This window comes from Salvelinus namaycush, chromosome 28 (genome assembly GCF_016432855.1).
Source record: "Salvelinus namaycush isolate Seneca chromosome 28, SaNama_1.0, whole genome shotgun sequence".
Classification (NCBI taxonomy): domain Eukaryota; kingdom Metazoa; phylum Chordata; class Actinopteri; order Salmoniformes; family Salmonidae; genus Salvelinus; species Salvelinus namaycush.
The window spans coordinates 15130062-15418419 of record NC_052334.1 but is presented as its reverse complement, the minus strand read 5'-3'; the positions used below and the strand labels follow the sequence as shown (position 1 = coordinate 15418419).

Below are 288358 nucleotides of genomic sequence, written 5' to 3'. Positions count from 1 at the left end.
TCAAACATACAGAACTGTGCTTTTTCATTTCTTTCATCCACACTGAATATTACCAACACATTGTGTATTTCCAAACGTGTGATAGTTTTCAATGAAAACGGCGTACAGTGTTACGTTCTTCCTATAACTCCATTACAGTAAGATAGAATATAGTATGCCAAATCTTGTACAGTATATTGTTGTACCACCCTGTCCTTTCCTTGTCTAGAAGGTATCGTCATTGATACCTGAGGCTGAGTCCCAAATGGCACCCTATTCCTTACATAGTGCACTACATTTGACCATAAAAGTAGTATACATTGAATAGGGTGCCATCTCTGGGATGTCCACTTTTGGGAAGTGAGGGATCTCTGATCTGATCTCAGATGAACCCTTAATACTCTGTCTCCTGGGGGAGGGATAATTGACCAATCAAATGTGAAAAAGATCTGATGTGAAAAGATCTGATGTGATTGGTCAAAAGACCAATTAGTGGACAAAATATCTGAATTGGTCTGCCTGTGTAGATGCAGCATTAGTGGTTCTCAATGACTGTCCTTTCCAAAATACCAGTGACCCCAAAAAAAGAAAAAGAAGCACCCTAATTTCAATTTCTACAGTTTATATCAAACTGATAACACGTAGCTTACTATATTTTTTTTACTACATCATCTTTAATTGTATACTTAAATTCATGAAGCAACATAAAGGCCTGTTAGAGCTGTGACTGACCTAGGGCCTTGGTGAACTGCTTCCTAAGTGTGCAGTAAACATTCAATAAACTCAGCAGCCATGCCATTCCATTCTATGGTGCTTGTTATGACACTGTAGCTTGGGAGACGATAAAGAGAGTGTCTAATACATACTGTACTCACAGACAGTGAAACACATGAGGCTACTATAGGTAGAAGCAGAGCTATATTACATCTTTATATACATACAGTATATGCTCACACATGGCATATGTGTTTATATTATGGATGGGCAGAATCATGGGTGTGGAAGAGTAAGACTTGGCATTCCAGTCCTTAGCTTTCCAGATACAGGATCTATCCTCCACACGCTCTGCTCTTCAGGAGATAGCCCAAGGCCAAGGGGCTTTTGATCATTAAATATTTACCTTTAGAGACCTCATAGCTTGTAATTAGCCGATCCCGATAGTAGACATTCTTCAATTCAACACAGCATGTCAAAATAGAGGTAGTTAAACAAATTGAAAGCGACCATGAGCTTTTCCATGACTATTTGAAATTATTTTATAATCGGTTTTATATGAAGCTGCTACTGATATCTGTTTAACATAGCCACGTTGGGTTTGTTAAGACTGTGTCTCATCAACCATGACAGCTTAAACAAGAGCGTAGCCTACATGTACAGTACCAGCCAAAAGTTTGGACACACCTACTCATTCAAGGGTTTTTCTTTATTTGTACTATTTTCTACATTGTAGAATAATAGTAAAGACATTAAAACTATGAAATAACACATATGGAATAATGTAGTAACCAAAAAGGTGTTAAACAAGATTGGGTTTCTTCAAAGTAGCCAACCTTTGCCTTGATGACAGCTTTGCACACGCTTGGCATTCTCTCAACCAGCTTCATGAGGTAGTCACCTGGAATGCATTCAATTAACAGCTGTGCCTTGTTAAAAGTTAATTTGTGGAATTTCTTTCCTTCTTAATGCCAATCAGTTGTGTTGTGACAAGGTAAGGGTGGTATACAGAAGATAGCCCTGTTTGGTAAAATACCAATTCCATATTATGGCAAGAACAGCTCAAATAAGCAAAGAGAAATGACAGTCCATCATTACTTTAAGACATTAAGGTCAGTCCATCCGGCAAATTTCAAGAACTTCAAGTGCAGTCGCAAAAACCATCAAGAGCTATGATTAAACCGGCTCTCATGAGGACCGCCACAGGAAAGGAAGACACAAGGTTACCTCTACTGCAGAGGATAAGTTCATTAGAGTTACCAGCCTCAGAATTTGTTATTTATTTTACCTTTATATTTTACCTTTTAACTAGGCAAGTCAGTTAAGAACAAATTCTTATTTTCAATGAGGGCCTAGGAACAGTGGGTTAACTGCCTTGTTCAGGGGCAGAACAACATATTTTTACCTTGTCAGCTCAGGAATTAGATCTTGCAACCTTTTGGATACTAGTCCAAGACTCTAACCACTAGGCTACCTGTTGCCTACGCTACCTGCCGAATTGCAGTCCAAATAAACGCTTCACAGAGTTCAAGTAACAGACACATCTCAACATCAACTGTTCAGAAGAGACTGCGTGAATCAGGCCTTCATGGTCCAATTGCTGTAAAGAAACCACCACTACAGGACACCAATAAGAAGAAGAGACTTGCTTGGGCCAAGAAACATGAGCAATGGACATTAGACTGGTGTAAATCAGGGGCCTCCTGGGTGGCGCAGTGGTCTAGGGCACTGCATCGCAGTGCTAGCTGCGCCACCAGAGTCTCTGGGTTTGCGCCCAGGCTCTGTCGCAGCCGGCCGCGACCGGGAGGTCCGTGGGGCGACGCACAATTGGCATAGCGTCGTCCGGGTTAGGGAGGGTTTGGCCGGTAGGGATATCCTTGTCTCATCGCGCTCCAGCGACTCCTGTGGCGGGCCGGGCGCAGTGCGCGCTAACCAAGGGGGCCAGGTACACGGTGTTTCCTCCGACACATTGGTGCGGCTGGCTTCCGGGTTGGAGGCGCGCTGTGTTAAGAAGCAGTGCGGCTTGGTTGGGTTGTGCTTCGGAGGACGCATGGCTTTCGACCTTCGTCTCTCCCGAGCCCATACGGGAGTTGAAGCGATGAGACAAGATAGTAATTACTAGCAATTGGATACCACGAAAGTTGGGGAGAAAATGGGATAAAAAAAAAAAATATATATATTTTTTAAAGACTGGTGTAAATCTGTCTTTTGGTCTGATGAGTCCAAAATTGAGATTTTTGGTTCCGACCGCCGTGTCTTTGTGAGATGCAGAGTAGGTGAACGGATGATCTCCGCATGTGTGGTTCCCACCGTGAAGCATGGAGGAGGAGGTATGATGGTGCTTTGCTGACGACACTTTGATTTATTTAGAATTCAAGGCACACTTAACCAGCATGGCTACCACAGCATTCTGCAGCGATACGCCATTCCATTTGGTTAGCACTTAGTGGGACTATCATTTGTTTTTCAACAGGACAATGACCCAAAACACACCTCCAGGCTGTGTAAGGGCTATTTGACCAAGAAGGAGAGTGATGGAGTGCTGCATCAGATGACCTGGCATCCATAATCACCCGACCTGAACCCAATTGAGATGGTTAGGGATGAGTTGGACCGCAGAGTGAAGGAAAATCAGCCAACAAGTGCTCAGCATGTGGGAACTCCTTCAAGACTGTTGGAAAAGCATCCCTCGTGAAGCTGGTTAAGAGTGTGCAATGCTGTCATCAAGGCTAAGGGTGGCTACTTTGAAGAATCTCAAATGTAAATATATTTTGATTTGTTTAACACTGTTTACTACATGATTCCATATGTGTTATTTCATAGTTTTGATATCTGCACTATTATTCTACAATGTAGAAAATAGTAAAAATAAAGAAAAACCCTTGAATAACTAGGTGTGTCCAAACTTTTGACTGGTACTATATATCATAAACAATGGAATACTAGATCCTTCATGCTTATAGCTGATATAAAGAGATTGGTATCAGAAGGAAAGCAATCTAAGGGTGTCTTAGTATAGCCTACCAGTTCCACTGGTTTTCAGTTAGTCTGCAGAGATACTGCATCAAAGATGGCGGATTATAAAGATGAGGCAAAAATACCTTTTACCATTGAAAAAAATTGGCACAGTTCCAGTCTACTTTAGGGGTGGCTCGCCCATAGGCAACAATGCAATAGCAGCTGGGTCTGGTCTACTTAGTTCATTTGCCAGGCACCAAGCAGATAAAAAGTAGCCTATGAAATTTCTAGCTTTCTCTTGAGTCTCTGACTGTATCTTCTCAGTGACAAGGAGTACCACCTGTTGGTCATAACTAGTAACTGCATTTGAATGGTGCATCAAATGTACACTAATAATAAGCACTACTGATTTTTATTTCAGATTTCATTCCATGAATAAAAGGTTGTCAGAGATTTTCCAAATTTGGCACAGATTACAAAGCAGAGAAATTTGTGGCAGTATTGGTCAACATTGTGAAAATGTATATAGCGAGTTAAAAAGCTGTAATCAAAAACTATTAAGAATCCATCCTCCTAATATTTCATTAACACAGTCTGGAGTCATAAACTGGTGGGAGTCCAATAGCCTTTTAAATACTGTATGTGCTATAGCCAACTATACTATTGTTCAATCTACTACGGCAGGGTTTTCCAAACTGTGTTCTTCTAAGGTTTATCTAATTCTATTGTTCCATTTTCTGTGTTCATCTATTGAGGACCTTCCTGAGATGTTCCAGCTGTGCCTGGTTGACGCTGCTGCCTCCACAGACGATCACCACAAGGACCCTGCTGGGGGAACCGTCAGCCGGCCCTCACCCTGCAGTCTCTGGATGGCCCCACAGTACACAGCTGCTAACGCAGCCCCGCAGGCCAGCTCCACCAGCACACGCTCCTCGTCTAGACACACACACACAAGCAAGCACACATGTATACACACACACAAACAGAAAATATTTATTCGTAACCCGTAGCTATGTTTCTTTTAGAATACAACTCTACCTCATATAAAGCAGAGTAAAGTATAGGGATGAGAACAGTGACGGCTGGTACAACGCTCACCCAGGAAGGTCTCCACTGCTTGCAGGGCCTGCTGGTCAGTGACCAGCTCTGATATGATGTTCATGTTGCCCCCCTTACTGCACTCAAAGGCCTGCCTTCACACCGTCTTCGAACCCAGACACTTGGCCTCTGACAATACAACCATCACAGATCATTAGAATGGAATGGAATAGATTTGAATACAACACAATGCTAAATGAAAATCTCAGTTTAATCTCTGTTCTCTTCTCACCTGGTGATGTCAGGGAGGGTGACTATCTTGCTAGCCTTTACTGCTGCGTTAAAACAGTCTGCTCCCTCAGTCTCCACAGATGATGGGCACACTGCCCCAGCCCACCTCCTTACATGTTGGCCATATATCACAAACCCCAGAGGTGCCTTATTACAATTATAAACTGGTTACCAACGTAATTAGAGCAGTAAAAACCTGTGGTATACGGTCTGATATACCACAGCTGTCAGCCCATCAGCATTCAGGGCTCGAAACACCTAGTTTATAATTTGTGATCTAAGTCAGTCATTCTTGAAGTCAAGGCTTCTGGATTTGCCATGATGGCTCAAGTCCCTTGATAGACGATTAGTCAACAACTATGAAAGTCTTCGATCTCCTCTTGAATGGTAGTGCCCATGCGCAAATGCAGGGTTTTATTTTCACACCTATGTGCCCAGTCCACAGAAAAGACAGTAGGCAAGAAGTAGGCTACTATAGTACAATTCATTTTGTAATGGTGCAACTTTGTGACAACCATAACTTACTGCGGCTCTCAGTACATGATTGCTCCTTGACCTTCACAGAAAACTGCACCTGTCAGGCAGATACTGGTCACTGTTTAGCCCAGAGGTGGGATAGATCATAAATCAATTATTAACTCTTGTTTGGTGGACTGTATGAAGACTGTAGCCAATGTCAGCATTGCAAAACGTAAAGTATAACATTCTACACTGAACTAAAATATAACCGCAACATGTAACAATTTCAAAGATTTTACTAATTGAAATACATTCATTAGGCCCTAATCTATGGGTTTCACATGACTGGGAAAACAGTGACAATATGCATGTTTGTCACAGATACCTTTAAAAAAAAAAAAAAAAAAATGAAGTAGGGATGTGGATCAGAAAACCAGTCACTATCTGGTGTGACCACCATTTGCCTCATGAAGCGCAACACATCTCCTTCACATAGACCCTGGTGAGGATGAGGAGCACACTGATGAGCTCCTTGAGACAGGTTCTGACAGTTTGTGCAGCAATTCTTTGGTTGTACAAACCCAAATTTTCATCAGCTGTCAGGGTGGCTGGTCTCAGACAATCCTGCAGATGAAGAAGCCAGACGTGGAGGTCCTGGGCTGGTGTGGTTATACCTGGTCTGCGGTTGTGAGGCTGGTTGGATGTACTGCCAAATTTTCTAAAACGATGTAGAGAAATGAACATTAAATTCTCTGGCATCAGCTCTGGTGGACATTCCTGCAGTCAGCATGCCAATTGCACGCTCCCTCAAAACTTGAGACATCTGTGGCATTGTGTTGTGTGACAAAACTGTACATTTTAGAGTGGCATTTTATTGTCCACAGCACAAGGTGCACATGTGTAAAGATCATGCTGTTTAATCAGACTTTTAATATGCCACACCTGTCAGGTAGATGGATTATATTGGCAAAGGATAAATGCTAACTAACAGGGGATGTAAACAAATTTGTGCACAACATTTTAGAGAAATAAGCTTTTCGTGCATAACATTTCTGGAATATTTTATTTCAGTTTATGAAACATGGGACCAACACTTTACATGTTGCATTCATATTTTTGTTCAGTATATGTTAAAACATGTTTTATTCCCATTAAAGGAAATCATTATTTATTGTGTACATTTACATTTCATTATGCATAGTGTTTGGTGTTCGTTTTGTCACATAAACCATCCCATAGAACTGATGGTAATACACAACCTATAGATCAAGCCAGCATCAGTCAACAGGTAGGCTATACCAAAGATAGTTCAGTATGGCTCAGTGGAGGCTGCTGAGGGGAGGACGTCTCACAATAATGGCTGGAACGGAGCAAATGGAATGGCATCAAACTCATGGAAACCATGTGTTTGATGTTGTTGATACCTTCCCACTGATGCCGCTCCAGCCATTACCACAAGCCCATCCTCCCCAATTAAGGTGCCACCAACCTCCTGTGGTATGGCTATACTCAGTGATCAAAATGTGTATCACTTTGCATGATGGGTATTAAAAAGACAACAACCAACTTGAAACAAAAATAGGGAAAACAAAACAATGTACAAACATCTGCTAAAATGTAACTCAATATGAAAAACTCCAAAGAGATCCAACTATAGGCCTTTTCAGGTGATAAAGCATTTATATACTCTAGGCTTATGAGTGTTTGATGAGTTTAGTTCAAATTCACACCCATAGTTAGCTTCATAGTTATTGCATCTGTAGAAGAGAATGCAGCCACTTTCACTTTCCCTTCCCAGCATTACATCTTCCACTCATTCCTTCAGAACACATTTTGGTTTGCATAAATAACACCAACATTCTATGACTGTTTAGAACATTCCACACACCTTTTAGTAGTTTTAACTGGCCTTCAAAGTCTTTCAATTACACCTTCTGTCACTTTCCTTCCTTTTCTCATCTTGTAAAAACCTGTTCCCTTCTTTCCTCTGCTGAACCCTGTAGATATGACCTCCAGGGTTTGAACTCTGATCGCCTTCAAACAGCACTTACTGCAAAACCCATATTCAATAACTCATGACTGCCGCTGTTCTCTGCTCCCTTTTCTGAGATCGTCACATTTAGGCCTTACTCTGACTGACACACAGGAGACAAACACTGAGTGAGAAGGGAAAGAGGGAAGCTCTGCTCAGAGTATTCTCTGAATGAGGGGTGGTGGCAGGGTGGTGGGAGTCATTGAAAATAAAACAAAAATGTTTTGTTTCATTGCTTCATGCTCCAATGAAGGGCAGGGGGGGACCTTAAAAAAAATGTAGACAGATCTCTGGGCCGTGGATACTGCCTCTACTTCCTCTTTGGTAAGTGACCACCAATTCCAAGCATGTCTGTCTGTCTCTGTCCGGATATGGCCCCCTCTGTCCATGCCCTGGCCCTTGTCCTTTGTTCTGGGGTGACACAGACTGGCAGAGAGAGAGGGCACTGTCCGGGCACAGCCACTGTCTGCAGATCCAATCAGACCCAGCTCTGAGCCCAGTCAGAGCGCAACAACGTGCACTGCCTTCTCAGCAAAGTGCACCGTCTTCTCTATGCCAGAGAACGTTGTCTAGGCTTGATCCTTGGATACAACTGTAAGAAGAAAATGTTACTATTAATTGTATTTTCTGATCATGGAAATTCGTATTCTACAGGCAGGTACAGCAGGGGGTGCCATGTCACAACTTAGGATTTATTACCAAATATTTTGAGATGCCGCTTCAGTCATTTGGGATCCTCATCAATTCAACTAACATTTAATTAGCATCTAATTTCAAACAAGATTGTGGAAATCTATATACAACACATTAACCATAGAACTAAACACAATTATAGGATCTCTATGATATTAACTTCCTAGTGATTCAGACCATAGTTGTATTCATCATGGTGACTAGCCTTACCCCGAGCAGGTTGCGTGGTACGTAGCCCTCCTTGTCATGTAGCCTGGCCCACCACCACTCTGTCTCAGCGTCGTCCCTGCGACTCAGGGTGGTGATGGCGTCTCCCTCGTGGAAGGACAGCTCGTCTGAGCTCTGTGCCTCGTAGTCCCACAGCGCATACACAGACCCTTTATTCATCACCCCCAGCTTCTCCTGCAGCCCTGGCGGACGGACAGAGAGGAAGAGGGTCACTTCACAGTTCTCAGGGGCTTCCAGTGGCGCAGCGGTCTAATGCACTGCATTTCAGTACCAGAGGTGTCACTACAGACCCTGGTTCGATTCCAGGCTGTATCACAACCGACCGTGATTGAGGGGCCCCTCCTTGCCCCTAGTGTAGGATTGGATGGGTACCATCAATAAGGTTGATGCTTTGCCTTGCCTTCATAAAGATTAGATGGAGCTTTCGACATATAGCATATACCTATCCAATTCTACATATCCAAGCACGAGTGTGTAGGGATAAGTGTTGTTTTGGGGACATGGCCCATAGCTCTCCTTTGAGCTCCACAGATCTACAAAAGTGTGTAAGGGTGTAGGGGCTAGGGGTTGTTTGTAGACAGGAGCTGCATGTCTCTCTATACAACACCACTCACCGAAGAGGAACTGGGAACACTGTGTGTATCCGTCCTCCATCTCCTCACACTTATCAGCCGCTGTCTCCACGTCACTGATGGTGGTGGCAAAGATGGCCGCCCCTGACTCCACCAGCAGCTTACAGAGATGCACACTGTTACAGGAGGCCGCACAGTGTAGTGGGGTCCTGAGCACATGACAGACACAAAAGGAGAGACGTTCATGGAGACATTGTGAAGTCTTGACCGTTTTAAATGCAGCTGACCAAAGCTAAGGTAAGGTCAAAGAGAAAGAGGGGAGAGAAAGAGAAAGAAAAGGTCAATGAGAAATGGTCACAGTGTACGTCCTCACCATCCATCGCTGTCAGCAGCATTGACGTTAACTCCAAAGTCGAGCAGGAACTTGACGATGTGGTGACGTCCAGCACATACGGCATTGTGAAGGGGGGTGATGCCCTCGTCATTGGCCGTGCTGGGGTTCTCAACCTGCATGGGGGAAAGGATAAATCAATCACATTTATTTCATGAATCAAATATAAATGTATTGATAAAGCCCTTTTTATATCAACAGTCACAAAAGCCATTAACATTTTTAAAGAGCAGCTGATTTAGGAATATCTCTTCTGGGACAATAAAGTTTGAATTGAATTGACGAGCCTATGATTACCTCATAGATGATCCGCTGCACCAAGTCAAACTCTCCCTCCAGAGAGGCATCCAGTAGCAGGGCCAGAGGGTTGAACTTGACCCGCAGCCCGTGGCCTATCCGCTCTGACTCAGGCTTCTTCAGGTTAGTCTTCTTGATCTGCTGAGACAGAGAAAGTGGAGTTACTCTCTGGCTAATGCACAGGTGGTTGGTGACACCTTAATTGGGGAGGACGGGCTCACAGTAATGGCTGGAACGGAATGAATGGAATGGTATCAAACAAGTGGTTTCCATGTGTTTGATACCATTCCATTTACTCCATTCCAGTCATTATTATGAGCTGTCCTCCCCTCAGCAGCCTCCTGTGGTCTAATGTCATGACTAGGGCAGCATGCTGTTGTATTATGGAGCTGTGGCTCCGCAGGTTGACCTTAGGCAATGCCGGGGGTGTGACAGTCCGGGGAGAGGTTTCTTTCTGCTGGGGAGACGAGGCCTCAGGGATGGGGATGGGCCTGGGAGTGGAGGTGGTGCTAGTAGGACCAGGTTGGTTGTTGTTGTTGTCTTCCAGGCTGGGCTGGGGGGTGGGCATGCGGGGAGCGGTCTCACTGGGGGAGGGTGTCCTCCTCTCATTGGAGTCAGAGGAAGAGGACAGGTGATGGTCTGAGTTGGAACCGTCTGCCGAAGTGACGACCAGGGAAGCTGTCCCGATCAGGTTCCCATTAGACGTTTTGATGTTGTCCATGTCCGGACATCCCAGGACATGACCCATGAAGACGGGCTGGTAGAACGGGGTGCTGTTGCTGCCCTCCATGCCTCCGGCCAGGGAGTTGAAGCGCTGGTACAGGAGCTTCTGGATGTTGGGTCCGGTGGGGCCCTCTGGCTCTGTGATGGAGCTGCGTTTCTTCAGCGGGCGTGGTGCGTTGGCCAGCCGCCGGCGCAGGACCTCTAGGTCGGCGTCGCTCTGGTAGCGCAGCGGGGAGTGGGCCACGGGGGTCAGCTTGGTGGGGCTCAGGGGCCGAGGGATGTTCTCCACACTGGGAGGGGGTAGGAGTCTACCCTCTGTGGTGTTCCCTTCCCTGTCCACCATGTCCTCTCCACTCTCTCCTCCTGGGGACAGGGCCCCATGCTGGAAGGGCACAGGGGAGGGAGAGGTGCTGGAGGGAAGCACGGGTTTCCCATACACTATGAACAAAAGGAGATGGAGATATTAATATAGGACCATACAGATTGAGACCCAACAGGAAAGTCAAGCATGATCTGAATCAGGCCGGGGTTGAAATACTATTTGTTTTCTTCAAATACTTTGAGAGTTTGATTGCAACTCCCTGGAGTGCCTTTGCACGTTTGGAACTATTACATTGGTCCCACTGTGCAAGGCATGCTCAATTAAGTGCAGCTTAATTATTTGAAGGAAATCAAATACTATTAGAACCCAGGTCTGACTGACTTTAAAAAATATATAATGTCCATCGATTGAGGCGTTTACCTGCTTTGACAGCAGACCTGCCTCCTGCTGGGTAGCTCTTGGCTGCTGCAGGCTGCTGCAGGTACATGTGGTAGATGGAGGAGGAGTTCATAGTGGCAGGGCCCTTCCTGGGGGACTGAGGCCTGGAGGAGGACCGGTCTGGGACGTAGGGCCTCACAGCCACAGCCGGCGGGGGGTCAGGCCTCTCCCCCTCCCCCTGGCCTGACTGGGGTGTGGGGCTAGGGTGGACAGAGATACGCTGCTGGATCTGCTGGGAGGAGTAACCAGGAGGTGCTGGGGCTGAACGCTGCCAGGCTAAAGTGGCAGGGGCAGACCTGGTCAGGGAGCTGGTAGAGCAGACTATAGACGGGTGGCCAGTAGGTGCAGGGTAGGTCCCGTAGATGGGTAGTGGTTTGGACACGGATCCTCCTGGTAGCTTACTGAAGTCAAGGCTCTGTGGAGGGAAACACCGTGAACCAGTTAGATTCATTATAGGACAGTAGGAAGGAGAGTCCAAGGAGTGTGTGAAAGAGCCAAAAGTGAATGGCTGCATCTCAATAGTCTTAAGTGGCTTCCTCTACTTGTGTCCTCTCCGTCTGCATTGAATCTAAAAAATACTGGGTCTGTGAAAGCAATATGGTGTAGAAAACCAACCAGGAATTGCTTTTAGTGGTTAGTTATTTAATATCCTTGCAGATGAAAGAGAGGAGATGATGATAGTAAGCCACTTTAGACTATTGAGATGTACCCAATGACTGTAGTAGTGGGAGGTGGAGCAGGGATCTCACCTGGTCTGGGCTGGTGTTCCTCCAATCTGAAGGTTGCATAGAGGAGACACTTTTACTAAGGGTGGACCACACTGCTTCATTGGCTACAGGAGGGGTACACAGAGAGAGAGAGAGAGGGATAGGGTGAGAAAGACAAGACAGAGAAAGTGGTAAAAAAAAAAGACAGCAGGTAGATAGTCTGTGTTCCAGGATAACGGTTAAGAAAGATGAGCTGTGATATTCTAATTGTCTCGAGAAATGATCGACAGAATGTTGATGCTAGTCCAAATGAGCAACGGAAAGTATAGTTACACACACACAACACACTGTCTATTTGAAGAACTAGTCCCTGTAGCTAATACGTTTCAATTTCTAGATCACGTTGCTCTCTTTGCCTTGTGCTCTCATACCTACAGAATGGCACAGTACAGGAACAGCTTGCCCTCCATACCTACAGACTGGCACAGTACAGGAACAGCTTGCCCCCCCATACCTACAGACTGGCACAATACAGGAACAGCTTGCCCTCCATACCTACAGACTGGCACAGTATAGGAACAGCTTGCACTCCATAAACACAGACTGACCTGAGGAACACAGGGTCAGGTCTAATACAAGGTGTATGTGCTGGGTGTATTTTGGTCCCCGATTCTGATCGGGTTAAAGAGATTAGAGTGTCTATCACTCCAAGAGGATAACTCTCTCTCTCTCTCTGAGACATAGTCTGTCTGGAGGTAAACTATTCCCTGTCTGTCTGTCTGCCAGACTTCCTATTAAACCTATTGCAGTGTCTGTGCCAACTAAGCCTAGCCTACTCTCCCTTTCAAACATTACAACTGCCCAGCCCTATTAAAAAGGTGAGCACTAGAAGGACTACACAATATAAGGCTGCATCTGAAATAGGGCTCTGGTCAAAAGTAGGGCTTACACAGTACCAGTCAAACGTTTGGACACACTTACTCATTCAAGAGTTTTTCTTTATTTTTACTATTTTCTACATTTTCAAATAATAGTGAAGACATCAAAACTATGAAATAACACATATAGAATCAAACAAGTGTTATATACTGCATATATATATATATATATTTGAGATTCTTCAAAGTAGCCACCCTTTGCCTTGATGACAGCTTTGCACTCTTGGTATTCTCTCAACCAGCTTCACCTGGAATGCTTTTCCAACAGTCTTGAAGGAGTTCCCACATATTCTGAGCACTTGTTGGCTGCTTGTCCTTCACTCCATCACCCCCCTTCTTGGTCAAATAGCCCTTACACAGCCTGGAGGTGTGTTGGGTCATTGTCCTGTTGAAAAACAAATGATAAGCGCAAACCAGATGGGATGGCGTATCGCTGCAGAATGCTGTGGTAGCCATGCTGGTTAAGTGTGCCTTGAATTCTAAATAAATCACTGACAGTGTCACCAGCAAAGCACCCCCACACCATCACACCTCCTCCTCCATGCTTCACAGTGGGAACCTCACATGTGGAGAGCATCACCTACTCTGTGTCTCACAAAGACATGGCGGTTGGAACAAAAAATCTCAAATTTGGACTCATAAGACCAAAGGACCGATTTTCACCGGTCTAATGTCCATTCCTTGTGTTTCTTGGTCCAAGCAAGTCTGTTCTTCTTATTGGTGTCCTTTAGTAGTGGTTTCTTTGCAGCAATTCGACCATGAATGCCTGATTCACGCAGTCTCCCCTGAACAGTTGATGTTGAGATGTGTCTGATACTTGTACTCTGCGAAGCATTTATTTGGGCTGCAATATGAGGTGCAGTTATTCTAATGAATTTATCCTCTGCAGCAGAGGTAACTCTGGGTCTTCCTTTCCTGTGATGGTCCTCATGAGAGCCAGTTTCATCACAGCGCTTGATTGTTTTTGCAGCAGTACTTGAAGAAACTTTCAAAGTTCTTGAAATTTTCTGGATTAACTGCACCTCAGTCTTAAAGTAATGATGGAAAGTCGTTTCTCTTTGCTTATTTGAGCTGTTCTTGCCATAATATGGACTTGATCTTTTACCAAATAGGGCTATCTTCTGTATAACAACCCTATATTGTCACAGCACAACTGATTGACTCGAACGCATTAAAGAAAGAAATCCCAGAAATTAACTTAACAAGGCACACCTGTTAATTTTTTAATTTCACCTTTATTTAACCAGGTAGGCCAGTTGAGAACAAGTTCTCATTTACAACTGCGACCTGGTCAAGATAAAGCAAAGCAGTGCGACAAAAACAACAACACAGAGTTACACATGGGATAAACAAACGTAGAGTCAATAACACAATAGAAAGGATAAGGGTACGGCTAAAGGCTATAAGAACTGGTTGTCTAGTGCGTTGAAACAGAGAATAAAAGGAGCAGATTTCTGGGTGACGATGAGAGCGGTTGTGTCTCTGGAGGCACCAGTTAAGCCAGGTGAGGTCTCTGCATGTGTGGGGTGTGGGACAAAAGAGCTATCTAAGGCATGTTGGGCGGGGGGCTCTACAGTGAAATAAAACAATAATAACTAACCTAAACAGCAGTAGACAAGGCATATTGACATTAGGGAGAGGCATGTGTAGCCGAGTGATCATAGGGTCCAATGAGCAGCAATAGGTGAGTCAGGGAGAAGTTCGGTAGTCGCTACTATGCTAGGTAAGCTGGAGACACGGCGATTCAGAAAGCTAGCGGGCCGGGGATAGCAGATGGGTCTTCAGCATCGTCGCAACGGAAAAGCCTGTTGAAACCTCCTCGGACAATTAAGTCAGCAGACCAGTCGTGATGGATCGGCTAACTGGTACTTGCTTCGGGACCGAGGCGTTAGCCAGCAGTAGCCACTCAGGTTGTTGCTAGCTAGCTACGATGATCCGGTGTAATGGTCCAGAGAATCCGGAGATGTGGTAGAGAAAAAGCAGTCCCATATGCTCTGGGTTGATATCGCGCTGTGCAGACTGGCAGGTATTGACCGAGCTGAAGCTGGCTGGTGTCCGAGTTAACAACGAAGACCGCTAGCAGTGGCTAACTGACTACTAGCTAGTAAGCTGCTGATGGGGTTCCGGTTCTAAAGTATAAAAACAGCAGAACCGTACCACATTGGGTGAGGCAGGTTGCAGGAAAGTATATTCAGTCCGTAGATGGAAAGTGAGATTAAAATATATACAAAAAACCCCAGAGGAAAATAACTATTTACATGGGACAAGACAAACACACGTCCGACTGCTACGCCATCTTGGTTCAATTGAAATGCATTCCAGGTGATTACCTCATGAAGCTGGTTGAGAGAATGCCAAGAGTGTGCAAAGCTGTCATCAAGGCAAAGGGTGGCTTCATTGAAGAATCTCAAAAAGAAAATATATTTTGATTTGTTTAACACTTTTTTGGTTACTACATGATTCCATGTGTTATTTCACAATGTAAAAAATAGTAAAAATAAATAAAAACCCTGGAATGAGTAGGTGTGTTCAAACTTTTGACTGGTACTGTATATGGAACTGGGTGCCATTTGGGGCGCAGCTCAAGTCCATCAAAGACAACCCATCATTTCACTCTCTACTGTACGTGAGTTCTATTTGTGAGACGTGAGACTATTTGTGAGACGAGATGTTTGGCTTGTTACATTCAAAGAGGTGGAGAACAATGCCGAAGTAACCCCTTCTCTAACGTCATACGTCCATACAAATAAACTATGTTACCTAAGCATTTCCCCTTATTCAATTGAGGCTGCTCATACTGACAGTGGTATTTTGGGCACACAATGACAATGAATTCCAATATAAAGTACCAGTCAAAAGTTTGGACACACCTACTCATTCAAGGGGTTTTCTTTATTTTTACTAGAAGCACATGCAATGGACAAGAAGCATGAGCAATGCAGGTGGAAATCTGTCCTTTGGTCTGATGAGTCCAAATGTGAGATTTTTGGGTCCAACCGCAGTGTCTTTGTGAGATGCAGAGTAGGTGAACGGATGATCTCTGCATGTGTGGTTCCCACCATGAAGCATGGAGGAGGTGGTGTGATGGTGCGTTGATTGTGACACTGTCTGTGATTTATTTAGAATTCAAGGCACACTTAACCAGCATGTCTACCACAGCATTCTGCAGCGAAACGCCATCCCATCTGGTTTGCGCTTAGCGGGACTATCATTTGCTTTATAACAGGACAATGACCCAACACACCTCCAGGCCGGGTAAGGGCTATTTGACCAAGAAGGAAGGAGAGTGATGGAGGGCTGCATCAGATGACCTGGCCTCCACAATCACCCGACCTCAACCCAATTGTGACTGCAGAGTGAAGGAAAAGCAGCCAACAAGTGCTCAGCATATGTGGGAACTGCTTCAAGACTGTTGGAAAAGCATTCCAGGTGAATCTGGTTGAGAGAATGTCACGAGTGTGCAAAGCTGACATTAAGGCAAAGGGTGGCTACTTTGAAGAATCTATAATCTGAAATACATTTTTATTTGTTTAAAGCTTTTTCGGTTACTACATGATGCCATATGTGTTATTTCACAGTTGTGATGTCTTTACTACTATTCTAAAATGTAGAAAATAGTAAAAAATAAATAAAAATACCCTGGAATGTGAAGGTGTGTCCATACTTTTGACTGGTACTGTAAATAAATATATTTTCTAGGCCCAAAAGAAATGGAACCTCACATAGGCCTACTGAAGATGAACACAATAGTTACATAATGATTTCAACCTGTACATATTTTATATAAGGAGGGATGGCAAGGGCGTGGCATTAGTTTTAGGTAGCTGTTATCCTATGCTATGTTGTTGATATAGGGCCCTGTTACTGAGGCCCCACTCAATGTAGTTATCTTTTATTATTTCTTATTGTTGTAGCATTGCCGAGAAGGAACCTGCAAGTAAGCATTTTGTTGGGTGTTAACCATGTGTATCGTGTACATACAACTAAAAACTTGAAATGTGTATTTTATTATAATATAGGGCCCTGTTACTGAGGCCTTGTAACGGAAACCCCACTCAATGTGTATATTTAATCATGTATAAAATAAGGGAAGGCTGTGGAATTGGTTTTAGGTAAAAGTTGTAACTATGTTATACATGCAAGTACAGAACTATCTACATGTATGTTGTTGATATTGAGCCCTGTTACTGAGGCCCCTCTGCTTCTGTTGCCCTAGCCCCTGGCTGCAGACTGTGTCTGCACTGCAGGCCCCTGAGGGGGACCGGGGCCCCTCTCTCATCTCCACGGGGTCCACTATGATGTCTATATCTGAGACCTTCCATTGGACGGAGGGCTTCCTCACGCCGCACCCTTCCTCCTCTGCTGAGCCCGAGACCACGCACAGCGTGGCACCACAACATCAACAACAACACCGACAGAACAGACGATACGAATAAGGGCAGGAGAAGAAGAGGTCCACAGACAGACATGACAGAATAGAGAGGACAGGAAGTTAGAGAACGCTGAGCCAGATTAAAAAAATAAAAAATCTGAATTTTTGTAAAATTTATTTTAGAACTGAAATTTCAGAGAAGTTACCAGCTATGCCATAGCAATCTCAGGACTGTCCAGATCAGATAAACCAAGGTGTCCCAAATAAACAGATATAGTCTGACAGTCAGTAGTCTGAGACTGATAAAGTAGGTAAAGCTGCAGTGTGGCGCAGGGACTGACCTGATTTGGAGCGGCCATGGCTGATGGTGCCAGTCCCAGGGACAAACGGTGGTTTAACGGGGTCTGGGGGCAGAGCGTAGCCCACCTCCTGTCTGCCTGGGACGGGCACCTGGATGTACGGACATACCGCGGCCACGCGGCCTGAGCTGCTGAGGATGGGCTGGGGGGAGGGAGGACCGTTTATCCTGTTAAGCTGTGGAGTGGAGAGAGAGAGGGCAAAATACAATGTCAGCTATACAGTGGGGCAAAAAAGTATTTAGTCAGCCACCAATTGTGCAAGTTCTCCCACTTAAAAAGATGAGAGAGGCCTGTAATTTTCATCATAGGTACACTTCAACTATGACAGACAAAATGAGAAAAAAAATCCAGAAAATCACATTGTAGGATTTTTAATGAATTTATTTGCAAATTATGGTGGAAAATAAGTATTTGGTCACCTACAAACAAGCAAGATTTCTGGCTCTCACAGACCTGTAACTTCTTCTTTAAGAGGCTCCTCTGTCCTCCACTCGTTACCTGTATTAATGGCACCTGTTTGAACTTGTTATCAGTATAAAAGACACCTGTCCACAACCTCAAACAGTCACACTCCAAACTCCACTATGGCCAAGACCAAAGAGCTGTCAAAGGACACCAGAAACAAAATTGTAGACCTGCACCAGGCTGGGAAGACTGAATCTGCAATAGGTAAGCAGCTTGGTTTGAAGAAATCAACTGTGGGAGCAATTATTAGGAAATGGAAGACATACAAGACCACTGATAATCTCCTTCGATCTGGGGCTCCACGCAAGAGCTCACCCCGTGGGGTCAAAATGATCACAAGAACGGTGAGCAAAAATCCCAGAAGTATTTTACCACACGGGGGGACCTAGTGAATTACCTGCAGAGAGCTGGGACCAAAGTAACAAAGCCTACCATGAGTAACACACTACGCCGCCAGGGACTCAAATCCTGCAGTGCCAGACGTCCAGGCCCGTCTGAAATTTGCTAGAGAGCATTTGGATGATCCAGAAGAAGATTGGGAGAATGTCATATGGTCAGATGAAACCAAAATATAACTTTTTGGTAAAAACTCAACTCGTTGTGTTTGGAGGACAAAGAATGCTGAGTTGCATCCAAAGAACACCATACCTACTGTGAAGCATGGGGGTGGAAACATCATGCTTTGGGGCTGTTTTTCTGCAAAGGGACCAGGACGACTGATCCGTGTAAAGGAAAGAATGAATGGGGCCATGTATCGTGAGATTTTGAGTCAAAATCTCCTTCTATCAGCAAGGGCATTGAAGATGAAACGTGGCTGGGTCTTTCAGCATGACAATGATCCCAAACACACCGCCCGGGCAACGAAGGAGTGGCTTCGTAAGAAGCATTTCAAGGTCCTGGAGTGGCCTAGCCAGTCTCCAGATCTCAACCCCATAGAAAATCTTTGGAGGGAGTTGAAAGTCCGTGTTGCCCAGCAACAGCCCCAAAACATCACTGCTCTAGAGGAGATCTGCATGGAGGAATGGGCCAAAATACCAGCAACAGTGTGTGAAAACCTTGTGAAGACTTACAGAAAACATTTGATCTCTGTCATTGCCAACAAAGGTTATATAACAAAGTATTGAGATAAACTTTTGTTATTGACCAAATACTTATTTTCCACCATAATTTGCAAATAAATTCATAAAAAATCCTACAATGTGATTTTCTGGATTTTTTTTTCTCATTTTGTCTGTCATAGTTGAAGTGTACCTATGATGAAAATTACAGGCCTCTCTCATCTTTTTAAGTGGGAGAACTTGCACAATTGGTGGCTGACTAAATACTTTTTTGCCCCACTGTACTTCCACAGCCAAAGGAGCGGTGGTTCAAATCACAATGATTACAGAGAATTGTTGAGAGACAGAGGGCAGTCAACTACCTAAATACGTGTTAACAGTGCCTAGTGAAATTATCAGCATTTTGTTGCCTTTAATTTGGAAAATTAAAATGCTAGTTTTTAAGGCAGCAAAATGTGAAAACTTTGTGTACTTTCACTACACAGTATTTAGGCATGCTATGCTACTGTGTACACTGGCAGTCTGTATGTATGAGAGTGAGTGGGAACACAAAGCAAATTGAATGCAGTCTATCACAGTGCCATCTGTTTTGTCACCAAAGCCCCATATACTACCCACCACTGCGACCTGTATGCTCTCGTTGGCTGGTCCTCGCTACATATTCGTCGCCAAACCCACTGGCTCCAGGTCATCTATAAGTCTTTGCTAGGTAAAGCTCCGCCTCACTGGTCACCATAGCAACACCCACCCGTAGCACGCGCTCCAGCAGGTATATTTCACCGGTCATCCCCAAAGCCAACACCTCATTTGGCCGCTTTTCCTTCCAGTTCTCTGCTGCCAATGACTGGAACGAATTGCAAAAATCTGAGACTTATATAAGTTGGAGACTTATATCTCCTTCACTAACTTTAAGCGTCAGCTGTCAGAGAAGCTTACTGATCGCTGCAGCTGTACACAGCCCATCTGTAAATAGCCCATCCAACCAACTACCTACCTCATCCCCATATTTGTTTTTCTGCTCTTTTGCACACCAGTATTTCTACTTGTACATCCTCATCTGCACATTTATCACTCCAGTGTAAATTTCTAAATTGTAATTACTTCGCCACTATTGGCCTATTTATTGTCTTACCTCCTTACTTCATTTGCACACACTGTATACAGATTTTTCTATTGTGTTATTGACTGTACGTTTATTTATCCCATGTGTAACTCTCTGTTGTCGTTTTTGCCGCACTGCTTTGCTTTATCTTGGCCAGATCGCAGTTGTAAATGAGAACTTGTTCTTAACTGGCCTACCTGGTTAAATAAAGGTTAAATAAAATAAATTTTTTAAAAAAGGTATTGAGATAGAAGCTTCCCAGAGATACTCAATCTGAGAGTTTCTTCCTGTGGGGTTGATCTCTTTTTGACGTGCCTCTGTTTTTTTCTTGTGCAGGCGCTCGCGAAGGTCCCCAATGCGCTTGTCCATCATAGTCACCTCCGTGTTGCGCTTATTCAGCAGCTCCTTGTTCTGCTGCAGCCTGCCACTATGCTCCGTGTTCAGCTTGTTACGCACCTGACAGAGACAGAGGGAACATGGAACAGAATGGCTGTGAGTCACACCAGGAGGCAGATGGATGGGCAACGTGCGCCCTGTCCTGTCTCTGTTTAACCATGCCCTGGCAGGATGAGGAATGGAGAGACAAAGCTGCACATCTATTACGTCAGCGTCGCAAATAATCTTCAGAATGAAAATGTCAGCCTCTCATCTAATCTCCTCTCCTTCACATCTGCTCTGCAGCTGGATGACATCATCTGGAACTTCCTAACAAAATGTGAATCTGAAGTGCCATTTTATAGTGTCATTGCTTGTTGTATTACGTAAAAATAAATGTCACATCAAGCTTTCTCTCTGATGACATGTACAGTACTTCTGAGCAGACAGTGTACATTATACAGTGTACATTATGCAGTAGTACCCAAAATATACTTTTAGAACAGCCGAAGCAAGCACACATTTTCTTCAGGAAATGTACCTGTAGTTCCTGGTAGAGTTTACGTAGCTCCAGAGCGGCGGTGCCAGTGAGAGGTCCTCCTAGGGGCTGCAGGCCGTTGAGACGTCCCCTCCTCAGGTCCTCCAGCTGCTGGGTGAGCTGGTCCACCTTCACCACAGCTGACTGCAGCTCTGCCTGCTTCTCCTGGAACTGCCCACTCACATGCTGGATCTCAGCCGCTGCATGAGGAGCAGAGAGGAGACGCAGTACACTGTGAGATACAGACTAGCTGTGTGTTTGAGTGTGTTGGGAGAAATCAAAACATAGATGTTTCAAGTCTGATGGTGTATGAGAGAAGAGTGAATAGAGTGTATTGGAAAGTTGTGGACTGGATGGACAACTCCCCTTTCTCCTGAGTACCAGTATCAGAATGTGTCAGACAGGGTGCAGCCCTGGATGTTATACAGGACAGAACTACACCCTGCTACAGTATGAACATAGGGACTTTAAGGCACCCAGACACACCCAGTTCTAGACCACAACATGGGGAGGGTCAGTTTCCAGGCTCACTGACAGAACTAGGGAAAGAGATGACATCATGGACAGCTGAACGGGGCCTAGATTCCACTATGCTGGGGTTCTCCGTCAGAAGAGGCTGGTGGGAGGAGCTATCGTAGAACAGGCTCATTGTAACGGCTGGAATGGAATAAATGGAACGGTATCAAACTCTGTTCCATCTATTCCATTCCAGCCATTACAATGAGCCTGTTCTCCTATAGCTCCTCCCACCAGGAGGAGTGTGCGTTTGCATCCTGCATCACATGGCTTACACAGGTTGCCATTGATGAGCTTGCTGTAGTCCACCTGGCCCCTCATGGCACGGATCTTCTTTAGTTTGGCCTCCTGACTCTCAACTCGCCCCTTCAACCTCTGTAGCTTCTCAGCCTCTGACACTGTCTGGCCCTGTCTGTGGTCCTGCTGCTGCAGGTACCTCAGACGCTGCTCCTGAAAGGAGAGGAGGGGAAAGGAGGAGAGGACCGAGAGAGGGAGGGAGGAGAGAGGACAGGAGAGGGCGGAGAGAGAGGACAGAGTAAGAGGACAGGAGAGCAGGGTTGGGTTGGGTTGGAGGAACAGAAGGGAACAATGAGTTACAGATGTGGGGAGGGAAAATGTAGTGAAACATTCCTCCACTTCATTCAAGCACAGTGCAATGACAGATAAAATTACACAAACTGACGCGTGCGCGCACACACACACACACACACACACACACACAATGACCTGCTTTTAGAAATAACTTTCACACACACACACCTCAGTTCGCACAGAAGAGAATTGAAAGGAACAAAAGATGAAGAGGAATGAGAAGTTAAAGGAAAAAGAAGGTAATAAAAAGGATTGAGAAAAGAGGGAGCAAGAGACACACATTAAATACAATCCTATTCAGCTAACACAGTGGGCCTCAACACACCAGCTCGCAGAGAAGAGAGAATACACCCCAAAAAAGTATCTTATCACAATAGGAAAAGGGCTTTGCCAATACATGTTTTTTCCAATACAAAAAAATACCAGCCTTGCAAATAATACTCACATACATAGAAAATCTAAATAACGGGAAGTGAATCCATACATACCAAATACACACAAGTGGTGGAGTAAGAGAATGAAGGAAAAAGGAATCAGTATGTGAATGAGAGTGAATGAAAGGGATTGCAAGACTACGTGGTGGTGACAAGCATTTTCAGGTCTGCTCTAGAATGAGCAAACACAGTACAGGCTCTGACAGAGAGAGACAGAGTAGGACAGGGAGTGTTGCCTAAACACAATTTACTGTTCAATAGAAGGAGCTCAATACAAACTCACACACATTAATACACACCGCTAATACACTGAACAAATATGACTCACTAAAACGCTGTGTAGCTTATACAGTCAATCTACACTGAGCCTCTAGGAGTCCACTTCATCACCATTATTACCCTCATCATTACAATCATCCACAGAGTAAGGCATCATGGCTTTTCAAAGAACAGAAAACATTGGAACATTTGCAGTGTTCCTTCAGCCCCATCATAAAATCATATTTACCTTCAGAATGAGAAATATCAGTCAAAACCTAACCCACAACCGGATCCAAACTCCTTGTAAAGGAAATGTGATGATCAATGAAACACTAAAGAATACGTGACAAGATGTCCCCTTGATGTCATGAGACACGTAAATGCTTTCCTGGTGCTAAATTAGAGTTTCCAGTATGTTCTGACTTAGATATTCCTGGGAAGTGACCAGTGCGCTGGGTGTGGTAAAATACTGTTCAACCCTCTAGGTTCCTCTCCGTCTTCTCCCCTTCTTGAGACAACACACTTCCTTCTCAGCAGCTGGCTGCTCACTGCTGACCTAATTTCCTGCCGGACATCTAGTCCCTTCCTGTTGTTGTCACTGGCAACGCACGCAGCCACCTCCCACAATGACCGCACTAACCTTAGTAACCATGGCCTTGTACCTAGATCGTGACTGAACCCATCCTCACATACAAGCTGATCTAGGAACTGCTTGTTGTGTTTAAATGACCACAGAGACCACAACAAGCTGACCACAGCACATGTGACCAGATTAACCACAGACCATGTGACCAGATCAACCACAGACCGTGTGAACTATATCCCATTCCATCAACCAATCAAAGAGCAAGCAGAAGCAGAAGCACAGTGGTCAGTAAAACCTCCTTAGAAGGAGGAAACCTAGAGGAACCAGGTTCATCCACTCTTCCCCCTGTCTGAGACCCCAGTAAATCATCTCCCCAGTCCTCCCCATTCTGGCCAGTTACCTATAGAGGGAATAGAGTGCCATGTCAAATGGATCCCTGGTGACATATGTATGGCCCAGCCCAGACAGTGGAAGCTGAGGATCCATCTATAGATCTATAACATATAGACCTGCTCTCTGACCGGGTGTCTGTCCCCCAGCCCAGTGGAAGCTGAGGATCTATATATTACATAACTATATAACTATTGGGCGGCAGGTAGCCTAGTGGTTAGAGCGTTGGGCCAGTAACCGAAAGGTTGCAAGATCGAAATCCCCAAGCTGACAAGGTAAAGATTTGTCGTTCTGACCCCTGAACAAGGCAGTTAACCCACTGTTCCTAGGCCGTCATTGTAAATAACAATTTGTTCTTAACTGACTTGCCTAGTTAAATAAAAAATATATAGATGAGCCTTCTGACCCACACGTTGACTGGCTGGAGCCCACAGAGAGAGGCTGAAACCTGAGCCAATCCAGAAAAACTGCCTGTGACCAATCAGAATGATTTACACTCTGGACACTCAAACAGCACCGATCCCACAACACAACGAGGCCACGTTCAGTAGGCACCAATTGGATGAAAAAGGGACTGAAATAAAAGGGACTACCCCAGACTTGTCCAATGAGAAAAGCTTTAAAACATTTTGCTACGGCGTGCTCTAACTGACACAGCACAGCCACTCAACTCAGAGGGTAAAAACTTTGAGCTTGGCAGAAATCTCAGAGGTGTAGACACCAGTGGGTTTTCTGAATGCGAGGTCAATACGGTTTGCGGTATTGCGGTTGGAAAGGAGGTTTATCACAGAGAGGTCAATAATGATGTTAATGGTTTATATTATTGTCTGTGTTCTAGTACCTTGGCAACCAGCATCTGCTGTTTGGTCTCGATCTGTTGCTGTTGCCGTGTGGCCATCTCCTGCAGCTCCGACAGAGTCAGCTCCACGCAAGGGTTCCCCACCTACACATACGAGACAGAGACATAGAACACGCTCAAAATGTGGGCCCTCTCAACCAACACACACATAAAACATTAGGCAATAGAGTTACAGAGACTGGTGTAGGCAGCAGGAGATCTAAATAACAACGTCAAACAAAGAGAACATATCTGTCTTATGGAAGACAAGTCTCTATAGCATCAAAAAAGCAAAAGCAGAACTGTCCTCTTTGATGTAAAGTTAGAGGACTCATACAGTAGTTTTGTGACATAAAAAATGAATATCAAACAGAATATCATATACATTTTAATATCAAACAGTATGCTCATGACATTTAAAGGTTTTCTGCTGACCCATGATGCTGAGTGCAGGGTGTGTGCCACACAAAGCTATCAAAAAGAATAAGGCGATTCCATGCCAGGACAGGGCAAAAATGATTTGTTCTGGCAATTTTCACATACAAAATTCATTGGGAGGAAGGATGTTTGACATGCTTTTTAATTTGTATTACAAACAATTTAAGAGAAAATTATGATGAAAGTGGCCATTTTAGGCCCTTTTTAGACCTACTGTATACATGTCTCCTGTAAGACCCTGTGATCTGTACATGATACAGACATCATCTTGGTGTCATTATACTCCTTATAGTGTGCTCTCAAATATGTAGTATGTCTAGATTCAGATTTTTTTTAAATAATAAAATAAAATCACATTAATTTATTCAACATTACAAATATTAATAAGAATATCTCAAAAGTACCCTTTTTGATTTAGCTTATTTTTAGACATATTGGTTTGGAACAATATACTTTTAATTACATTATCCATTTCATACATAGCAATTTACGTTATAGGTCAGGGTTCCCCAACTGGCGGCCCGTGGGCCGAATTTGGTCCAGCAGTGATTACATTTGCACCCCCAAGTTTTCAGAGCTAAAAAAATCAAATAATAATTATTGTAAAAACACCAACAAATCAGCTCCAAGTGACTTTATTTTTTGAAAATCTGTTACAAAGTATTCCCACACACAATAGAGCGATATAACTGATTGTACAAAACATTAAGAACACCTGCTCTTTCCATGACATAGACTTTAAGCCTTGAGACAATTGAGACATGGATTGTGTATGTTTGACATTCAGAGCATGAATGGGAAAGACAAAAGATTTAACTGCCTTTGAATGGGATATGGTAGTAGTAGGTGCCAGGCGCACCGGTTTGTGTCAAGAACTGCAACACTGCTGGGTTTTTCATGCTCAACAGTTTCCCATGTGTATCAAGAATGGTCCACCACTCAAAGGAGATTCAGCCAACGTGTGGGAAGCATTAGAGTCAACATGGGCCAGAATCCCTGTGGAACTCGACACCTTGTAGTGCTCAGATGAATTAAGGATGTTCTGAAGGCAAAAGGGGGTGCAACTCAATATTAGGAAGATGTTGATTTACGAGCCTAATGTTTATACACTCAGTGTATGTGATCGTATACAAATGTAAGGAAGGTTTGAAATTATTATGCTTTAGTCAAATATTATACCTGTTTGGCCTTCTTGCGGTCACATCGGCCCATGGCTGAATCTAGTTGATGATCACGGTTGTTAGGTCATTAACCAATCACAGCCCTCCTTTAGGATTGCACATTCAGCAAATTGCAAGCAGAAGGAGTTCCCTTTTAATTCATTTTCCCATTCACTGTGTTGGTGGTTCTCCTAAAATTGCTCATAATTTCATAATTAGCAGAGCACACTCTGTAAATGTGATGAACTTGTAGAGTATATTGTTCCAAACAATAGGTCTTAAAGCTGAGATCCATGAAAGGTGAAACAGCGCCACTGGTCACCCCAGGTGCATTTGTTATTGTTTTTTTTGTTTTGTTTTTTTTAAGTAGGAGATGAGCATCCAGCAACGTAATAAAAATATTGCAGTACTCTGCTGTTCTATCGCACGTGCAATGATGTCCGAGGTAATAACGTCTTTGTTGTTGTAATTTCACCAACAGAAGTGGCAGTTTGACCGCATCGGATTTCAACTTTAAAATTAACAAAAAGGGTACTTTTGAGATATTTATATTTACAGTACCAGTCAAAAGTTTGGACACACCTACTCATTTAAGGATTTTTCTTTATTTTTACATTGTAGAATAATAGTGAAGACTACCACAGCATTCTGCATCGATACGCCATCCCATCTGGTTTGTGCTTAGTGGGACTATCATTTGTTTTTCCAACAGGACAATGACCCAAAACACACCTCCAGGCTGTGTAAGGGCTATTTGACCAAGAAGGAGAGTGATGGTGTGCTGCATCAGATGACCTGGCCTCCACAATCACCCGACTTCAACCCAATTGAGATGGTTTGGGATGAGTTGGACCACAGAGTGAAGGAAAAGCAGCCAACAAGAGCTCAGCATATGTGGGAACTCCTTCAAGACTGTTGTAAAAGGATTCCAGGTAAAGCTGGTTGAGAGAATGCCAAGAGTGTGCAAAGCTGTCATCAAGGCAAAGGGTGGCTACTTTGTAGAATCTCAAATATAAAACATATTTTGATTTGTTGAACACTTTTTTTTGGTTACTACATGATTCCATGTGCTATTTCATAGTTTTGATGTCTTCACTATTATTCTACAATATAGAAAATAGTAAAAAATAATAATAATTTAAAAAACTTGAATGAGTAGGTGTCCAAACTTTTGACTGGTACTGTATGTTGAATAAATTGTGAATTGTTTTATTTCAGAATCTAGACATACTACATATTTGAGAGCAAAATGACACCAAGATGATGTCTGTATCATGTGCGGTTCACAGATCATAAGGTCTTACAGGAGGCATGTACATAACAAATATTTGTCATAGAAATTTTAAAAGCATTTAAAACATCCTTCCCATCCTTTTTTTAAACCTTTATTTAACTAGGCAAGTCAGTTAAGAACAAATTCTTAACTGCCTTGTTCAGGGGCAGAACAACAGATTTTTACTTTGTCAGCTCGGGGTTCGATCTTGCAACCTTCCGATTACTAGTTCAAAGCTCTAACCACTAGGCTACCTGCCACCCTCAATGAAGTTTCTATGTGAATATTGACAGAATAATCTGAGATACCAAAACTATTTTTGGGCTGTCTTGGCATGGAATCGCTGAATAATGCTTTTTTTTAAAGAAAAAATTATAATAATTCTCAGCGCACGCAAGCATGCTCACATCACACAGTGCTCACACACCAACAATCTTCATTGGACCACTAGGAAATGTCTGTTTTCCTGAACAGGAAGCTTTTAGTCCTGCCATGTCCTGTGATTGTGTGTAGTCACTGATTAACAAACACAATACTCGGTGTGTGTGTGTGTCTGTAACAATGAGAGGTGCCTCTAAGTGGTCCATTCAGTCATGCATCAGTCAACGGAACTGTCAAGTGTTGCCTGTCACATCAAGAGTTCCTGGAATACATGACAATACAATTCAACAGTGGAACGTTGCATCCATCCCCAGAAGGATGGATAGAATGAGTACTACACTGATCATTATAGACTAGTGGGCCTATGGGCAGAGTTGCCCTCATTCAGCAACAAATTCTCCTCATCAGTCAAATGGGGTTTGAAAAGACCACTGAAAGCAGGCTTGGTTGCATTTTAACAGAGCTGTAGAGTAGCTTTAACTGACATAGCTTCAAACAGACGTTAGAACAGTACCTATATCGTCAAAGTCTAAGTACCTGCTGTCAGTCTTTTAACGCGTCTGTCAATGTCAGTTAAACAGCAGGAAAGCAGGAGTCAGTCAGGGTCTAATGCAAGGTAAGGGAAATTGTCAAAAATGCTACAGTGCATTTCCGTCACGTCAAACCATGACATAACTGCTGATATTAGAAAACAAGTGTAGGATCAGAATGCTGCATCACCCCTCCTACCATATGAAGGACCATGCCACTGTAGTGTACCTTCAATGTTTCATCTATGGGAATAGACATAGCTGCCGACTATAGCACGAAGTTTAAGTCACATTACACATGAATGGGGATCCTAAGAATAAACATGTAGGCTTTAATTAACAGAACATATCTTACACATTTCAATTGCACACAATAAATGGACAGCTATGCCAATATTTCAATGCAAAAATCAGTGCCACTTCACAATATTTCTATACAACATTCATTAAATTATGCAATTATGGCATTACATGATCATTAAAATCATGAAAAATGCTGATATTCAAAATATTCTCTTATTTGCTTTTTATTCCATCCTTATGTTACATAACATATACTTTTCTCCGCTCAGGATATATACAATGAAATGCTATACAAATCAATAACACCACATGGAAAGCCTTATAGGCAGAGACAACGATGTGACTGACCTGCACGGAGAAACTTCACACCATGACAAAACATCAAAGCTATTTAATTTAAATAGGTTTTATTACCTGGTGGGCGTCCCATGTAATTCTGCAAGATCGCACCTTCATTTTGCTGCATTGTCCTTCAACTGTAAATTCCTGTACAGCCTCAACATGTTTCCACTCCATTTTTTCTAGCAAATAGTTCCTCTGCTAATCCAGAAAATGTAGCGCCGTATCGGCGCCACTGAATGACAATGCACTAATGAATGACAATGACAATGCACTGAATGACAATGCACTAATGCACTAATGCACTTCCTCTGGCTCGAGGAGCGCGGTTGGTTAGTCCCCTGCTGTCCCGGTTACAAGCGTTCGCACGCTGATCTACAAATCAGTAAACAGAGGGGGCGAGAATCAACGGGATAGTTGTCACATCTATTTAGGCCTGGCGGATAACGGATCGTATTTGTCTTTCTCTGTATGTCCCAAATGTTTCTACAACAAAAAACCCTATCTCAATATAAAAAAATGTACGTAGGCTAAGAACATCTAAAACATGTAGCCTATCAAAAGCGCCCATTCTTCGTCGCTGACGTGACTTTGTGACAGCATACATTTTTCACCCCTGTGCAGGTTTTGTTCCAATTTTGAAGTGCCAGGAGTTCTTTCCACTACTCCCTCTCTCCTCTCTCTGCTGCTGGAGCCAGACTGCCGGACGAGTACACCCCCCTCCCTCTTCCAAGCTGCTGCTGCCATAAAGTCCCTGCGCCACAGCTGTCTGGCAGACAGAATCCGGGACCCTCCAGATGCGCACAGGGATTTAGGGGAAACCTTGTATCATTCACAAGCTTTCATGCATCATATTCTAAAATTGCTGTGATCTCAGGAATAGGCACACTGATTACACTTCTAGCATGTAAATGTAATTCTCAATAGAGCCTCAGAGTCAAGGCTTTATCATAGTCCAAAAAGCAATTTCTCCAACTGCCAGGAGATGCGCATTCGGGCGTTGGGCGAGGGACCAAAATTGTAATAAACTATTAAAATACTCAGCGACATCCAGTTATGAAGAACCAATCGACGCTCACTATAGTCTCCAGACCCGACTGGCTTGCCTGTTGATACCTAGCACTACCTAGGTTGCTTGAAGGCGAAGCAAACGTAATTTTCCGAATTTACACGTTTAAAGGATCTTGGCAGTATAGCAGTCAATGGAACCATTGACCAGACTAGCGCACATTGAACAAAGTGGATACTTGTCAAATCCATCATGATGTATGTATTGTAACAGGCCAACAGTCACAATTCCAGTGGGTCAGAAGTTTACATACACTAAGTTGACTGTGCCTTTAAACAGCTTGGAAAATTCCAGAAAATGATGTCATGGCTTTAGAAGCTTCTGGAAGGCTAATTGACATAATTTGAGTCAATTGGAGGTGTACCTGTGGATGGATTTCAAGGCCTACCTTCAAACTCAGTGACTCTTCGCTTGACATCATGGGGAATTCAAAAGAAATCAGTCAAGACTTCAGAAAAAAATTCTAGACCTCCACAAGTCTGGTTCACCCTTGGGAGCAATTTCCAAACACCTGAAGGTACCACGTTCATCTGTACAAACAACAGTACGCAAGTATAAACACCATGGGACCACACAGCCGCCATACCGCTCAGGAAGGAGACGCGTTCTGTCTCCTAGAGATTAACGTACTTTGGTGCGAAAAGTGCAAATCAATTCCAGAACAACATCAAAAGGACCGTGGGAAGATGCTGGAGTACAAAAGTACCTATATCCACAGCAAAACGAGTCCTATATAGACATAACCTGAAAGGCCGCTCAGCAAGGAAGAAGACACTGCTCCAAAACCACCATAAAAAAAGTCCGACTACGGTTTGCAACTACACATGCGGACAAAGATCGTACTTTTTGGAGAAATGTCCTCTGGTCTGATGAAACAAAAATAGAACTGTTTGGCCATAATGACCATCATTATGTTTGGAGGAAAAAGGTGGAGGCTTGCAAGCCGAAGAACACCATCCCAACCGTGTAGCACCGGGGTGGCATTATCATGTTGTGGGCGTGCTTTGCTGCAGGAGGGACTGGTGCACTTCACAAAATAGATGGCATCATGAGGGAGGAAAATTATGTAGCTATATTGAAGCAACATCGAGAAATCAGTCAGGAAGTTAAAGCTTGGTCGCAAATGGGTCTTCCAAATGGACAATGACCCCAAGCATACTTCCAAAGTTGTGGCAAAGTCAAGGTATTGGAGTGGCCATCACAAAGCCCTGACTTTAATCCTACAGACAATTTGTGGGCAGAACTGAAAAAGTGTGTGCGAGCAAGGAGGCCTACAACCCTGACTCAGTTACACCAGCTCTGTCAGGAGGAATGGGTCAAAATTCACCCAACTTATTGTGGGAAGCTTGTGGAAGGCTACCTGAAACGTTTGACCCAAGTTAAGCAATTTAAAGGCAATGCTACCAAATACTAATTGAGTGTATGTAAACTTCTTACCCACTGGGAATGTGATGAATGAAATAAAATCTGAAAAAAATACTCTACTATTACTCTGACATTTCAAATTCTTAAAATAAAGTGGTGATCCTAACTAACCTAAAACAGGGATTTTTTACTAGGATTAAATGTCAGGAATTGTGAAATGCTGAGTTTAAATGTATTTGGCTAAGGTGTATATAAACTTCCAACTTCAACTGTATACTTAAATAATTCTTTAAACATATTTTAAGTATATTTAAAATGATGTAAATTGGCATAATTTCAAAATACATTTAAATGTAAATTTTATTAGTTTTTTAAAATTAGCATTTAAATATATTAAATATACTTAAAATTATCTAAATTGGGACACTTTTTTTGTACTTAAGTATATTCTTAGTATATTAGATAAAGTTTGAAAATATAGTTCGAAAACACCAAAAGCACATTTGATGTACACTACCGTTCAAAAGTTTGGGGTCACTTAGAAATGTCCTTGTTTTTGAAAGAAAAGCACATTTTTGTTCATTAAAATAACATTAAATTGATCCGAAATACAGTGCAGACATTGTTAATGTTGTAAATAACTATTGTAGCTGGAAACGGCTGATTTTTAAAATGGAATATCTACAAAGGCGTACAGAGGCCCATTATCAGCAACAATCACTCCTGTGTTCCAATGGCATGTTGTGTTAGCCTTTTCAATTATACACTTGGATTAGCTAATTGATCATTAGAAAACCTTTTTGCAATTATGTTAGCACAGCTGAAAACTGCCGTGCTGATTAAAGAAGCAATAAAGCTGTCCTTCTTTAGACTAGGTGAGTGTCTGGAGCATCAGCATTTGTGGGTTCGATTACAGGCTCAAAATGGCCAGAAACAAATAACTTTCCGCTGAAACTCAGTCTATTCCATGCAAGAAATTGCCAAGAAACTGAAGATCTCGTACAACGCTGTGTACTACTCACTTCACAGAACAGCGCAAACTGTCTCTAACCAGAATAGAAAGAGGAGTGGGAGGCCCCGGTGCACAACTGAGCAAGTAGTTTAATAAACGGACGCCTCACAAGTCATCAACTGGAAGCTTCATTAAATAGTACCCGCAAAACACCAGTCTCAATGTTAACAGTGAAGAGGCGATTCCGGGATGCTGGCCTTCGAGGCGGAGTTCCTCTGTCCAGTGTCTGTGTTCTTTTGCCCATCTTAATATTTTATTTTTATTGGCTAGTCTGAGATATGGCTTTTTCTTTGCAACTCTGCCTAGAAGGCCAGTATCCCTGAGTCGCCTCTTCACTGTTGACGTTGAGACTGGTGTTTTGCAGGTACTATTTAATGAAGCTGCCAGTTGAGGACTTGTGAGGCGCTGTTTATCAAACTAGACACTCTCATGTACTTGTCTACTGTTATGGGATTTTTATGAATAATGACTAAATTATGTATACATTTGACTTGGAATTATAACTAAACAGAATACTACTATGTTACTGTATGGATGTATGAATCTTATTATAATCATAATGCTGAATATAATGTGTGTAATTTTAATCAAGAATTAAAACAAGGACTGTCTGTTCCTTGTTAGAAACGAATGGAGTTATCAGACAGGCTGGAATGATGTGTTCCTTACAGGACATTCTGTCTCTACCCAGGGAGGGGAGAGACCTTGGGCTGGTTGTAGATTGTTTAACAGGTGGCAGACAATGTAAGAAGGCTGTGAACTGTATTGCCATTGTATCCGAGAGGAGGAAGGACATTTTAAAACCTATGACGTCATTTTTATTATATAACCTGATGTAAATTGTACTATGGGGAGTACTCTCGAGAATAAACGCTATTGATTGATTGATTTTGAGACTGGTTTCTGTCCATTTTATGCAAATAAGTATCTTACAAATTCTTATGAATGGGCAGAGTGTTTTAATTGAATTGGTTGATGAACATATAGGAATGAAATTCCTTTAACATCTACTTGCTCGGTTGTGCACCGGGGCCTTTACATTAAAAAAAAAGTGTGTTATGTGTTTCAAGTATACTTTTACAAATACACTCCTACCAATTAACCACATCAGCTATTGTAATTAGCAATGTACAGGTTACCTTGATTGACCAAGGAATCTTCTCAGCCAATGTTAACATGCTATTTCCAGTACATGGCAGTTGTTGCTGGAGCAGCAATATACAAGTAACACTTTTGAGAACTGTGCAGCATTGGGATTTCACAATTTAGTTGTTCACATGAAGGTAATAAATTAACATTTCAATAAAATGTGCAATGTGTAATTAAAAGTACAACATTATTCAGTTTGAAAATGAAAACATTTGAATAAGTTAAATGTCAGGAACAATATATTCTAAATAAAAACTTTAGCTGCAGAAAAGGATGCTGGGTAATATGTAAATGTTGATGTCAATGGTGGGTGTAGCTGGTGCATGGATGTCAGGCGCAGGAGAGCAGAGATGAATGGACAAGAATTTTACTTAGGCAATCATAATACAGAACACAACCTCGTCACAACACATATGCCCAAAGAACAAGTGAGGCGGCACAAAGTAGAAAACCCAAGTACAAAGTACCGGCTGCCACAAAGCACAGGTATAAAACAAAACCCGGCGCAAACCAGCCGGAAACGTGCCAACCTTGACAAATAAATAATACCCCACACAGACATGGAGGGAACAGAGGGCTAAATACACATAGTAATGATGATGAGATGTAAACCAGGTGTGCAGGAAAACAAGACAAAACAAATGGAAAATGAAAAGTGTAGGGCCTCAGGGGTGGCGCAGTGGTCTAGGGCACTATATCGCAGCGCTAGCTGTGCCACCAGAGACTCTGGGTTCGCGCCCAGGCTCTGCCGCAGCCGGGAGGTCCGTGGGGCGACGCACAATTGGCCTAGCGTCGTCTGGGTTAGGGAGGGTTTGGCCGGTAGGGATATCCTTGTCTCATCGCGCACCAGCGACTCCTGTGGCGGGCCGGGCACAGTGCGCACTAACCAAGGTAGCCAGGTGCACGGTGTTTCCTCTGACACATTGGTGCGGCTGGCTTCCGGGTTGGAGGCGCACTGTGTTAAGAAGCAGTGCGGCTTGGTTGGGTTGTGTTTCGGAGGACGCATGGCTTTCGACCTTCGTCTCTCCCGAGTTGTAGCGATGAGACAAGATAGTAATTACTAACAATTGGATACCACGAAATTGGGGAGACAAGGGGGTAAAATTTATAAAAAAGCAGAAAAAAAAAAGAAAAAAGAAAAGTGGATCGGCGATGGCTAGAAGACCGGTGACATCGACCGCCAAACGCCGCCCGAACAAGGAGAGGAACCGACTTCGGCGGAAGTCGTGACTGTTGGTGCGTTTTTGAAAGTATACTTTAAATATATTTTGTGGTGGGTCAGAAGATTACATACACTCAATCACCCAATTAACTTGGGTGAAACGTTTTGGGTAGCCTTCCACAAGCTTCCCACAATAAGTTGGGTGAATTTTGGCCCATTGCTCCTGACAGAGCTGGTGTAACTGAGTCAGCTTTGTAAGCCTCCTAGCACGCACATGCCTTTTCAGTTCCTCCAACAAAATGTTCTATAGGATTGAACTTTGGAAGTATGCTTGGGGTCATTGTCCATTTGGAAGACCCATTTGCGACCAAGCTTTAACTTCCTGACTGATGCTGCTTCAATATATCCACATAATTTTCCTTCCTCATGATGCCATCTATTTTGTGAAGTGCACAAGTCCCTCCTGCAGCAAAGTACCCCCATAACATGATGCTGCCACCCCTGTGCATCATGGTTGGGATCGTGTTCTACGGCTTGCAAGCCTCCCCCTTTTTCCTCCAAACATAATGATGGTCATTATGGCCAAACAGTTCTATTTTTGTTTCATCAGACCAGAGGACATTTCTCCAAAAAGTACGATCTTTGTCCCCATGTGCAGTTGCAAACCGTAGTCTGGCTTTTTTATGGCGGTTTTAGAGTAGTGGCTTCTTCCTTGCTGTGAGACCTTTCAGGTTATGTCGATATAGGACTCGTTTTACTGTGGATATAGACACTTTTGTACCTGTTTCCTCCAGAATCTTCAGAAGGTTCTGTGCTCTTGTCACAAACCCATCCATCTGGCCACCCCTGCCTGAGCCCTGCTCTGTTGTAGCCACAGCTCACTCCCTTACAACACAGCACATCCAGTAGCAGGTGCATTTGGAGGCAGCAGGAGTAATGACCATAAAGCTCAATTCAGCGTTCAGAGCCAGAGAGCCATTAAAGTCCAGGCGGCCCATTATGACATATTTTCAAACCTCAGTTGATTGACTCTTATCGAGGCATGGACACATGTTACAACGTAACACAACTATTTTGTCTCCTCTGCTGTGAACACTGCAGCAAGCTTTTGAATACATCCACTAGCAGGTGCAAGTGGGGACTTAAATCCAATCGGAGTTTACTGTATGTGAAAAAAAAGCAGGGAGTGTCCACTGTCCAGTAAGACCACCTGTTATTTTATCACTTCTGGCCTTATGAACAAGATCCACTGGAATTCTGACCACGCCGACAATGATCAGACTCATCCCCAGAACAGCCCAAGATCCCACCCAGCACAGCTGTGAACACACACAGAGCCAGACGGTCCAATGGCTGCCATGACCAAACTAAGCTCTCCACACTTTATGTCTAAGGAAGGTAGGACTGGACATACAGACTCTGTATTCCAGAGAGAGGGAGAGAGGGAGATAGAGAGGGGGTAGAAAGAAGCGAAGGGAGAGACACTGAAAGAGAAATAATGAGAAGAGCAAAAAGGTGCTCCACTAGCCTGTTTCTCCACTAGCCTGTTTCTCCACTAGCCTGTTTCTCCACTAGCTGAACTTCACACGGGACTTGTGATAAACATTTATTCTAACCGCTTTCTGAAGTTTTAGCAAGATCTGCAGGCTGACTGTCTGAGGCCGGTAACACATAAAGTAGGCCTACATATAAATGACAAGACACACACTTTCCTGACAGTGTACTACTCCACCCTGTGAGACACTGATGATGCAGAGAAATATGAAAGTGCTAAGAATCAACACGGTACAGTAGAGTATACAGTAATACAGCAGTGCCACTAACACATAGCCCTCCACCACAAGCTCATGGGTGTCCCTCCCTCCCTCCCTCCCACCCACACACACACACACACAGCCACGTATACACACACATATCCACACACACATATCCATGATGAAAACCTGCTCCAGAGCACTCAGGACCTCAGACTGGGGCGAAGGTTCACCTTCCAACAAGACAACGACCCTAAGCACACAGCCAAGACAAAGCAGGAGTGGCTTCGGGACATGTCTCTGAATGTCCTTGAGTGGCCCAGCAAGAGCCGGGACTTGAACCCGATCGAACATCTCCGGAGACACCTGAAAATAGCTGTGCAGCGACACTCCCCATCCAACCTGACAGAGCTTGAGAGGATCTGCAGAGTAGAACGCGAGAAACTCCCCAAATACAGGTGCGCCAAGCTTGTAGCATCATACCCAAGACTCGAGGCTGAAATCGCTGCCAAAGGTGCTTCAACAAAGTACTGAGTGAAGGGTCTGATTACTTAGGCAAATGTGATATTTCAGTTTATATTTTATAATACATTTTTATAAATTTATAAAAACATGTTATTACTTTGTCATTATGGGTTATTGTGAATAGATTGATGAGGGGAAAACGCAATAGAATCAATTTTAGAATGAGGCTGTAACATAACAAAATGTGGAAACAGTCAAGGGGTCTGAATACTTTCTGTGTATACAAAACAAAAATATAAACACAACATGTAAAGTGTTGGTCCCATGTTTCATGAGCTGAAATAAAATATCCCAGAAATGTTCCATACGCACAAAAAGCTATTTTTCTTAAATGTTGTGCACAAATTTGTTTACATCCCTATTGGTGAGCATTTCTCCTTTGCCAAGATAATCTATTCACCTGACAGGTGTGGCATATCAAGAAGCTGATTAAACATCAAGATCATTACACAGGTGCAACTTGTGCTGGAGACAATAAGGCCACTCTAAAATGTGCAGTTATTGTATGTCACACAACACAATACCACAGATGTCTCAAGTTGAAGGAGGCTGTAATTGGCATGCTGACTGCAGGAATATCCACCAGAGCTGTTGCCAGAGAATTGAATGTTAATAAGCCAGCTCCAACATCGTTTTAGAGAATTTGGCAATATATCCAACTGGCCTCACAACCGCAGAACACGTGTAACACTCACAAACACACAGAGTTTTAGTGACCCACTATGAAATCTCTAGGAGTGAGTGACCAAGGAAGTCCTTGGCATTACAGTAAAAACTCTCTGGTGCCTATTTGGCCCTATGTATAGGAATTATTAGGACTTCAAATGCCAAATCATGACGTCATACAGCCTTCCTTCCCATTCACACACACGCAGGCAGGCATTATGCCAGGAAGTGTGTTTGGCTAGGTGAGTTACTGCAGTGTGTGTGTTTTTTTGTTTGTTTGTGTTGTGAGGACTTACCCTTTCTTCACAAGGCTGGTCTGAGCTCCCTCTACTGCCTCTGTTGGACTGTTCCTGAGAGAGCTGGCTCCCTGCATTGGAAACAAGGACAAGCACATCAGACACTGTGCAGACAACTAGTCACTAACACAGCATGGATACATAGCAGTACAGCATTAACAATATACACAGTGTACAAAAAATTAGGAACACCTTCCTAATATTGAGTTGCACCCCCTTTTGGCCTCAGAAGAGCCTAAATCCGTCGGTGCACGGACTCTATAAGGTTTCGAAACCGTTCCACAGGGATTCTGGGCCATGTTGACTCCAATGCTTCCCCCAGTTGTGTCAAGTTGGCTGGATATCCTTTGGGTGGTGGCCCATTCTTGATACAAGCTATTGAGCGTGAAAAACCCAGCATCGTTGCAGTTCTTGACACAAACCGGTGAGCCTGGCACCTACTACCATAACCCGTTCAAAGGCAGTCATGAGGAAGGAAAATTGTGTGGATATAATGAAGCAACATCTCAAGACATCAGTCAGGAAGTTAAAGCTTGGTCGCAAATGGGTCTTCCAAATGGACAATGACCCCAAGCATACTTCCAAAGTTGTGGCAAAGTCAAGGTATTGGAGTGGCCATCACAAAGCCCTGACCTCAATCCTATAGAAGATTTGTGGGCAGAACTGAAAAAGTGTGTGCGAGCAAGTAGGCCTACAAAGCTGACTCAGTTACACCAGCTCTGTCAGGAGGAATGGGACAAAATTCACCCAATTTATTGTGGGAAGCTTGTGGAAGGCTACCCGAAACGTTTGACCCAAGTTAAACAATGTAAAGGCAATGCTACCAAATACTAATTGAGTGTATGTAAACTTCTGACCCACTGGGAATGTGATGAAAGAAATAAAAGCTGAAATAAATAATTCTCTCTATTATTATTATTATCATTATGACATTTCACATTCTTAAATAGTGTTGATCCTAACTGACCTAAGACAGGGATTTTTTTATTAAATGTCAGGAATTGTGAAAAACTGAGTTTAAATGTATTTGGCTGAGGTGTATGTAAACTTCCGACTTCAACTGTATAACGAGGAATAAAGTGACTGTGCAACAGAATATATTTGTAAAAATATGAATCACATTTATATTTGGCGTACCCCCGACGGCATTGCGTGTACCCCAGTTTGGGAATACCTGGTCTACAGTATAGATAGCTAACGTGATAAGAAATAGTGAACAGTGGTAAAGCTCCTCTCTTTACTACAGGCTAATTCATTCACAGAGGCCAGTTCCAACTTCCCAGGACTTTTTTACACCCCCAGTCAGGCCACAGTCAGATCCCAGTCTCCCTGCCCTCCACCCCTGATTGGGCCACAGTCAGGTGGGAGGATCACACAACATGTCATCGTGTGACTCCAAGTTTACTTCTATATGATGGTTATTATATCAATATTTGCGCATAAAAGCGTTTCCACCGACATTTCTCGCATAATGCATTTTACAGACACAAGAAAATCCCACCTTGTCTAGCGTATTTTGTCGACATTTAGAAAATTTACCGACAAATGTTCTGTTTCCATCAGGCCTGTCATGACATTTTTTATACAACATTACTTGCGTAAAAAAATTGGATGGAAACCTGGAAAGAGACAGTAACGGAGTTTGCAAGAGCACAACCAGATCTGGGACCAGGCAAGGTCTACCAAGGCCAAGTCACCCACCCTGGTCGCTGCTCTCTGAGGGGGAGTCTTCGTGTCTCAGATAGAACCTGACCTTCATCCTCCTGGGACCCCACTCCTGCAGGTGCTCATACATCAGGTGGTCAAAGGGGATCACTCTCTCTGTGGAGGACAAGGAGAACAGAGTTATAACATATTTCTATTATGTACAATACTAATAAGGGAAAAACTCTCTCTGTGGAGGACAAGGAGAACAGAATTAGAATATAGTTATATTATATACAATACTAACAGTTGTCTCACTCTCTCTGGGCGGGAAAAGAAAACAGGAGTTGTTAGATACATAGACTTGGGTGATTATCTATTGGTGATTGTAAAGTGACATGGTGGGTTGATTGCCCCTCAGCCCTGATCATCATTAGAGATGAAATAAGTGCGTTCTATTAATATAATGGATAAACGACATAAGCCCCCATGGCTAAACTCTGGTACTGAAGCACTGTATTGTGTTGTGATGAAGAGAGAAGAACCCATGACAGTCAGGACAACCTTGCCAATAGCTAGTTACTATATTTTCCCCTCACCTGTGAAGTCATTGAAATAGAATTACTAGAACACACGATTCACTGTCTGTCTGGGATGTACAGGCCAGGGTTTTCCTGGATCAAAAATGTGTTTAGGTGGGGGGGGGGGGTCTTTTAATGTTAATCCTACACATTTCTCCATGGAGTTGTGAGCAATTGTTTCAGTTTGAAAGCAAATTTCCTGCAATTTTATGCATTTGCCATGGCTAATAGTGTTTTATTTTGCTCAAACATAATAACAAAATCAATACTGCTAAATTCATTGTTTTGGGATGTTTCAATTCCCCCTGACTATTTAGCTTTCATTTTGGTGATGGTTAGTTCTCAAAGATTATAAAAAATATATGCAGTACCAGTCAAAAGCTTGGACACACCTACTCATTCAAGGGTTCTTCTTTAATTTGACTATTTTCTACATTGTAGAATAATAGTGGTGACATCAAAACTATGAAATAACACATTTGGAATCATGTACTAAGCAAAAAAAAGTGTTAAACAAATCAAAATATAAAGTTCACCTACTCTGCATCTCAAAGACACGGCGGTTGGAACCAAAAATCTCAAATTTGGACTCAGACCAAAAGACAGATTTACACAGGTCAAATGTCCATTGCTCGTGTTTCTTGGCCCAAGCAAGTCTCTTCTTCTTATTGGTGTCCTTTAGTAGTGGTTTCTTTGCAGCAACTCAACCATGAAAGCCTGATTCACGCAGTCTCCTCTGAACAGTTGATGTTGAGATGAGTCTGTTACTTGAAATATGTGAGGTGCAATCTGAGGTGCAGTTAATTGCCAATTTCTGACGCTGGTAACTTTAATGAACTTCCATTCCTGTGATGGTCCTCATGAGAGACAGTTTCATCATAGTGCTTGTTAAAGTGCAGTCTTTGCGACTGCACTTTAAGAAACTTTCAAAGTTCTTGAAATTTTCCGGATTGACTGACCTTCATGTCTTAAAGTAATTATGGACTGTCATTTCTCTTTGCTTATTTGAGTTGTTCTTGTCTTTTACCAGATAGGGGTGGTATACAGAATATAGCCCTATGTTGTCACAACACAACTGATTGGCACAAATGCATTAAGGAAAGAAATTCCACAACTTAACTTTTAACAAGGCACACCTGTTAATTGAAATACATTCCAGGTGACTATCTCGTGAAGCTGGTTGAGAGAATGCCAAGCGAGTGCAAAGCTGTCATCAAGGAAAAGGGTGGCTACTTCAAAGAATAAACAAATCAAAATCAAATATATTTTATAACACTTTTTGTTTACTACATGATTCCATGTGTTATTTCATAATTTTGATGTATATTATTCTACAATGTAGAAAGTAGTAAAAATAAAGAAAAACCATGGAATGAGTATGTGTTCAAACTTTTAACTGGTACTGTATATAGGTCATTAACTTTATATCTGGTTTTAGTTGTTTAAGGTTTACACTAAAAGTGTTTTACCATCACGAAAATGTATTTACACTGTTTGTCCCGCCCAAGGTTTTCAATGGCAGATAAATCCCTTTAGGCTGCCTGAGGGAGGGAGCTGGGCCATGGAAAACATTTGTCAAGGGAGGAGAGTTGGTGATTACCCAAGTAAGAGATCTCAATGATGTCTGGCTGTCAATGATGTCTATTTGCCTGTATATATCAAGACATTCAGTTAAATAGATGAATCTAAAACTTGGAGATCACTAAAATGTTCGTAAAAAAGTCATGAAGCAGAGGCAAATTATAAAATAGTGCTTTCCTAAATATCTGTAAAGCTAAGATTTTTAACTTGTCAGCTCAACACCAGTCAGTCAGGGAACCATTAAACCAGTGACTTACACCCAAAGGTTATGGGTTGAAGGTGAGGTTTAAAGTCAGAGATTAAAGCCGAAAGTGTCACTTACCGTTGCCCTTCCAGACATCAGTTAGGTGACAGCCACCTTCTCCGGCCTCCTTACAGAACTCCACCACGTCTTTACAGGTGGTCTCTGGGGTGATGGGCACCTCTGTCAGCATCTGCTGGCTGTCGCTCAGGTACACTGTCAAGATCATCTACAGAAGGGAGACATAGAGATATAGCTTGTCAAACATACTATACATCTCTGACAAGGTATAGCCTAGTCACATACTTATTTGCCCTAGCAAACTCTTCTATTGTAGTAATACCAGACTACTGGTAATATCGGATTAGCAACTATACAACATACATATGGCAGAAATGTTAATGCATGTAACCCAGAGAGGAAAGCTCTTGTATTACAGGAAATGTCCCCTTAACTCTGGCTGTCCTCTAGCCTAAATACATTTCCATCAGATGCTTTGCCTCAAAGTCAGAGGCAGTCAAGAGGGAGAGACACTATTGATGACATAGCTGAGCGATAGACATTAGAGGAGAGATATTACGAGCACAGACTGCCAAGACAACATGCTTAGAGTAAGACAGTGATTTGGTATGTCTATTGTTTAGCTGGATGTTAATGTGTCCATGGTCAGTGTCCTGTTCCTCCTATTCATAGGTTGCTTTGATGCATTTCTAATACCGTAAGACTTTTTCTGGTAGATGTTTTGGAAGACTCCCTTTCCATCTGTCTGACAATAAATCAAAGCCTCTGCTTATTCAACATTTTTAGGATGGAAAATGGTTAAAAAATGTATATATGCCTTAATTTAACAAAACATATAGCCTCCCATCTTCCATTTGACACCACATCTGAAATGCTCCTATGAACTTCACATGTTGTTGCTCATGGGTCCTTTTACATGTTGTTGCTCATGGGTCCTTTTACATGTTGTTGCTCATGGGTCCTTTTACATGTTGTTGCTCATGGGTCCTTTTACATGTTGGTGCTCATGGGGCTTTTACAAAAACATTTATAAATATAACTTGCAGTTAAATTAGGCGGTGACATCATCATTTACAGATTGACAATCTGTTGTAAACGGAAATGTGGGCTAATCTGCAAATTTGGGTGGCAGAATTAAAAAATGTCTCTCTCTTAATGTCACCACCCCCTCCTCCCTGTCCAACAGAATCATCCACTAGGATAGACATAGACAGAGGTATTTATACCCAACAGCTGCCTGACACTGGTTCCTTGGCCTGTATAAACCACTGAGCCCTCTGTGGAAGGCTCAGCCCCATAAACATGTCTAAACCACAGACACACCGACCGAGACAAGCCCTGAAACGGAGCTGCACGTCCCATCCACGATGTAAGGTAATCTCTCCCTGCCACACACAAGGACGGGGATAGACAGATTGAGAGGAGGAATTCTGTAAGGCTCACTTTACAACCCTGAGCGAGCTATAATAATCTGATTATGGCGGTTGTAAACGTGTGCGTGTGTCCACAGGGTGACAAAAGAAAACATACACCAGGAGAGAGAGAGAGCAAAAACAAATCCAGGAAGGTAAGGTTATTGTCCCCTCACTGTGAGGGAAAAGGATAATGTATTTTTTTCTCCCTAGGGATTGGCCTGTAGCCTTGACTATATAGGGGCTGCTTAGAATCAAACAAAAACCAACCAAGGGTGATAAAACCCAAACCAGTCCTGAAATCATCATCACTGCTAAAGATTCTGTTACCAAAAAGCAACAATTTGTGAGCATGCATCTCTGACCTCCTCTGTCCTGCGTCACATAACCTGCTCAGAGCTGCTGTTGTCTCTCAATGAAAGGTCAAAAACCAGACACAAAGAGCTAGAGTGGCTAAACTAGCCTCTGCCGAATAGTATTATACACTCAGTCACACTGAACAGCCTACTCCATGTTAACATTCATAACAAAATCCCACACAGTCAGGTAACTTTTCAAATCTACAAAGACACCACACATGCCTACAGTACAATAAGATACAATACGCATTCATATGCACCAGAAACATTGTCCTCAACCACATACATACTGTGCCTTTCCGGTCTCCTCACCCGAACTACACTCATTAACTAACAAAAAACATCAACAGCCCACCAAACTCTTAAACTTTCGCAAACACATAACACCTTAAAAACATATAATCACACTGCCCAGCTTCCCAAAATGACTCCTAGCCAGCTCTGGATGCCATTTGCTATTTTTAGCAACAACAAATGTTTTTATTTATTTTTATTTCACCTTTATTTAACCAGGTAGGCCAGTTGAGAACAAGTTCTCATTTACAACTGCGACCTGGCCAAGATAAAGCAAATCAGTGCGACACAAACAACACAGAGTTACACATGGGATAAACAAACGTACAGTCAATAACACAATAGAAAAGTCTATATACAGTTTGTGCAAATGAGGTAAGATAAGGGAGGTAAGCCAATAAATAAGCCATAGTGGCGAAACAATTACAATTTAGCAATTAAACACTGGAGTGATAGATGTGCAGAAGATGAAAGTGCAAGTAGAGATACTAGGGTGCAAAGGAGCAAAAAATAAATAACAGTATAGGGATGAGGTAGTTGGGTGGGCTATTTACAGATGGGCTGTGTACAGGTGCAATGATCGGTAAGCTGCTCTGACAGCTGATGATTAAAGTTAGTTAGGGAGATGCGAGTCTCCAACTTCAGTGATTTTTGCAATTTGTTCCAGTCATTGGCAGCAGAGAACTGGAAGGAAAGGCGGTCAAAGAAGGAGTTGGCTTTGGGGATGACCAGTGAAATATACCTGCTGGAGCACGTGCTGCTATGGTGACTAGTGAGCTGAGATAAGGTGGGGCTTTACCTAGCAAAGACTTATAGATGACCTGGAGCCAGTGGGTTTGGCGATGAATATAAAGCGAGGGCCAGCCAACGAGAGCATACAGTGGTGTGTAGTACATAAGGGCAGTCAGAGCCAAAGCTGGACAGGACAGGGGCAGGACAGGACAGAGGCAGGACCGCAGCAAGACAGGACAGGGGCAAGACAGGACAGGGCAAGACAGGACAGGACAGTGGCAAGACAGGACAGTCACACTGACCAGGCTGTGCTGCACCATGCTGAAGAACCTCTTCATAGAGCTGGAGGGAGAGGATTTTCACAGGCAAACAGACGGACAGGAGGGCAGGCAGGGCTAAGAGACTCACTCACTGCTTGTGTGTGTGTGTGTGTGTGTGTGTGTGTGTGTGTGTGTGTGTGTGTGTGTGTGTGTGTGTGTGTGTGTGTGTGTGTGTGTGTGTGTGTGTGGGTGTGGGTGTGGGTGTGTCTGGGTGTGTGACACCAGGCAGTAGAAGGATAGGGGTTGGGGTGTCAGTGAGTGAACGTGAGGAGCGGAGCCAGGGTGATGGTGTGTGTGCTGGTAAATGCAGCCAGAGCCAGGCCAGGGGTAACTTCATGAGGCCGCCCATCTTCAGAATTAGATTCCCAAGGAACAGGCTGTGTGAGGCAGAGAGAGACAAGAGGCGCCTGGTGACACTAATCAGACCAGGATGTCACTGTGACAGGGCACCTATAGGAGGAACAGGACACTCACTGACCACGGGCACATAAGCATCCAGCTAAACAACACACAGACACACACACACTTCTTGTTCAAACAACAGGTGTCTTACATTTGATCACCCTGTTGTTGCAGGAATTTCCAGGAAATGCAAACTTGTAGTGCATTCAAGGTTTAAAAAGGCTTCTAAAGTTTGTAATTTTTACAATAAAATGTCAGACTGGATTTGTCCTACAAAAATGTCCATTAATTATAATCCACACAATAATTCACATTTCCTGTTGCTGCAGGATTATTTACTGCTGTGAGAAACAGATTAAGTTAAGATCCCACATCTGTACCATTCAAAACAGAAACAACCTAGCAACCACACAACTAAAACCTGCTGAGAGGAGAAAAAACATTCAGACAGGCTGATAGGAAATTATTCCATTGTAGAAAACAAAATGATGCCATCCCATCTTTTCGAATGCACTTGATATTCGGTTTGAGGAGTGACGAGATGGATCTGTGCTGACTGATTCCAATGAAGCCCAAATCTAACGGTTGTGCCAGCAACACTCCGGGCCTTGTCAATAATACATCTGAGGACACAAACCAGGCGCTGTCGCAGTGGGCCTGGAGCTAGGCTGACTGATGAGCCACTGCCTGGAGAGCCTGTGATGCACAGTTTACCCTGTCACTCAGACCTCATCTACCAGGCAGACAGAGCAAGACAGTCCTCTCTCTCTCTCTCTGTGTGTGTGTTAGTTATAAACAAAGTGTATTTTAAGCTCCCTTTAAAACGAATACTCCTGGGGCATCGAATGAACCAAATGAACAGGAATACAAATCATTCAAGAGATTTTCAGATAAAGTATCTCTTTATCAGTGGATGGATTTGCAACGTGTCTGTTGGGTGGAAGACATAATGTGCCACTTTTAACAGAGCCCATACTTCCATGACAGACAACAGAGATAAGAAACCAGAATGCAGACAGTTTGATGTTTCAGTCAGACACACTCTGGACCAACCAACACCTGATATTATTGTGGCCCTGGCGGCACAAAATCAAAGTCGGACTGCATGGAGATGCGTGGGGACATGGTCATGACGGGTGGCCGTATTGTGGGTGTTTCAGGAATAAGGTGTACATTTGACCTCCATTATCTAGGATATGACAATGGTAAATAAATCTCTCAATTTTTGCTAATTTTTTGTGCGGTCTTGCAGGCCTTCTCATGCAGCTGCAACTGCAAGTGCATTTGTAAATCATGACCCATCTTGAGTTGGGCTCTGGGATGGTGCAATTGTTGAGAAAGTGAGCTTATGGTTGTGTGGGGGTAAGGGCTGAGTGTGTGTGGGTGTATGTGTGTATCCCACAACTGTTGCGAAGGAAGAAGTAAAAGATGTTAGGGACAATAGAGGATGATCCACAGATATATATAATACAAATCGAGGTGAGGGCAATGGAAATGCATATGGCAATTGATCTTCTTCAATTCGGTAAATGGCACTGTATGCTCTTTTCAAAGAATGGATCCCAGTCGGTTCAGGGCTATGGGATACAGGGGGTCGAGGGTGGTCTGCCGGGCATTGGGATGACAAGCCATCTCGAGATGAGGCCTTTTAGCGGGTGGAATAGTAGGGACCAATTGGAGGTTTACTTAGTAGAAATGCAAATATCATGGTACAACTATATAGACACTCAATCATTATGTTACTTTTTAATAGTACGTTTACAAAAATATATTCTGATTAAAAGAATGAAAGGTGTGTCTCATTATGGTAAGTGGTGAAATAAGTATAGCCAGTTACAATTGTAATGGCTTAGCAGATAATAAGAAAAGACGATCAGTATTTACCTGGCTAAAAGAGAAGGATTATAATATCTATTGTTTACAGGAAACCCATTCAACAGTTTTAGATGAAGTTTTGTGGAAAAAGAACTGGGGGGGCAAAATATATTTCTCCCATGGGCAAAGAAATTCAAAAGGGGTGATGGTTTTAATTAACAATAATTTTGATCCAAATGTGCAAATTGTCCAAACAGATCCTCAAGGTAGATGGATTATTTTAAATATGTTATTGGACAATAAACAAATATGGCTTGTTAACCTATACGGTCCGAATAATGATGATCCAAGCTTCTTTGAAAATATATATAAGAATTTATCAACTCTACAAGCAACACTAGACTCTATTATTATAGTGGGAGATTTTAATACGGTCTTAAATACCTCTATAGACCGGAAAGGAAATCACACTACAAACTATCACCCTCAGGCACTTAAGGAAATCATGAATGTCATGGATATATTGGAATTAGTGGATATATGGAGACTTAAATACCCTGATTTAGTGAGATATACATGGCGGAGGCTGAATCAAGCTAGTCGTCTTGACTACTTTCTTATACCATTCTCTCTGGCACCAAAAGTTAAAAAAGTGTTGATAGGGGACAGAATGCGGTCGGATCATCACATAATTGGCATATATATTTCTCTTACAGAATTTCCACGTGGGCGAGGATATTGGAAATTTAATCAAAGTCTACTAGATGATAAATTGTTTAGAACTAGGACAGAAGATTTTATAACTGACTTTTTCAGACATAACATAGGTACAGCAGATCCCCTTATTGTATGGGACACTTTTAAGTGTGCCTTTAGAGGCCATGCAATTCAGTACTCATCTATAAAACAAAGGGAATTTAGATCAAAAGAGTCCATATTAACAAAGGAAATTGAAGGACTAACAGTACAGTTAGATAGCAATAAAAACGGTACCATAGAGGCACAGAATAAGTTAGAGGAAAAACAAAAAGAAATGGAGGAACTTATTCAAGAAAGATCCAGTGTAATATATTATAAAAATAAAGCGAACTGGATGGAATATGGGGAAAAATGCACCAAATTCTTTTTCAATCTTCAATATAGAAATGCTACCAAAAAAAATGTATTAAAACTTGTTACAAATGATGGAGTCACGCATGATTCACCAAATGATATTTTGAAAGAGGAAGTAAAGTACTTTAAGAATATGTTTTCGTTTCAGGCTCCTCCATCTCCACTAACTGAAACTAATTGTATGGATTTTTTTCCTATTAATAATGTAAAATTAACATCTGTACAGAAAGACTCATGTGAAGGCCAAATTACAGAGGAGGAACTGCTTGATGCAATTGGGGCCTTTAAGGATGGGAAAACTCCAGGGCTGGATGGCATACCAGTGGAAGTATACAAAACTTTTTTTGATATACTCAAAGGACCATTATTAGCTTGTTTTAACCACTCCTATATAAATGGTAGATTATCAGACACGCAACAAGAAGGTCTGATATCGTTATTACTGAAACAGGACCCAAGTGGTATATATAAAGATCCAGTCCAATTAAAAAATTGGAGACCTCTTACACTTCAGTGTTGTGATGCAAAAATCCTAGCAAAATGCTTGGCGCATAGAATAAAAAAAGTTTTGTCAGATATTATTCATCCTAATCAGACAGGTTTTTTACATGGACGATACATTGGAGATAATATAAGGCAAGTACTGGAAACAATAGAACACTATGAAATATCGGGGACACCAGGTCTGGTTTTCATAGCTGATTTTGAAAAGGCTTTTGATAAAGTACGACTGGAGTTTATATATAAATGCCTAGAATATTTCAATTTTGGGGAATCTCTTATAAAATGGGTTAAAATTATGTATAGTAACCCTAGGTGTAAAATAGTAAATAATGGCTACATCTCAGAAAGTTTTAAACTATCTAGAGGAGTAAAACAAGGTTGTCCACTATCGGCATATCTATTTATTATTGCCATCGAAATGTTAGCTGTTAAAATTAGATCAAACATTAATATTAATGGATTAGAAATCCGTGGCTTAAAAACTAAGGTGTCATTGTACGCTGATGATTCATGTTTTCTTTTAAAACCACAACTAGAGTCTCTCCACGGCCTCATAGAGGATCTAGATACCTTTGCTATCCTCTCTGGATTAAAACCAAATTATGATAAATGTACCATATTACGTATTGGATCACTAAAAAATACACATTTTATATTGCCATGTAGTTTACCAATTAAATGGTCTGACGGAGATGTGGACATACTCGGTATAAAAATCCCAAAAGAAAGAAATGATCTCACTCCAATAAATTTTTATAGAAAGTTAGCAAAAATAGATAAGATCTTGCTACCATGGAAAGGAAAATACTTGTCTATTTGTGGAAAAATCACCCTGATTAACTCTTTAGTCATATCACAGTTTACCTATTTGCTTATGGTTTTGCCTACACCTAGTGACCTGCTTTTTAAATTATATGAACAAAAAATATTCCATTTTATTTGGAACGGCAAGCCAGATAAAATTAAAAGGGCCTATTTATATAACGAATATGAATTCGGAGGGCAGAAATTATTAAATATTAAAGCATTAGACCTCTCACTAAAGGCATCAGTCATACAAAAGTTATACTTAAATCCAAACTGGTTCTCTAGTAAATTGGTACGAATGTCTCATCCTATGTTCAAGAAGGGCCTTTTTCCCTTTATTCAGATTACACCTGCTCACTTTCGGTTGTTTGAAAAGGAAATAATCTCCAAAATATCCTTATTTTTTAAACAAGCCTTAGAAAGTTGGTTGCAATTTCAGTTTAATCCACCTGAAAGGACGGAACAAATAGTACAACAAATATTGTGGTTAAATTCAAATATAGTAATTGATAAAAAAACTGTATTTATCGAAGAAATGTTTAAAAAAGGTATAATTTTTGTGAATGATATCATAAATAGGACTGGTGGAGTTATGTCACACATGCAGCTAACACAGACATATGGAAATGTCTGCTCTACCCAAAATTACAACCAATTAATTGCAGCATTACCACAAAAATGGAAGAGGCAAGTAGAAGGGGAAAAAAGTAAGGAACTTGTATGTCGGCCCTGTATTAAAGAACATAAATGGTTAAAGAAAAGTGTGATAAATAAAAACATATACCAATTTCATTTAAGGACCAAAAAACTGACAGCTGTGCCATATAAATTGCAAAATAGTTGGGAAGAGATTTTCGATGTACCCATTCCATGGCACATGGTTTATGAATTGATACGCAAAACAACGCCGGATTCAAAACTTCGAATTTTTCAATTTAAATTACTGTACAAAATTCTTGCAACTAATAGAATGTTATATATATGGGGTATACAATCTTCCCAGCTCTGCAGATTCTGTTGTGAGGAGGCAGAGTCATTAGATCATTTATTTTGGTATTGTCCATATGTAGCTCGTTTTTGGTCACAGGTCCAGGAATGGCTGAAGAATTGCAACATTTGCCTAGAACTAACGCTACAGATAGCAATACTGGGGGATTTGAAAAGCCATAGTCAATCAATCAATAATATAATAATTATTTTAGCAAAAATGTTTATTTTTAATTTACAATCTGTAGAAGCTATGAGAATAGGAAGGTTCAAATCTTTTGTGAAGCATCACAGCACAGTTGAAAAATATATGGCAAATAAAAATCCGAAATGGATGATGTTGGAAGATAGATGGGAAGGGTTGAGTGGAACTGAAGGGTGGGACTAATAACAAGATAAACAATGTAGGGCATACGGGATCTGTGAAATGTGTATAGGTGCGGAGCTTTTGTGAAATAGCACAGTTACAAGTGGAAATAAAATTGGATGGACAACAGAAATAGAGGAAGGACTAAGAACAAACAAGAGAGAACTATTATAAAGTAGTCTGTGTCTGTAAAATAGGTATAAGATGTATAAATTGAAGGTAAAAGCAGAAGTGTTTATTAGTTTACTCCAATTGGGGGAGCGGTGGTAGGGTTGCGGGGAATAATAATAAAGGTATATTCTTTAAAAAAGTATGTATGTCTATATAGGTATGTGTATGTATATATGTATATATGTATGCATGCGTGTATGGATATATATATTTACCCAAAAAAATATGGGGGATTGGAAATGATGCAGACAATTACATTGGAAGCAACATTCTTTCCGCAATATTAAGCTGATCCACCCCAAAAAAAAAAAAAAAAAAAAAAAACACCTGATTTAGTGTCCTGGCTAGCTGGCTCCCCTGTGCAGCACAGAACAGTCAATAAATTGTCTAAAGCAACCACTGTGTAGGGGAACGGGCTTGCCTGGCACCACTAAAAGAGCTAAAATCCTATTCTTCCAGAGATTTTTGAAGTTAAACGCAGGACATAGCTGTAAACACTGCACTTCATCTGTAGTCTATTCAATGGAGCTGACAGCCTCCCATTCACACTGCTGACATACATGCCCAGTGGGTTTGCACATAGACAGGGAACTGGGGGGAGTGTTTACCATAAAGGCAAGAGGTTGAATGGGAGGATCTGAACCCAGTATGTTCTGGATCAGATTTATAGCTCTGAGATGTGACGGGACCCTGCCTTGGAGCAGCTCACAGAGACCAGCACTGTCTGATCCAATTGTATCCTCTAGTCTAGAGAGATCATGGTTGGGTTGAATTACATTTCGATTCAGGAAGTTCAGGAAGTAAACTGAAATTCCAATTCAAAACAAAATGTTCCTCTGTTGTATTGGGAATTTCACTTTACTTCCCTGAACTGACTGAATTGAAATGTAATTGACTCTAACACCGAAAGGCACATCAATACAAATGGCATGGCGGGATTCATAACAACAACAGCAGCTCGACTACACAGTGATGCAAGGCTTCACTTCCACTAATGAGAGCTGAGGAGGAGGACTCTCACTATAACCACAACAGTAAGTCAGTAAATTAAACAGGCTAAGTCTTTGTAAGCTTACAACTGGCTACTGGTCAAGTCATGAGATGGGAGAGTACAAAATGGCTCACAATCAATATCAGTCAGTTAACTCCACTTGGTCTGAGCAGAGTGAATAGAGGGCTCTGAACTTGATCTTTGGCTCAAAAACACCAGCGTTGTACTACAGTAGAGTATATGCTAATAACTGTGATGTTTAAAACACTCTCACTCCCAATGATAATGAATGTCCAACACAGTCCATTAGCAGTGTCTTTCCTGACTATTCCACCCAAATTCTAAACTCCGGTGTCTTAAATAGCTATGAGAGCAGTTGTATCAAATCTGGGTGGAAATAAAGGTAAGGGGGGGGGGGGGGGGGGTGAAGGATCGAAAAGAGGCTTCTGTATGTAGTACAGGGACGACAAGAGGGGGTTGAGGGAGAAATAGGACTGCCCTGCTAGACATGATAAAGAACATACAAATGGAATATGTGCGTGTGTGTGAATAAAGCAGTTGTGAAACTTTCAACCCACTACACTGCCTCGCTAATTATAGAAGTCGAAAATAGGACAATGAGCAAAAGCCAGTTAACAGGCATGAGGAGATCCATGTTGGAGCCATGTGTGTGTACTTCCCTAAACTGACAACAGATACTGGTCGACTGACACTGACAGGGAGGTTACAGGTCTTGGTGAATGTGCGTCACTGGGTGGGTGACCACAAGTATTGCCTGTCACTGTTGTGTGGGGTTCTTCCCTAGGCTACCCTAAAAGTCTGCATTATTCTGCTTCATATTCATCTCTCTCATTGATGGGAGTATTGTAGCTCACCCACCACTCAAAATCCATATGTAAATTCTATTCAAATTAACGGGTTTTATTTTATACACGAGCTCATTTGTTCGAAGCTATCCACAGGCATCTGTTCATTCTATCCACAATATATTTTTCCAAGACTTCTAAAACTATCCAATTTTTAAAAATGTACTTACCGGCGTCATGATTTTAGTCAGTCATTTAATGTTTATCCCAGCCAATCTCTTGGAGAAACTCTCTCTCTCTCTGCCCCAAATAACTGGTCGGTATGGTCGAGTGCGTCCCTCTCCAGAATCGGATGTAATGGTCCTAAAGTAACGACACTTGGTCCCACAGCGATGCAGGCATAACTAGACGCTGAGGGCGAAGTGGGTCACGGCACGCAATAGTCACTGAACATCACTCAGCGTAGTTGGGAGGCATGTTGTTTCGGCGAGTTTGCTGCTGAGTGACTGAAAGTTCATGCCACAAATAATTCGCCGATTGCCTTTAGAGGGTTCGACCGCCCGCGCGCTCGAATAAATAGTATAATCCAAGGCCAGGACAAGACCGCTAAAATGCTGTTGTAGCAAAGACGGCTGCTTTTATATGGTTATCGGTAAAATAATACTGCAAATGTTAACCCAAACGCTCTAAAGTAATGTATGCTTCATATCAAGAAAATGTGACATCAAATCCATTCCAACCACAACAATGTTACTTTGATTTTCAAGCCTGGATAGCCACATGATGACGTTCGGTGCAAAATCTATGTAGTTATTATCAGCCCCTGGTCTCGTCCTCGTTTATTTGACAAGCTTAATCATGCAACCTACTTTCCAACCGCAGCTACAAACGCCATGACAGGCAGAGGATGCAGGGGACGGGAAACGATTCATTGGATCGTTCAGGTCTGACAAAAAAAAAAAGAATTCATCAAATGAATTGTATTAACTTTATTTATTGAGGTGTTCTAATGTGTGTAGGCCTACATATTGTAGTGGTGGTGCTCATCATCCAAAACATGATCACGTTACTCTTATTTACAGCACAAAAACTGAACTAAAATTAAGGTATTTACTCTGAAATTAAATGGTAATACCTATAGGCCTAAATTACATGTTGATTCATGAGTCATTCAAATACAGCAATCCCCATTTGGTACCAGGCAGTTACCCAAATATGTTGAGATAAGTTATAATTCATTTCTACCACAGAATTTCGTAGGAAATACCAGGTAAATACAGTATTTATGCAGATTTGTGCTCCTCCTTGATGATCTTATTTTTAAACATATGTAATACTATCAAAGGCTGTTAAACAAAAACACATTTCAGCCTTTGCACAACTCATACATGATCACACCAACAACAACAAGGAACAATTTTAAACATCTTGCTTTAATGAATCACTACAGTAGTTTAGGAAAACAGCAGTGCTAACAACTCAGATTCATCTCTAACTGGTCTTTTCACATTGTTTACTTTGATCAAATTAAATGTTACTATTTATTTTCTTTCAGTATATATTTTTTATTATTTGAGTATAATCAATAACTTTTCTTATAGTAGTCAGTTTCTTTGTTGAGTAAATCTTGCCAATACCGCTTATCTTCTTACTGAATGCAGCAATTTTGTCCATTAGCATCTTTGAAGCGGAGACGCATCTTGGGCTTGTAGTTTTCGAGGTACATTAGTTGTTTTGAGTTGAAGGCTCCACGTCTCTTTCTGAGAGAAGAAACACAGACAAAATGATGGCATTTTGATGATTTCTGATGGTTTTGATGATTTGGCATTTTGATGGCATTTTAAATGTCACACTGACGTATTCAGGAATCACCTCATCATAATTTATATCATCTTCATTTTTAAATCACAGTAGCGAGAAGATTTGATAATTTATGAAAATGATTATCCATTATTAGTTTTCAGAAAAATGGTTGAAGTATCCAAATATTATCAATGTAGAGAACTTGTGGGCAGCAGGTAGTTTACCAGTTAAATGCGTTGGGCCAGTGACCGAAAGGTTGCTGGTTCGAATCCCAGAGCCAACTAGATAAAAAACCTACCAATGTGCCCTTGAGCCAGGCACTCAACCCTAATTGCTCCAGGGTCGCCGTCAATAACGGCTGATCCCTGGCCGTGGCCCCACTCTCCAAGGGTGTCTCAGGGGGAATGGGGTATGCATAAAAACTTATTTTCAATTCACACATGCATAATACACACTTGAACATGTATGAAATAGAACAAATTATAAGCACCCACCAAATTATTATATAACTTACTGTCTTATAAAGTGAACAGCATCTTCATACTCCATCCCACACTCAATCAACGCCAACGCTACCAGGACTGGGGCTCTGGGGAGAAATGATATCAATCACATCAAGTGTACTGTAGAAATGGGAAAGTTGGTGTAATATAAAATACCCCTCCTTCACTAAATAACCACATTCACTAAACACTGCTTTGAGTTGGTGGCTAGCAGACATTCGAAGGAAGGAGAAGATACAATATGTAGACAACTCACCGACCCAACCCCGCCACACAATGCACTGCAATGCAACAACCGGGTTCCTCTCTGAATTTACACTTCAGGAGGTTGAGCCAGTCATCAACGACTTGTTCAGGGGGTGAAGAACCATCGTCAAAGGGCCAATCCTGTTTGGAGAGAACATACGGTTGGAATTAGGCTCTGTTAAAGGATTAATTGATTAGGTAGGGTAATTGATAGGCCTAATGCTTTCATGCTACCTCCATCATTAGGAAAAGGACAGGCCTAGATATCATGCAGATACAATAGAAATGCCTGAATCAACTCCAACCAAATTTGAAGGTCTAACAGGTTAAGATAGCGGCAGAACAGAGCAGTTGTCTCACCACAACAGTGATGCCTTCCTGCTCCACAGGGGTTTTGTCGTAAGTGGCATCACACACTCTGACCAGTGTCTGCACTCCAAAAGCCTTCAGATCCTATAATAGATAAGTGATTTTAGTTTAGCAAGTAATCATTCAACACACTTTGTTTTTCAGTTCATTCCAAATATGGTTTAACATATAAGAACTCTATAAACCAAATAACACAATGCTTCATGTAAATGCAAAGCATAAGGGATATGTATTAGTAGGAGTCAATGATACCGTACCTCTATAAACTTCACCAGCTGGGAGTTGGTGGGATTGTGGGTGATCAGAAACTTCATACAGTCATGGGAGATCTCAACAGGGGCGGGGCGATTCATCTTGACAGACAGAGAAGGCAGTCTTCCAGGAGAGGGTGTACAGTAGTAGAGAAAAGTACTCCAAAATGGTAGCTAGATTGAGTATAAAGGTGGTTATTGAAAGATATAGGCTATGGAGAATGGGGCAAAAGTAAATAAAAAGTGGAATATGAAAAGGAAACAAAAGAAAGAAAAGGGGTATCCCTTTAGATTTTAAATCCCAACTAGCCCATTCAGGAATTATTTAGTGGTTGTTTAGTGGCTGGATTAGCTCAATCCAAGCCATATACTTGGATAAATATCAGCCCCTCTCTCTCCAGGAGTACTGGTCGACTTCTGGTGGGGTATTTCTTCATATGTTTGGCTGCAGGCTGCTCACAGGTGCTGGTGCTGTGCCTGGCAAAAGTCTCCACAGTGCGGCACCCTCACAAACGCCATAAATGTGCTGCCTGAAAACATATAGTTCACAGGGAGGAATGGTTTTTATCAGCAACACAGCCCAATTACTAACACGTAATAGACTAGCTGCAAAGTAGGATAGCCTGAACCAATTCAGGCAATATAAAAGAGTCCATACAATGTAATGTCTGTCACGTTGTATTACACGTCTCATGTAATTTTGATTTGCGATAATGAAATAGGTCTAACATGTTGAATAACACTGAGAAAATCAATGAGTGAAACAAACCAACCGTTGTGTGCTGAGTAACGTTGCGTTCATCCAGCGTGCACAAGGCGGTGTGGCAACTCTGCACACCATTGATTCTTCTCTCTACAGTGGCACAGCCTAGGGCTCCTGCTGCTCACAAAGAACTCCTGACCTGTAAAACAAAGCATTTGGCTAAATCATAGCGTATACATTAAAGCCACGTTTAGGAACAATGCTGTGATGCCTAAACGTACTGTAGTAACAATAGAAAATACATTTTTTACATTACATTAAAGTTTCATTCAGCTCATAGAAGAGGAACAATACCATTTATTTACAAACATTACAGCTCTCTCTCTTTGTCCCTCTATCACTGTCTGTCTCTCTGGCAAGAATAGTTCAATACAGTAAATGCAATGATTACATATTATACACGATGCAATAATAGCTATACACGTAGCTATTGCAGAAGCACTTGCATTTAGCCATCATAGCGAGCTAGTTATTAGCTTGCTAGAGGTTAATCTAATAAACTAGCCATTTGCCATAGATGGCGACAGTATTTGGGAGTCAAGCTAGGTTAGCTAGCACGTTGGCAACGCAGCAGATAAAACTAACGTTAGCTAGCTAACAATGACGTGCCAGATGTTTAGGCAACTATCTAGTTACTTACAAAAAGCTGATGATTGACGTCTTCAATGAAAATTCGATGAAAGACTGGTTGAAAAAAGCAACATATCCGTTTGTTGACAGCAGTGCTAAAAAGCGTTAGCTTGCTAGCGGCTTGGTATTATACCACGTGACGTACGTGACGTCAACGTGTGTATTGGAAAAAAATACAGTGAGCATTTTCATTCAGATTCTCAACACTAGAGGGAGTCACAGTTATTTGGAGAAAGAATACAACATAGTTTTAGGGATTATTCCATGTTAATTCAATAATAGACCTTGATGGTGATAGAGGATATTGCATGTTTGACCAATTCTGACGGCAAAGACACTCTACAAAGACAGTCTGCATTGACAAGAAATCTAGTAGATGCATTAATTGCCATAGCAATTTGCCATAATGAAATAGGCCTAAATAGGCCATCATTGTAAATAAGAATTTGTTCTTAACTGACTTGCCTAGTTAAATAAAGATTACATTTAAACAATTTTAAAAAATGCCATAGAGGTCATCATTCTGTGTTACCCAATCTTAACAGTGGAGGCTGGTGGGAGGAGCTATAGGAGGACAGGTTCATTGTAATGGCTGGAATGGAACAAATGGAACGTAGTCAAACATGTGGTTTCCATATGTTTGATGTGTTTGATACCACTGAATTTAATTCCATTCCAGCCATTACAATGAGCCCATCCTTCTATAGCTTCTCCCCCCAGCCTCCACTGAATCTTAGGATTCCACATGTGTGAAATGCCATATTAGTCTTACTGCTTACAGTAGGCCTATGATGCTCTCACAGTCCACAGCCATCTCTCTCTCTCTCTCTCTCTCTCTCTCTCTCTCTCTCTCTCTCTCTCTCTCTCTCTCTCTCTCTCTCTCAGGTAGTGGGCTTGGATTCACAGGTCTGTTCTTGTGTGGTTTCCTTGAGTCCTCATGAATAGATAAACACACACCCACACACCCTTTGTTTAGCAGGTAAAAAAACTACACCACTGCCAATAGTATACAGTCTTCACTCCTCAGCCTACCTGGGGCTGGTAGGCTAGGCTGTTTGCGCTCGGTAGTTTTCCATGTGACACAGGCAGGATTTCTGAGAAAGGAAAGAGAGATACCTGAGGATAGATTCCTGCTGTGTTTGTTCCGCTGGAATATTTACATTTTTCTGATCCCAGTTCATATCCCAAGTAAGGTAATTTTCAGCCTACTTTAATGAATGCATGTCTTAACTATATTGTCTTAGGGAATTGAGGAGAAATTAACTTAACATTCAGAGATCCAGTGGTACGAAAGGCCTGACACAGTAGAGGCTCTGTACAAAAGAGACGTTCCTGTTTCCTACTGTATGTTTATTATCTCTACACATTAGGTGTTCTATACTCAAGGTGCTTAACGTGTCTTTACTAATAATGATAATAATACATTTTATTTGACATAGCTATTTAGGACGCTGAAAGACACCTTATATTATAAGTACATCAAATCAATCACCGTCTGTTTGTTCAGTGATGTGAATGTAGTGATAAGGCACTTTTGCTTTCTACCAACATTGCAATACCTCTGTACACATTTAAATGACCATTTACTGGCAAGTACTGTTGTTGCAAAGACTTTAGTAATAATGAATCAATAAATAAAATACAATCACGATCTGGAATACTGAATACTTGTCAAATACAGGTCTACGCTCAAACAGTAAATATATAATTAATAGTCTGAGTGGATGTGGGAGACATAAAATACAATGGTATCATTTTACATGATGGCGTCATTACTGACATAATGGAAAAGTACGTGTTCCATTTTTATTATTTACATAAGGACTACAGTTTCAAAATTGATTGCTGTGCTTCGAAGCTCTAAAAGCATTTAGAGCAGATAAATCCTATCAGAAGGTAGATTAGTTTAATCTCCATGGACCAATTAAAGAGGACATAACACAAAACCATATACACATACCGTAGGCCATTTAGGTCTTGTTAGATTCATGAAATGATGAGTCAAGAATTTAATTATCTAACTTCCCTTCATTGAAAGTGTGCTGGTTTTACAATAAATGGACTTCCTCTATTGTAAATAAACTAGGTGTGGTTTCTTCATGGACATTTTAGTGTTGAATTTAGTAATGTCAATGCCTACACTGCTTTGTGAAGACTCACAGAGTAGCAAGCGAGAACTAATGCCATCACACAGAAAATAATGTGTTTAACTGCACTGAAAAGGATTGAAGATTGGCCATGTCAGTGTCTTTGTGGTCAGGATTAGTCTATGTATTTATTTAATTTATGACAGATTTGTTTTAACCCTGTGTGTGACCATATTGCCTTGTGACTGACTTCTGTGTTTGACAGGCCACAGGGATGAACTGGTCAGCACTAGAGAGCCTACTCAGCGGGGTCAACAAGTACTCCACCGTGTTTGGACGTGTGTGGCTGTCCATGGTGTTTGTGTTCCGTGTCATGGTGTTCGTGGTTGCCGCCCAGCGTGTGTGGGGAGACGAGAGCAAGGACTTTGTGTGCAACACCAGGCAGCCCGGCTGCACCAACGTCTGTTACGACAGCATCTTCCCCATCTCACACATCCGCCTGTGGGCCCTCCAGCTCATCTTCGTCACCTGTCCATCTCTCATGGTCATGGCTCACGTCAAGTATCGCGAGGGGAAGGATTCAAAGTATGCTTCCCAGCACCAGGGCTCTCACCTGTACGCCAACCCAGGGAAGAAACGTGGAGGCCTGTGGTGGACCTACCTGGTCAGCCTGATCTTCAAGGCCGTGGTTGACGCAGCCTTCCTTTACATTCTCTACTATATCTACCATGGCTATGACATGCCACGTCTCTCCAAGTGTGCCCTGGAGCCTTGCCCAAACACAGTGGACTGCTACATATCCAGGCCCACGGAGAAGAAGATCTTCACCATCTTCATGGTGGTCTCCTCAGCCGTCTGCATCTTCATGTGCATCCTGGAGATGTTCTATCTGTTGGGCAAGCGGTTACAAAAGGTGTTCAAAGTACGGCAGGCCAACAAGAGACTTCTCTTCGCTGAGTGCCATGAGGTGACCAACATCACTCCGCCGAGGTCATTGTATATCAGGGTAGATCCAACTATTGGGAGCCAGCAGAACATCAGCAGACAGAAGAAGGCAGAGGAGGCTGCTGCCACAAGTCTGTAGTCCTGATCTGTTTGATTTTGGTGCATATAGCACTGACTTTGCTGAGAGCTACTTTACTGAGGAAAAATGTACTTAGATATGTGGTTGTCCCACCTAGCTATCTAAAGATGAATGCACTAACTGTAAATCGCTCTGGATAAGAGCGTCTGCTAAATGACTAAAATGTAAATCCATATTGCACTGACTTTGGGGGTAGCTACTTTATGGAGGAAAAATATACTTACTATGACTGAGATATATGGTTGTCCCACCTAGATATATTAAGATGAATGCACTAACTGTACATTTTGCTCTATACTGGAGCATTTTGGATTTGAGATCAAGTATTTTATATGAAGCGACAGTACAGAATGTACCGCTTAGAAATGAAAGCTCTTTATATATCTAGTCCCTCCGTTTGAAGACGTCATAAGTATTTGGACAAATTCACTTATAGTGTATTAAAGTAGTCAAAAGTTTAGTATTTGGTCCCATATTACCAGCAGGCAATGACTACATCAAGCTTGTTGGATGCATTTGCAGTTTGTTTTGGTTGTGTGTTATGTTTTTCCCAATAGATACTTAATAGTCAATTATAATTGTATTTCTAAGTGAGTAAATGAGATGTCTCCCGGGTGGCGCAGTGGTCTAGGGCACTGCATCGCAGTGCTAGCTGCGCCACCAGAGTCTCTGGGTTCGCGCCCAGGCTGTATGCACTCTACTGTAAGTCGCTCTGGATAAGAGCGTCTGCTAAATGACTAAAATGTAAATGTTTCTGAACATTTCTAAATGAATCCTGATAATGCAATGATTAACAAAAATCATGAATGAATCATGAAAATTTACAGGTGAGAAAATTACAGAGGCTATACAAAACATGCTAACTACTCACCATTCCCAAGATGAAATCAAATCAAATATTATTTGTCACATGCTTCGTAAACAACAGGTGTAGACTAACAGTGAAATTCTTACTTACAGGCCCTTCCCAACAATGCAGAGAGAAAAATATATAAAAATAATAACACAAGGAATAAATACACAATGAGTAACAATAACTTTATATACACGGGGTACCAGTAGCAAGTCGATGTGCAGGGGTACGGGGTTATTGTTGGAGATATGTACATACTGTATAGGTAGGGGTGAAGTAACTAGGCAACAGGATAGATAATAAACAGTAGCAGCAGCATATGTGATGAGTCAAATGAGTTAGTGCAAAGAGGGTCAATGCAGTCCGGGTAGCTATTTGGTTAACTATTTAGTAGTCTTATGGCTTAGGGGTAGAAGCTGTTCAGGGTCCTATTGGTTCCAGACTTGGTGCATCGGTACCGCTTGCCATGTGGTAGCAGAGAGAACAGTCTATGACTTGGGTGGCTGGAGTCTTTGACGATTTATAGGGCACCGTTCGGTATAGAGGTCCTGGATGGCAGAGAGCTTGGCTCCAGTTTTGTACCTGGCCATACGCACTACCCTCTGTAACGACTTGCATTCAGATGACAAGCAGGATACTTCACAATTCATTCATGATTATAGATAACCATGGTAGCATCCATATTAATGTAAAAGTGACACCAAAATGGCACAAGACATTATACTCCATTCAGTTCCTATTGGGCAAAACACAATCCAAAACAAACTGCAAATGCACAGGTCGGATTAATGCAGGGGCTTACTGGCGCTGTAGCCCCTTGGCCCAGGCACGAGGCAGCAATTTAAAAATACATTATTATACATATATATATATATATATATATATATATATATTAGTACCAGTCAAAAGTTTGGACACACCCACACCAGTCCAGGGTTTTTCTTTATTTGTAATATTTTATACATTGTAGAAAAATAGTGAAGACATCAAAACTATGAAATAACACAAATGGAATCATGTAGTAACCAAAAAAGTGTTAAATATATCAAAATCAATTTTATATTTGCGATTCTTCAAAGTAGCCACCCTTTGCTTTGATGACCGCTTTGCACACCCTATTTGACCAAGAAGGAGAGTGATGGTTTGAGATGAGTCGGACCGCAGAGTGAAGGAAAAGCAGCCAACAAGTGCTCAGCATATGTGGGAACTCCTTCAAGACTGTTGGAAAAGCATCCAGGTGAAGCTGGTTGAGAGAATGCAAAGAGTGTTCAAAGCTGTCATCAAAGCAAAGGATAGCTATTTGAAGAATCTCAAATATATTTTGATTTGTTTAAGACTCTTTTGGTTACTACATGATTCTATATGTGCTATTTTACAGTTTTGATGCCTTCACTATTATTCTACAATGTAGAAAATAGTAAAAATAAAGAAAAACCCTTGAATGAGTAGGTGTTTGAAAACTTTTGACCGGTAGGGTAAATATATAGTATATATTCTTTCACTTCAACCGCTAACCACAGGAAGATTCAGGAGCCCGCTCTCAATGAGTGTAGACAGCCTGCTACTGCCTGCTGCCGCTTTGCTAATTGTCAGATGAGGAGAGGAGGTAGGGGGCCCACATGGGTAACTTGGGGGGCCTACCTTGATTGGGTAACTGATTAATAATTTGTATAATAAATTTGTATAACTGCATAATAAATAAAGGTGACTGGTCAATTGTGTGAGTCAGGGGCTGGGCCCAAGCCTGCAGGGGGCTCACTCCTGAATCTAGCTTGGAAAGACAGTACCGTGCAGTATCGAAGAGTCCTCACTGCTGTTCGATCATCCTATTTTCCCAACTTAATTTAGGAAAATAAGAACAATCCAAAATATATTTTTGATACTGTCGCAAAGCTAACTAAAAAGCAGCATTCCCCAAGAGAGGATGGCTTTCACTTCAGCAGTGATACATTCATGAATTTCTTTGACGAGAAGCAAATTACGGACTTAATCTGCGTATTCCTCCAAAGCTCAGTTGTCCTGAGTCTGCACAACTCTGCCAGGACCTAGGATCAAGGGAGACACTCAAGTTTTTTAATACTAAATCTCTTGACACATTGATGAAAATAATCATGGCCTCTAAACCGTCAAGCTGCATAATGGACCCTATTCCAACTAAACTACTGAAAGAGCTGCTTTCTGTGCTTGGCCCTCCTATGTTGAACATAATGAACGGCTCTCTGTCTACCGGATGTGTACAAACTCACTAAAAGTGGCAGTAATAAAGCCTCTCTTGAAAAAGCTAAACCTTGACCCAGAAAATATAAAAAACTAATGGCCTATATCGAATCTCCCATTCCTATCAATTTTTTTTGAAAAAGCTGTTGCGCAGCAACTCACTGCCTTCCTGAAGACAAACAATGTATACGAAATGCTTCAGTCTGGTTTTAGACCCCATCATAGCACTGAGACTGCACTTGTGAAGGTGGTAAATGACCTTTTAATGGCGTCAGACCGAGGCTCTGCATCTGTCCTCGTGCTCCTAGACCTTAGTGCTGCTTTTGATACCATCGATCACCACATTTTTTTGGAGAGATTGGAAACCCAAATTGGTCTACACGGACAAGTTCTGGCCTGCTTTAGATCTTATCTGTCGGAAAGATATCAGTTTGTCTCTGTGGCTGGTTTGTCCTCTGACAAATCAACTGTAAATTTCGCTGTTCCTCAAGGCTCCGTTTTAGGACCACTGTTGTTTTCACTATATATTCTACCTCTTGATGATGTCATTCGGAAGCATAATGTTAACTTTCACTGCTATGCGGACGACACACAATTGCACATTTTGATGAAACATGGTGAAGCCCCAAAATTGCCCTCCCTGGAAGCCTGTGTTTCAGACAGAAGGAAGTGGATGGCGGCAAATGTTCTACTTTTAAACTCAGACAAAACAGAGATGCTTGTTCTAGGTCCCAAGAAACAAAGAGCTCTTCTGTTGAATCTGACAATTAATCTTGATGGTTGTACAGTCGTCTCGAATAAAACTATGAACGACCTCGGCGTTACTCTGGACCCTGATCTCTCTTTTGACGAACATATCAAGATTGTTTCAAGGACAGCTTTTTTCCATCTACGTAACATTGCAAAAATCTGAAACTTTCTGTCCAAAAATGATGCAGAAAAACTAATCCATTCTTTTGTCACTTCTAGGTTAGACAACAGCAATGCTCTACTTTCCGGCTACCCGGATAAAGTACTAAATTAACTTCAGTTAGTGCTAAACACGGCTGCTAGAATCTTGACTAGAACCAAAAAAGTTGATCATATTACTCCAGTGCTAGCCTCTCTACACTGGCTTCCTGTTAAGGCAAGGGCTGATTTCAAGGTTTTACTGCTGACCTACAAAGCATTACATGGGCTTGCTCCTACCTATCTTTCCGATTTGGTCCTGCCGTACATACCTACACGTACGCTACGGTCACAAGACGCAGGCATCCTAACTGTCCCTAGAATTTCCAAGTAAACAGCTGGAGGCAGGGCTTTCTCCTATAGAGCTCCATTTTCATGGAATGGTCTGCCTATCCATGTGAGAGACGCAGACTCGGTCTCGACCTTTAAGTCTTTATTGAAGACTCATCTCTTCAGTGGGTCCTATGATTGAGTGTAGTCTGGCCCAGGAGTGTGAAGGTGAACGGAAAGGCACTGGAGCAACGAACCACCCTTGCTGTCTCGGTTCCCCTCTCTCCACTGGGACCCACTAGGACTCTGCCTCAAACGCTATTACAGGGGCTGGGTCACTGGCTTACTGGTGCTCTTCCATGCCATCCCTAACAGGGGTGCGTCACTTGAGTGGGTTGAGTCACAGACGTGATCTTCCTGTCCGGGTAGGCCCCCCCACCCCCCCACCCACCTTGAGTTGTGCCGTGGGGGAGATCTTCGTGGGCTATACTCGGCCTTGTCACAGGATGGTCAGTTGGCGGTTGAAGATATCCCTCTAGTGGTGTGAGGGCTGTGCTTTGGCAAAGTGGGTGGGGTTATATCCTGCCTGTTTGGCCCTGTCCGGGGGTATTGTCAGACAGGGCCACGGTGTCTCCTGACCCCTCCTGTCTCAGCCTCTAGTATTTATGCTGCAATAGTTTATGTGTCGGGGGGCTAGGGTCAGTCTGTTATATCTGGAGTATTTCTCCTGTCTTATCCGGTGTCCTGTGTGAATTTAAGTATGCTCTCTCTAATTCTCTCTCTCTCTCTCTCTTTCCTTCTTTCTTTCTTTCTCTCTCTCTCTCGGAGGACCTGATCCCTAGGACCATGCCTCAGGACTACCTGGCCTGATGACTCCTTGCTGTCCCCAGTCCACCTGGTCGTGCTGCTGCTCCAGTTTCAACTGTTCTGCCTGCGGCTATGGAACCCTGACCTGTTCACCGGACATGCTACCTGTCCCAGACCTGCTGTTTTCAACTCTCTAGAAACAGCAGGAGCGGTAGAGATACTCTGAATGATCGGCTATGAAAAGCCAACTGACATTTACTCCTGAGGTGCTGACCTGTTGCACCCTCTACAACCACTGTGATTATTATTATTTGACCCTGCTGGTCATCTATGAACATTTGAACATCTTGGCCATGTTCTGTTATAATCTCCACCCGGCACAGCCAGAAGAGGTCTGGCCACCCCTCATAGCCTGGTTCCTCTCTTGGTTTCTTCCTAGGTTCTGGCCTTTCTAGGGAGTTTTTCCTAGCCACCGTGCTTCTACACCTGAATTGCTTGCTGCTTGAGGTTTTAGGCTGGGTTTCTGTACAGCACTTTGTGACATCAGCTGATGTAAGAAGGGCTTTATAAATAAATTTGATTGACTTACGTTTTTGATTTTATTATAATGTAATTTTTTTCCAACCACAGAAGCCCGCTCTAAATGTTCAAAATATAATTTAGACCGAGACGATCAATAGTTTATAAACATTTTTTTTTATCACAAGCACATACAGGTATCTGCCAAAATTAAGGAAACACCAACATAAAGTGTCAGGAAGGCTGCAGTTTGGGCAGCATGTGCGCCAAATATAGGCTACAGCTTGTTGCGTTGTGGCCCTAAACATATAATCCATAGAAGGTTTTGTAACCCCGGGGCCTATGATTTCTTAATCCGGTCCTGCAAATGCATTCAACAAGTTTGTTGTCACAAGCTTGATGTAGTTATAGTGTGCAATGAATATGGGACCAAATACTAAACTTTTGACTACTTGAATACACTTTAAGTGAATTTGTCCAAATACGTATGACATCTTCAAATGGGGGGACTACTGTGGGTACATAAAGTGCTTTCATTTCTAAATGGTAAAACAGATACTGCATGTATGAAACTGCCCTCAAATATGAGGTGACATTCTGTACTGTCGCCAATATGACCAATATGTATAGAGTCAGATTTAGAATTTTAGCTTCACTGTCCAAATACATACAGGGGTGAAAATGTGTGTATTTTTTAAGATATATATGCAGTATATTTTTTGTTGTTGTAATAATTAAGGCACTGTCCGTAACCCCTAACTCTATGTAGAGGGCTTAGTAGTAGGCTAGGTCAGGTCTAGTCCCCAATGAAAATTGAAGTATAGAATATCAAAGGAAACCTGTTTCCAACCTATTCAATTGAATATTTATTGTGCGCATGACTCAAAGGCTGATGGCCATAACAAAGGCAACGACACCCACTCTCAGTCATTTTGAAATGTGCAATGTTCACCTCACTCACTCAGAACACCATGCAAATGAAATCACCTCTCACTCTTCTACAAAAAGGAATTTGCATTGCCACCACAGACAATTCAATACCCTTTTCCTGCTGTATGCTTTACACGATATAAAGGCAACAACCTTTATACAATTCAAAAGGTCACAACAATCTTTGCACGGTTCAAAAGCTACAACAAAAATTATTAAACAGATCAATTTAAAAGCTCTCCCTTTTCTGAAATCCTCTCTTTTTACTCTCTCTCTCACTGGTTCTATCCCCGTCTGCGTTCTAAAGCCTCAGCCCACACTGTCTCTCTCTCTCACTGGTTCTATCCCCGTCTGCGTTCTAAAGCCTCAGCCCACACTGTCTCTCTCTCTCACTGGTTCTATCCCCATCTGCGTTCTAAAGCCTCAGCCCACACTGTCTCTCTCTCTCACTGGTTCTATCCCCGTCTGCGTTCTAAGCCTCAGCCCACACTGTCTCTCTCTCTCACTGGTTCTATCCCCGTCTGCGTTCTAAAGCCTCAGCCCACACTGTCTCTCTCTCTCAGCTAAAACGCCTTTTAAAATAGCACACTCCATCCACAGCACAGCACATTGCCTGCCTTAACGTTACATAAGTGACACCTGTTGCCCTTTTACTTGTACTTCCCTCCTACAATTCCATTTCTCCATTATCAACACACCCTCTCCCTCACTCTATTCTTCCCTCTGTCATCTAACCACAATAACAATTTCCTTTAGTGCTCTCTCGTTGCCATGCTTATTGTCCCTCATTCTAGTATGGTCTGATCCCACTGGGCACAGATGTCTATTCCACGTTGGTTCAACGTTATTTCATTGAAACGACGTGGAAACAATGTCGATTCAACAAGTGTAGCACCTGGCAGATATTCTACTGCATGATTCACCCACTCGGTTACACCCACTCATGCAGTGTCCTAGTTGGCTACATATCACACTGTAGAAACAAGCACACAGCATGCACCCCCACATACTCCTTGAAAAAATTGAGTGAGAAAATAAACATGTTTAATCTGAAAAAATGTCATTTCTTTATTCTCTAATGATAATAGTAAATACTACAGTATTTTATTTGCATAAACCTTACCCATTCCTCCATATCGCAATTTTTGCCACACAAAATTGAGAATCCTAAATTTCAAGTATAGACCATATATTGTGTTCCCTACAGTTTATAGAAAGAGAAGAAGCTCTGAACTATCTGTTCAGACCTACCCACAAGTTTATAGAAAACCACATAAGTTCTGAACTATCTGTTCAGACCTACCCACAAGTTTATAGAAAACCACATAAGTTCTGAACTATCTGTTCAGGCCTACCTACCTAGAGGTTATGGAAAATGTGCTCTTTTAGTATCTCTCCAATAGGTTTCCAGAAGGAGAAAGCCTCCACTTCTATGTCAATTATAATAAAACAAAAACACTATAGTAAATGCTACAGTAGTGTCCGCTAAAACACTACAGTAAAAAATACAGTATAGTAGAGTCCACAAAAACAGTGAATACTGCAGTATACAACAATCCACAAAAAAACACTACATTAATTACTATGGTGTATACTACAGTATTCTTTTACCACAGTATTTATACTATAGTTACCTGTAAATATATAGCACATCAATGATGTCGCTCTTGCTGCTGGTGAGTCTCTGATACACCTCTACGCAGACGACACCATTCTGTATACTTCTGGCCCTTCTTTGGACACTGTGTTAACAACCCTCCAGACGAGCTTCAATGCCATACAACTCTCCTTCCGTGGCCTCCAATTGCTCTTAAATACAAGTAAAACTAAATGCACGCTCTTCAACCGATCGCTGCCTGCACCTGCCCGCCCGTCCAGCATCACTACTCTGGACGGTTCTGACTTAGAATATGTGGACAACTACAAATACCTAGGTGTGTGGTTAGACTGTAAACTCTCCTTCCAGACTCACATCAAACATCTCCAATCCAAAGTTACATCTAGAATTGGCTTCCTTTTTCGCAACAAAGCATCCTTCACTCATGCTGCCAAACATACCCTCGTAAAACTGACCATCCTACTGATCCTCGACTTCGGCAATGTCATTTACAAAAGCCTCCAATACCCTACTCAATAAATTGGATGCAGTCTATCACAGTGCCATCCATTTTGTCACCAAAGCCCCATATACTACCCACCACTGCGACCTGTACGCTCTCGTTGGCTGGCCCTCGCTTCATACTCGTCGACAAACCCACTGGCTCCAGGTCAAGGGGTCTGAATACACTGTATACCATAGTATACTATAGTATTTTTTCATGTGGGTTGTCATGCCAATGGACTTGGCAAGAGCACAAACAGATCTGGGACCAGGCTAATATAGAGAGCCTTCAGAAAGTAGCCACGCCCCTCGACTTATTCCACATTGTTGTGTTACAGCCTGAATAAAAGCGAAAACATGTTTTTAGAAATGTTTGCTAACTTTTTGAAATGAAATACAGAAATATCTTTGTAGTGACTGGGTGTATTGATACACCATCGAAAGTGCAATGAATAACTTCACCATGCTCAAACGGATATTCAATGTCTGCTTTAAAAATGCTTTAAAAAAAAATTCTACCAATAGGTGCCCTTCTTTGCGAGGCATTGGAAAACCTAACTGGTCATTGTGGCTAAATCTGTGTTTGAAATTCACTGCTCGACTGAGGGACCTTACAGATAATTATATGTGTGGGTTACAGAGATGAGGTAGTTATAAAAAATCATGTTAAACACTATTATTGCACATGGAGTGAGTCCATGGAACTTATGTGACTTGTTAAGCAAATTTTACTCCTGGACTTATTTACACTTGCCATAAAAAAGGGTTGGAATACTTATTGACTCAAGACATTTCTGTCACGGTTTTCTTCGTCCTCCTCATCTGACGAGGAGTAAGAAATGTCGGACCAATGCGCAGCGTGGTATGTGTCCATAATATATTTTAATGAAACAAACGAACACAGAAACAAAACAATACAAACTGAAACAGTTCCGTGTGGGACAAACACTGACACGGAAAATAACCACCCACGAAACCCAGGTGAAAAAAGGCTACCTCAGTATGAGTCTCAATCAGAGACAACTAACGACACCTGCCTCTGATTGAGAATCATACCAGGCCAAACAAAAAAACCAACATAGAAAAACGAACATAGATAACCCACCCAACTCACGCTCTGACCACTCTAAAACAAAGAAATAACAAAAGAACTAGGGTCAGAACGTGACAGTACCCCCCCCCCCAAGGTGAAGACTCCGGCCGCAAAACCTGAACCTATAGGGGAGGGTCTGGGTGGGCATCTGTCCGCGATGGCGGCTCTGGCGCGGGACGTGGACCCCACTCCACCATAGTCCGCTTTAGTGGCGTCCTTTGAGCGGCGACCTTGGACTGGCAACCCTACTAAAAGGGCCCCTCTGGACAGGAGGAAGACTCAGGCGGCGCTGGACAGGAGGAAGACTCAGGCGGCGCTGGACAGGAGGAAGACTCAGGCGGCGCTGGACAGGAGGAAGACTCTGGCGGCGCTGGACAGGAGGAAGACTCTGGCGGCGCTGGACAGGAGGAAGACTCTGGCGGCGCTGGACAGGAGGAAGACTCTGGCGGCGCTGAGCAGGCGGGAGCACCTGTAGTGCGGAGACGGAGAGACAGCCTGGTGCGGGGGGCTGCCACCGGAGGGCTGGTGCGTGGAGGTGGCACCGGATAGACCGGAACGTGAAGGCGCACTACAGGTCTCGAGCACCGAGCCTGCCCAACCCTACCTGGCTGAATGCTCCCCGTAGCCAAGCCAGTGCGGCTAGGTCGAGTAGGCCGCACTGGGCTGTGCTGGCGAACCGGGGACACCATGCGTAGGGCTGGTGCCATGTACCCCGGCCCGAGGAGACGCACTGGAGACCAGATGCGTTGAGCCGGCTTCATGGCACCTGGCTCGATGCCCACTCTAGCCCAGCCGATACGAGGCGCTGCTATGTACCGCACCGGGCTATGCCTGCTCACCGGGGACACCGTGCGCCTCATAACACAGTGCCTGCCCGATCCCTCTCTCCAAGGTAAGCACGGGGAGTTGGCTCAGGTCTCCTACCTGGCTTAGCCACACTCCCCGTGTGCCCCCCCAAGACATTTTTGGGGCTGCCTCTCTGGCTTCCAGCCGCGCTTACGTGCAGCCTCCTCATACCACCGCCTCTCCGCGTTCGCTGCCTCCACCTCAGCTTTGGGGCGGCGATACTCTCCAGCCTGTGCCCAGGGTCCCTTGCCGTCCAGAATCTCCTCCCAGGTCCAAGAGTCCTGCGATCGCTGCTGCTGCTGCTGCTGCTTTTGCCCGTTACCACACTGCTTGGTCCTTTGTTGGTGGGTGGTTCTGTCACGGTTTTCTTCGTCCTCCTCTTCATCTGACGAGGAGTAAGAAATGTCGGACCAATGCGCAGCGTGGTATGTGTCCATAATATATTTTAATGAGACAAACGAACACAGAAACAAAACAATAAGTGAAATACAAACCGAAACAGTTCCGTGTGGGACAAACATTGACACGGAAAATAACCACCCACGAAACCCAGGTGAAAAAAGGCTACCTAAGTATGATTCTCAATCAGAGACAACTAACGACACCTGCCTCTGATTGAGAATCATACCAGGCCAAACGAAAAAACCAACATAGAAAAACGAACATAGATAACCCACCCAACTCACGCTCTGACCACACTAAAACAAAGAAATAACAAAAGAACTAGGGTTAGAACGTGACAATTTCAGCTTTTCATTTTTAATTAATTTGAAAAAATATATATATAATTTCATTTTGACATTATGGGATATTGTGTATAGTGACAAAAAATCTCAATGTAATTCATTTTAAATTCATGCACAACAAAATGGAAACAGTAAAGGGGTGTGAATACATTCTGAAGGCACTGTAGAATAGATATTCTCAATAATAATCCTTAGCAGAATCAATCAATTATGCAATAACCACGTCTGGTGTGTTTGAAGCACACCGAAGCCACAATATTCATGATTATGAGAGATCCTCATTGCATGAACATGTGCTGTGTATTTTTTTAATGTCGTGCCCTGTCAAACGTACACTGGAGAAGTCTCCTTCCTCAAGATGCTCAAACAAAAGGTTGATGTCATCTCTGTCATTCAATGTGCCAGAGCTCAATGTCAACTGTGCCACTTATTTGGGTTGGGGGAACAATGATTCCTTCTTCAAACAAAAAGACTAAAAAAAAAGAACAGTGGCGCATATGAGTGAGTGACACAGTAATGGTATTGAGAGGTTAGTCGCCCAGACAAACACTGTGGCTGTGATGAAAGGCCATTCGTATACTATTAGCCTGGGTACTAGTCTGTTCAATGAAAAGGAAAAGGAGCAAAGCTCGCTCAACATTAAAAATGCATTGTAATATTCAAGCAAGGTTTAAAGATGAGTGTTCCGGCCTTCAATTCTTTCCATACTAGTCTGTTTGTGCAATCATGCCACTCCTTGTCATGTTTGGAATGGCAAGGAGTGGCAAGATGGCACAAACAAACCCAATGAACTACTACTCAGACACAAACACAACAGTTTGTCTGTCAGCCTCCTCAGATGTGGGTACTGATCCTCGTGTGAATTATAGCTGACATACAAATTAACTATTAATTACGACAGCCCCCACCCCATTATCACATCCACTGCCACCTCACTGGCCTGGTTCACAATGATCTAATTAATTTTGCCTGAAATAGATAGACAGAGCCCTACATTTCTGCAATAGAGGGGTGTCGCCCTTGGATGTATTCACTTGCAGTGGTAAAAGAAAAATGTAGAAAAAATAAATGTGGGGCTTACTTTTCCCAACAGACAAAATGCAGGTGACACAGAATCCCCATTAGAGCCACCAAGTCAAGGTATTTATTTGCACATTTATGCATTTCAACAACAAGTTGTACATAAAAGCTTTACAATAGCTCCCTTTATGTATATGCATCACTTAGTATTATACACCATCAAGAATCAGGCAAGGTAGGCTACTGTAGATCAATAGTTAACTGCAAGAAATCTTCATAGCTTTACAATGCAACATTTATTTCAGAGCACTTTATTATATATTTGGCAAAAAATGTTTATTTAACCTTTATTTAACTAGGCAAGCCAGTTAAGAACAAATTCTTATTTACAATGACGGCCTACCCCGGCCAAACCCTTACCCGGGCGACGCTGGGAAATGATAAAATATACCAAATATACCAATGATAAAATATACCACATTCACTCATGATTTTCATTTATACAAGACCCAATCAACACTTTTCATAAATGAAATATACTGAAAAACAGTAACACCTGCTCTTTCCATGACATACTGACCAGGTGAATCCAGGATAAAGCTATGATCCCTTATGGGTGTCACTTGTTAAATTAAGCCATGAAACAATTGAGACATGGATTGTGTATGTGTGCCATTCAGAGGCTGCATGGGTAAAGACAAATAATCAAGAACTGCAACGCTGCTGGGTTTTTCACACTCAACAGTTTCCCATGTGTATCAAGAATGGTCTACCCCCCAAAGGACATCCAGCCAACTTGACACAACTGTGGGAAGCAATGGAATCAACATGGGCCCGCATCCCTGTGGAACGCTTTCGACACCTTGAAGAGTCCATGCTCCGACGAATTAAGGCTGTTCTAGGTAAAAATTGGATGCGCAACTCAAAATTAGGAAGGTGTTTCTAATGTTTTGTACACTCAGTGTATATAGCAAATGTGTAGGCATGTCTAACAATCAGATTAAACATAAATACTGTAAATGAAAATCCAACAGTATTTCAATATCAATCAACTTGACAAATTATATGTAACTTATTTGATGCAACAGAAAATATATTAAATAAAGCAACTGTAGAAGGAGAATTCTTCAATTTTGCTTATATGGCAATATAAATCTATGAAGAATGAAGCTCTTATTAAGGTTGTATTTACTATGACTATCTTTACTTAAATGAAGCATGAATACCAAAACGTATGACTGAATCAATTGGTTATGGTGTTAAAAACCTTAAAAACTCATTTAGAATTTAATCAAAAGAATGTCACAGGCTGCCTTAATCACTGTGAGATCAACAACTATGAACCAGACTCAGACTTTGGATGTGTCCCAAATGGCACCCTATTCCCAATGGGTCCTGGTCAAAAGCAGTGAATTATGTAGGGAATAGGGTGCCATGTGAGACGCAGCCAGTGTGTCTCTCCTCTCACACCTCTGTGTGGGTTGAGGAGTATGAAGAGGATGAAGACGAAGATGAAGAGGATGACGTGTCTTTTTTACTCGTCTGACGAGTGGAACCTTCAGCAGCCCTGAACTGCCAGGTAACCTTCCTCGGTTGATCGGTTACAGGGACTGTAATTTCCTCTGTCACTGGCTCTGTCACTGGTTTCACTTCCTCACAGAATAGATCAGACAACACTTCCTGCTCTAGTTCCTCCCACAGATCCCATGTCGGTTGTTTGATTGGTTTAGACTTAGAGCCGGACTCGGACTCATCAGAATCCCAGTCACTGTCTCCAACCATGGAGCCGAGCACAAAGTCCACTCCGGATCCGCTGTCATCGGAGGAGTCGGACCCCTTGGAACAACGAATAAAGGAAGAGTGGCCTTCTGTGGCAAGCAGATGACACTCAGGACCCGCCAGATACACAAAGCTATCTGTTGAGAGGAAGTCACTCTCCTCAACGTTGGGGCAGAGGGGTCTGGAAAGGGAGGTTGGGGGTGTAGACTCAGTGGGGAGAGAGGGGGGCTCCTCCTGTGCTAGTGAGACATCAGGGAGCACAGACACAGCCAGGTATACAAAACTATCTGTAGTGACAAACGGATCCAGGTCACTGCTGTCCAGGCCTGACTTCTTCCGTGGTATCTCATGTCTGGAGGGGGACAAGGGGAGTGGGGAGTCAGTGCCAGATATGATCTTAACACTCTTGTTCCTTGGTTTCAATTCTGCCTGGTTTAAAGGGGTGAAACCATCATGTAGATCTGGATTATCAGGCCCTTCATTGTTGGTGGATTGCATGTCACCCATTTCAGTGTCTTTCATCAAAGGTGCTTCTTCCTCAATTCCATATCCCTCACAGTGAGAGGAGATCTTTAAGAGTGATGGGTAGCACCACTGAAGCTCGGTGCTCTCCTCCCTCCCCCAGTCTTTAAATGCCACCTCGTCTTTATCCTGGTCCAGAGATGTGTTGCTCCCCAAGTCTGACTCAGTCAAGGGTCTGTCACTACCATCTGAGGCGTTGTCTTCCTGGCTGGTCTGACTGGGGTTGGACATGAAGACTCCACTTGAGTCTGACTCCAAGGTCAGGTTGAAATCAGGCGAACCATCTTCCTTGACATTTTTTGTCCCTGTTGAACACCCCATGGCAAAGAGTTCCAGGCTGGGTTTGGTACTGATCTGCTCAGGTTCAGAGACACTTCCAGAAACAACAGACTGCCCTGCTGTGAGCTGTGAAGCTTTCTTTCTCAGAGAATCTGTCAGACATTGTTCTGCTACAAGCTCCATTTCTACATCCTTAGCCCTTTTCTCCAGCTCCAGGAGAGAGAGTTCAGAAGCAGCACTAGAGGGTGGGTGAGATCCTCCAAACCCAGAAGGGGGTTTGAGCAGAGGCCAGTGCCTCAGAGAGCCAGTGGAAGACTCTGCATCCCCCCAGCCTTCATCCCACAGTGTGTTCACCATACCGAGCACCGTGTCCCACTCCTCCACCTCCTTCCCCTCAGCACCGCCACCTCTTGCTCCACCCTCCTGCTCCTTGCTTTCTGGATCTCCCTCCTTTATACATGACTCAGTGCCATTGCTGCTTCTACATTCTGGCTCCTCCCCTCCTTTCCCTTCCTTCTCTGGTTTTTGGAGAGGTTTTTTTGCAGAGAAGACCCTCCAATTTTCCAAGTGTTGCTCCTTCAAGGAGTAACCCACCCTACCCACCAACCCTATCAATTTACCCTGGTGCTCAGAGAAAGGGGTGAGGTGGGGAAGATTTTTTTTCTCCATGGCACTAAGCACCACCAGGGAGGGCAGAGGGGGAAGGATAGGAAAGTTATGGATTGCACCACCTTGTCTAACAGTTCTCTTCCTTACAATCAGCCTGCGAGGCCAGGTGGATTCCATAGGCTGGGGGCTCACAGCACGAGCAGGGGCAGGTCCTGGGGAAATCTGATCGAGCAAGAGGGGGGTAGTGTCACGGGATGGCTCTGGAGAGAAGGGAGAATCATTGTCAATGGCTGAGTCCAGTGCCTTCGTCCTCAGCGCAAAACCAAAAACCCCAACATTCTCCTCTTGAGACATAGAGCCCACTGAGTGGGATACCGCCCTTTTTTTCTCAATCTCTCCCCCTTTCTCATTCTTTCTTTCTGTTTCTCTGTCTCTTCCTCCTATCCTTCTGAGATCCTCTTGAACACATTGGAGTGCCGTGACAGAGAGCTGGGCGAGAGGGGGTTTGGGAGGGGGGTGACGAGGCTGAGAGGGGGGTGATTCTTCGAAGATGAAGCTCTGATACTGAAACGGAAGGGGCTTGGCTGGGGAGTAGAACACAGGGGTGTGACAGCCAGAGGAAAGGGGTGACCCAGAGAAGGGTGAGATCAGAGGGGAGGTCATGTTGTGTTGTGAGTAGAAAGGATTTAAGAAATTCTTCTCCATTACATCTCCAGATGAGAGTTCTAGATGCTCAAGATGTTTGGGGGGTGTTAGGACTTTCCAGGAGCGCTGGCCGCTGTCCCCTCTCTTGCCGCTGTCATGCTGGTGTTGATGTCTCTTGCCACTGGAGGAGGAATTTCCCCCAGGGGCTGACATCAAGGAGAAACTGGGGGACACTGACCTCCCCCCAAACCCCCCTGGGGAACGGCTGCTCTGGCCAGCTTCAACCAGCTTCAGCTGGTCAAATATCACCCTTTCGTCTAGCCTCCTACCCATGGAAGGTATGGGAGTTTTGGATCGTGCCTCGAACGTGATCATGTCCCCGCAAGCACCTACCCCTAGGTTGCCGTTGCTGGAGAAGTTGTTGTCCTGGCCTCCCCTGGAGGTTATGGTGCTCTGAGCAGAGCCATGGTCAATCTGTTCATTGATACACATGGTGTCGTAGATGGAGCGCTGGGGGATGTAACCGTCCTCATTGTAGCCATCCCCATCCACACTCTTCTCCAGGCAGCAGGAGCTCTGCCTGCAGCAACCCGGTCGACTAAGAGGCTTGCCCATAGTGTTCTATCCACCACCAGCAAAAATTACTGTCAGTAAATGTTCCAAAAAGAGTAGTCTAAAAAGAGGTGGTAATTGAAATATACTAGATATAAAAGAAGTGCAGTGAGACAACTTAAAAATGAGTATGATGCATGTCAGCTCATTCCTTTTCATCATGCAATAGTCAATTACAAATATGAGAAATATTCAGATTGAGTGCCATCTGTAAAGTCTATTAAAACTGCCTCTCTCTCTCTCCGCTCAATAATACCAGTAGAGGAGCTCGGAGAAATTATTTTTGTCATAGAGGCATATTCAAGAACAATTTTGCTCGATTGCTCTGACAGAACTGCAGCCAACACAAAAACAGATTTGCAAAGGTGTTGAATAGAGTTGCAGCCTCAAAAAAATAACACACGACTTCAACATGATGCTGGGTAACTCACTGTTCTCTCTGTGTTGGTCCATTCAGAACCCCCAAAGTATTTCCCTTTGTCTATCTCCGCATCGCCTTCTCCTCATACTAGTCTCTGCTGTCATCAATTTCAACTGTCCCCATCAATAAATTAGTCAAAAACTTGTCATTGCCATGGCAGCTGATTAATCCATCTCTTTGCTTGCTTGCGCTCCAGAATACATCATTTCTGAAATGAAGAAACTAAAGGTTTAAGAAACCATGTAAAGCATCCATCTGCTCAGAGGCACTGATTATTTGACAAATGGTCTCTTATTTGAACACCAACGCAAGCCACCCCCTTCTTCTCTCTCACCCGCTCTCCATCTCTCGCCCTCACACACTTGCAGATTCCCCTCCCCCATGTTTCTAAGGCTGCTTCAGAGATTTCTATTAAAGACAAACTTTTTCTCTTTTTTCTTTCTCTCCGTCCTCTTTTCACTCCATTTAGGTATGACCTCTGTGGGCTTTGATGTCGTCCCCAGACATGAATCAGCAGGGGAAATCAGACGGCTCTAAAGACGTGGTGAAAAGAAAGACAGTCACAGCTTCATCATCTCCGTCTCACACAGGTGATGCATGTGACATTGACATAATGATATCCTTGAAATGACATCATTTGAAACGGGTATAGCAAACAAAACATGTTCTGTTATATAACCACTTTCAATGTGTTTGGCTTGGCTGAGAGATACATGAGGATAAAGCCTGCAGTTTCTTTTACCTGCCTCTCTCTCCCACACAAACTCTTCTTCGCTCAGCACACTCAATCCCCCAGTACCACTTCTCTCAGTACAGTGCCCTCTTCCCTCCCACTCATGCCCTTTCGCACATGCAAGGAGAACATGGTTTCTCTCTTCTACTTGTCCAACAACACATCATGTGCTGTACAATAACAATACTCTGCATTACTAAAGCACGATACATCACCCCACCTTTGAACCATCAATTAGTAAATCATGCAGTCAAGCAGATGAGAACGACTCTTCAACTCCACTCAGATTTTCATACAGGTAATTTACCATAACATTATTCACAAATCTAACTGATGATCACTTTCACAGTGAAAGAACATTTCCATTTGGTTTATGAGTTGTATTCTCAGTCAGGTTATTTTAATCACTTCAGACAACAGACAGCAGAGCAGACAGAAATGTCCTTTGCATAATCATGTTGCTTATTCAAGTCCACAACAGAGGGATTCATACAAAAAACTAAAACAACAAAACTATGTACAACATTATGTGATCACCTTGGTTTAGTTAGTAGTTTGGATGATCAAGACTATGGAATTAGTTGTGTGGGCCCTCAGAATAAGGCAGATTGGTAGAAAGTAACAACATTTTCAGCTATATTAACAAACTAGAAAAACAAACAGAAACGAATGTAACATGAATAGTTTTAATGTTTTGTTAGCCATAATTCCATTCATCATCTAAAACTAGAATCTAAAAAGAAAGATGTAATGGAAAACTAAATGAAGTGTCAGACAGTATCTTATTGTCTTTACATGATTGTGCATGTTTGCGGCATGTCCATGGTTGTGTCCGAAATGGCACCCTAACCCCCATATAGTGCACTACTTTTGACCAGAGCCCTATGGGCCCTGTTGAAACGTAGTGCACTGCACTATATGGGGAATAGTGTGCCATTCCATGAGTAGGTTATTCCCACTACAAATGGTCATTGTCATCATCTGTGGAGGCTGCGGAGGCTTCAGTATAGTGATTATGCAGCGGAAGCTCATCCAGGTGGACCTCCCGTACTGCCAGGATGCGTGTAAGCATGCTTTCCAGCGCAGGGCCTTCTAGTTGCTGGGCAGAATACCACAGCAGGCTGTTTGAGTGAAATGAGAGCTCTGGCTGCAAGTAGAACATGTGTGGTCTATTCTTCACAGACTCTGAGCTGCAGGTAGAGACAAAGGAAGAGGATTATAGAATTATCGAAAGGCAGCAATTCCAGAAATATTCTCAATTTCGTTTTTTCAGACTGCAAAACATTGAGGCATTAAAACATTGTCAATATCACAAACAAGTCATATAGCTACAGTAAAATTAGAGTGGAATATAACAGAAATAAAGATGTACTATGTAATCTCACCATTTGGAGAGGTAGAACTCGTAGAGTCTGACAGGGCAGCGTAGTGGGTTCTCAGTATTCTCAGGCATCTCCATGTCACCTTCCTCTTCATCCAGCCTTCTCTTGGCAGGCAAAGCTAGCAGCTCTGGATATGCACACAAAAGAAAAAACAACTCAAAACCTAGCGCATTATGAAACTCGTGGAGGATGTTAATGCTTGTGATATGGCAATGCTTTCTTAATTGCGCCTAATGGGATAAAGAAAGTAGAATAAAATAAAATAGAATGTGATAGTCTTGAACACCATTGAGGTTGGAACTCAACTCACCGGGGGTGTCTGACACATCCTGACCAGGCCTAAACCTCAGGAAGGAGCTCTTGCCGTTCTTGGTGACCCTGGTACAGCGGGTGAAGTTGGTGAAGGACAGACGTCTGTGTTGGCCCAGGGTCTTGAACTGGAACAGCTTGGTGCCAAAGAAGAGCAAGGTGTTGAGCAGCACGATGGGGGAGTAGGCTCCCAGCTGTTTACAGTCCCACAGGTACTCCTCCTCCACACGGGAATGCAGGTAGCCTAAAGAGAAACAGTGGAGGGACAGAGGGATGTGGCATCATTGTGTACGTGTTTCAAATGGTCCAACGATATTAAAGGGATAGGACAGGCGTAGAAGAGGAGAAGGCTAGAAACATTCTTACCGCTGGGCAGCAGGGTAGGACTCCAGTAATGTAGCATCATAGTAATCTCCATGCTGAACTTATGATAGAGCACATCAGTGAAGATATTCTCTAGCCTTCCATTCTCAAATAGATACTGTAGAGACAAATGAGAGATGGTGAGGGAGAGAGGCATTAGGTACTGCATATCATATTTGGCAGAGGGGCAAATACAATAGATGTCCCTGGGGCAGTAATTACTATAGCAAAAGTGCAGATAATATTGATGTTACTAGTAGGGGTGTGAACATTTAAAACAAAATTTGGATCCTTAATGTTAAGAAAAATTCATAACCGAAAAATTGTGTTTTGTTACGTAGACGCAGAAAGTAAACTGCATAGTGGGTCAATTTCCTTAACAACTAAAAGCTTTGAAGTGCGAGGCTCAACTTCTCCGCTGTTTTGCTGCCCTAGCTACCACGCTGCGAACAACCTGTGCAACACTGAGCAAAGTGTTGCATCTCGCTCATCTCAATATCCTAGCCTATTCATTGATGATAGGTCCTGCTTTACTGAAGTTGAGAGACATTGCAACGCAAGAAATTGCGATATACAACTTTTGATTGCCGATATATTTTTATTTACTTATTTAACTAGGCAAGTCAGTTAAGAACAAATTCTTATTTACAATGATGGCCTACTCCGGCCAAACCCGGACGACGGTGGGCCAATTGTGCGCTGCCCTATGGGACTCCCAATCACAGCCGGATTCGAAACAGGCCTCTTGCGCTGAGATGCAGTGCCTTAGACCGCTGCGCCACTCGGGAGCCCCATATATAGGCTTCATATATAGGCCTAGTGCACGGTTCTGCCTGCCTGCCTGCCTGGAGGCCGTACTGCCTATACTATGCCCCTGCCCCCCCTCCGTCCTTTGATAGATCGCTATGAAAGATGCAAGTGTTTGTGTTGTCGGAAGTATGGCAACTAAATCAGTCTCCTCCGTTCCAAAAATATTGTATCTTGACACTCAGAAATTGGAGTCGAGAAATCAATTATTTTGGAGTAGACTCTCCACAACTACGCCATCTTCATTAACAGTTGGAAAAATGGGAGAGAAAGGCAAGCGACAGCTGCGAATACCTGTATGGCAATACTTTGAGAAGTTAAATGAGAAGGAAATGCAAACGTTTGCGAAGTGGAATTGAGCCCCAGTAAGGGCAGTGCAGGTAAGAGGTTTGCGCGGGACTGATTTCTTCATCCCACCCCCGCAGCTTTTCATTCCGCACCTGCTGGTTCTGTCCCGACTACAACGCTCTACATCAAGAACTGGTCCGAACTTAACAGCAGTCCCACAATGTTATTTTAGGCGTATTTGACGCAGTACACCTACAAGCCATGGTTCCAGCCAATTTTGCACCCTATAGGCAATATCAAAATGCACAAAAATAACCTAAGAAATAAATTCTATTAAGCTATCGTATTACTGGGCTAAATCAGCCAATATGCTAGCTTGAAGAGAGCCAAGTTAGAGACTTGCACTTTCTCTTTAGCTATTTTTGTTCTGCCTACCTTTTAGGAGTGGGATGATTTTGGTTTGGAGATCAATATTTATTTCTAGGCAATGAAGTAAACTATAGCCTAATTATATTTAGCAAGTACATTTCCTTGGAAAGATAACTGCCAATGATTGGCCGGCCATGCATACTATTTCAGAGAAACCACACATACAGTGCATTCGGAAAGTATTCAGACCCTTCCCCTTTTCCACATTTTGTTACGTTACAGACTTATTCTAAAATGGATTAAATAAAAACATTTTCTCAATCTACACACAATACCCATTAATGACAAAGCATAAAACAGGTCTTTCAAAATGTTTGCAGATTTATAGAAAAACAAAAATACCTTATTTACATAAGTTTACAGAACCTTTGATATGAGAGTCAAAATTGAGCTCAGATGCATCCTATTTCCATTGATCATCCTTGAGATGTTTCTACAACTTGATTGAGTCCACTTGTGGTAAATTCAATTGATTGGAGATGATTTGGAAAGGCACACACCTGTCTATATAAGGTCCTACAGTTGACAGTGCATGTCAGAGCAAAAACCAAGCCATGAGATCGAAGGAATTGTCCGTAAAGCTCCAAGACAGGATTATGTCGAGGCACAGAACTGGGGAAAGGTATCAAAACATTTCTGCAGCATTGAAGGTCCACAAGAACACAGTGGCCTCCATCATTCTTAAATGGAAGACGTTTGGAACCATCATGAATCTACCTAGAGCTGGACGCCCGGCCAAACTAAGCAATCAGGGGAGAAGGGCCTTGGTCAGGGAGGTGACCAAGAACCTGATGGTCACTCTGACAGAGCTCCAGAGTTCCTCTGTGGAGTTGGGAAAAGCTTCCAGAAGGACAACCATTTCTGCAGCATTCCACGAAATCGGGTCTTTATGGTAGAGTGGCCAGATGGAAACCACTCCTCAGTAAAAAGGCACAACAGCCCGCTTGGAGTTTGCCAAAAGGCATCTAAAGGACTCTCAAACCATGAGAAACAAGATTCTCTGGTCTGATGAAACCAATAACTCTTTGGCCTGAATGCCAAGCGTCATGTCTGGAGGAAACCTGGCACCATCCCTACGGTGAAGCATGATGGTGGCAGCATCATGCTGTGGGGATGTTTTTCAGCAGCAGGGACTGGGGGACTAGTTAGGATTGAGGGAAAGATGAACGGAGCAAAGTACAGAGAGATCCTTGATGAAAACCTGCTCCAGAGCGCTCAGGACCTCAGACTGGGGCGAAGGTTCACCTTCCAACAGGAAATTGACCCTAAGCAAACAGCCAAGACAACGTAGGAGTGGCTTTGCGACAAGTCTATGAATGTTCTTGAGTGGCCCAGCCAGAGCCCCGACTTGAACCCGATCGAACATCTCTGGAGAGACATGAAAAAAGCTGTGCCGTAACGCTTCCGATCAAACCTGACAGAGTTGGAGAGGATTTGCAAAGAAGAATGGGAGAAACTCCCCAAATCTTGGTGTGCCAAGCTTGTAGCGTCATACCCAAGAAGACTCGAGGCTGTAATTGTGCCAAATTTGCTTCAACAAAGTACTGAGTAAAGAGTCTGACATTTTTTCTAAAAACTGTTTATTGCTTTGTCAATATGGGGTATTGTATGTAGATTGATGACAAAAAACAACAACTATTTAATCAATTTTAGAATAAGGTTGTAACATAACAAAATGTGGAAAAAGTCAAGGGGTCTGAATACTTTCCGAATGCACTGTACAATAGGCACACTTGATCTGACACGCCCAAGTAGAAGAGAGGTAGGCTACTGAAGTTGAAGCAGCAAAGTGTTTGAATAATGCGACAAAGATGTGCTTTCAATACAACAGGTAGGCTAATACATACAAAGCAGAAAGCCGACCGTTTCCAAATAATCGGCAGGACAATTTTTTTTTTAAATCCTAAAGTCGTCTGTCTGACCGACCGCGCCACAATGATCTGTCGGAACCCACAGAGTACAGGCGCAATGGGACCCACAGAGTACAGGCGCAATGCTTAACCATCTGAAAAGGACTCACAGTGAAACAAAAAAACAGTGCTGGCAGCAGTGCAGCTACATTGTGAATTCACATGGAATTGTATACATTTTTCTTATTGTTTTCAAGCAAAACCAAAGAGAACAAAAATGGCTGTTTAAACATTAAGAAAAATTGTCAATTTGTCACATCACACATCTGCAAACAGTATTAGCTGCCATCACGTCACTATAACCAGTATGGCCACTGACAGACAGAAAAGGTGGTACCGTAGTGGATAACATAGTACGGAATAAGGTATAAGGATTAACTGGAAGTATCTTGGATAAAGTATTGAATAAAAATAAAATACTAGGGAGTAACGTGGAGGCTCAATACCTGCTGTATGCCCAGACAGAGGTAGAAGATGCTGTCAGCAGGGTAGGCCTGGCCGTTGGGGCGACGGACCTCACTGATGAAATGACAGAGGCCGTAACTAAGCTCAGAGGAGTTACACTGCAACACGTTCTCCTTCACAACCATAGATTTAGCTGCTGTAAGAGTGACACATGGACACAGAAAACAAGATTAGGGAATCATGGATTTAGCTGCTGTAAGGGTGAAACATGGACACAGAAAACCAGATCAGGGAACCATGGATTTAGCTGCTGTAAGGGTGAAACATGGACACAGAAAACCAGATCAGGGAACCATGGATTTAGCTGCTGTAAGGGTGAAACATGGACACAGAAAACCAGATCAGGGAACCATGGATTTAGCTGCTGTAAGGGTGAAACATGGACACAGAAAACCAGATTAGGAAACCATGGATTTAGCTGCTGTAAGGGTGAAACATGGACACAGAAAACCAGATTAGGAAACCATGGATTTAGCTGCTGTAAGGGTGAAACATGGACACAGAAAACCAGATTAGGAAACCATGGATTTAGCTGCTGTAAGGGTGAAACATGGACACAGAACACCACAAAAGGTACATGAACACCGGTAGCATATTTTAGAGTCAATTTACATGATAAGCAAAGATCTAAAAATGGTCTGTGCAGTTAGGTTTGACTCACAGGCATCTTTGGAAAATTCATAGTCAATCTGTTTGTTCCTCTGCAGGACCCAATTCTTCCAGGCTTTCACCCCGTACTTGTGATGGAGTTTTGATCTGGCAGGAAGGAGTGAAACTGTGTGCTCCACCATGTCAATAGTCCCACTTCGCTTACAACTCTGCAATACAGAAAGCGCCCACAGAAAGGGAAAGAGAAAAACATTTGGACCAACAACGTAGTAGGAGTAGAAACCACTTACTTTTACTGTATAATATCTTTGGTTTTATTTAATAATACAACCCTATTGCAGTCAAAAGTAATAATGGCGCTGATGTGACAGAGACCATACTACCTAACTAACTAGTTCTGTTACCATTATATTACTATACTGTATGACTACTTTATTACAAGTGTTATATTACTATCACCTAGCCCATGTGACCAGTAAAAGACTTGTTGCACCCATGTGACCAGTAGACTATGTTACACCCAAATGGCACCCTATTCCCTTTATAGAGCACTACTGTTAGTCAAAAACTAGTGCACTATAAAAAGGAAATAGGGTACCATTTGGGATGTACCTATATCATTGACATACCCGTTTACTGGGAGGGAAGCCTTCTCTGGGTCTCTTACGTCTTCTAATCTTTACAGTCAGTCTCTGCCCCTTCACTGCAGCAGGATCAAACAAATCTGAAACAGCATGGAATACACATTTAAGTGATAATGCCCGAGAAGCCGGTGTTGAGGATATTTGGAGGTACGGGTGTTATTAGGCCCGAAACGAAGTCGAGGGCCGGCAAACCGTGCAAATATATCCTCCAAACACTGGCTTCGAGTGCATTATCACTTTCATGCAGGTTACCAACATGCTCAAATAATGACTGACATATTTTAATTTAAAACGTTATATTTAGATGAATTTAGTCATACTAGTTCATCCTTCCACGAGATATAGTCCCGACACACATCTACAGTTGCTACCCAATCTGGCTGGTTGTTCGTTCTATCGGTCCGGTTGCCAGAGACAAGTATTTTTGTTCTGCACCTATGGACGCAACCCAGTCGTTCGTTCTAAATGTTCTATTGCCATGTTGGCTGGCAACGTTCTTATCCCTTGCTTGCTAGCTAGCCAACTACGGCTAACTTACAGTCACGTCAAACAGTGCAGCCAGAATAACAGTAAAGTAAGCGCATTTGTATTTGTTTGGAGACTTCCATAACAATGAGCTAATGATGCGCGATTTCTCTTGGCATAGAAAATGTGCTCTCTCGTCAGGACACTGTTGTTCTGAGGAACTAGCCAACAACACAGCTAACACAATCATTTCAATCTGAAGCTGGAAACACAGCACACTAGCTGCATTTTGTTTCATTTTACCTGTTTTCTATTGACATGTCTTTGTATATATCCATAAAAATTACTCAGATTCATGATTTCGACTGGCTGAGAAAAGCTGCCTGCCTGACTCGTCCCGACCACTACACGTTCATTACAATGGGACAGTTGGAGAACGAATTTCAATATTGAAACAATGTTGCCAATGTCAGAGACAGACAGCAAGGTTTATATAAATCTCCTATATTGAAAACCAAATGCTAGTCTAAAAGAAAATATCTAGATGCTTTTTACAGTTGAGATCAAGCTTTAGCTGGTGGTAACTTGTGGAATAGACCGGCTGGAAAGCGGTTTTAACCAATCAGCATCCAGAATTAGACCCACCCTTTGTATAATTAAGCAATAAGGACTGTGGGGGTGGTAAATGGCCAATATACCACGGCTAAAGGCTGTTCTTGGTTACAGATATCCCAAACCCCCATATATCACAAACCCCCGAGGAGCCTTATTGCTATTATAAACTGCTTACCAATGTAATTAGAACATTAAAAGAGAAATGTTTTGTCAAACCCTTGGTATACGGTCTGACATACTACTGCTGTCAGCCAATCAGTATTCAGGGCTCAAACCACCCAGTTTATAATGACAGTATACAGATGACACAGATGTGATATGTGGGAATTTGCAAGTTCATCATTGCAAATAAGAATTTGTTCTTAACTGACTTAACTGTATAAATAATGTCTGGGAACATAAATGCATGTTGACTTTCTCAGAGCCTCTCTCACCAGGGGGGTAGTCAGCCTCCAGGTCCAAAAGTTGAGGGGAGGAGGGAGCTGTGCTGGGGTGCTCGGAAGGCTTCTCTGCCCCTCTCTGGGTGTTGGTTGTGGAGGTGGACTCGTCCTCTCCACCCCAGCTGTGGGGGGTGGACACGGCCTCCGACTCCAGGTCCCCACTGTAGGCGCTGCCTTGATCTGTGGATAAACACCACAGACAGACAGACAACATGTTATGTAAGCATTCAGTAAGAGCCTCCACCACAGAGATTTTCATTTAAAAAGTTGCTTTTCAAACACAATGCCTATCTATTAATACAGGTTCATCTCATTATGGAGGTAACATGTATTTTGCAAGAGAGACCTGTTCAAGCTGGTATGCCAAGCAACAATAAAGATACAGTAACGTTCTCATACACGATACACAGCTCAGAGTAAAAACTATTCTCTTCACCTCCATGGGAGACAGGTTTGTCTTTCTCCTCCTCCTCCTCGGCCATGGTCTGAGATGGAACATTGTCTTTTCTGTCCTTGAGCTCTGAACGGCTTAACGAGAGGGGTATTACCATGGGCACTGGCACCTGGACAGGGGGCACAAAGAACAGAACAATATGGTTTAACCAGCCAAGTTAACAGACCATTAAAAGAATGCACCATGTAACATGGTGGGGTTCTCAGAAGTATATCAATCCAAGACATGAGGGTGTTTGTGGGGGCCTGTGAGTGTTAAGGACATCAGGGATGGGTACTTCCTAGTAATTCCCGTTGAAAAATGGAAAATAAAGTATCTACTCTGAGGCATATAAAGAGAAAGCGGATGTGGGCATGAGGAGAGGGGACAGAGCAGACGTACAGGCACAGGGATACCCATGGGCACAGGAGTGTACTGGCTGTACAAGTTCATAGGCACTGGGATGAAGACAGGCACAGGAACAGGCATCACAATCACCCGCACTTTCTCCCCGTTCTCTGTGTACGTGAACCCAGTCTCTGCGAACCCTAAAACAATAACATCAACAACGAGAGAGAGGATGATGAACAGGTCAATACTAAACCTTTAAAACCACTATGTACATGTAGTGCAAGGTCTGATTTACAAATTCAGCGGCAGGGCGAGGCCAAAGAAATATAACGAACACATATTATTAGAACTTCATGGACGAGGCTGGTTTGTTGTGAAAAATAAACATATATATATGTATGTTTTTAAAAAGTTGCAAATGATAAGAATTGCATGGTGTTTTTTGTACCCATTGATGTCATGGATTTCTCTGTGGTCTGCGTCTGAATCTGGCAGCTGGTCTGCTGGTCCAGCATGAGGGGTTTACAGATGATGGCCTTGTTCTTCATGATCCTCCGGCGGGCTGAGATCCTCATGGCTTCCGTCTGGGTGCTCGCATCGCCCAGGCTCTTGCCATGAGAGTTAGACGTCGGAAGAGCTCCTGCAAGCAAAACAAAAAACAGTCTTAACTCCAAGCTTATATTACTAGACCTCTTCTTCACAATGTCTTAACCGTGCTTGGTGTTCCACAGTGTTCTAGATGAGTTTGCTAGCTACCAGTCAGGGCTGTGGCAGCCGTAGTATGGGGCTGGTCAGCAGGAGAGGTGGCCAACGATACAACATCAGCAATGACAGGAGCTGGCTTGGAGAAGGGGAATGGAGTTTGGGATGGGCCTACAGCGGGAGAAAGAGAAAGAAGGGCAGGGATGAGAGACATGTTGAGTAGTATGCCTAAATCCGTCATTAAAAAGGAAATGTAGCAATACGTCAGACAACCAGGTAGTCGTTTTCAAGAGGAATTTAATTGAGTAGTACCCTGTGTAGCAGTGGTGCCATTGCTAGTCCAAGGGTGCTGTTGGAAGGTCTGATAGCAGTACTGAATGACACACTCCAAGGTACAGAACAGCTTCACAGCCCCAAAACACTTCAGTTGCTCTTTCATCTTCCCTTGACGTCTGCAGCACTCGCACTTAGCCATCTGGGGAGGGAACGACAACAAACAGGTCAGCAATTCAAAGGACTTCAACCATTTGTGGACTAAATAGACAGCTCCCAGTTATCAAACCAGGAAGTGGTTGTAAGGTAATCAAATCAAGAGAGCGAGAGACCAGGGTCCGAATTCAGAAAGCGTCTCAGAGTAGGAGTGCTAATCTAGGATCAGGTCCCTGCTGTCCATGTAAAACTGATCCTAAATCAGCACTCCTACTCTAAGATGATTGCTACATACAACCCAGAGGTCAACATGCATAAAGATGATTTTAGCTCTGACCTCATAGAAAAGAACAGTGTAATTTGACATGCACGCCTCACTGCAGAACTCCTGCATCTTGCCACCAAAGTGGTTGTGGATCATATCGGGGCTGATGTTGGCACAGTAGGCACACATCCGCCATGGCCCCTTCATGTCGTGCTTGAAGAGCAGCTTACAGCCTGTTACAGTCACACAGACACACACAAAGAGAAAAATATGATGAGGTTAGTTGGTGTACGGGATGAGAGAAAAGGACTACGTGAACGACGGGTTGAAAAAAAAGAAATCCAATGACAAACTTAAGTCGATATCAGAATGGATGGTCTGGGGCCACGTTAACCTCCCCTTTCATGTAAGAAAGTCATGATCATCATGATTTTAGGGAAAGAGGATCATTTTGTCCATGCATTAGACTGCGTGTTTGACCAATTCCAGTCCCCTTGTTTAGGGGGCGTGGGGTCCTCCCAGGGACAATTTTGATATACATAAAAGCACCGTCTATTCCAAAATGAATGAAAATAAAAATGCTGACAACATAAAATATAATTTCCACCTCCAGAAATGAACCCAAAAACATATTGGTGAAAATTATTAAAACATATTGGACCATGCATATAGCCTATAAATGGTCTATATTATCAGATGTGCTATTAGCAATATGCATTATCATCTGGAGCCCAACTGATGCAGCATAGTGGCTATAAAATGTACATAGACAAACCCCATGCTTCAGCCTATCTGCATTTAGATTGTTGTTAGTTCTTCTTCTTATTTTATAATAAATATCTATACATATTTACTAATTATTATTCACTCAAATGTATTACAAAGTATGTCATTGCCCTTTTAAGACAGCATTGTTCCCTTTGAGCTGTTGTGTAGTGATGGTCATTCCGAGTCTTTTCTGTCAGCCGAATCATTTGGCTACATTCACCTAAAATAACTGTTTATTTGGCTCCCAAACGGCTCTTCGTTCAATAATACGTGGAAATTGAACTAAAACAAAGATTATGGATATACTGACAAGATACATGTACTGTATCTCCATCCCTTAACAATGGGAGTCATTGTATTGGTGGATACATCTCATTGTTGTAATCATTTTTGAATATTCAATGCGGATTGTTGACGTCAATCGCCTGTATTCCATGGAGAGAGATGCTACGCTACGAGCCTCACACCATGAATATGCATAGCCAACTCCGCTAAAGTGTTTTTCTCAAAATTGCCGGGATGTCACGTGTCCTACGTATATCAGTACACTCGTAACAACTTAAGCATTACGAAATTTCAATTTGATCAAATAAAACTCACGTAGCATATAAGCCATACATTTTTTGTTGTTGACCAAAATCGACACTCCATTAAAAAAACTCCTTGCTTGGTGACGGAACGTCGCCACCTGCTGGAGAGATATTTTCAACAGAGTTGGGACTCTTCCTCTTCTTCTCTGCCCATGAAAAAACTGTAAATCTCAAATATAAAGCCTGAAACATTGCCTACCATTGTCAGATCGTGAAATGTGAGTTAAAATACATTTTTATCTGACCAAATTATTATATGGCCTGCAACAACAAAAATGTTGACAAAATGTAATCTGGACCAGAATGAGGCTGTCTCCTAACTATATTGTTCATGTAATGAGGAACAACCATCGTCAGAGAATGTTTTTATAATTTATCTGCATATAATTTATGTCTGCAGCTCAAAAAGCTATAGTGGCTAACAGTTTGAAACCCAGGGAGACAAATCGACGGCTTTCACGATTCGGTTCCAGACGGTTCCAAAAATAACCATTGATGGTTGTTGCGAACGACAGATCATTATCGTTGCGCAGCCTCTCCTAAACCATGCTTGAAACTCCGGTGGTAAAACTGCATTCGTAAAACGATGCCACTCACGCAATTGAAAGTGTAAAGAAATAAAGTTAGCAATGGAAAACTGGGATCCAACTCTTTAAACAAAGGCCAACACTGCTTTAAAAATACATTTGCCAAACCTACTTACAAAAGTGTTTTCCTGTTCCATTAGGAATTGTTGTGCACGGACTGCTTGTCAGAATACGTTTCCCTCCCCTACATCATTACATTGCAAAAATATAAGCACTGGAAAGTTGCATCTTAACCTGAGTGATAAAGTAGAGGCTTTGAATGACTTCTGAGCAGCTCCAGTAGGCTACACACCGCTCCACCGCGGTGTTGTGCATTATAGATGATTTCATTCCCACATCTGAACATCGGAGTGTTAGCAACAATCATGCATGTCAGTTCAGTGCACACAGCTTAATATACAATGCATTCGGAAAGTATTCAGACCCCTCGACTTTTTCCACAGTTTGTTACGTTACAGCCTTATTCTAAAATTGATAAAATAGTTTCCCCCCCCTCATCATTCTACACAAAATACAAACCAAAAACAGGTTTTTAGACATTTTTCCAAATGCATTAAAAATACATTTTAGAATAAGATCGTAATGTGATAAAATGTGGAAAAAGTCAAGGGGTCTGAATACTTTCCAAATGCACTGTATGTATGTATGTATGCATATATATATTTTGAGAATACATTTATTGTCCCCCCATTTTAAAAAAAACCATCTGCTTCAGAATCAATATGACAAAAATCTGTCACAGAGACGGATAACTTTAAACCCTGAAGAGAGAAAAGGACTAGCTGAACGAGGGGAAGGACTAGCTGAACGAGGGGAAGGACTAGCTGAACGGGGGGAAGGACTAGCTGAATGAGGGGAAGGACAGGGTGAAAGAGAGGGAGAGAAAGGGGATTCGGTACTCACTCTCGCTGCAGAAGGGCCGATCGATGAAGTCATATTTTATGACTTCTTTGACCAACTTCTCCAGTTTGCAGTATTCACACCTCACTATGACATTACTCTGTTTCTTAAACTCAACACAGCAAGGTTTGGAACAGAACTGCATGGTGCGACCCTGAAGGAACACAACACAAGAGCCCAGGAGGACACAGAGCATTAGACAGATACAACTACAACCCCCATCACAAGAGCATTAGACAGATACAACTACAACCCCCATCACAAGAGCATTAGACAGATACAACTACAACCCCCATCACAAGAGCATTAGACAGATACAACTACAACCCCCATCACAAGAGCATTAGACAAAACTACAACCCCCATCACAAGAGCATTAGACAAAACTACAACCCCCTTCACAAGAGCATAAAAAAAAAAATCCCCATCACAAAACTAAAGTTAAATAAAGGTTAAACTAAAAATTTAGAAAACCCCCCCCGCAAATTTTACAATCGCCATGACACATCAGAAATGAACAACGAGGTTCAGGAACGAGGTTCAGGAACGAGAGGGAGGTACCTACATTGTACTCGTAGAGCTCAGGTTTCCAGCGGAACTGCTGAGGGCACTGATGGCAGGAGAGTTTCACATGCCCCTTGGGGGTGGAGATAGAGGAGGAGGGGGGGGGCATGGGCAGCCCTGGTTGATGCTGCCCTGCTCCATAGGCCCTAGCCATGTCTGGTGCGGCTCCATAGGGTAGAGGTGGAGCAGAGGTCTGGGCTGGAGCGTATGGGTGGCCAGTGGTGGGGACCCAGGACGGGGGATAAGGACGGAAGTAGCCCTGGGGTGGTGCTGGAGGGGGAGGACCAGTGGATGAGGAGCCGTTCATCTGGCCCTGCTGGGGGGGAGGCTGGCTGCCTTCGGCCTCCTACCAGATTACATCGTAGGAGAGCACATTAAAAGAGCCATATTATGTATTCTGTAAAATCCGTATTCTAAAGGCTGATTGGCATCTTATTTTTATGTATGGTTCTGCATAATGTATAATTATGTAAAATATACCTAAATGCATGCTAGAAAATACATTAAATCCCTCTAAAATCTACCTAACAGAGACCGAACAGTCTTTAATATACACACACAGAAAGCACAGATCATATGTAATATACAATCTGTTTCAATCCATTTAACCAATTAATCAATGAGCAGCACCCGGAAGGTCTTGACGCAGGTGTAGGAGCAGAAGTTGCGGATGCTACCGTCCACCATGGCCAGGTGGTACTGAGAGACAGCCTTCACTTTGCAGTAGGTACATGGGAATGCCGTTCCTGTGTGTGACAACAGGGGGACGTTATTATAGAATGGCAATTTTTTACATACTAGTCAGCAATGTCACAGATGATCAAGTCTACCAACGTAAGCCATCATTAAAACAGTTCAGTAATAAACTGTAGATATCTAAATCGGATTCCATAATAATAATACAATTCTCAGTACAATCATGTATACTGAACAAAAATATAAAGCAACATGCAACAATTTAAACGATTTTGCGGAGTTACAGTTTATATAAGGAAATCAGTCAATTGAAATAAATTCATTTGGCCCTAATCTATGAATTTCACATGACTGGGCATGGGCGCAGCCATGGGAGCCAGGCCGACCCATCGGGGAACCAGGCACAGCCAATCAGAATTAGTTTTTCCCCACAAAAGGGCTTTATTACAGACAAAAATACTCCTCCGCACCAGATCCCGCAGGTGAAGAAGGTCCTGGGCTGGCGTGCTTACACATGGTCTGCGCTTGTGAGGCAGGTTGCACGTATTGCCTAATTCTCTAAAACGACGTTGGAGGCGGCTTATGGTAGAGCAATTACTTGTTAATACCACTGCAAATACATCTCAATACCAATTTCATGGTGAAATATTGGTTGAAAAGCTAAATTGTTTCCTGGCTTGTGGGGGAAATCTGCTGACCGAGCCTAGTCCAGAAGCCATTGCAGGGTTTTTCCACTCTCTGACTAATAATTATTGTACTAAATGGAAATGCTGACGCATCCCAGAAAAAATTATATCAGTCAGAAACAGATTTCAGACCTTTCCGACAACATAAGGCCTAAAATATCGATAACTAAAATACATTTGCAGACTTCCGCTTATACCATGGTAAAGTCAATGCTACCTGACAGTTCGTTCTGAGGCCAGCTTTTATTGACACAGATGGAGTTGCAGAAGAGTTCCACCTTGCCCTCCGAGTCGGTGCTCTCCAACATGTCAGACATGAGCCTCAGGTCACGGCAACGTCCGCACGGCATCACCTTGGTGGTTGTCTGTCATACAGGAACAATTGGAAAGAGTGGATAAAACTAGGAGAGATTTGATGATGGACAAGATGAGACGGGGACTCAGTGAGATAAATGTGCATAATAGCAATCATTTATTTATAGAGAAACATTGAGAGGAACAAGCCTCAGAGGGGAGGCCCATCCTCCGACTACCTGATAGAACAGCGGTTCCCAAACCTTTTCACTCTGGGCCCCCCTTCCAACATTAGGGAACACCCCCCCCCCCCCCCCACGGGCGCGCGCTCACACCCACACCATGTCTATTTCTATGGGCACAAGCACTGTTCATGACACAAACTGTTCAACCCCTCTTGTTGGTGGAGAGAATTTTGGGTTAAAGCTTATTTCCTGCAATTCTACACATTTTGTCATGGGTTGCAAAGCAAATTTAGCAGTTTTAAATCATTTCTTGCAATTGTAAACATTTTGCCACGTCTTAAGTGTATTCATGTGCTATTTGAGTGACAAAAAAAATTACAATAATATCTATGGGCTAAAAAAAGACTAAATAAAAAAACATTAGCTGACATGGGCTAGTTGATCTGAACATTTCTTAGAAGTTATAAACAGCTCTTGAAGGTATTCAATGACTTACATGACAAGAGGAACTGATAATGCAGTACCTAATGTGCATTCTACTATTACAACTTTCAAGAGTAAGTTTAAAGCCGAACTGAGTTCCTTTTTTTGGGAACTCAGCCGACCCCACGTGCCCCAAAGTTTAGGAACCACTGTGATAGAAGACAATATGACCATCTATGACCAAGGCCAGACAGTTTTCAAAAGTGGAGTACGGTTTCTATGTGGGACTGTCTGTGTGTACTACTTGACTGTACGTGCTTACCTGTTTATAAGTGCTAATGCAGGTAGGACTACAGAACTTAATGGTGACGCCCTCTACTCGGAGTCTCCGGCAGTTCCTGTCAGCACTGGCGCAGTACTCGCCACATCTCTCACAGACGTTTATGACCAGGTTGTGGGAGGAGCGGAAGCGCATGAAGCACTCATCACTGCACAGTTTGTGCAAGGAGCCCTGGTGAGTTACCTCGTGCTGAATCTGAGAGAGAGAGGTGGATGGAGGATTATCAAATCAGGCTAAATTATCAAGTCAAATAAAAAATGTCCTCATGTAACCTCACCTGCGATTGAGTTAGAACTAGAAGTGAACTAGTCGAACCAGTGGTTGTCAGTCATGTCCCTTACCGTGTCGCTCTTCTTGCACATACTGCACCTCAGGGTGGCAGGCTCTTGGACAGAAGGCATGGAGAGAGGCCCTGGTTTCCTCCTGCGGTTGAACACGGAGAGGCAGAACTGGCTACAGAAATCCTTCAGGTTATTGTCTGTAATGACACTGATCACATCTTTGGGGTCCTCGATCTCCCTGAAGATATGAGTTATAGACAAGAGATAAATAGTTATAAACAGCAATAAAGTTAAGAGAATTTTACAGTAATGGGGAAGACAAAAAAAATTGTTATTTTTTAGCACCACCACAGTTCAGCTGGGACTTGGATGACAGTGGCTGAGTGACTCACTTGAGGCACTGGTAACAGGTTCTCAGTTTGATGGCAGGCAGGGTGAACCCAGTGAGGCAGACGGTGGAGCAGAAGAGCTGGGTGGATCCTTTCCGTTGGAAGGCAGTCTGACCGCGCAGCAGGATCTTAGAGCAGCCTGAGCAGGACACACGCACTGCATTGGCTGGGTTGGAGCTGCTGGGGGCCTGGGGTTGAGGCTGGGGTGGCTGGGGCACTGGAGCCAGGCTCCTGAGGGTCATTGTTGGCCCCTGTGGAACTAGACTTCTTCCTGGACCAAATATGGAGGTGGTGTTCTGGGAGGCTGCCATAGAGCCTGAAGGAGACAGGGCTACATCAAGCACCTATTTATTTTATTGTGAATACATACAGTAGCAGTCAAAAGTTTGGACACACCTACTCATTCCAGGGTTTTTCTTTATTTGACTATTTTCTACATTGTAGAATAATAGTGAAGACATCAAAACTATGAAATAACACATATGGAAAAATGTAGTAACCAAAAAAGTATTAAACAAATCAAAATGTATCTTATATTTCAGATTCTTCAAAGTAGCCACCCTTTGCCTTGATGACAGCTTTGCACACTCTTGGCATTCTCTCAACTATTTTTTTTTGAAAATAGTAAAAATAATGAAAAACCCTTGAATGAGTAGATGTGTCCAAACATTTGACTGGTACTGTATGTAAGAGATTTTAAACAACATGACACAAGTACTGTTTCTCCACATCAAATTAAGGAATGTAAATGCCTGCTCCTTGGAACCATCTGTAAATATTGGTAAAAAAACTATAAAAGCTTCTACCATAACCAGAGAGCATAAGATTCACCGCCTTCTAACACTTTGTTTCAACATTTATGATCTTTCCATGTCTTTCTCTCATTGAACAATAGACCCAAATATTTCAACGTAGAAACCCTACCAATAGGATGTCCATACAAAAACAGTTTATTATCAGCAACTTTCTTGAGAAGAACATACAGCAAAGACTTTGGCACTGATCATTTGAATCCCCAGTCAACAAACCATCTTTAAACAGCCAACTGAACAAAAATATAAAACACAACATGCAACAATTTCAAAAATGTTACTGAGTTATAGCTCATATAAGGAAATCAGTCAATTGAAATAAATTCATTAGGTCCTAATCTATGGATTTCACATGACTGGGAATACAACTATACATCGGTTTGTCACAGATACTTTAAAAAACTGGAACTGGAACATGCTGTCGCACACATCGATCAAAAGCATCCGAACATGGTCAATGGGTGACGTGTGGTGAGTATGCAGGCCATGGAAGACCTGGGACCTTTTCAGTTTCCAGGAATTGTGTACAGATCGTGCGACATGGGGCCGTGCATTATCTTGCTGAAACATGAGGTGATGGCGGCAGATGAATGGCACGACTATGGGCCTCAGGATCTTGTCATCCGTGAAGATCACACTTTCCTGAGATGGTTTGTGAGAGTTTGTGCAGAAATTCTTTGGTTGTGCAAACCCACAGTTTCATCAGCGGTCACGGTAGCTGGTTTCAGAAAGAAGAAAAGAAGCCAGATGTGGAGATCCTGGACTGGCATGGTTGCACGTGGTCTGCAGTTGTGAGGCCAGTTGGACATACTGCCAAATTCTCTAAAACGACATTGGAGGTGGCTTATGGTAAAGAAATTAACATTAAATTACCCGGCAACAGCTCTGGAGGGCATTCCTGCAGTCAGCATGCCAACTGCATGCTCCCTCAAAACTTGCGTTGTGTGACAAAACTGCACATGTTAGAGTGGCCTTTTATTGTCCCCAGCATAAGGTGCACCTGTGTAATAATGCTGTTTAATCAGATTCTTGATATGCCACACCTGTAAGGTGGATGGATTATCTTGGCAAAGGAGAAATGCTCACCAACACGGACGGATAAAAAAATGTGCACTCAATTTTTGAGAAATAAGTGTTTTATGCTTATGGAAAATTCCGGGGATCTTTTATTTTAGCTCATGAAACATGGGACCAACACGTTACGTTTATATTTTTGTTTTGTATAGCTTGTTGAATCAATTTGAACACGAGACATACCTTACCCTCTTCCAAATAGCTCCATTGTCAGCATATAGGGAAGCCCCAATGTCCCAATCACATTCGTAAACACATTGTTAATCATAATGTTGAACAGAATAGGACTGATAGAAATGCCTCGAGGAATACAATTATCAACTCCATAATCAGACAAATTGGATCCTATTTTAACTTGAAAAGCACGGATAAATAAGAAGACCAGAACCCATTTATATAACCCCCCCACCAATACCCTGTCTTTCCATGTTAATCAGTAGGCCTTCTCTCCACATAGTGTTGTATGCCTTTTCAATGTCAAACAGACAGTAGCCATTACTTCTTTTATGACCAGAGTTTTTCCCCACTTCATTGATCACCTTTACTAATGCCTCCAAGGTAGATCTACCTTTATGGAATCCACTTTGACATTGACTCAATAAACATCTGTGTTCATCTGCCTGCTGCCATTCCTGAGCAAGCTCTGTACTGGTGGTGCCCCGATCCCGCAGCTGAATCAACTTTAGGAGACGGTGCTGGTGCTTGCTGGACTTTCTTGGGCGCCCTGAAGCCTTCTTCACAACAATTGAACCGCTCTCCTTGAAGTCCTTAATGATTTGATAAATGGTCGATTTAGGTGCAATCTTACTGGCAGCAATATCCTTGCCTGTGAAGCTCTTTTTGTGAAAGCAATGATGACGGCACGTGTTTCCTTGCAGGTAACCATGGATGACAGAGGAAGAACAATGATTCCAAGCACCACCCTCCTTTGGAAACTTCCAGTCTGTTATTCAAACTCAATCAGCATGACAGAGTGATCTCCAGCCTTGTCCTCGACAACACTCACACCCGTGTCAACGAGAGAATCACTGACATGATGTCAGCTGGTCCTTTTGTTGGAGGGCTGAAATGCAGTGGAAATGTTTTTGGGGGATTCAGTTCATTTGCATGGCAAAGAGGGACTTTGCAATTAATTGCAATTCATCTGATCACTCTTCATAACATTCTGGAGTATATGCAAATTGACATCATACAAACAGCAGACCTTGTGAAAATTAATATTTGTGTCATTCTCAAAACTTTTGGCCACGAATGTACATTAGCAAATTTCTTCCCCAACAGGTTAGCTTTATCTTAATCTGATACAGAGATTATCACCATCAACCAAAACTGGAATTCAAGTACTTTTGCTTCTTCCAGTCATCTTCTTCAACATGGACCAAACATCTTCCAGCTCCGTACCCCTGCCTATTGTAGAACATAACCGTCTCCATGCATTTCTCTTGGAAGACTTAACGACCCTATACACCAAAGCTCTCTTCTTTGGAAATTAACCAGATTTTCAGGAGTCAAAGTCCTACGTAATACTCTGTTGGCCCTATTTCTTTCCTCGAATAGCCGCAGAGCACTCTTCAGTCCACAAAGGAACCACCTTTCTTTCCTTACCCACTGGTAAGTTCTCTGCATTCAAAATAAGAGATGGCCTCTAGGCAGCATCAACATGCCTCTCTAGAGACAACTCTGCAACAGAGTTTAAACAATGTTCTCCAAACGTTTCCCAGTCCGCTTTAGGAAAGCCCCATCTTCTGAATGGTGTCTTATCTGGAATAGTGACATCACACTTCATGGTATATCAAACTGGGAAATGGCCACTCCCAACAGTAGAATCATCCATTACACTCACACATTGCTGTAATAGAGTTAGAATCCAGTGTGAGGTCCAGGCAGGATGTAACCCCTCTGTCAACATCTATTCTCGTACCACATCCATCGTTAAGACATACTAATGCTCTTGCTATCCTCATATCTTCGACAATCACACAATTAACATCTGTATGTGTGCTTCCACAAACTAATAAGTGTATTAAAGTCACCACATCTCTCTAGAACCCAAGCATCCTGATATTTCATCAAGCATCGCTACTGATTGTTGTCGACAAACACTGTAGAAATTGAACAGCTTAATATGACTACCTGTACTGTAGACTTCCACCATCACGCATTCATATTCAGGTGGAACAGATACTGTATATTACGATATGCAAGACCAGTTCTAGCAAGATCTGATTGAACAATAACCAGGAATAATAAAATAAAGATGTGGTCTAAGCCACATCTCTTGAAGACATATCACATCAGGTTTAATCTCTAAATCAATTAGCAATAAAGCTTCTAGCATTCCATTGAAGGAAGATGATAAAACACATAATACAACAATTTATTCTGTTCCTGATCATCTGATGTATCAAGGGTACTGAAACTTCAGTAATGTTCAGTATTTCTTGGAATGCCTTCACTCGTTCCATTATTCGTGCAGTCCTGCTCTTTTTCATATGGCCGATGTTGATTGCTCGACACAAGAAGGCTATGCAGTCTATACGATTTACAACCATGGATTTCTCTGTTACCATGTATTTATGCTCGCGTGTCACATTAACACTAGTCCGAGGTGCCATGGACCCCCTCGGTGCTATGGGCATCCTAGAAGCAGCCACCACTGACTGCTAATGTACTGAAACCAGAACATTTAGATTAAAAGGCTTGTTCATATTCCAAACAGCCTCCTCAAGGGATACATTATTCGTTACTTTGTACCTCTGCGCTTCCATGGCTTGTATTGTACTTCACATCACCAGTATTCTGCACTACACGCTCACAGTTGCAACATTTAATTTAGTATCAGATCTACATTTTCCGTACACTTGATCCCCACCAGACCTTGCACATCTATTTTTTTTTTTTAAACCTTTGTACACATTAGCAATATGCTCTGTCCTTTGGCATAAAAGCAGTGAAGTGGAGGTGGCACATATTCTCTAACACGATAATTTAGCATTCCTAGCACCGGCTCCGACGCTCGTCGTGGCAGTGCTTGCAAACTATTACGGACTACAAAGGGAAGCACAGCCGCGAGCAGCCCAGTGACACGAGCCTACCAGACATAAATAACTTCTATGCTCGCTTCGAGGCAAGCAACACTGAAGCATGCATGAGAGGATCAGCTGTTCCGGACGACTGTGTGATCACGTTCTCCGTAGCCGATGTGAGTAAGACCTTTAAACAGGTCAACATTCACAAGGCCGCAGGGCCAGACGGATTACCAGGACGTGTACGCTGAGCATGCGCTGACCAACTGGCAAGTGTCTTCACTGACATTGTCAACCTGTCCCTGACCGAGTCTGTAATACCAACATGTTTGAAGCAGACCACCATAGTCCCTGTGCCCAAGAACACCAAGGTCACCTGCCTAAATGACTACCAACCCGTAGCACTCACGTCTATAGCCATGAAGTGCTTTGAAAGGCTGGTCATGGCTCACATCAACACCATTATCGCAGAAGCCCTAGAAACACCGCAATTTGCATACCGCACCAACATATCTACAGATGATGCAATCTGTATTGCACTCCACACTGCCCTTTCCCACCTGGACAAAAGGAACACCTACGTGAGAATGCTATTCATTGACTACAGCTCAGCGTTCAACACCTTAGTGCCCTCAAGCTCATCACTAAGCTAAGGACCGTGGGCCTAAACACCTCCCTCTGCAACTGTATCTTGGACTTCCTGACGGGCCGCCCCCAGGTGGTAAGGGTAGGTAACTACACATCTACCACGCTGATCCTCAACACAGGGGCCCTTCAGGGGTGCGTGCTCAGTCCCCTCCTGTACTGCCGGTTCACCCATGACTCCAACACCATCATTAAGTTTGCCGACGACACAACAGTGTTAGGCCTGATCATCGACAACGACGAGACAGCCTATAGGGAGGAGGTCAGAGACCTGACCGTGTTGTGCCAGGATAACAACCTCTCCCTCAATGTGATCAAGACAAATGAGATGATCATGGACTACAGAAAAGGGAGGACCGAGCACGCCCCCATTCTCATCGACAGGGCTGTAGTGGAGCAGGTTGAGAGCTTCAAGTTCCTTGGTGTCCACATCGCCAACAAACTGTCATGGTCCAAACACACCAAAACAGTCGTGAAGAAGGCACGACAACACCTATTCCCCCTCAGGAGACTGAAAAGATTTGGCATAGGTCCTCAGATCCTCAAAAAGTTCTACAACTGCACCATCGAGTGCATCCTAACTGGTTGCATCACCGCCTGGTATGGCAACTGCTCGGCCTCCGACCGTAAGGCACTACAGAGGGTTGTGTGTATGGCCCAGTACATCACTAGGGCCAAGCTTCCTGCCCTCCAGGACCTCTATACCAGGCGGTGTCAGAGGAAGGACCAAAAAACTGCGAAAGCCTCCAGCCATCCTAGTCATAGACTGTTATCTCTGCTACCACACGGCAAGCGGTAGCAGCTCCTACCCCCAAGCCATAAGACTCCTGAACAGCTAATCAAATGGCAACCCAGCCCCCATTTTTACACTACTCTCAGTTTATTATCCATGCATAGTCACTTTACCTCTACCTACATATTACTTTGACTAACCGGTGCCACCGCACATTGACTCTGTACCGGTACCCCCTGTATATAGCCTCGCTACTGTTATTTTATTGCTACTTGATTTTTTTTATTTAATATTTTTACTTCAGTTTATTTTAGTAAATATTTTAACACGTAAGCATTTCACTGTAAGGTCTATCTATACCTGTTGTATTCGGCGCATGTGACAAATACAATTTGATTTTTAAAATTTGATTTGTACTCTGATTGGCAATATCCCTTCAAAGTTTAACAGTACCATTGTGGGATCCACTCGACTACCACTTTTCGGTCAACATCCTTTTTGCTTCAGTTACTTTCCCACCTTTCAAGGAAGTCATAACTTCTTCTATGGTTACTGTTAGTGGTATCCCAGCAGTTACCCCCATTTGGCCTTAGCACCGGGGATATAGCATTTCACCCGATCCTCATTACGGGTCAGAATTTTCTCCTGTATCATTTAACCATTTGCATAAATCAATAATTTGCCAAATACCAAAACTTTGGTGTCCTTAAACACCCCTATCATTCTCTGAATGTTTTAATTTGATGGTTCAGGGAAAAAAACATTTTGTAGCGCTCTTCTACAGTACAGTGTACTGTTCTAGAGCCTAATTTCAACACCACTCAATTCCCCAGCAGTATTCAGACTTCCATCACGATCCCTTTTGTTTCTCTTTTCCTACTTACAACAGGTGTAAAAGGTTGATCCCATCATTATCACAATCAAAATCAATTTCACTACTGCTAACTACGTGAAGCACCTGCAATGCTGACCACAGTGACAGCGCAGTCATGCTAGACCACAAAAATAAAGAAAACGTCTACTGTTTGTACCGTCTTATTACACAAACTCAAACGCAAGTAGACCTTGTTTCCCAGCAGGTTCTCCCATCTCAGCCAAGGAACTCTGTAGCTCTGTCAGAGTGTTCATTAAATTATTGGTCACCTCCCTCACCAAGGTCTTTCTTGCCCAGTTGCTCAGTTTGGTCAGACAGCCAGCTCTTAGCAGAGTCTGGGGGGGTTCCACATTTTTTCAATTTCCCAATGATGAGCACTGTGCTCTTGGAAACTTTCAACACTCAAAATTGTTTTATACCCTTCCCCAGATAAATACCTCATCACAATTCTCTCTCGGAGATCAACGGACAAATCCTTGGACTTCATGGTATAGTTTCTGCTCTGACATGCACTGTCAACTGTGGGACCTTATATGGACAGGTGTGTTGCTTTCTAAATCATGTCCAAACAATTGAATTGGCCACAGGTGGACTCCAAGTCGTAGTGACATCTCAAGGATGGTTGAAGGAAATTGGATGCACATGAGCTCAATTTAGAGAGTAATAGCAAAAATTCTAAAAATATGTTTTTATTTTATTTGTCATTATGAGGTATTATGTGTAGATAAGTGAGAGAAAAATCAATTTAATCAATTTTGAATTCAGGCTGTAACACAACAAAATGTGGAATAATTTGAGGGGTATGAATACTTTCTAAAGGCAGTGTAATATGCTGATTCTCTCACCAGTGGGAGAGCCATAGGAGTTTCCTCCTCCAACGGAAAAGACAGAACTGATTCTCAGCTCCTCCTGTAACATACAACACAGAGCAGAGTCTGTATAATAATAATAAAAACACAGTATCATAGAACCATCAAATCAAGTGTGTGAAAGCTGGGGGAAGATTGATTGAAGGCAGGGCATGGGAGCGTTGGCTGACCTCAGGAGTTGTGTTGTCCAGTTCCTCCTTGATACTCCGTGTTGAGGGTAGAAGGGCACAGTCATATCCTTCATCTATGGGCTCATCCTTGATGTTCATGAGGGGAGAGATGGGGGGCTCTTCTCTGTCCCCCATCGCTGGGTTCTGGAACACATTCTCTGACCTCTGGAGGTCAGGTAAAAGGGACGAAATGGGTTAATGAGGGTGACAAAAAAAATGTAATGTTCATAAAAGCATTTACACTACCTGTATACTTAAGTCATACAGTAACAGACCTCTTGACGGCTGGATCCCCCAGCCGTAGACCGATTCAGACTTCCTTCATCTGACAGAAATGGAGAAAAGGCAATTTAATGGAATCATCATCACAGCTCTAATAATGTGCATAGCATGTGCATGAAGCGGAAAAATTAGCAAATTAATATTTTTTATTAAAATGAGTTATAACTAGCAGGACAAGGTTGCTTGCAGTCTTACCCAAGCTGTTCTCTGGTAAAGGGGACAGAGAGTGGTTAGTTGAAAGATGACTTTCTCCTTGCATGGTTAGTCTGTACTCAGCAGTTTGACTAGCCTCCTCAGAAGCTGTCAAAAGAATGACTGTTGTTAATCATTGCACAAGAAGTAGGCCAAAGTAGTAAGAAATGTAAAGGTTATGTTGAGAAGTAAGAAATGCTTGAGGAGGAACATCACAGGACAACTCAGGTTAGACATCATGGTTTCATTCTCACCTGTTCTAACTTTGGAAAGTGAAACTGCATCAAGGAATCTGTCAGTCGAATTTTGATCATCATCCTGAGTCTCTGCATGTTGTGTGTCAGGCCTTCCAGCTGACTCTCTGTCAGACTCCACATCACCCAGTGCCATCTTGGGCAGGGCTATGTTCCACTCCTCCTCCTCCTCCTCCTCCTCATCTACCCCAAACACAGGAACCCCATCCAGCTCGTCTTCTGGCTCGACCACCCCTAGACCAGCCAGGGAGAAGGTGGCACTGGTAGGGTGAGAGATGTGAGGGAATACATGCCCCTCATCGTCACTGCTAAAATCATGGTCGACGTCAGGACGTTGGATTGGTCCTGGTGCATCAAAGACTGGTCCGGTTGTGATGCTGCTCCAGAGAGATCTGGTTGAGAGGGGAGTGTGCTGCCTCTGGGACTCACCAGCCATGGGGGCTGAGAGCTTCACCGCCTCATCGAAAGCCTTGGACAGCCGGAGTTCATGCTGTGGGGAGGAAGACAACCAGTTTAAGTTACAACTTTGTACCTATAGTATTAATAGTGCAGCATATTGAGGAGGAATGTTCTGACTGGGGTTTGAACCAGAAACCATATTGCATACAGAACAAGCACACTACTGCCTGTGCCATGAGGGTCCATACCGCTGAACAGTTACTGTAGTAGGTACACAGCCGTAGTGGCCCTTGCTTGCAACAGCGACCCTGATCTGCGGTTATGGACTGTCTGCCATACAGTTTCGGGCCTCTTGACATAGGCCGTTGTACACTTACACAGTAATACAATGTCATAACGTTCTTTTGACAGAACTGTGGGCCCATCTTTGATATGAGGGTTGGTTGTTCTACGAGCACTGCTACGTTAGCTAGCTAAATAGTTAGCTAGCTAACGTTAGCTCGACTGTGACGTTTAGCTAACGTTAGCTAATAATGCAATTGAAGAGGGACATATATGAAGCTGGCTGTAACAAGGCTGAACAGAAACAGATGGCTAACTAGTTAATAAGATAATGTCTCAATTATTTGTTCACATATTTTCACCTGAGATTTTTGTTTAGCCTCCTCTGACTCCGCCATGTTTTTGTTGCGCGCTGTTCTTCTCGGGGGAGTTTCCTTTGGCTTTGCAGCTAACACTAGCTAGCTAGGATGCACTATTTCACAATGTTATTGTTTGACACAGTGCAAAAGCGACTTCACACTGTGCATGAGGTAGATTATTATTTGCAGTATGTGTATTAAATAATTTTCATGGAGAGGGCATTCTAATATGTGTTATTAACTGCTAGCTAGCTTTTCAATGGGAAGTTGCATGCACATCGAACTCTCCCTTTCTGTTGGTATGGCTGTACCGTAAAGCGCCATAGATTCGCGCATCCTCTGTTTATGGTCTGGTAATTTGAATCAATAACGCAATACATTAAAATGTAACCAATCAGTAGATAAACATGGTACATATTATCTGAATTCGTACTCCTTTCTATGGCTAGATAGCCAATGTGGACACCTTATTTAGCTTTCCAATTTAAAATCCCGCATATTTGGATTAGTCCGGTACCCTACTAGGTAGTTTAGCATTGACGTTGCAGATCAAAATTAAGTGTAGATTGATGGGTAATATTACAGATAAAACAAGAAGACAGATTTTCACACCGGATATAGAAACCTGAAGCATCCGGTTGGAATGTCCACTCCCCAAATATGGTGAAGAGAGGAAGCCAAGTGGCTGGCAGTAATATAGCGAGATGGAACTGGGCCGACATTCTGCTAATTTTCTAATCGAAGAAAACCCCGATATCAATACAGTTTTCTGTTCACAAAACTAAAATATGTTACGAATAGAGTGCATTAAGCTTTGTAGACGTGAAGTTGTTCACAAGGAGTACAAGGGTGAATTTAGTTATTACACACGCGCACTTCACAGAGAAGGCGTTCCCTAACGAAAATATGCAAATAATGCTAGAACTCACCAATAGAATCTCGATAGTTCGTGCCCACCTCCTTGCTTGTTCTGCCCACTATGCTTCATTTTATACCATTGAAAACGACACAGATGAACTATCTTGGGTTAGTTATTGTTCTAGCGAAATCGTTTATTCCCAGCTGCAACGCTCAACGTTTCTCATAGGTCAAATAGTCAACTAAACGTCAACAGGAAGCAGGAAAAGAGACTCGACATTGTTGTTGATTTGTTCTAGCTATCGTCAGCGAACTGGAGATCAATCGCTTGTACAGAGAGGGGGGTACAGATAATTTAGCAAGCAAAAGTCATTCACAAGTTACAACATGGCCATGACTGCGGTGCGGTCAGGGGGAGCGGGAGGACCAGCCTCTTTGTCTCGGTTCCGCGGTGCACTGGTTGCTGCGGTGCTGGGAGACTGCGTTGGTGGAGAATTTGAAGGTGCAGAGGAGGTGCCCATGGACCGTGTATTGCAGCATTTGAACGGATTGGAGGATGAGAGTCGCGGCGATGGTGAGACAAGATTGATCACTACTAATATTGAAAAACAATAGACTTCAGTACAAATACTCACATTTATCACCATGCATCTACCTCAGCCCCCCTCCCCGCGTAATCCTAATCTCTATAAAATATGTGGATTGCTCAATGCAACAATAACCTATATTTAATGGGAAATGGCTACACATTTATAGCAGTCTTCTGTGAATGTGCCTCTAAGCCTAATATCAGACACCCACCACCACACTACCATATCGTCGTCATCGTGTGTGTGTGTGTGTGTGTGTGTGTGTGTGTGTGTGTGCCCAGGTATTCTGCAGTACAGTGATGACACTGCCATGACGCGCTGTGTTGTCCAGTCTCTGCTGACCAGGGCAGGGTTCGATGAGCAAGACATGGCACGCAGGTAAAGTAGACAGTTAGCGGTCTGTCTGTGTATTACAGTTTCAGTAGTATTGAGTATCTATAAAATGTAAATATTTTGTTTGGGTGCTTTTTCTCTGCAGGTTTGCAAAGGAATACAGCCATTCTCCAGGGCGGGGGTACGGGGCAGGTGTGATCCAGGTGTTGAGGAAGCTTGCATCTCCACACCTTAATGATGTCTTTCAGCCGGCTCGGGCTCAGTTCAGTGGCCACGGCTCCTTTGGGAATGGTGGTGCGATGAGGGCTGCACCTTTTGCGCTGGCTTTCAGTAACCCAGTTGACATTAGGAGGGTTAGTGATAGAATGTGTGGTGGGGGCGAGTGGCTACAATGGCTACCATTACTGGCCGTCCTTGCTGGTTGCATCCTCCTCAGATAGAAAACCAGCTAGAAACTCAACAGATTTTCTGTTTGAGGAGGATATAAGGCTACTGTCACCCTAACAACCATTCCAATTTGACTGTCTTCATCTTGCTGGGCACTGCCATACTTAAATCCTCTCTCTTTCTCTGCTCTCGCTCTCTCTGTTATCTCTGTATCTTCTATTTCTCTCCCTCTCTGCTCCCAGTACTCCAGGCTTGGTGCGATGCTGACCCACTCCTGTTCTCTGGGTTACAATGGAGCAGTGCTCCAGGCCCTCGCGGTCCACCTTTCTTTACAGGGGGGTTTGGAACTGCCACATAGGCCTACGTTTATCAACAAACTCATCTCAGAGATGGAGGAGGTGGAAGCAGAAGATGCTGCTCGCAGTGACTCAAGAGTGTAAGTACTTAAACAGATAGTAAAAAAGTGTCAACGTTTATTTACCAAGTGCAAAGGATACAACCAGTGAAAACAGTACAGTGAAATTCTTACCTTGAGAGCGCTTTCCCAACAATGCAGTGATCGTAGTAATAATAATATGCAGTGAGCTCCAAAAGTACTGGGACAGTGACACATTTTTTGTTGTTTTGGCTCTGTACTCCAGCACTTTGGATTTGAAATTATATGATGACTGAGGTTAAAGTGCAGACTGTCAGCTTCAGGGTATTTTCATCCTTATCGGGTGTAACGTTTTAGAAATTACAGCTCTTTTTGTACAAAGTCCCCCCCATTTTAGGGGACCAACAGTATTGGGACAAATTCACTTACACTAACGTTCAAAAGTTTGAGGTCACTTAGAAATGTCCTTGTTTTTCAAAGAAAGCACATTTTTTTGTCCATTAAAATAACATCAAATTGATCCGAAATACAGTGTAGACTGATAATGTTGTAAATGACTATTGTAGCTGGAAACGGCTGATTTTTAATGGAATGTCTACATCGGCGTACAGAGGCCCATTATCAGCAACCATCACTCCTGTGTTCCAATGGCACGTTGTGTTAGCTAATCCAAGTTTATAATTTTAAAAGGCTACTTGATCATTAGAAAACCCTGGAGGCGACTCCAGGATGCTGGCCTTCTAGTCAGAGTTCCTCTGTCCAGTGTCTGTGCTCTTTTGCTCATCTTAATCTTTTCTTTTTATTGGCCAGTCTGAGATATGGCTTTTTCTTTGCAACTCTGCTTAGAAGGCCAGCATCCCGGAGTCACCTCTTCACTGTTGACGTTGAGACTGGTGTTTTGCGGGTACTATTTAATGAAGCTGCCAGTTGAGGACTTGTGAGGTGTCTGTTTCTCAAACTAGACACACTAATGTACTTGTCTTCTTACTCAGTTGTGCACCGGGGCCTCCCACTCCTCTTTCTATTCTGGTTAGAGCCAGTTTGCGCTGTTCTGTGAAGGGAGTAGTACACAGCGTTGTACGGGATCTTCAGTTTCTTGGCAATTTCTCACCTTCATTTCTCAGAACAAGAATAGACCGACGAGTTTCAGAAGAAAGTTCTTTGTTTCCGGCCATTTGAAGCCTGTAATCGAACCCACAAATGCTGATGCTCCAGATACTCAATTTCTCTATAAAGAAGGCCAGTTTAAAATCAAATCAAATGTATTTATATAGCCCTTCTTACATCAGCTGATATCTCAAAGTGCTGTACAGAAACCCAGCCTAAAACCCCAAACAGCAAGCAATGCAGGTGTAGAAGCACCTGCACTATTATTGCTTCTTTAATTAGCACAACAGTTTTCAGCTGTGCTAACATAATTGCAAAAGGATTTTCTAATGATCAATTGGCCTTTTAAAATGATACACTTGGATTAGCTAACACAACGTGCCATTGGAACACAGGAGTGATGGTCGCTGATAATGGGCCTATGTACAGTTGAAGTCGGAAGTTTACATACACCTTATCCAAATACATTTAAACTCAGTTTTTCACAGTTCCTGACAATTAATCCTAGTAAAAATTCAATTTATTTCAGCTTTTATTTCTTTCATCACATTCCCAGTGGGTCAGAAGTTCACATACACTCAATTAGTATTTAGTAGCATTGCCTTTAAATTGTTTAACTTTGGTCAAATATTTTGGGTAGCCTTCCACTGTCTTCCCACAATAAGTTGGGTGAATTTTGACCCATTCCTCCTGCCAGAGCTGGTGTAACTGAGTCAGGTTTGTAGGCCTCCTTGCTCGCACACGCTTCAGTTCTGCCCACACATTTTCTATAGGATTGAGGTCAGGGCTTTGTGATGGCCATTCCAATAACTCGACTTTGTTGTCCTTAATAAGCCATTTTGCCACAACTTTGGAAGTATGCTTGGGGTCATTGTCCATTTGGAAGACCCATTTGCGACCAAGCTTTAACTTCCTGACTGATGTCTTGAGATGTTGCTTCAATATATCCACATAATTTTCCTCGTGATGCCATCTATTTTGTGAAGTGCAGCAGTCTCTCCTGCAGCAAAGCACTCACACAACATGATGCTGCCACCCCTGTGCTTCACAGTTGGGACCGTGTTCTTCGGCTTGCAAGACTCCCCCTTTTTCCTCCTAACATAACGATGGTCATTATGGCCAAACAGTTCTATTTTTGTTTCATCAGACCAGAGGACATTTCTCCAAAAAGTACGATCTTCGTCCCCATGTGCAGTTGCAAAGCGTAGTCTGGCTTTTTTATGATGGTTTTGGAGCAGTGGCTTCTTCCTTGCTGAGCGGCCTTTCAGGTTATGTCAATATAGGACTCGTTTTACTGTGGATATAGATACTTTTGTATCTGTTTCCTTCAGCATCTTCACAAGGTCCTTTTGCTGTTGTTCTGGGATTGATTTGCACTTTTCGCACCAAAGTACGTTCATCTCTAGGAGACAGAACGCGTCTCCTTCCTGAGCGGTATGACGGTTGCGTGGTTCCATGGTGTTTATACTTGTGTACTATTGTTTGTACAGATGAACGTGGTACCTTCAGGCATTTGGAAATTGCTCCCAAGGATGAACCAGACTTGTGGAGTTCTACAATTTCTTTTCTGAGGTCTTGGCTGATTTCTTTTGATTTTCCCATGATGTCAAGGAAAGAGGCACTGGGTTTGAAGGTAGGCCTTGAAATACATCCACAGGTACACCTCCAATTGACTCAAATGATGTCAATTAGCCTATCAGAAGCTTCTAAAGCCATGACATAATTTTCTGTAATTTTCCAAGCTGTTTAAAGGCACAGTCAACTTAGTGTATGTAAAATTTTGACCCACTGGAATTGTGATACAGTGAAATAATCTGTAGGTAAACCATTGTTGGAAAAATTACTTGTGTCATGCACAAAGTAGATGTCCTAACCGACTTGCCAAAACTATAGTTTGCTAACAACACATTTGTGGAGTGGTTGAAAAACGAGTTTTAATGACTCCAACCTAAGTGTATGTAAACTTCCAACTAAAACTGTAGATATTCCATTAAAAATCAGCCATTTCCAGCTACAATAGTCATTTACAACATTAACAATGTCAATACTGTATTTCTTATCAATTTGATGTTATTTTACTGGACAAAAAATGTGCTTTTCTTTCAAAAACAAGGACATTTCTAAGTGACCCGAAACTTTTGAACGGTGGTGTATATGTGTATTAAAGTAGTCAAAAGTTTAGTATTTGGTCCCATATTTATAGCACGAAATGACTACATTGAGCTTGTTATTCTACAAATTTGTTGCATGCATTTGCTGTTTGTTTTGGTTGTGTTTCAGATTATTTTGTGCCCAATAGAAATGGTAAATAAGGCATTGTGTCATTTTGGAGTCTCTTATTGTAAATAAGAATACAATATGTTTCAAAACACTTATACATTAATGAGAATGGTACCATGATTACGGATAGTCCTGAATTAATTGTGAATAATGATGAGTGATAAAGTTGTAGATGCACAAATATCATACCCCCAAGACGTGTTAACCTCTCACCATTACAATAACGGGAGGTTAGCATTTTTTGGGGGGTATGATATTTATGCATTATTCAATGTGCAGTAGACTGGTGTGGTTGATGTAGGTTTATACATAAAACATGACTCGTAGTAGGATATAAATGTAAACAGGGCTGAAAAGTGACTGGGAGCAGGAATATACACTAGCGGTCAGAAGTTTTAGAACACCTACTCATTTAAGGGTTATTCTTTATTTGTACTATTTTCTACATTGTCGAATAATAGTGAAGACATCAAAACTATTAAATAACACATGGAATCATGTAGTAACCAAAAATATATATTCAAATAGCCACCATTTGCCTTGATGACAGCTTTGCACACTCTTGGCATTCTCTCAACCAGCTTCTCCTGGAATGTTTTTCCAACAGTCTTGAAGGAGTTCCCACATATGCTGAGCACTTGTTGGCTGCTTTTCCTTCACTCTGTGTTCCGACTCATCCCAAATCTTCTCAATGTGGTTGAGGTCAGGAGATTGTGGAGGCCAGGTCATCTGATGCGGCACTCCATCAGTCTCCTTGGTAAAATAGCCCTTACACAGCCTGGAGGTGTGTTTTGGGTCATTGTCATGTTGAAAAACAAATGATAGTCCCACTAAAGGCAAACCAGAAGGGATGGCGTATCAGTGTAGAATGCTGTGGTAGCCTTGCTGGTTAAGTGTGCCTTGAATTCTAAATAAATAAGATAGTGTCAACAGCAAAGCACCATTACACCTCCTCCATGCTTCATGGTGGGAAATACAAATGCGGAGATCGTCCTTTCACCCACACCTCGTCGCAAAAAAAATAAAATCTCCAATTTGGACTCCAGACTAAAGGACACATTTCCACCGGTCTAATGTCCATTGCTCGTGTTTCTTGGCCCAAGCAAGTCTCTTCTTATTGGTGCCCTTTAGTAGTTGTTTCTTTGCAGCAATTCGAACATGAAGACCTGATTCACACAGTCTCCTCTGAACAGTTGATGTGTCTGTTACTTGAATTCCGTGATGCATTTATTTGGGCTGCAATCTGAGGTGCAGTTAACTCTAATGAACTTATCCTCTGCAGCAGAGGTAACTCTGGGTCTTCCATTCCTGTGGCGGTCCTCATGAGAGCCAATTTCATCATAGCGCTTGATGTTTTTTGCGACTGCACTTGAAGAAACTTTCAAAGTTTTTGAAATGTTCCACATTGACTGACCTTCATGTCTAAAAGCAATGATGGACTGTCATTTTTCTTTGTTTATTTGAGCTGCTCTTGCCATAATATGGACTCGGTCTTTTACCAAATAGGGCCATCTTCTGTATACCAACCCTACCTTGTCACAGCACAACTGATTGGCTCAAACGCATTAAGAAGGAAAGAAATTCCACAAATTAACTTTTAACAAGGCACGTGTTAATTGAAATGCATTCCAGGTGACTACCTCATGAAGCTGGTTGAGAGAATTCCAAGAGTGTGCAAAGCTGTCATCAAGGCAAAGGGTGGCTACTTTGAAGAATCTGAAATATAAAATACATTTTGGTTTGTTTAACACTTTTTTTGGTTACTATATGATTCTATATTTGTTATTTCATAGTTTTGATGTCTTCACTATTATTCTACAATGTAGAAAATAGTAAAAATAAAGAAAAACCCTGGAATGAGTGTGTGTCCAAACTTTTGACTGGTATTGTACTTGTAATAGTGTGCAATTAGAGAATGATGTCGTGATGTGTGTTTTGTCCTATATTTTTAAATCCCAGCCCCCGTCCCCGCAGGAGGCCTTTTGGTAGGCCGTCATTGTAAATAAGAATTTGTTCTTAACTGACTTGCCTAGTTAAAACTTCTTATGGCTGCAAGAACTAAGTCGGGATCAATATGATAACAGCCACTTCAAGTGCAGGGCGCGAAATTCAAAATATATGTTTTAGAAATATTTAACTTTCACACATTAACAAGTCCAATACAGCAAATGAAAGGTACACATCTTGTGAATCCAGCCAACATGTCCGATTTTTAAAATGTTTTACAGCGAAAACACCACATATATTTATGTTAGCTCACCACCAAATACAAAAAAGGACAGACATTTTTCACAGCACAGGTAGCATGCACAAAGCCAACCTAACTAACCAAGAACCAACCAAACTAACCAAGAAACAACTTCATCAGATGACAGTCTTATAACATGTTATACAATAAATCTATGTTTTGTTTGAAAAATGTGCATATTTCAGGTATAAATCATAGTTTACATTGCAGCTACAATCAGAAATTGCACCGAAAGCAGACAGAATAATTACAGACACCAACGCCAAATACCTAAATACTCATCATAAAACATTTCTGAAAAATACATAGTGTACAGCAAATGAAAGACAGGCATCTTGTGATTCAAGCCAATATTTCCGATTTAGTAAGTGTTTTACAGCGAAAACACAATATAGCGTTATATTAGCTTACCACAATAGCCAGAAACACAAGCCATTCCCCAGTAGCAAAGGTTAGCGATCGTAACAAACCAGCAAAAGATATATAATTTTTGACTAACCTTGATAAGCTTCATCAGATGACAGTCCTATAACATCAGGTTATACATACACTTATGTGTTGTTCGAAAATGTGCATATTTAGAGCTGAAATCAGTGGTTATACATTGTGCTAACGTAGCTACTTTTTCCCACAACGTCCAGATTTTTTTCTGACACACATATTCTGACCAAATAGCTATTCATAAACATAACTAAAAAATACATGTTGTATAGGAAATGATAGATACACTAGTTCTTAATGCAATCGCCGTGTTAGAATTCTAAAAATAACTTCATTACGACATCCAGCTTAGGTATGGCGAGAGAGTACCCAAAAGCTGGGAGCAAACGACTAGTTCACATGTTCGACAGATATATGAAATAGCATCATAAAATGGGTCCTACTTTTGCTGATCTTCCATCAGAATGTTGTACAAGGTGTCCTTTGTCAAGAACAATCGTTGTTTGGATTTAGAACGTCCTTTTTCCCTCTTGAATTAGCAAGCGCACTAGCCAAGTGGCGCGAAGCTCTCCTTTCTGAACAAAGGCACACAACGCAACACGCCTAACGTCCCGAATAAATTTCAAAAATCTAATAAAACTATATTGAAAAAACATACTTTACGATGATATTGTCACATGTATCAAATAAAATCAAAGCTGGAGATATTAGTCGTCCATAACGACAGCTTATCAGAAGGCAAATCCAGGTCCCTCCTCGCGCTCTCCAGAAAACAGGAAACTGGTGACACGTCATGCCAAGAGCTATGATTCGAGTCCAGATCAAGTTACACACTCCATTTCTTCTCTCACTCCTTGTCGACATCTAGTGGAAGACGTATGAAGTGCATCTAAACTAATAAATATCAAGGACTTTAATAGGCAGCCCCTAGAAGAGAGCATCGATTTCAGATTTTCCACTTCCTGTTAGGAAGTTTGCTGCAAAATGAGTTCTGTTTTACTTTCAGATATAATTCAAACGGTTTTAGAAACTAGAGTGTTTTCTATCCAATAGTAATAATAATATGCATATTGTACGAGCAAGAATTGAGTACGAGGCCGTTTGAAATGGGCACCTTTTATCCGGCTACTCAATACTGCCCCTGCAGCCCAAACAGGTTAATTAAGGTAAAAAATAAATACAAATAAATGGGCTGTTTCCACGCCAGGATTGCCCATAAATAATTTTGGTATCTCAGAATGTTGGCAAATCTCACATTGAAACTTAATTGGGAGGAAAGATGTTTGATATGCTTTTCACATTTGTATCACTGACTATTTTTGAGAATGTGATGATGAAAGGTGCAATTTTAGGCACTTGGTAGACCTATACGTGCCTCCTGTAAGACCCTATGATCTGTGAACTGTATATGCTAAAATATGGAGTGTCTAAATAATTTATATAAAAAAAATGTTTTGCATTAATTTATTCAACAATTTAAAATATTATTAAGATCCCATTTTTTGATTTGGCTTATTTTTAGACATATTGTTTGAAACAATAAACAAACACGTCAAATTTCCAGAGTGGACTCTGGGCTATCCTGTCGTGGAATTGCCCAATGACGAATTCTAACATAAGGGTACGCCTTTTCTAGGGTGCTTGAAGAAATAACTGTTGCATGGAGGAGAGTTTTTGGTTCTCAACTTTTCTTGTTCTGTTTTGTATCTCCAGCTTCAGTGAGTCAGAGTTCCCATTCTGTGATCGACTGCACAGAGTCAAGGACCTGATGGAAAGGAACACCAGTGTCAGCATTGAAGAGGTCATATCTGAGTTAGGTCAGTATTGACTTATGGGGTAAATACAATCTATATTCAATGGTGGCATTATCCCTCTAGAATTGTGTTATTCTCTACTGGTCTTGGAATATAATTTACTAGTTTATCACTTATCACTAGCTAGTATGATAGATTAGCAATTTTAGTTCACTCTAAATATGTACTTCTTTCTGTGTTTGTACTCAGGCAATGGCATTGCAGCCCTGCATTCTGTCCCTACTGCCATCTTCTGTGTGCTGCACTGCCTGGAACCCCGGGAGGGTCTGCCTGAGCGCTATGGTGGCCTGGAGAGGACAATGGCGTACAGTCTGGCCTTGGGGGGAGACACAGACACCATTGCCTGCATGGCAGGGGCCATTGCAGGGGCACACTATGGAATCGATGCTATCCCCCAAATCTGGCAGCGGTGTTGTGAAGGGGCAGAGGATGCTGATATAAATGCTGAGCGCCTACACACTCTGTACCACCAGGCACCGGCTGAGGGAGACTCTGGGACCGACAGTCAGCCACACACAGCAGCACATGACCCCCCCAACCAATAAATGACTTTGACAGAGATAAACATACATTGATAGCTATTTCATACATCATCTTATTCTGTGGTCCTCCTGTCATCTGTTGAACAAATTAGTCTGTCATGAAAACCCCCATTATGGATTTAACATGAGTTACTGTATGTCATCTTTTTGATGGAGAAAAGTATTTAATAAACAGTTTTTAATGTCAGAAGCTTTATGATGTATTTGTGTGTGTGTTACTGAGAATGTACTGGGAGGTGCAAGACACTGAAATCCCTTGTAATTCAGTACTCTGAGGTAGGTGGCAGTATTTTCACTGGTGCTGACAGTCTGTCACAGACCCAGAAGAAGAAATATGCGGAAGTTGACTTTGGAAGAAATGTGTGTTTCAGAAAGTACAAGAGTATTTCAATAAACTAACTTCACTTGAATAGTATAAACCATGGATATACAATAACAATGGAAGGTAAGGCAACAACTCCAGTCTTGTGTTAGCGAATAAGGTGGATGGTGTTAACAAATTCAATGTTGATTGATTGGACCACCGCTGAGCGAGCTAGCTAGCTTCGAACGATGCCCTGGACCAGAGGTAGCAAGCTACTAGGTCTGGGCGATATGGAGAAAATATATCACGGTATTAAAAAAAAAAAAATGACGGTATGACGTTATTTTATGTTTTTGAATAATAAAAGTTAAATCAAATTGTTTTTTTCATATACAGATGGTTAGCAGATTTTAATGCGAGTGTAGCGAAATGCTTGTGCTTCTGGTTCCCGACTGCAGTAAAATCTAACAAGTAATCTAACAGTTCCCCAACAACTACATAATACACACATCTAAAGGGTGAATGAGAATATGTACATATAAATATATGGATGAGCGATGGCCGAGCGGCATAGGGAAGGTGCAATATATGGTATAAAATACAGTATATACGTAGCGGTGTGAACAGGCAGCGGCTCAGGTGGTTGTTGTCCTTGATGAGCTTTTTGGCCTTCCTGTGACATCGGGTGCTGTAGGTGTCTTGGAGGGAAGGTAGTTTGCCCCCGGTGATGCATTGTGCATCTTAACATAAATACAATTTAAATATGGCCAATAGTTATATCACATCAAACCATGTCAAAATGCCTTCAATATATTTCTCCACCCTCTGGAGAGCCTTGCGGTTGAGGGCAGAGCAGTTTGTCAGGATTTTGGGTGACAAGCCAAATTTCATCAGCCTCCTGAGGTTGAAGAGCCGCTCTTGCACCTTCTTTACCACACTGTCTGTGTTGGTGGACCATTTCAGTTTGTCGTTGATGTGTATGCCGAAGGAACTTAAAACTTTCCACTTTCTCCACTGCTGTCACTTCGATGTGGATAGGGGGGTGCTCCCTCTGCTGTTTCCTGAAGTTCACAGTCATCTCCTTTGTTTTGTTTACGTTGAGTGAGAGGTTGTTTTCCTGACACCACACACCCTCACCTCCTCCCTGTAGGCTGTCTCGTCGTTGTTGGTAATCAAGCCCACTACTGTTGTATCGTCTGCAAACTTTATGATTGAGTTGGAGGCGTGCGTGGCCACACAGTCGTGAGCGAACAGGGAGTACAGGAGGGGGCTGAGCACGCACCCTTGTGGGGCTCCAGTGTTGAGGGTCAGCGGGGTGGAGATGTTGTTTCCTACTTTCACCACCTGGGGGCGGCCCATCAAAGTTCAGGACCCAATTGCACAGGGCGGGGTTGAGGCCCAGGGTCTCCAGCTTGATGATGAGCTTGGAGGGTACTATGGTGTTGAATGTGGGGCTGTAATCAATGAACAGCATTCTTACATAGGTTTTCCTCTTGTCCAGATGGGATATGGCAGTGTGCAGTGTGATGGCGATTGCATCGTCTGTGGACCTGGTAGGGCGGTATTCAAACTGAAGTGGGTCTAGGGTGGCCAGGAAGGTGGAGGTGATATGATCCTTGACTAGTCTCTCAATGACAGAAGTGAGTGCTACGGGGCAGTAGTCATTTAGTTCAGTTATCTTGCCTTCTTTGGTTTTGTAACAATGGTGGCCACCTTGAAGCATGTGGGGACAGCAGACTGGGATAGGGAGCGATTGAATATGTCCGTAAACACACCAGCCAGCTGGTCTGCGCATGCTCTGAGGACGCAGCTAGGGATGCCGTCTGGGCCAACAGCCTAGCGAGGGTTAACACTTTTAAATGTTTTACTCATGTCGGCCATAGAGAAGTTCTTGTTTGCGGGCCGCGACGGTGGCGCTGTATTATCCTCAAAGCGGGCAAAGAAGGTGTTTAGTTTGTCTGGAAGCGTGACGTCGGTGTCTGTGACATGGCTGGTTTTCTTTTTGTAGTCTGTGATTTCCTGTTGACCCTGCCACATACGTGTCGTGTCCGAGCCGCTGAATTGCGACTCCACTTTGTCCCTGTACCGGCATTTCACTTGTTTGATTGTCTTGCGGAGGGAATAACTACAACACTGTTTAAATTCAGCCATATTCCCAGACCTCTTTCCATGGTTAAATGCGGTGGTTCGCGCTTTCAGTTTTACGCGAATGCCGCCATCCATCCACAGTTTCTGGTTAGGGTAGGTTTTAATAGTCACAGTGGGTACAACATCTCCAATGCACTTCCTTATAAATTCACTCACCGTGTCAGTGTATAGGTTGATGTTATTCTCTGAGGCTGGTCTGGAACATATCCCAGTCCGCGTGATCAAAACAATCTTAAAGCATGGATTCTGATTGGTCAGACCAGAATTGAATGGTTCTAGTCAAGGGTACATCCTGTTTGAGTTTCTGCCTATAAGACGGTAGGAGCAAGATGGCATCATGGTCGGATTTGCCGAAGGGAGTGCGGGGGAGGGCTTTGTATGCATCGCGGAAGTTGGAGTAGCAGTGGTCAAGAACCCCACCCGTAGTGCAATCAATATGCTGCTAGAATTTAGGTAGCCTTGTTCTCAAATTTGCTTTGTTAAAATCCCCAGCTATAATAAATGCAGCCTCAGGATATATGGTTTCCACTTTATATAGTGTCCAGTGAAGTTTCTTTAGGGCTGTCTTGGTGTCTGCTTGAGGTGGTATGTACCCAGCTGTGACAATAACTGACGAGAATTCTCTTGGAAGGTAATATGGCCGGCATTTGATTGTGAGGAATTCTAGGTCGGGTGAGCAAAAGGACTTGAGTTCCTGTATGTTGTTATGATTACACCGTGAGTCGTTAATCATGAAGCATTCACCCCTTCTTCCCAGAGAGGTGTTTATCTCTGTCGGCGCGATGCATGGGGAAGCCCGGTGGCTGAACCGATTCCGACAACGTATCCCAAGAGAGCCATGTTTCTGTGAAACAGAGAATGTTGCAATCTCTGATGTCTCTTTTTTAAGGCAACCCTTGCTCTAATTTCGTCTACCTTGTTGTCAAGAGACTGGACATTGGCGAGTAGTATACTCGGAAGCGGTGGGCGATGTGCATGTCTATGGAGCCTGACCAGGTCGCTCCGTCTGCCCCTTCTGCGCCGCCGTTGTCTTGGGTCGGCTTCTGGGATTAGATCCATTGTCCTGGGTGTTGGTCCAAACAGAGGATCCCATTCGGGAAAGTCGTATTCCTGGTCGTAATGTTGGTAAGTTGACATCCGTCTTATATCCAATAGTTCTTCCTGGCTGTATGTAATAAGACTTTTAAGATTTGCTGGGCTAACAATGTAAGAAATAATACATTAAAAAAATGAAATACTGCATAGGACTGCAATGAATGAAATACTGCAATGAAATACTTCAAGTCTCGCTTCAAGTCCATCTTCAAATAATATTTTTGCAGGAATCTCCTTGCGAATGATTTTGCAGAAGATTGTATCTCCGCCGGGCTGGGCATCCTGAGCTTTTGCTATCTCATCCTGAGCTGAAGAAAGAGGCCCTGCGGCGTCTCCCAGAGAAAGTGTACAACGACAGGATGTTCAGGCTCAAGAGAGCCCTGGACCTCTCCATGATCTAAGGGCTTGAAGCGAGATGACCATCTTTGTCGGCGCCATCTGGTTAAATTAGCTTAGTACTACGTAACCCTAGGGTGGCAACACCTATATTCTAAGGGATTTCAATGGGTCGTTCTCCATTCGGATTCTTTTATACTGTTCAATTTAACTTAAAATAAAAATACTTTTCAGCATTTATACATTTTTGCATTTCCTGCACTCATTTGAGATAATTTCCATACTGCCACATAGGGCTGCACGATATGGGCAAATCATCTCGGCCTTATTTTTCACCAAATGTTACAATTGCGATTTGGCTAGTGATTGAGATTAAAACACCTGTGTGAACTGTTGGAATCATGGAAATATGATTATTCTAATTCTATAGTTAGAATATAATAGTTGACAATTTGAATACAGTGTTGTTTGACATGACAAGGAATTAAAATGCCAGGGAGGAGTTATTGTGACAAGGTAGGAACCAAAGTGTTGTGTTTCCTTGGGGACCCTATAATCGTTGGCTACATTGAAGGTTGTTTCTTAGCTACTTCATGCTTTGTGTTCCTCGTTGATTTAGAAGATGCTGTTATACAAACATCATGCTGATTTAGGTCTACACCATCACTGGTATTATTAGGCAGTATAGCTAATTATGTGTCCTCTGATTCAGTACATTTATTAGCTAGTTAGCCAGCTAACTAGTGATTAGCATTAGCGGCTAACACAATTTAGACCCAACTTGCGAAGAAAAGACAAACAAGCTGTTTGCAGATGTAAGAAACACAAACTAATATTAATTATATAACGCTAGTGGATTTATATTAAGAAGCAAAGTGCAAACATCATCGTTGTCATCAACATTGTTGCATATGCTGCATTGACCATGCAGACTGAATGCAAGTGTCTCGTGGTCGAGGAACAACAAATGCTCTCATTGGGTGGCGGGGAGAGAGCGAGTGAGAGAGATGACTCAAGTAGGGAAGTAAACTATTCAAATTGACGTTACACCCGACAGGTGTGGCATATCAAGAAGCTGATTAAACAGCATGATCATTACACAGGTGCACCTGCTGGGGACAATGAAAGGCCACTCTAAAATCAAATCAAACATTATTTGTTTTATGCGCCGAATACAACAAGTCAATACCTTACCGTGAAATGCTTACTTACAAGCCCTTAACCAACAGTGCAGTTCAAGAAGAACGAAATAAACTAAAGTAAAAAAGAATACAAAGTAACACAATAAAATAACAACAATGAGGCTATATACAGGGGTACCGGTATCGAGTCAATGTACATGTAGGTAGGGGTAAAGTGAATATGCATAGATAATAAACAGCGAGTAGCAGCAGTGTACAAAACAAATGGAGGGGGGGGTCAATGTAAATAGTCTGGTGGCCATTTGATTAATTGTTCAGCAGTCTTATGGCTTGGGGGTAGAAGCTGTTAAGGAGCCTTTTGGTCCTGGACTTGGTGCTCCAGTACCGCTTGCCGTGTGGTAGCAGAGAAAACAGTCTATGACTTGGGTGACTGGAATCTCTGACAATTTTTTTGTGTGCAGTTTTGTCACACAACACCACAGATGTCTCAAGTTTTGAGGGATCGTGCAATTGGCATGCAGACTGCAGGAATGTCCACCAGAGCTGTTGCCAGAGAATTGAATATGAATTTCTCTACTCTAAGCTGCCTCCAATGTCGTTTTGGAGTATTTGGCAGTATATCCAACCGGCCTCACAACCGCAGACCACTTGTAACCACGCCAGCCCAGGACCTTCACATCCGCCTTCTTTACCTGCGGGATCTTCTGAGACCAGCCACTCGGACAGCTGATGAAACTGAGGATTATTTCTGTCTGTAATAAAGCCCTTTTGTGGGGAAAAACTCATTCTGATTGGCTGGGCCTGGGCCCTCTAAGGCCCACCCATGGTTGTGCTCCTGCCCAGTCATGTGAAATCTATAGATTAGGGCCTTAATACATTTATATAAATTGACCGATTTCCTTATATGAACTGTAACTCTGTAAATCATTGAAATTGTTGCATGTTGCGTTTATATTTTTGTTAAATATGAAATATATGGCTCTGGCTACATCCTTAGAATCATAATGGTAGTTAGTAAGACGCCTTGTGTCAGCTGGTGAATCACTTGCTATGTTTTATTTCATCTTCTATCTATGCAATACAAATTAATTTAATATACTCATCTACCCATTACCTGGTTGTCAGTAAATTACCTCTTCCCATATCTTTGGCCACACCAAAGACACTAGCAGGCAGGCACACTCTCTTAGGCCACACATAGAAGTGTTTCTGTCTTTTCCCCAGTAGGCCTACAAGGATCAGAGACGACCACTCCTGGCAGAAAGTTCCAGTCTGCAGTGACTGGCAGTGCAAGGAAAGTGAAGGACAACGCAGCAGACTGGCACAATCTGATTCTGAAATGGGACCGAATGAATGATGAAGGATCCACCATGGCAAATAAGATAGTCAATTTAGGATTCAATAAAAGGTAAGTCAATCCATGTTCTGCAATGTGTGGTTTCTACCAATGAAGCTGTTGTTGTAAGATTTGTAGTAGGATAATAATACATGTATAAATCCATGGATTGTTAGACAGAATTGGGAGGAAAGTCATGCCAATGTGAGAGACCTCTTAAAGTGCACCCCTCCTTATCCCTTTATTAAAATCAGTTCACAGAAAGAGATGCAAGTCATGATGGCGGATCAGGACACCTCTGCCAGCTCCAATTCAGAGAATGCATTTGAAAACAGTAGAGAACTAGAAGAGGAGTGTGACAAGTTGCTAAGTGTCGTGGACAAAATGGTGAGTCGATCATTTGTGCCATTATTGAACAGAACCAAAGATTGTGGAAGAATCTGCCAAATCTTGATTGAGGATGGTTCCTCCACCTCTTTTTCTCTCTGGAAACACCAACAATTGTAGCCTGGTTCCAGATCTGTTTGTACTGTCTTGCAAACTCAATGGTCATTGTCACAACACAAACATATCTGGGACCAGGCTACAATTGTGCTGTCGGTGTCATTACTGACAATTGTTTTTATTTCCATCAGACTCGTATTGTATCAAAAATGGAGAAGTTAGTTTCCTCTGAGAAGGGGATCATCGATCTGGAGACATTCCAGTATGGAACAGGAGGAAGACAAACTCCTTTGTTTCAGACCTGGCCTACGTCACAGTTCGGTGAGACTATTAATCCGTTTTAGATGCCCTGTGCTTTGAAAATACACATTGAACCGGTTTCCCAGACTACACCAAGTTCTAGACTAAAAAATACTTTCAATGGAGATTCTCAATTGCGTTTTAGTTCTATGGTAGGCTTAATTTGTATCTGGCCCTTGAGGTGTTTTATGAAATATGTCTCTTTTCATTGCAGCAGACGTCTCCTCCAAGCTCTATGAAGCCTACAAGCAAGAACTGACTCTGAAACAGGCTATTCTTCAGGAACTAGCTCACACAACTAACCCAGACCTTTCAATGGTGTACCTCTCCTGCTGGCTGTATCAGCCGTACACAGATGACAGGGCAAAGTTACTGTTAGAGGGTCTTCTTTTAGAGACAGGGCATAGGCCAATTTAACAAACTTCAGTTGGAACATTCTATTCTGTTTATGGATGTATGGCTGCTGTACTAACAAGTCCATAAATAGATGACAACTACTGTATGGCCATTACAAAGGAATTCATGCACAGCAATGCTGCTGGTTTCAACTCCATGAAATAATAGAATGATTTGGTTCTCGCATCCTTTATTAGGAAAATTAGTTCAACTGTACAGCATATGAAATGGTTGTACTGCAACAATGAGTCACAAATGAAACATGGAAATTAATAACCACAATTTCTTAACTTTTGATTTTATTTCCCCTCATTTGCATTCATTTCCAATGGTATTAGAAACCTATTTTTGGAAAATGTTACACCCAAATATATAAAAAGTAATAAAATAGTGCAACTTTTTTTTGTACTGCTTTGATATTTATCTACATATAAACATATCACAAACTAAGCACTTGTTAAAGGATAAACACCACAACGAAAAGAACGTTTACAAATTTACAAAGAATACCAGGAATACACTTAAAATCCACCAGATGGAAAAGAGAGATGTGGCCGGGTGTGGAGGAACAAAACAAATCATCACTGCTGTGTTTTCCCCTCAGCCTCAATACCAAGCAGAGCGTGGACTGCTTCCAGAGGGACTCCTTCAGGGGCGCGGATGTGCATAGTGGTGCCGTCAGGCCCGTTGACGATGACGATGCGCTCCGAGGCCAATTCGCCCTCCTGGCCCTCTGCTAGGTGCATGGTCAGCCCCTCCGTCTGGATGTAGATCTCCTGGACCTCCTGGCAGCCCTGGGCCTCCTGAACCACCACCTGGCCTAGTCCGCTGGAGGTGGAGGCAGCCTGGGTCAGGCCACTCTGCTGGACTGGGGTAGGGTTGGACTGCTGCGGCTGAATACTCCTGGGCTGCTGATCAACTGCGACTGGGTCTGTGGCCAAGGCCTTCTCTAGCTCCTTCATTTGATCCGCTATGTCACTGGTGCTCAGGACCTCGGTAGGTTCTGTACCAGACACACCCTGATCTGTCTCCATGGCCTCCTCTCCTCCTACTGAGTCAACGGTCTCTGTCATGCTGTTGGATAAGTGATCCTGGATCAGTTCCATGGGTGTTATGTTCGTCTCAGGGTTAGATGAGATGACCTGTGGTGTGATGGTAGCAGTCTGAGTGACTTGAGGGCCCACGGAGCTCTTGGTGGCCACCTCAGTATGTGGTGAAATGTACTTCATGCTTGTTGTTGCGGTGTTCTCTACTTTGGCCTCACTTGATTCTGAGAGGATACAGGGAAAATAAAGCAGAAGATAATGAAAAGTGATCTGCTTTGGACATATAGCAAATATCTATCCACAAATTGTTAGTAGCATCAGGTATAAAAATACAACATACCTTTTGTGGAAGTCTTAATGCCATTCTGATGGATCTGAACACCAGCCTGGTTTTCCATTTTAAACCTCTTTGTTGGAGGTAACATTTTAGAATTCTAGGTAGAGAAAGACTTACATCAATCTAACAATTACTAAAGTCTGAGCATCTCATAACAATTCATTATTATGAAAAGAATCCATAATAATGCCATAATTCCATAAGTGTAGAGAAGTGTGTGGTCTAAATTAAATAGTGCTCTCCTTACCTCCATGTAGTGGACATTCTTGGTTGCCATGTCGGTGACATTCTGCTGAGTTGGAGGGTTCAGAACTTTGAACTTGTTCACCTCATCGAAGATGCCAAGAGATTTGGCAACCTAAGTGACAGGATGTACAGTATGAACATTTTACTCTACATTTTGATTCCAAGATGGAATAACAATTTAGTAATTTAGCAGATGCTCATATCCAGAGTGACTTACAATTAGTGCATTCATCTTAAGATAGCTGGGTGAGACAAGCACATATCACAGTCGTAGGCAAGTACATTTTCCCTCAAAGTAGTTATCAGCAAAGTCAGTGCTAGTAGGAAAATATTATGTATTAATTTTTACCTCTACATTGTGGACCTCCAAGGCCATGTGGACACCCTGAGGGTTACTGATGTAGTCTTGGGCCATCTTCTTCACCTGACTGTGGAGCTTCTCAAACTCCCGGTACACATCCGAAAACTGGGTTTTGGGTTGCCGCCCCTTCTCCACCTTAGGTTAAATGGGATACACTTATTCAGTAAACTAAAAACAGAACATCTTATTCTTTATTTGACTGTTGCTAAAAATATGATAAAAAAATCCACCATTTGTCCAGAGGTAATTAGCTTCCATATCAAGCCTAAAATGTGATCATCCAATTTTCCCACTATATCACAATGCATTCAAACATTGTGTAGCAAAAACCATGTATTGCGTAACTTCTTTTTTATTGCATTGTTTTTCAGGTGGTGACCGTACCTTCATCAGGAGGAACTCCCAGACAGTCATGACCTTAGCCAGACGAGGGAGCACAGTCTCCATTAGTTCTTCATTGTCACATTCGTGTGTCACCTAAACAGGGGACAAGTGACGTATTAAAGTATATAGTATATACACTAGTGTATATATATATATATATATATATATATATATATACTAGTATATACACATTCCTATCCTTTGTCATTAGCACCATTGGTAGGTATGATTTTCAGATGTGATACTCACAGCATCGCTACGTGTTGCATTCTTAGAACAAAATGCTTTTGAGCACATTTTTTATGGTAGTAACGTTTTCTAATCCTGACGCTTAATTTGATGTACCTCTTTGAGCCATGCTTTCCTACTCTGGGTCTGCTGCTCCACGCTGGCAGCTCCCCCTCCTAGCTTTGGAGGTCGCCCCAGTCTCACCGCTGGGTGTGCTTTGGTAGGTGGTCTGCCTCGTCCTCTGGGCCTCCCTGGTCCCCGAGTCTGGACCACAGCCTGCCTGGTAGAAGCTGCTACTCCTTGGGTTGCTGTGGTATCCGCCTGTGGATGTACAACAGAATCAGTAAAACACTATGGATCGGTTTCCCAGACACAGATTAAGCCTAGTCCTGAACTAAAGCTATTTCAAGAGATTTGTATTTTTAGAACAGGACTAGGCTTAGTCTGTGTCCAAGAAACTGGCACTATAACAGACAAACATAACCATATTAGCTTTAGGCTAAATTAGCTATGGGTTGTAAACATACCAATGGTCATTTTTTGTCAACATTGGTTGAGACGGTAACTTTCTAGGGTCTTACTTTTTGTTGAGTGGTTGACATTGCAGCAGCTGTTTTCTCTGTGGCCTCACTTTTCTCAGGACCTGATGTATTTTTAACACTGCTTGCATTACTTTCTTCAGTCGGCTTCTTATGTTCGGGCCCAGCGTCTGCGCTTTTACCAGGGCTGTCTGTTTTAGAGGTCCCTTCAGGAAGTGACTTCAGTTCACCGTGGGAGGGGTTCAGCCTGTAGTGTCTGGACAGACCTCCATGGCCTATATAAGCTTTATCGCACGTTTCACATTGAAAGGCCTTCTGCTTGTGACTGTAAATCATAGATGCTGCTCCCTTTTTACCATCCTCACCATCTTCATCTTCCTCCACACTGATTTCAGAGTAGTCGTCAGAATCTGACTGATGGCTCTCGGCCAAATCCTCTGTCTTGATGAACTTATAGTCCTTCACCTTGTACTTGGGCGGTCTGGACACCCTCCCGGAACGCGTTTTGATTTTCGGTGCCTTTTTCATTCTGGTTTTGACCCTTTTGACTTTTTCCACTGTTGGGACAGAGACAGACGTGGCAGGTTTAACTGCTGTGACTGTTGTGCCATTGACCGGGGCCTTACCTGAAGGCTGCTGGACAGGGGTCTGAACAGGTATGGGCAGTTTGTGCACAACGGGAACCAGGCTCCCAACCACAGGTGTTGAGCTCTGCAGTAGCAGCTGAATAGGAGGGTCTCCAGGGTTCTGCTGTAGGAAGTACTGTTGCTGTCCAACTATGGGTGTGATGTGGATGATCTGGGGGCTGTTGCTCACACTGCCGTTCGTAGACACTTTGACTTGCTGGCCTTGACTGGCCACAGCCAAGTTCTTCTGTTGAGGGATTGAAATGGTAGTCTGTGTAGGTCCTTTCCCCTCCTGCTTTCCAGAGGGTATCTGGACTTGGATTCTGATGGTTTCCTGCTGGTAAAATATAAACAATATTAAATGTCAGTGGCGGTCATAATTGCCAGACAGATTTCATGCAGCTGATTAAAGTGCAATGATCGAATATTAGCTTTTTTCTCCTTAAAAAACTGAATTGGACAATTAAGCAATTTGGACAATTGGACAATTAAGCATATCAGTGAAAGTCACAATCAATAATTTGTATTACTAACTAAATTATAACATAGAATACATAAACAAATCCCAAAAGTTGTTACCTTTTTCTGAACCAGGCGTGTACCATTGTGGGACTGAAGTGCCACTTGTTTCGCAACATTCTTCAGCTTCTGTGATGCATTCTGCATAGTGACCAGTGGCTGTGGGCTTGCTACTGCAATCTCTGAAGATGCTACAGTCGTGAACAAGCCAGTTGTGGGATCCAGTGTGGTCACAACCTGCTCCGATCCCTTGGGTGTCTGGGCCATGAATTGCTGAGATTTGGTAACTTGCTCTATCACTTGTTGCAGTTCGTTGGGAGCCAGTGCTGTACTGGGAATAGTATACTGTATCTGTGATGAAGTAGTAGGGACTGTTTTGATGCCTTGATTTTGTTCAAACAGACGAGCAGCCTCATTCTCAGTCACTGTGATAAGCTGTTGTTTGGACAACTGCTCCACTAGCTGTTGCTGCTCCTCTTCAGTCAGACCTGATCCCTCAACAAAACTACCATCTGGTTGCACATAAATGATGGTGGTCCCAGGTGCAAGAGCATTTACAAAGTCAGCACTGACTGTAGAATACTCTGCTCCCGTTGCAATACCTGAGGTCTCAACAATAGAAGTTATTATGTTCTGTTCAGGTTGTTGTTCATGGTCTTCAGTTTGGCTGACAACCTCCTGGGAGTCCTTTGCAACGAATGTCTCCTCTTTTGTGCAGCTTTGCAGGAAATCTGTCAAGCCCTGCGCTTCGGTGATCTCTGGTGCATTTGCTTCAATGCATTTCTCGCCGACATGCTTCTGGTTAACTTGCAATCCAGAAACACATGGAACTTGAGATACTGTAACATGATCTGCCCCTGTTGTTGTACTTGACATATTGCTCTCGTTGTCGGCCATTTTGATTGTTGTAGCTAGCTAGCTAGATATTCATGTGCAATCCTGAACCAATCGATAGGTTAGGTAACTTGAATTTCGATAAATTTTTACAGACCAATACGTTTCTAAAAATATATTTCTACAAAGGTTACTGCAATGGTCCCAATTTGTTGTTATTGCAATATTGTGAAACGGTGCAATCATTAAACGCTACAGAAGGAAACAGTTCACGTCGTGAGCTAAGAGACTGCTAGTTGTAGCTATCATATTTTTCTCCAGCGTTGATATGCCGTTTCCGTATCCGTTCTTCGTATTCTATATTATTATAGCGGTCCGCAAACAAATGTTAGAGGTGCATGCCACCGCCTACTGTCCTGGAGTGTGTAGTCAATCACAGTTCACAGACTGAATAAAGAAACCAGTAATAAAGATAAATTAAACCCTCTTATATAATACGGTACTACTAAGAAAATAAAAACCGCCCTACTAACTTCTAACAACCTATCCCCAAAATCCCTTTCAACACCCTGATCCCCATTCAACCTCAATAACCCTACACGTCAATATTTCTCTCTTCCACATACCGGTACTTACAACAATACATCAACAAATGCTTCACTGTTTCATAAATTATACACTCTGTACACAAACCATTTGCATGCTTGCCAACCAGATATAATGCCGATTTCAATGTACAAAGTCCTAGACGCAACTGAGCAAACACCACCTCTCCCTTCTTAATCTGACCCTTGAATCTTGGTCCACCAACCGTTCTTTGGAGGGCATATAAATGCTGGCCCTTGGGCTCTGAGTCCTACCTCTTCTACCACACAGCTCTACCCAGTGGAGCACAAATATCAATTATATCTAGTTTTAAAGCCATTTTGGCTACCTGGTCTACTATTTCACTCCCAGGTGGGCTGGGACCCAGCAGAATCGCACTACTACTCCCAGTCTCTTGATTCTCCATAATAACATTAATGCCTCCAATAGTAGGTCACTCCTATTAGATTTTCCAGATGATAAACTGTTCAATACAGACAGGGAATCTGACCATACTACATTTCTGACTGGTGGAGCATCCTCCACCCACTGGAGCATGTACTATTGCCAAAGGTTCAACTAAATATACTGACAGTTAATCTGTTAGTTTCGACATATCTCTACATCAAATTCAGGGATGTAACCACCTGCTCCTGTACGACCCAATGATGTACAGTACCAGTCAAAAGTTTGGACACACCTACTCATCCCATGGTTTTTCTTTATTTGTACTATTTTCTGCATTGTAGAATAATAGTGAAGACATCAAAACTATGACATAACACATATGGAATCATGTAGTAACCAAAAAAGTGTTAAACCGATCAAAATATATTTTATATTTGAGATTCTTCAGTTGCCACCCTTTGCCTTGATGACAGCATTGCACACGCTTGGCATTCTCTCAACCAGCTTCATGAGGTAGTCACCTGGAATGCATTTCAGTTAGCAGGTGTGCCTTGTTAAAAGTTAATTTGTGGTAAAAGACCAAGTCCATATTATGGCACGAACAGCTCAAATAAGCAAAGAGAAATTACAGTCCATCATTACTTTAAGACATGAAGCTCAGTCAATCTGGAAAATGTCAAGAACTTTGAAAGTTTCTTCAAGTTCATTCGCAAAAACCATCAAGTGCAATGATGAAACTAGCTCTCATGAGGACCGCCACAGGAAAGGAAGACCCAGAGTTACCTCTGCTGCAGAGGATAAGTTCATTAGAGTTACCAGCCTCAAGCTCTGGATCCAACAAATATTTGCTTTGTCTATCATATTGAAATGCCAATACACATAGCTGGATGCTGCAGGTCACTCACTGGGATTACTGTATGTGTCCATGAATACACAAATGTTGGTCGTAATATCAAGGTGCCTATTTAGTTTGACACACAACAGAGAAAAATGAACAATATTGATAACCTGTAAAAAAAATGTTTTATGAGAATAAACTTCTCATATGGCACAGTAGGTGGCAGCCATGCATCATTGTATTCCCGCGAGACTAGGAAGTCATAGGGTTGTTGACAACCATAGCTCTTGACGTTCTCGAATAATAAATCATAGAAGGATGCGATAGCAATGTCGCCAGCGCTGTCTTTTATACATGAGTTTAGCGTAACGTTTGTGTCATCTATATGATAACAGGATATAGGGACATAATATAATGTAAGTCTGTGTAAACACTTGTGTTTTGTATTTGTAGGTAACGATAGCTAGGCTAGTCAACATTATCTAGTTAGCTCATGTCTCAAAGTGAAATGTCAAAATTGCTGATAAAAAGCTCCTGGCCTGGCTGTGCTCATTCTAAGCTCGTTAGCTATCCAATATTTTCGGTTGCACGTTAGCTATCCAATATTTTCGGTTGCAGGCAAATTAAATTTTGACCTGCCCAAGTAATGTAACTAGCTGGTAGTTTCAGTTCATGTGGATTGTTGTTAGCTAGTAGAAGGTGTGAAAAACCTGAGGATAACCACTGCAGCAACTAGCAAGCTAAATACCAAGCCTGGTACAACACTATGTACTCTAGCCAAATATTATATTATTCTATGCCATACATGTCATGTCTATCACCATGCGTTCCACACATGTTTGATAGCCGTGCCTCATTTTCTTGTCAACAGAGCAGAGCATTGCCTGTGCACTATGGCAGCCCAAACTCCTCCACAGAGCACCCTGAGGGAGTTCTGTCCCCTATACTACTTGCTTAATGCAATACCTGCCAAGGTCCAGAAAGGCTTCCGCTCTGTAGTGGTCTACCTGACTGCTCTGGACACCAACAGCGATTACATTGCTGTGGGGAGCAGTATTGGGATGCTCTATCTGTACTGCAGGCGGGTCAGCCAGATTAATAAATACAGCATAGAGGTGAGTATGCCACTGTTTTAGGCATTGCTTAGTTGATTTAATTAGGTTGCACCTTCACCCCAAAGCAAATTTGGTAACAAACATCCAAATATTAGCAATTAAAAAATAAATAAAAATTTAAGTAAATGTTTTTGCCCCAAGTAAGTATGTCATTCTTAACATGTTACCTTTCCAGGGGAAATCCGAAGTTATCACAGCGGTGAAGCTGCTCAGTTGTTTTGATGACTTGGTGGCAGTGGGCACGGCGTTTGGTCGGGTTGCTGTCTTTCAACTGGTGTCTCAACTTCCAGGCAGGAACAAACAGGTATGCCAACAAACCAATCAACTGAACTGTTGATATGACTAAAGATAGTGTTTTTGAGCTGTTTTTTTTGTTGTATTTTATTCTAGGCTTGGGTAATATACTGTATACCGGGGTGTTTAGAAATACCTACAGTATGATAAAAAAAAAAACGTTGTGGTGGCAAGATCATGCTTATTGGTTAGAGCAAAGACAATCAATCCTCTTCTGGATCAAGATCCCTGCTGTTAAATATTTGTTTTTTGCGTGCAGCAAACTGTGAGTAGCCCTTTGTGATTGTTGTATAACTTTATGAGCTGGGTTGCAATTAGTTTATGTTCGCTTGCCTATTGTTAGCATTAAGCAAGCGTCTGCTATGGGACTATGCTCGTAATTTGCTAGCTGTATTTATTTATTTTTACGTTTAGAAAACTATAGTATGTTATGGTACAGGAACAGTATGACGGTATAAACATTCATATACCACCCAACCCTTTTTTATTCCCTTCTAAAATGAACAGGTGCAACCATAGCACAGATGTAAGTGCTTAGTAAATGTGTCCATTTCTGTAGCAAAACACTGAGGTCCCTCTATTTTCTGTAGCTAAGGCGATTTGATGTGGTTGGTTTGCACAAAAGCACAGTCACTGCCTTGGCCTGGAGTGCCAATGGAATGAAGCTCTTCTCTGGTGATGACAAAGGAAAGGTTGTGTACTCTACTGTGGACCTGGATCAGGTATAGCAGCTTTCATTCTTTCATTTTGGGTCAAGGTCTTTTTTGTGTGAATTTTCGGTAGCACTTTACTTAAAGCCTACAGGTATAATGTATTATGCAGTTATAATGAGACTTGCCATAAGCATTTATTACCCCTTTATACTCCCTTATATCCTCCAATAACAGTTATCTATAAATATATCAATCACACTGTGCTGTTTGTTTATTAACTCACTTCTCTCACATGTGTTGTATCCTCAGGATGTATGTAACCCAGTATCCTCAGGATGTATGTAACCCAGTGTCCTCAGGGTGTATGTAACCCAGTGTCCTCGGGGTGTATGTAACCCAGTGTCCTCGGGGTGTATGTAACCCAGTGTCCTCGGGGTGTATGTAACCCAGTGTCCTCAGGATGTATGTAACCCAGTGTCCTCAGGGTGTATGTAACCCAGTATCCTCAGGATGTATGTAACCCAGTGTCCTCAGGGTGTATGTAACCCAGTGTCCTCAGGGTGTATGTAACCCAGTGTCCTCAGGGTGTATGTAACCCAGTGTCCTCAGGGTGTATGTAACCCAGTGTCCTCAGGGTCTATGTAACCCAGTATCCTCAGTTTGTATGTAACCCTGAATCATCAGTTTGTATGTAACCCTGAATCATCAGTTTGTATGTAACCCAGAATGCTCAGGGTGTATGTAACCCAGAATGCTCAGGGTGTATGTAACCCAGAATGCTCAGGGTGTATGTAACCCAGAATGCTCAGGGTGTATGTAACCCAGTATTGCGGTTGGAGCTTTGACGTGTGTTGTATGCTCATATCCTTAGGGTGTGTGTAACCCAGTGCTGCTGGTTGAGGAGCTCTCAGCCATAGTCCACCTGGAGTATAGTCAGAAGGTCCTGCTCATCTCCTCTTATCAGAGATCCCTGCTGTTCTACACCCAGGAACAGACCCTGCAGCAGCTGGGCACCAAGCCTAGGAAGAGGTAGCCACTTATTCATTAAAAGTACCACAACTTATACTGAGTATACAAAATATTAAGAACATCTGCTCTTTCCGTGGCATAGACTGACCAGGGGAATCCAGGTGAAAGCTATGATCCCTTATCGATGTCACTTCAATCAGTGTAGATGAAGGGGAGGAGACAGGTTAAATTATTTTTAAGCCTTGAGACAATTGAGACGTGTATGTGTGCCATTCAGAGGGTGAATGGACAAGACAAGTGTCTTTGAACGGAATATAGTAGGTAGTAGGATAGTAGTAGGTGCCATGCGCACCAGTTTGTGTCAAGAACTGCAACGCTGCTGTGTTTTTCACGCTCAACAGTTCCCCATATGTATTGCAAATGGTCCACCACCCAAAGGACATCCAGACAACTGGCCTCACAACCGCAGACCATGTGTAACCACGCCAGCCCAGGACCTCCACATTCGATTTCTTCTCAGACCAGCCACCCGGACAGCTGATGAAACTGTGGGTTTGCACAATCAAAGAATTTCTGCACAAACTGTCAGAAACCATCTCAAGGAAGATCATCTGCATGCTCATCATCCTCATCAGGGTCTTGACCTGACTGCAGTTCGGCATCATAACCAACTTCATTGGGCAACTGCTCACCTTCGATGGCCTACTGATCCTGAGGCCTATTGACGTGTCATTCATCTTCCACCATCACCTCATGTTTCAGCACTGCCCCATGTTGTAAGGATCTGTACACAATTCCTGGAAGCTGAAAATGTCCCAGTTCTTCCATGGCCTGCGTACTCACCAGACATGTCACCCATTGATCATGTTTTCGATGCTCTGGATCGACGTGTATGACGGCGTGTTCAAGTTCCCTCCAATATCCAGCAACTTCGCACCGCCATTGAAGAGAAGTGGGACAACATTCTACAGGCCACAATCAACAGCCTGATCAACTCTATGTGAAGGAGATGTGTCACGCTGCATGCGGCAAGTCGTGGTGACTAGGGCTGTTACGGTGACCGTATTACTGCAACACCGGCGGTCACAAGTCATGACGACAGTCAAATTCCACGTAACCTATTAGTCACGGTAATTAGGCTTCTCAACTCTGATGCTGCTGATGGTCATTAGCAGCCTACCGAACTTGCTAACTTCCTTGTATTCAGCACTCTATTGTGCCTCTAATCACTCACATTAATGCAAATGTAATCGAAAATCTAATGCAACATTTCTATAAGCTATGCAATTGCGTGAGAAAACAGAGGATCCCATCAGCTTTCTATAGGCTAGGTCTAGTATATTTATTTCTCAACTTTATTTCTCAACTATTCATCACATTGCTTCTCTTTACCACAGGAGCATGGAAATGAACCACAGGAAAAGCATCCTCCATTCACTATTTAAGTGCATATATGACATGTATTTTTTGAGACAGGTGCATGATAATGGTCCATTCTAAATCAAAACAAATTTCACACTATTATTTAGTATATGTAAAGACAAAATTAAATTAAGAATAGTCTGATGGGTGACAATATTAGCCTATCACTTGTGAATGATATAACTTGTGAATAATGCCCAGTTTGTGTGCAGTAAGGCAAGAAACAGCACATGCCTTTTTTTTGTTGCAACTTTTTCAAGTCATAGTCACACACATCAAGTAGCCTAGCTCATAGGCCTATATGTTTTGATAAGGTTTATATCACAACTGAAGTGGCCAAATAACTACTTAAAATGAAGCACATTAATCCATTTTACAACAGGTGTAGAGCCTAACTGGCATACATACGCAGCGCATGAGTTTCAAGTTTGGGGAAGATTTTCACCATAAAAATTATAATAAAAGCATTACATGCATAATCACATTTGCGGTCACTTTTGAGAATGTTTTTTTCCTGCTAATTGATTGCATTTTGGAACATTTGCCCGTATAGCCTACTGCTGTGTGCTCATTGCTGCGCTTATAATGTGAAGAAATAGCCTAATAATTTATTAACATTTTTAGCTAAACGTTCTGATCTGCTGCGTCAGCCTCATTGCAATTAAACGTTTTTTTGTTGATGCTAGTCGTTGTATTAATTTGGGATCTATGGCATCCCACATCTGTCCCAGACTATGTTTGGAATAATACGAATTGAGAAATCTGAGAAACCCATGTGAGTGAGAGGTGTTTCGGAGCACGCAGACGTGAGAAGGGAATTGTAATTATTATATTCAGCCCAAGGGCACAACGGCCACTAGCCGCAACAGGCATTGATTTTTTGGGGGTGTATTATGGCCAAACAAAGTGGATGCCGCCCGGAAATTCTAGGGATTATCAAGTGCTTGTCAAATTGTGAATCAGACTGATGAAGTGTGTACAGCTTGCGCAAAAAACAAAGCAGAGCTCATGCCTTTTCATGCAACTTTTTTCAAATCATCATTAGTCACCTCATGTAGCCTTAATGTATAAAAAATCCAAACATATAGCCCAACGTTTATTTCACAACTAAAGTTACATAAGGAACTCTAAATGACGTATATAGGAGGACCTGTTTCTTTAACCGCTTAACACAGTATGTGAGCACTCCCTCAAATCGTTTGGAGAAATATCCTTTCTATTTCATTCAGCTATGTTCACTTGTATTCTTCATACTATAAAATAATGCCATGGAATTCTGAGTAAATATTTTTTGCTCAATGAATTAGTGTAGCCCACAGCTAAAAGGCATAACCAGATCAGGGCCTAACAAGAACAACACAGAGTATGCTATTCTGTTCTTCTGAAATAGATGATCCAAAGGTCTGCATCAGTGACTTGTAGGCTATGCGTGGAAGCCAGGAGATGCTAAATGTGTTTGTTAATTAACGTAAAATTATCATGAGACTGGCAATTATTTGCTTGACAATCACCGGCTGACAAAATGTCATGACCACCACAGCCCTAGTGGTCACACCAGATACTGACTGGTTTTCTGATCCACGCCCCTACCTTTTTTAAAATTAAGGTATCTGATGTCGTGTCTTTGGCTATGCCGGATTAAGTGATATGACATTCTATTCTATAAAATCCTTTCTCTGTAATTAATATTACCTGATTGAGCTAATCATGTAAATGTAATTAACTAGAGGGGCACCACGAAATAATATTTATAGAGCTGTTATCTTCCGAATAAACTCTTATATAAATAAATACATAAATAAATAAAGACCTAGTAATATTTTACATCAATAGCAGTCAATATTAATCGTCACCTTATTTCAGTCTCATCTGAAAGTTGTAAATTCTTGGTTATCTTCACGAACCCTGGCTAACAAGTTGAATCAGCAATACAAAATTGGGTTTAATTATTTATTTATTAAATACCTAACTAATCACACAGAATTACATATACACAGAATGAATCATACCTTGATTACAAATTACGTCATAAAGGAAAACGTCCCTAGCGGGCGGAACAGATATGACAGCTGCTTACACAAAGAAAAAGGGTCTGGGTTTGATTGAAAGAGCGGGAAGACTGAGGAACAAAGGGCGAAGCTGTGCTATCGTAAATACAATATCTTATGCATTCTAAATTACCGCCCATTTGGAAAAGGAAAATGCAATAAATATTTACTCTGAGCTGCGCTCCAGTAGGTTGGTGGTAGATGGAAGGCCGTGTTGCCAAACCGAGTCCTTTGTCCTTTGAAGAATGTCTCTGGTGGTCAATTGGATAGTTTTAGTAACATCGTTGTGTGGTAGACGGGATACTCTGTCTGCCCTAATTTACGTTTGCAGCTGCTGTTGCTAACTCAACGGCTAGGCGGTATCACTTCTGTAGTGAATAAGAGTTCAACGTTCATACCATTCGCAACCAAAGCTCACGCTGAGGTTGGCTTAGTTCTGTAGTTGTTATCTGAACCATTCTGACATCGGATCGTCATCCTAATGTACCCGGAACAGGAGGTTCAATTTTCGTCAAGGGTTTATATAGTGGAGGGAGAAAAGGGGTGTGTTTCATAATTTACAACCTAGGTCTCTTCACGTGGGCGGGCCACTGAGTCGGGCCTAATTCACTCATGAAAACCCAATTCTCACATTTTAGAAGCTAAAATCACATTTCATCCCATCACGAATAATTTCATATTCAAACATTTGAATATGCAGTAAAAAAAAAAAATCGAGCATGTTTTTGTTCAGTGTAATATATTTATCTTGCACTGTTGTTTTTCCTCAAAGCAATGGGAAGTTTGGTGCGTGCTTCCAGCCAGGCCTGTGTAAGCAGAGTGACCTGCTAGTCTATGCAGCGAGGCCTGGCCTCCGGCTGTGGCGGACGGATGTAAGAGGGCTTGTGGTGGACACGCTGGTCCTCAAGCGTCTGTTCAACCAGGAGGTGCCACAGTTTGAGCTGTTCACCAGGCCGGGCCCCACGGGGGGTTGCCGGCCCCACGAGAGGCAGCTGGGTGTGGTGAGCTGCTTCCTCAGAGAGGGCTGGGTCCTCAGCTGGAATGAATATAGTGTCTACGTGTTGGACTGCCTCAACCAGGTAAAGATGTCCTCAGGCAGGAATGGATACTTTTTTGTTGTTGAAATATTTTTGTATATATTTTTTTCATAACAAAAGGGTAGACAAGCAGGAACATTTGCATCATTCACTTAATACAAAGGAATGGATATTTTACATGGATATCTGGATTAATGGATACATTAATACATGGATTTTAGCTGTCTTATGTATTTCCTCAACCAGGTAATCAGTTTTGAATCACTTGTGTCACAAATCATATTTTGATAGAGAAAAAAGTAGTCAGGTAGGTGAATCTAGCCTGTGAGAGTCTTTAAACCTGTGTCCTGTCAGGGTGTCATGTTACAGGTCTATCTCTAAAAAAATAAATGCTGCCTTTCTAGGTGATCATCGGTGCACTGGAGAGCTGTGGGGACATCGTCTCTGTATCATGCACCGAAAATGAAATCTTCATCCTGAAAGGAGATCGGGACATTGTTCGCATCTCGAATGCTCCTGAGGACTTGGCTTCCAACAGTACGATGTCATACATAGTACATCGTCATGTCATAATATATCAGAAGCACTTTGTTCATTTCAAACCAACCATAGAGAGTTGAAAGAGAGAGAATCATGATCTCCAGCTAACACTTTCTTTACTCCTAGACTTTAATTTTGAATTCTTGTATCTCTATAGTCATTCCCAGATATATAACAATCTTCTGCTCTTAACTTTCTCCCGCCCAGTTTCTGAGTTGTCCTTCCGTCTGACCTCTCCCCTGACCACTCCTACCACCCTGCTCCCTCCCTCCGGCTCCGTGGAGACAGTCCAGCCTATCAGGACAATGGCCATCACAGAGCAGGGGGAGCGGGAGAGGCTGGTGGATGAGGAGGTAGAGGAGGTGCTGGAGCAGGACCAGCTGAGTAACATCCCCGAGGCGGGGAAGGCCGGAGCCCTGATGGAGAGGCCTGAGGTGGGGGAGCGACTGGACCACCAGAGAGGGGGCAGTGTAGGGGGCACCAGTGATTTTCATAGCCGCAGCAGTTCCATCACGTCCTGCGACAGCGTTCAGGGCATGATGCTCTCCACCAGCACCATGGAGCAGTCAGAGCTCTCCTCCAGCCAATACAGTGCCATCAACCAGGAGGACTTTCAGCATGAGCTAGTGGTCCAGGCCATCAAAGTCAAGAAGAATGCCAAGAGGAGGAGGCAAGGCGAGTGGCAGTTGTAGTGATTTGAGATCTAGTGTGTTATGCTGTGGTTGATCACAAAATGTAAAAAAAAAAAATAGCTGCAAATTGCTTTTTTAATAGATTAAAAAACGAACAGCTTGTCTTATAATTACCTTTCTCTTATGATTCAAGCCACTAATGTTGAAACTTCTTGCTGCTATGTTCTCCCGCTCTCTTTTTCTCTTTACAGAAAGTGGAAACCGCATCGGTGAGCAGCACAACAGCTGGTCCGAGAGCATTTACAGTCAGGATGGAGGAGGGGGCAGCGACGGGGGGACCAGCACCTCTATCAGTGAGCCCCCCTCAGCTTCCGACCACACAAGTTTCCCGTGCAGCAGTCTGGACCTACAGAGCAGGAGCAGCGGATCCCCCGACCAGGAGGGCTCCATCAGTAGGGCCTCTCCAGAACTCACTGCCTCTGGAGCTCAGAGCCAGGGTGGTGACCAGAGAGAGGACCCTCTGACTCAGACTCAACCCCCTGGGACTCAGCCTCCCTCCTGCCCCATGTCCCTGCCCTCCCAGGACATGGAGTGCCAGTCCTACCCAAAGAATGAAAACAGACCCTCCATCACTAACAAAGAGGGGGAGGCTCCCACCCGACACGTAGACCTATTACTGGAGTGCACCTTTGCCTACATGCAGACCTCGAAGGAGCAAGACCCCATGGAGGAGCAGGAGGATGATCTCCTGAGACCCCTCATTGGGCTGGATGACTTGGACCAGGACGACCCCCACCACCAGCACTGTCTGCTGGATCTGGAGCCTCCTAGCTGTGTTGATCAGATGTGTTATTCCCTGGAGCCTGAGCAGTGCCACTCTAGTGACGAGGAGGACATTTACGCTGTCCACGGAGTTCCGTACTCAGCCTCCAGCGCCAGCCTGGGAGACAGACTCAACGCCCTCAACCTCCAGGGGTCCAACATCGGGCAGCAGGACCAAGACAAGACAGTAATAGTTATACTAGTGGTTACAGTTATATCACACACAACATGTGACGTTGCATATTGCACCTTCCTCACTGTGTGTGCTATAGTACATCACATTCCATTTCAATAGGATACCATGTGGTTAGTAATGTTGCATCAAAATGAAAAGCAATGGATCATTTGATTGTTATTAGTCATTTTATGGCACATTTATAACACACAAACCATTACTGTAGGATGCTGTGTCTGGTTTGAACCTTCTCTCCTGTAGTTGGCAGAGAGCTGGATGGGCTACACAGGGCCAGGCTGTGGCATCCTCAACCTGGTTGTGACTGACCAATACATCTGGTGTCTGGACTTTAAAGGAGGCCTGTACTGCAGTGCCCTCCCAGACAGGGGCCTGAGCTGGCAGAAGTTTGAGGACAATGTGCAGCAGGTGGCACTGTCACCTTCAGGTGATGAGGATGTCTGTAATATGGTCATTTAGCAGAAGCTTTTATTAATCTATTGTGAGATGCTTTTATTTCTAAATCTGCAATATGTAACCTTTTAGGCGACACAACCAAATTCACATAGAAATGGGAGTTATAGATCTGTCATTATCATTAAAATCAAATCTAAGAAGTGGTAGATATGTTCTATATGCACTATTTCTATGCTTCCCGTTCTTAAGTTTAATTTTTGCAACTTTGACTATCGGTTTTGAACACCAGCTGAAAATACAATATTTTGGGGGTATTGAAAAGTTGTTCCACTGCGGTTTAGATGGTACAATGATCAAATCAAATGTTATTTGTCACATACACATGGTTAGCAGATGTTAATGCGAGTGTAGCGAAATGCTTGTGATTATCTACACTATATTTGCTTGTTTTATCATATAAACTGACATTAAAGGAACTATTAGAATTTAAGCAACCAGGAAATGGCGGGTGATTTCTGCATATTGTACCTTTTTTAAGCTTTTATTTAACTTTTATTCAGTGACTGGGTCTGTTAGGGTCTATCATGTGTATATATTGTGGAAGAGATGAAAGGCACTGTAGTTGAGGGAGACAGACTGCAACCACTATCATCGAGATAGATCTTTACTTTTCGGAGTTGGTTAGTTTGATTACCAAAATTACATCTTTGGATGTACACTACCGTGCAAAAGTTTGGGGTCACTTTGAAATGTCCTTATTTTTCATTTGTGGGTTTGATTACAGGCTCAAAATGGCCAGAAACAAAGAACTTTCTTCTGAAACTCATCAGTCTAATCTTGTTCTGAGAAATGAAGGCTATTACATTTGAGAAATTGCCAAGGAACTAAAGATCTCGTACAACGCTGTGTACTACTCCCTTCACAGGACAGTGCAAACTGTCCCTAACCAGAATAGAAAGAGGAGTGTCAGGCCCCGGGGCACAACTCAGCAAGAGGACAAGTACATTAGTGTGTGTAGTTTGAGAAACGGACGCCTCACAAGCCTTGAACTGGCAGCTTCATTAAATAGTACCCGCAAAACACCAGCCTCAACGTCAACAGTAAAGAGGTGACTCCGGGATGCTGGCCTTCTATGCAGAGTTCCTCTGTCCAGTGTTCTTTTGCCCATCTTAATCTTTTATTTTTATTGACCAGTCTGAGATATGGCTTTTCTTTGTAACTCTGCCTAGGCCGGCTTCCCGGAGTCACCTCTTCACTGTTGATGTTGAGACTGGTGATTTGCGGGTTTAATAAGCTGCCAGTTGAGGACTTGTGAGGCGTCTGTTTCTCAAACTACACACTCTAATGTACTTGTCCTCTTGCTGAGTTGTGCCCCGGGGCCTGACACTCCTCTTTCTATTCTGGTTAGGGACAGTTTGCACTGTCCTGTGAAGGGAGTAGTACACAGCGTTGTACGAGATCTTTAGTTTCTTGGCAAGTTCTCAAATGTAATAGCCTTCATTTCTCAGAACAAGATTAGACTGATGAGTTTCAGAAGAAAGTTCTTTGTTTCTGGCCATTTTGAGCCTGTAATCAAACCCACAAATGACATTAACAATGTCTACACTGTATTTCTGATCAATTTGATGTTATTTTAATGGACAACATTTTTTTGCTTTTCTTTAAAAAACAAGGACATTTTTAAGTGACCCCAAACTTTTGAACGGTAGTGTACATATTAGTAGATGCATTAAAGTTTCATTTTATTTTAGGGTCCCTGCTATGGAAGGTGGAACAGAAGACCATGACAGCGTATGCATGTGGTAAATTCACCATCAAAGGAAAGAGGCACTGGTACAAGGCCCTGGAGGATTCTGCCTTTGTGGCACTTGGTGAAGACACAGCATGGATCATCCGAACCAGCGGGGACCTCTACCTGCAGACAGGTGAGCTACTGGTGACTATTCAGTACTGTATGTCATTTTACTATCAATGGAGTATAGATGAACAGACCTGATTAGATCAAACACATTTAGACAAATTCATGTAATAAAATAAAGTTTCTTCAAGATTTTGATGGCACATTATTTGAATGCTTCTTTAATGTAAGTATTGTTAATGTACTTGTGGCACAACGGCTTGATTCACTCTATTTTAAACAAGACTGTGATTTTAGCCCCAGGTGGCCTCAGAGTATTAAGAATATTATATCACAATCCTGTTTATTGGCAAAGTCTGAACTCTCAATTCAGCAAATCAGTTCCTGAGTTTAACCATTCTCCATTAGATGGCGCTGTTCAGGCCCATAGTAAATAGTATCATCAGTCACTGGCTAAATCTTCTTAGAGGTAATCATAATTCTGTACGGATGGCATATTAAGGATCAAAATAATGAAGCCTAGTAAATCCAAAACATGCTTTTAGAAAGTAATATTTAACCTTTGGTGTTGTGATGGATTGTAACACACTCGCTGGCCCTGCCCTGCTGGTCATGACAAGTATTATATTATTATACTATGGGTGGGTTTAATCCTGGATGCTGATTGGTTAAAACCGCATTCCAGCCGATGTCTATTCCACAAGTTACCACCGGCTAAAGCTATGATGTTGAAATGCCTATTTACTCTGTTTCATCTCACTGCGCAATCCACTGTCTCAACAGCCCAGCCAGGCAATTTATAAACTTGATCTCCTCTGTAAAAAGCATCTTGACATTATCTCCCACTTCTTTTAGACTAGCGTTTGATTTTCAACAGGGGAGATTTGTATAAACCTTGTCTGTCTCTCTGACATTTACAACAATGTTTTCCTATACTGAAATTCGATCTCCAGCTGTCCCATAATATTGAACGTGTCCGACGGGAGTCGGGAAGAGACAGACAGGCAGGCAGCTTTTGTCAGCCAGTCGAAATCATGAATCAGCTGGCATCATTTTTATGGATATATGCAAAGAAATGTCAGTAGAAAACAGGTCAAATGAAACAAAATGCAGCTAGTTTGCTATCTTTCCAGCTTCAGATTTAAGTGATTGTGTTAGCTGTGTTGTTGGCTAGCTCCTCAGAACAACAGTGTCCTGATGAGAGCACATTTTCTATGCCAGGCAAAATCGTGCGTCATTAGCTCATTGTTAGAAATGTATCCAAATAAATATCACTAGAAAACACCTTAAACAAATGCAAATGTAGATACTTTGCTGTTATTCTGTCTGCACTGTTTGACGTGACTGTAACTTAGCCGTAGTTGTCTAGCTAGCAAGCAAGAGATAAGAACATTGGCAGTCATTATGGCAATGGAACATTTAGAACGAACGACTGGGTCGCTCGTAGATACAGAACAAAAAGACTAAACGACTGGGTCGCTTCTCTGGCAACAGAACCAATAGAACAAATGACCAGCCGGCTTGGGTAGCAACTTTAGATTTGTGTCGGGACTATGACTCGTGGAAGAAGGAAATGGTATGAATAAATCCATCAAAATAAAGTTTCTAATGAACTTTTGTCAATCATTATTTTTTACAATTGAAGTAGGAAGTTTACATACACCTTAGCCAAATATATTTAAACTCTGTTTTTCACAATTCCTGACATTTAATCCTAGTAAAAATTCCCTGTTTTAGGTCAGTTAGGATCACCACTTTATTTTAAGAATGTGAGATGTCAGAATAATAGTAGAGAGAATTATTTATTTCAGCTTTTATTTCTTTCATCACATTCCCAGTGGATCAGAAGTTCACATACACTCAATTAGTATTTGGTAGCATTGCTTAACTTGGGTCAAACGTTTCGGGTAGCCTTCCACAAGCTTCCCACAATAAATTGTGTGAATTTTGTCCCATTCCTCCTGACAGAGCTGGTGTAACTGAGTCAGGGTTGGAGGCCTCCTTGCTCGCACATGCTTTTTCAGTTCTGCCCACAAATTTTCTATAGGATTGAGGTCAGGGATTTGTGATGGCCACTCCAATATCTTGACTTTGTTGTCCTTAAGCCATTTTGCCACAACTTTGGAAGTATGCTTGGGGTCATTGTCCATTTGGAAGACCCATTTGCGACCAAGCTTTAACTTTCTGACTGATGTCTTGTGATGCTGCTTCAATATATCCACATAATTTTCATTCCTCATGATTCCTGCTATTTTCTGAAGTGCACCAGTCCCTCCTGCAGCAAAGCACCCCCACAACATGATGCTACCACCCCCATGCTTCACGGTTGAGATGGTGTTCTTCGGCTTGCAAGCCTCCCCCTTTTTCCTCCAGACATAACGATGGTCATTATGGCCAAACAGTTCTATTTTTGTTTCATCAGACGAGAGGACATTTCTCCAAAAAGTACGATCTTTGTCCCCATGTGCAGTTGCAAACCGTAGTCTGTATTTTTTATGGCGGTTTTGGCTTCTTCCTTGCTGAGCGGCCTTTCAGGTTATGTCGATATAGGACTCGTTTTACTGTGGATATAGATACTTTTGTACCTGTTTCCTCCAGCATCTTCACAGGGTCCTTTGCTGCTGTTCTGGGATTGATTTGCACTTTTCGCACCAAAGTACGTTCATCTCTAGGAGACAGAACGCGTCTTCTTCCTGAGCGGTATAACGGCTGCGTGGTCCCATGGTTTTTATACTTGCGTACTATTGTTTGTACAGATGAATGTGGTACCTTTAGGCTTTTGGAAATTGCTCCCAAGGGTGAACCAGACTTGTGGAGGTCTACAATTTTTTTTTTGATGTCTTGGCTGATTTCTTTTGATTTTCCCATATGTCAAGCAAAGAGGCACTGAGTTTGAAGGTAGGCCTTGAAATACATCCACAGGTACACCTCCAATTGACTCAAATTATGTCAATTAGCCTATCAGAAGCCTCTAAAGCTATGACATAATTTTCTGGAATTGTCCAAGCTGTTTAAAGGCACAGTCAATTTAGTGTATGTAAACTTCTGACCCACTGGAATACAGTGAATTATAAGTGAAATAATCTGTCTGTAAACAATTGTTGTAAAAATGACTTGTGTCATGCACAAAGTAGATGTCCTTACCGACTTGCCAAAACTATAGTTTGTTAACAAGAAATTTGTGGACTGGTTGAAAAACTAATTTTAATGACTCCAACCTAAGTGTATGTAAACTTCTGACTTCAACTGTATATATTGGTAAACTGTGAAAGTGATAATGCCCTCAAAACCGGTGTTTGAAGGATATACAGTTCATTCCTAAATTATTCAGACACCTTGACTTTTTCCATATTTTGTTATGTTACTGCCTTATTCTAAAATGGATTTGTTTTTTCCCTCGTCAATCTACACAAAATACCAACCACACAAGGACAAAGCAAAGCAGGTTTTTAGAAATTTTTGAAGATGTATTAAAAATACAAAAACAGATATCACATTTACAAAAGTATTCAGACCCTTTACTTAGTACTTTGTTGAAGCACCTTTGGCAACGATTACATCATGTGTTCTTGTGTATGATGCTACAATCTTAGCACACCTGTATCTGGGGAGTTTCTCCCATTCTTCTCTGCAGATCCACTCAAGCTCTGTTAGGTTGGATGTGGAGCATCGCTGCACAGCTATTTTCAGGTCTCTCCAGAGATGTTTGATCGGGTTCAAGTCCAGGCTCTGGCTGGGCCACTCAAGGACATTCAGAGACTTGTCCCGAAGCCACTCCTACGTTGTCTTGGCTGTTTTCTTAGGGTTGTTGTCCTGTTGGAAGGTGAACCTTCGCTCCAGTCTGAGGTCCTGAGCACTCTGGTGCAGGTTTTCATCAAGGATCTCTCTGTACTTTTCTCCATTCATCTTTGCCTCGATCCTGACTAGTCTCCCAGTCCCTGCTGCTGAAATACATCCCCACAGCATGATTCTGCCACTACGATGCATCACACTAGGGATGGTGCAAGTTTTCTTCCAGACGTGATGCTTGGCATTCAGGGTATTCATCAGACCAGAGAATCTTGTTGTCATGGTCTGAGAGTCTTTTTACGTGCCTTTTGGCAAACTCCAAGTGGACTGTCATGTGCCTTTTACTGAGGAGTGGCTTCCGTCTGTCCACTCTGCCATAAAGGCCTGATTGGCGGAGTCCTGCGGAGATGGTTGTCCTTCTGGAAGGTTCTCCCATCTCCACAAAGGAACTCTGGAGCTCTTGTCAGAGTGACCTTCGGGTTCTTAGTCACCTCCTTGACCAACGCCCTTCTCCCCCGATTGCTCAGTTTAGCCAGGCGACCAGCTCTAGGAAGAGTCTTGGTGGTTCCAAATTTCTTCCGTTTAAGAATGATGGAGGCCACTGTGTTCTTGGGGACCTTCAATGCTGCAGACAGTTTTTGGTACCCTTCCCCAGATCTGTGCCTCGACACAATCCTGTCTCGGAGCTCTATGGACAATTCCTTCAACCTCATGGCTTGGTTTTTGCTCTGACATGCACTGTGAACTGTGGGACTTTATGTAGACAGGTGTGTGCCTTTTAAAATCATGTCCAATCAATTACATTTACCACAGGTGGACTCCAAGTTGTAGAAACATCTCAAGGATGTTTAATGGAAACAGGATTCACCTGAGCTCAATTTTGAGTCTCATAGCAAAGGGTCTGAATACTTATGTAAATAAGGTATTTGTTTTTTATTTTTAATACATTTGCACAAATTTCAAAACCTGTTTTTGCTTTGGCATTATGTGGTATTGTGTGTGGATTAATGAGTGGGAAAAAAGTATTTATCTATTTTAGAATAAGGCTGTAACATAACAAAATGTGGAAAAAGTCAAGGGATCTGAATACTTTCCGAATGCACTGTATGTATGTGAGATATATACATTAAATTTGAATTCGATATGATTAACTAAGAAACTAATGTGAGACTGCTATACTGCTATTGTTTAGCATGATTAACATTGTTACATACAGACATTCCCGGCCCCTCACTAACTCACAAAAACAACAAATACAACAAATGCCTTAACTCACAGACCGTGAAACTTGACTGTGTGGTTGTGATCCCGTTCTGCAGGTTTGAGTGTGGACCGTCCGTGTGCACGAGCTGTGAAGGTGGACTGCCCGTGTCCTATGGCCCAGATCGCAGCGCGTGGCGGGGTGGTGTGGGCCCTCAGCCAACACAGGGCCGTCTTCTACAGAGATGGCGATGGCCTCAGCAGCTACTGCTCTGAGGGGGAAATGTGGAAGTATGACAAAATCAGGTAGGACCTTTTCTGAAAAAGATAACCTGTGTGTCGTAGGCCCCAGTAACAGTGATAGTCGAGTTAGCTCTGCTCGGTTCTTGTGACACCCCTGTGGGTTGTGGTGTGGTCATTCCAGATAATTGTAATTCAACAGGGATTCTTTCACCTTTTTTGAAAAGAGGAAGGAAGATGTGTGTCATAGAGGCCTAGTAGCAGTGAACGTTTAGTTAGTATGACCGACCAGGGTTCAAATCCAGATCTCCAGCACGCCACAGGACTGTGTTAGCCTGCTGAGCTAAAGCCTCTTAGGCATTAGCTTGGGGAGCTAATGCAAGTCTTCGGGACTCAGGCAATGTTAGCTTTCTTTGCTGATCATTACATATTTGTGTGAATGTGTTTTTCCTCCTCCCAAAGTGAGAGTCAGGGTCTGGAGCCCATCTGTATAGCCCTGGGAGAGAGCAACACGGCTTGGGCTCTGGACACCAGTGGCAGTCTGTGGTTCAGGACTGGAGTCACTGCCAGGAAGCCCCAAGGGGAAGATGACCACTGGTGGCAGGTTGGTATCCTACAGACTGTGTTCAATGTTACTCACACCCATAATTTTCATACGTCGTCTATCTTGCACTATGATCGTTTTTTAAGAGCATGTATTATTAAAGTCAAATTTAGGATGGTTTGCATTACAGACTTCACCCTGAGATGAGTATGGGTCTGGTGCCGACAGAGATGGTCGCCTCGCTTCGAGTCCTTAGGAAACTATGCAGTATTTTATTTTTACCTTTTTTTAATGTATTATTTCTTACATTATTACCCCAGGAAATCTTAAAAGTCTTATTACATACAGCCGGGAAGAACTATTGGATATAAGAGCGACGTCAACTTTCCAACGTTACGACCAGGAACACGACTTTCCCAAAGCGGATCCTTTGTTCAGACCACCACCCAGGACAGTGGATCTAATCCCAGAAGCCGACCCAAAACAACGTCGCCGCAGAAGAGACTGACGGAGCGGCCTCCTGGTCAGGCTCCGTAGGCGTGCACACCGCTTCTGAGTATAATACTCGCCCATGTCCAGTCTCTTGACAACAAGGTAGACGAAATTAGGACAAGGGTTGCCTTACAGAGAGACATCAGAGATTGCAACATTCTCTGTTTCACGGAAACATGGCTCTCGGGAGACGTTGTCGGAATCGGTTCAGCCACTGGGGGGCCGCAGACCTCGCGCCAACAGAGATAAACACCTCTCTGGGAAGAATACCCCTAACCAGAAACCGTGGATGGATGGCGGCATTCGCGCAAAACTGAAAGTTCGAACCACCACGTTTAACTATGGAAAGAGGACTGGCAATATGGCCAAATATTAACAGTGTAGTTATTCCCTCCACAAGGCAATCAAACCAGTGAAATGCCGGTACAGGGACAAAGTGGAGTCGCAATTCAATGGCTCAGACATGAGACGTATGTGGCAGGTTCTACAGTAAATCACGGACTACAAAAAGAAAACCAGCCACATCACGGAGACCGATGTCACGCTTCCACACAAACTAAAAACCTTCTTTGCCCGCTTTGAGGAAAACACAGTGCCACCGTCGCCGCCCGCTAACAAGGTCTGCGGCCCCCTTCCTTCTCCATGGCCGACGTAAGACATTTAAACGTGTTAACCCTCGCAAGGCTGCTGGCCCAGACAGCATCCCAAGCCGCATCCTCAGAGCATGAGCAGACCAGCTGGCTGGTGTGTTTACGGACATATTCAATCTTTGAGAGACTAGTCGAGGATCATATCACCTCTACCTTACCGGCCACCCTAGACCCACTTCAGTTTGCATACCGCCCCAACAGGTCCAAAGACGATGCTATCGCCATCACACTGCACACTGCCCTATCCCATCTGGATAAGAGGAATACCTATGTAAGAATGCTGTTCATTGATTACAGCCCCACATTCAACACCATAGTACCCTCCAAGCTCATCATTAAGCTGGAGGCCCTGGGTCTCAACCCCGCCCTGTGCAATTGGGTCCTGGACTTCCTGACGGGCCGTCCCCAGTTGGTGAAGGTAGGAAATAAAATCTCCACTTCGCTGACCCTCAACCCCACAGGGTGCATGCTCAGCCCTCTCCTGTACTCCCTGTTCACCCATGACTGCGTGGCTATGCACGCCTCCAACTCAGTCATAAAGTTTGCAGACGACACAACAATGAAGAAACAGCCTACATGGAGGAGGTGAGGGCCCTCAGGAAAACCTCTCACTCAACGTCAACAAAACAGAGGAGATAATTGTGGACTTCAGGAAACTGCAGAGGGAGCACCCCCTATCCACATCGAAGGGACAGTAGTGGAGAAGGTGGGAAGCTTCAAGTTTCTCGGCGTACACATCACAGACAAACTGAAATGGTCCACCCACACAGACGGTGTGGTGAAGAAGACGCAACAGTGCCTCTTCATCCTCAGGAGGGATGAAATTTGGCTTGTCACCCAAAACCCTGACTAACTTTTACAGATGCTCAATCGAAAGCATCCTGTTGTGCTGTATCACCGCCTGGAACAGCAACTGCACCGCCCTCAACCGCAAGGTTCTCCAGAGGGTGGTGCGGTCTGCACAACGCATCACCGGGGGCAAACTACCTGCCGTCCAAGACACCTACAGCACCCGATGCCACAGGAAGGCCAAAAAGATCATCAAGAACAACAACCACCACTGCCTGGTCAGTACAGGTGCATCAAAACTGGGACCGAGAGACTGAAAAACAGCTTTTTTCTCAAGGCCATCAGACTGCTAAACCTCAATCACTAACTCAGAGAGGCTTCTGCCTACATTGACACCCAATAAATGGATCACTAGTCACTTTAAACAATGCCACTTTAAATAATGCCACTTTAATATTGTTTACGTATCTTACATTACTCATCTCATATGTATATACTGTACCTTATACCATCTATTGCACCTTGCCTATGCTGCTCGGCCATTGCTCATCCATATATTTATATGTACATATTCCATCCCTTTAGATTTGTGTGTATTAGGTAGTTGTTGGGGAACTGTTAGATTACGTGTTAGATATTACTGCACTGTCAGAACCAGAAGCCCAAGCTTTTCACTACACTCACATTAACATCTGCTAACCATGGCCCAACTTCTAATGCTTATACATTTCTGGCCTTTTGTTCCCTCTCCCTTCCTCCCACCCCTCCTTTTCAGGTGAGCATCACAGACTATGTGGTGTTTGATCAGGGCAGTCTGTTCCAGACTCTGATCCAGGCCACTCAGAACATGGCCACAGCCACCAAGGCCCCGGTGGAGCGGGTTGCAGAGTGCCTCCGCATGGCCTTCCTGTCCCAGCAGTTCCAGTGCCAGCCCAGTCTGGTCTCCTCCAACACCAGCGGTGTCTGGATTGCATCCGGCAGGAACAACTTCCATGTCGCCAAGGGCAGCCTCAGCGGTATGAATTTATGAAACCTCAAGACTTGCATTAGCTTTCCAAGCTAATGCCAAGGCTTTAGCTCAGTGGGTTAACACAGATGCTCAGTCATGAGGAATTTTCATTTTTGTTTTCTGCATTGGAATGCAATTTATGGAATGCACTTTCTGACATGACTACACTTCACAGAACTTAATCAGCTAAGCATTGCTTTATTGGCACCTTCTCTGTTTTAAGTCAGTGTGGTGGACAGGGACTTTTGTGTGAATACTGCAGTGTGTTCAGTGTGACAGTGATGTGTTGTGACCCCACAGGTACGTTCTGGCAGGGTGTGGTACCCAGAGGAACCGTCTCAGCCACCAAGTGGGCATTCGTCTATTCCTCGGCTGTACTCAGTAAAGAAGGTAATACACAAAACACAATATTGTAATACAAACATAACACGCCCTACCCACCTTCCACCTGATGGCAACAACCCATCTCAAATATATTAACAGAAATAAGGAAGACCACATTTACATCCATTCCCTGTTGTGTAGTGACATCTGTCGCTGTTATTTGTGTCTCTCTGTGTAGTGACATCTGTCGCTGTTATCTGTGTCTCTGTGTAGTGGCATCTGCCGCTGTTATCTGTGTCTGTGTTGTACATCACCAATATGTGACTGACTGTCTCTGTGTCTCTGCAGGGAGCTTCCTGTGGCTGGGCCAGAGCAGGAAAGACCTGTTCTGTGTTTGGGACCAGGATGGTCAGATGCACCCCACCACAGTCCAACTGCCCCAGGACACAGAGATGGTCCAGCTCTCTGCCTGCCGCGATGCCCTGTGGGGACTGGACCAACACGGCCGCGTCCACATCCGCACCCTCTCCACTAGCTGCCCCACCGGCATGCACTGGAACCTACTGGACCTCAGCCAGCTCGGTAAGGCCACCCTCTTCACATTTAGAAATAACACTGGGCAGATCACAAGCTAGGGTAGCTAAGTGTAGACTAGATGGCTCTGCTAATACATGGCTCTGCTAGATGCTCAATGCAGAAATAATTTTATGATTTTGTTTGGCGCATTGGTGATTGTGTTCCCTCACAGGGAGGTTGATTGCAGTAGTTCTGTGGTGTTTCCTCTCTGTTTTGTGGGAAAACAAAATGTTTGCCACATTTCATTATACTGCAGTAACTCATTAATTTGGTCTGCAGATATTAAAGGAACATTTAGTTGTGTATATATTGGCAATATGCATTATTCTTTATAGCCATTACATAACTGATCAGGCTAGGACATCTGTTCCTAGTCTCACATGCGTTTCTAGTACATGTTGTATCTTGCACATGTTGTATGTCTAGTCTAGTCTGTCAAATGTCAGCCTGTCTTTTGGTGTCAGTTGCGTGTAGCTGCATACTTTCATACGGCCATCTTAGTGTCCCCACCAGCTCAGGTTGTGTCCCCCGGTCGGCTACGATTCTGACGCCTCCTAGCTGCCGACCGTCTGACTCTGACCTAATTCACGTCTCTATAGACCCTTTTCCAGTACACGACATACTGACGTCACACACAGATTCGCGCCACTCTTGGCGGCAATAAGAAAGCCATTTCCATCTGTGCACATTCAACAAACAAACATTATATTAAGCAGGACATTCATACAAGCCTTAAAATCCAATTATAATCCAAATGTAGTGTGAAATGCACCCGTAAGCAACATGTTAAAGAGAGGCTTTTTATGCTGGCCTTCTGTAAGAACTTCCCCTTGTTCTGCCACCAACTTGTGCACATCGCCCTCTTGCGACAATGTTTGTAAACACAGAAAGGGGTCTATATGCGGTTGTCTTTCTAGTCCTAGTCACATCCTTTGGCAATGCAGGGAGAGCAATAAACTAGCACACCTGAAGCAGAGGATCTGGACTTTAAAGGTACGATCCAGGTAGGTAGAAAGACTGTCCTACAACAGTGTATGAAGACCCGTTTTGTCGTCCTCTTAAATGGCCGCGGACAGATTCTACAGGCTGGTGTCAGATGTCACTCGCTTCCCCACTTTTACGAGGGAGGTGTTGATTTTCTTGGTATTGGCAGCTGGTACTTGTTTTGTATTAAGGTCCTCCTTTAGCAAGGTGTCAAAGTTCAGGCTAGGTATGGAAATTATCAAGTCAAGGGTACAATCACTGAGACTGACCTGTCAATACTCAGATAAGTTCACCAAAGAAAAAGACCTAATCTGATTTTAGGTTGAAGTGTTGTTTACATGGCCTTTAGATTTTGTTTGTTTGCACCACATCTCAAGCAGTAAGCTGACATGTCTGCAGAAAACACATGATCCTAAACAGATATTGGACTGATGTGTTACTCTCATTTGGCAGACGGCCTAATCTTTATCAACTCAGTCCCTACTAGGCTTGATAATATCGAGTATCAGTGATCTTTTGACATTGACGATATATGGTTGAGATATTGTGATGTGCAAGACGATACTATATTTGAACTTTACAAATCAAAAGGGTGCAGTTTTATCAGTTAGGCTGTATCAATGTTCATAGTCTAATGAATTATCTATTTTTATGTATTTATTTATGAGAAGGCAACTATAAGGTCACAAATAAGCACAAAAATTGCACAGTCTGGAATAATTTACTACTCATTAACAGCGCAAAACGATATCGGATTCCAGTGATATTTGGAAGTAGCATTACCTTGGAATAGGTCTACCCAAATATCGCCCAACCAACCCTAGTCCCAACCCTCCATTCCTAGAGTTCAGTGTTAGCTTGCTTTCCATGGATTTTAAATGATCTAATAGCAGATAGGTTTCTACCCTTGGCTAGATCCACCAGGGTCTTGGTAGAAGCTTCAGTGTTTGTTTATTGAAGTGGTTCAGGTTGTATATGTTCTGCTGCTGGAAAGTGGCGGGTGCAAATAGACAGCCATGTGACGACAGCAGACAGCTGTAGCCAGGTCCTATTGGGCTCTGTGTGCATCACAATGTAACATGAGCGGGGAAGGAGCTGAGAGTGCACTCATTTTTAGCCCTGTTCTGTTAGTGTCATTGAACACATGATCTAAGTCTCCATACTAAAACGCTGCACAGGGACATAGTGTTTTTGACACCTTTCACAGTTCATTATAGTTCATGAAGGGTAGTTTAGAAAGTGATGCCATAGTGACATTTGCAAGTGTAGCTTCTTTACGTAAGATGTTCATTGGGTGTAGAACATTTATTATAAAAGGTTGATTTCCATTATAGAGGTCAGAGTTGAAAGGGTGATGTCCAAGGTCATGAATGTCCAGAAAACATTAGTCCTTGACCTGAGCTTTGAAGACCACTCTGAGCAGCCAAGCATAGAAGCTGCAACACCATATACACTATTCAGAAAGATACAAAGACATGTTTAGGCCTTGCCCTGAGACATGGCTGAAGACCATGTGTCTATAGTCTTTGACTCAGGGAACGTTTAGGACTAATCTTTTCTTAGAATGTATTCTGCCCAGAAGTTCCAGGAGTATTTCTATACGTTATCAATGATTAACATATGAGGTCTTCCTGGGTTATCTGTATTTGGAGAGGTGGAAATCCCGATCTTCTGACAGGCTGGTTAAGTATGATATTAGCACGGGTTATGATGGTTAAAGAAGTCCCAGCAGATATGACAGCTACCTATCTACAGTTTAGAAGTTGCCCCCTGCCCCAGTCTCTCCCCACACAGACTTTTGTTACAGAATGTCAAATAGCTTAATCAAATAGTGATAATGTGATACATGGAAAGAGCAATGACTTGCCTCAGGAAGGGTTGTCCATTAACCATTCCACAAAATAACTAAAGACAAGCAACTTTGATGCCTCTGTTTCCATAGCCTTCTTCACAAATCAATTCACTTAATTTGAGTCCGCAACCTTACCTAAAGATGAAATTACGATGTTTTTAAGGGATGAGGGATGAAGCCATTTTATGTTCAGTTGAAATAATTTGGTTTATTTGCCTTGGTTAAAACCCCTTGGCCTTCACCCAGTACACTTCCCTGAACTTTAGTCACTGTCACTAGCCGGCTATTACCCGGTTACTCAACCCTGCACCTTAGAGGCTGTTGCCCTATGTACTGGTCACTTTAATAATCAAACACTGGTCACTTCAATAATGGAACACTGGTCACTTTAATATTGTTTACATACTGTATTCTATTCAAGGCCATCCTATTAAACTATTGCTATACATATACTATTCTATCCTACCTATATGCTACATATTCTAACCACATACTGTCCATAATGTCTATACATCCCATCACATATACACAGTTGAAGTCGGAAGTTTACATACACCTTAGCCAAATACATTTAAACTCAGTTTTTCACAATTCCTGACATTTAATCCTAGTCTTAGGTCAGTTAGGATAACCACTTTATTTTTAAGAATGTGAAATGTCAGAATAATAGTAGAGTGATTTATTTCAGCTTATTTATTTAATCACATTCCCAGTGGGTCAGAAGTTCACATACACTCAATTAGTATTTGGTAGCATTGCCTTAAACAATTTAAGCTTGGGTCAAACGTTTCGGGTAGCCTTCCACAAGCTTCCCACAATAAGTTGTGTGAATTTTGGCCCATTCCTCCTGACAGAGCTGGTGTAACTGAGTCAGGTTTGTAGGCCTCCTTGTTCGCACATGCTTTTTCAGTTCTGCCCACAAATTTGAGGTCAAGGCTTTGTGATGGCCACTCCAATATCTTGACTTTGTTGTCCTTAAGCCATTTTGCCAAAACTTTGGAAGTATGCTTGGGGTCATTGTCCATTTGGAAGACCCATTTGCGTCCAAACTTTAACTTCCTGACTAATGTTGCTTCAATATATCCACATAATTTTCGTTCTTCATGACGCCATCTATATTGTGAAGTGCACCAGTCCCTCCTGCAGCAAAGCACCCCCACAACATCATGCTGCCACCCCTGTGCTTCACGGCTGGGATGGTGTTCTTCGGCATGCAAGCATCCCCCTTTTTCTTCCAAACATAGCAATGGTCATTATGGCCAAACAGTTCTATTTGTGTTTCATCAGACCAGAGGACATTTCTCCAAAAAGTACGATCTTTGTCCCCATATACAGTTGCAAACCGTAGTCTTGCTTTTTTATGGCGGTTTTGGAGCAGTGGCTTCTTCCTTGCTGAGCGGCCTTTCAAGTTATGTCGATATAGGACCCGTTTTACTGTGGATATAGATACTTTTGTACCTGTTTCCTCCAGCATCTTCACAAGGTCCTTTGCTGCTGTTCTGGGATTGATTTGCACTTTTCGCACCAAAATACATTCATCTCTAGGAGACAGAACGCGTCTCCTTCCTGAGCGGTATGACGGCTGCGTGGTCCCATGGTGTTTGTACTTGTGTACTATTGTTTGTACAGATGAACGTGGTACCTTCAGGCTTTCGGAAATTGCTCCCAAGGATGAACCAGACTTGTGGAGGTCTACAATTTTTTTTCTGAGGTCTTGGCTGATTTCTTTTGATTTTCCCATGATGTCAAGGAAAGAGGCACTGGGTTTGAAGGTAGGCCTTGAAATACATCCACAGGTACACCTCCAATTGACTCAAAGGATGTCAATTAGCTTTTCAGAAGCTTCTAAAGCCATGACATAATTTTCTGGAGTTTCCAAGCTGTTTATAGGCACAGTCAACTTAGTGGATGTGAACTTCTGACCCACTGGAATTGTGATACAGTGAATTATTAGTGAAATAATCTGTCTGTAAACAATTGTTGGAAAAATGACTTGTGTCATGCACAAAGTAGATGTCCTAACCGACTTGCCAAAACTATAGTTTGTTAACAAGACATTTGTGGAGTGGTTGAAAAACGAGTTTTAATGACTCCAACCTAAGTGTATGTAAACTTCCGACTTCAACTGTATATACACACACACAGTACCAGGCAAAAGTTTGGACACACCTACTCATTCAAGGGTTTTTCTTTATTTTTACTATTTTCTACAGTTTAGAATAATAGTAAAGACATCAAAACTATGAAATAACCTGTAGCACTCACGTCTTTAGCCATGAAATGCTTTGAAAGGCTGGTCATGGCTCACATCAACACCATTATCCAAGAAACCCTAGACACACTCCAATTTGCATACCGCACCAACAGATCTACAGATGATGCAATCCCTATTGCACTACACACTGCCCTTTCCCACCTGGACAAAAGGAACACCTACGTGAGAATGCTATTCATTGACTACAGCTCAGCGGTCAACACCATTGTGCCCTCAAAGCTCATCAATAAGTTAAGGACCCTGGGACTAAACAGCTCCCTCTGCAACTGGATCCGACTTCCTGATGGGCCGGCCTCAGGTGGTAAGGGTAGGTAACAACACATCCGCCACGCTGATCATCAACACGGGGGCCCCTCAGGGGTACATGCTCAGTCCCCTCCTGTACTCCCTGTTCACTCATGACTGCATAGCCAGGCACAACTGCAACACCATCATTAAGTTTGCTGATGACACAACAGTTGTAGGCCTGATCACCGACAATGATGAGACAGCCTATAGGGAGGAGGTCAGAGACCTGACCGTGTGGTGCAAGGACAACAACCTCTTCCTCAACATGATCAAGACAAAGGAGATGAATGTGGACTCCAGGAAAAGGACGACCGAGCACGCCCCCATTCTCATCGACAAGGGCTGTAGTGGAGCAGATTGAGAGCTTCAAGTTCCTTGGCGTCCACATCACTCCCATTCAGATAACTCTTTGAAGTGTTTGCATCATCAATATGCCTCCTCCTGTTCTAAGCGATGTGTTTTGATTAAAAGGACTGCCCAACAGATGTCATCAATATGATAGGATATCATAGAGGAGCATCAAGGTTAGTATGACAATTTAACAAACCAGTTAAATTAATCAACTTCCTGCCCTGAGTTGTCTGTGAGTATATATTTTTTTTTGAGTACATCCAGACATGTTGACCTCCTCTCTGGGTTGCATGCCTATGTCCATATCCTCTTTGCAACATCACATGCCCTATTAAGTTTGGGAAAGGTAAATCATATCACGCTTCTCCACTGGCTGTTTTATGCAAATGTGAGCTATTGAAAATTATTGGTAAGAGAGAAACCCTGTTTGGGAGTTTATTTACAGAGGAAAAATAGACCAAGGAACGAGTTCCAGGAGTTATTCTGCTTGGCTGTGCTGTAAGAATGGTCCAGTGACAGGTCTTGACCTATACGTTTGTCACGTACATTTCAAGGCCTGCAATGGCAGCGCAATGTACGTCACTCACAGAATGTTTAAAGTAGACGTAGCTAGGTCATTGTTTGTTTAGAGGTCGCTCATCCCAATAGTCAGATTCTGTAATCTGTGTGAGATTACTGTGACATAATAGTGTTTTGTCACATGGGTTTATTGTGTTGTGCTGCAAAAAGCAATAGCCATGGCTGTGGTTGCTGTGTTAGGCTGCTTACTTAACAATAGTAATAGAGACTTGTACATACACTCTATATTACTCCCAGTTAAAATTAGCCTATTATCAAAGCCGGTTACAACATTATGTAAAATATCTTTGCTATTATTAGATGTCTGAACCAATGTTTCTGCACAGTAGTGCCTTCTTCAATGTCATGAAGAAAGACTTCCAAGAAGCTGAAGAACTGACTTTGGTTTGCTTTGTCTTGCAGATCAGGTAAGGCTGGTCAGCGTATCTTGTGGCAGCCAGAACGTGTGGGCGTGTGATGGCTATGGGATGGTCTATTTCCGCGTCGGTACGCAACCCCTCAACCCCAGCATGATGCTTCCTGCCTGGATCTGTATCGAACCACCAGAGCAGGTAAAGCCAGTCTAACCACAGTGCATAGTTTATATGGGTTTTTCTATGAACTAGGGTACCAGTGAGCATTTATTTTATTGGACAACTGTTTGGAGCTTTTACAAAGTCATTAATAAATAAATAAAATGTATGTGAATGCATTAAGATATAAAGGAGGAACATGGATACATTCAATATAATTCATAAATTGAATTAAAACATATGTTTAAACCCTTTCTCATTCTTGGAGTCTTTACAGATTTGGCAAAAATCATGTGACATAAAACACTACCTTTCTTTCCTTACATTTATGATATTGTTTGTTATATTTTAAGCTTTTAAGAATTGAATTAGACTTTGACCCTGATCCTGTGAAATTCCTGGATATTGCTGTCTTTTGTTTTGTATGGAGATCTCGGAAGTGTACTGTAACCTGGTATCATTTCGTATCTCTATGTTATGGTGTGAAAACAGTTTCATGGGCACACATATCCAAAATGATGTATGTGATTGCAAAATCCAATGCTTCAAACAGAAAGAGTAACTTTAATATGATTAATAAAGCAAAAATCGATACTGTCATTAACAGGGTTCTTCAATAATTACACAATAGCTATTTGATGCACGTTTGATATCTAGCTGTTTAGTTACATGGGGACATTATCGTGCAACATCAGCTGATTCAGGAAAGGATTTTTTGAATGACATTCAAGTGGTAAAGAGCTTGTGTGATACTGCATGTGATTTAACAACTGCCAAGGTGTGGGAATTCATGTTTATTTCAAGGATTGACAGAACATTTTTGTGTCTATGTTGTTATGGTGGTCAATATAATTAGCCTAATTCGTGGACAACATTAAATCAAGATACCTGAGTTAAGATTACGGTCCATGTACGTTTTGATCTCTTGTTTTCCATAGTTAACTGGAGCAATCCGGAATGTGAAAACGGCTGTTTATTCGTTTTTGAGTAAAAAATGTATTTTTTTGCATATAAACCTCAAAAACAACTTGATATTTTGATGTTCAAATCTGGGTGGAGTTTAATGTAGAATGCCTGGTCAAGTGCACAGCCAACACTTTATGTCCTTTCAAAGTAAGTCACCCTTCTAACTTCTGTAAATCTATTCATTCATTGATTAACCTTTCTAGGACACACGTTCCGCTAGCGGAACCCCCCCCAACATTCCGCTGAAAAGGCAGCGCGCGAAATGCAAAAATATTTTTTTGAAATATGTAACTTTCACACATTAATAAGTCCAATACAGCAAATGAAAGATAAACATCTTGTTAATCTACCCATCGTGTCCGATTTGTAAAATGTTTTACAGCGAAAACACAACATATATTTATGTTAGATCAAATCCAAAAAACACACAGCCATTTTTCCCAGCCAAAGATAGTCACACAAAAGCAGAAATAGAGATAAAATTAATCACTAACCTTTGATAATCTTCATCAGATGACACTCATAGGACATCATGTTACACAATACATTTATGTTTTGTTCGATAATGTGCATATTTATATCCACAAATCTCGGTTTACATTGGTGCCATGTTCAGAAATGCCTCCAAAATATCCGGAGTAATTACAGTGAGCCACGTCAAATAACAGAAATACTCATCATAAACTTTGATGAAAGATACATGTTTTACATATAATTAAAGATACACTTGTTCTTAATGCAACCGCTGTGTCAGATAAAAAAAAAAAAAAACTTTAGTAAAAAGCACACCATGCAATAATCTGAGACGGCGCTCAATTTAACAACATTTCTCCGCCATGTTGGAGTCAACAGAAATACGAAATTACATCATAAATATTCCCTTACCTTTGATTATCTTCATCAGAATGCAATGCCAGGAATCCTATTTCCACAATAAATCGTTTTTTTTGTTCGATAATGTCCATTACTTATGTCCAATTAGCAACTTTAGCTAGCATGTGTAGTACACGTGTCCAAACGCTGGCGCGGATGCAGGCAAACGTCGGACGAAAACTTCAAAAAGTTATATTACAAGTCGAATAAACTGGTCAAACTTAGTAGAGAATCAATCTTCAGGATGTTGTTATCATATATATCCAATAACGTTCCAACCGGAGCATTTCTTCATGTCTGTATAAGTAATGGCACACATGGCCATTCCATGACTAGCGCGCGTGACCAGGAACTAGCATTCTGCCAGACCACTGACTCAAATAGCTCCCATCCAGCCCCACATCACACTAGAGGCTTCATTCCACATTCTCCTGACTGTTGACATCTAGTGGAAGGCGTAGGAAGTGCAAACAGATCCATATGTTACAGGGAATTGAATAGGCGATGACTTTCACATCGACCCTTCTCAGAATTCTCATTTCCTGTTTGGAAGTTTGCCTGCCATATGATTTCTGTTATACTCACAGACATAATTCAAACAGTTTTAGAAACTTCAGAGTGTTTTCTATCCAATAGTAATAATAATATGCATATATTATCATCTGGGACAGAGTAGGAGGGAGTTCACTATGGGCACCAATTCATCCAAAAGTGAAAATGCTACCCCCTATCCCAAAGAAGTTTTAACAGCTGCCCGTACCGTGCCACAATGGCAAGATAAAGTAAGATTTCTCCATTCCTGCATACGATTTAGTGTGTATTGACTTATTAATGAACTGATGTTACTGTAAATGGTTAGTGTACTGATATATCCTAGCTAACCATTGGTAATCTTATTAAATGATGCTATGGAACCAAAACAACAGTATATGTTGCTAGACTAGAGATATACCCCAAGCTATAGTTAGTCTTTGGTTGCACATCTCACTAGCAGGAATGAAGCAAGGGTGTAAATATATCCTATCACTGTTTACAGCTGGTCTCCAGCTACCCAGACCTGTCTGATCAGCCTGGTAGGGTGCTGTGGGTGTGTCCAGCTACCCAGACCTGTCTGATCAGCCTGGTAGGGTGCTGTGGGTGTGTCCAGCTTACACCTGTGCAAATCTGTGTGCATAACAATGGAATTAAACATCCAACCAATGCCTCAGGAGTTGTGCTGTAGATCCACCACACACGCAGAGGGTTGTGGGGTCCTGTCCAGAAACAACCGCTAGCCCCAGAGAATTGGACAGGTGTAAGCTATACCACCAAAATTCCACCAAGCCTATCAGAGGGTTAGGTGGAGCTCTCACCATGTCACCACCCATCAATCCCTCTCAGATCTCCACAAGTGTCTAGACTCTGGGCAGTCGGGGCTATGGGTTGTTTCTGGACAGGCTATGGGTGTTATGGTAGCTCAGTCAGTCAGTCTGGCACTGTCAAAAACATGTAATAGCTGTCAAATACTTGTGAGAGGTGAGTGATGAGACCGAGAGTGTGTGACAGGTGAGTGATGCAACAGTTTTTTAAATTTGTTTTTATTTAACCTTTATTTAACTAGGCAAGTCAGTTAAGAATACATTCTTATTTACAATGACAACCTACTCCGGCCAAACCCGGATGATACTGGCCCAATTGTGCACCACCCTATGGGACTCCCAATCACGTCCGGTTGTGATACACCCTGGAATCGAACCAGGGTCTGTAGTGACGCCTCTAGCTCTGAGATGCAGTGCCTTAGACCGCTGTGCCACTCAAGTTAGGGGGTGACGGGTGAGGGATGTTTCCTCCGTTCCTCACCATCCTCTCAAAGCACATTGGGGTAGAGGAGGGAAGGTTCTTCCTCTTAGGCTTCAATGCACTTTCAAGGAGAGACAAGAAGTGGAGGGAATAAGGATAGAGGAAGCAAGAATGGGATGTCTAGTTTTCACACACGTCTTGAAGAGTTTACTAATTATAATGATTTAATTATTGGATATTATTATTGTCAATTATGTTGTTTACAGAACCCACTGTATTATATTATTATATCGACTTTTAGAAAATAGAGATGCTGTTTATCTTTTTAATTCTAATGGAAGGTTAAGCATGGCTATAAATGATAGAGAAGTTGACTAAAGCACAAACAGACCTGGCTACTAGGCATGACAAAAAAAACATGCAGTATCCATGTTAGATGTGACATTTGAATTACATGTAGATGTTTTGTTGTTGCTAGGAGTTATGGTCTCATTGTGCCTTTTATACACTCATATTCCTTTTACATGTGAAGCTGCAAGAAAATCATATTTAAATGTATATCAAACCATTTTGAAGTGTTGACCCTGATGTCACAAATTGTCCCCTTTTATTTATAGAAAGACCAATATGATTGCCTACATTGTACATCTGCCTGCATTTGATTAATACAGTGATGGTTGCTTATGTATTTTATTTATAAGTCAATCCTCATATCTTCAGACTGTTTAAGAAAATAGTCTTAGCATTTTACTATAGATATTGATGATAAAGTAATTCTGGAGACATACCAGACAAAAATATTTGACCCTCACACTGAGTTTATAGTTCAGCCCATGATATCTCCTGTTGTGCTGTGTTGTTGACACCGTCATGGTTTCCTGCTCCATCAGCCACTAGGAGTGCATTTTATTAGAATCCACACCAGTCCCAACGACAGAATGCTGTGGGCCATGGACAACAGAGGGAACGTACATGTCCGCACGGGAATCACAGACGAGATGCCTATCGGCACAGACTGGGAACACATTCCAGGTAAATTACCTGACGATTGACCGACTAGTCAGACACCCAATGATAATTAATAACATCTTTGTCCGACTCCAAAGACTTTGTAATCTACATATTCATAAGCGGAAGATCAGACACCCATTCATAAAACCTTTGTCCAAAGACTAGATCATAATTTTTCCTTTCGTTTATCCAAATTATTCCCAGGCCTGCAGGCCAATCAGCTGGTGCTGAGTGTGAAGACTGTTTGGGTGCGCTGCCCCAACGGGGAGGTGGCGAGGCGCTATGGTATCACTGACAAGAACCCAGCAGGGGACTACTGGAAGAAGATACCAGGCCTGCTCAACTGGCTGACAGGTGAGTGATGAGGGAGAGAGAGGTGAGTGATGAGGGAGAGAGAGGTGAGTGATGAGGGAGAGAGAGGTGAGTGATGTGAGTGATGAGGGAGAGAGAGGTGAGTGATGAGACAGACAGAGAGTGAGTGAGTGAGTGATGAGACAGACAGAGAGTGAGTGAGTGAGTGATGAGACAGACAGAGTGATGAGACAGACAGAGTGATGAGAGCGAGAGTGATGAGAGCGAGTAGGGAGAGAGTGTGAGCGATAGTGTGAATATATCACCAAAATATATCCTGTACTGCATGTATGTACCATACTCACCTTTCCCTCTACCACACAATACAAAACAACATCACAATAACCAAAAAACCTCACCACTTCTACAACCGTATATCTAAAACATCTTCCCCAGCTATACAGGCAGCCCCCCCAACACACCATATCTCCTGAAACATCTACACACTTTTTATCATTCTATACAACTCATATTCAATCCTAAGGCGCGCAGAGACCATCCCATTAAACAATAGTAAAGGGTATGTTATCCCCCCACCTTTGACCCTGTTCCTCCTTGTTAGCCAAATAGCCAACTTCGTCTGAGAAAACAGAAAATTCAACAAAACACATTTGACCTTCTCCTTATTCGAATACTTGTACCCCATTATAAACATCCCAACAGTAGAAACCACCCCCAACCTCTCACACAGACATTCCAACAAAGACATGAATGACATTAACCTGGTGCACACAGAAAACACATGAATCACAGTTTCTTTCATAACACAGAAAGGACACCCCTGCCCGATTCCCGGTTCAACCCGTGCCAACCAGCTGTTAGTGGCCAGGGCTCCATGAAGAACCCTCCACTGGAGGTCCCCTGACCTCTTTGGTACTGGGTGTTTGTAGAGCTCCCTCCATCTAAAACCCACCATGCTCTCCTCCCCACATACCCCCTGCCACTGATGTGCCTTCACTCCTGTTAGGCTCCTAATGTTCCTAACCTTAACACAGAGGTTGTAGAGGGCTTTACCTCCCACCCCTTCAAACTCCCCCAGGCTCGGAGTGTTAAAATCTAACAAGTCCTCCAGACTAGAGGTCGACCGATTAATCGGAATGGCCAATTAATTAGGGCCGATTTCAAGTTTTCATAACAATCGGAAATCGGTCATTTTGGATGCCGATTTTGCCGATTTAAAAAAAAAAATATATATATAATAATAATATATATATTTTTACACCTTTATTTAACTAGGCAAGTCAGTTAAGAACACATTCTTATTTTCAATGACGGCCTAGGAACAGTGGATTAACTGCCTTGTTCAGGGGCAGAACGACAGATTTTTACCTTGTCAGCTCAGGGATTCAATCTTGCAACCTTACGGTTAACTAGTCCAACGCTCTAACCACCTGCCTCATGAGGAGCCCGTCTGTTACGCGAATGCAGTAAGAAGCCAAGGTAATTTGTTAGCTAGCATTAACCTTATCTTATAAAAAACAATCAATCAATCAATCAATCATAATCACTAGTTATAACTACACATGGTTGATGATATTACTAGTTTATCTAGCGTGTCCTGCGTTGCATATAATCGATACAGTGCGTATTTGCGAAAAAGGACTGTCGTTGCTCCAACGTGTACCTAACCATAAACATCAATGCCTTTCTTAAAATCAATACACAGAAGTATATATTTTTAAACCTGCATATTTAGCTAAAAGAAATCCAGGTTAGCAGGCAATATTAACGAGGTGAAATTGTGTCACTTCTCTTGCGTTCATTGCACGCAGAGTCAGTGTATATGCAACAGTTTGGGCCGCCTAATTTGCCAGAAGTTTACATAATTATGACATAACATTGAAGGTTGTGCAATGGAACAGGAATATTTAGACTTATGGATGCCACCCGTTAGATAAAATACGGAACGGTTCCGTATTTCACTGAAAGAATAAACGTTTTGTTTTCGAGATGATAGTTTCCGGATTCTACCATATTAATGACCTAAGGCTCGTATTTCTGTGTGTTATTATGTTTGAATTAAGTCTATGATTTGATAGAGCAGTCTGACTGAGCGATGGTAGGCACCAGCAGGCTCGTAAGCATTCATTCAAACAGCACTTTCGTGCGTTTTTCCAGCAGCTCTTCGCAATTGCGCTGTTTATTACTTCAAGCCTATCAACTCCCGAGATTAGGCTGGTGTAACCGATGTGAAATGGCTAGCTAGTTAGCGGGGTGCGCGCTAATAGCGTTTCAAATGTCACTCGCTCTGAGACTTGGAGTGGTTGTTCCCCTTGCTCTGCATGGGTAATGCTGCTTCGAGGGTGGCTGTTGTCGATGTGTTCCTGGTTCGAGCCCAGGTAGCGGCGAGGAGAGGGATGGAAGCTATACTGTTACACTGGCAATACTAAAGTGCCTACAAGAACATCCAATAGTCAAAGGTATATGAAATACAAATCGTATAGAAAGAAATAGTCCTATAATTCCTATAATAACTACAACCTAAAACTTCTTACCTGGGAATATTGAAGACTCATGTTAAAAGGAACCACCAGCTTTCATATGTTCTCATGTTCTGAGCAAGGAACTTAAACGTTAGCTTTCTTACATGGCACATATTGCACTTTTACTTTCTTCTCCAACACTTTGTTTTTGCATTATTTAAACCAAATTGAACATGTTTCATTATTTATTTGAGGCTAAATTGATTTTATTGATGTATTATATTAAGTTAAAATAAGTGTTCATTCAGTATTGTTGTAATTGTCATTATTACAAATAAATAAATAAAAATCGGACGATTAATCGGTATCGGCTTTTTTGGTCCTCCAATAATCGGAATCAGTATCGGCGTTGAAAAATCATAATCGGTCGACCTCTACTCCAGACCCCCTTGCCAGTCTCCAGTCTCTGCCGTCACCTGCAGTGGCGGAAACATTGGTGGCCCCTCCCCCTTTGGCAGCTCAAACACCTCCCTTACCGGCTCAGACAGTGCCAACTGGACCTCCTCCAGGAATCTCTCCAGCAGCCTAAGAGACGTTATTCCTGTTTGTTGTGCCAGGACTTCCGGGGTTTTCCACTCCTCCTCTCCCAGCAGTCGCAGGTCACCCAGCCTTTGTAAACCCGCTGCCATCAGTTGCCTTTGAGGGGGGCCGACTGAACCCATCTCAAAGGGATGGTTGGGTTGTGGAAAATAGGCTCCTCCCACAGCCCAGGCTCCACACCCCCTTCTCGTGTGGGCCTTAGCAGCTGCCAGGCCCTCAGCACCGCAGAGTAAAACTCTGAGAGACCTGCTGTACTCAGCCTCTCCAGCTTCATGAGGAACAGCTGCCGGTCCAACCCTAATCCGCCAGCTCTCCTCAGCAGCGCTCATGCTGGTTCTCTCCAGTCAACACCAGTATGGTACAGCAGTCTCTGCACTGCCTTTAGTCGGAAAGCAGCCATCCTGCTCTCCAGTTCCACCAGGCCCTGTCCTCCTTCGTGGACTGTCATGTACAACACTGCCGCCCTCGGCCAGTGATGGCCCGACCAGAAAAAGTCCACCAGCTTGCGTTGCAGGTCTGCGAGCAGACCAACGGGGGGGGTTGAGGACAGTCAGTTTATGCCACAGGGAAGATGCAACCAGGTTGTTGATTATCAGCACCCTCCCTCTATATGACACTTGGGACAGGAGCCACCACCTGGCCAGTCTTGACACCACTGCCTGTGACAGCCCCTCCCAGTTCTTCCTGACCCACCTCTCCGAGCCCAGGTACACCCCCCAACACTTTAAGCCCTTCACAACCCCACTGCAAACCCCCTGGAAGTAGAGGGGCTCTGTTCCCCCCCATGCCCCACATAACAGAGCTTTGCTCTTGCCCAGTTTACCTTAGCTGACAAAGCTTCCTCGTACACCTTCAGACAGGTCTCTAGTGCCTGCATATCCTGACCATCCCTGACCATCACCGAAACGTCATCTGCATATGCTGACACTACTATGCCTATCACCACATCCTTGCCTGTCCAGTACACTCCCTGCAGTCTCCTGCGTAGCAGTCCCAAAAAAGGCGCAATGGCTAGTGTATATAACTGCCCAGAGAGAGGGCATCCTTGTCTAATGCCCCATCTCACCCAGACTGGCCTACTGAGCCCCGCTCCCACCTTGACCATACATGACGCCCCAGCATACAACAGCTTCACACAGGTCAAAAAACTCTTCCCAAACACAGACATCACATCAAACAGATACTCATGTTCCACTCTATCAAAAGCCTTCTCTTGATCTAAAGAGACCAGTCCAAATTTCACATTTGAACCTCTCGACAGGTCCAACATGTCCCTGATTTAAGAACAAGTTGTCCGTGATTAAGCGTCCCGGTACACAATATGTTTGGTCCTTATGTACTATCGAGTCCAGATGGGACTTCAGTCTGTTAGAGAGGACCTTGGCAAATATCTTGTAGTCCGCACAGAGCAATGCCACAGGCCTCCAGTTCTTAAGTTCACACAAATCCCCTTTTTTGGGCAGGAGAGCCTGACGGCAGCTCATCGGCAACTCTCCTACCCCGACGCATTCACGCAACACGCAAAAGAAGTCCAGTCCAATTATTTCCCAGAATTTTTTATAGAACTCCACTGGGAGTCCATCGATCCCCGGTGCACGACCGGGGGACATCTGGGTTACGGCCTCTGCCAGTTCATGGGACAACAGAGGAATGTCCATTTCATCCCTCTGTGCCAGAGATAGCTTAGGGAGTCCTGCGAACAAGACCTGAGCACACGTAGGATCACACATTTCTGCCCTATACAGCTCAGTATAAAACTCCACAGTTCGCTTTCGGATCTCCCCCACCACAGAGGTCACCAGCCCATCAGACAGCCGCTCTGTCTTTCCAAACCAAAGAAGGAGCTGGGAGCATCCATCTCCTTGAGCATGTAGAACCTAGCTCTTACAAATGCTCCCTTTGCTTTAACCTGGAAAAAACTGCCCAGGTCCCTACGTAATTCAGCTAAATTAGCCTGGAGGCCTACATTGCCTTGCCCCACCATCTCTACCTCCATCTCACTAATACTATGCTCTAGTTCCCCCAATACTCTCCTAGCCTCTGAGGATGAGAGAGCTGTATACTGTTGACAGAAAAGCCAAATTTGGACTTTCCCCACATCCCACCATTGACTCAGAGACTCATACTCCTCTCTTCGCTGCCCCCACCTTTCCCAAAAGGTCTGTAAACCTGAGCAAAAAGTGGCATCTTGTAAGAGCTTTACATTAAGCTTCCAATAGGATGCCTGCCGGGGCCCTGATGAAATAGACAGCTGAGCCATGGTTATGTGGTGATCCGAAAACCCCACCGGGAGAATGGTAGTGCCCAACAGCCTATTGCTCCGATTCCTGGACATGTAAAAACGATCAAGTCGTGCTGCACACACCTTAGCCCCAAAAACCTTCACCCATGTATACTGTCTTGTGTTGGGATGTTTAGTTCTCCAAACATCCACTAGGTCGAACTGATTAATGATGTCCCTTAACACTCCCACTGACACTGAATGAGGCTCTTCCCCATTTCTGTCTTTCGTAAAATCCATTGTACAGTTCCAGTCCCCGCCGACCACCAGCGTCTCCTCAGGCGCTACCTGTGAGTTCCTGTCTAAGACACCCAAATAGAACCCCCATCTCTCTCCCTGTGTTAGGCGCATACACATTTATAAAGACAAAACCCATGTTGTTAATTTTTGCTTTTACAACAAGCAGCCTACCCGTACACACCTCCTTTGAGGAGCAAATTTTTACAGACAGACCCGGTACAAAAAGGACTGCCACCCCTGCACTAAAATTTGTCCCATGGCTCAACACTCTTGCGCCTTTCCACCAGAGCCCCCAACCGACTTCATTCCCCACATCACTATGCGTCTCCTGCAGAAACAACGCCTGTACTTTTTTTTGTTTTACATATTCACCCAACACACTCCTCTTTCCCGCATCTCTGGCGTGATTTATATTGAGCGATCCTACCCGAAGTCTCCATAAGAAGTGAGAGAAAAGCCAACAAAGAAAGAGACCAATAGCAAAGCTCAAACAGCCCCAGTGCCAGAAAGAAACTATACATCTAAACAGTGTCTGAAGGTAGACCCTTACACACTGTTGTGACCCACTTCCTAAACCGTTTCCTGGGTGAGAGGACACCATGCCCCTCATTTTTCATAGCATGTTGTACTGATCTTACAAACTTTCTCGGATCAGAATTAAGATCGACTTATTTCCCCTTGGTCTCATTCAGGAACGTTGTCATTTCTCTCGTGTAATTTGACCCCTCTGCTTTGACTGGCTGTTAGCTCCGGATGCATTGAAGAGGAGTCTGAAAAAAATAACTCATCATCCTCTTCCTCACTTTCCTCCTCATCTCCATCTCCCATCCTGACCACCTGCCCTTCCTCTCTGGTCAGGGCATCCCCCCCAGCACCAGGCAAAGGTTCCATGGTGCCTTTGACCACCCCAGCCTCTCCCCTCCCACCTCCTTCTCCCCCTTTTTCCTTTTCCGCTTGATACCCTCCTCCCCCTCCCCAGTATCTTACACTTCCCCACTATACTCTCCTCATCCACTAGCATAACCTGACTAGACCCAGCCTCCGCTACATCACCATCCATAGCATGACTAGACCCAGCCTCCGCTACACCACCATCCATAGCATGACTAGGCCCAGCCTCAGCTACCCCACCATCTCTAGCCTGACTAGGCCCAGCCTCATCTACACCACCATCCATAGCATGACTAGACCCAGCCTCTGCTACATCACCATCCATAGCATGACTAGGCCCAGCCTCATATACACCACCATCCATAGCATGACTAGGCCCAGCCTCAGCTACCCTACCATCCATAGCATGACTAGACCCAGCCTCAGCTACACCACCAACTCTAGCCTGACTAGGCCCAGCCTCATCTACACCACCAACTCTAGCCTGACTAGGCCCAGCCTCATCTACACCACCATCTCTAGCCTGACTAGGCCCAGCCTCATCTACACCACCATCCATAGCATGACTAGACCCAGTCTCAGCTACCCCACCATCTCTAGCCTGACTAGACCCAGCCTCATCTACACCACCATCCATAGCATGACTAGACCCAGCCTCCGTTACACCACCATCCATAACCTGACTAGACCCAGCCTCCGTTACACCACCATCCATAGCATGACTAGGCCCAGCCTCCGCTACACCACCATCCATAGCCTGACTAGACCCAGCCTCCGCTACACCACCTTCTCTAGCCTGACTAGACCCAGCCTCCGCTATACCACCATCCATAACCTGACTAGACCCAGCCTCATCTACTCCACCATCCATAGCATGACTAGACCCAGCCTCCGCTACACCACTATCTCTAGCCTGACTAGACCCAGCCTCAGCTACACCACCATCCATAGCATGACTAGACCCAGCCTCCGCTACACCACCATCTCTAGCCTGACTAGACCCAGCTTCCGCTACACCACCATCCATAGCGTGACTAGACCCAGCCTCATATACACCACCATCCATAGCCTGACTAGACCCAGCCTCATCTACACCACCATCTCTAGCCTGACTAGACCCAGCCTCCGCTACACCACCATCCATAGCATGACTAGACCCAGCCTCAGCTACACCACCATCTCTAGTCTGACTAGACCCAGCCTCAGCTACACCACCATCTCTAGTCTGACTAGACCCAGCCTCAGCTACACCACCATCTCTAGCCTGACTAGACCCAGCCTCCGCTACACCACCTTCTCTAGCCTGACTAGGCCCAGCCTCATCTACACCACCATCTCTGGCATGACTAGACCCAGCCTCATCTACACCACCATCCCTGGCATGACTAGACCCAGCTTCTGCTGTCTGCATCTCATTGCCCCCTGCACGTTGAGCTCGATTTCCCCCACTGGTGCTTGTGCCCTCACCTTGTCTACGGCCTTTATGTGGGAAAGATAAACTCTTATGCCCCAAATCCCCACACTCAAAATGCCGTAGACTATCTGTGCTGGCAAACCCTGCGTAGAGCCCCTCCCCATGCCTCACTTTAAAATGCACATTTAGCTGTTGCTCATTGTTATTCAGAAACATAAACACTTGCCTCCGGAACAAAACAACGTTCTTAACGGCATCTGCCTGAAAACCTGCTGACAGTACACGAAACCCGCTAGCAAACTTACCAAAACCACTCAGCGCTTTCCTGATTTGATCATCCGTAATAAACGGAGGCAAATTTGCAACTACTACCCTTGTCGAAGGGGTAGAAAGAGGCGAAATTGGCACCAACACACCCCTTACGAATATTCCACTAGCAATTAGCCTACCAACCAAATTTGCTCTTTTCATGACCACAACCACAGCTTTGTGAGGTTCTCTCTCTGAGAGGTGAGTGATGAGGGAGAGAGAGGTGAGTGATGAGGGAGAGAGAGGTGAGTGATGAGGGAGAGAGAGGTGAGTGATGAGGGAGAGAGAGGTGAGTGATGAGGGAGAGAGAGGTGAGTGATGAGGGAGAGAGAGGTGAGTGATGAGAGAGAGAGGGAGAGAGAGAGGGAGAGAGAGAGGGAGAGAGAGAGGGAGAGAGAGAGCGCGAGGGAGCGCGAGAGGGAGGGAGCGCGAGAGGGAGGGAGCGAGAGGTGGGTGAGAGAGAGAGCGCGCAAGAGGTGGGTGAGAGAGAGAGAGAGAGCGCGCCAGAGGTGGGTGCGAGAGAGAGAAAGAGCGCGCCAGAGGTGGGTGTGAGAGAGAGAGAGAGAGCGCGCCAGAGGTGGGTGCGAGAGAGAGAGAGCGCGCCAGAGGTGGGTGCGAGAGAGAGAGAGAGCGCGCCAGAGGTGGGTGCGAGAGAGAGAGAGCGCGCCAGAGGTGGGTGCGAGAGAGAGAGCGCGCCAGAGGTGGGTGCGAGAGAGAGAGAGCGCGCCAGAGGTGGGTGCGAGAGAGAGAGAGCGCGCCAGAGGTGGGTGCGAGAGAGAGAGCGCGCCAGAGGTGGGTGAGTGAGAGAGAGAGAGAAAGTGATAGGTGAGTGATGAGAGGCAGTGTTAATGCTTGGCTTGCTATTCCATTGTGCACATTTGAGATCTACTACATTGCAGTCGGAATACTGATCTACAAATCATCCCAAATAACTCCTTGCGAGAGAGAGCGCGCCAGAGGTGGGTGCGAGAGAGAGCGCGCCAGAGGTGGGTGCGAGAGAGAGCGCGCCAGAGGTGGGTGCGAGAGAGAGCGCGCCAGAGGTGGGTGAGAGAGAGAGCGCGCCAGAGGTGGGTGCGAGAGAGAGCGCGCCAGAGGTGGGTGCGAGAGAGAGCGCGCCAGAGGTGGGTGCGAGAGAGAGCGCGCCAGAGGTGGGTGCGAGAGAGAGCGCGCCAGAGGTGGGTGCGAGAGAGAGCGCGCCAGAGGTGGGTGCGAGAGAGAGCGCGCCAGAGGTGGGTGCGAGAGAGAGCGCGCCAGAGGTGGGTGCGAGAGAGAGCGCGCCAGAGGTGGGTGCGAGAGAGAGCGCGCCAGAGGTGGGTGCGAGAGAGAGCGCGCCAGAGGTGGGTGCGAGAGAGAGCGCGCCAGAGGTGGGTGCGAGAGAGAGCGCGCCAGAGGTGGGTGCGAGAGAGAGCGCGCCAGAGGTGGGTGCGAGAGAGAGAGAGAGCGCCAGAGGTGGGTGCGAGAGAGAGAGAGCGCCAGAGGTGGGTGCGAGAGAGAGAGAGAGCGCCAGAGGTGGGTGCGAGAGAGAGAGAGAGCGCCAGAGGTGGGTGCGAGAGAGAGAGAGCGCGCCAGAGGTGGGTGCGAGAGAGAGAGAGAGCGCGCCAGAGGTGGGTGCGAGAGAGAGAGCGCGCCAGAGGTGGGTGAGTGAGAGAGAGAGAGAAAGTGATAGGTGAGTGATGAGAGGCATTGTTAATGCTTGGCTTGCTATTCCATTGTGCACATTTGAGATCTACTACATTGCAGTCGGAATACTGATCTACAAATCATCCCAAATAACTCCTTGTTAGGGGATCAACATTAGAAAATTGTGTGCCTCTGCTTCGCCTTGCTCAAACTGATCACCTCCAACATGCTGATTGTCCCACAGTGACACCCATGGACGAGCTGTGGGCTGTGAGTGTTTCTGGAGGTCTGAGGCACCGGCTCACCGAGACCCTGGTGCACAACACCATCAATTCCCATGTCAACACAGGCTCCCTGAGCGGAGAGGACCTGGAAGAGGAGTGGGAGGTCATCTAAAGAAGACTGAAATTGTGTTCTATTCCCTATATAGTGCACTGCATTTGACTAGGGACCATAGGGCTCTGGTCAAGTCGTGGACTATGAAGGGAATAGGGTACTATTTCTCACATCTCTCCCCAACTGAAACAACCACTCTTTATTAATATTCATTTTCACTACTGAAATTGGCTGCATTGCAATTATTGGTGGGCACTTTACCTACTGTATGTCTTTTAATGTTATCATCCTATGTACAAAGTAGATTCTAAGGCAACTGCTTGGTGCTTATGAATCAGTACGGATTGCACAATGGCTTTGTGGACAGACAGGATGGGATAATTGGTGTTACCAAGGGAACGGGGTGTCTCCCAGACCACCTCATGCTGTGTACAACCAGTGTTTACTTTTAACCTAACCCAACCAATCCCTATTGAATTTAATTTAAGGAATGAATTGTTATATTCATTTTAATATTTTTTTTATTGGTGACGTTTTAGGAAGGCAATTTTTTTCCTTCATTTTAGTTAGTTTGCACTTTAATTGAAGTGGGAAGGTAACTGCACTCCCAATACACAGCACTAGTCAAGACTTGCTACCCTGAGACCGTACACAGCGTTAGTCTAGACTTTATACCCTAAGACAGTCTGTTGTTTTCTTAGAAAACGTCCTCTCCCAAAGGAACTTACTGTAGCTCTTGTATTGTTTTTTACATATCGATTTATTCCGATGAATACTGTACGTACCACAACACACTTAGAGCCTTCCAAAAGGGTATCTTCAATTAAATATTTAGATCTGTCATACCTCTAGTCCAGTTGAACCACTATCACAGGAGTTATATAGGGCCATGGTCTTTGAATTATGTTTTCATGTTGTTTTAAAGGAAACTACGATGGTAGTATGAAGGAGATCCATTTAGTTTTTTACTGTTTATAATAACACAGATGTAACGTGACTGGAAGTACTTGAATGGAGAAATGTATCATGTTAGTCACAGTGCAAGGGTAGCATATAAGTGTAGGTGCTTACTGTGCACATATTGATTGATGCTTCCTTTTTTACTGTGGAATACTGTGCTCACTAAGGAAGGGATATTTGCAGGAGTTTGTTCTGGGAGATTTATAACACGTGTATTTTGTATAACTACCAGAAAGGGAAATGAACCAAATAATTTATTCAGTCTTAATACAGTTACTGTATAATTAAGGGAATCATGCATTTAATGGTATCATATTGTTGCTTCTGAATACTGTGCTATTTAATCCTTAGGAGTTTGCCAGTTCAATTCAGATTGACAAAGTCCGGGCCAGAAGTAGTGCACAATATAGATGAATAGGGTGCCATTTGAGATGAAAAACCAGATTGAATGACATGTTTTACACTAGACAGGAAAACCCAAAAATCGAGTTGAAGTATCCCCTCTGTGTGTCTATATGGGATTCCATGGGATATAGAGCACTGCAAGTCCACTGAATCCTGTTGTATGAATCCATGCCTCTCCTCAGTATGAATGAACTTCCTTAATAAAGGTGTTTACAGTGACTCTGCCTGATGGTGCTGTATGACCTCCATAGGACTGCAAATTTTTACTCTAGCCCATCACTAACACAGTGCTGATCTGGAACAAAATTGTGGGGGCCTAGGACAGGACTGGAGCTGAGAATGTTTTCCTTCTGACCATGAGCCGTGCGCAAAAAGCACATTCAAACCATTGTGCCATGTTATGGGTGATACGTTCAGTTTTGGACCTAGTCTACTATTGTTTCTGTAGGTCTAACACAACACTTCTCAGTTGCCTGTGTAATAACATTCTCTGCACTGCTTCACTCCACAACCACCAGATAATGGCGAAGTATATTCTGGATGAAAGAAAACAACTGCAACAGGTTCTCTTGTGTACACAATAATACTCTTATTTACATTGCAACATTCAATTCACTCTACATTAAAGTATGACAAGTCAAGATGTGTATTCTATAGTGCATTGTTTTAAAACATCAAAATGAAAACCTTTTGAGTTGTTGCTATTTACAAAGCTGCATACTGCATTTTATTAAATCGTTCACACCATAGCCAAAAAGAAACTTTTGAGTCCTGTAGTCAGTCAGGTAGTTTTGTCTGAGAGAATCTTTATCTGGCATACTGGTGTAGCTTGAAGTCCAGTGGTTTCAGAAAGTCTGGCAGAGAGTCCAACTGTTTAACAGGTATAGACTGGGTCATCTTATGCATAGCCTGAACAAAAAGAGAGGGAGGTGATAGTTCTAAGAGCCACTGGAACGCCTGCTCTCCAATAAGACTCTGCCACAGCCCTGGATTCTTCTGCAACTGTCCCTTCATTTGAAAATTGAATTTTGGCATGAAGAGAATGAGGTAACCAAGGCAGACGTGCTTGCTACGCATGTCAGGCTCGCCCTGGCGTATCTGATTTAGGAGGCAGTCCAAGGGGGTGTTCCCATCTCGGTCTGTGACATAAGGACATGCACCGTGTCCTAGTAACATAATCAAACACTCAGGGCGCACCAGTTCGGACGCCAGATGCAATGCGTCTTTGCCTCCTTGCATGTGAAAACATCCACGGGTGTTCAAGTAGCTCTGGCGCTCACTATGAGAGAAGTCTTTTAGGGAGTCCATGATCATTTTCAGGATAGTAATACGATTATAGCGGACAGCTACTGTGAGATGCGGTGTTGCTGATGCTTGGCAGCAGCAGAAGCTTTGACTGGGCATCTCCAGTGCACCGACAGAGTATCTGTTGAGGAGGAATTTGGCGTATTGTTGATGGTCGTGAACAAGTGCATACAGAAAAGCCTCGGGTGGAGTAAAAGAGCACGCCCGCCCTTCTTCCCAATGAAACACTTCCATTGTCCGCATGTCCTCGAGCACCCATACTGGTAACAGGTCCCGCACTGCTTGGTAGAAGGCAAAGGAGGTTCTTTGGCACTGTTTCTCTGATTTATAATCGGCTCGGCTGTCAAACACACCTAGATCGTAAGGCATTGCTACTGTGTTCGGCAGATTCCTTTAATTTCTGAATATACCTTTTTTTGTAAGGTATAGCCTAGCACCTCTGTGCCAGCTCTGTTAACATCAACACAGGATGCGCCCTCTCTCTCTCAACAGTTATAAATATATAAAATAATCAATAGCTGAATTTAGGGAACTTGTATTACACACGGCAAAAAGTTTTTCAAATAAAAATGAAAGCCTATAGCAAACGTAACGGTCTGTCTCGCTGCTCTTGGAGTCTGTGTTCAGTATGTTTCCGCTGTTATTGACTTGCTTCAAACCCTCTTCAGACTCCATCCGCAGTTTATATACCTTTGCTGGTGACGAACGATAGTGGAACTTCCTTCACGACTGGCCTCGTTGGTCGCTCACTGCGTCAACAAATATCCCCATTGGCTGTCTGATGACGACTCCAAGGTGAGATGAAATGTGACGTCCTCAGTTCCAAGTGCCGTTAACTTTAAAGTATGTGTTTAGTGAGCGATTTGTTTGGGCAACGTGCTATCGCCCCCCTATCGAATGTCCCCAGTGCGTACAGAACCGTCCGGTGTACAGGACGCACGTTAGGTTGTGGGTCGGCAGTGCATTATGTAATTGAGCGTCTGGTGCAACGCGCCGCCTCGGTTTCATAATTTCAAGGAATTTACATCTTGTTTAGGTCGTGTTGTGTCGTCAGGATTAGGTTAAATCTATCGACTGTAGACCTATAAAACAAGATATACCACATCAATAACATGGACTACAGGTCTAGACAGGCAACAATGTAGGTTTTTGAAAGTGTTTTTTAAACGTTGACATTCAAATTAACCTCAAATTGTGTAACAGCTTGTAGGTTCGTGCAAAAGTCAAATGTATGTGTTATATAACGTATTAGTTTTAGTAGCTTCAGTATAGGACAGACAATTATAGGCGTATTTTCGATAGTCCACCACGCCATCTGTCTGGTGAATACGTGTAATTACATGTCATAAATAACCTTGAATTGACAAAGTAGCATATGATCATCTTCACCCTCATCACCCATTTAAATGTATTTTCAAACATACAGCTTACAATATGTCCATACATCATGGTATGATCAAATCTGACCTGTTGACATGATTTATTATGAGCCATGCAGAAGTGTAAATGCACTTTAAAATGGGTTATGAAGTGGGAAATCAGTGTAAAATTGGTTCTGAATCAGCTAATTAAAATATGTAGTAAAATATATTATTATAGCATCCTTTCTGTTACTGGCCCAATGCTGTAACCACTAGGCTACCTTCCGCCCATACTGGTGTGGAGTTGCATGGGCTTCTACTGTTCTCCATATACTACTTGAGCATGGTTTTGAGTAATAGCAATCTTCATTTCCCAGTGACTATGTCCCAGTGACGATGCAAACAGACACAGTGATGTTCCATAGTCATAAACCCAACCCTACTAACATGACATTATGGCATGGGTAATCTGTGTAGCCTATATAATGAGAAATTGAAGATCACTGACGATAATATTTAGATTTAGTGTATAGATGTGAGCATGACTTCTGCAGCTAGATAGGGCTGGGCTATACTGTATAAAATAGGCCACGTTACAGTTCAGAAGAAGCATGATGGATGAGTTTTTGATTAAATTAATGTTAAGCGGAGAATGAAATACATCAGAATCTGTTATCGCCACATCTGTGTGGGAATAACAATGGAAAAAGCATAAGAGCAGAGGAAAAAACAAAACACATTTCGTATCTTATTCATGTATCTGCACAGATACAGTGCCTTCCAGAAGTATTTGGCCAGTGAAGTAAAAAAAAAAGAGATAAATTAATATCAGGTAAAAAATTAGCCTATAGAAAGTATTTCCTATACCTATGGGAGGACACCCATTTAGCAAAATATGAGTCTAGCTCAAGTAGGCTATTGAGCTCCCCAAATATTGTTTGACTTCCCTGGCCAGATATTTTTGGAGGGCATAGTTTGCAACTGCATTGCCACATTGCTATGAATACATGCACATAATATTTTAGAGTACCCTTTTCAAGGAGACCAGAAGTAGCTTGATTGTGACAATGTGAATGCAAGACATTGCTCCTTTTTAGGGCTTCTGAGGATGGGGACCAGGGGCTCATGACAGATTGAGGTTACTGAGCTAATATAGGTTTAAGTATAATTTGTGCATGGTCCCTGGCATATAAACAAAAACGAAAATAAATGCAGTCCTTTAAAATAAAAAAAGGACTGAAATTCATATGATTTGATTAACTTATTCACTGTTTTCAGTGAGAGTATTTTAAGTAGCCTTGGATTTTTATTAATTCCATAAATTGGCTGTATTTGCAGAACTAATTTAGTTTAGTTGCATAAATTCCCAATTAAATAATTAATTAATTGTAGCCTCTAGTTTCCAGGTAAGAAGAGAATTGGTCCTCATCATTAGCTTGAGGGGTCTTTCTTCAGGGCAAGGCTTGAAAAATTCTGAGTTCCATTTGATGCAGTCGTGCGTGCACTTTATCAAGACCCCGTGGAGTGTGAACTAGCAACCGACCTACCTGGCAAGATTCTCGACACCTCTTAGTAACGACTATAATGGACAAAAGTAGCCAGCTAACTAGTCAAAGTCTGTAGAATATAGTCGACAAATGCTGGTGTTAAAGCCACGTAGCTATGCTAATGTATTTCATAAATCAAGCTTGCTAGTTGCAACCGCAACTTTTATCCAAGTAGTAGCAAGCTAGCAGTGAAGCACCCCTCGCTAACTTGGGTATTTTTTGCTAGCTAGCTTTCTGGGTGGCTGGTTAATATTCAGAGAGCCATACAACAGCTATTTGGTCACCCGTCATATTTTTTGGAGCAAGCTAGCTATCTGAACTAATTTTATAATAACGCAGTCTTTAGCTGGGTAGTTGACCAGTTTAATCAGTTGGTCATCATAGTTTCGTCCAGCTAGCCAGTAGCTTAGCTAGCCAACTCGCTAACGTTACTTTGTTCGCTAGCTAGCAAACTAGCAAGGTGCTGCTGACCTAGCTAGCCGAAATTCAAATAGTTTTGTTGCTGTTTCTCCATTTAAAAAATGCCTGCAATGATGGAAAAGAGTGGTTCAGAAATGTCTGGGAAAAGAAGGGGTAGGAATGCAGTGAATAATCCAAACAAAAGTTTTTCTACAAATGGAAATAGCAACAATTCATGGGAAGAAGGAAGTTCGGGCTGCTCCAGTGATGATGAGCATGGTAGGTCAACACAACGGTGGTAGCCTCGGTCACACTAAACTACTTCATACAAATGTACACTGATTCTAAATGTTAATCCTGTGTTTATTTAATGTTCAGGTAGTGGTGGTATGAGAGTTGGGACTCAGTATCAAGCCCTTGTGCCAGACTATGATCCAGGTGAGTCATTTTACCGTTCAGACAGTCGTAAAGCTATAACACGTTACCAGACATGATAGCCTCGAACAATTCCTGGTTGTCGATTCCACGAACCTTGACTAAACTGGCTTGTTACTGCTAGTCTTGATTCTTCTGACATTCCAACTCCTGTCTACGGCTACATTTTGTTTAATGTTTGAATGGATTTAACTACACAACTCAATCACTGATGTTAAAATATATCCAATATATTTCAGCATTTTTAGATGCTGAATTAAAACATGTCTGAGATGAGATGGCTAATTAAAATGTTTAATTTACACCAGGCCCTAATTGTTGGGCGAACAACCATGATTATTTATTGAGAGAGAGAAATATTGTTTAGATATGATTGCTACCCATCAAAGAAGGAAGCATTATGAAATTGATTGTGTAGCTGCTTTTACTTTATGATTGTAAGTCCTAACTGCTCATGGTCCATATTTGTTTTAAATTGTATAAATTGTCTCCATGAGATAATTGATTGGCTTGTGATGCTGATTTCACCAGTTTCCTTCTTCTTTTTTTAAAGATAAAGGCAGAGTAGTTTAAGAGTAATGAAATCACTGGTAATCATTTAATCCCATTATTCCCCTATGTCAGAGATTGCCAAAGTGGCCGAGGAGAGGGACAACTTGGGCATGCGGGTGTGGATCCCCAGCCGGATCCTGGCCGAAGCTAAATGTAAGGAACATTCAAGCCATTTTCTCATTATATACTAAATGTAAAATAGTTGCTTTTACAAATCTGAAGTTTATCTGAAGCAAAATATTAACTTAATGAATTAACTATACAATAATAGCAGAAATGGGTAGATGAGTGTTATTCCAGTCTTTTGTCTCTCTTTCCGTCTCTCTCTCTCTCTCTCTCTCTCTCTGTGTGCCCTTGACTTTTTCCACATTTTGGATTCGACTTTTTCAGCCACACCCATTGCTGACAGGCATTTAAAATTGAGCACACAGCCATGCAATCTCCATAGACAAACACTGGCAGTAGAATGGCCTTACAGAATAGCTCAGTGACTTAACTTGGCACTGTCATAGGATGCCACCTTTCCAACAAGTCAGTTCCTCAAATTTCTGCCCTGCTAGAGATGCCCCGGTCAACTGTAAGTGCTGTTATTAAGTGGAACCTTCTAGGAGTAACAACTGCTCAGCCGCAAAGTGGTAGGCCACACACAGAATGGGACAGCCGAGTGCTATAGTACGTAAAAGAACGTCTGTCCTCGGTTGCCGCACACAAGCTTAAGATCACTTAATGCAATGCCAAGCGTCGGCTGGAGTGGTGTAAAGCTCACCGCCATTGGACTCTGGAGCAGTGGAAATGCATTCTCTGGACTGATGAATCGCGCTTCACCAGCTGGCAGTCTGACAGATGCTACCTACCCCAATGCATAGTGCCAACTGTAAAGTTTGGTGGAGGAGGAATAATTGTCTGGGGCTCTATTTCATGGTTAGGACTAGACCCCTTAGTTCCAGTGAAGGGAAATCTTAACGCTACAGCATACAATGACATTCTAGACAATTCTGTGCTTCCAACTTTGTGGCAACAGTTTGGGGGGAAGGTCCATTCCTGTTTCACCATGACAATGCCCCTGTGCACAAACCGAGGACCATAAAGAAATGGTTTGTTGAGATCGGTGTGGAAGAACTTGACTGACTTGCACAGAGCCCTGACCTTAACCCCATCTTTGGGATGAATTGGAATGCCGACTGCGACCCTGGCCTAATAGCCCGACCTCACTAATGCTCTTGTGGCTGAATGGACGCAAATCCGGCAACAATGTTCCAACATCTAGTGGAAAGCCTTCCCAGAAGAGTAGAGTCTGCAAAGAGGGGACCAACTCCATATTAATGCCCATGATTTTGCAATGAGATGTTAAATGAGCAGGTGTCCACATACCTTTGGTCATGTAGTGTATGTTAAGCTTAAATAAGTTCAGGATACAACATTTGGTTAAGAAGCCATAGTTGCATGGACTGTGCAATAATAGTGTATTAACATGATTCTTGATTGACTACCTATTATATGTACCACACACATACAATTATCTGTAAGGGCCCTCAGTCGAGCAGTGAATTTCGAACACAGATTCAACCATCTTCGCTGGCCATGGCAGAACACTGACATTCCTGTCCTGTAGGAAATCACGCACAGAACGAGCCGTGTGGCTGGTGGCATTGTCATGCTGGAGGGTCATGTCAGGATGAGCCTGCAGGAAGGGTACCACATGAGAGAGGAGGATGTCTTCCCTGTAACGCACAGCGTTGAGATTGCCTGCTATGACAACAAGCTCAGTCCGATGATGCTGTGACACATCGCCCCAGACCATGACGGATCCTCCACCTCCAAATCGATCCTGCTCCAGAGTACAGGCCTTGGTGTAACGCTCATTCCTTCGATGATAAACGGGAATCCAACCATCACCCCTGGTGAGACAAAACCATGACTCGTGAGTGAAGAGCACTTTTTGCCAGTCCTGTCTGGTCCAGCGATGGTGGGTTTGTGCCCATAGGTGACGTTGATGCCGGTGATGTCTGGTGAGGACCTGCCTTACAACAGGCCTACAAGCCCTCAGTCCAGCCTCTCTCAGCCTATTGCGGACAGTCTGAGCACTGATGGAGGGATTGTGCGTTCCTGGTGTAACTCGGGCAGTTGTGGTTGCCATCCTGTACCTGTCCCGCAGGTGTGATGTTCGGATGTACCGATCCTGTGCAGGTGTCACACGTGGTCTGCCACTGTGAGGACGATCAGCTGTCTGTCCTGTCTCCCTGTAGTGCTGTCTTAGGCGTCTCAAAGTATTGACATTGCAATTTATTGCCCTGGCCACATCGGCAGTCCTCATGCCTCCTTGCAGCATGCCTAAGGTACATTCACGCAGATGAGCAGGGATCCTGGGAATCTTTCTTTTGGTGTTTTTCTGTCAGTAGATAGGCCTCTTTAGTGTCCTAAATTTTCATAACTGTGACCTTAATTGCCTACCGTCTGTAAGCTGTTAGTGTCCTAATGACAGTTTCACAGGTGCATGTTCATTAATTGTTTATGGTTCATTGAACAAGCATGGGAAACAGTGTACAATGAAGATCTGTGAAGTTATTTGGATTTTTACGAATTATTTTGGGAAAGACAGGGTCCTGAAAAAGTTTCTTTTTTTGCTGAGTTTATGTATGTATCAGTGCCTTTGGAAAGTATTGACTTTTTCCACATTTTGTTACAGTACGTTAATGCCTTATTCTTAAATGGATTCCTCAGCAGTCTACACACACTACCCCATAATGACAAAGTGAAAACAAGTTTTTAGAAATGTTTGCAGTTATAAAAAACAAATACCTTTTTATTTATATAAGTATACAGACCCTTTTGCTATGAGATTTGAAATTGAGTAGGTGCATCCTGTTTCCATTGATCATCCTTGAGATGTTTCTACAACTTGATTGGAGTCCACCTGATGTAAATTCAATTGTTTGTACATGATTTGGAAAGGCACACACCTGTCTTTATAAGGTCCCACAGTTGACAGTGCATGTCAACGCAAAAAAAACAAGCCATGAGGTCGAAGGAATTGTCCGTAGCACACTGAGCCTTGATTGTGTCGAGGGACAGATCTGGGGATGGGTGCCAAAAAATGTCTGCAGCATTGGTCCCCAAGAACACAGTGCCCTCCATCATTCTTAAATGGAAGAAGTTTGTAAGCTCCAGAGTTTCTCTGTGGAGATGAGAGAACCTTCCAGAAGGACAACCATCTCTGCACCACTCCACCAATCAGACCTTTATGGTAGAGTGGCCAGAATGAATCCACTCCTCAGTAAAAGGCTCATGACAGCCCGTTTGGAGTTTGTCAAAAGGCACCTAAAGTACTCTGACCATGAGAAACGAGGTTGAACTCTTTGGCCTGAATGCCAAGCGTCATGTCTGGAAGAAACCTGGCACCATCCCTACGGTGATGCATGGTGGTGGCAGCATCGTGCTTTGGGGATGTTTTTCAGCGGCAGAAACTGGGAGACTTGTCAGGATCGAGGGAAGGATGCAGAGCAAAGTACAGAGAGATCCTTGATGAAAACCTGCTCCACAGTGCTCAGGACCTCAGACTAGGGCGAAGGTTCACCTTCCAGCAGGACAACAACCCTAAGCACACAGCCAAGAAAATGCAGGAGTGGCTTCAGGACAACTCTCTGAATGTCCTTGAGTGGCCCATCCACAGCCTGGACTTGATCCCGATCAAACATCTCTGGAAAGACCTGAAAATAGCTGTGCAGCGACTCTCCCTATCCAACCTGACAGAGCTTGAGAGGATCTGCAGAGAAGAATGGGAGAAACTCCCCAAATACAGGTGTGCCAAGCTTGTAGCTTCATACCCAAGAAGACTCGTCAGTAATCGCTGCCAGAGCTGCTTCAACAAAGTACTCAGCAAAAGTTCTGAATACGTATTATAAATGTGATATTTAATTTATTTGATACATTTGCAAACATTTCTAAACCTGTTTTTGCTTTGTCACTATGGGGTATTGTTTGTAGATTGATGGGGGGAGGGGAACACATTTTAAACTTTCCGAATGCACTGTACATACATTCCCTGTGGGGACGACACTTATTAATGATGCCGGTAACTGATGTGGTAAACGATGCTATCGGATGAGTCCCAGAACATATTCCAGTCTGTGCTAGCGAAACAGTCCTGTAGCTTAGCATCAGCTTCATTGGACCACTTCTGTATTTAGTTTTTGCTTGTAAGCAGCAATCAGGAGGATAGTTATGGTCAGATTTTACAAATGGATGGTGAGGGAGAGCTTTGTGCACGTCTCTGTGTGTGGAGTAAAGGTGAACTCAAATTTGTTTTGCCTGTAGTTGCACAGGTGGCATGCTGGTAGAACTTAGATAAAACGGATTTCAGTTCTCCTGCGTTAACCAGCTACTAGGAGCGCCACCTGCGTGAGCATTTTCTTGTTTGTGTATGGCCCTATATAGCTTGTTGAGTGCAGTCTAAGTGCCAGCATCGGTTTGTGGTGGTAAAAAGACAGCTAGGAAAAATATAGATAAACGGTATAGTCTACAGATTATCATAAGGTATTTTAACTCAGGCGAATAGAACCTCAAGACTTCCTTAGTATTAGAGGTTGCGCACCAGCTGTTTACAAAGAGACACTCCCTCTCCTGAGCATCCCCAACACTGCCAGTCGGTCCTGCTAGATTAAAATTTTCCACATCCTTGTTCAGCCATGACTCTGAGGAAAATAGGTTATTACAGTTTTTTAGATCATGTTGATAGGATAGTCTCTGATGGAGCTTGTCCAGTTTATTCTCCAGTGATTGCATGTTTGTCAATAGAACAGAGGGTAGGCGGTTTATCCACTCGCAGACGTAGTCCCTTCAGGTATCCCGCACGTCGGCCTCTATAGCGCCACCACCGCCTCCTTCTCAGAGTGTCCGGGATTTGGGTCTTGTATAATCAATATGTTCTCCACCTCTGACTCATTGAAGTAGAAGTCCTCACCCAAATCGAGGTTAGTGATAGCTGTTCTGATGTCCAGAAGCTCTTTTCAGTCATAGGAAATTATGGTGGAAACATGAAACAATCCCCAAAAAGTTTTTAAATCCACAGTTAAGAAAATGTGCAAAATAGCACAATTGATCAGTAGCTTTCTAACTCTGCATTGTTGGGAAAGTAAGCATTTCACGGTAAAGTCTACACCTGTTGTATTTCTCACTTGCACCAAACACATTCGATTTTTTAAATTAGATTTTTCATTTTATTTGAGCCTGTAAAACATCTGCTAAAAAAAATACATTTGAATATCCCTTTGAGCTTGGTGAAGTTATTAATTACATATTGGATGGTGTACTGTATCAATACACCCAGTCATTACAAAGATACAGGCATCCTTCTGAACTGATGCTAGAGAGGAAGGAATACGCTCAGGGATTTTACTATGAGGCCAATGGTGACTTTAAAACAGATAGGAGAAAACTGAAGATGGATCAACAACATTGTAGTTACTCCACAATTCTAACCTAATTGAAAGAGTAAAAAGAAGGGTGCCTGTAAATTTAAAAAGCATTATCCTGTTTCCAATAACATACAAAATGTTATGTTTGGGGCAAATCCAATACAACACGTTACTGAGTACCACTCTCCATATTTTCAAGCATAGCTGTGGCTGCATCATTTTATGGGTATGCTTGTAACCCCCAAAATAAAAACATCTATAAATAAATGGAATGGAACTAAGCACAGGCAAAATTCTAGAGGAAAACCTGCTTCAGTCTGCTTTCCACCAGACACTAGGAAATGCATTAACCTTTTAGCAGGACAGTAACCTGAAACACAAGGCCAAATCTTTAATGGAGTTGTTTACCAAGAAGACAGTGAATGTTCCTGAATGGCTGAGTAAGATTTTCAAGTAGATTTTAAGTCAAAACTCTATGGCAAGCTTGAATTAAAAAATAAATAATGTGCAAATGCTGCATATTCCAGGTGTGGAAAGCTAGAAACTTACCCAGAAAGACTCACAGGTATAATCGCTGCTTCCACAAAGTATTGACTCGGTGTGAATACTTATTTAAATTAGATTTCTGTATTTCATTTTCAATACATTTGCAATGTATAAAACAAGTTTTAACTTTGTCATTATGGGGTATTGTGTGTAGACGGGTGAGAAAATATATGCATGTCATCCATTTTGAATTCAGGCTGTAACAAAACACTGTGGAATAAGTCAAGGGGTATATACTTTTTGAAGGCACTATATACTATTTTTGTTTTTTACAGTGGATGAATACATTGCAATTACCAAAGAGAAGCATGGGTACAACATGGAGCAGGCACTGGGGATGCTTTTCTGGCACAAGCACAACATTGAGAAGTCCCTGGCAGATTTGCCCAACTTCACACCTTTCCCAGATGAGTGGTCAGTGGAGGACAAGGTCCTGTTTGAACAGGGCTTTAGCTTCCACGGAAAAACTTTCCACCGTATACAGCAGATGGTGAGAGACTTAAAAAAAAAAGTTTTAATCTGCTTAAAACCGAATACTTCATTATACTTCATTGACAAACATTGTAACACATAGTTGACCATGGCACATGAGACACTAAAAGCTAATTTGGGGTGCCCATTGTGTGATGTCTCTAAACAAAAAATAATGTAGAAAAATGTGTTTTCCTTGATTGATAAGGTCTTCTTGTTCTAGTTGCCTGACAAGTCCATTGCCAGCTTGGTTAGATTTTACTACTCTTGGAAGAAGACACGGAGCAAAACCAGTGTCATGGATCGCCATGCACGCAAGCAGAAGAGGGAACGAGAAGAGAGGTATGAAAAGTGTGTGCTTTTGTTTAAAATGCATGAACCACATTCTCTCTTCCTTTTAAAAACTTAAATTGGTTAGAATAACATATTGTAATCTTGGAAAGTCAGGCCAAGAATACATTTTTCTATGTATAAATGTTTTGCTTTATCTTTTTAGTGAGAATGAGGCTGAGGAGACCAATGGTAACACTCCAAGGGATGTAGTGTACGAACCAAATAAGGACGAGAAGAAAGAGGTGGGTCTGTTCAGAGGCTCTTGTAACTTAATACACAAAATATATGCTGTTTTATTGAACCAACTAACATGTAGACTTTCTGTTTCAGCTGGGTGCTGCACCTGAGAAACAGGAGATAAAACCAGTACCAGTGGTACAGAGGGTAGCTTCTAAATATTTTCATTACCATTTGAATAGAAACATACATAATTCATGTTAAATTCTCCCTACTTTTGATACTTCGGCCATTTTAACCCAAATCTATTCCTTCACGCCTAGCCGAATACTAGTATGGCAGAGAAGCTGACCCAAGTGAAGAAAGAACCCCAGGGTCCTCCAGGGAAGAACCAGCATCGTGCTAAAAAGAAGCCTCCTAAAGGAATGCACCTGAGCCAGGGAGACGTAGCTGCTATGTCCACCAGCACCCCTGCTGCAGTCGGTGTGCTGAGGCAAATCGACATGGAGCTGGTTGCCATCAAACGGCAGGTTAGTCTTGACATCAATACATTAATCTTCTCTGTGATAGGATTTTCTTCTCCTCTGATGAGAGTAAGTTTTGCATCAATCATGTATTGATGTTAATGGGAGATTTGTGTGAAAATTAAGAACAGGACCTAAAGTATCCTCAGTATTCACCCGTGTCCGGATGAGAGATGAGTTAACCTAGAAATGTTTCCTGAATGAGTTTTATCCCTTTTCTAGATCCAGAGCATCAAACAGAATAACAGTGCTCTGAAGGACAAGCTTGACGTGGGAGTGGACCACTTCAGAGTACCTGAGGTAAAGCTATTGCTTACCTAGAGTTCTGACCATCTAATTTGGTCTCTTTCTCCATAGAATGAATGTTACTCTTGTGGCTTGTAACCAGGGGTTGGAACAAAAATGATTTTCCAATCGTTCCGTTCTGAAATTCTTTCACTAATCAGTGCGGATAGAGCAGCTTGCTATGGAGCGACTGAAATTTTGCGAGTAGGGAAAGAGCGAGAGATGAAGTTGGCTTGATGCCCTGGGCATCTTGTTATGACATACATTATCTGAATTAGATCCATAGAATTATACCTATGGAGGAGCGGTTTCTATGAACAAGCTTGAATGTCTTTGAACTTCCGAGATTTGGCTTAACGTTGGACCAGAGCTAGCTAACAAGCTTATGAATGCAGAGTGGCACCAGAATTAAAATTAAAAACACGTCTTACCATTTTGTAGTTAATAAAACGTAGTGAACTGAAGAAAAATAAACCCAACATTTTACTGAGTTACAGTTCATGGAAGGAAGGAAGTCAGTCAGTCAATTGAAATAAATTAATTAGTCCCTAATCTATGGATTTCACATGACTGGGAATAAAGATAAACATCTGTTTGTCACAGATACCTTTAAAAAAAAAAGAGGCTGGGGCGTGGATCAGAAAACCAGTCAGTATCTGGTGTGACCTCCATTTGCCTCATGCAGTACAACATATCTCCTTCGCATAGAGTTGATTAGGCTGTTGATTGTGGCCTGTGGAATGTTGTCCCACTCTTCAATGGCTGTGCGAAGTTGCTGGATTGTGGCGGAAACTGGAACATACTGTCGTACACGTCGATCCAGAGCATCGCCAACATGCTCAATGGATGACACGTCTGAGTATGCAGGCCATGGAAGAACTGGGACATTTTCAGCTTCCAGGAATTGTGTACAGATTCTTGTGACATGGAGCTGTGCGTTATCATGCTGAAACATGAGGTGATGGCGGTGGCTGAATGGCACGACAATGGGCCTCAGAATCTCTTCCCAGTATCTCTGAGCATTCAAATTGCCATCGATAAAATGCAATTGTGTTTGTCCGTAGATTATGCCTGCCCATACTATAACCCTACCGCCACCACAGGGCACTCTGTTCTCAAAGTTGACATCAGCGAACCGCTCGCCCACACAACGCCATACACGCTGTCTGCCACCTGCCCGGTACAGTTGAAACCGGCATTCATCCGTGAAGAGCACACCTCTCCAGCATGTCTGGCCATCGAAGGTGAGATTTGCCCACTGAAGTCGGTTACGACGCCGAACTGCAGTCAGGTCAAGACCCTGGTGAGGATGAGGAGCACGCAGATGATCTTCCCTGAGATGGTTTCTGACAATTTGTGCAGAAATACTTCAGATGTGCAAACCCACCGTTTAATGAGATATCCGGGTGGCTGGTCTCAGTTTATCCCGCAGGTGAAGAAGCTGGATGTGGAGGTCCTGGGCTGGCGTGGTTACACATGGTTGTGAGACCCGTTGAACGTACTGCCAAATTCTCTTAAACAACGTTAAAGGTGGCTTATGGTAGAGAAATTAACATTTTAATTATCTGGCAACAGCTCTGGTGGACATTTCTGCAGTCAGCATGCCAATTGCACGCTTCTTCAACTTGAGACATCTGTTGTGTTGTGACAAATCTGCACATTTTAGTGGCCTTGTATTGTCCCCAACACAAGATTCACCTGTGTAATGATCATGCTTTAATCAGCTTCTTGATATGCCATAGCTGTCAGGTGGATGGATTATTTTGGCAAAGGAGAAATGCTCACTAACAGTGATGTAAACAAATTTGTTCACACAATTTGAAAGAAATAAGCTTTTGTGCATATGGAATATTTCTGGGGTCTTTTATTTCAGCTCATGAAACATATTTCCAACACTTTACATGTTGCGTTTTTATATTTTTGTTCAGTATAAATAGTATCCTTAACTAGCATTGAAAAAGTTAATCCATTATTCTATAGTAAAAAACCTCTCCCTAATTTCTGAATACGCTCAAACACACTGGCAAAGATTTTCAGGTGGCATGCAGACACTGAAATACGTTTGAGTGACAGTGAGGACTTTGCGTAGTTGCTTTGTTGCAGATTCTTTGTGGGACTGAAAACAAATGCTCGGAACGTAAAAGAACATTACTAACTGGTTCCCATGCTTTTAAAAAAGCGGTTATGGTCCGGAACAGTATAGATCACTTTCGTTCCCGATTCTGTTCCTAGAAGAAGAAAAAAAAGATCTGGTTTTCTGAACTGGTTCCAACTCCTGCTTTTAACTCATTATGACCTGTGGAGTATGTCATGTTTGCGTGCCAGTGGTAACATGACCATTCATGTCTCAGGTGACCCAGAAGTTCAACACTCGCTGGACAACAGAGGAGCAACTGCTTGCTGTACAAGGTAATTGATTTCAATTGCAACAGATGTGTAGAGATTAGAGAAAGGGAGGAGGTAGAACATGTAACCAACTGAAATGGGGCCCATGTGAAAAGTCATGGTATAAAGAATTCCATCTTAAATTGTTTTGCTGGGGGCACATAATCTATATTTGTATAAAATGTTTCTTCCCTCCATTGTAACATCTTCCAGCCATCAGAAAATATGGGCGGGACTTCCAGGCTATCTCGGACGTGATTGGCAACAAGTCAGTGGTGCAGGTGAAGAACTTCTTTGTTAACTACCGCCGACGCTTCAACCTGGATGAGGTGCTGCAGGAATGGGAGGCTGAGCATGGGATGGAGGGAGCAGCCAAGGGAGGAGAGGAGGAGAAAATGGACACATCTTCTATTGAGGATGGAGCCACCACCCCTGTGGTGCCAGAGGATCAAAAAGAGGTCTGTGACTGACCAATTTGATTGCATTCCATTATGGATTTTTTAATTTTTTATCTAAAGGGTTTGATTGGCTAAATTCAGTTATCAATCTCAGTATGAAATGAGACAATTTGCACTTTGCCCTACTATTTTAGTGGTCCCCTTTTTTTATCTGCACCAGTATAGTAATTCAGAGGGATGTACAAAGAATTCCAGTCTTTAATTTCAGCTTGATTTTCCAGATGTATTAATTGCAAATACTCCCCATTGTCCCTTTACAGGAATCATCGCCAGTGGCGGCAAAACAACCTCTGGCATCCTGAGTGGTCGGCCATCTTGGATTATTCTGTTGGCGGACCTCCTCCCTCTGAGATTTTACTTTTGTGCTGAAGAGGCGATGATTAATCTGAATCTGCACAGGTTACATCCTGTCTGTGTGTGCTTCTTCAAGAAGGTCATTCCTGTTACCTTTTCCCCAATTCAAGAATGTTTTGCAGCTGCCCACCAATTAACTCAAGCACCATTCTTCAGCCGGGATGACAGTCAAAGTAACCAGGATTATCTGACTGCACTTTATCCCATCACTGTTTTTGTCACCTTGGTGAGAAGGAAAACTTCTGTATCAAATTTAACTTGTTTTTGTATCTGGCCTCTTTTACCCTGTCACTCAACATTACAGATGATCCCTGTGATCTAGACCACAATACACATGTTTCATTTTATCCTTCTGTAACCCTCTTTACTTTGTAAAGACTGGTTTTGGTTGTGTAGTATTTAATCACAATAGGTCTCATTATGAAATGACCCTGTGGATTACTATCCTGTCATTCTGTGTGCTTGACGAAGATGTCTTTGTACACCAGGCAGCCATAAAGAAAAAACACCCCAATAAATACCATCACAGTGTTGGAGATTAGGTGAGTCAGGCCAGTTGTACCCCCGACACACAGTACGTAGGATTAGAGGATGGCATTTCCACAGGAACATTTCATATTGAGACCCAGTGCAAGTTGATACTACACAACCATTTCTATTTGTCTTCTTCCTCCCTAACCTTTTGTCTGTGACCCTAGTGCATATTTATAAATAATGCATTAGTTGTTGTAATTAATGTAAGGAACTTTAAATAGGAGCTGTTAAATATTGCGAGGATGTCCATTTTCAGTTTACTAGTAACCTCAGGACAATCAGGTCAACACAATTATGTTATGAATGATTTTCAGTTGAAAGGACTGTTGAATGAGAAATTAAGTAGATGAATGAGAGAATTTTTACATTTTAATTTAAACATTTTGAGTTTGAAGTGTGTTATTTGTCAGTTCAAACCCTGTCCCTTTCGCAGCAACCTGCCTATGCTATTCAACCGTTTTTAATGTACTGATACCATGATTTAGCGTACTGTTTTGAAACTTTTTTTTATATATATTTGTGAAGAAATTGTGAATGCCTGAGGTGGGGTTTTAATGTGTGTACATTTTATTGCTGTCATTTACCATTGTGTATTCATTTTGCTCATCAATTAACCATAAATAAATTTGAAGGATTTATAGGGACATTTAAAAGATTTCACTGGATGCTCATTTGTCTTTTCCTGCTATTTGCTTTTAGCCTGGTCCCAGACCTGTTTGTGCTCTTGCCAACTCCATTGCTTATTGTCAGTCACAACATGGCACAAACAGGTTGAAACTCAGGCTAATTTGTTCTGTCTTTCAGCACAGCTTGTCATATTTAGGTCAACTCTATGTTAGGAAGGTGTTCCAAATGTTTGGTACACTGTATATAAAACCTTGAGTGATGAGCAGTTCAAGGGATGATGCCTTTTCTGAAGAAGGATCATGAAGTATTGTTTCAGAACAGATAGCACAACTATAAATGTTTTTACTGGATAGGAATAAATTATTCAAGTAGAGTAAGTGATGGGTACCGAGTGTACAGACCATTGCACATTTCTGTATCTTACAGCAATTCCCGTAGTACAGTTCACACTTGATGTTGATGACACTGCCATCTAGTGGAAATCCGATACAAAACATCATTGCCTGTCACTGGCTGACTACAATTTTTTTCTTCATGACGGGGATTTCCTGGGGAAGAAATACCGAAGGGGGGCTTTCCAACTGAGACATCAACAGCCAGAAGAATAAGCGGCGGCTCCATTTTGCTATGTTCCCATCTCGATTTTAAAAAAAAGATTTACTTTAATATTGTTTTTACGATGTCAGCTACCGATAAAAATACTCTAGCTGCCTATTTTAAAAACGGTGGAGTTCGGTCGTTTTCATTGTAAGCGGTTACATTGTGGTGTTCGCGTTCATGAACGTGCCATTCACCGAAACTCCATTTATAACATTGTAGCTCCTGAAAAACGACGTTGCATTGGCCAACGTTACAGATCTGATTCATGTAAGTATTGTTGCTAGCTAGGAAAGTTAACAATAATATTGTCCATGTTACAATGTGGGAACATAGCATGTAGCTATGTTTGTAAAAACATATTGAGTAGCCATACAGTGGTGTACCAAAGCGGGGAGCTAGGGAGGCTTCGAATTGGGGTATGAGGTAATTTCAAATATCAATTTCGGTGTACTGAATTGCCTGCGAGACTTAGCCATCTAAACAATTGTGAAAATATTCCAATAATAGCATATTCTAAAAATGTATTATTCTATATAATCACCTTGACATGTCTCATTGTATTATAATATATTCAGTATTACGCCAATGCATGTGTAATACATTCATTGCAGTTATGACAAATTAGTTGTCTAGTCAGTGCATGCAAAGTAATTTGCATAAATTATTATTTGAGTATGGTGAACAGGCTCACACAAGGTACACAGTTAGTGTATTGGCCTATTGGGTGAATATTGGTTGCAAAATACATTTATTTAATTCAAATTATATGCTTAACATATGTCAATAATGCCTTTGAATCATGCCAAACAGTATACCTGTATGCATATGAAACATTGAAAATATTCTTTAACAGAATCTGTTTCATTTTTGATTGACCAGATCTAAGATCACTGTGATAAGCATGATTCTCTTTTCTCGGAAGATTCAGCTGTTTTGATGTCTGTTCACACAGTTGAAACATGTTCTATTGCTTTCAGGTTATAGGCAGGCTATAGAATTACACGTGGGCAATTCCATGTAACGGAATTCTGCTGAGACTCAAATTTTTCACTTCAAAATGTATACCAAGCCAAAAACATTGACTTCAAATTACAGTGAAAATTTTTCAGTGGAAATAGTAGTTTACAAAAACACATTTACAGGAAGAACTGTGCAGATACAAAGTTTTGTAACAGAATAAAACTGAGGGAGATTTTACAGTAATTATGTTACCAAACTTTGCATCTGCACAGTTTTTCCACTAACTGATTTATTTACTATGTAAGTTGTTCAAAGTAGCCATTGTGCATAGACTTGTATTGTTTGTTAAACATTGAAATCAATCGTTTTTGTTTTTCATACATTTTAAAGTAAAAAAAGTGAGTCTCAGCGTAATTCCGTTACTGTGGAATTGCCCATGTACAATGACAGGTCAGTCATAGAATTCCCCTACATGTTACATTTTTTTGTGTGATGTCATGATACTCTAGCAGCATTCAAGACTTGGTTACATCTGTATGATTGGAGTGGAGAAACTGACCTCTGTACCAATAATGTCTGTGTAGAATAGATAGCTGGTGCATTGCATGGCCATATAAGGCTTCTAAACAGCTTCTACCCCCAAGCCATAAGACTCCTGAACACCTAATCAAATGGCTACCCAGACTATTTGCATTGCCCCCCCTTTTACACCGCTGCTACTCTCTATTGTTATCATCTATGCATAGTCACTTTAAATACTCTACCTACATGTACATATTACCTCGACTAATCTGTGCCCCCACACATTGACTCTGTACCGGTTCCCCATGTATATAGTCTCGCTATTGTTATTTTACTGCTGCTCTTTAATTATCCATATTTTTTCAACTGCATTGTTGGTTAAGGGCCTGTAAGTAAGCATTTCACTGTAAGGTCTACTACACCTGTTGTATTCGGCGCATGTGACTAATAACATTTGATTTGATTTGAAGATGATCGCACCTGAGAAGCTATAACATGTAACAGATTTCCCTCTACTTTTCTCTATCCAGTCACTCTTAGATACAATTTGACCTGTCAACATCAAGCATATGACCAGGTTTAAAGACGAGAATATTGGGCCTATTTCTCAAAAGATCTTGTTCATTCTCCATGTAAATCAGTGAGTGTATTTAACAGGGGAAATACCCTTTTATACATAATGCTCTGCGTTTCATCAAACCAATTTCCCGTAGAGGAAGAGAGACCTGATTAATCTCATTCCCGGCCCAAATGTACCCAAGACGATCTCAACTGTACTATATGCTTTGAATTAGATATCTAGCCTAGCCAATCTACATTTCAAACTTTTGCTGGCAGCTTCGATTCAGCTGGGTCTAGGGTTTGTGTAGGCCTACACCTGTGTGTGTGTGTGTGTGTGTGTGTGTGTGTGTGTGTGTGTGTGTGTGTGTGTGTGTGTGTGTGTGTGTGTGTGTGTGTGTGTGTGTGTGTGTGTGTGTGTGTGTGTGTGTGTGTGTGCAGTCAGTCAGTCAGTCAGTCAGTCAGTCAGTGATGATAGACAGTGGTAAAGCAGCATGTGGAAAAGCTCCTTCACTATCCCAGGAAGTCCCCTGAGAACCACAGGAACTGGTCAGTCAATAGCCTAGGCCTAATCCACTTGCTCATCCAGTGATGATGGGCTGATGTACTTTCAACGTTGAGGAAATGTTGAAGGCAGACCTGTAGAAGTGGCCAGTCTTGATATCCTAACTAGTGTGAATCTGAATTGTTTCATTTGTATGAATGAGCCAGTTGAACCATGTGAGACAGGATGTAGAGCTGAAGGTTCAGTCATTAGGTCCGAGTTCATCTCTAGCTTCATGGAAACCTTCCTTAGAACAATACACATGCATGATGGAAGAATGTTCCACATACAGTGCATTCGGAATGTGTTCAGACCCATTTACTTTTTCCACATGTTGTTACAGTCTTATTCTAAAATGGATTAAATAGTTTTCCCCCCTCATCAATCTACACACAATACCCCATAATGACAAAGCAAAGACAGGTTTTTTTTTTTTTTTATGTTTGAAAATGTATACAAATGGAAATATCACATTTACTTAAGTATTCAGACCATTTACTCAGTACTTTGTTTAGGCTTCTTTGGCAGAGATTACAGCCTCGTCTTCTTGGGTATGATGCTACAAGCTTGGCACACCTGTATTGGGGGAGTTTCCCCCATTCTTCTCTGCAGATCCTCTCAAGCTCTGTCAGGTTAGATGTGGAGCGTCGCTGCACAGGTTTCAGGTTTTTCTAGAGATGTTCGATCGGGTTCAATTCCGTGTTCTGGCTGGGCCACTCAAGGACATTCGGACACTTGTCCCGAAGCCACTCCTGTGTTGTCTTGGCTGTGTGCTTAGGGTCGTTGTCCTGTTGGAAGATGAACCTTCGCCCCAGTGTGAGGTTCTGAGCGCTCTGGAGCAGGTTTTCATGAAGGATCTCTCCGTACGTAGCTCCGTTCATCTTTCCCTCGATCCTGACTAGTCTCCCAGTACCTGTTGCTGAAAAACATACCCTCAGCATGATACTGCCACCACCATGCTTCTCTGTAGGGATGGTGCCAGGTTTCCTCCAGAAATGACCCTTGGCATTCAGGCCAAAGAGTTAAATCTTGGTTTCATCAGACCAGAGAACCTTGTTTGTCATGGTCTGAGAGTCTTTAGATGCCTTTTGGCAACTCCAAGTGGGCTGTCATGTGCCTTTTTAATGAGGAGTGGCTTCTGTCTGGCCACTACCATAAAGGCCTGATTGGTGGAGTGCTGCAAAGATGGTTGTCCTTCTGGAAGGTTCTCTCATCTCCACAGAGAAACTCTGGAGCTCTATCAGAGTGACCATCGGGTTCTTGGTCACCTCTTTGACCAAGGCCCTTCTCCCCCGATTTCTCAGTTTGACTGGGCGGCCAGCTCTAGGAAGAGTCTTGGTGGTTCCAAACTTCTTCCATTTAAGAATGATGGAGGCCACTGTGTTCTTGGGGACCTTCAATGCTACAGAAATGTTTTGGTACCCTTCCCCAGATCTGTGCCTCGACACAATCCTGTCTCTGAGCTCTACGGACAATTCCTTTGACCTCATGTCTTGGTTTTTGCTCTGACATGCTCTGTCAACTGTGGGACCTTATATAGACAGGCGTGTGCCTTTCCAAATCATGTCCATTCCATTGAATTTACCACAGGTGGACTCCAATTAAGTTGTAGAAACATCTCAAGGATGATCATTGGAAACAGAATGCACCTGAACTCAATTTTGATTCTTATAATAAAGGGTCTGAATACTTATATAAATAAGTTGTTTCTGTTTTTTAGTTTTAATACATTTGCACAAATAAAAAATAAAAAACTGTTTTCGCTTTGTCATTATGGGGTATTGTGTGTAGATGGATGAGGAAAATAATGTATTTAATCCATTTTAGAATAAGGCTGTAACATAACAAAATATGGGGGAAAGGGGTCTGAATACTTTCTGAAGGCACTGTTGGAAGAATGTTCCACATGTTGGAAGAATGTTCCACATTTATTTATTTAGTTTTTTTTTTTAATGTAGCCTTTATTTAGCTAAGCAAGTCAATTAAGAACAAATTCTTATTGACAATGACGGCCTACCAAAAGGCAAAAGGACAATGATGGAAGACCAGCTAAATATTTAGTAGAACCTTACATATGTTTTGATCAGTTTGAGGTTGGATGTTCAGTGGATGATGCTGTCTTTTAGGATGGTGTATGCTGTAATTTGGGTTGGGTGTTCAAGCCTAGATTGCTTGCCCTCCTGTTGCTTGCCCTCGGAAAATGAATGTGTTGGCAAGTCTATAATAAAGGCTTGTGTCAGTCTAGATTAAGCTGTCCTGTCCTCCATTAGAGCTGGGCCATATGGACAAAAGCCGTATTGCGATAAATTGCCTTAATTGATGCAATAAGGATAAATACATAGGATGATACGTCTATAACAATGTGCAAAACCGCAGTTGTTTTTTATCCTTTTGAGCTACTACTTCTACTATAGTTTGATTGTAGCCATCAACAGTCCCTTTAACAGTCACCCATATTAGTAAACTTATTTCATTTCAAACTTCACATTTATCTAGTATAGGCTACTTATCGTAGTAAACCATCTCAGCAAAATGCCTGCGGTAAGTGATCGGTATGGTTGGTGTTGATAACTTTCACTTTATCCTCCCAGCTCTACTCCATCTACTTTTGGATATGCTCTATTCCAGTCCCATCCGGGCCTTCCTGCTTGTGCACTGCCCCCCCCCCTCCCCCGAGTCAGAGCAGAGATAACATTAGCCCCAGTTAACTATGTCTGTTATGAAGGGGTTTCCCAAGGTTTGGCCTGAGAGTCAGGGCTGTTGATGTGTCAATGAATGCTCAGCATTAACACACACACACACACACATCCTCAGCTCAAACACCATTGTCCCACTCCAAGACCATGTAACATAAGACGATTGTATACTCCTTTTTTATGAAATGCGTGTTTGTCCTGTATGTTGTAACTGTCGGGTGCATTTTTATTAAACATCTCCTCCCTCCTGTCTTTCTCTCTGTGTTGTGTGTGTGTGTGTGTGTGTGTGTGTGTGTGTGTGTGTGTGTGTGTGTGTGTGTGTGTGTGTGTGTGTGTGTGTGTCCTCCCCAGGTCATGTCAGCAGGGCGGAATGCGGACGTGCGGGAGCTGCAGATCCCCCTCCAGCATCGCTCTCCCTCCCTGGCTGCTCTCTCTCTGGCCCAGCGCCCCTGGCCCAGCGACCCCGAGGCAGGCTTCTTACCCCAGCACGGGGGCTTCTGGGACCACTTCATAGCCACCCCAGAGCCCAAATACTGCTGTGAGGCCTGCAGGCTAGTGCTCTGCAACCCCAGGCAGACAGAGTGTGGACACCGCTTCTGTGAAACCTGCATCTCCGAGCAGCTAAGGTGAGGACTGAGGACAAGAGATTTCAGTTTCATGATGAGTGTGAGAGTGAAGGGGTATGTTTTTTTTTAAGGAAATGATAGTTGGGAAATGACGAACGTCTTCTTGTCAGTGTGTTTGATATGTCAGCTGTCTTCTGGTAATGGGGGTTGTCATAATTGTTTAGTGATCGTGTGATGATTATGATTGAGAAATAATGATGTCATTGGCCCCATGTTGCTAAAAGGAGGATTTGATTGGACATTAGTTAATTAAGCACCCCAAGGGGGTGTGGTATTTGGATAATATACCACGGCTAAGGGCTGTTCTTTATTATAAACTGGTTACCAACTTAATTAGAACAGTAAAAATAAATGTTTTGTCATACCCGTGGTATACGGCTGTCAGCCAAGCAGCATTCAGGGCTCGAACCACCCAGTTTATAATGATAGATTTCTCACTCCGCGTTAATCATCATCGTAGTAATGTACCTAAATGTCTTGTCGTCTTTACAGCAAACCAAATCCAGTATGTCCAGCAGATATGGAGCCGCTGTTCAAAGACAAGGTAAGACTATGTGAATGATTTGCATCACTGTCATCATCCTTATGATAACCATGCTAAACAGCCCTATACCCTTTCTAAATGGCCTCGTACATAATCACAACGTGTCTCCTCACAGTAGCCGTTGTGTTTTCTGTCAGATCTTCCGTGATGTGTGCTGCCATAGAGAGATCATGGCTCTGAGAGTGTACTGCAGGAGTGAGAAGAATGGCTGTAAGGAGCAGATGAGTCTACATCAGGTCATGGTAAGTGTCTGACTGACTGAGGGAAATGGAAAAAGTCCCATTGTTACGCACAGTCATTATTCAAACTCTAGAAAAGTGTTTATCTACAATTCTCGTTGATTTCAGTCACATTGGTTGAACGTTTCCTGTTGAAACTGTAATGACTACAACCCAAATGCAATCTTATTTATAGCACTTCATAATAGGCTACATTTTCTTTACACCAAATCCTTATGATTCCTTTTCCTCCTTTTTTCCCAGGATCATTTGAATGTGTGTCCGTATTTTGAGGTGCCATGCCCTTTAGGAAAGTGCAAAGAGAAGATGATGCGCAAAGACATTCCTGAGCACTTGAGTTGGAAATGTAAACACAGAGAGACCACCTGTGAATTCTGCATGCACAAGATGGCCATGACTGAATTACAGGTAACTAGAACAACTACTTGAGTTGGGCCAGTGCTCACCGAACCTGTACCTCTTAGAGAATATTGTGACCGGCACCCAAAATTAGTACTGGCACATATTTTAGTCCACCTTAAAGGGCAATTTCGACACTTTTCAACCATATATTAATTTTCTCCAGCACCATACCGGTGTGTCCCCGCGAATCTCATAGGATGTTTCTCAATATGCATACTACCGTGCTCCACACTCCCAAGCTCCGAGTGCATTCTCCCACGACGTTCTCTTGAGTACGTTCTTGTGAAGATGAGAGTGTGGAGAACGCATTTAACATTACATTTGAGAAGCACTTGCACTCCCCCTACTGTATTACCTCACGCTGCACCTCCCCATTCACTGAACCTTCTTCCAGCCAGGACATTTGAAAATTACTGTTTTTAAAATGTTTAAACTTTTGATGTCATCGGGTCTAACTTTGTTTAGTTTATATACAGTGGGGCAAAAAGGTATTTAGTCAGCCACCAATTGTGCAAGTTCTCCCACTTAAAAAGATGAGAGATGCCTGTAATTTTCATCATAGGTACACTTCAACTATGACAGACAAAATGAGAAAAAGAAATCCAGAAAATCACATTGTAGGATTTTTAATGAATTTATTTGCAAATTATGGTGGAAAATAAGTATTTGGTCAATAACAAAAGTTTATCTCAATACTTTGTTATATACCCTTTGTTGGCAATGACAGAAGTCAAACGTTTTCTGTAAGTCTTCACAAGGTTTTCACACACTGTTGCTGGTATTTTGGCCCATTCCTCCATGCAGATCTCCTCTAGAGCAGTGATGTTTTGGGGCTGTTGCTGGGCAACACGGACTTTCAACTCCCTCCAAAGATTTTCTATGGGGTTGAGATCTGGAGACTGGCTAGGCCACTCCAGGACCTTGAAATGCTTCTTACGAAGCCACTCCTTCGTTGCCCGGGCGGTGTGTTTGGGATCATTGTCATGCTGAAAGACCCAGCCACGTTTCATCTTCAATGCCCTTGCTGATAGGAGGTTTTCACTCAAAATCTCACGATACATGGCCCCATTCATTCTTTCCTTTACACGGATCAGTCGTCCTGGTCCCTTTGCAGAAAAACAGCCCCAAAGCATGATGTTTCCACCCCCATGCTTCACAGTAGGTATGGTGTTCTTTGGATGCAACTCAGCATTCTTTGTCCTCCAAACACGACAAGTTGAGTTTTTACCAAAAAGTTCTATTTTGGTTTCATCTGACCATATGACATTCTCCCAATCTTCTTCTGGATCATCCAAATGCTCTCTAGCAAACTTCAGACGGGCCTGGACATGTACTGGCTTAAGCAGGGGGACACGTCTGGCACTGCAGGATTTGAGTCCCTGGCGGCGTAGTGTGTTACTGATGGTAGGCTTTGTTACTTTGGTCCCAGCTCTCTGCAGGTCATTCACTAGGTCCCCCCGTGTGGTTCTGGGATTTTTGCTCACCGTTCTTGTGATCATTTTGACCCCACGGGGTGAGATCTTGCTTGGAGCCCCAGATCGAGGGAGATTATCAGTGGTCTTGTATGTCTTCCATTTCCTAATAATTGCTCCCACAGTTGATTTCTTCAAGCCAAGCTGCTTACCTATTGCAGATTCAGTCTTCCCAGCCTGGTGCAGGTCTACAATTTTGACAGCTCTTTGGTCTTGGCCATAGTGGAGTTTGGCGTGTGACTGTTTGAGGTTGTGGACAGGTGTCTTTTATACTGATAACAAGTTCAAACAGGTGTCATTAATACAGGTAACGAGTGGAGGACAGAGGAGCCTCTTAAAGAAGAAGTTACAGGTCTGTGAGAGCCAGAAATCTTGCTTGTTTGTAGGTGACCAAATACTTATTTTCCACCATAATTTGCAAATAAATTAATTAAAAATCCTACAATGTGATTTTCTGGATTTTCTTTTCTCATTTTGTCTGTCCTAGTTGAAGTGTACCTATGATGAAAATTACAGGCCTCTCTCAGAACTTGCACAATTGGTGGCTGACTAAATACTTTTTTGCCCCACTGTATGTAGACACTGGTATTGTGCTGGAGATAAAGAAATTAGGTTAAAAAGTTGTGGAATTGCCTTTTAAGCAGTGACTACAACAACACTGAATATCTGCTACCGCATGGCAAGCGGTACCGGAGCACCAAGTCTCGGTCCAAGAGGCTTCTAAACAGCTTTTACTCCCAAGCCATGAGACTCCTGAACATCTTATCAAATGGCTACCCAGACTATTTGCATTGCCCCCCCACCCCCCTTTACACTGCTGCTACTCTCTGTTTATCATCTATGCATAGTCACTTTAATAATTTTAACTACATGTACATATTACCTCGACTAACCGGTGCCCCTGCACATGGACTCTATACCGGTTCCCCCTGTATATAGTCTCGCTATTGTTATTTTACTGCTGCTCTTTAATTATTTGTTACTTTTATTTCTTATTCTTATTTAAATTTTTCAGAAACACAAAGAAACCGTTTGTCCTTCATTTCCGGTGGCCTGCCCCAATCATTGTACTTTTCCCTCCATCTTACGGAGCGAGGTAAGGAGTGTATTTTAATGTTTGTAGGATAAAATGTATTCATGCAAGGCAGTATGGACATCTTTTCTCTTATCATCAGATGGATTAACATAGTTTTAGTTGTTGTGATACTGTTACCCATTTCAATGAGACCACATTGTAATGCAAATGCTTTGTATAGAAGGAAATGATTGAACCTAAATGTGTTTCTACTCTCAGCTGACAAGTCATCAACATGAGTGCCCCAAGGCTCATGTCACCTGCTCCTTTATCCGCTTTGGATGCAATTTCAAGGTCAGTCTTCATGTTACTATGATTGTTAAAAGTGGTATTAATAATAATATGCTTAATATAAGTTGTAATATCATGGCCACTATGAACTCCTCATGATGTCTCTTCTACTCTGTTGTCTGGCTATTGTCCCACTGAACTACAACTCATTTAAGAGAACATACAGTAGTTTTAAGCTGATATGTTACTGATATGATATTTTCCCTGATATTCCTCTGTAGGGTCTCAATCAAGACATGAGGGATCATGAATCTAGCTTTGCTTCTGAACATCTGCGTCTGATGGCAACCAGGAACACTACGCTGGAGGCCAAGGTAATCAACTCTACTTTGTTCTTTAGAACAATGAAGGAAAAATGTATAAAGTCAACATAATGAAAATTCACCAGCCTCATGACCAACTTCTATTTCAATCCATATGCAAGGCATACAGTGTATAAATATGTTGCCTTGTATCCGCATTACCTGTCATACTTGTTTTGACTCATGATCTAATCACAAATTTGAGTATATGCTCTTACATGTTACAAATAACACATACATTCTAACAAAATGTATTTTGACAAGTACCCAAAAATAATATATTGGGAGAAATTAAACTGAATATTCAACCACAACTAACTTGTTAACAATCAACTAATCACAGGGCTGAATGGTTACGTAGTTCAGGGTAATGAAAGCAGTAATAAGACAGAATGTTTCCCACCCATCTAGATGGAGGATGTTAAAGGAGAGCTTCTGGAGCGGTACAAGGTTTTGCCAGGCCTAAGCAGCCGTCTGTCTGAAACAGAGTCTCAGTACGAGGAGATGAGGGAGAATAACAGACAGCTGGAGCAGAAGCTCACTACCATGCAGGTAAATGAAAAGGTCGAAGTACACTGAGTGTACAAAACATGTGAGTTGCACCCCCCTTTGCCCTCAGAACAGCCTCAATTTGTCAGGGCATGGACTCTACAAGGTGTCAAAAGCGTTCTACAGGGATGCTGACCCATGTTGACTCCAATGCTTCCCACAGTTGTCAAGTTGGCTGGATGTCCTTTGGGTGGTTGACCATTCTTGATACACGCTGGAAACTGTTGAATGTGAAAAACTCAGCAGCGTTGCTGTTCTCGATATAGTCAAACCGGTGCGTCTGGCACTTACCACCATACCCCGTTCAAAGTCACTTCAATCTTTTGTTCTCTCCATTCACCCTCTGAATGGCACACATGCACAATCCATGTCTTAACTGTGACCAGGTGAGTCCTTCTTTAACCTGTTTCCGACCCCTTCATCTACACTGATTGAAGTGGACTTAACAAGTGACATCAATAAGGGATCAAAGTGTTCACCTGGTCAGTCTGTCATGGAAAGAACATGTGTTTCTTATGTTTTGTACACTGTCATTATAAAACCTCTGTAATACTAGTCTTTGACATACATAATAATACTTGTCTTGTTCCACAGTCCCATTTACTGATTTCTCAGTTGGAGGTAAAGTCCTGTCATGTATGGAACTTACATTAGAAGTCATTTAGCAGACGCTCTTATCCAGAGCGACTTACAGGAGCAATTAGGGTTATGTGCCTTGCTCAAGGGCACATCGACAGATTTTTCAGCTAGTCGGCCCAACGCTCTTTCAGCTTACTGGCCCAATGCTCTTAACCGCTAGGCTACCTACCGCCTAGGCTACATGAAGTGTGTGTAACTGTATGTGTGTGTTTGTGGACATTTTCACCATGTAGAACTTGATGAGTTCCCACTCTGAGAAGCTTTTGGAGATGGAGCTGGAGCTGAGGTCTCTGAGGACCATCCGAGAGGAGGTGGAAACACTACGAGGCACCGTGGAGAGCATTCGTTCCAGGGTTGCATCGCTAGAGGGAGGAAGGGGCGGGGCCATCCCAGCCACACACACACTAGGTGAGTTACCCTGAATGCTCTCTCACTCTCTTTCTGTCTCACTCTCTCTGTCTTCCTTTGTCTAGCTCTCTCTGTTTCCCTCTCTAGTCTCTCCCTCTGTGTCTCTGTCTCTCTCAACACTTGTCTTGGGAATTCTGTTATTCTTTGCTACTTCACTGTCGCTAAAACCTGTGTAACTCTTTTAGGAGTTGCTCAGAATGAGTGCAGTGTGATATTGGACCGATTTGATATGTTCAAAGTCGGAAGCTACATTATGAGCAAAGCAGTGATTGAAAAAAAACAGTGCTTTGGGGCCTCCCGAGCATCGCAGTGCTAGCTGTGCCACTAGAGATTCTGGGTTCGAGTCCAGGCTCTGTCGTAGCCGGCTGCGACCGGGAGACTCATGGGGCGGCGCACAATTGGCTCAGCGTTGTCCGGGTTAGGGGAGGGTTTGACCGGCAGGGATGTCCTTGTCCCATCGCGCATTAGCGACTCCTGTGGTGGGCCGGGCGCAGTGCACGCTGACACAGTCGCCAGGTGTAAGGTGTTTCCTCCGACACATTGGTGCGGCTGGCTTCCGGGTTAAGTGGGCATTATGTCAAGAAGCAGTGCGGCTTGGTTGGGTCGTGTTTCGGATTACGCACGGCTCTCGACCTTTGCCTCTCCCGAGACCGTACACGAGTTGCAGCGATGAGACAAGACTGTAACTACCAATTGGATTCCACGATTCCAATTAGGGAGAAAAAGGGGTTAAAAAACATATGTATACAGTGGGGCAAAAAGGTATTTAGTCAGCCACCAATTGTGCAAGTTCTCCCACTTAAAAAGATGAGAGAGGCCTGTAATTTTCATCATAGGTACACTTCAACTATGACAGACAAAATGAGAAAAAAAAAATCCAGAAAATCACATTGTAGGATTTTTAATGAATTTATTTGCAAATTATGGTGGAAAATAAGTATTTGGTCACCTACAAACAAGCAAGATTTCTGGCTCTCACAGACCTGTAACTTCTTCTTTAAGAGGCTCCTCTGTCCTCCACTCGTTACCTGTATTAATGGCACCTGTTTGAACTTGTTATCAGTATAAAAGACACCTGTCCACAACCTCAAACAGTCACACGCCAAACTCCACTATGGCCAAGACCAAAGAGCTGTCAAAGGACACCAGAAACAAAATTGTAGACCTGCACCAGGCTGGGAAGACTGAATCTGCAATAGGTAAGCAGCTTGGTTTGAAGAAATCAACTGTGGGAGCAATTATTAGGAAATGGAAGACATACAAGACCACTGATAATCTCCCTCGATCTGGGGCTCCACGCAAGATCTCACCCCGTGGGGTCAAAATGATCACAAGAATGGTGAGCAAAAATCCCAGAACCACACGGGGGGACCTAGTGAATGACCTGCAGAGAGCTGGGACCAAAGTAACAAAGCCTACCATCAGTAACACACTACGCCGCCAGGGACTCAAATCCTGTAGTGCCAGACGTGTCCCCCTGCTTAAGCCAGTACATGTCCAGGCCCGTCTGAAGTTTGCTTGAGAGCATTTGGATGATCCAGAAGAAGATTGGGAGAATGTCATATGGTCAGATGAAACCAAAATATAACTTTTTGGTAAAAACTCAACTCGTCGTGTTTGGAGGACAAAGAATGCTGAGTTGCATCCAAAGAACACCATACCTACTGTGAAGCATGGGGGTGGAAACATCATGCTTTGGGGCTGTTTTTCTGCAAAGGGACCAGGACGACTGATCCGTGTAAAGGAAAGAATGAATGGGGCCATGTATCGTGAGATTTTGAGTGAAAACCTCCTTCCATCAGCAAGGGCATTGAAGATGAAACGTGGCTGGGTCTTTCAGCATGACAATGATCCCAAACACACCGCCCGGGCAACGAAGGAGTGGCTTCGTAAGAAGCATTTCAAGGACCTGGAGTGGCCTAGCCAGTCTCCAGATCTCAACCCCATAGAAAATCTTTGGAGGGAGTTGAAAGTCCGTGTTGCCCAGCAACAGCCCCAAAACATCACTGCTCTAGAGGAGATATGCATGGAGGAATGGGCCAAAATACCAGCAACAGTGTGTGAAAACCTTGTGAAGACTTACAGAAAACGTTTGACCTCTGTCATTGCCAACAAAGGGTATATAACAAAGTATTGAGATAAACTTTTGTTATTGACCAAATACTTATTTTCCACCATAATTTGCAAATAAATTCATAAAAAATCCTACAATGTGACTTTCTGGATTTCTTTTTCTCATTTTGTCTGTCATAGTTGAAGTGTACCTATGATGAAAATTACAGGCCTCTCTCATCTTTTTAAGTGGGAGAACTTGCACAATTGGTGGCTGACTAAATACCTTTTTGCCCCACTGTATATATATATACACTGCTCAAAAAAATAAAAGGAACACTTAAACAACACAATGTAACTCCAAGTCAATCACACTTCTGTGAAATCAAACTGTCCACTTAGGAAGCAACACTGATTGACAATAAATTTCACATGCTGTTGTGCAAATGGAATAGACAACAGGTGTGAATTATAGGCAATTAGCAAGACACCCCCAATAAAGGAGTGGTTCTGCAGGTGGTGACCACAGACCACTTCTCAGTTCCTATGCTTCCAGGCTGATGTTTTGGTCACTTTTGAATGCTGGCGGTGCTTTCACTCTATAGGTAGCATGAGACGGAGTCTACAACCCACACAAGTGGCTCAGGTAGTGCAGCTCATCCAGGATGGCACATCAATGCGAGCTGTGGCAAGAAGGTTTGCTGTGTCTGTCAGCGTAGTGTCCAGAGCATGGAGGCGCTACCAGGAGACAGGCCAGTACATCAGGAGACGTGGAGGAGGCCGTAGGAGGGCAACAACCCAGCAGCAGGACCGCTACCTCCGCCTTTGTGCAAGGAGGAGCACTGCCAGAGCCCTGCAAAATGACCTCCAGCAGGCCACAAATGTGCATGTGTCTGCTCAAACGGTCAGAAACAGACTCCATGAGGGTGGTATGAGGGCCCAACGTCCACAGGTGGGGGTTGTGCTTACAGCCCAACACCGTGCAGGACGTTTGGCATTTGCCAGAGAACACCAAGATTGGCAAATTCGCCACTGGCGCCCTGTGCTCTTCACAGATGAAAGCAGGTTCACACTGAGCACATGTGACAGACGTGACAGTCTGGAGACGCCGTGGAGAACGTTCTGCTGCCTGCAACATCCTCCAGCATGACCGGTTTGGCGGTGGGTCAGTCATGGTGTGGGGTGGCATTTCTTTGGGGGGCCGCACAGCCCTCCATGGGCTCGCCAGAGGTAGCCTGACTGCCATTAGGTACCGAGATGAGATCCTCAGACCCCTTGTGAGACCATATGCTGGTGCGGTTGGCCCTGGGTTCCTCCTAATGCAAGACAATGCTAGACCTCATGTGGCTGGAGTGTGTCAGCAGTTCCTGCAAGAGGAAGGCATTGATGCTATGGACTGGCCCGCCCGTTCCCCAGACCTGAATCCAATTGAGCACATCTGGGACATCATGTCTCGCTCCATCCACCAACGCCACGTTGCACTACAGACTGTCCAGGAGTTGGCGGATGCTTTAGTCCAGGTCTGGGAGGAGATCTCTCACGAGACCATCCGCCACCTCATCAGGAGCATGCCCAGGCGTTGTAGGGAGGTCATACAGGCACGTGGAGGCCACACACACTACTGAGCCTCATTTTGACTTGTTTTAAGGACATTACATCAAAGTTGGATCAGCCTGTAGTGTGGTTTTCCACTTTAATTTTGAGTGTGACTCCAAATCCAGACCTCCATGGGTTGATAAATTTGATTTCCATTGATAATTTTTGTGTGATTTTGTTGTCAGCACATTCAACTATGTAAAGAAAAAAGTATTTAATAAGAATAGTTCATTCATTCAGATCTAGGATGTGTTATTTTAGTGTTCCCTTTATTTTTTTGAGCAGTGTATATATACACTGCTCAAAAAAATAAAGGGAACACTTAAACAACACAATGTAACTCCAAGTCAATCACACTTCTATGAAATCAAACTGTCCACTTAGGAAGCAACACTGATTGACAATAAATTTCACATGCTGTTGTGCAAATGGAATAGACAAAAGGTGGGTCAGTCATGGTGTGGGGTGGCATTTCTTTGTGGGGCCGCACAGCCCTCCATGTGCTCGCCAGAGGTAGCCTGACTGCCATTAGGTACCGAGATGAGATCCTCAGACCCCTTGTGAGACCATATGCTGACACATGCACATTTGTGGCCTGCTGGAGGTCATTTTGCAGGGCTCTGGCAGTGCTCCTCCTTGCACAAAGGCGGAGGTAGCGGTCCTGCTGCTGGGTTATTGCCCTCCTACGGCCTCCTCCACGTCTCCTGATGTACTGGCCTGTCTCCTGGTAGCGCCTCCATGCTCTGGACACTACGCTGACAGACACAGCAAACCTTCTTGCCACAGCTCGCATTGATGTGCCATCCTGGATGAGCTGCACTACCTGAGCCACTTGTGTGGGTTGTAGACTCCGTCTCATGCTACCACTAGAGTGAAAGCACCGCCAGCATTCAAAAGTGACCAAAACATCATCCAGGAAGCATAGGAACTGAGAAGTGGTCTGTGGTCACCACCTGCAGAACCACTCCTTTATTGGGGGTGTCTTGCTAATTGCCTATAATTTCCACCTTTTGTCTATTCCATTTGCACAACAGCATGTGAAATGTATTGTCAATCAGTGTTGCTTCCTAAGTGGACAGTTTGATTTCACAGAAGTGTGATTGACTTGGAGTTACATTGTGTTGTTTAAGTGTTCCCTTTATTTTTTTGAGCAGTGTATATATAAACCAGTACTTTTTTATGGCCTGACAAGTCTGGGAAAATGTAGGTAGTGAGAAGTCCAGAGTGGTACAAACATACAGGACTCTTATTCCATTGGCTTGCTATTGTTTCTCTGCAGGTTCTTTAGAGACACAGCTCTCCCGTCAGGACGACATGCTGAGTGTCCACGAGATCCGCTTGGCCGACATGGACCTGCGCTTCCAGGTCCTAGAGACGGCCTCCTTCAATGGGACGCTCATCTGGAAGATCCGTGACTACAAGCGGCGGAAACAAGAAGCCGTGGCGTCAAAGACCCTGTCTCTCTACAGCCAGCCTTTCTACACTGGCTACTTTGGCTACAAGATGTGTGCCCGGGTCTACCTGAACGGAGACGGCATGGGGAAAGGAACCCACCTGTCTCTGTTCTTTGTGGTGATGCGTGGCGAGTACGATGCCCTGCTGCTCTGGCCCTTTAAGCAGAAGGTGACTCTGATGCTGATGGACCAGGGCCCAGCCAGGAAGCACCTAGGGGATGCCTTCAAACCAGACCCCAACAGCAGCAGCTTCAGACGACCCACGGCAGAGATGAACATAGCCTCGGGCTGCCCGCTGTTCGTGGCCCAGACTGTGCTGGAGAACGGTACTTACATCAAGGATGATACCATCTTCATTAAGGTCACAGTGGACACATCTGACCTCCCTGACCCTTGACCCCTGGTCTGTAGAGAACAGCAGATGTATCTGGATTATGTGAGAGAGATTGCAAAAGATGGAATGGAGAGAGCAGAAAGAAGGATGGAGAACAAGAAAAGAACAGAAGTCAGAAGAGTAAGGTTTCTTTGCAGATCTCAAGGTGCAGCCTAAGCCTGCAGAAAGAGCTGGGTGGACCTCAGAGCAGTTGCCTTTGGTGCCTGTGTTGCTCACCAGATAGGTGAGAGAAGGAAGTGGTTCTTTTTCAACCAGGCTGAATGTTAAAAAGTCTAAAGAATGCCTATATTACTCACAGCAGGGAGAGGTATAAATGGCAATGGATAGTGGATCATTCTAACCCAAGTTATCAGGATGCAACCATCATCAAACTACATGAACCCAGTATGTATGTATGTATTTATGTATAGCAATCTACCAGAACTAAAAATCATATAGAATGGAGATAGTGAATATATTTCAGTAGACATTAATCATTTCTGCCTTGAAGAACATGGGACAGTGCATCATCCAACACAAGTCGAGGTGTGGAAATAGTTGGGCACGGGACAACTATCTTCTGTAATATCAAATATCTCTGAGAACTCATTACTTGACTTTGATGAAACATGTCTACATTAAAGCCAGAAGATACAATCCCACATTACATGTTGAATAAGGAGATACAATGCAATATGTGGTTGTGTATGTTGTTTGCATTGCTGGTGAAGTTTGGTTGTATTATTACATTGTTAAAGTACAGAATGTAACGTACAGTATGTATGTTTCTAGTCTTGTGATTGTGTTGGAGAAAGTTGTTGATTGACAAGATTTTATTAACAGGTGTTGTGTGAGCAGCAGGGTGTGTCTTGTGTGCAGGCTACAGCCTGTCTCTTATTTCAGATTTGGTTTTAGTGGACCTGGTCTGCATCTGAAATGGCATCCTGCTACCTATATTGTGCACTACTGTTGGCCAGAGCTGTACAAAAGTAGTGCACTATATAGGGATTCGGGTGCCATTTCAGACACAGACAAAGATGGCACAAAGGAATGGATACACACCGGTACAGCAATGCCACTGTCTCGCGGAGTTAAGAATAAGACTTTCATTTTGAAGATCTATAAAGATCTGTAAATTACTTCTATACTGCTTTTTGTAACTTACACATTGTTTTGTAATGTTCAGAACAGATGCTGTGCATCATATTTTTTTTGTAACAGTTGGGAAAACAAAATGCCTCATTAAAACTCCAACCATGTTGATTGAGCTGAGACATAAAGTGACAGTGACTTGTTTTCATGATGGTTGGTGGAGAATGTTATTTGCACAAGTTATGTTTGAATGTGTATTAATAAAATTGTTAAACAAAACTTGAATGTGCTTTGATGTTTGATTTCTGTGGAGGAGATCAGAAGGAGAAGATGGGGAGGGATTGGCCACACCCTCTGAAAGCCCTCTTACATCACCAGTCAAGCTCTCCTGAAACCCACAAGGGAGACAGAAAAGAAGGCACCAGAGAAACACCTGGAGGCTGGAGCTTGAAGCAGACACCAAAAGATCAGGCATAGGATGGAACGAGATTGAGAAGACAGAACAGAGTGCAATAGAGACGAGTCGTTGATGGCCTATGCTTCCTGGGTAGCAATGGACCTAAGTAAATTTGAGTGAGAGGTTATCCTGAATTCATTTTTAAGGCATAGGAAATGGGAGCTACACTTTTTCCTCTTTTGAATCAAGGAAAATCTACAGTGATCACAAGTTGGTTAATGTAAGTCTTGATGATACATTTATTTAGGGTTGGCTGTGGTGGGTCCGCCAGGACAAAAAAGTCTGTGCAGACTGTAGGGGACCACTGCTTCATAGGAAACAGTCCAAAAATAAACATGGGGAACCCTCCGTGGTGCGGGTCTATCTTCTCCTTCCACTAGATGTCAGGATAGTACAGAATGTTATTCTACAGTATATCTTCCACCACGGGTAGGCTACAACTACAAAGTGACATTTCAGGAGAACCTGGCAACGCATAACAAGACGTGTATCCATCAGTGAACTGTTGCAGATAGAGAGATGTTATGTAGAGCTAACACAATTCCACATTCTGTATGACAGTTCTGATCAGGGTACATTCAGGTCATGTATATTCTCCACGATAAATGTGCATTCTAGTATTTTTGTAAAGTTGCTCCCACCTGGCAACTATTAAATAATTAAATAATTAGCCAATGTTTTCACGTGCATACATATAAACCATGTGGTTATGTGAAGGTATTGTAGGATTCCACATTTTGTGTCTAAGCAGCATGTATGTTGCTAGGTGCTATGTTGCAGTACATGTATTCTCATTGTCAATTAATATGGATTCCATGGCGTCTGTAAAAATGTGACAATATAAAAGTCCTGTCCTCCTTCAACATTATTATGAGCGAATTTAAGTTTTCCAAGTCTTCAATGCAAACTTGTATTGTCCATTCAAGTTTGCAGTATAGAGTTAGAAAACTTTACTTCCCTTATGACAATGTCATTGAAATGTATAAGTGGGCTTGGGCTTGACTCAGTATTTTTCCCTCTGGAATAATCAGTCTCATGTCACTAGGTCATTCAAAGGAAGGGCGGTGCCGTTAATTAAGTAATGCAAATCATAGAGGGAGAGGCGAAGCGAGAGGATTTACTCTCTGTCTGCGTGAGATAAGCCCTTTTTTGTATGGAGGTCAATGAGAGTGTAAAATTATGTGAGGCTTATTTAATCGAATAGAAGTTTCATAATGTTTAGGCTGTTACAAATTTACTGATATAAGTTGATGTACGTGGCATTCCGGCAACTTTGATAAAAACAACTGGTTGTGTCTGTTGTTCACACGCGTAGCCTATCTGCACTCTCATTGGCTAGAATGGTCCCTTCTGATCTCGCCTGCCTTTCATCGTTGAGGACATGTATTTCCATTGTTCGAGCTGTCACCCGAATATCTTGTTAACATAATACTTAATCTTCGCACAGGCACTACTGTGGCGCGAACCACTGCAACGCTGTGAACTACTGCGCCGCACAGAGGAGCTACTGTAGAGAGCAGCCATCAAGCAGTGTTGGGAAAACAACCGTAGATTCTAGATGCTACGTTTTTCAGTTGCCAAAGAACATATTTGATTCAAAGTAACAGTGCCCATTTTTGTAAGATATTCGGATACAAAGTAGCCTCGTTGCGCAAACTTTGAAAGCTGTGGAAAATAAGGAAGTAAAACGTTAGTTCTTGATTTGGGAACTTAGAAGAGGAGCATCATCAGCATGTTCAGTTGGGTGAATAAGGAACAAGGAGGCAGAAACAAGGACGGCGAGATGTACCAAACTGTGACGGAGGGTCTTCAACAACTTTACTCAAAAAAGTTATTTCCATTGGAAGAAACCTATCTTTTCCATGATTTCCACTCACCTGCGTTGGAGGCAGCGGATTTTCAGAGCAAGCCAATGGTTCTACTGGTTGGACAGTATTCTACGGGGAAGACGACGTTCATAAGGTAACGTTAGTGCATCCAGAAATCAGCAACAGTTATGCATTCTCATATTTGTGTTAACTTTATTTTACCTACAGGGCTCTCTGCCTGTCAGAAATAATTGAGTTGTTGAATAACCCCTCAACAGTAGCCTACTTTGACAGTTGTGAGCTGTCAAAATGGAGGTTGATTGTTGTCAAAATGTAAATGAGGAAAAAAACACTGTTGGAACAGGTTGTTGCAACCTAATGTAAACACAACTGACTAGTGTTGGGAAGGGGTTAGCATTATGTTACGGTTGTAAACAGCTTGTTTCTAGTTTTTTTTTTACCAATAATCCATATTCCAATTCAATACAACATGAAACATCATCAACATGCCACACCACCTGCTACTTAGAATGTTTTTTAATGTCACGAGGTAGAAGCTTGATTATAAACTGGGTGCTTCGAGCCCTGAATGCTGATTGGCTGACAACCGTGGTATATTTAAGCAATAAGGCCCGAGGTGGTGTGGTATATGGCCAATATACCACAGCGAAGTGCTGGTCTTATGCGCGACGCAACACCGAGTGCCTGGACACAGCCCTTAGCAACGGTGTACTGGCCATATATCACAAACCCCCGAGGTGCCTTATGGCTATTATAAACTCGTTAACAACGTAATTAGAGAAGTAAATATACCAAATACCACGGCTGTCAGCCAATCAGCATTCAGGGCTCGAACCACGCAGTTTATAACAGACCGTATACCACGGGTATGACAAAACATGTATTTTTACTGCTCTAATTACATTGATAACCAGTTTATAATAGCAATAAGGCACCTCAGGGGTTTGTGGTATATGGCCAATATACCACGTCTAAGGGCTGTTCTTAGCCGTAGTATATTGGCCATATACCTTAAAACCCCTTGTGCCTTATTGCTTAAGTATAGAAGCAGAGTAGTATTAACTATCCAGTTTCCACCAACTGCTTTACAGTTTCCACCATCAATTTCAATGAGACATGTCTGGTGACCTGGGCCTTTTGTGCTCCCCTGGAGCCTCTGAACAACCAACCATTATATATATGAGAGAAAGAATAGAACCATTACAGAATGGGTAAAACTGTCTAAAAATCTCTGAATTTTTTGCCATTTTAAGATCTTTCTCTCTGAATCATCAGGACAGGTGAAAACTACGTCAGTTTCACAACTTGTTGATCTGCAGGTTCTGCAGCAAGATAGGACATGCAGCTAGCTTCACTATCTTTAGGGAAGGTGCCTTTGGTAAGCTACAGTACTCCAGTCTGGTAGCTGCTGAAAGTATGTACAAAATACTGAGAATTAGGTCAACATGCGCCTTTTTGTTGTACGGGTAACATCTCACCTTTCAGATCATGTGTACAAAAAGAAATATGGTTTAAATTTAATCAAATGTTTTTTTACTTGACCATTATTAAGTTGACCTTTAACGTTGATCTTTTTTTTTTTTTTTTTTTTAGTGTGAACTTTTTCTTATCTTAAGTAGACTACATGGTCACTTACTGTTAAATTGGATTGCTCATTCACAACAACTGATTTGATTCTTGCAGAGCTTGCAGAGTTACTTCATATAGGGATCCCACCCAATTCTAAGGAATTTAATAATGAATCATGGGAGTTGATCATAGCCTGATCCCAGATCTATTTGTGCTGTCTTGCCAACTCCTATGGTCATTGTCATGCCGAATGTGACGTGTTTGACAGCACAAACAGATTTTGACCTAAACAAGGCTAGGGAGTTGAGGCCATTAATAGTCATCCTAAAGACATGTCTTTTCCTCTCAGTGGATGTGGCCAAGGCAAGCTGGCATTCCTCTGTTTGAAGACCTTTGACACAGTGCCATCCTCTGACAGGAAGGGCTGATGACCTACCTATTGCATGGTCTGAACTCAACAACATAAGTAGCTGTTTTTTTTTTGGTCTTGAGGGGCACATCAAGCACTCTGCCAGCCTGTAAAGTGTCTAGCGTTGGCACTTGAAAATGTGAGCATGTGCCATCCAGTTAGGCAGATGGCCAAGCTCTCCCATAGTAGCATATTATGTGGTATTACTCATATGTGGTATTCACATTCATTTGCATATGAAATAATTTTTTTAGTCTTTCAGCTTGAAAAATGCTAAATGATAGAATGTATACAGAGGCCTTGTACTAGTAGGCGTAGGCCTGGTGTGTGTACAGATGTTTCAGTTAATATAGTGTGTTCTGCAAGAGAGCTTTGTAATCATGTTGAAGCCAAGTGATGGATATTGCTGTTGTTTTATTACCTCACCTTCATCCAGCATCATGCAAAGTCCTATGGTCCATTGTAAAACATTATTTGAAGTGTCGTGTTGATATGGTGTATCTAGTGTCTGGATGTATCGATATGGTGTATCTGGATGTGTTGATGTATTGATATGGTGTATCTGGATGTGTTAATGTATTGATATGGTGTATCTGGATGTGTTAATGTATTGATATGGTGTATCTGGATGTGTTGATGTATTGATATGGTGTACCTGGATGTGTTGATTTATTGATATGGTGTATCTGGTGTCCGGATGTATTGATATGGTGTATCTGGATGTGTTGATATGGTGTATCTGGATGTGTTGATGTATTGATATGGTATATCTGGTGTCCGGATGTATTGCTGTAATGGGCAATAAAGGTATCACAAAACAGTGGTGTTTTACTCTTACTCTCTTCTGTTCCAGGTACCTGCTGGAGCAGGACTTCCCAGGCATGCGGATTGGCCCAGAGCCCACAACAGATGGCTTCATCGCTGTCATGTACGGGGAGAACGAGGGGATTGTCCCTGGTAACGCTCTGGTGGTCGACCCCAAGAAACCCTTCCGTAAACTCAACGCTTTTGGAAACGCTTTCCTCAACAGGTAAAGTGGACAATTTTTGTTTATTACTGGTAACACTTTACATTAAGTTGCTCTTACAAAGTTGTTACTACATTATGTAACAACAATATTGTAACCATAGTAATTGCAGTATTACTACACAGGTATAAGCATAAAATCACATTACACAATTTAAAGGATCTCTGTGGGAGTAAGATATTCTCAACATGGTGGTTTCATTTTTTTATGAATTGCTGTGGCATGTGGAATTTTCCATGACATAAAAAGGCATCTGAGCCTTGGTAAAGGCTTGAGCAGAGATGTGTTGAATTGTTCAGCTGATAACTCAAGGTTAAGACATTTTCTTAGATATGAGTATTGCTTGATTACAACCAGACACCACCTCCCACTGCCCCTGTCATGTATTATGGGTTCATATTATCGTTTATCTTACCTATTTACCTCCCTTACCATTTACCTCCCTCTCTCACTTTGTCCTAATAAATCTGATATTAGTGACACGGGGGCCCTATTCATTATAACAGCTGTAATAAGTCATTCTTCTTGTGAAGCGAGAACACATACTTGAAATTACATTTTTGTTTCACATTGTAGGCATTGTTTTGTTGAGGACATTCATCCGAGCATGCATTCCTGCATGCAGTGCAAAATAACATATGCTTTTTCCTCCTTGTAGTTCCAAGGTTTGTTGATTTGTCCCCTATGTTCCCGAGAGTGATTTACAAAGCAGATCCAGTTGGTTTATGTAATCATGATTTTTTTAAACTTAGGAGGTTAGGGATAGTTTTGGTAGTTTTGTCCCATTGCTTCCTGTCAGCCCAGCCTTTTGACATAGCTGTCATTTTCTTCCACAAACAGTTAGGAGGAAGCAGGGACTTTGTCACCTTTCGTTAGTTGTAGTGCACACTATTTGTTGTTGGCTTGGCTGTCTGTTGTTGGCTTGGCTGTCTGTTGTGGGCTCAGTCAAGAGTCTCTCGTAGATATAATTTTAGCCAAACAACACTTGGCCGAAGCATGTTTCCTTTTTCCAGATATTTATAATCCAGGGGAAATGGGTAAGTACTTCAATGACCGTTGCCCAAGTTAAGGTCAAAGACATTCCTGACAGAACAGTGGACGTCTCCTCCTTTCCAGAGAACCTCCGACATAGCTCATTGTTTCCCGGGCACGTTAATGTGCGTCACACAAGATGTCACTTGGAGTATGTCCGTCCCCCATTTGGACTCATCAGACCAAAGGACAGATTTCCACCGGTCTAATGTCCATTGCTCGTGTTTCTTGGCCCAAGCAAGTCTCTTCTTATTATTGTTGTCCTTTAGTAGTGGTTTCTTTTTTTTTTGCGACTGCACTTGAAGAAATTTTCAAAGTCCTTGAAATGTTCCAGATTGACTGACCTTCATGTCTTAACCTCTTTGGGCTGCAGGGGCAGTATTGAGTAGCCTGGATAAAAGCCTCGTACTCAATTCTTGCTCGTACAATATGCATATTATTATTACTATTGGATAGAAAACACTCTCTAGTTTCTAAAACCGTTTGAATTATATCTGTGAGTAAAACAGAACTCATTTTGCAGCAAACTTCCTGACAGGAAGTGGAAAATCTGAAATCGATGCTCTGTTCTAGGGCCTGCCTATAAATGTCCTTGATATTTATTAGTATACATGCACTTCATACGTCTTCCACTAGATGTCGACAGGCAGTGAGAGAAGAAATGGAGTGTATAACTTGATATGGGGTCGAATAAAAGCTCTTTGTATGACGTGTCACCAGTTTCCTGTTTTCTGGAGCGCGCGAGAAGGGACCTGGTATTGCCTTCTGAAAAGCTGTCGTTATAGACGACTAATATCTCCGGCTTTGATTTTATTTGATACATGTGACAATATCATCGTAAAGTATGTTTTTTCAATATAGTTTTATTCGATTATTGAAATTTTTTCGGGACGTTAGGCGTGTTGCTTTGTCTGCGTATGTTCAGGAAGGAGAGCTTCGCGCCACTTTGCTAGCTTTCCGTGCTAATTGACTGGAGAAGAGGACATTCTAAATCCAAACAACGATTGTTCTGGACAAAGGACCCCTTGTACAACATTCTGATGGAAGATCATCAAAAGTAGGACCCATTTTATGATGCTATTTCATATATCTGTCGAACATGTTGTACTAGTAGTTTGCGCCCAGATTTTGGGCACTCTCTCGCTATAACTAAGCTGGATGTCGTAATGAAGTTATTTTTAGAATTCTAACATGGCGATTGCATTAAGAACTAGTGTATCTATCATTTCCTATACAACATGTAATTTTTAGTAACGTTTATGTATAGTTATTTGGTCAGAATAGTTGAGTGACATAAAAATATCCGCACATTCTGGGAAAAAGATGCTACGTTAGCACAATGTATAACCACTGATTTCAGCTCTAAATATGCACATTTTCGAACAAAACATAAGTGTATGTATAACCTGATGTTATAGGACTGTCATCTGATGAAGCTTATCAAGGTTAGTCAAAAATTATATATCTTTTGCTGGTTTGTTACGATCGCTAACTTTTGCTGCTGGTAAATGGCTTGTGTTTCTGGCTATTGTGGTAAGCTAATATAATGCTATATTGTGTTTTCGCTGTAAAACACTTAAGAAATCGGAAATATTGGCTGGAATCACAAGATGCCTGTCTTTCATTTGCTGTACACCATGTATTTTTCAGAAATGTTTTATGATGAGTATTTAGGTATTTGACGTTGGTGTCTGTAATTACTCTGGCTGCTTCGGTGCTATTTCTGATGGTAGCTGTGATGTAGCTACAATGTAAAACTGATTTATAGCTCAAATATGCACATTTTTCGAACAAAACATAGATTTATTGAATAACATGTTATAAGACTGTCATCTGATGAAGTTGTTTCTTGGTTAGTTTGGTTGGTTCTTGGTTAGTTAGGTTGGCTTTGTGCATGCTACCTGTGCTGTGAAAAATGTCTGTCCTTTTTTGTATTTGGTGGTGAGCTAACATAAATATATGTGGTGTTTTCGCTGTAAAACATTTTAAAAATCGGACATGTTGGCTGGATTCACAAGATGTTTATCTTTCATATGCTGTATTGGACTTGTTAATGTGTGAAAGTTAAATATTTCTAAAAAATATATTTTGAATTTCGCGCCCTGCACTTGAAGTGGCTGTTGTCATATTGTGCCCGGCTTCGGGCTTGCAGCCCAAAGAAGTTAAGGTAATGATGGACTGACGTTTCTCTTTGCTTATTTGAGCTGTTTTTGCCATAATATGGACTTGGTATTTTACCAAGTAGGGCTATCTTCTGTATACCACCCCTACCCTGTCACAACACAACTGATTGGCTCAAACGCATCCACAAATAAACTTTTAACAAGGCACACCTGTTCATTGAAACGCATTCCTCATGAAGCTGGTTGAGCTAATGCCAAGTGTTTGCAAAGCTGTCATCCAGGCAAAGGGAGGCTACTTTGAAGAATCTCAAATATAAAATATGTTTTGATTTGTTTCACACTTTTTTGGTTACTACATGATTCCATATGTGTTATTTCATAGTTTTGATGTTTTCACTATTATTCTACAATGTAGAAAATAGTATAAAAAAACAACATTTAAACTTGAATGAATAGGTGTGTCCAAACTTTTGACTGGTACTGTACATGGTTGCATACTACATTCTATAAATCCTTCCTGCCAAAAACAATAGACATTGAGACGTGTATGGGCCTTGCTGCCAACCAGACAGATATACAGCTTTCATTAACACTATATTTTCATCAGATCTGATTGAATGGTTGAATACTCATCACTGTTCCTCCAAATCAAAAACATACCAAATAGAAAAAGCAATGGATGGGGTAGAAAATAAAACGTCTCAATATGTTTTGACAATATAAGTTAAAATCGGGGTGTTTTCTGTAGCTGGCCTTCGTGTCTATTACGAGTGTTGTGTTTTCTTCTCTACTGTATTTTTAATACTAATGCTACTCTGTTATTTTCTTCGCTCCTGTATTCCTGTAGGTTCATCTGCTCCCAGATGCCTAACCAGGTCCTCCAGGGCATTAGTATAATTGACACACCAGGAATCCTGTCTGGAGAGAAGCAACGCGTTAGCCGAGGTCAGTAGCTAGCTATCAAGCTGAGATGTGACATTGATACAGGAGGATGGCCTACACTGCCAAAATACTTCAAGATGTAGACTTCAGCCACTCAATGTTGCTTTTATTAACATCAACCACCCTTTTAAAACTATAAATCATAAAACTACCCAACTTGGAGAGCTATGGTGGTACTTTTCTTTAAGAAAGAATAGTCATTTTGTTTGGTGGATCATGTATCAAGTCTATCCTTGTTTGTATACATTTTACAGATGCACATTTTTCACATACTGGAATTTTTGTATTCTACAGTGCAGTTATGGAAAATGGGTAGCTATCAAGTGTGTTTCAAGTGTCAGAGCATGGGTTGCAGAGCTTTGTTAAGTGTTTTGTGTAATTCACCAGATAGATAAGCAGCATGTTCATGCTCTCAGTATGTACAGGATGTCACTGTAAGCCAGCTGTGTCATAATTGTACCAATATTACATTGAATAATATCATCACCATGAAGCACCGATGGTACAGCATGATGCAACACCTCCAGGGCTCTAGCTATGTTTCCTCCAGAATTGGAATCCAACAATGGCTTTCTAAGCCTCCACTGGAAACCCTGAAATATGAAGTCATACCGTAGGCCTTGTTAGCAGCCCCACTCAAGTTTCCTCCATGTTGAGAAAATGATGGTAACCTCAACCCTGTTTTAGATATTAGGGTAATCATGTGCTGCCCTGTTCTCACTTTCTTTTCCTCTTTTTGAAAAACCACAAGGTTTCTGATATGAAAAGCTGCAAAGAAAAACGATACTTACAATGCATAAGACAGAAACATTGGGTGCAATTACAGAAGTGTTGACGCATACCATGGAGAGATGGGCATTCTTCTACATCTGTTCCTGCTTTTCTCTGTGTACAGCTGAGGTTGCAGCCATTTCAACATGATTTCAATGATTCATAGCATCATGACATCAGCAGTTTTCAGGTTGAGTTATATTATACATTTTTACACAGAGTAGGCCTTTAATATGATCAATAACGTCATGGCCAAGTGATATAATTCATGACCACTGGACTTGATGAACTCAGAGTAGTTGTCATCAAAATAAAAAGTGGTGTTGATATCTTTCCAAGTTCCAATGATTCAAATTAGTCATGCAGAGGATGTTTGTTTCATGAGTGTCCTTCAGGCTACTATACCGATGTCCGCTGTGACCTCTCTCACGTCATTACAGCATTGACTGTTCCCACACTCTCCTCTCTGAGCTCCTCCTAGCTAAATGACTTGGCCCAGTCTGGCTGCTCGCATTCTTTATAGCCTTGTAATCCCTGCCATTGTTTGTGATTTATGAAAATGGAGCTGCAATGGATAGTTGCCATTTTACAGGCTCCTGACTAATTTGAGTTTTTTTTTTTTTTTGCAATGATCTTAACTTTTTTGGACATAATGTTTCCACCATCGTTTCCTATGACTGAAAATATAATGTATAGAAATCAGAACAGTGATAACCAACCTCGATTTGGAAGAAGATTTCTACTTCAACGAGTCAGAGGTGCAGGACATACTGCTCACCCCGGACCAGGCCCTAAGAGGCCGACGTGCGGGCACCCTGACAAAGCTACTATACGTCGGCGAGTACATAAACCGCCTCTACCCTCCGTTCTATTGGCGAGTGTACAATCACTGGAGACCAAATTGGATGAGCTGTAGACCATACTATTTACCAAGAGAGTTTTCATCTATGTTTTTCTATTTATCACCACAAACCAATGCTCGCACTAAGACCGCACTCAACGAGCTGTATAGGGCCATAAGCAAACAAGAAAATGCTCATCCAGAGGAGGCGCTCCTATGGCCGGTGATTTTAATGCAGAAAAACTGAAATCCGTCTTACCTAATGTCACCTGTGCAACTAGAGGTGAACAACTCTAGATCACCTTTACTCCACACACAGAAAAGCATACTACGCTCTCCTTCACCCTCTATTTGGCAAATCTGACCATAACTGTCACGCCCTGATCTGTTTCACCTGTTATTGTCTACACCCCCTCCAGGTGTCGCTTATTTTCCCCAGTGTATTTATCCCTGTGTTTCCTGTCTCTCTGTGCCAGTTCGTCTTGTATGTTTCCAAGTTATCCAGCGTTTTTCCCGTTCTCCTGCTTTTTGCATTCTCCTTTTTCTAGTCCTCCTGGTTTTGACCTTTTTGCCTGTTTCTGGACTTTGTACCCACCTGCCTGACCATTCTGCCTGCCTTGACCACGAGCCTGTCTGCCACTCTGTACCTCCTGGACTCTGATCTGGTTTTGACCTTTTTGCCTGTCCATGACCATTCTCTTGCCTTACCCTATTGGATTAATAAACATTGTAAGACTCCAACCATCTGCCTCCTGTGTCTGCATTTGGGTCTCGCCTTGTGCCTTGATAATAACTCGATCCTCCTGATTCCTTATTACAAGCAAAAGCTCAAACAGGAAGTACCAGTGTCACGCTCAATACCGAAGTGGTCCGTTGAAGTGAATGCTAAGCTACAGGACTGTTTCGCTAGCACAGACTGGACTATGTTACGGGATTCATCCAATGGCATTGAGGAGGAGTTTACCACATCAGTCACCGGCTTCATTAACCTTTGACTGCAGTGGGATAATCCAGGGTCGCACAGAGTGATTCTTGGTAGCGTTTAACAAATCTACTTTGAAACAAAAGTATACACCTCACACACATGGTTATGGGTGTAAAAAAAGAAGACACCTGTACCATGTCAGATGTAGAGTTGAAATGTATACACTTTTGAGTTTGCCTTCCAAATGTGCTCTTTATATACGTCACAGAAGACGGAAATATAACAAAACTGTTTATCGGATGTGGCAGGGCTTGCAAACGATCACAGATTACAAAGGGAAACCCAGAAGCGAGCTTCCCAGTGATGCGAGCCTACCAGATGAGCTAAATACCTTCTATGCTCGCTTCGAGGCAAGCTGAACCATGCATGAGAGCACCAGCTGTTCCGAATGACTGTGTGATCACGCGCTTCGTAGCCGATGTGAGTAAGACCTTATAAACAAGTTAACATTCACAAGGCCGTAGATTACCAGGACGCGTACTCAGAGCATTCACTGACCAGCTGGCAAGTGTCTTCACTGACTCTTTCAATCTCTCCTCGACCCAGTCTGTGATACCTACATGTTTCATGCAGACCACTATAGTCCCTGTGCCCTTGAACGCCTAGGTAACCTGTCTAAATGACTATCACCCTCTAGCACTTGCATATTTAGCCATGAAATGCTTTGAAAGGCTGGTCATGGCTCACATCTATCAGGAATCAAGGTAAGACCCAGATGCAGACACGTCGAATTGACAATGGTTTAATATTCCAACAGGGGCAGGCAAAAGACAGGTCAAGGCAGGCAGGGGTCAGTAAATCAGAGGTGGGGCAACGGTACCGGATGGCAGGCAGGGTCAGAGTAGGCAGAGGTCAACAATCCAGAGGTGGAGTAAAGGTACAGGTCGGCAGGCTCAGGGTCAGGCAGAGTGGTCAGGCAGGCGGGCTCAGAGTCAGGACAGGCAAGGGTCAAACCCAGGAGGGCGAGAAAAAGAGTGACTGGGAAAAGCAGGAGCTGAGAACAAAAATGCTGGTTGACTTGACAAACAAGACGAACTGGCAAAAGACAAACAGAGAACCCAGGTATAAATGCACAGGGGATAATAGGGAAGATGGGCGGAGACAATCACAAAGACTGGTGAAACAGATCAGGATGTGACAACTTCAACATCATCTCAGACACCTTGGACCCACTCCAATTCACATACCGCCCCAACAGATCTACAGATGATGCAATTTCTCCACTGCACTGCTCTTTCCCACCTGGACAAGAGGGACACGTATGTGAGAATGCTGTTCATTGACTACAGCTCAGCGTTCAACACCATAGCGCCCTGCAAGCTCATCACGAAGTTAAGGACCCTGGGACCGAACACCTCCCTCTGCAACTGGATCCTGGAATTCCTTACGGGCCGCCCCCAGGTGGTGAGTGTAGGCAACGACACATCCACGCTGACCCTCGACATGGTGGTCCCCTCAGGGGTGCGTGCTCAGTCCTCTCCTGTTCTCCCTGTTTACTCGCAACTGCATGGCCGCGCACTACTCCAACACCATCATTCAGTTTGCAGACGACACGGCGGTGTTAGGCCTGATCACTGACGACGATGAGACAGCCTATAGGGAGGAGATCAGAGACCTGGCAATATGGTGCCTGGATAAAAACCTCCCCCTCAACGTCAGCAAGACAAAGAAGCTGATCATGGACTAAAGGAAACAGAGGGCCTAGCAAGCCCGCATTCACATTGACTGGGCTGTAGTGGAGTGTGTCGAGAGCTTCAAGTTCCTAGGTGTCCACATCACTAAGGATCTATCATGGTCCACACACACCAACACAATCGCGAAGAGGGCACAACAATGCCTCTTCCCCCTCAGGAGGCTGAAAACATATGGCATGGGCCCTCAGATCCTCAAAAAGTTCTACAGCTGCACCATTAAGAGCATCTTGACTCACTGCATCACCGCTTGGTATGGCCACTGCTTGGCATCTGGTCACAAGGTGCTACAGAAGTTAGTGCATATGGCCCAGGACCTCTATACCAGGCGGTATCAGACGAAGGTCCTAAAAATTGTCAAAGACTCCAGCCACCCAAGTCTTAGAATGTTCTCTCTGCTACCGCACGGCAAGTGGTACTGATGCACCAAGTCTGGAACCAACAGGAACCTGAACAGACTCTACCCCAAGCCATAAGACTGCTACAGTGCCTTCAGAAAGTATTCATACCCTTATTCCACATTTTGTTGTGTTACAGCCTGAATTCAATTTTTTTTTTTTTTTTTAATTCTCACCCATCTACATACCCTCTATGAAAATGAAATACGTATGTCATTTACATAAGTATTATCACCCCTGAGTTAATAGGTTGTGGAAGTGCCTTTGGCGGCAATCACAGCTTTGAGTCGCCTTGGGTATGTCTGTATCAGCTTTGCATATCTGGATTTGGGGATTTTCTTCCATTCTTCCTTGTAGATTTTCTCAAGCTCTGAGATGGGGAGTGGCGGTGAACAGCAACCTTCATGTCTTTCCACAGATTTTCAATGGGATTCAGGTCTGGGCTTTGGCAGGGCTTTCACATTCTTTGGAGCTTTGGAAGAGCTTTCACATTCTTGTTCTGCAGCCATTCCAGCGTTGCTTTGGCTGTATGCTTGGGGTCATTGTCCTGCTGGAACGTAAATCTTCGCACAAGTCTAAGGTCATTTGCACTTTGAAGCAGGTTCTCATCAAGGATTTGCCTGTATTTGTCTTCATTCATTGGTCCCTCTATCCTTACCAGTCTCCCAGTCACTGTTGCTGAAAGCATCCCCATAGCATGATGCTGCCATCACTATGCTTTACGGTAGGCATGGTGTTAGACGGGTGATGAGCTGTGCTTGGTAGCTCTTTATATTCAGGCAAAAAAGTTACAATTTTGACTCATCAGACTGCAGAATATTTTGCTTTATGCTCTGAGTCTTTCATGGGCCTTTTTGTCAGGAATGGTTTCTGTCTGGCCACTCTCCTATAAAGCCTAGATTGGTGAAGTGCTGTAGAGACTGTTTTCCTTCTGGCAGATTCTCCCATCTCAGCCAAGGAACTGTAGTTCTGTCAGAGTGGTCATTGGGTTCACCCCCCTGACCAAGGTCCTTCTTACCTGGTTGCTCAGTCTGGTCGGACGTCCAGCTCTAGGCAGAGTCTGGGTAGTTTCATATTTTCTCCATTCCCCAATGATGGAGACCACTGTGTTCTCTGAGATTTTTGCCTTGACATGCACTGTCAACTGTGGGACCTTATATAGTGTCGTGTCTTTGGCATTATTAAACTGAAGACTGTTAGTTTATCAAATCAATTCTCTAATTATTATTACGTGATTAACTAATCAGGTAAATGTAATTAACTTGGAAGTCGGGGCACCAAGGAAAATATTCAGATTACAAAGTTATAATTTTCCTAATAACTTTCAGATATTTTAATATGTGATCAATTAGTCTTCTAATTAATGAATTATTCTTTACCTCACGTTAGTCTCATTCCAAATGTCGTAAATTGTTGGTTATCTGCACGAACCCAGTCTTCACTAAGAATAATCCATACATCAATTGTCTCAATCATTTATTTATTAACTAACTAAATAATCACAGAAATGCACAAACAAACAAACAAAGTAGATATGGTTACAAGGAAATGATAGGGGATGTGCCCTGGTGGGCTAAACCGGTATCACGGCTTGGTAGACAACGGGACTGAGAAGAGCGCGAAAGATAAGACACTACAAAGTTCTTAATTATAACCATTGAAATGCTAATCCTTCGCACATGAACGCTCACTCATTTGGGAATAATTGCAATCAATATATATATTTACGCTCAGTGTGTCGTCGTGATCTCTGTTGGAAGTTCATCCGCTCCTCTCTCTGCGTCCCTGGAGTCTTTTGGTTAGAATGGCTACTTCAGAGTAACATTCAGAAATGTTCTTATAGAATAGATGTTTCGGCGGTTGTCGGCCTTCGCATTCAGTGGTATAGAATTCCTAGCTGCAGACTAGTAATTAGTATCAAAGATGTTCTCTTATTCTGTCAGATCGATAGTCTCAGAGTTTAACCATGTGGTATGGTTAAAAAATTCAGCAATCTACTCAAACCTTAGCCCTCTCGTGGTAATCGAGGTAAGCTGGTCTAATAAGAAATCCTTCAGGAGGGGGTTATATTCGTAAAAATAGAAAGGGGCTGTCCCATGACGCCAGATCAATGTCTGTGCTCATGGGGCGGGCCAATGATTTAATTAAACTCCAAAGGGAATTGGAGTTTCCTTCATTAAACAGTTTAACTTCTCTGCGCTACGAATCCCGTTAGCGGGATCACTTTCCTAAACAACTGCTAGAATTGCAGGGCGCCAAATGCAAAAATATTACTAAAAATATTTATAATCATGCAATCACAAGTGAAATATACCAAAACACAGCTTAGCTTGTTGTTAATCCACCTATCGTGTCAGATTTTGAAAATATACTTTACAGCGAAAGCAATCCAAGCTTTTGTGAGTGTAGCAATCAATGCTACAATAGCTAGCCCCAAATTAGCATGGTCACGAAAGTCAGAAAAGCAATAAAATTAATCGCTTACCTTAGATAATCTTCGGATGTTTGCACTCACGAGACTCCCAGTTACACAACAAATGTTCTTTTTGTTCGATAAATATTACTTTTATCACAAAAAAACGCCATTTGGGTTGCGCGTTATGTTCAGAAAACCAAAGCCCTGTTCCGTTCGACAAATTCCAAAAAGTATCCGTAATGGTCGTAGAAACATGTCAAATGTTTTTATAGTCAATCCTCAGGTTGTTTTTAACAAACATAATCGATAATATTTCAACCGGACCATAACCTATTCATTAAGAGACAAAAGGAAAATGGAGAGCTCCTCTCTCGCTTGCAGAAACTATTCGGAGGACACCTGACTACTTTTGAAAAATCTCGTTCATTTTTCAAAATAAAAGCCTGAAACTATGTCTAAAGCCTGGTCACAGCCTGAGGAAGCCATTGGAAAAGGAATCTGGTTGATACCCCTTTAAATGGAAGAAAGACGGTCCAGGAAACACAGATTAAAAAAATAAAGATCACGTCCGGGTTAGATTTTCTCAGGTTTTCGTCTGCAGAATACGTTTTGTTATACTCACAGACAATATTTTGACAGTTTTGGAAACTTTGGATTGTTTTCTATCCTAATCTGTAAATGATATGCATATTCTACGATCTGGGCCAGAGAAAATGTCTGTTTACCTTGGGAACGTTATTTTAAGAAAATAAAAAATTCTGACCTCTAGCGCTAAGAAGTTAAAATCAAATGACATAATTTCACAAATCGTTTCAGAGTTATGAGTTAGAGTTTAGTTACAGAGTTATGGTAATGTGGCTGTATTGTCTCTCATGAGTTTCACAAAATTGTACAAAACGGACCAGTTCGTAGCTGGATTCTTCCCCGACCATGTATACATTCTCCAAAACATGGACATTGTTCAGTTCTCAAGTTCTGTGATGTGGAAGAGGTTCCTTTGTGCTCCTGTGAACCTCACTCTCTCTATACTTTGGCAATGAGGAGAGAAACTCCTCTAGGAATTTATGACCTGCCTAACAGAGCCTGGTTGTAGGCGGAAGAGAGAGAGGTGGTGAGAGAGAGAGGGGGATGGTGCTCGCTGTACCCAAAGAGGGCCACGTCATGACAATAGGCAGGTGTGTTTCTTTCTAAATCATGTCTGAACAATTGAGTTGGCCACAGGTGGACTTCAATCAAGTTGTAGTGACATCTCAAGGATGATCAAAGGAAATTGGATGCACCTGAGCTCAATTTGGAGTGTCATAGCAAAGGGGTATGAATACTTATGTAAATCATATTTCTTTATTTCATTTTCAATACATTAAAAAAAAAAAAAAAAAGGTTTTCACTTTCTCATTATGGGTTATTGTGTGTCGATGGGTGAGAGAAAAAAATATATTTAATAGATTTTGAATTCAGGCTGTAACACTACAAAATGTGGAATAAGTCAAGGGGTATGGATACTTTCTGAAGGCGACTGTAAATAGTTAGTCCGGGTAGCTATTTAGTTAACTATTTAACTATCTGCATTAACGCTTTTTACACAAACTTTTTTGACTCACATACGCTACTGTTAATTATCGTTCACTATTCCTTATAATATGTACATATTAAGGATGCACCAATATGACATTGTTGGCCGATACCAATATCCAATATTTTCTTTGCCCAAAAAACTTTATACAGATACCGATAACCAATATTAAAAAATGTTGCGGCCTTTTATGCATTCTAGTACAGTTAAATAGTTTAAACAAAGTGTAATTTGTTCATTTGTTCAGTTAGGAACAGATTGTTTAATAACTTGTAAATTAGAAAAATGACAAATCCATGAATTTTATCACAACGCAGACATTCATGACACAAATTTTATCTGCCCCGCATTACAAAGATGGTTAAGTTGTTGGTGGCTCTTCTTACTATCCAATCTTGACTGTATGGAGAAACTTCAAAATGCTTTGAAAGAAATATTGGTTTAAAAATGCAGGTAATAATTTTAGCTTTAACTGCCTGAAGAAATGACTGACTCTAGGCTGTCATAAACTGCTATAAATGGCACAACTTAAAGTTTTCAAATGTGCTCAACTGACTTGACTAGTAAAATGTGAGCAAATTTACAATGCATCTCATCTTTCATTTAGGAAAATAAACAAAAGAACAAAACTGCTTTGTTTTAAATTAAATTAAACTCTTGACCTATACCAGCCATGAATAAACAGCAGAAAAGCCATAGGGCTTAGTCAATTTCTTTCCAGTGACTCTAGATGTCTGGGTTACAGTATGACTGCCATTTACAATTTTAACATTTGGGGGAGATTTTTTTTCACGAAGAGGACCAGCTCGGCTTTGTCACAAGTCTTTCTTTTCTTTTTTTGTCTACAATGTGTGAAGCTGCACTGAAAAGGCGCTCACTGTTCAGACTAGTACAGGGAGGAGCAAGATACTTGCGAGCAGCTTTAGCTAGGAAGGAACACGGTGCTTGTTACTTCTCCAGTATCCAAGTGCATCTTCATTCCTGGGAATAGTAGGTTCTGTCAGGTATGATAGTATCTGCAAATAATGGGAAGGGCGGGGGGGGGGGGGGTTAGTACATTTAATACAACATATTGCATTATTCCTGCGTTCCAAAGTATCATTAGGCATAGATCAACATTGGCAAATGTTGGCTGAGATAGTAACAGAAAATGAAAATTCAACCCGTCTCTCTCTCACAGAGATACACGCACGCACGCACATAAACACACACAAACACACGTATGTCCCCATTAGCCATAAAACATCAAAACCTATGGGTCTCCTGGTCGCGGCCAGCTGCGACAGAGCCTGGACTGGAACCCAGAATCTCTAGTGGCTCAGCTAGCACTGGGATGCAGTGCCTAACCCCAAGGTCTGTGTCGGCAGTTTTGTTGAGCAGGTGGTTCAATGCCATGACAGACGGTATCGCGTCTGCTGCAAACATAGTTGATGAGCTTATTTCTCCAGTCAGTTGTTCAAATGGAGCTAGGAGTGTATTCATTCATGTTTTCAATGAGAGTCCACTGGTTTGTACTGATTGTTGCAGGTAACTCATAGCTGGCTGCGTACACACCAAGTACTCATTTCTGTTCCAGCAGGCTCTCCATGTAAAACGTACTGTTCCATCTGGTGGAAACGTCTTGTTTAAGCCTTTTTGTTTTCATTCCAAGCTGCTCCTGTATTGCTTGCAGGCGGCTGTATGCTAACTATGAGTGTTTAACATAACCCACTATCTTCCTACCTGTTGCCACTGTCAGATATGTGGGCCAAAATCAATCAATCAAGTTTATTTTATATAGCCCTTCGTACATCAGCTAATATCTCGAAGTGCTGTACAGAAACCCAGCCTAAAACCCCAAACAGCAAGCAATGCAGGTGTAGAAGCACGGTGGCTAGGAAAAACTCCCTAGAAAGGCCAAAACCTAGGAAGAAACCTAGAGAGGAACCAGGCTATGAGGGGTGGCCAGTCCTCTTCTGGCTGTGCCGGGTGGAGATTATAACAGAACTATGCCAAGATGTTCATAAGTGACAAGCATGGTCAAATAATCATCATGAATAATTTTCAGTTGGCTTTTCATAGCCGATCATTAAGAGTTGAAAACAGCAGGTCTGGGACAGGTGGCGGTTCCATAACCGCAGGCAGAACAGTTGAAACTGGAATAGCAGCAAGGCCAGGTGGACTGGGGACAGCAAGGAGTCATCATGCCCGGTAGTCCTGACGTATGGTCCTAGGGCTCAGGTCCTCCGAGAGAGAGAAAGAAAGAGGAGAGAATTAGAGAGAGCCAAGATTTTCAAAATGTTCATAAATGACAAGCATGGTCAAATAATAATCAGGAATAAATGTCAGTTGGCTTTTCATAGCCGATCATTAAGAGTTGAAAGCAGCAGGTCTGGGACAGGTAGGGGTTCCATAACCGCAGGCAGAGCAGTTGAAACTGGAACAGCAGCAAGGCCAGGTGGACTGGGGACAGCAAGGAGTCATCATGCCCGGTTTGCCGTGACGTATGGTCCTAGGGCTCAGGTTCTCAGAGAGAGAGAAAGAAAGAGAGAACGAGAGAATTAGAGAGAGCATACTTAAATTCACACAGGACACTGGATAAGACAGGAGAAGTACTCCAGGTATAACCAACTGACCCTAGCCCCCCGACACATAAACTACTGCAGCATAAATACTGGAGGCTGAGACAGGAGCGGTCAGGAGACACTGTGGCCCCATCCGAAGATACCCCCGGACAGGGCCAAACAGGAAGGATATAACCCCACCCACTTTGCAAAAGCACAGCCCCCGCACCACTAGAGGGATATCTTCAACCACCAACTTACAATCCTGAGACAAGGCCGAGTATAGCCCACAAAGATCTCCACCACAGCACAAACCAAGGGGGGGCGCCAACCCAGACAGGAAGATCACGTCAGTAACTCAACCCACTCAAGTGACGCACCCCTCCTAGGGACGGCATGAAAGAGCACCAGTAAGCCAGTGACTCAGCCCCTGTAATAGGGTTAGAGGCAGAGAATCCCAGTGGAGAGAGGGGAACCGGCCAGGCAGAGACAGCCAGGGCGGTTCGTTGCTCCAGAGCCTTTCCGTTCACCTTCACACTCCTGGGCCAGACTACACTCAATCATATGACCCACTGAAGAGATGAGTCTTATGTAAAGACTTAAAGGTTGAGACCGAGTCTGCGTCTCTCACATGGGTAGGCAGACCGTTCCATAAAAATTGAGATCTATAGGAGAAAGCCCTGCCTCCCGCTGTTTGCTTAGAAATTCTAGGGACAATTAGGAGGCCTGCGTCTTGTGACCGTAGCGTACGTATAGGTATGTACGGCAGGACCAACTCGGAAAGATAGGTAGGAGCAAGCCCATGTAACGCTTTATAGGTTAACAGTAAAACCTTGAAATCAGCCCTTGCCTTAACAGGAAGCCAGTGTAGGGAAGCTAGCACTGGAGTAATATGATCAAATTTCTTGGTTCTAGTCCGGATTCTAGCAGCCGTATTTAGCACTAACTGAAGTTTATTTAGTGCTTTATCCGGGTAGCCGGAAAGTAGAGCATTGCAGTAGTCTAACCTAGAAGTAACAAATGCATGGATTAATTTTTCTGCATCATTTTTGGACAGAACATTTCTGATTTTTGCAATGTTACGTAGATGGAAAAAAGCTGTCCTTGAAACAGTCTTGATATGTTCGTCAAAAGAGAGATCAGGGTCAAGAGTAACGCCGAGGTCCTTCACAGTTTTATTTGAGACGACTTTACAACCATCAAGATTAATTGTCAGATTTAACAGAAGATCTCTTTGTTTCTTGGGACCTAGAACAAGCATCTCTGTTTTGTCCGAGTTTAAAAGTAGAACGTTTTCAGCCATCCACTTCCTTATGTCTGAAACACAGGCTTCTAGCGAGGGCAATTTTGGGGCTTCACCATGTTTCATTGAAATGTACAGCTGTGTCATCCGCATAGCAGTGAAAGTTAACATTATGTTTTCGAATAACATCCCCAAGAGGTAAAATATATAGTGAAAACAATAGTGGTCCTAAAACGGAACCTTGAGGAACACCGAAATGTACAGTTGATTTGTCAGAGGACAAACCATTCACAGAGACAAACTGATATCTTTCCAACAGGTAAGATCTAAACCAGGCCAGAACTTGTCCGTGTAGACCAATTTGGGTTTCCAGTCTCTCCAAAAGAATGTGGTGATCGATGGTGTCAAAGGCAGCACTAAGGTCTAGTAGCACGAGGACAGATGCAGAGCCTCGGTCTGACGCCATTAAAAGGTAATTTACCACCTTCACAAGTGCAGTCTCAGTGCTACGATGGGGTCTAAAACCAGACTGAAGCATTTCGTATACATTGTTTGTCTTCAGGAAGGCAGTGAGTTGCTGCGCAACAGCTTTTTCTAAAATTTTTGAGAGGAATGGAAGATTCGATATAGGCCGATAGTTTTTTATATTTTCCAGGTCAAGGTTTGGCTTTTTCAAGAGAGGCTTTATTACTGCCACTTTTAGTGAGTTTGGTACACATCCGGTGGATAGAGAGCTGTTTATTATGTTCAACATAGGAGGGCCAAGCACAGGAAGCAGCTCTTTCAGTAGTTTAGTAGGAATAGGATCCAGTATGCAGCTTGAAGGTTTAGAGGCCATGATTATTTTCATCATTGTGTCAAGAGATATAGTACTAAAACACTTAAGTGTCTCTCCCGATCCCAGGCCCTGGCAGAGCTGTGCAGATCCAGGACAGCTAAGCCCTGGAGGAATACGCAGATTCAAAGAGGAGTCCGTAATTTGCTTTCTAATGGTCATGATCTTTTCCTCAAAGAAGTTCATGAATTTATTACTGCTGAAGTGAAGGCCATCCTCTCTTGGGGAATGCTGCTTTTTAGTTAGCTTTGCAACAGTATCAAAAATAAATTTTGGATTGTTCTTATTTTCCTCGATTAAGTTGGAAAAGTAGGATGATCGAGCAGCAGTGAGGGCTCTTCGGTACTGCACGGTACTGTCTTTCCAAGCTAGTCGGAAGACTTCCAGTTTGGTGTGGCGCCATTTCCGTTCCAATTTTCTGGAAGCTTGCTTCAAAGCTCGGGTATTTTCTGTATACCAGGGAGCTAGTTTCTTATGACAAATGTTTTTAGTTTTTAGGGGTGCAACTGCATCTAGGGTATTGCGCAAGGTTAAATTGAGTTCCTCAGTTAGGTGGTTAACTGATTTTTGTCCTCTGACGTCCTTGGGTAGGCAGAAGGAGTCTGGAAGGGCATCAAGGAATTTTTGTGTTGTCTGAGAATTTATAGCACGACTTTTGATGCTCCTTGGTTGGGGTCTGAGCAGATTATTTGTTGCGATTGCAAACGTAATAAAATGGTGGTCCGATAGTCCAGGATTATGTGGAAAAACATTAAGATCTACAACATTTATTCCATGGGACAAAACTAGGTCCAGAGTATGACTGTGGCAGTGAGTAGGTCCAGAGACATGTTGGACAAAACCCACTGAGTCGATGATGGCTCCGAAAGCCTTTTGGAGTGGGTCTGTGGACTTCTCCATATGAATATTTAAATCACCAAAAATTAGAATATGATCTGCTATGACTACAAGGTCTGATAGGAATTCAGGGAACTCAGAGAGGAACGCTGTATATGGCCCAGGAGGCCTGTAAACAGTAGCTATAAAAAGTGATTGAGTAGGCTGCATAGACTTCAGGACTAGAAGCTCAAAAGACAAAAACGTCATATATTTTTTTTTGTAAATTGAAATTTGCTATCGTAAATGTTAGCAACACCTCCGCCTTTGCGGGATGCACGGGGGATATGGTCACTAGTGTAACCAGGAGGTGAGGCCTCATTTAACACAGTAAATTCATCAGACTTAAGCCATGTTTCAGTCAGGCCAATCACATCAAGATTATGATCAGTGATTAGTTCATTGACTATGACTGCCTTTGAAGTGAGGGATCTAACATTAAGTAACCCTATTTTGAGATGTGAGGTATCACGATCTCTTTCAATAATGGCAGGAATAGAGGAGGTCTTTATCCTAATGAGATTGCTAAGGCGAACACCGCCATGTTTAGTTTTGCCCAACCTAGGTCGAGGCACAGACACAGTCTCAATGGGGATTGCTGAGCTGACTACACTGACTGTGCTATTGGCAGACTCCACTAAGCTGGCAGGTTGGCTAACAGCCTGCTGCCTGGCCTGCACCCTATTTCATTGTGGAGCTAGAGGAGTTAGAGCCCTATCTATGTTAGTAGATAAGATGAGAGCACCCCTCCAGCTAGGATGGAGTCCGTCACTCCTCAGCAGGTCAGGCTTGGTCCTGTTTGTGGGTGAGTCCCAGAAAGAGGGCCAATTATCTACAAATTCTATCTTTTGGGAGGGGCAGAAAACAGTTTTCAACCAGCGATTGAGTTGTGAGACTCTGCTGTAGAGCTCGTCACTCCCACTAACTGGGAGGGGGCCAGAGACAATTAATCGATGCCGACACATCTTTCTAGCTGATTTACACGCTGAAGCTATGTTGCGCTTGGTGACCTCTGACTGTTTCATCCTAACATCGTTGGTGCCGACGTGGATAACAATATCTCTATACTCTCTACACTCGCCAGATTTAGCTTTAGCCAGCACCATCTTTAGATTAGCCTTAACGTCGGTAGCCCTGCCCCCTGGTAAACAGTGTATGATCGCTGGGTGATTTGTTTTAAGTCTAATACTGCGGGTAATGGAGTCGCCAATGACTAGGGTTTTCAATTTGTCAGAGCTAATGGTTGGAGCCTTCGGCGTCTCAGACCCCGTAACGGGAGGAGTAGAGACAAGAGAAGACTCAGCCTCAGACTCCGACTCGCTACATAATGGGGAAAACCGGTTGAAAGTTTCTGTCGGCTGAATGAGCGACACCAGTTGAGTATTCCAACAGCATTTCCCTCCAGAAGCCATGAGAAAGTTGTCCGGCTGCGGGGACTGTGCGGGGAGGTTTATACTAACGTTAGTATCTGTACTTACTGGTGGCACAGACGCTGTTTCTTCCTTTCCTACACTGAAATTACCCTTGCCTAACGATTGCGTCTGAAGCTGGGCTTGCAGCACAGCTATCCTCGCCATAAGGCGATTGTTCTCCTGTATATTATGAGTACAGCGACTGCAATTAGAAGACATCATGTTAATGTTACTACTTAGCTTCGGCTATTGAAGGTGCTGACGAACCATGTCCAGATAAAGCGTCCGGAGTGAAAAAGTTGAATGAGGGAAAAAAGTTGCGATGGAAAAACTAAAAATATAAACGGTAATTAAAAAGGAAAAAAAAAAAAAAAAAAAACGTAAAGTTGTCAGCTAGCAAAGTAAAGTTGGCAACAAAACGCACAGCAACAAAACGCACAGCAACACGTCTGCAAATTCAAGAGGAAGACACCTTCGTTCACAGCCAGTTGCAGCGTGTGTGCCATGCATGGCAAACTGACGACTCTGTAGCCTTTGGCATGTTACGTGCATTATCACGTAGCACAGTGTGTACTTTGTTCTTGGGGATTTTCCAAGTTTCAAACATGTTCTCAAATGCCAAATGCCATTGAAATGGCAGCAGCGGTATGAGAACCAGAACATTCTTGAGCATGCGATACAGCTTTCCTCAGTACGAAATCCTCGTCAACCCACTGTGCTGTCAGTCTCAGCATGCTCATGAGGCTGACATCGCTGGTCCAAATGTCAGTCGTGAAGCTAATAGCAGTGACGCCCATAGCAAATAGCTCATGGATGTGCGTTTCAACAATATTGTGTAAATCCAGTAGGGCAACATCTGAAAAATAGTGCCTACTTGGTAGTGTGTACCAGAGCTCGAGGTGCTCGACCTGTGGGCGAAAGCCAACATCATCCACGACAGAGAACGGTTGATTGTCAAGGGCAATGAATTCCATTATCTCGGTGTTAATGGATTTTGCCTTTGAGTTGTCTCGCTGAAATTTTCTTACCCTTTCAAATGACTGCTCGACTTGAACTTGTTTAGTAGTTGGAAGTGTGCGCTTAGTTTTTGTTCTGCTTTTGTTCTAAGAAGTCGCTGAACTTCTGGGGGTGATGCACTTTCAAATGAGTAATTAGGTTTGTGGTATTGAAAGATTTCACTTTCTCCCCTCAAAAAATAATAGCAGCACAAACGTTGCATATGGCCTTTTTGTTATCTTACTTTGAAACTTCAAAATAGATCCACACAGCAGACATTGTGGGCTAGGTTAGGAATGCTGTGTTGCGCTTAATTTTTCATGCCGTTATTACGTCATCTACCTACGTTATACAGGTATGTACGGCAGCTTTGACATCGGTTTTCCACATCCGGCGTTAAACTATACAGTCGTGGCCAAAAGTTTTGAGAATGACACAATATTAATTTCCACAAAGTTTGCTGCTTCAGTGTCTTTTAGATATTTTTGTCAGATGTTACTATTGAATACTGAAGTATAATTATAAGCATTTCATAAGTGTCAAAGGCTTTTATTGACAATTACATGAAGTTGATGCAAAGAGTCAATATTTGCAGTGTTGACCATTCTTTTTCAAGACCTCTGCAATCCACCCTGGCATGCTGCCAATTAACTTCTGGGCCACATCCTGACTGATGGCAGTCCATTCTTGCATAATCAATGCTTTGAGTTTGTCAGAATTTGTGGGTTTTTGTTTGTCCACCTGCCTCTTGAGGATTGACCACAAGTTCTCAATGGGATTAAGGTCTGGGGCGTTTCCTGGCCATGGACCCAAAATATCGATGTTTTGTTCCCCAAGCTCCTTAGTTATCACTTTTGCCTTATGGCAAGGTGCTCCATCATGCTGGGAAAGGCATTGTTCATCACCAAACTGTTCCTGGATGGTTGGGAGAAGTTGCTCTCGGAGGATGTGTTGGTACCATTCTTTATTCATGGCTGTGTTCTTAGGCAAAATTGAAAGTGAGCCCACTCCCTTGGCTGAGAAGCAACCCCACACATGAATGGTCTCAGGATGCTTTACTGTTGGCATGACACAGGACTGATGGTAGCGCTCACCATGTCTTCTCCGGACAAGCTTTTTTCTGCATGCCCCAAACAATCGGAAAGGGGATTCATCAGAGAAAATGACTTTACCCCAGTCCTCAGCAGTCCAATCCCTGTACCTTTTGCAGAATATCAGTCTGTCCCTGATGTTTTTCCTGGAGAGAAGTGGCTTTTTTGCTGCCCTTCTTGACACCAGGCCATCCTCAAAGTCTTTGCCTCACTGGGCGTGCAGATGCACTCACACCTGCCTGCTGCCATTCCTGAGCAAGCTCTGTACTGGTGGTGCCCCGATCCCGCAGCTGAATCAACTTTAGGAGACGGTCCTGGCGCTTGCGGTCCTTTCTTGGGCGCCCTGAAGCCTTCTTCACAACAATTGAACCGCTCTCCTTGAAGTTCTTGATGATCTGATAAATGGTTGATTTAGGTGCAATCTTACTGGCAGCAATATCCTTGCCTGTGAAGCCCTTTTTGTGCAAAGCAATGATGATGATGGCACGCGTTTCTTTGCAGGTAACCATGGATGACAGAGGAAGAACAATGATTCCAAGCACCACCCTCCTTTTGAAGCTTCCAGTCTGTTATTCAAACTCAATCAGCATGACAGAGTGATCTCCAGCCTTGTCCTCGTCAACACTCACACCTGTGTTAATTATGGCTGGGGGCAGTATTGAGTAGCTTGGATAAGGTGCCCAGAGTAAACTGCCTGCTACTCAGTCCCAGAAGCTAAGATATGCATATTATTAGTAGATGTGGATAGAAAACACGCTGAAGTTTCTAAAACTGTTTGAATGATATCTGTGAGTATAACAGAACTCATATGGCAGGCAAAAACCTGAGAAGAAATCCAACCAGGAAGTGGGAAATCTGAGGCTTGTAGGTTTGCCTATCCAATATACAGTGTCTATGGGGTCATATTGCACTTCCTAAGGCTTCCACTAGATGTCAACAGTCTTTAGAAACTTGTTTCATGCTTCTACTGTGAAGAATGAGGGAAGGAGAGCTCTTTCAGTCTGGCATGAGCTGGTCATGCGCGCTCCCGTGAGAGCGATCTGCGTTCCATCGCATTTCTGAAGACAAAGGGATTCTCCGGTTGAAACATTATTGAAGATTTATGTTAAAAACATCCTAAAGATTGATTCTATACATCGTTTGACATGTTTCTACGAACTGTAATGGAATTTTTTGACTTTTCGTCTGACCTGCGCATCATCAATTTGGATTTTGGAACTAAACGCGCAAACAAAAAGGAGGTATTTAAACAAATGATGGACGTTATCGAACAAAACTGGGATTCCTGGGTGTGCATTCTGATGAAGATCATCAAAGGTAAGTGAATATTTATAATACTATTTCTGACTTCTGTTGACTCCACAACATGGCGGATATCCGTATGGCTTGTTTGGGCTCTGAGCGCTGTACTCAGATTATTGCATGGTGTGCTTTTTCCGTAAAGTTTTTTTGAAATCTGACACAGCGGTTGCATTAAGGAGAAGTTTATCTAAAGTTCCATGTATAATACTTCTATTTTTTTATCAATGTTTATTATGAGTATTTCTGTAAATTGATGTGACTCTGCAAAAACACCGGATGATTTGGATGCAAAACATTACTGAACATAACGCGCCAATGTAAACTAAGATCTTTGGATATAAATATGAACTTTACCGAACAAAACATACATGTATTGTGTAACATGAAGTCCTATGAGTGTCATCTGATGAAGATCATCAAAGGTTAGTGATTAATTTTATCTATATTTCTACTTTTTGTGACTCCTCTCTTTGGCTGTAAAAATGGGTGTGTTTTTCTGTGACTAGGTACTGACCTAACATAATCGTTTGGTGTGATTTCGTCGTAAAGCTTTTTTGAAATCGGACACTGTGGCTGGATTTACAACAAGTTTATCTTTAAAATGGTGTAAAATACTTGTATGTTTGAGGAATTTTAATTATGAGATTTCTGTTGTTTGAATTTGGCGCCCTGCCCTTTCACTGGCTGTTGTCAAGTCAATCCCGTTAACGGGATCTCAGCCATAAGAAGTTAACTTCTTGACGCTACGGATCCCGTAACCAGGATCATTTATCAACAACAACCGCTAAACTGCAGAGCGCCAAATTCAAAAAATAAATACCAAAAATATTTATAATCATGAAATCACAAGTGAAATATACCAAAACACGGCTTAGCTTGTTGTTAATCCACCTATCGTGTCAGATTTTGAAAATATGCTTTACAGCGAAAGCAATCCAAGCGTTTGAGTTTATCAATCACTAGACAAAACACTAAGAACCGCTAGCCTTAAATTAGCTTGATCACGAAAGTCAGAAAAGCAATAAAATTAATCGCTTACCTTTGATAATCTTCGGATGTTTGTACTTACGAGACTCCCAGTTACACAAATGTTCTTTTTGTTCGATAAAGATTAGTTTTATAACCAAAAACCGCCATTTGGTTTGCGCGTTATGTTCAGAAAACCACAGGCTCGTTCCAGTCCTGAAGACGAGGGCCGACGAAAATTTCAAAAAGTATCCGTAATGTTCGTAGAAACATGTCAAAGGTTTTTTATAATCAATCCTCAGCTTGTTTTTAACATACATAATCGATAATATTTCAACCGGACGGTAACCTATTCAATACTACAGAGAAAGAAAATGTCGAACTACATCTGTCGCGTGCAGGAACTAATCAAAGGACACCTGACGCGTTTAGAAAAATCTCGCTAATTTTTCAAAAGAAAAGCTTGAAACTATGTCTAAAGCCTGGTCACAGCCTGAGGAAGCCATTGGAAAAGGAATCTGGTTGATACCCCTTTAAATGGAGGGGCAGGCAACGGAACAGCGTTTTTGTTGTTGTTGTTTTTCAAATGAAAGGCACTTCCGGGTTGGATTTCCTCAGGTTTTCGCCTGCAAAATCAGTTCTGTTTTACTCACAGACAATATTTTGACAGTTTTGGAAACTTTGGAGTGTTTTCTATCCTAATCTGTCAATTATATGCATATTCTAGCATCTGCACCTGAGAAATAGTCCGTTTACCAAATTCAAAACAACAGAAATCCCATAATTAAAATTCCTCAAACATACATGTATTTTACACCATTTTAAAGATACACTTGTTGTAAATCCAGCCACAGTGTCCGATTTCAAAAAGGCTTTACGACCAAAGCAAATCAAACGATTATGTTAGGTGAGTGACTATTCACAGAATAACACAGCCATTTTTCCAGCCAAAGGGAGGCTTCACAAAAAGCAGAAATATAGATAAAAATAATCACTAACCTTTGATCTTCATCAGATGACACTCATAGGACTTCATGTTACACAATACATGTATGTTTTGTTCGGTAAAGTTCATATTTATATCCAAAGATCTGAGTTTACATTGGCGCCTTACGTTCAGAAGTTCCAAAACATCCTTTGATTTTGCAGAGAGCCACATCAATTTACAGGAATACTCATAATAAACATTGATAAAAGATACAACTGTTATGCATGGAATTTTAGATGCACTTCTCCTTAATGCAACCGCTGTGTCAGATTTCAAAAAAGCTTTACGGAAAAAGCAAACCATGCAATAATCTGAGTCGGCGCTCAGAGCCCAATCAAGACACATATATCCGCCATATTATGCAGTCAACAAAATTCATAAATAGCATTATAAATCTTCACTTACCTTTGCTGATCTTCATCAGAATGCACTCCCAGGACTCCCACTTCCACAAGAAATGTTTGTTTTGTTCGGTAATGTCCATCATTTATGTCCAAATAGCTACTTTTGTTAGCGCGTTTAGTAAACAAATCCAAAGTCACGAAGCGCGTTCACTAAAAGCAGATGAAATGTCAAAAAGTTCAGTAACAGTCAGTAGAAACATGTCAAACGATGTATTGAATCAATCTTTAGGAAGTTTTTAACATAATTCTTCAATAATGTTCCAACCGGAGAATTCCTTTTGTCTTCAGAAAAGCAAATGGAATGGGAGCAAACTCTCATGTGAACGCACATGGTCAGCTCGTGGCTACTGGCATACCTCTGACTCATTCCACTCTCGTTCGTCCCCACTTCACAGTAGAAGCATCAGACAAAGTTCTAAAGACTGTTGACATCTAGTGGAAGTCTTAGGAAGTGCAACATTTCCAATATCCCACTGTATCTTCAATAGGAGCTGAGTTGAAAATCGACCAACCTCAGATTTCCCACTTCCTGGTTGGATTTTTCCTCAGGTTTTTGCCTGCCATATGAGTTCTGTTATACTCACATACATCATTCAAACAGTTTTAGAAACTTCAGAGTGTGTTCTATCCAAATCTACTAATAACATGCATATTCTAGCTTTTATGGCTTTGTAGCAGGCCGTTTACTCTGGGCATGCTTTTCATCCGGACGTGAAAATACTGCCCCCTACCCCAAAGAAGTTAAACAGCTTGGAAAATTCCCGAAAATGATGTCATGGCTTTAGAGGCTTCTGATAGGCTAACTGACATAATTTGAGTCAATTGTTGGTGTACCTGTGGATGTATTTCAAGGCCTACCTTTAAACTCAGTGCCTCTTTGCTTGACATCATGGGAAAATCAAAAGAAATCAGCCAAGACCTTCACAAGTCTGGTTCACCCTTGGGAGCAATTTCCGAACGCTTGAAGGTACCATGTTCATCTGTACAAACAATAGTACGCAAGTATAAACACCATGGGACCACACAGCCGCCATACCGCTCAGGAAGGAGACGCGTTCTGTCTCCTAGAGATGAACGTACTTTGGTGCGAAAAGTGCAAATCAATCCCAGAACAACAGCAAAGGACCTTGTGAAGATGCTGGGGGAAACCGGTTCAAAAGTATCTATATCCACAGTAAAACGAGTCCTATATTGACATAACCTGAAAGGCCGCTCAGCAAAAAAGAAGCCCCTGCTCCAAAACCATCATAAAAAAGTCAGACTACGGTTTGCAACTGCACATGGGGACAAAGATTGTACTTTTTGGAGAAATGTCCTCTGGTCTGATGAAACAAAAATAGAACTGTTCGGCCATAATGACCATTATGTTTGGAGGAAAAAGGGGGATGCTTGCAAGCTGAAGAACACCATCCCAACCGTGATGCACGGGGGTGGCAGCATCATGTTGTGGGGGTGCTTTGCTGCAGGAGAGACTGGTGCACTTCACAAAATAGATGGCATCATGAGGAATGAAAATTATGTGGATATATTGAAGCAACTACTCAAGACATCAGTCAGGAAGTTAAAGCTTGGTCGCAAATGAGTCTTCCAAATGTACAATGACCCTAAGCATACTTCCAAAGTTGTGGCAAAATGGCTTAAAGACAACAAAGTCAAGGTATTGGAGTGGCCATCACAAAGCCCTGACCTCCATCCTATAGAAACTTTGTGGGCAGAACTGAAAAAGCATGTGCGAGCAAGGAGGCCTACAAACCTGACTCAGTTACACCAGCTCTGTCAGGAGGAATGGGCCAAAATTCACCCAACTTATTGTGGGAAGCTTGTGGAAGGCTACCCAAAACATTTGACCCAAGTTAAACAATTTAAAGGCAATGCTACCAAATACTAATTGAGTGTATGTAAACTTCTGACCCACTGGGAATGTGATGAAAGAAATAAAAGCTGAAATAAATAATTCTCTCTACTATTATTCTGACATTTCGCATTCTTATAATAAAGTGGTGATCCTAACTGACCTAAGACAGGGAATTTTTACTAGGAATAAATGTCAGGAATTGTGAAAAACTGAGTTTAAATGTATTTGGCTAAGGTGTATGTAAACTTCTGACTTCAACTAATTACCTCATACCTTTGCACATCGACTCGGTACTGGTACTCCTGTGTATATAGCCAAGTTATCATTACTCATTATTTATTATTAGGTTTTTTGTCTTTTTAATTATTTCCCCCCCAAAAAATTCTCTGCATTGTTGGGAAGTAAGCATTTCACTGTTGGTCTACACCTGTTGTTTATGAAGCATGTGATTAATAACATTTTAATTTTATTTGTTAGCAACACATGTATTCATTAAACTACATTTCCCTTTGTACTCAAAGGCGACTCTGTTTTCCTTCCAAAATTAAACCACAATTATTTAAGATGATCATTCATTGTCTATTCAAGAAAATAACAGTAGTCCTACTCTTCCATGCAGGCAATCATGTGATTTAAATGTCCTTTTCACAAAGTAATGGAAACATTTGAGTAAATGGGGGATACAAAGTATATTGAAAGCAGGTGATCCACACAGGTGTGGTTCCTGAGTTAATTAACATCACATCATTGCCCCCATCTACAAGGCTCGAGTGGTAATTTAATTGTTTGATGAGCATGAAAACGATGTCACCAGATCTCAACCCAATTGAACACTTATGGGTGATTCTGGAGTGGCGCAAAGACAACGTTTTCCACCGCCATCAACAAAACACCAAATTATGGAATTTCTTGTGGAAGAATAGAGTTGTATCCCTCCGTTAGAGTTCCAGACATTTGTAGAATCTGTGCCAAGGTGCATTGAAGCTGTTCTGGCTCGTGGTGGCCCATCGCCCTATTAAGACACTATGTTGGTGTTTTCTTTATTTTGGCAGTTACCTGTATATATGCATACTTTTTACTGGCGACCTTCTAAAATACCGGTACTTGTCAATGAGCCAAAGCATATATATAAAAGGAGTGCCACAGCTGCCACGTGCACATTATTTAACCTGTATCTGTAGGCTAGTGTATGTGTACCTTGGTGTGTATTTTGTCTACAAGTAGGTAAACACTCATTCTATTGGGTAAACACTCATTCTATTGGGTAAACACTCATTCTATTGGGTAAACACTCATTCTGTTTCAGGATGCCCATAGTGTAGTCATTTTCAAAGATGCTGGTTGGCTGTTGTATAAACACTAGTGGTGACTTTTAGATAGTTCTTTCACCCTTGGGCCACTGTAGCGCTCTTAGTTAGAGGACATATAAACATCTAGTGTTTGATTTGTGGCTGATATTTGTTTGCGTTACATCTTTCTTTTCAAGTCCAGGAAATCATCGCACTCTAATAGATTGTAAATCAAATGTTCTGCAGACAAAAGACTACAAACAATATCAGAACAGCTGAATATCGGTTGTAGTTATTGTTAATACAACAATGATACTACAATGTTGGCTGAGCGTCATGATTGTAATATTGTTTGTTTTTCCCGCTCAACAGGCTATGATTTCTCTGAGGTGCTGCGATGGTTCGGAGAGCGGGTGGACCGCATCATCCTGCTCTTCGACGCCCACAAACTGGACATCTCAGACGAGTTCTCTGAGGCTATCAAGGCTTTCCGTGGCCAGGACGACAAGATCCGCGTGGTGCTGAACAAGGCTGACCAGGTGGACAGCCAGCAGCTAATGAGGGTCTACGGAGCTCTGATGTGGTCCCTTGGGAAAGTCATCAACACACCCGAGGTGGTGAGGGTCTACCTGGGCTCATTCTGGGCCAAGCCCCTGCAGAACACGGAGAACCGGAGGCTCTTTGAGGCAGAGGCCCAGGACCTCTTCAAGGACATCCAGGGCCTGCCCCGGAACGCTGCCTTACGCAAACTCAATGACCTCATCAAACGGGCTCGACTTGCTAAGGTAAGGTGTTACTGTAACTGTACTCCCCCAGTACCTACTCTGCCCTGCCCATTCTTGTGCTGTCCCTGGAGGCCGATAGTCCTAATAAGACCCATGTCTCTACTAGTGATTGGGGGGGGGGATTATACAGTTACATATCGCAATATTGTTTTGGACAATATTATATATACTTTGACTCGATTTGTAATATATTTAAAAAAATTGCTCAGCTAGCGCTAGTCGGCTGTACAGTACCTTTGCAAAAATGTTTCATCCTATAACTTGTTATCTATCTTTTTAATTAGTAAGCCAACATGTTTTCAGCACCATTAATTTCCATGACTGATCAAAACAAATTTTACAATGCTATCTCATCTCTCTGCAGGAGACATAGTGTGCAATATGTTTGGAACATCAAATCGCAGTAGAACCGCAGTATCGAATTGCAATAAATATAGAATCGTGAGAATCGCTATACATATTGTATCGGCACTTAAGTGTGCTTAAGATCCCAGACTACATCTTTAAGTCTGACCATGTGGTCTTACACCTGTGTTGTTTTTGGCCTGTTGTGCAACATGAACACTTCCTCTGGGATCCCTGGTTTCCAGTATTTCCATTCAGACTGGTACTTAAGTCTCCCTGCAGCACACAGAGCAATTTATCCAGAACAGAGGAGGGCCATTCCTCAGAGTGTACCCTTATCTCTTCCGCAATATTTTCCAACTGGGCAGACAAACAGAAATCCAGCAGCTCTCCACGTTACTTCCTGCTATGCTGAGAGTTTGTGAGACCATGTGAGGTAGTAAAGCACTCAGTCCGTACACCCAGGTTGGCCCTGTCGGTCTCGGTCGCCCCCCACCCCTGGTCAGAGAGGAATGTATGAAGTTCTGAAAAAAACCAAGGCCCATATTTACCCACCCTCTGAACCTCTTCCTGCCTGCCTGCCTGCCTGCCTGTAAGCACTGGCACTCCAGCCTCCAGCACCATAGTGTTTACGCCAACCCTGTCTGTCTCTGTCCGTCCGTCTGTTTGCCCATCCCACAATGCCTGCCTGCTTCCAAGAGGAATAAACATTCTCATATTCTCTGGAAACTAAAAGGCACAACCTTACTTTATCCCCAGGAGCGAACTTCCTCCCAACCCTACTTTATTGAGGAAATGATTGTGTAAACACCGGTGTTGTTGAATGTTCCCCCTGGCTAGGACATTTACAAGGTGGAGTCGCACTTGCAAACATGAGGAACATATTGATAACCCTGCTGGTCCAACAATGCTTGGAGGTTGAAGGAACCTGGTGAATGAATGCAATCAGCTTCTATCTGATCTATTCTGTTTTAACCCACCTTATCATTTCCCCTTATACAATTTCAGTTCACAAATACACTGTACAAGTCTCATCAACAGGGTCGTCGTTGATAATGGCTGTCCCTGGCCGTGACCCCATTCTCTGAGGGTGTCTCCGGGGGAGTTGAGACAGCGAAAAACACATTTCCAATTCACACATGCGTATACACACTTGTAGATGTGTGAAATAGGACATGTAATCACCCACCAAATCATTATTATTATTATTATTATGAAACCAGATGAAAATATCAAGCATGGAGACGGAAGAATACCACAGAGATGTAGACAAAAGTTGTATCAAAAGCATCATGACCTCATACATACCTCATATATAACCTTATTTGAATATGTGGAAATCTGTAAATTACATAAATAGACAAGTGGCTCAGGCTTGACCATACTAATACTCTCTCTCGACATCTCTCCCATAGGTGCATGCCTACATCATCAGCTACCTGAAGAAAGAGATGCCGTCGTTGTTTGGGAAGGAGAAGAAGAAAGAGGAACTGATCATGAGACTTCCTGAGATCTACACCATACTGCAGAGAGAGCACCACATCTCCCCTGGAGACTTTCCCAATGTCGTCAAGATGCAGGTCAGCTGGGTTACCATGCCCCCCACCTTCAGAATAATTCATATGGCTACGTCCAAAATGGCACCCTATTCCCCTGCACTACTTTTGACCAGAGCCCTGGTCAAAGTTAGTGCACAAAAAAAAGAATAGGGTGCCATTTGGGACACTAGGTAGGTAGTCTAGTGGTTAGAGCATTGGACTTGTAACCGAAAGGTTGCAAGATCAAATCCCTGAGCTGACAATGTAAAAATCTGTTGTTCTGCCCCTGAAGGCTGTTAACCCACTGTTCCTAGGCCGTCATTGAAAATAAGAATTTGTTCTTAACTGACTTGCCTAGTTAAATAAAAACATCATAGGTTTTTATCTAGGTGCAACTCAGTGGCTCATCTGAAATGCATAGTATTATCAAATACTGTATGTACCCATAGTAATTTCAGTCATCTTGCATACCTCAACACGAGTAGTGAAATATACTTGCAGATACAAGTAAAGGGGTAGATGGAGGGTGCAGATCTCAAATCCATCTCCACCCTTTTCTTTAACATCAACAGTTCATCAAAACTCATCATTGGGCATCGTTTAGCACTGCTGGACGTTGCCATCCAGTTGAAAGCGAGAGACGGCCACACCTCTGGCACCTCCCCAGCTCTGTGTGAAAGCAGCTGTTTTCTGTCAGCTACAGAGAGTAGAGCGAGCTAGGCGTCAAAGGCAGACTGAGCCTGGCTTTGGATTAGGAAGGGAAGAGCTCAACTCGTTGAACATAGAGAATCACCACAGCACTTGAAGTGAGAACAGTGCAGCTGGTTGTGAGACATTGTCTTGAGAGAATGCTCCACTATTGATCAGTGTAGTGTGTACTGGTCCCTGAGGAGGACTGTAATTCCCTGTCCTGTTATTGTGTGTTGAGGAGAGGGACCACCTGCCATAGTCTCAAATTTCTCTGCTTTTTAGTCATGGGTGTTTACTTAACAAAATGTTCAACACAGCACTGCCGAGACCTGAGACCTTAAGCCAATGTAACCGTTACATGTCCTTTGGTCATCCCACCCTAATCCTAGCCCTGATATGACTGTAGGATCCATTAGACACCACAATAATGGAGTCAGATCAGGGAAAAGCCTAATCCCTGCTTTACATATGTGGCCTAGAAGTTTCCTCATATACGACAATGGACAGCTCATGGACTCCCAAGTTAGTCAGGGTCAATATACACTACATGACCACAAGTATGTGGACACCTGCTCGTCGAACATCTCATTCCAAAATCATGGTAATTAATATGGAGTTGGTTCCGATTTGCTACTATAATAGCCTCCACTCTTCTGGGAAGGCTTTCCACTAGATGTTGAAATATTGCTGCGGGGAATTTCTTCCATTCAGCCACAAGAGCATTCGTGAGGTCGGGCACTGGTGTTGGGCGATTAGGCCAGGCTCGCAGTCGGCGTTCCAATTCATCCCAAAGGTGTTCGATGGGGTTGATGTCAGGGCTCTGGGCAGGCTAGTCAAGTTCTTCCACACCGATCTCAACAAACTATTTCTGAATGGACCTCGATTTGTGCACGGGGGCATTGTCATGCTGAAACAGGAAAGGGCCTTCCCTAAACTGTTGCCACAAAATGGAAGCACAGAATTGTCTAGAATGTCATTGTATGCTGTAGCGTTAACATTTCACTTCACTGGATCTAAGGGGCCTAGCCCGAACCATGAAAAACAGCCCCAGACCAGTTTTTTTTAAGTAAGAAAATATTTTAATATTTTTTTAAATAAAAAGTAGAATAAACCAAAGTTAATTTTTTATTTCACCTTTTATTTATTTAGTTGAGAACAAGTTCTCATTTCCAACTGCGACCTGGCCAAGATAAAGCAAAGCAGTTCAACACATACAACAACACAGAGTTACACATGGAATAAACAAACATATAGTCAATAATACAGTAGGAAAAAAGTATATATACAGTATGTGCAAATGAGGTAGGATAAGGGATGTAAGGCAATAAATAGGCCATGGTGGTGAAATAATTACAATATAGCTATTAAACATTGGAATGGTAGATGTGCAGAAGATGAATGTGCAAGTAGAGATACTGGGGTGCAAAGGAGCAAGATAAATAAATAAATACAGTATGGGGATGAGGTAGTTGGATGGGCTATGTACAGGTGCAGTGATCTGTGAGCTGCTCTGACAGCTGGTGCTTTAAGCTAGTGAGGGAGATATGAGTCTCCAGCTTCAGTGATTTTTGCAGTTCGTTCCAGTCATTGGCAGCAGAGAACTGGAAGGAAAGGCGGCCAAAGGAAGAATTGGCTTTGTGGGTGACCAGTGATGCTGGAGCGCGTGCTACAGGTGGGTGCTGCTATGGTGACCAGTGAGCTGAGTTAAGGTGGGGCTTTACCTAGCAGAGACTTGTAGATGACCTGGAGCCAGTGGGTTTGTCGACGAGTATGAAGCGATAGCCACAGGTCGCAGTGGTGGGTAGTATATGGGGTTTTGGTGACAAAACGGATGGCACTGTGATAGACTGCATCCAATTTGTTGAGTAGAGTGTTGGGGGCTATTTTGTAAATGACATCGCCGAAGTCGAGGATCGTTAGGATGGTCAGTTTTACGAGGGTATGTTTGGCAGCATGAGTGAAGGATGCTTTGTTGCGAAATAGGAAGCTGATTCTAGATTTAATTTTGGATTGGAGATGCTTAATGTGAGTCTGGAAGAAGAGTTTACAGTCTAACCAGACACCTAGGTATTTGTAGTTGTCCACATATTCTAAGTCAGGACCGTCCAGAGTAGTGATGCTGGACGGGCGGGTAGGTGCAGGCAGCGATCGGTTGAAGAGCATGCATTTAGTTTTACTTGCATTTAAGAGCAGTTGGAGGCCACGGAAGGAGAGTTGTATGGCATTGAAGCTCGTCTGTAGGTTAGTTAACACAGTGTCCAAGGAAGTGCCAGAGGTATACAGAATGGTGTCGTCTGCATAGAGGTGGATCAGAGAATCACCAGCAGCAACAGCAACGTCATTGATGTATACAGAGGAGAGAGTCGGCCCGAACATTGAACCCTGTGGCACCCCCATATAGACTGCCAGAGGTCCGGACAACAGGCCCTCCGATTTGACACACTGAACTCTATCAGAGAAGTAGTTGGTGAACCAGGCGAGGCAATCATTTGAGAAACCAAGGCTGTTGAGTCTGCCAATAAGAATGTGGTGATTGACAGAGTCGAAAGGCTTGGCCAGGTCGCTGAATACGGCTGCACAGTAATGTCTCTTATCGATGGTGGTTATGATATCGTTTAGGACCTTGAGCGTGGCTGAGGTGCACCCATGACCAGCTCTGAAACTAGATTGCATAGCGGAGAAGGTACGGTGGAATTCGAAATGATTGGTGATCTGTTTGTTAACTTGGCTTTCGAAGACCTTAGAAAGGCAGGGTAGGATACATATAGGTCTGTAGCAGTTTGGGTCTAGAGTAGAAGTCGACCGATTCTGATTTTTCAACACCGATACCGATTTTTGGAGGACCAAAAAAAGCCGATACCGATTAATCGGCCGATTTTAAAATAAAAAATAAAAATAAAAAAACGTTTTAATTTTTTTTTTAATGTATTTATAATAATGACAATTACAACAATACTGAATGAACACTTATTTTAACTTAATATAATACATCAATAAAATCAATTTAGCCTCAAATAAATAATGAAACATGTTCAATTTGGTTTAAATAATGCAAAAACAAAGTGTTGGAGAAGAAAGTAAAAGTGCAATATGTGCCATGTAAGAAAGCTAACGTTTAAGTTCCTTGCTCAGAACATTAGAACATATGAAAGCTGGTGGTTCCTTTTAACATGAGTCTTCAATATTCCCAGGTAAGAAGTTTTAGGTTGTAGTTATTATAGGAATTATAGGACTATTTCTCTCTGTACCATTTGTATTTCATATACCTTTGACTATTGGATATTCTTATAGGCACTTTAGTATTGCCAGTGTAACAGTATAGCTTCCATCCCTCTCCTCGCCGCTACCTGGGCTCGAACCAGGAACACATCGACAACAGTCAGCCACGAAGCAGCGTTACCCATGCAGAGCAAGGGGAACAACTACTCCAAGTCTCAGAGCGAGTGACGTTTGAAACGCTATTAGCGCGCACCCCGCTAACTAGTTAGCCATTTCACATCGGTTACACCAGCCTAATCTCGGGAGTTGATAGGCTTGAAGTCATAAACAGTGCAATGCTTGAAGCATTGCGAAGAGCTGCTGGCAAAGCGCACGAAAGTGCTGTTTGAATGAATGCTTACGAGCCTGCTGGTGCCTACCATCGCTCAGACTGCTCTATCAAATCATAGACTTAATTCTAACATAATAACACACAGAAATACGAGCCTTAGGTCATTAATATGGTCGAATCCGGAAACTATCATCTCGAAAACAAAACGTTTATTCTTTCAGTGAAATACGGAACCGTTCCGTATTTTATCTAACGGGTGGCATCCATAAGTCTAAATATTCCTGTTACATTGCACAACCTTAAATGTTATGTCATAAATATGTACAATTCTGGCAAATTAGTTCGCAATGAGCCAGGCGGCCCAAACTGTTGCATATACCCTGACTCTGCGTGCAATGAATGCAAGAGAAGTGACACAATTTCACCTGGTTAATATTGCCTGGTAACCTGGATTTCTTTTAGCTAAATATGCAGGTTTAAAAATATATACTTCTGTGTATTGATTTTAAGAAAGGCATTGATGTTTATGGTTAGGTACACGTTGGAGCAACGACAGTCCTTTTTTGCGAATGCGCACTGCATCGATTATATGCAACGCAGAACACACTAGATAAACTAGTAATATCATCAACCATGTGTAGTTATAACTAGTGATTATGATTGATTGTTAAAAAAAAAAAATCGGCAAAATCGGCGTCCAAAATTACCGATTTCCGATTGTTATGAAAACTTGAAATCGGCCCTAATTAATCGGCCATTCCGATTAATCGGTCGACCTCTAGTCTAGAGTGTCTCCCCATTTGAAGAGGGGGATGACCACGGCAGCTTTCTAGTCTTTGGGAATCTCAGACGATACGAAAGAGAGGTTGAACAGGCTAGTAATAGGGGTTGCAACAATTTCGGCAGATAATTTTAGAAAGAGAGGGTCCAGATTGTCTAGCCCGGCTGATTTGTAGGGGTCCAGATTTTGCAGCTCTTTCAGAACATCAGCTATCTGGATTTGGGTGAAGGAGAAATGGGGGAGACTTGGGCGAGTTGCTGTGGGGGGTGGAGGGCTGTTGATCGGGGTAGGGGTAGCCAGGTGGAAAGCATGGCCAGCCGTAGAAAAATGCTTTTTGAAATTCTCAATTATAGTGGATTTATCGGTGGTGACAGTGTTTCCTAGCCTCAGTGCAGTGGGCAGCTGATGGGAGGTGCTCTTATTCTCCATGGACTTTACAGTGTCCCAGAACTTTTTTGAGTTTGTGCTACAGGATGCAAATTTCTGCTTGAAAAAGCTAGCCTTAGCTTTCCTAACTGCCTGTGTATATTGGTTCCTAACTTCCCTGAAAAGTTGCATATCACGGGGAATATTCGATGCTAATGCAGAACGCCACAGGATGTGGCATCCAAGTAACAACAGTTACACAATAAAATAACAATAACGAGGCTTTATACAGGGTCAATGTGTGTGTGGGGGGGTACAGGTTAGTTGAGTTAATTGAGGTCATACAGTGCCTTGCAAAAGTATTCACCCCCGGCATTTTTCCTATTTTGTTGCAATACAACCTGTAATTTAAATTTTTTTTTTTATTTGGATTTCATGTAATGGACATACACAAAATAGTCCAAATTGGTGAAGTGAAATTTATAAATAACTTGTTTAAAAAATTCAACAACAAAAAAAATGGAAAAGTGGTGCGTGCATATGTATTCACCCCCTTTGTTATGAAGCCCCTAAATAAGATCTGGTGCAACCAATTACCTTCAGAAGTCACATAATTAGTTAGATTGCACACAGGTGGACTTTATTTAAGTGTCACATGATCTCAGTAGATATACGCCTGTTCTGAAAGGCCCCAGAGTCTGCAACACCACTAAGCAAGGGGCACCACCAAGCAAGCGGCACCATGAGACCAAGGAGCTCTCCAAACAGGTCAGGGACAAAGTTGTGGAGAAGTACAGATCAGGATTGGGTTAAAAAAATATATTGGAAACTTTGAACATCCCACGGAGCACCATTAAATCCATTTTTTGTATTTTTTTTAATGGAAAGATTATGGCACAACAACAAACCTGCCAAGAGAGGGCCGCCCACCAGAACTCATGGACCAAGCAAAGAGGGCATTAATCAGAGAGGCAACAAAAAGACCAAAGATAACCCTGAAGGAGCTGCAAAGCTCCACAGCGGAGATTGGAGTATCTGTCCATAGGACCACTTTAAGCCGTACACTCCACAGAGTTGGGCTTTCCGGGAAGACTGGCCAGAAGAAATGCAACCCTGAGGGACCCCTGTGTTAAGGATCAGTGTTGCAGATGTGTTGTTGTTTAGTTGGAATTGGGTCCAGTAGACAGCTGATTGTTTTTCGATGATACAGGATAAAAAAACGTGGGTCTTTCCATTGATACGAGGTCATGGCAGTTCTGTGCAGACTCAGGACTACTGAGTTTTGGAGAAATAGCAATATTCAAGGAGGAGTTTGTAATTTGTCTTCGAATTATATTTTTGTTGAAGATGTTCGTGAATTCATCACTGCTGAAGTGAAGGCCAACCTCACTTGGGGAATGCTATTTTTTTTAGTTAGCTTTGCAACAGTATAAAAATAAATGTTGAATTTTTATTCTCCTCAATCAGGTTGGAAAATAGGCTGATCAGACATCAGTGACGGCTTTTCGATATTGGATGGTACTGTCTTTCCAAGCTAGTCGGAAGACTTCCATTTTGGTGGAGTGCCATTTCCGTTCCAATTTTCTGGAAGCTTGCATCAGTGCTTGGGTAATTTCTGTATACCAGGGAGCTAGTTTCTTGTCAGACTTTTCTTCTTTTTTTTGAGGTGTGATTGCATCTAGTGTATTACAAAGGTTAAGTTTAGATCCTTGGTTAGGTAGTTAACTGATTTTTGTACTCCCAACGTCCTTGAGTAGGTAGAGGGAGTCTGGAAGGGCATCAAGGAATCTTTTGGTTGTCTGAGAATTCATAGCGCAGCTTTTGATATTCCTTGGTTGGAGTCTAAGCAAATTATTTGTTGCCAACGTAAAAAGATGGTGATCCGATAGTCCAGAGTTATGAGGAAAAACATTTAGATACACAATATCTATTCCACAGGACAAAATAAGATCCAGGTTATGATTGTGGCAATGCGTAGGTCCTGAGACATGTTGGATAAAACCCACTGAGTCAATGGCTCCAAAAGTATTTTGGAGTAGGTCTATAGACTTCTCCATGTGAGTATTGAAGTCACCAAAAATGTGAATACTATCTCAAATCAAAATCAAATCAAATGTATTTATATAGCCCTTCGTGCATCAGCTGATATCTCAAAGTGCTGTACAGAAACCCAGCCTAAAACCCCAAACAGCAAGCAATGCAGGTGTAGAAGCACGGTGGCTAGGAAAAACTCCCTAGAAAGGCCAAAACCTAGGAAGAAACCTAGAGAGGAACCAGGCTATGAGGGGTGGCCAGTCCTCTTCTGGCTGTGCCGGGTGGAGATTATAACAGAACATGGCCAAGATGTTCAAATGTTCATAAATGACCAGCATGGTCAAATAATAATAATCACAGTAGTTGTTGAGGGTGCAGCACCTCAGGAGTAAATGTCAGTTGGTTTTTCATAGCCAATCATTAAGAGTATCTCTACCGCTCCTGCGGTCTCTAGAGAGTTGAAAACAGCAGGTCTGGGACAGGTAGCACGTCCGGTGAACAGGTCATGGTTCCATAGCCGCAGGCAGAACAGTTGGACAGGTGGACTGGGGACAGCAAGGAGTCATCATGTCAGGTCGTCCTAAGGCATGGTCCTAGGGCTCAGGTCTTCCGAGAGAGAAAGAAAGAGAAAAGAGAGAATTAGAGAGAGCATACTTAAATTCACACAGGACACCGGATAAGACAGGACAAGTACTCCAGATATAACAAACTGACCCTAGCCCCCCGACACATAAACTAATGCAGCATAAATACTGGAGGCTGAGACAGGAGGGGTCAGGAGACACTGTGGCCCCATCCGATGATACCCCCGGACAGGGCCAAACAGGAAGGATATAACCCCACCCACTTTGCCAAGGCACAGCCCCCACACCACTAGAGGGATATCTTCAACCACCAACTTACCATCCTGAGGCAAGGCCGAGTATAGCCCAGAAAGATCTCCGCCACGGCACAACCCAAGGGGGGGCGCCAACCCAGACAGGAAGATCACGTCAGTGACTCAACCCACTCAAGTGACGCACCCCTCCTAGGGACGGCATGAAAGAGCACCAGTAAGCCAGTGACTCAGCCCCTGTAATAGGTTTAAAGGCAGAGAATCCCAGTGGAGAGAGGGGAACCGGCCAGGCAGAGACAGCCAGGGCGGTTCGTTGCTCCAGAGCCTTTCCGTTCACCTTCACACTCCTGGGCCAGACTACACTCAATCATAGGACCTACTGAAGAGATGAGTCTTCAATAAAGACTTAAAGGTTGAGACAGAGTCTGCGTCTCTCACATGGGTAGGCAGACCATTCCATAAAAATGGAGATCTATAAGAGAAAGCCCTGCCTCCAGCTGTTTGCTTAGAAATTCTAGGGACAATTAGGAGGCCTGCGTCTTGTGACCGTAGCATACGTGTAGGTATGTACGGCAGGACCAACTCGGAAAGATAGGTAGGAGCAAGCCCATGTAACGCTTTGTAGGTTAACAGTAAAACCTTGAAATCAGCCCTTGCCTTAACAGGAAGCCAGTGTAGGGAGGCTAGCACTGGAGTAATATGATCAAATTCTTTGGTTCTAGTCCGGATTCTAGCAGCCGTATTTAGCACTAACTGAAGTTTATTTAGTGCTTTATCCAGGTAGCCGGAAAGTAGAGCATTGCAGTAGTCTAACCTAGAAGCAACAAAAGCATGGATTCATTTTTCTGCATCATTTTTGGACAGAAAATTTCAGATTTTTGCAATGTTACGTAGATGGAAAAAAGCTGTCCTTGAAACAGTCTTGATATGTTCGTCAAAAGAGAGATCAGGGTCCAGAGTAACACCGAGGTCCTTCACAGTTTTATTTGAGACGACTTTACAACCATCAAGATTAATTGTCAAATTTAACAGAAGATCTCTTTGTTTCTTGGGACCTAGAACAAGCATCTCTGTTTTGTCCGAGTTTAAAAGTAGAACGTTTTCAGCCATCCACTTCCTTATGTCTGAAACACAGGCTTCTAGCGAGGGCAATTTTGGGGCTTCACCATGTTTCATTGAAATGTACAGCTGTGTGTCATCCGCATAGCAGTGAAAGTTAACATTATGTTTTCGAATGACATCCCCAAGAGGTAAAATATATAGTGAAAACAATAGTGGTCCTAAAACGGAACCTTGAGGAACACCGAAATGTACAGTTGATTTGTCAGAGGACAAACCATTCACGGAGACAAACTGATATCTTTCCGACAGATAAGATCTAAACCAGGCCAGAACTTGTCCGTGTAGACCAATTTGGGTTTCCAATCTCTCCAAAAGAATGTTGTGATTGATGGTATCAAAGGCAGCACTAAGGTCTAGGAGCACGAGGACAGATGCAGAGCCTCGGTCTGACGCCATTAAAAGGTCATTTCCCACCTTCACAAGTGCAGTCTCAGTGCTATGATGGGGTCTAAAACCAGACTGAAGCATTTCGTATACATTGTTTGTCTTCAGGAAGGCAGTGAGTTGCTGCACAACAGTTTTTTCTAAAATTTTTGAGAGGAATGGAAGATTCGATATAGGCCGATAGTTTTTTATATTTTCTGGGTCAAGGTTTGGCTTTTTCAAAAGAGGTTTTATTACTGCCACTTTTAGTGAGTTTGGTACACATCCGGTGGATAGAGAGCCGTTTATTATGTTCAACATAGGAGGGCCGAGCACAGGAAGCAGCTCTTTCAGTAGTTTAGTTGGAATAGGGTCCAGTATGCAGCTTGAAGGTTTAGAGGCCATGATTATTTTCATCATTGTGTCAAGAGATATAGTACTAAAACACTTGAGTGTCTCTCTTGATCCTAGGTCCTGGCAGAGTTGTGCAGACTCAGGACAGCTGAGCTTTGGAGGAATACGCAGATTTAAAGAGGAGTCTGTAATTTGCTTTCTAATGATCATGATCTTTTCCTCAAAGAAGTTCATGAATTTATTACTGCTGAAGTGAAAGCCATCCTCACTTGGGGAATGCTGCTTTTTAGTTAGCTTTGCGACCGTATCAAAAAGAAATGTTGGATTGCTCTTATTTTCCTCAATTAAGTTGGAAAAATAGGATGATCGAGCAGCAGTGAGGGCTCTTTGATACTGCACGGTACTGTCTTTCCAAGCTAGTCGGAAGACTTCCAGTTTGGTGTGGCGCCATTTCCGTTCCAATTTTCTGGAAGCTTGCTTCAGAGCTCGGGTATTTTCTGTATACCAGGGAGCTAGTTTCTTATGACAAATGTTTTTAGTTTTTAGGGGTGCAACTGCATCTAGGGTATTGCGCAAGGTTGAATTGAGTTCCTCAGTTAGGTGGTTAACTGATTTTTGTCCTCTGACGTCCTTGGGTAGGCAGAAGGAGTCTGGAAGGGCATCAAGGAATCTTTGTGTTGTCTGAGAATTTATAGCACGACTTTTGATGCTCCTAGGTTGGGGTCTGAGCAGATTATTTGTTGCGATTGCAAACATAATAAAATGGTAGTCCGATAGTCCAGGATTATGAGGAAAAACATTAAGATCTACAACATTTATTCCATGGGACTAAACTAGGTCCAGAGTATGACTATGGCAGTGAGTAGGTCCAGAGACATGTTGGACAAAACCCACTGAGTCGATGATGGCTCCGAAAGCCTTTTGGAGTGGGTCTGTGGACTTTTCCATGTGAATATTAAAATCACCAAAAATTTGAATATTATCTGCTATGACTACAAGGTCCGATAGGAATTCAGGGAACTCAGTGAGAAACGCTGTATATGGCCCAGGAGGCCTGTAAACAGTAGCTATAAAAAGGGATTGAGTAGGCTGCATAGACTTCAGGACTAGAAGCTCAAAAGACGAAAACGTCATTTTTGGGGGGGTAAATTGAAATTTGCTATCGTAAATGTTAGCAACACCTCCGCCTTTGCGGGATGCACAGGGGATATGGTCACTAGTGTAACCAGGAGGTGAGGCCTCATTTAACACAGTAAATTCATCAGGCTTAAGCCATGTTTCAGTCAGGCCAATCACATCAAGATTATGATCAGTGATTAGTTCATTGACTATAACTGCCTTTTGAAGTGAGGGATCTAACATTAAGTAGCCCTATTTTGAGATGTGCGGTATCACGATCTCTTTCAATAATGGCAGGAATGGAGGAGGTCTTGATTCTAGTGAGATTGCTAAGGCGAACACCGCCATGTTTAGTTTTGCCCAACCTAGGTCGAGGCACAGACACAGTCTCAATGGGGTTAGCTGAGCTGACTACACTGACTATGCTAGTGGCAGACTCCACTAAGCTGGCAGGCTGGCTAACAGCCTGCTGCCTGGCCTGCACCCTATTTCATTGTGGAGCTAGAGGAGTTAGAGCCCTGTCTATGTTGGTAGATAAGATGAGAGCACCCCTCCAGGTAGGATGGAGTCCGTCACTCCTCAGCAGGCCAGGCTTGGTCCTGTTTGTGGGTGAGTCCCAGAAAGAGGGCCAATTATCTACAAATTCTATCTTTTGGGAGGGGCAGAAAACAGTTTTCAACCAGCGATTGAGTTGTGAGACTCTGCTGTAGAGCTCGTCACTCCCACTAACTGGGATGGGGCCAGAGACAATTACACGATGCCGACACATCTTTCTAGCTGATTTACACGCTGAAGCTATGTTGCGCTTGGTGACATCTGACTGTTTCATCCTAACATCGTTGGTGCCGACGTGGATAACAATATCTCTATACTCTCTACACTCGCCAGTTTTTTAGCTTTAGCCAGCACCATCTTCAGATTAGCCTTAACGTCGGTAGCCCTGCCCCCTGGTAAACAGTGTATGATCGCTGGATGACTCCTTTTAAGTCTAATACTGCGGGTAATGGAGTCGCCAATGACTAGGGTTTTCAATTTGTCAGAGCTAATGGTGGGAAGCTTCGGCGTCTCAGACCCCGTAACGGGAGGAGTAGAGACAAGAGAAGGCTCGGCCTCAGACTCCGACTCGCTGCTTAATGGGGAAAACCGGTTGAAAGTTTCTGTCGGCTGAATAAGCGACACCGGTTGAGCATTCCTACAGCATTTCCCTCCAGAAGCCATGAGAAAGTTGTCCGGCTGCGGGGACTGTGCGAGGGGATTTATACTACTATCTGTACTTACTGGTGGCACAGATGCTGTTTCATCCTTTCCTACACTGAAATTACCCTTGCCTAACGATTGCGTCTGAAGCTGGGCTTGCAGCACAGCTATCCTCGCCGTAAGGCGATCGTTCTCCTGTATATTATGAGTACAGCGACTGCAATTAGAAGGCACCATGTTAATGTTACTACTTAGCTTCGGCTGTTGAAGGTGCTGACGAACCATGTCCAGATAAAGCGTCCGGAGTGAAAAAGTTGAATGAAAAGAAAAAAGTTGAGGGAAAAACAAAAAATATAAACGGTAATTAAAAAGTAAAAAGTAAGTATCTGGTATGACTACAGGGGTTCGAAAGAAATTCAGGGAACTCAGTGAGGAACACTGTATACGGCCCAGGAGGCCTGTAAACAGTATCTATAAAAAGTGATTGGGTAGGCTGCATAGATGGGAAGCCGTAGTCTTACTGCAGGGTTCTCAAACCCTGTTCCTGGAGAGCTACTGTCCTGGAGAGCTACTGTTGCGCCAACCCTAATATAGCACACCTGATTGTAATAATTAGCTGGTTGATAAGCTGAATCAGGTTAGTTACAACTCGGCTTGGATCGAACCCCTACAGGAGGGTAGCTATCCAGGGACAGGGTTGGAGAGCTCTATCTTACTGTAATGTGTTATTTTGTGAAGCAGGACTAGATTACAAATGACATTGATCCCTGTTTCTTAAACTTTCTTGCTGTCTTTGTTTTTCAGGAGCAGCTCCAGCACTATGACTTCAGCAAGTTCCCCTCCCTGAAGATGAAGCTGATTGAGTCTGTGGACAAGATGCTGGCTAACAAGATCTCCGGCCTGATGACCATGATCCGCGACGAGGAGAGCATGGCACCCCCAGCCATGGTGAGCGGCGGGGCCTTTGAGGGCTCCCAAGACGGTCCCTTCGGCCAGGGCTACGGAGAGGGCATCAGCGCCGGGTCTGACTGCGAGGACTGGATCGTGAGCCGTGACAAACACAAGTACGATGAGATTTTCTACTCCATGAATCCCATCAACGGAAAGATCAGTGGAGTCAATGCCAAGAAGGAGATGATGAGCTCCAGTCTGCCCAACACAGTCCTGGGGAAGATCTGGAAGCTGGCGGACTGTGATAAAGACGGCATGCTGGATGACGAGGAGTTTGCCCTGGCGCAGCACCTGATCAAGGTGAAGCTGGAGGGGTATGAGCTGCCCACCGAGCTACCTCACCACCTGGTGCCTCCCGCCCACAGGAAGAATGAGGTCGCTGACATCCTCTACAACCATGACGAGGACTAAAGACAAGCCAAAAAACACCAATGGAGAGGACACTTCAACTCTATTGTGTCCCAATGCCCAAACTTGTGCACTATGTAGTATGGTGTGATGTATTGGCATACTAAGTAGTGTGCTAGTGTGGCTTTTGGAACATGAGACTAGATCCTGGATCAATGTCTAACAGGACGGGTCAAATTTGACTAAAACAAGCAGTAATCCTACTAAAGTTGGAATTAGTCTTTTTTTTGCCTTGATATTTTTGACTGACTTTTTTTTTTTTAAGTTGGTTGGTTGACTTTTTCTTATCAAGTGATAGAGTCCCTCAGTTGATTTTTTTTTTCTTTTTTTTTCTGTTCTTGGTAGTTTTGGGTATACCAACACATTTTCTTAAAGATTTGAAGAATCAGTTTCTCAGATATATTTTTAGATGCATGGCAACTGAGTGTATATGGGCCAAGTCTTATTTTCAACCTTTTTCCAAAGCTTTTAAGTTAATCAATGAAGGATTTATTCAAAGTATTGACACGGCACTCAAGTTAAGATTAGTGAAGGTTACTTGTATATTTATCCAGGAACAGTGTGTACCATGCTGCCACATGGTTAAAGTGATATTTTAAAATCAATATATTTCAAAATTGTTTTAAATATGTTTAGTATGTAGTCAAAATATAGAGGAAGAAAATATGTGGAAGTGTGTTCCTGAACAAATACATGCTTGGAAAGATTTATGGGTGGGAGAGGTTGATGTGATAGACTGGACAAAGGTTAGAGTGCATCTCCTCTTGTTTTAACAGTCAATGACAATGGAAGTGGCTTGGCCAGTTGACCTACTGGGAAAAACAATTATTTTCAGAGAGCGCAATCTGGTTTTGCAAAATAATTGCTGTTGCTTCAATACTAGATTTTCTGCAATTGTTAAGAATAAAATATGGGTTACCAAAACATTTTTTTTTTATGTTTGTGTGCTTATGACAGGAGTGTATTTCTTGAGGACAATGATACTCACAACAAGCTTATGATTGTGCCTTGTCCGTATAGTCAAAAAGGCTGCACTGTGTCTTCTTACCTTGCCAGCTTGTAGACTGGATATAGAAAAAAAATCATTCTTAAAAATAATTTAAAACCTTTAACAATTATCTGAATGTAAAAGTAAAAATTTTATTTTTTTTAAGTGTGTTTTTATAACATTGTTATTTGAATAGTTGAACAATAAGTTAAATTTGTGTTCCTCTCTCCCGCAAATCCTGTTGTATTTTACTTCATCCAGGTGGCTTGATGATCATGTGTCAGAGAGATTTCCGTATTAGTCAGCCACCACCTTATGTTTTCATTATACACCGCCCAGAACAGAAGTGCTCCGTGCTTACAACAATGTTGCTTTTGGGGGATGTGCTTGAGTGTATATGCCTACCTGTCAACATTCAGTCTAAAGTGAAAAAATTAAATACATTTAATAGTTATTGCATAATTTCCTCTCTTGGGAGGTCGAGGCTTTTTTTTGCTCATTGTATAAAGTGTTGCATCAATCATAATGATGAATGTTGTGCAGGAGACATCTCGTTCTAAACCTAAACGGTTATATTCTATTCCCACTTATGTACAGCCTCAACATTGTACATTACCGTTTGTGAAGAATCCTACAATATAGATTCCTTTGTATCGTTCAGGGAATGTGTATATATTAAAGAATGTGTAAAAGAAAAAGTGTGTTCATAAATGTTTCTTTTGAATGTATGGAGAATGGGCCTTCGAAATGGACTACCTGCAGTTGCACAATTGAAGACGGCATGGAAAGTGTTAACTCACTAATTATTTATTTTTCAGTTCACTTCAATTGATCAAATTAGCTGGAAAAGGAAGCGAGTTATGAATGCAGAAGGAACTGTATATCATATGGGTTTCTGTTGAGCCATGGGTGATGCATCAAAACCCATCTTAAACCAGAGGAGGCTGGTGGGATGGCCTATAGGAGGACGTGCTCATTGTAATGGCTGGAATGGAATCAATGGACTGATATCAAACACATGGAAACAATGTGTTTGACCCCGTTCCATTGAATCCATTCTAGCCATTACAATGAGCACGTCCTTCGATAGCTCTCCCCACCAGCCTCCTCTGTCTGAAAAATGTTATTTGACAATGACTGATTTATACAACTGTTACCCAAATATCAGGTGTGGAAGTTACCTACTGTAAACAACAAACACATTTCTGATTGACTTTTATTGCATTGGGCACTTAACCTTTATATCAAATCAGAATCATCATCATCCATGTCCTTCTTACACTGTCTTTCTGCTATGTAAGTTGCCTATTCATCATATTACTGCCTTCCAAATTACCCTATAATGCTAGCCCATACTTGACTGCTTGACCCCCTCTCAATGTCAACAGTGAAGAGGCGACTCCGGGATGCTGGCCTTCTAGGCAGAGTAGCAAAGAAAAATCCATATCTCAGACTAGCCAATAAAAAGAAAAGATTAAGATGGGCAAAAGAACACAGACACTGGACAGAGGAACTCTGCCTAGAAGGCCAGATTCCCGGAGTCGCCTCTTCTCTGTTAACGTTGAGACTGGTGTTTTGCGGGTACTATTTCATGAAGCTGCCAGTTGAGGACTTGTGAGGCATCTGTTTCTCAAACGAGACACTCTAATGTACTTGTCCTCTTGCTCAGTTGTGCACCGAGGCCTCCCACTCCTCTTTCTATTCTGGTTAGAGCCAGTTTGCGCTGTTCTGTGAAGGGAGTAATACACAGCGTTGTACGAGAGCTTCAGTTTCTTGGCAAACTCGCATGGCATAGCCTTCATTTCTCAGAACAAGAATAGACTGACGAGCTTCAGAAGAAAGTGCTTTGTCTCTGGCCATTTTTAGCCTGTAATCGAACCCACAAATGCTCATGCTCCAGATACTCAACTAGTCTAAAGGACAGTTTTATTGCTTCTTTAATCAGAACAACAGTTTTCACCTGTGCTAACATAATTTCAAAAGGGTTTTCTAATGATCAATTAGCCTTTTAAAATGATAAACTTGGATTAGCTAACACAACGTGCCATCGGAACACAGGAGTGATAGTTGCTGATAATGGGCCAATGTACACCTACAGTTGAAGTCGGATGTTTACATACACCAAATACATTTAAACTCAGTTTTTCACAATTCCTGACATTTAATCCTAGTAAAAACTGTCTTAGGTCAGTTAGGATCACCACTTTGTTTTAAGAATGTGAAATGTCAGAATAATAGTAGAGAGAATGATTTTATTTCAGCTTTTATTTCTTTCATCACATTCCCAGTGGGTCAGAAGTTTACATACACTCAATTAGTATTTGGTAGCATTGCCTTTAAATTGTTTAACTTGGGTCAAACGTTTCGGGTAGCCTTCCACAAGCTTCCCACAATAAGTTGGGTGAATTTTGGCCCATTCCTCCTGACAGAGCTGGTGTAACTGAGTCAGGTTTGTAGGCCTCCTTGCTCGCACACACTTTTTCAGTTCTGCCCACACATTTTCTATGGGATTTTTTAAATATATATATATATTTTTTTCACCTTTATTTAACCAGGTAGGCTAGTTGAGAACAAGTTCTCATTTGCAACTGCGACCTGGCCAAGATAAAGCATAGCAATTTGACACATACAACAACACAGAGTTACACATGGAATAAACAAAAGATAGTCAATAATACAGTAGAATAAAAGAAAACAAAAAGTCTATATACAGTGAGTGCAAATGAGGTTAGATAAGGGAGTTAAGGCAATAAATAGGCCATGGTGGTGAAGTAATTACAATATAGCAATTAAACACTGGAATGGTAGATGTGCAGAAGATGAATGTGCAAGTAGAGATATTGGGGTGCAAAGGAGCAAGATAAATAAATAAATACTGTATGGGGATGAGGTAGGTAGATAGATGGGCTGTTTACAGATGAGCTATGTACAGGTGCAGTGAACTGATTGAGGTCAGGGCTTTGTGATGGCCACTCCAATACCTTGAGTTTGTTGTCTTTAAGCCATTTTGCCACAACTTTGGAAGTGTACTTGGGGTTATTGTCCATTTGGAAGTGTCACGACTTCCGCCGAAGTCGGTTCCTCTTCGTTCGGGCGGCGTTCTGCGGTCTGCGTCACCGGCTTTCTAGCCATCGCCGATCCACCTTTCATTTGTCTTGTCTTGTTTTCCTACACACCTGGTTTCAATTCCCTCAGTATTAGACGTGTATATAACCCTCTGTTTCCCCCATGTCTGTGTGTGGAATTGTTTGTTGTTTCGTATATGTTTCCGCTAGACTGGTTTGCGCTGGGTTATGTCAACCCATATTGTGTTTAGAGTTCTTAGTGCCGTGTGTTTTGTTCGCCGAAATAAAAGGCTCCTTTGGCTACCCAACTTCTGCTCTCCTGTGCCTGACTCCCTTACAGCCAGTTACGCATACCTAACAGGAAGACCCATTTGCGACCAAGGTTTAACTTCCTGACTGATGTCTTGAGATGTTGCTGCAATTTATCCACATAATTTTCGTTCTTCATGATGCCATCTATTTTGTGAAGTGCACCAGTCCCTGCTGCAGCAAAGCACCCCCACAACAAGATGCTGCCACCCCCGTGCTTCACGGTTGGGATGGTGTTCTTCGGCTTGCAAGCCTCCCCCTTTTTCCTCCAAACATTATGATGGTCATTATGGCCGAACAGTTCTATTTTGTTTCATCAGACCAGAGGACATTTCTCCAAAAAAGTAGAATCTTTGTCCCCATGTGCAGTTGCAAACCGTAGTCTGGCTTTTTTATGGCGGTTTTGGAGCAGTGGCTTCTTCCTTGCTGAGCGGCCTTTCAGGTTATGTCGATATAGGACTCGTTTTACTGTGGACATAGATACTTTTGTACCTGTTTCCTCCAGCATCTTCACAAGGTCATCGATAGGAAACAATGCTGTGCAGCCGTATTCATTGACCTGGCCAAGGCTTTTGACTCTGTCAATCACCACATCCTCATCGGCAGACTCGACAGCCTTGGTTTCTCTAATGATTGCCTCGCCTGGTTCACCAACTACTTCTCTGATCGAGTTCAGTGTGTCAAATCGGAGGGTCTGTTGTCCGGGCCTCTGGCAGTCTCTATGGGGGTGCCACAGGGTTCAATTCTTGGACCGACTCTCTTCTCTGTATACATCAATGATGTCGCTCTTGCTGCTGGTGATTCTCTGATCCACCTCTACGCAGACGACACTATTCTGTATACTTCTGGCCCTTCTTTTGACACTGTGTTAACAACCCTCCAGGCGAGCTTCAATGCCATACAACTCTCCTTCCGTGGCCTCCAATTGCTCTTAAATACAAGTAAAACTAAATGCATGCTCTTCAACCGATCGCTGCCTGCACCTGCCCGCCTGTCCGAACTCAATACTCTGGACGGCTCTGACTTAGAATATATGGACAACTACAAATACCTAGGTGTCTGGTTAGACTGTAAACTCTCCTTCCAGACTCACATCAAACATCTCCAATCCAAAGTTAAATCTAGAATTGGCTTCCTATTCCGCAACAAAGCATCCTTCACTCATGCTGCCAAACATACCCTTGTAAAACTGACCATCCTACCAATCCTCGACTTCGGTGATGTCATTTACAAAATAGCCTCCAAAACCCTACTCAATAAATTGGATGCAGTCTATCACAGTGCCATCCGTTTTGTCACCAAAGCCCCATATACTACCCACCACTGCGACCTGTACACTCTCGTTGGCTGGCCCTCGCTTCATACTCGTCGCCAAACCCACTGGCTCCAGGTCATCTACAAGACCCTGCTAGGTAAAGTCCCCCCTTATCTCAGCTCGCTGGTCACCATAGCAGCACCTACCTGTAGCACGCGCTCCAGCAGGTATATCTCTCTGGTCACCCCCAAAACCAATTCTTCCTTTGGCCGCCTCTCCTTCCAGTTCTCTGCTGCCAATGACTGGAACGAACTACAAAAATCTCTGAAACTGGAAACACTTATCTCCCTCACTAGCTTTAAGCACCAGCTGTCAGAGAAGCTCATAGATTACTGCACCTGTACATAGCCCATCTATAATTTAGCCCAAACAACTACCTCTTTACCTACTGTATTTATGTATTTATTTTGCTCCTTTGCACCCCATTATTTCTATCTCTACTTTACACTTTCTTCCACTGCAAACCAACCATTCCAGTGTTTTTTTTTACTTGCTATATTGTATTTACTTCGCCACCTTGGCCTTTTTTTATATTTTTATTTATTTATATATATATTTTGTTTGCCCTCACCTCCCTTATCTCACCTCACTTGCTCACATTGTATATAGACTTATTTTTCACTGTATTATTGACTGTATGTTTGTTTTACTCCATGTGTAACTATGTGTTGTTGTATGTGTCGAACTGCTTTGCTTTATCTTGGCCAGGTCGCAATTGTAAATGAGAACGTGTTCTCAATTTGCCTACCTGGTTAAATAAAGGTGAAATAAAATAAAATAAAAGGTCCTTTGCTGTTGTTCTGGGATTGATTTGCACTTTTCACACCAAAGTACATTCATCTCTAGCAGACAGAACGCGTCTCCTTCCTGAGCGGCATGACAGCTGCGTGATCCCATGGTGTTTATACTTGCTTACTATTGTTTGTACAGATGAAAATGGTAACTTCAAGCGTTTGGAAATTGCTCCCAAGGATGAACCAGACTTCTGGAGGTCTAAAAAAAAAATTCTGAGGTCTTGGCTGATTTCTTTAGATTTTCCCATGATGCCAAGCAAAGAGGCACTGGTTTTGAAGTTAGGCCTTGAAATACATCCACAGGTACACCTCCAATTGACTCAAATGATGTCAATTAGCCTATCAGAAGCTTCTAAAGCCATGACATCATTTTCTGGAATTTTCCAAGCTGTTTAAAGGCACAGTCAACTTAGTGTATGTAAACTTCTAACCCACTGGAATTGTGATACAGTGAAATAATCTGTCTTTAAAGAATTATTGGAAAAATTACTTGCCAAAACTATAGTGGTTGAAAAACGAGTTTTAATGACTCCAACCTAAGTGTATGTAAACTTCCGACTTCAACTGTATGTAGATATTCCATTTGAAAAATCTGCCGTTTCCAGCTACAATAGTCATTTATAACATTAACTATGTCTACACCGTATTTCTGATCAATTTGATGTTATTTTAATTGACAAAAATTGGGTTTTCTTTCAAAAACAAGGACATTTCTAAGTGCCCTCAAACTTTTGAATGGTAGTATATACAGTGGGGCAAAAAAGTATTTAGTCAGCCACCAATTGTGCAAGTTCTCCCACTTAAAAAGATGAGAGAGGCCTGTAATTTTCATCATAGGTACACTTCAGCTATGACAGACAAAATGAGAAGAAAAAAAATCCAGAAAATCACATTGTAGGATTTTTAATGAATTTATTTGCAAATTATGGTGGAAAATAAGTATTTGGTCAATAACAAAAGTTTCTCAATACTTTGTTATATACCCTTTGTTGGCAATGACAGAGGTCAAACGTTTTCTGTAAGTCTTCACAAGGTTTTCACACACTGTTGCTGGTATTTTGGCCCATTCCTCCATGCAGATCTCCTCTAGAGCAGTGATGTTTTGGGGCTGTTGCTGGGCAACACGGACTTTCAACTCCCTCCAAAGATTTTCTATGGGGTTGAGATGCTTGAAATGCTTCTTACGAAGCCACTCCTTCGTTGCCCGGGCGGTGTGTTTGGGATCATTGTCATGCTGAAAGACCCAGCCACGTTTCATCTTCAATGCCCTTGCTGATGGAAGGAGGTTTTCACTCAATCTCACGATACATGGCCCCATTCATTATTTCCTTTACATGGATCAGTCGTCCTGGTCCCTTTGCAGAAAAACAGCCCCAAAGCATGATGTTTCCACCCCCATGCTTCACAGTAGGTATGGTGTTCTTTGGATGCAACTCAGCATTCTTTGTCCTCCAAACACGACGAGTTGAGTTTTTACCAAAAAGTTCTATTTTGGTTTCATCTGACCATATGACATTCTCCCAATCTTCTTCTGGATCATCCAAATGCTCTCTAGCAAACTTCAGACGGGCCTGGACATGTACTGGCTTAAGCAGGGGGACACGTCTGGCACTGCAGGATTTGAGTCCCTGGCGGCGTAGTGTGTTACTGATGGTAGGCTTCGTTACTTTGGTCCCAGCTCTCTGCAGGTCATTCACTAGGTCCCCCCGTCTGGTTCTGGGATTTTTGCTCACCGTTCTTGTGATCATTTTGACCCCACGGGGTGAGATCTTGCGTGGAGCCCCAGATCGAGGGAGATTATCAGTGGTCTTGTATGTCTTCCATTTCCTAATAATTGCTCCCACAGTTGATTTCTTCAAGCCAAGCTGCTTACCTATTGCAGATTCAGTCTTCCCAGCCTGGTGCAGGTCTACAATTTTGTTTCTGGTGTCCTTTGACAGCTCTTTGGTCTTGGCCATAGTGGAGTTTGGAGTGTGACTGTTTGAGGTTGTGGACAGGTGTCTTTTATACTGATAACAAGTTCAAACAGGTGCCATTAATACAGGTAACGAGTGGAAGACAGATGGGCCTCTTAAAGAAGAAGTTACAGGTCTGTGAGAGCCAGAAATCTTGCTTGTTTGTAGGTGACCAAATACTTATTTTCCACCATAATTTGCAAATAAATTCATTAAAAATCTTACAATGTGATTTTCTGGATTTTTTTTTCTCATTTTGTCTGTCATAGTTGAAGTGTACCTATGATGAAAATTACAGGCCTCTCTCATCTTTTTAAGTGGGAGAACTTGCACAATTGGTGGCTGACTAAATACTTTTTTGCCCCACTGTATAATCTATCTACAGTGCATTCGGAAAATATACAGACCGCTTTACCTTTTCCACTTTGTTACGTTACAGCCTTATTCTAAAATTGATTCAAAAAATGTTCCTCATCAATCTACACACAATACCCCATAATGACATTTTTGCAAATGTATTAAAAATGTTAATCTGAAATATCACATATATATAAGTATTTAGACCCTGTACTAAGTACTTTGTTGATGCACCTTTGGCAGCAATTTCAGCCTTGAGTCTACTTGGGTATGACGCTACAAGCTTGGCACACCTGTATTTTGGGAGTTTCTCCCATTCTTCTCTGCAGATTCTTTCAAGCTCTGTCAGGTTGGATGGGGAACGTCGCTGCACAGCTATTTTCAGAGATGTTCGATCAGGTTCAAGTCCGGGCTTTGGCTGAGCCACTCAAGGACATTCAGAGACTTGTCCAGAAGCCACTCCTGCGTTGTCTTGGCTGTGTGCTTTGGGTCGTTGCCCTATTGGAAGATGAACCTTCGCCCCAGTCTGAGGTCCTAAGCGCTCTGGAGCAGGTTTTCATCAAGGATCTCTGTACTTTGCTCCATTCATCTTTGCCTCGATCTTGACTAGTTTCCCAGTCCCTGCCGCTGAAAAACATTCCCACAGCATGATGCTGTCACTTTAGGTGCCTTTTGGAAAACTCCAAGCAGGCTGTCGTGCATTTTCCTGAGGAGTGGCTTCCAACTGACCACTCTACCATAAAGGCCTGATTGGTGGAGTGCTGCAGAGATGGTTGTGCTTCTGGAAGGTTCTCCCATCTCCACAGAGGAACTCTGGAGCTCTGTCAGAGTGACCATCGGGTTCTTGGTCACCTCCCTGAAAAAAGTCCCTTCTCCCCCGATTGCTCAGTTTGGCCGGATGGCCAGCTCTAGGAAGAGTCTTCGTGGTTCCAAACTTCTTCCATTTAAGAATGGAGGCCACTGTGTTCTTGCGGACCTTCAATGCTGCAGACATTTTTTGGTACCCTTCCCCAGATCTGTGCCTCGACACAATCCTGTCTCTGAGCACTACCTTCAATTCCTTCGACCTCATGGCTTGGTTTTTGCTCTGACATGCACTGTCAACTGTGGGACCGCATAAAAAAATCACATCTGTAGCAGTGTTGGCAGTACTCCTCTGATCTGCTCTTTTCACAGTGGAAGCACCTTCTCATAGGGGCACAGTTTGGCGGTGCATAGTATCACTGTGGTGCATATCTCTGCTGGAACTGTGCCGTTTCTCTCACCGGTGGTTCATATCTCGGCTGGAACTGGGCTACTTCTCTCACCTATGGTTCATATCATTGTTGATGGAACTGGATGTTTTTTCTCATCCGTCCTAGGCCACGAGCTGGCCAGTGCTGCTGCGGTGGACCTTGTGCTTTATAATGCATTGTCATGTTATCCTGTTTAACCTGTCCTCTGCTTGGTGGTGTGGGATATTGCTGCGGTATAAACACAGGTTGTTGAATGGATTCTCTGATTTGTGAGACTTCAGCACTCAAGTTCTTTAACACCATCATATCAGACTTGGGTTATTTTAGCTCTGATACCAGGTCAGGGGAACGTTTTGGTGAGTTCTGTTGGGGAGGGGATTTCTCTTCAACAGGGGCCTCATCAGTCTGAGCTGATTGGACAGTGGCGGGCCGCTGTGGCATGGCTATTTTCCTTTTGTTCTGTTTCTCTGTCTCGTTAGCATATGCAGTGTTCAGTTTCTCTAGAAGCAGCTCATCTGTTGTTTTTGTGTCTAAGAGATACGGCTGCATGTACATTCTTGTGTTGTCATTTTGTAGACCAGTCAGGACAATATGCACGAACATGCTCTGGTCCAGTGCTGGGTCATACTTAGGACCAGACTTTGCTCCTGTGAGGCAAACAGGATTTTCTGTATCAGATCTAAGGAACAGATTAGGAAGTTTTGTGTGGTTGTCACGATCGTCGTAACTTTGAAGAGAGGACCAATGCGCAGCGTGAGAGAAATACATCTTCCTTTATTATGAAGACGAAACAAACGAACAAAACAACAAACAGACGACCGTGAAGCTATTCAAACAAATAGTGCTGACACTAAACACTACACATAGACAACAGCCCAATGCCTATGGCTGCCTTAAATATGGCTCCCAATCAGAGACAATGAATGACAGCTGTCTCTGATTGAGAACCATTCAGGCAACCATAGACATACCTAGACACCTACACTCAACACAAACCCATACACTCTACCCAAACCCCCCTATACCATACAACCACCCAAGACGAGACAAATACACAAACATCCCCCCTGTCACACCCTGACCTAACCAAAATATTACAGAAAATAAAGATAACTAAGGCCAGGGGTGACAGTACCCCCCCCCCCCCAAAGGTGCGGACTCTGGCCGCAAAACCTGACACAGAAGGGGAGGGTCCGGGTGGGCCTTCCTACGGCGGCGGCTCGGGTGCGGGACGTGGCCCCCACTCCACCATAGTTAATACCCGCTTTGGTGGCTCTGGCAGATCCTGGCTGACTGGCGGCTCTGGCAGATCCTGGCTGGCTGGCGGCTCTGGCAGATCCTGGCTGGCTGGCGGCTCTGGCAGATCCTGGCTGGCTGGCGGCTCTGGCAGATCCTGGCTGGCTGGCGGCTCTGGCAGATCCTGGCTGGCTGGCGGCTCTGGCAGGTCCTGGCTGGCTGGCGGCTCTGGCAGGTCCTGGCTGGCTGACGGCTCTGGCAGGTCCTGGCTGGCTGACGGCTCTGGCTGGTCCTGGCTGGCTGACGGCTCTGGCTGGTCCTGGCTGGCTGACGGCTCTGGCTGGTCATGGCTGGCTGACGGCTCTGGCTGGTCATGGCTGGCTGACGGCTCTGGCTGGTCATGGCTGGCGGACGGCTCTGGCTGGTCATGGCTGGCGGACGTCTGGAGGACGGCTCTGGCTGATCCTGTCTGGCGGACGGCTCTGGCTGATCCTGTCTGGCGGACGGCTCTGGCTGATCCTGTCTGGCGGACGGCTCTGGCTGATCCTGTCTGGCGGACGGCTCTGGCTGATCCTGTCTGGCGGACGGCTCTGGCTGATCCTGTCTGGCGGACGGCTCTGGCTGCTCCGGACTGGCGGGCGGCTCGGGTCAGACGGGCAGCTCTGACGGCTCGGGACAGACGGGCAGCTCTGACGGCTCGGGACAGACGGGCAGCTCTGACGGCTCGGGACAGACGGGCAGCTCTGACGGCTCGGGACAGACGGGCAGCTCTGACGGCTCGGGACAGACGGGCAGCTCTGGCGGCTCTGGGCAGACGGATAGCGCAGGCGGCTCTGGGCAGACGGACAGTGCAGGCGGCACTGGGCAGACGGCAGACTCTGGCCGGCTGAGGCGCACAGTAGGCCTGGTGCGTGGTACCGGAACTGGAGGTACCGGGCTAAGGACACGCACCTCAAGGCTAGTGCGGGGAGCAGCAACAGGACGCACAGGACTCTGGAGACGCACAGGAGGCTTGGTGCGTGGTGCCGGAACTGGTGGTACTGGGCTGGAGACACGCACCATAGGGCGAGTGCGTGGAGGAGGAACAGGGCTCTGGAGACACACTGGAAGCCTGGTGCGTGGTGTTGGCACTGGTGGTACTGGGCTGGGGCGGGGAGGTGGCGCCGGATATACCGGACCATGCAGGGCGTACTGGCTCCCTTGAGCACTGAGCCTGCCCAACCTTACCTGGTTGTATGCTCCCCGTATCCCGACCAGTGCGGGGAGGTGGAATAACCCGCACTGGGCTGTGTAGGCGAACCGGGGACACCATGCGTAAGGCTGGTGCCATGTATGCCGGCCCGAAGAGACGCACTGGAGACCAGACGCGTTGAGCCGGCTTCATGGCACCTGGCTCAATGCCCAATCTAGCCCTGCCAGTGCGGGGAGGTGGAATAACCCGCACCGGGCTATGCACACGTACAGGAGACACCATGCGCTCTACCGCATAACACGGTGTCTGCCCGTACTCTCGCACTCCACGGTAAGCATAGGGAGTTGGCGCAGGTCTCCTACCTGACTTCGCCACACTCCCCTTTAGCCCCCACACCCCCCCCCCCCCAATAATTTTTTTTTGCGTCGTCGTGCTGCCTCCATTCGCCGGTATCCCTCCTCACACTGCTCCAGAGAATCCCAGGCGGGCTCCGGCATTCTCCCTGGGTCGATCGCCCACCTGTCGATCTCCTCCCACGTAGTATAGTCCAGACTCTGCTCCCATTGCCATAAATCCTGTGTAGGTTGCTCCTGCTGCTGCTTAACACGCTGCTTGGTCCTTGTTTGGTGGGTAATTCTGTCACGATCGTCGTAACTTTGAAGAGAGGACCAATGCGCAGCGTGAGAGAAATACATCTTCCTTTATTATGAAGACGAAACAAACGAACAAAACAACAAACAGACGACCGTGAAGCTATTCAAACAAATAGTGCTGACATTAAACACTACACATAGACAACAGCCCAATGCCTATGGCTGCCTTAAATATGGCTCCCAATCAGAGACAATGAATGACAGCTGTCTCTGATTGAGAACCATTCAGGCAACCATAGACATACCTAGACACCTACACTCAACACAAACCCATACACTCTACCCAAAACCCCCTATACCATACAACCACCCAAGACGAGACAAATACACAAACATCCCCCCTGTCACACCCTGACCTAACCAAAATATTACAGAAAATAAAGATAACTAAGGCCAGGGCGTGACAGTGGTCTATTTGCTGCTCTGTACTTATGATGTGAGTTGGCTATACAGTTCTGTTGCACGCTTCTCTTGGTAGTGAGACCACAGTACTCTCCTCAGTGTGGGTAGAGTCAACTCTGACTTTCCTTCCAGATAGCGCCGCATTTGCAGCCCTTGTGCAATAGCTCTTACCACTGCATCCACTATTTCTATCTCTGGATACCCTTTATTTAGTCCGTTTTTGATTTGGTGAGCAAGGCTGGAGAACGTGAGTCTTTCTTTTTGGCCTGGTTCACATATTTGACCGGATATCTTGAACTCTTTGTGCCCTACTGATGGCGTGTCCCTGCATTTGCACTGTGTTTTGGGGGGGGGGGGGGGGGGTGGTTGGTGTCAATGTCATTTCCATTTTTGTTAAAGAGCCCCTGCATCTCACTTTTTTTCACTTAAGTGAAAGCCTTAACTTCTCGAGCTCTGTTTGTAGTTTGAGTTCTTCATTTTAATTCGCTTTGGCCATTGAGACAAGGTCACTAGCCTCCTGCATCTCATTTATCATGTCTTTAAGGTTCAACAGTTCAGACATACCATCATCCTCTAGGTCTTCAAATTAAAACAAATTTTATTGGTCACATACACATGGTTAGCCGATGTTAATGCGAGTGTAGCGAAATGCTTGTGTCTTTTACTTCTTCCCGTTCAAGATATTTTATAACATGTGAAACAAGGGTCATGCATGTTTTACCAGTTAGATTCTCTTGGTTTGGTCCGGACTTGATATTTCCAAAATGTCACTTATTTCAATTAGATTGTATTTAGTCAGTTTATAGAATGCTCCTTTCACTTCTATTTGCATATCCTCTAACGCTGGTTCCATTTTACTAGCAAAAAAAGTTGACAACACTTTTAACAAAGGTTTTCTTTTACTGAATTGACCTTGCTGCTCCCTGATGTTCACTCTGATCTCAGTGTCTGTCGAACCTCCACCGTAGCCATCTGTCACACTGTCATCGAGTTGGTTTTGAAGATGAACGTCTTCCTATCTCGTGGAGACGATCTTACAGGCTGACCACACAGCTCACGTCGCGAGCGTTGCAAAATAAATGTAGAAATCTATGTTATTCAATTATTGCGCGCGCTAACGAGCATCTGCGTTGCCAAGGGCTGAAATAGAAATCAGTTTTTTAAGTCCTGCCTTTCCCATCTCCTCATTGGTTTATAGAAGCAGGTACCCACGTGCCATCTCCTCATTGGTTATACCCACGTGGGTGACTGAAAGACGAACGAGGTGAGTGGCGGTAATGCACCTAATTTATGAAAGTTGCAATCGCAATATAAAGTCAAGAGAAGAAAAAGCCTGGAAGGAAGAGAGATGACTAGAAACGATTCGGTTGACCGTTTTATGTGTGGATTAATTGGCAGAGTAGAGGACCTTGTGCATCTCAGGTAAAATAACAACTCAATGTTTATATCCCAGGAAAAATTTGCTAGCAACAGCAAGCTAGCTAAATAGGACAAATTAGCTAACAAGTGCAAGCTAACTAGCTAAGTTGCCATAAATGTTTATCGACCTGTTCCCAAATTAATATAATTGGTTCAGAGTTTGTTTTGATATGATTTGTCATGATCGCGTTTGGTGTGGGGGACAAAATAGATTTATGCACGATGGCGCACGTGCGCAGCCGGTTTGGGTTCCGTGTTAGGTGCATTCATCACAACGGAGCCTCAAATGTTATACCCCTGAAAGGGGGAAATATATAATTAACCTGTTGAGGACAGAGGGCGCTGTTTTCACTTTGGGGGAAAATCGTGCCCAATTTAAACGGCCTCGTACTCAATTCTTGCTCGTACAATATGCATATTATTATTACTATTGGATAGAAAACACTCTCTAGTTTCTAAAACCGTTTGAATTATATCTGTGAGTAAAACAGAACTCCTTTTGCAGCAAACTTCCTGACAGGAAGTGGAAGATCTGAAATCGATGCACTGTTCTAGGGGCTGCCTATTAAAGTCCTTGATATTTATTAGTTTAGATGCACTTCATACGTCTTCCACTAGATGTCGACAAGCAGTGAGAGAAGAAATTGAGTGTGTAACTTGATCTGGGCTCGAATAATAGCTCTTGGCATGACGTGTCACCAGTTTCCTGTTTTCTGGAGAGCGCGAGAAGGGACCTGGATTTGCCTTCTGATAAGCTGTCGTTATGGACGACTAATATCTCCGGCTTTGATTTTATTTGATACATGTGACAATATCATCGTAAAGTATGTTTTTTCAATATAGTTTAATCAGATTATTGAAATTTTTTCGGGAGTTTTGCCGTGTTCCGTTCTCTGAGTTTGTTGACGATGGAGAGATTCGCGCCACTTGGCAAGTGTGCTTGCTAAATCGAGAGGGAAAAAGGCCGTTCTAAAACCAAACAACGATTGTTCTGGACAAAGGACCCCTTGTACAACATTCTGATGGAAGATCAGCAAAAGTAGGACCCATTTTATGATGTTATTTCATATATCTGTCGTACATGTGAACTAGTCGTTTGCGCCCAGAGTTTGGGCACTCTCTCGCTATACCTAAGCTGGATGTCGTAATGAAGTTATTTTTAGAATTCTAACACGGCGATTGCATTAAGAACTAGTGTATCTATCATTTCCTATACAACATGTATTTTTTAGTTATGTTTATGAATAGTTATTTGGTCAGAATATGTGTGTCAGAAAAAGTGTCAGAAAAATATCCGGACGTTGTGGGAAAAATAAGCTACGTTAGCACAATGTATAACCACTGATTTCAGCTCTAAATATGCACATTTTCGAACAAAACATAAGTGTATGTATAACCTGATGTTATAGGACTGTCATCTGATGAAGCTTATCAAGGTTAGTCAAAAATTATATATATTTTGCTGGTTTATTCGCTATCGCTAACGTGCCTATTGCTATCGCTAACGTGCCTTGATGAATGAATGCGGTAGTGTGGTAGGCTATTGTAGTAAGCTAATATAATGCTATATTGTGTTTTCGCTGTAAAACACTTAAAAAATCGGAAATATTGGCTGGATTCACAAGATGTTTGTCTTTAATTTGCTGTACACCATCGATTTTTCAGAAATGTTTTATGATGAGTATTTAGGTATTTGACGTTGGTGTCTGTAATTACTTTGGCTGCTTCGGTCCTATTTGTGACGGTAGCTGTGACTCAAATAACTCAAATATGCACATTTTTCGAACAAAACATAGATTTATTGTATAACATGTTATAAGACTGTCATCTGATGAAGTTGTTTCTTGGTTAGTTTGGTTGGTTCTTGGTTAGTTAGGTTGGCTTTGTGCATGCTACCTGTGCTGTGAAAAATGTCTGTCCTTTTTTGTATTTGGTGGTGAGCTAACATAAATATATGTGGTGTTTTCGCTGTAAAACATTTTAAAAATCGGACATGTTGACTGGATTCACAAGATGTGTATCTTTCATTTGCTGTATTGGACTTGTTAATGTGTGAAAGTTAAATATTTCTAAAAAATATCTTTTGAATTTCGCGCTCTGCCTTTTCAGTGGAATGTGGGAGGAGTTCCGCTAGCAGAACGCCAGAGCCAGACAGGTTAAATCACTTGTAATGAGTCTTTTCATATAAAATCAACCATTTACATAGGTACAAAATAATGCTTTAGATTTCAACAACATTCACATTTCCCAAAACTTTTCCATTGTTCCCACTCACACACACACAAGACCTGTGCGCGTGGTCTCTCTCGGACACGCTCTGATCACGAAGTCACCTCATGTAAGTGAGCAGCCTTCTAGCAAGCTATCTAGCAAAACGGCTAATGGCTACGAAGTGGTCTAAACATACAACACATTTATTGTTTTAAACATATTTGCTACTGACTAAATAACGCACAGTAACATCTGTAACATTCTAACATGAACAAATACATTCGAAATCGCATTCCTACCTGAAAGGGGGAAATATAAAAATATATCACACGGATTTTAGCTACAGCTTCAAGTCACTTGTAATGAGTGAGCTGGGATGCCCGGTGCGCCCCTATAGGAATTCCTAGGTATAACCAATCGAACTCAGATCAGACGTCAATAGAGCACACAGATCGCATAATCAACATTTAGATAAATGAGTAGCATATTACTTACTGGTACACATGATTCTGTATTATTATTTTGTTATTATTAAGACACTTTTAATTCAATCACATAGGCTGTGCCTTCTTATCTCAGAAAAGATAGAGGAGATGCAGGCCAAAACTGAGCCCTAAACTACAGTACACTAGCCAAGGGACCTTCATGCTTTATGAAGTCTAGACAGCTAACAGTGCAGACTCTTGGTCAATATGTAACCTCACTCTGTCATCAATAGCAGAAAGGACACACCACCCTCTGGAGAGAAATAATAGAACTACCATAATCCAAGGTCTGACATAAATATTGCACCAGACAGACCCATCAGATACACTGGAAGGAAAGAGACAGGCTGTCTTTTTATAGCATTAGTTTTGTTTAATGTTCCATTTCTACAAAAAATGGTTCTATCTACAACCCATAGGAGAACCATTTGAATAATATTTTTTGGTTCCATGTAAAACCCTTTTTTGTTTCAGGTCGAACTATTTTGAGTTCCATGTAGAACCCTCTAGGGAAAGGGTTTTACGTGGAACCCAATAGCGTTCTACCTGGAACCAAAAGGGTTCAAATCTTTTTTGCACTGACTCTATGCACACACACTGGAATCTACCCACACACTCACACATACTTACACTGACACCCCAACACACACTGCATACGCCCACACACACATAATACACGCACTGATGCATACTGACGCCACACACACACACACACACACACACACACACACACACACACACACACACACACACACACACACACACACACACACACACACACACACACACACACACACACACACACACACACACACACACACACACACACACACACACACACACGCATACACACATCACATACGCTGCTGCTACTGTCTATTATCTATCCTGTTGCCTAGTCACTTTACTCCTACCTATAGGTACATAGCTACCTCAATTACCTCGTACCCGTGCGTATGGACTTGGTACTCGGTACTGGTACTCACTGTATATTTATTCCTTGTGTCACTATTTGCAGTAAAAAAAAAAAATCTAAGTCTTTAACTCTGCATTGTTGGAAAATGACCCGTAAGTAAGCATTTCACTGATAGTCTACACCTGTTGTTTACAAAGCATGTGAGAAATACAATTTGATTTGACTAGGAACCAAAAAGAGTTCTCCTACGGGGAAGCCGAATAACCCTTTGGGAACCCTTTTTTCTAAGACTGTAGGGAAGATATCATTGTTATTCAGATCCCATCACATCCCTTTAAGGAACTGAAGGTGGCTAACTTAAATGGCCAGAATATGACACTGTTCTTTGTATTGTATGTCCCTCTCTTTTCTGTGTGGATACAAGGCATCATACCATATGATTTAGATGCATGGCTCACCATGTGTATTTTAAATGCCTTCCTTTCCCCTTTCTCCTTCCCTTTCCTACTCTCTCTGTCTCTTTCTTTCCCCTGGGTGTTGTTCTGTTGAAATCTGCTCATAAGCAACATACAGTATGCCTTGAATGTCCTGGTAGGTCATGGACATGTTGCAGACAGATAAGCACTCCACTTTACTGGCATTACACATACACATCTGACTATTAAGAAACCTGGATCACAAACACACCAAGTTAACCTGAATTTGTATTTGCATTGTCAACTAACTTTTTTGACTCATTACATACGCTGCTGCTACTGTTTATTATTTATCCTGTTGTCTAGTCACTTTATCCCTACCTATGTACATATCTACCTCAATTACCCCATACCTTGCGCATCGACTCTGTACTGGTACCCCGTGTAACGGCTGTCGTCGGAAGAAGGTGAAGACCAAAACACAGCGTGGTAAGTGTTCGTCATGTTTAATTGAAACTGAACACTAAAAAGCAAAAACAACACAGTGACAACCGAAACAGCTCCGTCAGGTGCAACACACACTAAACAGAAATGAATCACCCACAACACAAAATGGAAAAACAGGCTACCTAAGTATGGCTCCCAATCAGAGACAACAATAGACATCTGCCTCTGATTGGGAACCACACCAGGCCAAACACATAGAAAACCAACAACATAGAAAAAAGAACATAGACTGCCCACCCTAGTCACACCCTGGCCTAACCCAAATAGAGAATAAAAAACCTCTCCATAGCCAGGGCGTGACACCCCGTGTATATAGCCAAGTTATCGTTACTCATTGTGTATTTATTATTACTTTTTTTATTACATGTTTCACTTTTCTATTATTTCTCAATTTATTTTCGCTCTGCATTGTTGAGAATGGACTGTAAGCATTTCACTGTTAGTCTACACCTGTTGTTAACAAAGCATGTGACAAAGAAGATTTGATTTGACTCCTATTGTCACAACATGGCCATAGGAGTTGGCTATACAGAACAAACAGATCTGAGTCCAGGCTGCAGTGCACTGTACTGTACTAATCTACTCAAACCTGAGCCCTGGCCGGGTGCTGGTAGCTACCCCTCCCAACAGCCTTCCAGCAGCCTTCCAGTCCACCATTGTGGTTCCAGAGAGACCAAGGCAGACCAGGGCTGCTTAGGCTCTCCCATAATTACCCAGCTAGCTGGCAAGCAGAGAGGAGAGTCAATCAACAGACCTGGGTTCAAATACTATTTGAAATATTTCAAATATTTGAGTGTTTTCTTTAGCCTGCCTGGAGTGCCAGATGGGCGGGGGTTGCAGTTGTATGGCTTTTCTTTTGTTCCATTATACCAGGCAAGCTTAATCAAGCACAGATAAAGTATTTGCAATTAGAATAGTGTTTGAATTAGAATAGTGTTTGAACCCAAGTGTGGCTGTCAGGAGGTAAAACAATCTGTTCAGAGACATATGATTCCCCCAGGGTCTGGATTAGGGAGTGGCCGTCACACTGGTCGAAGGAGAGAGGAGAGAGTGGGAAAGGGATGGGAGGAAAACAGAGGAGAGGAGGGTAGAGGAGAGAAAAGGAGAGAGTGGAGGAGAATATAGGGCGAGGAGAGGAGGAGGAGAGGAGAGGAATGGAAAGAAGAGGAGAGAGTGGAGGAGAATATAGGGGGAGGAGAGGAAGAGGAGAGGAGAGGAATGGAAAGAAGAGGAGAGAGTGGAGGAGAAGATAGAGGAGAGCAGAGGAGGAGGAGAGGATATGAGAGGAGAGGAAGTCTGAGTGAGGAAGGGAGGGCTGCTTGTCTGAGTCACACTTTAATGGAGAACATTGGCAGCAGGCCAAACTAACAGGCCCCAATGTCAAAGCAAAGCCTCAGAGCCCAGGCTGGGTCTGCAGCTGGCTGGCTGGCTGGTTGACTGGGCTGCAGCCAGGCTAACGTTTCCTGCCCCTCCTAACCCAATGTCACAAAATTACACAGGTCAGTGAAAATAGACACCCCAGTATGCATTAATTGTATTTTTGCAGAAGTGGCTAAGGTGATGACGAGTTGATCATAGTTTCCTTCCTGACTTGCACAACCTGTGAATTAAATTGTTCATCACATCCACTAATCATATTTCTAGGAAAGAGATGTGCAGATTTTGATAGGTTGACTGTAACTAGTGGTGCTAGCTGCTGTATCGCATTAGTGGATAGTAGTTTTGTCTAGCAGAAGTCATTTTTCGTAGCAGGTTAGGGGAACTTACCCAGCCGGTTAGGAGAATTCATATTGCAGGTTAGGAGAATTAGGTTAAGGTTAGGAAAAGGGTTAGGGTTAGCAAAAATTGTTCCTGACGCAACTCGAAAATATCTAGCACAACCAGTGCTGCCCTGAAAAAAAGGCTCAATAGCCATTCTGTGCTGTCAACTAAAACTAATAATATGAAATTGCTTGGAAGGAGCATGTGACTGAATTGAAAAAGCTATGCACACATATATAAAATTCTAAATAAACTATTGCTAAGAAGGATGAACCTGCAGGACACTGGTGATCATAAATGCTCCACAAACAATTGAATGAATCTCACATCAATGTTGGACTAATCTCCCCCATGTTGTCTTTCCCTCTCCAGGAGAGGGTGGTGTACACAGAGCTGAAGACATGTCTCCCTGGTCCGTCTGTTAGAGCTCATCTCCAGGGAGAAGCTGCCCATCAACAGCATCACCATCAACTTCCTCAAGACTAAGGTACAATACACATAAATACAGCTACTGTACCACCAACTTCTTCAACACTAAGGTACAATACACATATATACAGTTACAGTACCATACATATTCTCAATACAGAGTTCAGTGAACTGAAGGATTTAGAAATCCCCAAAAACATATTACCCCAGGACACTTCACATGATGACTATCATGGAGCACTCAGAGGCAGACTGAGTCTGCAAGGATATTTGAGGTTCATTTTAAGAAAAGAAAACATGCCTACATGACCCTGATCTTGAGCCTGCTGTGGATCACCATCCTATGCTTCCAGATCGGAGCCATCAATCTCGATGAGGTATTTCCCATAGAATAAGAATGAGTAGAACGTGCTTGGAACCTCTGACCAGAATAATGATATCTCTTTGGTAGTTCCTCCGTGACCTGGAACCAACTCACTGAGTGAATGGATATTATATATACTAATTGCATTATATACAGTATATGCAGTGGCGGTTCAAGCTAGTATGGCTTCCTTCAGCCCCCCCCCCCAACTAAAAAAATAGCACCATTCTGCACTAACTGTTCAGACATTTGGAACAACACAAATAAATAATCATAACATGTATAACTATATAAATATAAACAAAAACAATATCATAAATATCAAAAAGAAGTAACAAAGTCAAGTAGAAACAAATTGTAGTATATGAATTCAAATAAAAGATAATTTAATTATAACACTATTCCCCTATTGCTAACAAAAAACACACAAATAAAACTAAATTGCACAAATCCTATATCACACAAATACACAAATAGAATAACACACTTATAATGAAGAGAACCTGATTATTACACTATTGCACTTCAAACAAGAAACACACAAACTAAATTGCACAACTGCCATCTAAACCCTGACCTTTCTTGCCTTCCTTGATGCAAAGTCATCAATTACGTCATCATAAGAAATGTGCCAAGCAATTATTCTTTACTATTTCGCACAAACCAGAAAAAATTCAACAATATGTCTGTGAAACTATATATTCACAGGGTTATGAATGAATTGTGGTTTATTTGGTAGCATTTCGTAGTGTGACTGATTTTACTAATTGCATTAGTACTGTACAAAGTTAGAGGTGCGCTATTTGATAGATTCCCCCGCTCCCCGTGGGGAGACCTGAGGTCAATCTACCCCTGCCCCCCGCCCCATCTCGTACTTCAGAGTGGGAGACCTTCACAGGCAGTAGTCTGCCTAGCTCACAAACTACAATCAGGGTGCCCACTCCGACAAGGTTAATTGACCCACAGTCCCACACGATGACATGATATCATTGACGTGACGGTGACGTGCAAATGAGCGATAGAAAACCAATCGCGCAAATGTCACCATTCCAAAATAAATTGTGCGGGCGCCCCGTGGCAAGATGCAGCCCTGGGCGACTGCCCATGTCACCTATACCTAAATCCGCCAGTGTGAACTTATGCATATATTCACACGCTACACCATCTGGACTGCCAGATGGTGATTCATCACTCCAGATAACGCGTTTCCACTATTCCAGGGTCCAATGGCGGTGAGCTTTACACCACTCCAGCCAACGCTTGGCATTGTGCATGGTGATCTTAGGCTTGTGTGCAGCTGCTCGGCCATGGAAACCCATTTCATGAAGCTCCCGGCGAAACAGTTATTCTGCTGACGTTGCATCCAGAGGCAGTTTGGAACTCGTAAGTTGGTGTTTCCACCCAAGGACAGATGATTTGTACACGCTACGCGCTTCAGCACTCGGTGGTCCCGTTCTGAGAGCTTGTGTGGCTTACCACTTTGCGGCTGAGCCATTGTTGCTCCTAAATGTTTCCACTTCACAATAACAGCAATTACAGTTGACCGGGGCAGCTCTAGCAGGGCAGAAATTTGACTAACTGACTTGTTGGAAAGGTGTCATCCGGGGCGGAGCTAACATGTTGGAGTGAACAGCTGTGTTTGAGAGAGGCTCCTGCAACCTACTTTACAGCACTTTACAGCACTTTTTAAATAAAGGTTAAATAAATAAAAAACTGCACTTTTTACAACATAAGTCTCTTTCTAATACAATATTGTACATTTTTATGTGAACATGCCGAGTAATAGGCGACCAAAGGACAATAAATCCTCATCGGAGCCCTCCTCCCCACCAAACAACGAGACAGACATAGCGGAAGGCACAGGTAATAACGTGACACTTTCAAAACTTATCCGGGCTCTGGGAGAACTACATGCTGCTATAGCTGAGGATTTTAAGGCTACTATTGCTGAACTGGACACCAAAATCGAGAGCACCATTTGAACGGTTGCTTCGCAGGGCCAGAGTATTGTGGACCTTGAAAAGGCTTCTGAATTCAATGCTGGTAGGATCGACGAGTTAGAGAAGCTATGTACGTCCTTGCAGGAGAGTGTGCAGGGTCTTTCTGTGAAAGTGGTCGACCTAGAGGGCCGGTCCAGACGTCATAACCTTTGCGTTGTTAGTCTGGCAGAGGGGGTGGAGGCTGGCTCTCGCCCCACCGACTTCTTCGCCAAGCTACTGAGGGAGACAATGAGATTGGATGTTTTGGCTTCCGATCCGCAGCTGGACCGTACACATCACGCTCTTGTCCCCGTGCCTGGACCGGGCCAACGTCCTCGCCCAGTAATCAACTGTTGTCACAGTTTCAAGACCAAGGATCTTATTCTGCGTGAGGCTCGAATGAGGGGTAACCTGTTAGACACGGAAGGGATATCCTTTATGTATGATGATTACCTGCCCGATATGGCAAAGCATTGCGCCGGCTACAGTGATGTCATGACTAAACTCTACAAACTACATCTTCGCCCAGCCTTGCTCTTCCCTGCCA

The 288358-nt window shown here is 42.9% G+C and overlaps 12 protein-coding genes across 20 annotated transcripts; 7 read left to right on the top strand and 5 right to left on the bottom strand.

Moving 5' to 3' along the window:
- Positions 1-6489: 6489 nt before the first annotated feature.
- Positions 6490-42366, bottom strand: LOC120023141 (apoptosis-stimulating of p53 protein 1-like). 3 transcript variants are annotated; one of them, XM_038967136.1, is made up of 16 exons: positions 42216-42366; positions 39789-39908; positions 38088-38158; positions 24669-24770; positions 21841-22015; positions 21053-21249; positions 20452-20592; positions 17494-17686; positions 11885-11967; positions 11118-11550; positions 10062-10813; positions 9653-9790; positions 9338-9471; positions 9007-9173; positions 8375-8574; positions 6490-8063 (listed from the first exon to the last, which is right to left on the bottom strand). In XM_038967136.1, the coding sequence occupies exons 1-16, from the start codon at positions 42361-42363 to the stop codon at positions 8022-8024; spliced, it is 3096 nt and encodes a 1031-aa protein (XP_038823064.1). In that variant the 5' UTR covers positions 42364-42366; the 3' UTR covers positions 6490-8021. The 3 variants fall into 3 exon arrangements, with proteins under 3 accessions (XP_038823064.1, XP_038823062.1, XP_038823063.1); XM_038967134.1 differs by lacking the exons at positions 38088-38158; positions 39789-39908; positions 42216-42366 and adding an exon at positions 29165-30049; XM_038967135.1 differs by lacking the exons at positions 24669-24770; positions 38088-38158; positions 39789-39908; positions 42216-42366 and adding an exon at positions 23099-23293.
- A 12281-nt stretch (positions 42367-54647) lies between these two features.
- On the bottom strand, positions 54648-57924 carry ptp4a2a (protein tyrosine phosphatase 4A2a). Its single transcript, XM_038967247.1, has 7 exons — positions 57811-57924; positions 57181-57309; positions 56414-56937; positions 56148-56240; positions 55798-55928; positions 55553-55627; positions 54648-54995 (listed from the first exon to the last, which is right to left on the bottom strand). Exons 3-7 carry the CDS (start codon positions 56507-56509, stop codon positions 54884-54886), a joined length of 507 nt encoding a protein of 168 aa, XP_038823175.1. The 5' UTR covers positions 56510-56937; positions 57181-57309; positions 57811-57924; the 3' UTR covers positions 54648-54883.
- A 2237-nt stretch (positions 57925-60161) lies between these two features.
- On the top strand, positions 60162-60971 carry gjb9a (gap junction protein beta 9a). Its single transcript, XM_038966996.1, has one exon. It carries the CDS (start codon positions 60162-60164, stop codon positions 60969-60971), a length of 810 nt encoding a protein of 269 aa, XP_038822924.1.
- An 18328-nt stretch (positions 60972-79299) lies between these two features.
- On the bottom strand, positions 79300-106751 carry LOC120023472 (zinc finger MYM-type protein 4-like). 3 transcript variants are annotated; one of them, XM_038967498.1, is made up of 27 exons: positions 106505-106751; positions 105462-105951; positions 105211-105315; positions 105009-105058; positions 104734-104898; positions 104540-104603; positions 96534-96846; positions 96202-96379; positions 95843-96055; positions 94836-94983; positions 93867-93982; positions 93238-93582; positions 92676-92826; positions 89900-90060; positions 89446-89608; positions 89188-89304; positions 88880-89071; positions 88483-88628; positions 88084-88210; positions 87642-87827; positions 86113-86207; positions 85536-85692; positions 84856-85010; positions 80979-81093; positions 80614-80856; positions 80307-80430; positions 79300-80111 (listed from the first exon to the last, which is right to left on the bottom strand). In XM_038967498.1, exons 1-27 carry the CDS (start codon positions 106538-106540, stop codon positions 79880-79882), a joined length of 4587 nt encoding a protein of 1528 aa, XP_038823426.1. In that variant the 5' UTR covers positions 106541-106751; the 3' UTR covers positions 79300-79879. The 3 variants fall into 3 exon arrangements, with proteins under 3 accessions (XP_038823426.1, XP_038823427.1, XP_038823428.1); XM_038967499.1 differs by having other exon boundaries at positions 84856-85007; XM_038967500.1 differs by lacking the exon at positions 105211-105315 and having other exon boundaries at positions 106505-106750.
- A 757-nt stretch (positions 106752-107508) lies between these two features.
- Positions 107509-117667, top strand: adprs (ADP-ribosylserine hydrolase). Its single transcript, XM_038967261.1, has 6 exons — positions 107509-107933; positions 108231-108327; positions 108428-108635; positions 108912-109105; positions 116835-116938; positions 117125-117667. Exons 1-6 carry the CDS (start codon positions 107747-107749, stop codon positions 117478-117480), a joined length of 1146 nt encoding a protein of 381 aa, XP_038823189.1. The 5' UTR covers positions 107509-107746; the 3' UTR covers positions 117481-117667.
- Positions 117668-117793: 126 nt separating this feature from the next.
- Positions 117794-125379, top strand: LOC120023202 (cyclin-dependent kinase 2 interacting protein). Of its 3 annotated transcripts, none has more exons than XM_038967237.1 (5): positions 117794-117922; positions 123727-123910; positions 124093-124225; positions 124474-124603; positions 124800-125379. In XM_038967237.1, exons 1-5 carry the CDS (start codon positions 117916-117918, stop codon positions 124997-124999), a joined length of 654 nt encoding a protein of 217 aa, XP_038823165.1. In that variant the 5' UTR covers positions 117794-117915; the 3' UTR covers positions 125000-125379. The 3 variants fall into 3 exon arrangements, with proteins under 3 accessions (XP_038823165.1, XP_038823164.1, XP_038823166.1); XM_038967236.1 differs by having other exon boundaries at positions 124797-125379; XM_038967238.1 differs by having other exon boundaries at positions 117803-117922; positions 123730-123910; positions 124797-125379.
- On the bottom strand, positions 125152-130415 carry znf839 (zinc finger protein 839). Of its 2 annotated transcripts, none has more exons than XM_038967234.1 (8): positions 129325-130415; positions 128162-129082; positions 127698-127901; positions 127353-127445; positions 126957-127103; positions 126609-126719; positions 126365-126458; positions 125152-126248 (listed from the first exon to the last, which is right to left on the bottom strand). In XM_038967234.1, exons 1-8 carry the CDS (start codon positions 130159-130161, stop codon positions 125560-125562), a joined length of 3096 nt encoding a protein of 1031 aa, XP_038823162.1. In that variant the 5' UTR covers positions 130162-130415; the 3' UTR covers positions 125152-125559. The 2 variants fall into 2 exon arrangements, with proteins under 2 accessions (XP_038823162.1, XP_038823163.1); XM_038967235.1 differs by having other exon boundaries at positions 128162-129079.
- A 1772-nt stretch (positions 130416-132187) lies between these two features.
- On the top strand, positions 132188-177040 carry LOC120023619 (tectonin beta-propeller repeat-containing protein 2-like). 2 transcript variants are annotated; one of them, XM_038967663.1, is made up of 20 exons: positions 132188-132345; positions 132801-133044; positions 133220-133348; positions 133929-134060; positions 134863-135020; positions 139203-139509; positions 139872-140004; positions 140215-140682; positions 140891-141648; positions 141898-142081; positions 143802-143975; positions 149017-149203; positions 149600-149741; positions 152388-152628; positions 152922-153011; positions 153294-153527; positions 160253-160401; positions 164871-165012; positions 165196-165345; positions 175365-177040. In XM_038967663.1, exons 2-20 carry the CDS (start codon positions 132823-132825, stop codon positions 175514-175516), a joined length of 4152 nt encoding a protein of 1383 aa, XP_038823591.1. In that variant the 5' UTR covers positions 132188-132345; positions 132801-132822; the 3' UTR covers positions 175517-177040. The 2 variants fall into 2 exon arrangements, with proteins under 2 accessions (XP_038823591.1, XP_038823592.1); XM_038967664.1 differs by lacking the exon at positions 133929-134060.
- A 345-nt stretch (positions 177041-177385) lies between these two features.
- LOC120023620 (ankyrin repeat domain-containing protein 9-like) lies at positions 177386-179041 on the bottom strand. The gene has a single exon (XM_038967665.1). The coding sequence runs from the start codon at positions 178493-178495 to the stop codon at positions 177629-177631; it is 867 nt and encodes a 288-aa protein (XP_038823593.1). The 5' UTR covers positions 178496-179041; the 3' UTR covers positions 177386-177628.
- A 1571-nt stretch (positions 179042-180612) lies between these two features.
- Positions 180613-194550, top strand: LOC120023660 (REST corepressor 1-like). Its single transcript, XM_038967712.1, has 12 exons — positions 180613-181712; positions 181812-181871; positions 182493-182573; positions 188656-188870; positions 189075-189193; positions 189348-189426; positions 189515-189568; positions 189685-189891; positions 190108-190185; positions 192522-192579; positions 192769-193013; positions 193274-194550. The coding sequence occupies exons 1-12, from the start codon at positions 181556-181558 to the stop codon at positions 193313-193315; spliced, it is 1395 nt and encodes a 464-aa protein (XP_038823640.1). The 5' UTR covers positions 180613-181555; the 3' UTR covers positions 193316-194550.
- Positions 194551-195109: 559 nt separating this feature from the next.
- On the top strand, positions 195110-213807 carry LOC120023505 (TNF receptor-associated factor 3-like). The gene is made up of 11 exons (XM_038967532.1): positions 195110-195395; positions 200760-201034; positions 201527-201578; positions 201716-201820; positions 202061-202225; positions 204707-204787; positions 204986-205060; positions 205279-205371; positions 205771-205911; positions 206781-206955; positions 211883-213807. Exons 2-11 carry the CDS (start codon positions 200763-200765, stop codon positions 212452-212454), a joined length of 1731 nt encoding a protein of 576 aa, XP_038823460.1. The 5' UTR covers positions 195110-195395; positions 200760-200762; the 3' UTR covers positions 212455-213807.
- Positions 213808-215362: 1555 nt separating this feature from the next.
- LOC120023460 (EH domain-containing protein 4-like) lies at positions 215363-265503 on the top strand. The gene is made up of 6 exons (XM_038967479.1): positions 215363-215941; positions 218640-218816; positions 222816-222913; positions 247758-248170; positions 249931-250095; positions 263269-265503. Exons 1-6 carry the CDS (start codon positions 215712-215714, stop codon positions 263824-263826), a joined length of 1641 nt encoding a protein of 546 aa, XP_038823407.1. The 5' UTR covers positions 215363-215711; the 3' UTR covers positions 263827-265503.
- The last annotated feature ends 22855 nt before the right edge of the window (positions 265504-288358 follow it).

Excerpts from the sequence above, each read along its gene's own strand:
- LOC120023141 (XM_038967136.1), bottom strand. The coding sequence starts at position 42,363 with ATGATCTTGACAGTGTACCTGAGCGACAGCCAGCAGATGCTGACAGAG. Across the intron at positions 21,250-21,840 it reads GCTCATCAATGGCAACCTGT|CGGCTGAGATCCAGCATGTG; the intron begins GTAAGCCATGTG and ends CTCCTCATGCAG. Across the intron at positions 11,968-17,493 it reads CCATGGCCGCTCCAAATCAG|CCAATGAAGCAGTGTGGTCC; the intron begins GTCAGTCCCTGC and ends CCCCTCCTGTAG.
- ptp4a2a (XM_038967247.1), bottom strand. The coding sequence starts at position 56,509 with ATGAATCGCCCCGCCCCTGTTGAGATCTCCCATGACTGTATGAAGTTT. Across the intron at positions 55,929-56,147 it reads AGGAAGGCATCACTGTTGTG|GATTGGCCCTTTGACGATGG; the intron begins GTGAGACAACTG and ends CTCTCCAAACAG. Across the intron at positions 54,996-55,552 it reads GCTGTTCACTTTATAAGACA|AAAGAGACGTGGAGCCTTCA; the intron begins GTAAGTTATATA and ends TTCTTCTCTCAG.
- gjb9a (XM_038966996.1), top strand. The coding sequence starts at position 60,162 with ATGAACTGGTCAGCACTAGAGAGCCTACTCAGCGGGGTCAACAAGTAC.
- LOC120023472 (XM_038967498.1), bottom strand. The coding sequence starts at position 106,540 with ATGGCGGAGTCAGAGGAGGCTAAACAAAAATCTCAG. Across the intron at positions 87,828-88,083 it reads CAAACCTGTCTCCCATGGAG|ATCAAGGCAGCGCCTACAGT; the intron begins GTGAAGAGAATA and ends GTTTATCCACAG. Across the intron at positions 86,208-87,641 it reads GGAGGCTGACTACCCCCCTG|ATTTGTTTGATCCTGCTGCA; the intron begins GTGAGAGAGGCT and ends ATGCTGTTTCAG.
- adprs (XM_038967261.1), top strand. The coding sequence starts at position 107,747 with ATGGCCATGACTGCGGTGCGGTCAGGGGGAGCGGGAGGACCAGCCTCT. Across the intron at positions 108,328-108,427 it reads GAGCAAGACATGGCACGCAG|GTTTGCAAAGGAATACAGCC; the intron begins GTAAAGTAGACA and ends TTTTCTCTGCAG. Across the intron at positions 116,939-117,124 it reads AGAGGTCATATCTGAGTTAG|GCAATGGCATTGCAGCCCTG; the intron begins GTCAGTATTGAC and ends GTTTGTACTCAG.
- LOC120023202 (XM_038967236.1), top strand. Across the intron at positions 123,911-124,092 it reads AATTTAGGATTCAATAAAAG|TTCACAGAAAGAGATGCAAG; the intron begins GTAAGTCAATCC and ends TATTAAAATCAG. Across the intron at positions 124,226-124,473 it reads TAAGTGTCGTGGACAAAATG|ACTCGTATTGTATCAAAAAT; the intron begins GTGAGTCGATCA and ends TATTTCCATCAG.
- znf839 (XM_038967234.1), bottom strand. The coding sequence starts at position 130,161 with ATGGCCGACAACGAGAGCAATATGTCAAGTACAACAACAGGGGCAGAT. Across the intron at positions 127,902-128,161 it reads TGTCAACCACTCAACAAAAA|GCGGATACCACAGCAACCCA; the intron begins GTAAGACCCTAG and ends GTACATCCACAG. Across the intron at positions 126,459-126,608 it reads AGAATGTCCACTACATGGAG|AATTCTAAAATGTTACCTCC; the intron begins GTAAGGAGAGCA and ends TTCTCTACCTAG.
- LOC120023619 (XM_038967663.1), top strand. The coding sequence starts at position 132,823 with ATGGCAGCCCAAACTCCTCCACAGAGCACCCTGAGGGAGTTCTGTCCC. Across the intron at positions 143,976-149,016 it reads GGACCTCTACCTGCAGACAG|GTTTGAGTGTGGACCGTCCG; the intron begins GTGAGCTACTGG and ends CCCGTTCTGCAG. Across the intron at positions 165,346-175,364 it reads CCTGCTCAACTGGCTGACAG|TGACACCCATGGACGAGCTG; the intron begins GTGAGTGATGAG and ends ATTGTCCCACAG.
- LOC120023620 (XM_038967665.1), bottom strand. The coding sequence starts at position 178,495 with ATGCCTTACGATCTAGGTGTGTTTGACAGCCGAGCCGATTATAAATCA.
- LOC120023660 (XM_038967712.1), top strand. The coding sequence starts at position 181,556 with ATGCCTGCAATGATGGAAAAGAGTGGTTCAGAAATGTCTGGGAAAAGA. Across the intron at positions 189,194-189,347 it reads AAGAGGGAACGAGAAGAGAG|TGAGAATGAGGCTGAGGAGA; the intron begins GTATGAAAAGTG and ends TTATCTTTTTAG. Across the intron at positions 193,014-193,273 it reads TGCCAGAGGATCAAAAAGAG|GAATCATCGCCAGTGGCGGC; the intron begins GTCTGTGACTGA and ends GTCCCTTTACAG.
- LOC120023505 (XM_038967532.1), top strand. The coding sequence starts at position 200,763 with ATGTCAGCAGGGCGGAATGCGGACGTGCGGGAGCTGCAGATCCCCCTC. Across the intron at positions 201,579-201,715 it reads AGCCGCTGTTCAAAGACAAG|ATCTTCCGTGATGTGTGCTG; the intron begins GTAAGACTATGT and ends GTTTTCTGTCAG. Across the intron at positions 204,788-204,985 it reads CCTCCATCTTACGGAGCGAG|CTGACAAGTCATCAACATGA; the intron begins GTAAGGAGTGTA and ends TTCTACTCTCAG.
- LOC120023460 (XM_038967479.1), top strand. The coding sequence starts at position 215,712 with ATGTTCAGTTGGGTGAATAAGGAACAAGGAGGCAGAAACAAGGACGGC. Across the intron at positions 222,914-247,757 it reads GAAGCAACGCGTTAGCCGAG|GCTATGATTTCTCTGAGGTG; the intron begins GTCAGTAGCTAG and ends CCCGCTCAACAG. Across the intron at positions 248,171-249,930 it reads AACGGGCTCGACTTGCTAAG|GTGCATGCCTACATCATCAG; the intron begins GTAAGGTGTTAC and ends TCTCTCCCATAG.